This window comes from Onychostoma macrolepis, chromosome 17 (genome assembly GCF_012432095.1).
Source record: "Onychostoma macrolepis isolate SWU-2019 chromosome 17, ASM1243209v1, whole genome shotgun sequence".
NCBI lineage: Eukaryota > Metazoa > Chordata > Actinopteri > Cypriniformes > Cyprinidae > Onychostoma > Onychostoma macrolepis.
In genome coordinates, this window is record NC_081171.1 from 26,048,927 (window position 1) to 26,337,284 (window position 288,358).

A 288,358-nucleotide genomic window follows, 5' to 3' on the forward strand; every position below is an offset into this window, starting at 1 on the left:
CTGTCATGCAATGTTCATTAGTCTCTTGCTTCAGTTATCTTTATCTATTTGTTATATCTATTTTTAATTTGACAAAAATACTAATAATTCCACCTTCAAGGACAACAAAATGGTAGTGTTTGAAATGTGTAATAGTCAACAGGCAAAAATGGCACACGACACAATAGAGTCACACTGCCACCTAGTGGTTAAAATACATATGAGTTTTATGACAGATTAATTTACATTTTTCTATTTTCAACATTGCTGCTAAAAAGCAACACAATTAAGTTATTTGTAGTATACACAAGTGAAATTATATTCAAGTTATAATAAACATAAAAGGTATTAGCAATGAAAAAGATCAAATAAAAATATTTTATAACTTATATTTCTGTGAGACAGATCAATAATCCTCAAGGATTGATGCAAAAATTATATGATATAATATGAGAGTTATGGAGTCAGATTGATATCTCCAATGAGACCCAAAACAGACACTTGTGTAGACGTGTAGTCTATGGTTAAAAGTGTAGGCTGGTAAATGAAAGATTTCAGGATCTAACTCTTCAGGTTCACTGTGTTAGTTAAGCCATTTTTTTTTTTTTTTTTTTTTTAGATATAGAGTGACAATTGTTATTTATGTGCATTTTATGCAAGTAGTGTTCTATACTGTTACAAAGGTCTAATTGATTTACATTACAAATTATTCAAATTTTATCATACTTTTTGGCATATCAGCAACTCACCAAATTATTTACTCCACCATATTTATGCTCAGTCTTTCTTGTTTTGTCTTACCTTCATATTCCCCTATATCATACTATGTATATATGCACTGCCTTGCTAAAGTATTCAAACCCCTTCATTTTTTCATGTTTTGTTATATTACAGCATTATGTTAAACTGCTTTAAATTACTTTTTTTCCACATCAATCTACACTTGCATACACCATAATGGCAAAGCAAAAACAGAACTGTCAAAACTTTGTAAATTTATAAAAAATAAATAAATTATAAAAACCTGAAGTAAGTACATTGCATAAGTATTCAAACCCTTAACTTAGCTGAAGCACCTTTACAGCCTCAAGTATTTTTGGGTATGATTAACAAGCTTTGCACATCAGCATTTGGCAATAATCTGCCATTCTTCTCCTCATCTCTTCACGTCTCAAGCTCTGTCAGGTTGGATGGGGGCAGACACACTTGAAAAATTTGATTGGGTTCAAGCCCAGGCTGTGGCCGGGCCACTCAAGGACAATCACAGAGTTGTCTGTAAGCCACTCTTTCTGTGTGCTTAGGGTCATTGTCCTGTTGGAAGGTGAACCTTCTGCCCAGTCTGAGGTTCTGAATGCTCTGGACTGGGTTTTCTCTATATTTTGGTGTATTGAGCTTTTCTTCTACTCTGATGTGTCCCTCAGTCCCTGTCACTGAAAAACAGCCCCAGCATGAGGCTGCTGCCAGCACACTTTACTTTTGGGATGGTATTCTGTAGTTGATGAGCAGAGCTGGTTTCCTTCAAACATGATGCTTGGAATTGAGGTTCATCAGACCAGAGAATCTTGTTTCTCACAGTTTCTCTCTCTTTTTTTTTTTTGCAAATTCCAAGTGTGTTTTCATGCATCTTCAGACTGATCTCGCCGGGTGTGCTATATCTTTTCTAACTGATCAGACTTACAGTTTTCATAAAAATTAAGATTAAATATCATAAAAATCCCATAGACTTACATTGACGGAATGTTCAAATGAGCCAAGACTAAACAAACACCAACTGTCAAAATTCAAACTTAAACTCCCAGAATCCCTTGAGGCTCAATCAAGCTTCCTTTCTATGTACTACTTCTAACCCATTCAAACTCATCTATCTATCTATCTATCTATCTATCTATCTATCTATATATTTCTAACTTCATAGCAACAGTCTAGCAACTGTCCAAACCAACCTAGCAACCACCGCATAGCAACACCTTATCAACTACATTGGGTACCATAGCAACCATATAGCAACACCTTAGCAACCAATTAATTTCTATCACTACTGTGAACTGACCACACAGAATATGAAGAATATCAAAAAATTTAGGAGTCAGCTGTCCACGGTAGTCCTTAAGATATCATCACAACAACACACTCAGCAAACTATCGTCTAATTATCTTTATCGATAAAATCCCAAATAATATTGAGATATTATTTTTTTGTCAATATCGCACACCCTTAATACTGACACAAAATTATTTGCAACGATCGCTTTGTCACGTCCAGTGTAGACAGCCTCAAGCTGTTGGTTTCTGTATTTTTTTTTTTTGGCTAGTAGAAGTTATGAATGGCTGGTAACTTAAAAATTTAGCAGCCAAATTGGCTGGTGAGTGAAAAAGTTAATTTCAATCCCTGTTTATAAATAGTTGATTTTTTTATTTACTTTTATATTTTATTAAAGTTCTGTTTTGACCCCTATAGTAGGTGTTTTTTTTTTGTTTTTTATTACATTTCTACAAAAGCAAAACATATATTTCTGCTTATGGCACCCATTTGGCCAGCAGTGGGCCTCCGGACAATTTTTTAAATATATATATATATATATAAGGGATGCTCCGATCAGGATTTTTGCAGCCGATACCGAGTACCGATTTCTTGTCATGGTGATCGGCCGATATCGATGCCGATTCTGATGCTTCAGTAATAATGCATCACAAAAATTACAGTGAACATTTTAATATACCTTTAAAATGGGGTTTATGCATAACATTATGTATATCAGGATACTTAATGTAAGACAAAAAATAAATATAAACAAAATGGAGTTTGGTCACAGTTAGGGCGCTGCAGATAATCTGCGGAGCGGGTAATAAAAAATGCATATCTGATATGACTTAATATATAATTAGCATCAAACAAACTATAATTCTTATTCTCAAGGATTAAAGATTAAAACGGGAAAAAAATAAAAATGATTGCAAAACCATCAATTAGGTGGTGATATGCACTAAGCATAAGGCCTACATGACCTTTGAACAGAAGAAGAAGAAAGAAGCAGTATGACCTGCTTATTCTTAGTGTCCGTTTCCATAGTGATTCGTTGATTGCTCTGTTGAGAATGTCTTGAGTCTTAAAGGGATAGTTCACCCAAAAATGAAAATTAGCCAAAGATTTACTCACCCTCAGGTCATCCTAGGCGTGTCTGACATTCCTCTTTCAGATGAACACATTCGGCGTTATATTCAACACTGTCCTGTCTGTTCCAATCTGTATAATTGCAGTGAATGGTGCCCCTGTTTCTGAATCCGAAAAAAAAAGTACCCATCCATCGCAAAACTACTCCACACGGCTCCGGGGTGTTAATAAAGGACTTCTGAAGTGAAACGATGTGTTAGTTTAAGAAAAATGTTGATTCTTAAAACTTTATAAACAGTTTAGTCCAGCTTCCGGGTCTCTCGAGCAGGCGCGGTCCCGACAAGGCGGTTGAGAGTATGACGTAGGCGCAGCGAAATGCCCAATGTAAGCTCGGGGGAGAAGCACGCAAAAATCTCAGTCTCCTCTTGCCTTATATCAAAATACTCCGACATTTTTCAATTGAATCTTCGTTTAATAGTTAGTAACAGGTGTTTTGTTTTCCTTTCTCCTCTGTGCTTCCGTGTTCGTCACTCTCTCCCAGGAGCTAATGCCGAGTTCACTGAACGATTCGCTGTTGTTTTCACACTGCGTGACTATCTGGGGTAGCATTCAGTCGCTGCTGTGTTCACATTGCACGATGGATCGGCGACAGGGCTTTCACATTGCACGATTTCACAATAGGAAGAATCGCCGACAACTCTGTCTGATCCGCAAACTACGTTTCACAACAAAACACACGCGAGAAGTGATAAGGAAATAACGCCAGAACCTGCGCGTGTCAGCCCGTTGTTCTCCAGCGAGACTGGAAGTATTAAAAAAATATAGCCTGCAAATTGTCTGTGCGCTGATTTCCAGCTACAAAAAGAAAAACAGATTATGCAGGAGGGAGATGCAGGGAACTTGTGTTCTGCAAAGAGTGGTAAATAATAATTTTGCAGTAACTGTTATGCTGATGTTGCGGCTGGTCAAGCGTTTGTGCTTGTTTCTGTATGATATAATTGTACATATTAAAATACTGATATGGTCTATAACTTGACTTCCCTCTGCCCTGTATCTTTGTCTCTCATTGGCTGAAGGTCATCGTGATGTAGTTTTCAGTCAGAAATCATTGCACATATTTAGCATGCCAAATATTTCACGGGCGTCGGCGACGTGTCGGCGATTCTCTCAGATCGAGTACCACAAAACTGCTCGTCCCCACAGCCATGTAGAGCAGGAAAGTGCTTTATTTTGAGGTCAAAAACAGGATTTTCTACCATTTAAAATACAAAAGTCTATTCATAACTATCAAATATATGATATAAATGGCTTAATAAAACAAAATGGCAAATAAATATTATAAAATATGTAATGAAAACAGTGGTCCCCTGTAGTGTGTCACTGGTGTTACCGCTTAACAAAAGTCTTTTATTTTGGAATAAAAAAAAATCACACTGATGACATCACTCGACTTCCTCCTTCCTATTTTCTAAACATCTATGAAAAAAGGCCCATGTTTAGTCCACTGTTTCTTTTCAGTTATGATAAATTTTCTCATTTATCTCATGATTTCATATGAAGCTTTTAGTTGATGTCACTGGTGTGACCTATTTATTGTTAGGGAATTGTAAAAAAAACTATAATACAAATGGATTAAACTACTTAATTTAGTGAGTATACCATGATTGACAACATGTGGTTTGATACCTTGCAGCAGACATTTTGTAAAATGCATTTTTCATGAAAATTGTCACTGGTGTTACTGTCACTGGTGTTACCTTCCTTATGGATAACACCAGTGACGATCAGTATATCAGCTCTAATGTATGTCACTGGTGTTACTGTGCTGTGTTACTGTACTGTTTTTGTCTGTTACATTAAATAAATAAAACAATCTCCGTATTTCTTGCATTTTCATTATTTTTCTGTAACTCTGACTACATGTGCTGAATTTTTTTTTTTTTAGAAATAATATTTCATAAAAACTTTTAATATTGCTAAAGAAGGTAACACCAGTGACAAAAAAATTATAAATATGGTCTTGAAATAATTGCACAAAAAAGCTAAAAAATATATAATTAAGCTATCATTTATATGTATTCATAAAGTCAAAAGGTAATCTAATAATGTGGTCTAAGTTTAAATGTAAAAAAGAAATAAAAATTTTAAGACATTTTGCCATACCAAAAGTGGACGTTTCTGTTGAATGACCCATCGTTTCGCTTCAGAAGTCCTTTATTAACACCCCGGAGCCGTGTGGAGTAGTTTTGCGATGGATGGGTACTTTTTTTTCGGATTCAGAAACAGGGGCACCATTCACTGCAATTATACAGATTGGAACAGACAGGACAGTGTTGAATATAACGCCGAATGTGTTCATCTGAAAGAGGAACAACTTCGGTTCTTCCTGGGGTGTGTATCCAACACACACAGAAAATATAGGAACAGAAATTATGGCTTTATGGCCCTAAGAATGAAACTCGTTTTAAGTGATTAAAACAGAAACTGAAAGAGACTCTGCAGGGGTTGTCGAGATATATAGACATATCATACGTGAATAAATCTATCTTTTAGAGCTGCAATGATTACTTGGGCTCAGATTGTTTTCTTACTAAAAGGAACCCACAAGGATTTTGAAGTGATTGAGAAAAATGACACAGGCACACCACTACCAGCTAAGATTAAAACTGGAGATCTACTTATGAGGAAAGTACATGCCTCTGGAGTTTACCACGTTGGGGTTTACTGTGGAAAATTCGTCATTGAGTTTACAGGTAATGATTTCACTTTATTAAATAAAATGAGAAATCACATTTTATGTCTTGGGGTTATTAATGAACAAACGCACCGTAAAATAAAATAAAATAGAAATATAATATTTAATAGTTGTGTATCTAAAAACTTTGTTGTTTCTTATAGCTCCTGAAAAGCCAACATTGTTTGATCAAATCACAAGTTTTTCATCAACCAGTGAATCTGGCACAGTGAACATGAAAAGTCTGAAGAACTTCATTATAAACAAGCCATACCGTGTCCTCCGTCTAAGGGTGGCTATTCCTGTGAACTTCTCTGTGTTGACTGATAAAGCTATGGATTATGATGAGAAATACCATCCTTTGGCGAATAACTGTCTGCATTTTGCACTCAAACTCTTGGAGGTAAGCAAATGACAGAAATCAATCACATATTCATTTAGAAAAAAAAAAAAAAAATGTGGTATTGCATGAAAGGATTAAATAAACTTTATTATTCCTCTATGCAGCTTGGAACAAGATCTCTTCCAAGAAGGTAAACAATTATTATTTCATCTTTATTCATGTCTACACACAACTGTTTGTTGTTAATATATATTTATAATGTGTGTGTGTGTGTTTTTAAAGTATATTTACACTTTAGAAATGCTCAGCAACTTTCTTTCTTATCTCTTCTGCAGCCTGCCAAAGGAAAGTGGTGAGATCATTTTCTGAATTATCTACACACCCTAAAAAAAAAATTAAAAAAAAAATAAAAATAGGCCACAACGTACTGTATTAAATTGAACGAATTTTCCAAATTCATATTTTTTTTTTACAGGTGTTTACCTGTATTTTATGTTGTGTTTTAGAGTTTTATTTTTTATTTTTGCAGTGTATAAAGGCATTTTTTTATTTAATCATCTTCCGGATTTATATTTTATTTTGTTTTAGCTGAGGAAATCAACATGGATGATTTGGAAGAATGTGCTGCTTTGACACAGTGAGAAACAGCTTCACAACAACATGGAAATAAAATGAACCTTAAACCTTGAAACTACCAGAAGATGAAATCAACAGATTATTAATATGTTGTTTAAATGTCCAACGTGATCATATCACTGCCTCAAAGATTAAGAATCCTTGTAAACCTGTCTGTTTGTATGGTTATGTCAAAAAAGCAGTTAAACTCTCTCCGTGTTATTTTCTGTGAACAAATAAGCAATACTTATTTCATATTTAATTAAATTGTTTCATTTATATTTGAAGTTTAAATAAAGTTAATTTAGCACTGGGGGAACTAAACAATTTTCTTACAGAAAGAGGATATATAAGGTCATATCAAAACAGAGATTGGTATTAATGTATCAGAGAGTACATATTAATAGAGGACAAAGTGGTGAATCAACAGCACCTGATTTCTCATGCAAGGAATTATTTTTTCTTTCTTTCTTTTTTTAATGCCTAATCCAAAAAACAGTCCTTCTTGTCCTCTCATCAACAACATATCAAATGCAGGGTAAAACAAGCCAGTCTTATGCTGGGCTTAATGCAGCTGATGTTCACTATCATTCCGTGAATCTTTCCCCCTTAAAAAATCTGGTCATTTCAAGAATAATTTATGCAATTTTATATTATTATTAATTGAAAAAAAAAATCAGTTTCATATCCTTGTATTGTTCAACTGGTCAAGGCTGATATTGGAACTCAAATATGTAATATGCGCACATCTAAAAACTTGATCACATGAAACACAAAAATCAGCACACTTTCAGGCAGATGAATATCTTAGGGTTGAAACGTTGTGTTGATTTTAATAAATTGATTTTTAAGAGCAGTAGTGGCAGTGTGCCGATTTTTGTTTATTGAAACTAAGTAATGCAATACTTTTTAGAGAGAGTACAGTAATCTAATTACAAGTCAAGTCAAGTTGAGCTTTATTGTCATTCCGCTACATGCGGGGCATACAGTGGAACGAAATGTCGTGCCTCACAGGACCACGGTGCTACATAAATACAGGCATACAACAATGGAGTAAGACAATATAAACCTATACACAACTATCCTACTGATAGATTTTGACTATAAATATAAATATACTATCTATAAAAAAGTACCTATACAAACTAAAAAATACAAACTATACGAATGCTTCAGATAAATACTGTACATGTGCAAGGAGAAACATTGAGTTCAAGCAGCTGGCTGGGGAACAGTGCAGGAGGATTTGTAGTGCATGAGCATGTAAACATACATATATTACGGAGTTCTTTTTGTGGGATTTGTGTACACACAGCAGTGTGTGTGAAAAGTGACTAGTGCGCATAGAGGAGGAGAGTTTTGTACAGGCCCACTCACCTGTGTGTAGCACACTTCGAATTGCACGTTACATGTTTCAGGAGGTAGGGGGTTTGTATGGGGGTTCAGAGAGGGACGGGGTGATTTGAGTTCAGGGCTCTCACAGCCTGGGGGAAAAAGCTGTTGAGCAGTCTGGCAGAGCGGGCTCTGATGCTCCGGTACCGTCTTCCTGATGGTAGGAGCTGGAAGAGACTGTGGGAGGGATGTGTGGAGTCCTTCACGATACTATTGGCTTTGCTGGAGCATCGTGTGAGGAAAATATCCAGGATGGAGGGGAGAGGGGCACCGATGAAAACAATTTAGACCCAATTAAACCCCATTAAAGGCTTCAATTTTTCTCCTTGCTGGAATCAGTCAGAATAAGTGGTTGTCCCATAAAGCCTTGAATGTGACCTGTTAATACTGTACAACAGTAAAGACTTTTTTCAGGAGAATGCAACGGCAATGTTCAGAATGGAACACTAACCTAGTACATACTGCACAGTGTATAGGCTACTGTATAATTATTTAAAATAGTATGTGAAGTTGGAACCGAAAGCCATGGTCAAAAAGAGTTTCCATCCTGGGATCATGGTTTTTTCCCATCCCCTCCCCCTAGTAGCATTAGTTAACATCTTGAAATATAGTAGTTATTTTAGATTTTGGCATACCATTCAAATGCTGAGTCAAGAAAGAAATGATAAAAAAAAAAAAAAAAAACAGAACAAAGAGGAGAAAAGTTCCTTTCAAGTTTCAAAGCCAAACCGCCCAAATCAGTTAGATTAAACACAATTTGTTCATATAAAATAGAAATGACATTTAAAATCGACCTGTATTGTTCCTACGGTGTTTTGCTGTCATCACTCATGGTAAATCCCTTAAGAAACCACCCCGGGTACCTTAGCAACCGCATAGCAACACCTTAACAACCACCCCAAGTACCCTAGCAACCGCCTAGCAACACCCTAGCAACCACCTCAAGTACCCTAGCAAACGCATAGCAACACCCTAACAACTACCACAGGTACCCCAGCGATCTGTTCTTCTGATAGACTGTATTGCCTTTAAAACATTCAAACTTTAATCTTTAAAACTATTTTACGTATTTCAAACTACTTCAAACTTAAAACCTTCAAACTTCAAGCTTTTAAAACTTTTACAAACTTTCTGGCTAGGCTTTTTCAAGCCAACTTAAAGTTTGTATCCAAACTTTACTATCTAGTTAACATTATTAATCTACAACAATAAATCTGTTTCACTATAAATACTTTTCAGCTACTTTAACTTAAGTCATTAAGTCATTAAGTTATTATACATCTGAAATGGATGCAGTCACCACATAACTAATGTCTATTGTCAAAAATGTACAGTAGTCAAAGGGATTACTCATTTTAAATGATGAACAAAACCGGGAAAAATCCCATAGACTTACATTGACGGAATGTTTGACGGAAGAAAAATGTTGATCCATCCTAGAAACATGCTAGTAACTTGCTAATAATGCTAGAAACATGCTAACGGCATGTTAGTGGCATGCTAATCATGCTAGCAACATGCTAGTAGAATGCTAATCATGTTAGAAACATGCTAGTGACATGCTAGTAACTTGCTAATCATGCTCACAACATACTACTAGCATGCTAATCATGCTAGAAACAGGCTAACAACATGCTAGTCACCTGCTAATCATGATAGCAACATGCTAGTAACTTGCTAATCATCATCTCTGTATTGCCTTTAAAACATTCAAATTTTAAGCTTTTAAAACTACTTTAAAATCAAACTATTTCAGACTGCAAACCATTAAACTTAAAACATTTTTAAACTTCTTAAACTTTTCAAACTTTTTAAACTTTCTGGTCTGGCTTTCTCAAGCCAACTTAAAGTTTGTCTTGACAAACTTTTTTATCTAGTTACATTTATAATTACACTGTTGACCCATCCCTTATACACCTTAACCCACCCTTAAACCTGTCCCTAACCTTACCCGTATCCCACCTCAATAGCAGCAATAGTGTTTTGCAATACAATATAAGTACATTGTACATAGTAGTTAGGCCACCTAATATAAAGTGTGACCCAGAATTTTTTCTGAACTCTTCCCCATATGTGTGGTTTGATGCAATCCTGTCTCTGAGCTCTACAGGCAGTTGTTTTTTTTACCTCAGGGCTTGGTCTTTGCAAAGATATAAAAAACCTGTTATTTGCTTTGTCATTATGGTGTATGGAGTGTAGATTAATGTGGGAACAAAGTAAAGCAGTTTAACATAAGGCTGCAACATAACAAAACATGAAAAAATGAAGAGGTTTGAATACTTTCGCAGGGCACTGTATATATATAAAATAAAATCTCGAGGCACTCAAAAATAGTGGTTTATCCATTTCAGACTAGGCTTTATTTCTGAAGCCTACTGAATTGCATCGTGTAAGTTCGATCTCCAAATTTGCTCTCACAGGAAAAGATGAGCAACTTCAGCAGACTGTGAAATCATTAACAACAGATCAAAATATCATCCATGACACACAGTTGTTGGGCATAGTTTGCAGTAGATGACAACATTAATTACTTGGTGTAGGGCCTATATTATAACTTTATATAAATGACCATTTCTGGTGTTTAAAATATGGTTTTGACCTTTTTAGGCCTACCTTTTAAATGTATTTGTTTCATTTTAAATCGAACATTATTTAATCTGTATTCATAATGCCAGCTGGAGTAAGTCAATTTGGTTTAGCTTGTAGCCTATTTTTCGCTTGACACGTTCTGACTTCAGCCGAACCAAAGTCCCTTGTCGTATTTTCGTAGTTTGTAGTACACAATCATAAAACTACATTTCCCAGAATTCTTGTAGACTATCCTTTACGTTCATTGGCTGCGCAAAGACACCCCCTCGTTAATGTTCCAGGCGAACTGCATGTCAAGTTTAAGCCAGCCGCTACATGCGCAGATAATGTCCCCATTTCAACACAGACTAACGTTATTGCTTTGACGATGGCATTAAACTGCAGCACGTTTAGACGCCTTATCTTAGGAGCAAAGACCGCGGCTGAGGCCTGCACAAAGCGGGCAGTTCAACAGACATGTGGGAGATACAGAGTGTGTCGATGGTATTCTGGTGTCACTCATGAAGAGAAAAGGCTGGAGCAGGTGTGTTTTTATACTTTTTACTCTTACACTTTGACCTGCCGCTACTGCACAGGTACGAGATCATGAAGCGCTTTAAAGTCACGTGATGACTAATTATATGCTTTGGGACAAGGTTTAAAACTCTTGCATAAACAACATTTTAAGTGGCTAATGCTGTTTGAACGCTGTCTGCGTTCATGTAACGTGTTTTGTATTGGCTGTGTTGTTGATGTATGATTGTGGCCTGTTTAACTTTATGTATATTATATATGTTAAGTATTATGTTTATATAATGCAGACAAAAATAATTATAAAACGATATATATCTATTTTACACAGTTTACTTATTTGAAATAAATATTAATAAATATAAAGTTACTGTGTACTATGATTTATGAATATATTAATCATTCTGCATGTCAGTTCAGTACTGTGTATGAACTAGCCCTCAAAATTGGAAAATGCAAATTGTCATTGCATTAATGTTTTAATATATATGTATATATGTATGTATGTGTGTGTGTGTGTGTGTGTGTGTGTGTATATATATATATATATATATATATATATATATATATAATATCATAGGACATCTCTAGTATATAAGTGGTTTCATTTATGCTTCATGCTGAATGTAACTGTTTTAAAGTGTGACAAATTACAAATGTTTCTTTCTTTACAACAGTTGGGTCATAAGACTCTCACTGAAGTACCAAACCAGACAAATCAGTAATGGATGTCATGATGAGCCATTATGCATGCTTACTGTGAAATCTCTCAACATCAAAGTGCTTCCCCCAAACTGGGCAATAGCCTTCAAAACTAAGTAAATTACATCTAAATATAGTATTTGTACCATATAACTTTACATGAATCGTTGTACTTGAGAGATATAGGGTCATTCCGTGACAAATCAGCCAAATTTCAAAAACTTCCCCAGCTCAATTTTTTGATTTTGCTAATATTTGTTTTTCTTAAGAAAGACAGCCATGTATAGTAATGAAAGCCAAAATATTAAATGTCATGGATGAATATTGACTGAGTAATCCGCTATTTTGTAGAGGGGGGGTCAAAATGGCAATTTTCACCTGAGATTCAGAGCCAAATTACAGGGGGGTAAAAATGACTTCAGGAAGATGGCAGCACCATAATGTTATTTTTACACAGAGACTGGTAGGTCTGTTAGTAAAATCTGTTCACTTTAGCCATTTTTGTTGCATTATGTGCCAATGGTGACCATTCAAAAATGGAGAAATAGCACTTTTCAAGTTTTTTTTACAAAGTTTGCTGTAACTCAAGAAGTTTTCAAGATATATTGATGCCCTTTTAGATATTGGGTCTTAACAAACGTTCCTTTTGGCATCTTCATTTGTAAGGCCCTATATGGTTCGGTTCTAGAGATATTGGAATTTCAATATGGCTCCAAGAGTAAATTGTTAAAATGTACACATTTTCAGTGGTCAAAAACCAAATGTGGGTCAATTTGCAAAAATATGATACTTTTCTTTTAAAGAGGAATGTTTGAAGAACAAATAATGTTGAAACTAGAGATGTGTCTTGTTTCCTTCTGTCAAAGCAACTGCATTGAACACCTGTCTGAGTGCCATAAATATTAGTTTGCCAAAGTTTGCATGCCTATAACTTTTTTCTTTTGAAATCTTCATTTTCAAGGCACTACGTCATTCAGTTCCAGAGATATGGGGATCTCAATGAGGCTTCATTTTCAGATTGTTGAATATTACCTATATTTAGTGGCTGAAAAGCAAATGTTTGTCACTGTGTATACAGCTGATTCGGTCCCACTTTATATAAGGTGGCCTTAACTACTATGTACTTACATTTAAATTAATTATTTGGTACAATGCACTTATTGTGTACATACATGTTTTCACATTGTACTTATAGTTTTAAAAATACCTATATGTAATTACATCTGTAATTACATTTATAATTACACTGTTGACCCATCCCTTACACCTAAACCCACCCTTAAACCTACCCAGACCACCAAACCTGTCCCTAACCTTACCCGTATCCCACCTCAAAACAGCAATAGTGTTTTGCAATACAATATGAACACAATAATTACATTGTACTTATTTTTTGATGTAAGTACATAGTAGTTAAGGCCACCTAATATAAAGTGTGACCACTGATTCTTATTGTATTTAAAGCAGAATGTCTGAAGAATAAGTAATGTTGAAACTAGGAATACATCTGGTTTCCCTCTATCAAAACAATATGCACAGAACATACCTGTTGGAGTGCTAAAAATGTACAGAAATGGTCAGGTTGAGGGGCATTACCTTTCTCTCAGTAGTCTGTTCATAAGATTCTATTGAATCAGTTTCAGGGATATTTGGAAGGGATTTTGTTCATTTTAACAGCTTCTGAAGCTACCAAGAGTTCAAACACACAATATTGTAACATGTTTGAATCAAATCCTACACCTCATGGGGAAAAGTGGTTGCTTTTATCACACGTCGCATTCACATCAATAAACCAAGATTTGCCTAACCTGGATTAATTGTTAGAATTTATTTTTATTTTTTTATTGTTTTATAATGTGAGCATAGTCATAGTGCTAAAGGGCATATTTGGCAGAATCACTGATAGTACCTCAAACATATAAGGTCTCTCACATTTAAAAAATAATTAACACGGGGTAATTTTAAACCCCAGGTAAATGGGATACTGGGTAATCTTATTTTACATTTCACACTGTTCATACTTTACTTTAATCCTGGTCATTCATAATCTGATGTGTCACACTGTATATTCCTAAACCATGGGTTACTGTTATTATTTGCATTGTAGTAGTGTTGACTAGATGAACACAAAACCACATTTGGTGTGAAAATGGCTAGGATACAACAATTTGGACATGAAGCTGCACCAGTATGTAGGATTAAACTTGACACTCTCAGGTGAAAATTGCCATTTCGACCCCCCCCCAATAAAATAGTGGATTACTCAGTCAATATTCATCCATGACATTTAATATTTTGGCTTTCATTACTATACATGGCTGTCTTTCTTAAGAAAAAAATATTAGCAAGTTGATACGGAATGACCCTGTAACGTTTTTCAAGACTATAAGAGAAATTCACCCTTAATTTTGCAAAAGCTGAATGGGTTTTTTAAAATCTCAATACTGGAAATATGACTGTGAATACAAACTATTTTGTTCTGCTGATTTGTCATTTGATCATGTTCTATTTGTTGTTCTCTGTACTCTGTAGGTCGGAGAGCTTGTGGTTCCAGGTAGTCACAGGCGAGTCCTGAAGGATGTCCTGCCTTTCTCAGCGTTCCTTATGGACTCCTTTGGACGCAGGCATAATTACCTTCGCATTTCTCTCACTGAGAAATGTAACCTCCGCTGTAAGTTTCTCACATACTGTATGCTTTGTTAAGATTTTGCCTTCTAATATCAATGCTACCAGTCCAAACGAAGCCCTACTAAATAGTAATACAAGTATTAGTGATAAGTATTAAAAATATTCTACTGTATTTTAACAGTTTATCCAGAGTCTGTACATAATGGTTTTATTAATTGCAGCAATAAACCACAAGAGGTTGTATATTACAGTGATTTTAGATTTTTAGAAAAAAAGGTTAAAGTTGTGTATGCGTGGTTCTTTTGCTCTTTGTTTCTCAATAATTTAGAATTAATAATGATTTGTAATGAAAGTCTTCTATTTCTCAGGTCAGTACTGTATGCCGCAGGAAGGGGTAACGCTCACCCCTCGCGCTCAGCTCCTAACAGCAGAGGAGTTGTTGATGTTAGCCAGACTCTTTGTACGAGAGGGGGTAAACAAGATACGACTGACTGGAGGAGAGCCTCTCATTCGCCCTGACGTTCTGCCTATAATAGGTATTTTTTTCATCTTTTGTTAGTTTTGTAATTGCTTGTTACTTTGAATCATAACATAGTAGTGATATAGGCATTTCAAAAACTACATCTTATGTTGAATGTTCATACTATTAATGTATGGTGGGTATTTTAACTTGGAGAATAAGGGTAGAACCAAAGTCAGTTCAATTCAAGGGTTCAATTCTGTGTTTACACTGGCACAAAATTTTTTTTTTTGCTCCATCTGACACAGATTGGAATTTGTCGCACACGTGTAAACATAAAAACCTGCACAAGATCTGATTTTTTTTGTTTTGGCATCCGATCTGGGCCACTTCCAAATGTGGATTTTAATTGGATACATATCCGATATCTGGACATCAGACCTACGTCTAAACACACACGTCCGTTTCCCCACAGAACTCCTAATGCGAGGGTGACATGTAGGCTACTGACCATAAAGACAGCATTTTAATGTCTGATTGCTGTATGTGCCCTTGTATTTTATTGAGGTGGGAATTTTATATGTAAGAAATTGTGGCAACATTCAGGAGCTGGTTTTCAATCCCTGCCCTATGAATTTTAGGCTATAAATACAATAGCTTCACTACTAAAACCTACATTATATTTCTCAGCAATGAGGTGATAACTTCATGATAACTGAGGTGATAACTTTTTTTGTAATTATACCAACAAGCTTCACTATTAGGCTACACACTCGTGCGCTCTCTCTCTCTCTCTCTCTCTCTCTGTATCTGTTTAGTCATATTTTGTGCTGCAAAACTTCCATGACAGCTGTTGTCCGTACTGACAAATAATAATGTCCACTCGATGTGAATTACATAAATAATTTTAATAGCACGGCCATTCAAAACCTGAGGGCATACTACCATGTTCATAGTAAAGAGATCACTGATGGGCGGGAATTAATGTAAACACACATCGGATACCAGTCATGTCTAAAGTGAATGTAAACTGGCGGGCCAAAAAATTGGATATGGTCAAAAGATCGGATCTGTGCATCAAGACTTGCAGTGTAAATTCAGCCTAGGACTGATAATAATTTTGTTAGTCACTGATCATGTGCTGAATTTTTGGCACTTTATTCTACATAACTTGCATGACAAAACAATGTAACAGTCAGAAACTAATCAAACCTTTCTTTCTTTCTGAAAGCGGAACTGAGGAAGTTGGAGGGTCTAAAGACCATTGCAGTCACCACAAATGGGATGAATTTGACCCGACTGTTGCCCAGTCTAAAGAAAGCTGGAGTGGATCTACTCAACATCAGTCTAGACACTCTGGTCCCTGCAAAATTTGAGTTCATCGCTAGACGAAAAGGTACTAGGTCCTGTTGAGCTCCAAAATGGAGAAAACAAAGTTTGTATTCCTCCAGGACTGATAGATAGGTGCAGAAAGAAAGCATAAGGTGTGTCTTGGAAATTCTCAATACAAATCCATTGTACTGATGACAAAACTAATCTGACTTCTCTACCATGGCACGTAAAACTCAGACAACCTTCAGTTGTCAATAACATTATACAATACCAGTTCAATACAATACTATACTTCCCTTACCGAAGTATGGTGATGGTGTCCCGTCAAGAAGCTACTATCACCACCTCAAACCACACATGAGCACCAGGCCTTTAGCGTCTATACACTCTCACCGCCCTTCTCAGGTGTACGCTGGAACGACACAGGATCATTAAAGGGATAGTTCACCCAAAAATGAAAATTTGATGTTTATCTGCTTACCCCAAGGGCTTCCAAGATGTAGGTGATTTTGTTTCTTCAGTAAACACAAACAAAGATTTTTAACTCAAACCGTTGCAGTCTGTCAAGTCATATAACGTCAGTCAATGGTATCCACGGCTTTGAGAGAGAAAAAAAAAAACATACACAGACAAAACCAAATTAAACCCTGCGGCTCGTGACGATACATTGAGGTCTTTAGACACGAAACGATTGGTCTGTGCAAGAAACTGAACAGTATTTATATCTTTTTTTTTTTTATCTCTGATCCGCCGCCCGGTCCAACTGTCCTGAGCTCGTTCACACAACAGCGTGACATGTCTTCTTCTTTTTCTTGCTTTATGGTGGATCGCAGACTTATAAGTGCATTACCGCCACCTATCTCTCAAATGGACCATTGACACTCTATCTACAATCTCAATTAGGAGTGTCAACGTGTGAACGCGCTCAGGACAGTTGGACCGTGCGGCGGATCAGAGGTAAAAAAACATAAATTCTTGCACAGACCGATCGCTTCGTGTCTAAAGACCTCAATGTATCATCACGAGCCGCAGGGTAATTGGTAATTTGTTTTTGTCTGTGTATGTTTTTTTTTTATTTTTCTCTCAAAGCCGTGGATACCATCGACTGACAGACTGCAACGGTTTGAGTTAAAAATCTTCCTTTGTGTTCTACTGAAGAAACAAGTCACCTACATCTTGAATGCCCTTGGGGTAAGCAGATAAACATCAAATTTTCATTTTTGGGTGAACTATCTCTTTAATACCAACTCTGAGTATTACAGCCTCACCCCGAGGGAGTGTCTATAGTCTTCCAACACTATCACTGTCTCTGCTGTGATCCTCTGAGTGTAGAATCTTTAGTACTTCTATTCCTCAGCTGCGCAACATAAACCAGACATGACTCCCAAGTTGCTCTTTACAGGAATAAAAGTTTATTCATGGCCGGGAGCCCACTGTTCACAATAACCAAGAGAGACACCCTGAACAGAAAGATACATGAACATTTATACCTTGCAGTTGAATAAAAATCAGTGTCACTCAAGTCTTCTTCACTGTAATTGGTTGTACTGATCTTTGTCATATGACTGTTAGCTCTACTGTTTTAAGCACTTTAGGTAAGTATGGATTCTTTATATTTACATGTTTTTTGACCGGAGCATCCTAAGTCTGCACTTTTCTGAACATTAAACACACCCTGTTGACTCCTTGTGAATCCATTACATAAAAAATTTCCATCACAGGTGTCATGGATGAAGAAATGTAGATCGTGAATGTCTTGAAGCATAAAGGTAGCAGCAGAACACTGAGAAAGTGTATGAAGCAGTTTAGCACCATTGTTGATGCCTTGAAAGGCTGAACATAGTATTTATAAAATAATTGACAAAAGGATTATGAAAATGTAATTTGAGATTGCTCCATGTTCATGTTTCATAATCTTCTTTTACATTATTGGGTCAAAACGTGTAACTAAATTAATACGTTCTAATCAAATGTTGTCCAGTAAAACTTTTGTTAGGGATTTGAGAGGTAGATGATCTTTAAACCATTTATTCATTAACTTTAATGCCAAGCTGTATAAGCTGCTTAACTTTTTCAGTTTGTTCATGTTATATACACAAAATAGACACTTGCACAGTCACGCTCACATAACAGTTTTGGTTGCCAAAAGTGTGATGTGTCGCTAATTTCAATATGTGCTTTCATATTGATGCTTAATAATTGGTTCCTCTTGCAGGGTTTCATAAAGTGATGGAGGGCATTGAAAAGGCAATTGAAATGGGCTACAATCCAGTCAAGGTATTTTATCTGAATTGTTAATCCCTTTTGACGTGTGAAATGGTTCATGTCTCAGAAAGTGTCAAATGCTAGAGCGCTAAAACCACTTTAGGGCATTTCTTACCACCTTTCTAGCAACACCTGAAACATCATTAATATTCATAATTCGTCTTTGTGTCAGTTATTCGCTCATTGTGGTAAAGTGTTGTCTCTCTTCTCAGGTGAACTGTGTGGTCATGAGAGGTCTGAATGAAGATGAGTTGATTGACTTCGTGTCAATGACGGAGAGGAAACCATTGGATGTGAGATTCATAGAGTACATGCCTTTTGATGGTAAGATTGATATCTGAAGTCAAATAGAGAAATCTACGTTGTACAGTTGTTAGCCCATCTTACAGGTTGTAGTACTGTATAATTGGCACAGTTGTAAAGGTTGCAGTTTCTGCCCCAGTTCTTTACTCACATTGGCAGTGCAGATTATTCTCTTTCCAGGTTAGTGAGACTTGGTGTACCTCAGGATTTATATTCATAACACACGTTATCGCAGTCCACATTCTGTTGATATTTTAAGTGAAGTCATATTCCTTCACTACTAAAAAGGTTTAACAACAATGTGCAGAAACAAGTTTCAACTCCTTTTTACTGGATAACAGTGACAATGAAGAGTTTAGAGACATTCAATAGTTCAATGTTTGTGAGCCTGGAAGAGAGATTTTCTGAAGCCAGTTGCAGAAGCTGATATGGTGTCACTGTTATAGTTTTTTGCCCTGAGGGCCAATACTACAGCAATCACTCCAGTAACAACTGATTAGATACTGTGAATAATGGAGCCGTTCGTGTAGTATGCAAACATTGACTCATCTAACCTCACTTCACCTGACTCGAAGTGAAACTCTGAATGACTACAGAGAAAAAAATTAATAATTAAACACAGTGTAGAATCCATCTTAAACTATGAAAAGATGTGAACTATTTTGTTTTCATTGCACTTTTTCTTGGTAAGTTTAAGAAAGATTGAGATTAGCACTGGAAAAAAAACTTTAAGTTTGTAGTGAAACACTTCAAGATTGATTTAAGTATTAAAATCTTAACACATGGGATGCCTTTTTAAGATTTATTTTTAAATCTTCTTAATAATCTGCCATTTAATTCATGTTTCGAAAAGGAAAAAAATAATAATAACAAAAAAACATTTCTGCATTCAAGTACAGTATATAAAGCAGCTGAATGTTGTTTAAGTACCTCTGCACATTGCCTGTCTCTGTAGGTAACAGATGGAATTTCAAGATGATGGTGAGCTATCAGGAGATGCTGGACTCTATAAAGCAAAAATGGCCCAATCTGGAGCCTGTGCCTGGAGAGGAAATGAATACAGCCAAGGTCAGCGCAGCTCCAGACTGCTAAAGAAATCATTGGCCATGAATCGTTCTCAATGTTAAATTCTCATTGGCGCTAATTAAACATTTTCTGAGGGTCAAGTTGTTGCGGTTTTTATTTATTGCTCTGTAAATGTTGAACATTTCTGTAACTTGTAATGTTATTAATAGTCCAAGAGCCTTCAATAAAAACATTCCTTTCGTAACCTTGCGTCAAGGCTGTAGAATCATATCAGCGGATAAGCCCCTCATGTGTGGGTTTCTGTGTTGTCTGCTTACAGGCGTTTAGAGTACCAGGATTTCAGGGCCAGCTGGGCTTCATTACCTCCATGTCAGACAATTTCTGTGGCTCCTGTAACCGCCTGCGCATCACGGCTGATGGCAACCTTAAGGTAAATGTTGTTTGTGTGTGTGATGTTCTTTACACTGATATGTCTTGTGCTTAAGCTTTTCAGTTCAGCTGTCTGATCTGTGATGGTTTGTTTTTCTATATGTGTCTGTGTTGGCACGCCATTAGGTTTGTTTGTTTGGAAATTCAGAGGTGTCTTTGAAGGATTTTCTGCGCTCTGGAGCAACTGAAGAGGAACTACTGCACATCATAGGGGCAGCGGTCGGGAGGAAGAAGAAACAGCATGCGGGTAAAGATAAACACACTCTGATATATCACACCAACTGTTGGGCAAATGATTCCCAAATACTAAAAAAAATAAATTTAGTATCAACATTCAGGTCATGTATAATTCATCATTTATTTACTTTGTTTGAATTTAATGTAACTGTCTTTCTGTGCAGGGATGTTCAATATATCGCAGATGAAGAACAGGCCAATGATCCTCATTGGTGGGTGATGTGGCTGTACGTAATACACTTCCCATCTCCCTCACTATATCATCAATTGGGGTGTGCCATAGTGTTGAATATCTCATTATTTTCTGGGATTTTGTCTAAGGATAATCTGACAATATTTTGCAGTATTTTGTTTTTGTGCTGGTACCTTGACTGGTTTGTGCCTGTTATGGACAGCTGACTGCCAAAGCTTTTCATATTCTTCATATTCTGTGCGGTGGTTAGTTCACAGAAATTACAGAAATTTTGCCACCCTAAATGGATTTTTCCAGGGGAATTTTTACCATTGTTACCAATCAAATGAAATCAGTATCAACAAAATCCATTTTTGCACTGCCGAAATGGCAGAGAAGCTACATAATTTAAATGTAGCATGTAGCAGCATTAAGAGGTATTTAAACAGCAATTACAATTGCGTAAATATTACTGAGATTAATGTTTAAAAATATTTTCAATATTGAAAAATGAAAGCTACGCTATGAAAGCATGCGCTCTTAAGGTGTGCTCAATAATGTCAGCTTCACCATTGTCATAGTTTTTCAGTCGTTACAGTCTCTTTGGTGCATTTCTCGAATCATCCTTAATATTTGCAAAGAAGTATGTGCATTTCTCAAAACAATTCGTACAAACAGCGCCACACAATGGATTTCCTGCAAAAGCCTGCAACTTACTCAAAATCTTTCGTTCATCTCTCAAAAGTAAGTATTTATGTCAATGAACGGTAACACTTTATTTTAAGGTGTCATAATACAGAGTAATTACCTAATTAAGTACTTAGTTACATGGTAAGTACATTTTGTTTCATGTAAGTACAACGGCTACTAATAAGTTATGGAACAGCCTGTAATTACAGTTTGTAATTATGTAGATGTAATAGGCAGCTACTGTTACACATATGTAACAGACCGAGTCTGTTACACAGCTACTAGTACACTTAAGTACAATCTTGATACACTTTATTTTAAGTAGTTTATACCTGTGTAATATTCTGTAATTTTAATGTAATTAGAAAGGTATTACATGTATTTAAGTTGTGTACTGCTGTGTTAAATCAAACTAAGGTGCAGCTGGATAAGGTGTATAGTATAGATACACATGAAGTACACTTAAGTACAATCTTGATACACTTTATTTTATTTAAGTAGCTTATGTCTGTGTACTTACATTTATAATTACGTTGTATAAAGTCTGCAACACATATGTAACAATCTTTTGGTTACACAAGTTGCTGTGTAACAGACTCGGCCTGTTACATATGTGTAACAGTAGCTGCCTATTACATCTACATAATTACAAACTGTAATCACAGGCTGTTCCATAACTTAGTTACATGGTAAGTACATTTTGTTTCATGTAAGTACAACGGCTACTACTAAGTACTTAACTAGGTAATTACTCTGTATTATGGACACCTTAAAATAACGTGTTACCCAATGAACTTATCATTGCAATCAGAATGAAAAGTCCTTATGTCATTGTTCACAAACAAGATAGTCAAAATTCTTAGTCATGTTGTCAATATAACTGCACTCTGTTAGTATTACCTGATGTTAAACTATGGCAGCTGTTTGGATGGCAGTTACTGTATTGAAATTATATTTAGGTATGCCATATATCCATTTCAAAAGTATAAATTTACACATTACTGTATGTGGGATATTGATTGAAACAGACTGGATATGATTCATAGTTACACTTTAATTAGTGGTCTGACACAAAAAAATAAATAAAAATAAAAACCTTGCAATGTTAGTGTGATAAAGAGAAGAAAAAGAAATATGGGCACAAAGGTGAAAATACAAAATTAGAAAGGCAAACACAGGAAACACCCCTTAGGTATAACTTTACTTTTGCATGCAGCACTGTGTGAGGAATTTCAGAAAACTGGTTTATCATTTGTTGATCAACGTTCTCCTCATTAGTGAATGTCAAGATTCACCTGCACAATTCATAGCAAATTTACAAAAAAAAAAAAAGACTAATAGAAATGTGTAGAAAATATGCTTGACAGTTTATGACAACTAGATTAACCATTTTGCATTTAATGACTTATACAGTGAACTAATGACTAGATGTTTTGAGGGGTAAGACTATTGCACAGAGAACTATATAATACATTTTGAGCAACATGACATTAGCAAATAATTATGTAGGAAACCGCAGACAAATGTACATAATCAATTGCATGAATGTACCAAAGCAATTGCATCTTGTTTAAAAGAATGAGAAACTGCTTTTATGATGTGCACAAGTGACTAGATTATGTGGAGGTTGAACAAGTAGTTTTGAGAATTTCATTTCTGATCTGAGAAATGCACAAAAGTGACTAAGAAAAATTGCATAACAAAAACTATATTATTTTACATGATACCTATTGCACACCCCTATCAACATGCAACATGTTTCATATATGTATTGTTTATCACCCACCTGCTTAGGTTAATGTGTATACATTCACCAAATTTTCATTCATTCCCCAAAGGATTCACATTTAGAAAATATTGTATTGTTGAATGTGTGTGTCCTTGTCTACAGGTAGAGAATGCAAACGGCTGCTGTCAATACCTCTGTTTAGAGGCAGTCAGAGGCAACCTCTTCCTCTGATCCACTGCATGGATTCAGCAGCCTCTGCTACAACTCACTCATTAACAAATTACGTTCAACACTTTTGTGGTAATGCCCAACAGGACTACAAGAGCACTTTTGTTAATGATGCACTAGGTTTAACTCCTCTTTGTAAAAAGCATAATCAACCAAGTTTTCGTTCTATGAAAAGATTGAGGCTGCACGACTTTGCCTTTGATTGTTCAGAGGCACTTTGCAGTGAAGTGAATGCTGGTGCCTTAAAAAAACCCACAGGTTCAATTGTTCATACGCACATTTTGCATGGGGGGTCCCAGCCACCACAGCTACAATCCAAAACATTTCCTCCTATCCTCTTTCTGAGTGCACAACTGTCAACGTCCAAATTTAGAGATTCAGCTCTGCAGTTTGCACGACACTACAGCAGCGAAACACCTGAATGTGGGTTTGATTTGAAAACACCACAGTCCTCCAGCCTTGATGGAACTTCTGATCAGTTGACCCACACTGATGCACATGGTAAAGCCTCCATGGTCAATGTGGGGGTAAGGCAGTAACTTGTCGCACAGCCATGGCTTGTGGCAAGGTCGTCCTGGGCCCAAAAGCTTTTAATTTGGTGCGTGCCAACCAGCTTGCCAAGGGCGATGCACTAGCGGTAGCACAGCTAGCGGGCATCATGGGTGCCAAGCAGACCTCATCTCTCATTCCCCTCTGCCACCCGCTTCCTCTTGACCACGCCTCCGTTACCATAGAGCTGCTGGAGGAAGAACATGCTGTCATCGTCAAGTCAACCTGCCAAACCACGGGCCGCACAGGAGTGGAGATGGAGGCCCTGACCGCCGTTGCGGTGGCTACGCTAACCCTCTATGACATGTGCAAGTCAGTCAGCCATGACATTGTTATTACTGACATCAAGTTGCTCAGCAAGACGGGTGGACAGAAAGGTGAATTTCATCGGTCACCTGATTCCTAAAGAACGCATTAATTTCACCTGTTTGAATGTAGCTACAGTATTTAATTTTTTTCTTTTTAGAATGACACCAGTTTTCTGTAACAAATTGTGCCTTCAGATGCCTCTAGTTAATCTTGTCATTTTTACTATTCCTCTGTCCATGCCCAGCATGAAATGTGACTTACTCGAGACCTGACATATGAAGAATGCTTTATTTCAGTCTAGATTTATTTTGGTAACGATAATGCAGCTAATGATACAGCATTTCGTAAGGTTGTCACAGTTTTCACCAATTGAGCAAACGTATATTTGCTCTGAAAAGTGTTTGCATAAATGAGCAAAACCAAGCAGCAAATGTTTATCCTTTGAGTGAGCTATCCCTTTAAAATAAAACACAACCCATCTGACAGTGTGCAGGTGTTTTGTAGAGTGCTGCAGGGTTTACACATTTTGCAGGTCAACAACCAGGGACAAGCATTTTAGTATGTCCGTTTTTATTTGTAATTTTTTTGGCTAAAGGACTGCAAAGTATTCTAACTTTTTTTTTTTAAATAAAGACTGAAAGACTTGTTTGAAGCTTGTTTACAGCCTTTGTTTAGCTTTTTACTTTTGCAGATTGTATTTAGGCTTCAAAAAGTTGTTAAAGTTGTGTGAGGGATTATTGTGATGTAAGAATCAAACTTTTGTTCTTTATGGTTTGGCCTACAAAAATATGTCATCACTGCAGCACTCTATTCAAAAGGCTTGCATGGAAAATTCACAATTGGCCTAAATACTGCGTCACAATATTTTCTTATAAAACGACATTATTTCTGTTTTTGTGTAGCCTCTTTCATGTAACATGAGCATTAGAAATTCATTACAGTCATCTAACATTCTTCTTGTGTTTCATGAATGAGACCCTTATTTAATAGAATTATATTTTTCATAGTCATTTAAAGTAAAAAAAAAAAAAAACCCGTTTTTGAAATGGAATACTTTCACGATATCCTGCTACAAAAGCACAACTGTGAATTTACTCTGTAACTTGTCTGAACAAACAAGAATACAGTGAAAAGATTAATCATACATTCATTGTTATTTTTCTTTTATACATAAAACTGAAATCACTAAATCTGAACATTTGTCAGAATGCTCTTCATCATAATTTTCTTATATAATTGATGTTTACAATGTGTAATGTCTTAACTGCAATAGTTGTTTTGGATAAAATGTTTAAATGATGCATGTGTTTGGTAGCCAAAGACTTATTTTTTTTTTGTCTTGGTCAATTGCAACGGACCAAGTTGTAATTAAACTAATTTGTATAATACAAAGTCATGTTTAAAACTGTGATGTGCTAGGGGCTTCTGTATGTTGGACCAGAAGTTGCTATTTGATTGGTCAGATTTATAACTGTGGTTCTTTCTGTGATCAGAAGAGGGCAGTGTTGCACCGTGAGAAACATCTTATGCAGCTGTGAGAACTGCCATTACTAAATGGATGACTGTATGCCTAGTATATTCATAGTACAAGGACATATACGTGATTTAAGAGCCAGCTGTACAGAAGTGTAACCCAAAGTAAAAAGTTTAAGCAGATGTCAGTGAAACAAGTTTATTTTTACCCTACAAAATGTCACATGGAAAGGGGGTCAGGTGGAGGGGGTTGAGGGTCGGACCATAAACAAACAAATATATATAAATGAAAGGCTTGTCATTCTCATACAAACTATCTGACAAATATCAATCACAATATAGTTTACCATTTCTTTCATAATGCTGTGGATACATACAAAATATAGCAAAATAACTAAGGCAAATAAATAGAGCGTCAATTTACAGGGGGAAAGAAAAATCCTTATTCCACATTCCTCAATCTTCAGTTTCACCTTCTTTTTTTTTTTTTTTTTCAAATGACTATGATGGTGTACAAAATATTTTGAGAACTATACATCTATTATGTGAGGCCCTTGTCAAATCAACCTTTAAAATGGTGCACAAATACAAGCTGTCTAAATCATAGATGGAGCATTCCATGAACACATTCAAAGTGTGATGCATTTCATGTCACAGATAATAATATACCAATATATTATCAGAGAACCACTCCTATGCCCCACTCCAGCCAATAGGGAAAACATCAAGTGCATTATTGGACCAAGCAGAAGTGGGAGGCAAAACATATTTCAAAAATATCTAAAATATAAAAGTGAGTGATACATTTAGGCAGTTGGCATGGTGCTTTCAGATGCAGTCATATATATATCTTGTTGTAATGTACCAAAGATAATCAGTTTTCTTTACCATTCATACTACAGTTCATATCTATATAATTCTATATTCAATCCACAATAATCAAATAGCTGGAAAGAACAGTCTTATAAAACAATGGAACACAGATTATTGGGTAAATTTACATTTAATCTATGTAGGCCTTATTCCTTAACTAAAAAAATATACTTAGATTTTCTTTTTTTCTATTTTTCAGCCTTTGGCTCCTCAGGTTTGTGATGCAGGAAAAAGTCTGTCCTACAAAAAAGTGCATTAAGCAACTAGCTACATATTTTCCTTTCTGTTTTGGACAATCAATCACCAGATATACATAAACATAAAAAAAAAAAAAATACAAATAACACTGAATATTTTAATACTCTTGTGAAGGTTAAAAGGCAGAACACCAAGGTTGTTCTGTGGAACAATGTAACTTCTAGCGTCTGCAGTACAACTCTTCTCATGACAAGAATGACAGAGAAGTAAAGGAAATGAAAATAAATAGCCCCAATTTTAATTTGGCAAGGGGCAAGTCACATTATTTATAATCTTTCTTTTTTAGTACTTAATGTATTATTATAAAATTGTCTAACAAAGTGTATGTCTTCACTTCTGTTGGGTCATATTCATTTTGGTGCACAAAGAACAGTTAATCGTGCAAACCCACATTCCTAATTCTGCATGATCTCCAATTAAGCAGCTCAAGATTAGGGTTTTGCCGTAAGATCTAATAAGAGCCTCTATGGGGAATCCTTAGGAAGTGCAATCAAACTAATTACAAATGCTCAGATTTAATTGGGCAATAATTGTATTTTTCTAAATGCCCCAGACAAAACTCTCTGCTCTTTTCAGGTCAAACCTGTCTGTTGTACAAAAATACTAACTTGTAATAAGCAATCTCAAGCCATTAGTCACGAAAAAGTGACTTAATACAGATAGGACTACAATTACTATTTTTGGTATTAAAACAAATAAACAAACAAACATAAATATACAACTTTCAATCATTAAATCTAAATTAGTACACATGAGCTGATACACAAGCTAGGTTAGGTTTTTTGTCAATCCATAATCACCATCTCACTGGAATCTACATTCCCCCTTCAAATGTCTGCATTCATTGCCTTCATATATGTGTCTATTTCCATATCAGAGGTTCTGGTTTTCCCTGTCTCTAACACCATTTTCTCTGCCACACCATGCCAACTACAAGGTCATTGTATGTACATCTGCAACCTTTGTCCTGACTACAGCTACTTAATATACAGGTACATGTTAAAAAAAAATAAAACATGAACAAAATATTAGAAAACCAAAGTGGGTTACATAATGTTGACCTTGAGAACAAAGTCTGAAATTCAGTGGATCTCTCTACAAATCAAGATTCTGGAGACAACTTTTTTTCCAGACCTGGGTAATTAGCATTTCTTTATACACCTTTAGATAGTAAAATATGTAAGACTTTAACTTTGTTAAATATTATCAAGGCGTTTCAATATGTTAACCTGAAGAAGTGATGAAGACACATGGTAGTACCTGCTCATAGATAACTGCTTTCCTTCCTAGATAACTACTGTCCCTTCCTCCTAGAATGCTACTTCAGGGCATTAGGATAAAAGGTGCAGCTGTATGTGACAGATGAGAAAATGATAAAGTATAACAATCCAATGGGTTCATTTAATTTCTGCCATTAAATACATTTTAGACTTACGATTTTCATATTCTCTGTATGTCTTTGTGAAAGTGCTCTTCTCTCTCATCAGTATCTCTGTACAGGTAGTCCTTGGAATGCTGTTAATGTGTAGAGGCACTTGGGGGAAGGAGTCTCCCAACCTGTAAGGCTGCATCCACAGTGTCATATTTCCTGTGTGGTAATTCCAACATCCAGGACTGAACAATATTTTCTTTTTTTCCTTCATTTTCAGGTTTAGGAAGCACCTAAAGCACCTGAAGGCATCTTTTAAATTCAAAAGCACAGTTGGATCCGAAGATTAGAGGTACCAATTTCTCAATCTCCTAAAATTAGAGAATTGAAATGGGCAGCCGAGAAAGGACAATAACCTTTGCAGGTTAGAAGGATAACCGTATGCATTCTACAAGTGACTCGGATGGTATCTACCTCTTATGACTTATTGTGAGACCTCGCAGCACCAGACTGAACTGCTCTTCCAAACTGGAACTCAGGTTGTGCATTTCGCCACAAAAAAACAAGAGTAAGAGATCAGTGTGAGTGACTGTACATATCAAGAAGGAGGAACAAGCAGAAACAAGAAGAGAGAAAGATTGCAGGGCATCCTTCACATCTGTGGATAAACCAGACTATCTTACAATGAGCCTGTCCATCGTTGAGCTTGTCAGTTATTACTGGTCTGAGCAAAAAAAGAAAATAGAGGGCAGTGTATGGCATTTCAAGAGAATTCCCTGTCAGTCTGTAAATATAAAAATCCGATCTCCTTCTGACTGTATTCACTGAGGTCAATAGTTCACCTTGGTGACTGGTCTTTCACGACCCCCACAATCTGCCAGTTGGTTGACAGAGCGCTTGCGGTTGCGTTTAAGTTTAGAGTCCTTGTCGAAGACTTCACCTGAGCGAAGCGCCGAAACGAGATCATCAAACTCCCCCACCTCCTCTGACACACTGCCTCCGGTGCTTTTCTTTGCTCGTCTTTCTCGCTCCCGCTGGTCCTTCAGCTGGGATAGATAAATGAACATTTAAAATAGCCATGAAAATACAGAGTAGCAGCATCATAGTATTTTTAGTATATATAAACACATATAGTATTATTATTAGAATTCGTTTGTTGAAATGCATTAACTTCATTTATATGGCAAAGTAACAAAACTGTGTATTTTCATCTCCTGATTATTATGATTTATTAGATAATGCGTCGAGTGTACATTTACATTGTGGTTTTGACTGTCTACACTGGATGTGGGAACCAAATTATTATCAGTGACTCTGTATATGCTGGATTCAGTAGACAGATATATTTCTGACTTACTCCATGTGCTTTTTGTTTTGAACATTGGCTTTGACACATCCAGTTTAGACAGCCTGCTGGAGCCTTTAAAATGACCCCAGTATTAAGAATGAGAAGATTTTTAACAAGGTTCTGAGTTGAGGATGTTAGAAATCGAGGCACAATGTCATGAAGGGTCTGCAAATACATTTTTTTTTCAAAGATGAAGGAATGGAAACTACTGGATGTGACAGCAGGTCCATCACAAGCTGTGTCATGCTGAACAGTGGTCATTTATTGACAAGCTTTAAAGGAAACACGGTCCCCTTTTCGTGTTTAAAAAAAAAAAAAAAACCTTCAACAACAAGTGATGTAAGTAAAGTTCAAGAAAACCAGATGTTAATGAACAAAGACCACAAAGACAGAACAACCTCCAAGAAAGTGTGAAATATCAAAAGTGTAACATTATCTGTGGATCCTGTAAGCATCTGTGTGTGTTCTGTGTGCAATTCTGTTTTGGGAAAAGATGTACCATGGCCTCCATGCGAATTCTCCTCTCTTCTTCCTCTTTGCGTCGCTGCATGTTCTCAAGGTCATGTCGGGCCTCGCTGAATGACTGCAGGAAGATGTCAAATATTCCAAAAAACTCATCCGGTTGCATGCAACCTTCCTCCTCTCCAAAATGCTTCAGAGACTTAGAAAACTGGATTGAAGAGGAAAGAGAGGGGATTGATAATGAGAATGAGTGTGGATTGGGCTGAGAAACAACAAAGAAACACAAATGAGTGGAAAAGCATGATTGACAAAACAAATGCAGCACTTGGGGCAACCCATAACTTGGAAGATTTCATTGTGTACCACCCCTTGAGAGGGTAGCTTATTGCCAGTGTTACCAACCAACACGTTGTCACTCCCAACTCATCACATATTGACGCTTGGTCAGGAACCCTTGGCATCGCTTTTTGATGCTCAAGGTACTCCTTTAGCATCATTTTTCGACATGCAGTGTCCTCCATTGTTTTCAGTTGTTTTTCTTAATTTAATCGTTTGCATGCACTTGTAAAAAATATAAATAATTTTATATAAATTTATACTTTCATTGGAGCACCTAACCCCAGCCCTACCCTAAACCTACCCACTTCTGAACAATATAAAACACGTAACAGGCAAATATAAGTAGTCACAGGTATTTATTGCAAAAACTGACCATAAACAAGCAGTATAAAAGCATTACAAACAAGCGGTGTTTCATTCCAAGTCTTCTGAAGCCATATAATATCTTTATGTGAAAAAGAGAGTAAAACGCAAGGTCTTAATCGCTGAAAATGATCCCGCTCCGTTAACACGCTCACATCCCAATCAAAGATACTGACGCAATCAGTCTCGAGACACACAAGAGCCTATAGCATTTCACAATCAAGGCTGACGTAAGGCTTCTTCTTGGCGGCATTTTTTGAATTTGCACACAGACTGCACACACAGGATGAGCTTGTAATATTGTAATATTAATACATTTGAATAAACTATGACTGTAGTTGTATCTGCATGTTATATCTTGTGTTTTATTGACAAATGGTAGGTTTAGAGGCAAGGGTTGGGTTACGTGCTCATAAATGTGTAAATAGTGTAATATAAATAAAACTGTTGTGACTGTTTACATTGGAAAAATCACACCCCAACATATATGCAATAATAACAATATTATTACCCAATATATAATTTAATTATGACGATAAAATTCCCAATGCCTTTTGCATCAGCATACCGACACCGAGGGTTTCTTATTTAAGGCAGTGGAGGACCCTGCACATTGAAAAATCATGCTAAAGGGATACCCTGTGCATCAAAAAGTGATGCCAAAGGGTCCTGACTAAGCGTCAATATGTGACGAGTTGGGAGTGAGAATGTGTTGCACCAACTTAGTGACTTCGTCCCTAGATTGAGTGACTTTTCAGACCCCTTTAGAGAGGTTTTTCTTTCTTTCTTTCCTTTTTTTTACATTTTTTTTATGAATCGCCTAGTGACAAGTCTAGAAACTTCTTGGACAAACCTTTTCTAGTTTCCGAGACTTGCAGGTATGTTGTTATTTATATTTAGAAGACATGTTTTTAGCTACTTTCCACTGAAAGTATTTGGCAACCATGCTGTTCAAATGTTGGGTAATATGACTCTCAAAAAAGGTACAAAAGCTGTCCATGGGGCAGTACCCTTTCAAAAGGTACACTTTTGTACCTTATTTACAGCTAAAGCAGGGTGGTAAACTCAGCTCCTAGAGGCGGACTGTCCTGCAGAATTCAGCTCCAAACCTAATCAAACACACCTGAACCAGCTAAGTCTTTAGGAGTGCTAGAAACTTTCAGGCAGGTGTGTTGGAGTTGGTTGGAGGACAGTGTCCTTTACAGGTGCCTGACACGTCTGCCCTAAAGGTACATATTTGTTTTTATAAGGGTACAGCCACTGTGACAGCTTTTGTACTATTTTCTGAGACTCTCATAGACATATCATGGGCTGCATGCTCCATCATCCTACATCTTCGGTACATTGTTAATCCCTACCACACTTGCCACCAAAACACACACACACACACACACACACACACACACACACAGTTTCTTCTTCCTTATGTGTGCATGATGTAATAGGTCATGCCTGGTTTGACAACCATATGCCCTCTTATCTGGACCAGCTGTCTGCTTCATGGATGCCGAGACAGGAAGATGAATCCTGTTCACTGTGAAAGCCCAGAAATCACAAACCCATCACTTGGGAAGTAAGTTTGCAATGATCTTTCAGAACCGATATGGTAGTCATTAGTGCTCTTTGTTTTGTATTGGAACAAATATTCCAAAGATGTTTTGATCTCTACTTAAAAATGGACTGCTTGAACTACATAATCAAATTGTAGACAGATGCTGTGGCTGAAAGTTTGTGGTAAACTAAATGTACATACGCAAAAAGTGCATCCACTTTTACTGTGGTTTGGCATACCAAGGTGCCAAAGGTCTTTGCTCCAAAAGCCATTTGAAGGTCTGTCTGCCAAAAGGGTATATACTGAGTCTTCGTCCATAGTAGATTTGCCATGGGGAACTCATTCGTCTCAATTCTAACTGGCATCTCTATCAAGTTTTTTTTTTGTCTCAGTTCAGTGGAGCAGCTAATTATCTCATAAGAGACACTATTCCATGTGAAGTCAAAACTGTTCTTTTTTTCATTGTGAAACTGAAACAATAATTCTGCTTTCCAGCACTGAGCTTTAGCTTGTCATAGATCTACCATTTTGAAGGCATATGCAGTCCTGAGACTATGGAAAGAATCTTAAGATCTCTAGTTAAAATCTCAACCTTTAGGTGGTGAGTGCCCCAACAACTACTGCACAAGCCATCAGAGGAGAGATCTGTCTCTTAAACAACTCAGTGTTGACAATACTCTACCCTCGTTCTCAGCCATAATGTTTGTGTTAATTTTGGCCCACCTCAGATGACAGAATCACTTACAGGAGATGGAATTCTGACCCGGTCGAGGGCAGCAGGAAGAGGTAGATCTGTCTGGAAAGCACAGGGAGGCCTTTGTATCCAAATAACTCGTAGAGCTTCAAGGTCAGCCATTTCTTGTGAAGTCTCTCCGAACTTTTATGGCTTTACTAAGTAAATAATTTGGATAATGGTGGACTGGGTTAAATTGACGGTTCTGTTCTGGGGACTGGAGCTCGGATAAAGATTCTGTCAGTCTACCCAGTGACCAAAACATATCCCTACTCACACTTTCCACCACCACAGAAAAGCCCACCAACACACTCACAAACACACATGGACAAATCCCAAATGTATTCCCAATAGCTTTAAGAATGGTTCTCTTTCATGTATTTGAGAGTTGGGGACATACCATAGCGGGGGTGGAGTTGAGACCAAGCCACATTTCAAAAGAAATAAATCTCCTCAAACCCTTGAGTAAAAACCCTGAGAAATTTAGGATCGGCTGCCGGGATTCCCCGGGATGTTTAAGTCATCATGCCGAGCCAGGAAGGGTACACAAAGCCCTCTCTTTTCTCTCTGTCTTTTTTGTTCTTTCTCACTCACTCCCTATTCCTTCTTCCTTCTAAGATGTCAGGCTCCAGCCCATGCACAGGGTTGGCAGAGCTCAAAAACGATAAAGAAGGGGGGACGGGAAAGCCTGCTGGGCTCCTCCAGAAAGGGCCAATCCTTCCATGATTCTCTAAAAAAGCCCAGCTCCACTCTACAACCCTCTACTGTGACCCACTCAAAGACCCTGTTCTACCCTTAACAATAACTCTAAGGTCATACTGGAGAAAACATTTTCAGCCCTAGGCAATGAGCCAGGCCTCTTGTTTTCTCTCTCTCTGCCAAGGAACCTTTGTGTGATTTTATCTAGCCAAAATATAACCTTTCTTTTGGAATGTGGGATGAAAATGAATGTGCTTTATTAGGTTGGGTATTTAAGGATGGAGGTTAAAAAGTAAGGGAAATGATTGTGACTGAATAATTAAGTGAAGATGTTACCTTATCTTTGGCTTCAGCGAGTAGTTCCTCGAGTTCAGAGAAGCTGAAGCTAGCAACTGTGATGAAGTCACTGACCACTGGGACAAACTTGTCTCCCCAGTCACATGCTCGGCTCTGCTGGTATCGTAACTCCTGATGTAAACAATAACACTTTGATTCAATCGGAATTTATCCTTTTTTGTTGCTCCTAATTAAATCTGACTACAGAGGGGTTTTTTTTTGTTGTTTTTTTTGTTTTTTACTGATTTCTAGGAAGTTGTAGGAAATGCAGGGTTTTGAAATCACAATTAGAATGTAAATAAAATAAACATGTTAGGCAATTTTTATATTGTCTATACTCCTATACTGTTTTATATTCCTATTTTTCACTTTTTTAGGACTAGTGTGACAAAGACCAAAGTGACATGTATTAGTTGTGTACCTGTATCTTCAATGTAGTTAGTTCATTAATGAGTAAATTGATAATATTTTCTAACGAACTCCATCAAGATTACACAAAATAGAACAAGTTTACATATCAAGGAATTATTTGGATACAAAAAAATGTGTACTGTTATCATGCCAAAAATGTATTACAATGCAATGATTTTTGGAGGTTTCACTGAATGCAACTATATTTATGGCAAGTGTCCAAACATAAACACAAGTAAATTTGTGGGTAAAATATATTCACCCATTATCCACAAAAGTTGTTTGTATAAAGCGTCTTTACAAGCAGAAAAAAATCAGTAGCTGACAAACCGCTTTCAAAGAGTGTTGCAACATTGAGAAAAAAAAAAAAAAAAAAATATATATATATATACATATACAGGTGCATCTCAAAAAATGTAAAAATCTTGAAAAAAAATTTTTTTTGTAACATTTCAAAAAGTGAAACTTTCATATATTCTAGATTCATTACATGTAAAGTAAAACATTTTTGTTTTAATTTTGATGATTAGAGCTTACAGCTCATGAAAGTCAAAAATCCAGTATATCAATATTAGAATATTTACATTTGAGTTTCATTAAATGACCATCCCTACAGTATAAATTCCGGGTATCTCTTGTTCTTTGAAACTACAATAATGAGGAAGACTGCTGACTTGGCAATGGTCCAGAAGACGAACATTGACACCCTCCACAAAGAGGGAAAGTCACAGAAGGTCATTACTGAAAGGGGTGGCTGTTCACAGAGAGAAACATCGTCAGAAGCATCTTACCTGGGCTAAGGAGAAAAAGAACTGGACCATTGCTCAGTGGTCCAAAGTCCTCTTTTCAATTAAAAGTAAATTTTGCATTTCATTTGGAAATCAAGGTCTGGAGTCTGGAGAAAGAGTGGAGAGGCACAGAATCCAAGCTGTTTGAAGGCCAGTGTGAAGTAACATCCAACCAAACAATACAGACGAGCTGAAGGCCGCTATCAAAGCAACCTGGGCTTCAATAACGCTTCAGCAGTGCCACAGGCTGATGGCCTCCATGCCACGCCACATTGAAGCAGCAGTTTGTGCAAAAGGAGCCCCAAACAAGTATTGAGTACATAATTAAACCTACTTTGGAGATCTTGAACATTTCTGTTTTGTAAACCTTTTTTTGATTGCTCTTTAAGAAAATATTCAAATTTTTTGAGATACTGATTTTTTTATTTTCCTAAGCTGTAAGTCGTAACAATCAGAAAACAAAAAAACTTTTTTGAATTAAATTACAAAAAATAAAGACCTTTTCCATGATATTCAATTTTTTTGAGATGCACCTGTATATATATATATATATATATATATATATATATATATATAAAGGGTTATGTCAGTAATGTTTCAGGGTACCTCTGATGTGAACACTTTAATTTGGAAACATAAATGATGAATGACTCACCGCCTCCAGAGCTTTCAGGCCGTTCCTAATGATGAACACTTCCTTCTCCAGCTCAGCCAGACTGTGAGAGTAAAAGTAAGACAACTGAGATACAAAACGGCCTAAGACTATCAAAAACAATAGTACATACTATATTTATGCTCAACGGTATGCAGTGTGTGACTCACTTGACTTTGGCAGCTTCTGGTATCGTGGCCAAGTCCTGTTGAATATTGAGGATGTCAGGGTAATTTTTCTCAAAGATCATGATCAGGTAATGCAACATGGTGATGTTCCTGTAGAAAATGCATATAGAATTATTAATTTATTTCAAGTTTAAAGCAAAGAAATGAAAAATAGATTTACCAGTGTTATTAATCCACATTTAGTGATTGTCATACCATAATGTGAACTCAATGTCATTCATCAACAAATATTATTATGTTTTAAACAGTGAATGGATGCTTTGCATTTTTAAGAGATTTGATGCAATTTATGCTAATAATTTTACGTGAAAAAAGAACTGCAATTATTTTATTAGAATAAAAAAAAAAAACAACAACAAAAAAACATATAATGCCTTGTGTGAACATTGTAATGTGAGAACTAAAATTTACTAAAAATAAATAAAATTGACTGATTACACCAATTCTATAAATTGCATTTAACATCACAATGGTAGCAGTGGAAAGTCTAATAGATGTATTGACTGAAAACAGTGACATTAATTGATGCATTCAGTTGAACAAGCTAAAAACCTCTTCATTGACCTCTGACCTGTCTATACTTGACTTGGTGTCTATGATCTTGTTGAGGCTGGACACTTTGAAACCATACGCATTGCCCCTCTGTCCTTTGTTCATGAAGTTCCCGAAAGCCAAAACCACTTCCAGAACCTGTGTCAGGCGCTTACTTCTCATCACCTCACGTGATGCGCACAGAATAGCTAAAGATATAAGAAAAGATATCAAAGATATTACTGTAGCCTCCATGATGTCTATATACATATTTATTAACAGGCAATATGGACAACATGATTGTCTTTCACAGACTTAACTGGAATTTGTTGAATATTAAGTTTGATATAAATGATAAAATGTTTATCATTTCTGGATTAAGTATTCACAAGTTAGGTCATAAAAAGGCTCAGCAGATGTATGCAGAATTCACCAAAGCTTTTATTTTTATATACTGGCTAATTTGATTGTGCTTTTAGCTACCAATAAGAGTGTATTACCCTCAGCTCTGTTAAACACATTTTACCACACGTAATTCCATTGCACAGAATGTGCAGAAAATGTGGAAAAAGGCAGCAGATTCTGCCTGGGCCCAGTCATGAGCACATTTCTGATCAACTGAAAAATGGTAAAAATAGTTTGCCAGAGGATAACATGTTGAAACCAAATTATTCTGTAAGAGGGACCAAAAGGCAATTGTAATCATTTCATGATCAACACGATTCACTAAGTTCAGTACCCACAGTAATGAATGAGCAAACAAATAAAGACATTTCTGAAAAAAAAATTAAATAAACAATTTATTTTCTCCCAGTTCCAGTTTACACAGCTCAGTGTAAAACCCTTTGTTTTCCAGAAAGTCCAAATTACTAACCAATACTGGTACTAAACTGATGTTTAACCTCACTATGTTTTTGTGAGTGTGGTGAACTAGTCTTAACTCCAGTTTTGCCTCACAGTTCCCATCATAGAGCCACAGTACTGTAGTCGCTCCAGCGGGAACAAGAAAGAGTATGCAACTTTGATGCCTGTCCACAAATTTCCCGCCGCCAGTTTCCCACAAAAAGCGTTTTCCCGAAGGATCTTAGCCAAAGTTAGACTTCCTTTGCCTGGATGTTAAAACATTCAAAATGCCTTCCTGTTGACACGATTTAATGTGCAAGGGTGGGCCAGAGAAGTCCTTCATTTGTTTTGTCTGTGTTGATGGCACCCATTCTTTCTGCTCTATACAGCTTAATTAGACACTGCTATCAATTTAGCGTCTTACTCCTTGTGCTTGGATTTATAACTGTAGACATGACATGGCATTGTCAAATTAGGGAAACTGTGTCATATTAGCACCCTTAATTTTTACCTTTGTAATTGTTTTTCACTTTAGGTTGTGTAAATAAGTAATTATGTGTATGTACTGATAAATTTGAGGATATGCAAGGTGTTAGTGATCTTTTCATTTAAATTCAAGTCTGTTTTTCACACAAAGCTAATGTATGGCTATGTATCACATTATCGAAAAATGCAGCATGAACAATCTTCAAAACATCTCCTGTATTTCACAGAGGAAAGGAAATATTTTTTTTTAAATGACATCAGGTAGATCAAATGATGACAGTACTGTATTTTATTTTTATTTTTTGGTTGATCTGTCCCTTTAAGGTTAGCTAAGATCATCATAAATGTGCAGGGACAGGTCTTTAACCAGAATTTGGGCAGGCTTATGTTTATCTGCAGTACTATGCAAGAACATGCATGCCATGACTCTTTCTTGAAAAGCTTGAAACTCTTTGAAGAAAAAAGCAGAGTTTATGAGAACAGCTCTCCCCTCTCAACATGTGCCAGCTTTCCAAAACAGCCTCCGTGGAAACTCTGTTCTTTATTTGAACTGGAGATAAATTCAAGTATAAAAGCCACACACACTCACAAACATACCAGCCCTGACTCATGCTCTAATATCCACTTCTCCCAAATCACATTTATACAGCCGTTTCTGGGATCTATCACTTCAATATGAGCCTGTGTTAATTTGCAAAGAAACACCTCCAGTAACATTCTAAACCTACCAACCTTCAACCTTTGGTTTTATTTCTGCTAGACGCTCTGCAAACTTCTTTTTGAAGAAAAGAGACTGGAGCCTCTGTTGATAGTGGTTGATTCTGATAGAGAGAAAAAAGTCAAAATTATTCAGTTTTAGACACTGGGTTGAATCTTACGAAATGCTACATTTCCTCCCAAAATGGACATAAAGACATATTAATTATATTAATATAATTAATATGTAATTCTCATTATTTTCAAAGGCATTTTACTTCATTACGTTTAAAGATAAGGTTTAAAAATGCTGGAATATAATGATAAATTATCATAAAATTACATTATATAAATTTTATTTTTTGCATTACAGTAATGAGAACTATTTTTTTTCCACATTACAGTAAAGATATATGGGGAGGGGTCAAATAACGTAAACTTAAGAATCTCTTAATGTCATGAAAAGAAAAAAAATGTTAGCACTTTATTTTACATATAATATAATAACTATATACAGACCCTGAACCAAAACCTTCAACCTAACATTATTTATCCATATTAATTACAAGTAGTTATCTTACATTACTCAGCATTTTCTTGTGTAAGAAACGTATTTTACCAAGTATGCAGACATAGCCGTGGGTGCTTAGCCAGCACAAATACTTTTGTTTGGTTATTAGCTATTAGACATGCAAGTATGACTCTGTGCCTTGTTGCTTTGTAAAATGTAGATTTATGCAAGTATGCATGCTTGTCAAAGATGGTCTTGCGTAAAGTACGTTTCTGGCCTTGTGATAAATGGTGTTTCTTTGGAGGTAAGATAGGCTGGAGAAATTTCAATAATTCCTGCCAATCCTGGTTTGTTGCCTGTTGTTTAATTAATGCAATTCAGTATTAAATCTTCTGATCAAGAACTTTCAATAGTATTATTCTTCACTCATCCAAAGTAGCTTTTTTTTTTTCTTTTTCTGAAGTCATACATCATTGTGCTCATTTGTCAAATGCATTTAATCTAAGATTCAATTATTTTGCAGTACCTGCTCATCTCAAACAGGAAGCGGTCAGCCCGGGCCATGCGCTCAAGCTCATGTTTGTGTTCCTCCAGAAGGTCAATATCACTTTTCTCAGGAACAAACTTCAGCAGCTGTGAATGCACAATACATATACCCATAGAGAGTGTTTACTCGTAGAAAATAAAAGTTCTAATTAAAAACATTGTAGTTATATATATATCTTGACGAATCCATTAGATAGCCCTCACCTGCTCTAACATGTCTTTAGCCAGCTCCTCCCTCTCATCCATCTCCAGAATGGCTCTCTTTATCTCTTCATTGCTCATTTTTAACCTATATGGATGGACAGAAATATTTTTTTTAAATTATGTAAACTGTTAATATTTAACATGTTATTAAGACAGTAGAAACACCAGTAGTATGCCAAACCATTCTTTATGACACGAGAGGTTAGGTATGGTCTTTGGTACAATCAATGTTCTCTCCCCTTAGCTCTGATCAATAAAAATCGGGCCACAAAGAACACAATCAAACTTTTCCTGGCCTCAATAAGTTACTATGTGGCTCCTGGGCCACAGAATTGCACGAGATAGCATATGTCTCCCTTATGAGGGCACATTAATAAAATATATGTATGCACATATCACCAGATAAATAATTTATAATAAACACTATTCATATAGTCCATAAAAAAAGTGTCAATTTTGATTTCAAGGTGACTTTTGTCACGGTGCACACAGGGAGGAACGAGGAGATGAGGATAACTCAAAATAACAGTCTTTGATGAATCCAAAACAGACAGGGCAAGACAAGGTAAGGCTGGGACACACAGGAACACCGGTGAGTAATGAGTAGACCAGACGAAAACTAACTAAACAGGCAGGAACTAAATACACATGACAATCACAGATAATAACACACAACTGAACTGAATAACAGACAATCACACTCAACAAGGACAGGAAGCAAACCAAACAAGGAAACAAGAGGCGGGAACACATGACACACACGACAGGACTGACATGACTCCTCCCTCCCGGAAGGCACGTCCCACGCCGTAACAGTACCACCGGGGAGGGCGGATGGGCCATGGCCTCCTGAGCTCCCTGCACCGCCATGGCCGCCAGAGCTCCCAGCTCTGGAGGTCCCCGTCCTGTCTTCCTGTCCATGTCTTCCTTCCGGAGTGAGCACAAGAGGCCATGGCAGGATCTTCTTCGGGGCCTTGGCCTCGGTCCCCTCAGCCCGACCCCTACAGCAGGAACCCCCCCCAAAATAAAAAAACCAAGGGGAAGCTAGGGGGTATCAGGAGCACTCCGAGGCTAAACAGACAGGACATCACAGGACAGGATAGCCCTCCAGGGCTAAACACACAGGAACTAGACAGTCCACAGGACTAAACACACAGGAACAGGACAGCCCACAGGAACAGGAAGCCCTCCTGGGCTAGCTTGGAAGCTGAGGCTTCTTCTGGGCATGACAAGGAGTCAGGGGCCCTCACAGGGTCCCTCAGCAACCGCCTCCACTTTCGCGACAGGAGGGGCAGGTGGCTGGGAATGGCCTCCGTGGCCACGACTAGAGGAGCTGCCTGCTCTCGATGAGTCTCCATGGACAAGACAAGACAAGACATGACTGGGATTAAAACTGCTCCTGTGGGCACGACAAGACTTAAAAACCATGACTTCTGGGACATGGCACGGCACTCCTGGCCCTGATGTGTGGACCGGATCCACGGGAACTAGGAACGGCACTCCTGGCCGAGACTGGGGAACTGGATCCATGGCACCGTGCTCAGCGGCGGCTGGCGGGCTTGAGTGAGTAGCGGATGGCGGCAGACTTGGGGAGCCGCAACAAACGGACTCGTGGCACTCTGCGGCGATCCCACCGAACTTCCATGCCGACTTGCAGTGGGCTACGGCGGGATGATGAGCGGCGACTTCCTTGCCGCGGGCCAGACAGACAGGGAAACAAAAAATAAAACTTTCCAAAAAACGAACAAAACAAAACGAGGTGAAGGGGCGCCGCTTACTGTTTAGGTCTGGTCTTCTGTCACGGTGCACACAGCAGGGAGGAACGAGGAGACGAGGATAACTCAAAATAACAGTCTTAATGAATCCAAAATAGACAGGGCAAGATAAGGCTGGGACACACAGGAACGAGTAGACCAGACGAAAACTAACTAAACAGGCAGGAACTGAATAACAGACAATCACACTCAACAAGGACAGGAAGCAAACCAAATAAGGAAACAAGAGGCGGGAACACATGACACACACGACAGAGGACTGACAACTTTAAGAACTAGTCTGACCAACTATAATTTAGGCAAGGGGTAATCTGTCTCTCTTTTCAGATTAAGATTATTTTTATGCAACTAAAATAAATTGTGACCAGGTATTAAATAATTAGCCTACAATTTTAAAAACATTTCTTCACAAATTCACAAATTTTTACATTTTGGGCTTCATAAGCGTAGCACCAGTTTTCCAGGATAACTGATAGGTTGACTTTAACACAATGCTAACAATACTGACTCAGGACATGCACATACTTGGAAAGCAGGATGACACAGTTTTGGGCCCTCCGTCCATCAATAACAGACAGCTCTTTGACTTTGCGTGAGCTCAGATAAAGGTCATCCATTGATCCTGTTTCTTTCTGCAGAAAAAGACAAAACGGTTTAGATTCATTTTCTTTATAATTAAATAAAATACTGAACAAGTATTATGAAGTATTTTTGAATGAAAATTTTTAATTTACAGATATCAAAAATTAACTTATAATGTGGGATTGTGCTTTGGCTTGTATTTAGGCAAAGGTCGAAATTTTATTTATGAATCAACCAAATCTTAGGACAATGATTTCATTGCTGTTTTGAATAAACAATGAACAATTTTTAATTTTTTTTTTTCATCTTTCAAACCAGTTTTTCTAAACTGAATGAATAAGTGAAAATAAAACATACAATACTGTATATTCTTAACTTTCTATGTCTCTCAAAAGGCCAGTATTCAGAACAGTGTGTCAAAAATAATCATGCAGCTGAAACACCACAGATGCTTAAAAGAAGCTTGACTATTTCACTGAGAACAGTCAACTATTTATAGGTCCGGACCGTTTCCTGTGCTGTGAATGTTCGATGAGGTTACATGGGTCATGTAACTCCACATTGGTCCAAAGAAAGCACACTTCTTACACACCCTGCAGCTCTCTCTGAGCAGTAACATGAAGAATGCAGGATAGGTGAAAGGTCATAACTTTCCACAACATGTCTCATCTACATTTTAGTCATCTGTGAATTAATGTTCAGTAATTACACACATTTGTGATAATTACAGTTATTCAGCCAATTACTGTTCTATCACAGTAGTTTAGCTGATTCTTAAAAAATACACCAATTATTCACTCCAGGCATTTGAGAAGAAAGACAATTCTACTACTGCAAGATGAGGCTGGATGTGAAAACTAGATCTCTAAAATACTTAAAGGAACAGTTCCATTGTCATTTTAACCCCATGCTGCTCCAAACTTGCTCCTTTCCATACATCGAAATTATACCACGATCAGGGGCTGTCAAGACTAATAAGGTATTACTATATCCTAATATGTCATAAATTAATATAAGCAAACATACTTTTACAGTGCTTCTTTATCATTTTTGGATATTGACAGTACCAGATTCCATTCATCATAATTGTATGGAAAATAGCTATATAACATTCTGCCTAACATCTCATTTTGTTTTGTCAAAGACACAAGTCACCAAGAGAACAATATGTGGGTGAAAAATACTATGACAGAATTTCCAATTGTGGATTAACTATTCTTTTAAGATTTTAGTTCAGACTTTTCCATCATCTGTCACATTAATTCAGATTCCCTTTGGTTACAGGGGCCAAAAAAGCTGTAATAGACAGATGCATGTATAAGATGGTGAATGTAGGGTTAGAAATTGCCTGGGGCTTGGCGCAAAAATGCAACCAAATTGTACAAAAATGCCCCCCAAACTCCAGAAAAGGGGTCAAAAATCAAAAGAATAAATGAAAAGTTTTGATTGTTACATTACATCTAGATTTGTTCATTTTGCATCAGATTTTTATTTATTTTTTTTATTTTTTTTGCAGCATTGAACATTATAGCCAATCACACACACATTTCTGTTGAGTTTATAAATGCATTGGCCAATCTGAGGCTGAATTCTTCACTCTTGAATTCTTTCATCATAAACAAAAAAGTTCAGATATTACATTAGTAACAGAGATTCACTGTGCAGTGTAGACAGCTTCAGTGATTGTCACAGGAGTTTCTGCAACACTGCATAACTTGCACTAGACTGTCATTAAACACTTCAGTGATCATTCTTTATATGCTTAAATTTTCGTATATAATTTATTCCCAGTTTGAATAACCATTCTGTTTATCATGCTATAAAAAATATCCAATGTGAAGTCTTAATATTCTGCTGTGTAAAAAGCAATAAACTAATTCACAAATGGCCCGATGCTTGTTATGACTGTGTAGCCATAACATGACAGTTTCCTTAAACACAGAAACATTTTTATTTATTCTATTAATCAACATTAATAATAATAATGACTACAATATCAAGAATAATATTTGACAATAGTGAGTTTGTCATATTGCAGCCAACCCTGTAATGAGTTTTGTTTTGTTTTTTCTTCAATTTTACAGCTTATATACTTCATGGAGGCTATTTAGATTATGTAATTTTGTAAATACATGTATGTCAGCTTTGAGAAGAATTAACAGTTTGTGTAAATAAACCTAAATGGCATGCCAGATAGAGTTTTTGTTCCACAATTGCATGTATGGCTTTTTGTTGATATTAATACAATTGCATTGGTAACCGTCTATAGTATTCTGCTTGATTGAAGTAATTAGTAAAATATAAGCATTTTACATAAAAGACAAAACACAGATACAATGTAGCAAATATTGCCGCTAAATAGAAACATTCATTTCTGACCCCGTTCTGGCAGTAAAGTAGCTTTAATTGGACCAATCACTCACCTGCTTGAAGGATTGGTTAGTGAGCAGCTCCTGGCCAGGCAGTGGTACAGCAGCAGAGAAAAAAACAAGAAACATTGGAAGACATGCAGAAGTTAACAACTCAAGCAGCAGAACTACAGCAGAAGACTCAGCCAGAGCTGACTACAGCAAACATTCTCACAGGCCCCAGAATTGCTTGCAAAACACTAAAGAAACTTTAAAAATTACATTTGAAATCACTGACTTTTGTTGATATTGGGCCTGAGAGCATATCTGCAGCAATTCTGCTCTAAATGCACTAAAATACTACTTCATGCTTAAAGCACAGAAGCATCACAAGCCATTTCTTACAAGCCATTTAGCAAAGAACAGTTGCTTTAGCCACTGCCGTAAAACCAAATACTATCTCTCCCTCTTTCTCTCTCTTTCACACACACACACACACCGTATATTCTATCATTCTACACCAACCGTATATTCTATCATTCTACACCTAAACCTACCCCTCACAGAAAACTTTCTACATTTTAACATTCTTAAAAAACTCATTCTGTATGATTTATAAGTTTGTTTACCCATGGCGACCTCAATTTAGAGTCGGTGTGTATTCAGTCACCCCACCCCACACACATTTCACAAACATAAATAAGAATGTCAGTACAGCTGTTATTTCAGAAGATCATTCCAGAAGTTATTTGAATGCAAAAATGATTTGTTTGGTATCTAAGCACAGCTGAGATGTGACTCTTGTGTGCCACATTTGCATACTTGCTGCCTCTGGTAAGCTGAAAACATCTTCTCAATGTCCTTTAGGTCAAGAACTTTAAAGGCCCTTCTGTCATCAATCTCATACCAGATGGTACCAGTGATCTTGTTCTAAAAATTGGGAAATCAGGAAAGATGACTGTAATTAAAGGTTAGTCTCAGAAAAAATAAAATAAAATAAAAATAAATGATCTAATCTCAGAAAGTATAACTTTGTATTAATTATGAGGAATTTTAATACCGCAAGTACCACCAAATAAGTAAATAAATAAAATAAAAATGGACTCACCTCTCCCAGTTTGGACCAGTTAAAGGATTTTAGTGGTTGTGAAGGTTGTGGGATGCTCTTTGTGCATAGGCTGGTTGTGGAGCTAATGGAAGCAGGTCCAGGTGGAGGTGGAACCCCAGAAAAGATGGGCGGGGCCCCAGGTGGGGGTGGAGGACACCCCGGGGGAGGTGGAGGAGGTGGTGGGGGTGGGTTGGAAAAAGCAATAGGTGGAGGAGGAGGAGGGAAGTTATCCATCATCATAGGTGGTGGAGGCGGAGCCATCGGGCTCCCAGGAAGCGGAGGGGGAACGGGTAAATGAACTCCACCATTCTTAAAGTGAAAAAGTTCAAATCATTTGCGTAAAATATGTTAGACAAATTTGCTGCAATGCATAAACCATCACATATAACTCATGCTTAACCAAAACAGCTTCTCCTCAAGCATCTCTTACTAAACAACACAATAAAAACATCAACATAGAAGTTCTAACATTATTGTGCAATTGTTCTACTTTCTGATATCAAAGTAAATCAGACAACTACAGCACACTAGAAATTAACAGATGGCGAACTCACTGAAATGTCACTAATGCGGGAGGACAGGTCTAATACTTGCTCCCTGGCAGAGCGCAACTCCACTCCTTCTTTCTGCAGTTTGTCCTTCATCTTGTTGAGTGTCTTCATCATATCATCCTTCTCTTGTGTCTTGGTCTCACACTCTCTTTCTTTCCTTTCCAGCCGAGCCATCAGCTCTACATGCTCTAAAAAACACATGTGCATTATCATTACATAAGTTCACCCAGGCTCAGCTATGCAAGTCAGTGTGCACTCGTACCTTTTCTGAACTTTTCTGCTTGGTCTCGCCACTGTTTGACTTCATTCTCATTGACAAGCCTGTAGACGGAATGAAGTCTCATTAAGCTGCACTCATTTGCACAGGGTTATAAAATTAATTCTGCCCTATTTTCTACACTTACCTCAGTCATTTTCGATTTATATTACTGTTTGTTATTAGTCAACTGTTACCAAAAACAAAAGCCAACATTAAAGACACCATGAAAATTTCCTGTTTAGAATGTTAGCTTTTATGAGACCAAACAGATTGATGAATCTTTTTGTCCACAGAGGTGTATATAATTTTTGTCCAATAAAATACTCTCCAGAATGTCCCTCTTAAAGGGATAGTTCACCCAAAAATGAAAATTCTGTCATTAATTACTCACCCTCATGTCGTTTCAAACCCATGAGACCTCAGTTCATCTTCAGAACACAAATTAAGATGTTTTTGATGGAATCTGAGAGCTCTCAGACCCTCCATAGACAGCAAGGGTCCATACATGATCAAGGTTCAGAAACGTAGCAAGGAGATCGGTAAAATAATCCACGTGACATCAGGGGTTCAACCGTAATTTTACAAAGCTACGAGAATAACTTTTGTATGCAAAGAAAACCAAAATAATGACTTTATTCAACAGTTCTTCTCTTCTACGTCAGCGTAGCGCCATTTTGGAGAAAATCCACTGGACAGAAACTGCGTACGCTCTTCTGTGTTAGCCGCATACTGGATGCGCTGTTTTCGTTCAAATCAAAGTGTAAATATACTGTATGTAGAAGACTGTTCAGGCTGACACAGAAGTGCGTACGCAGTTTCCGTCCAGTGGATATTCTCCAAAATGGTGCTACGCTGACGTAGAGGAGAAGAACTGTTGAATAAAGTCGTTATTTTTGTTTTCTTTGCATACAAAAGTTATTCTCGTAGCTTTGTAAAATTACGGTTGAACCCCTGATGTCACGTGGATTATTTTACCGATCTCCTTGCTACGTTTCTGAACCTTCATCATGTAAGGACCCTTGCTGTCTATGGAGGGCCTGAGAGCTCTCAGATTCCATCAAAAACATCTTAATTTGTGTTCCGAAGATGAACGGAGGTCTTTGTAACAACATGAAACAACATGAGGGTGAGAATTTTCATTTTTGGGTGAACTATCCCTTTAATTATAAATTCTACCTTCTTTCAACTAGTAATTATGGCTCATCAGTTTATTTTCTAAAACATCAACTGATTACAAAGCATTCATTTTGAAGTTGCCTTCATTGGTCGCATCCATGGTACAAGCTGTCAAGTATGGGTTTGCTATGTGGTTTGTAGTCTGGCTGTGAAACATACAAAAGAAAACTGGTCATCAAGCTAATTCATGGGGTCTTTAAACCAAAGGGGCCACTGTTAAACCGAAGCAATGACATTCAGTTGGGGAAGATTTCCTTAATAATATATTTATAACTTTTTTTTTTTAATAAAAGGTGTTAGTTTAGTCTGGTTGTGAATCTTTTTGTAAGTGGATACTGTTTGAGGTTTAAGGGAGGATCTAGTAAAGAAATCTAAAGTGACACCTTGACATGCGTTGCTTTCCATAGCTGCAGAAAGAGGAAAATGAAATACAGATACAGTAACATTTACTGCCAGCACTGGAGAAGACAATGAAAGATATATATGACTAAGATAAGAAAACAGGAAAAGAGGATATAGATACAGTTTCCACACAAACTGTTAACATACTGTAGAGGATTTATTGCACTATATTTAAGAAGACTTTTTATTTAAAAAAAAAACAAGTTTGATTCTTTTGTAGGCAGACTGATGTTATCGAGGTAACACAATCAATTGCCAGCTACAAGCCAACACTGGCAATAAAAATTCCATTATTTTATCTGTTGGTTTGGACAGCTTGCTCCTAAACTGGTTAAAGAAACATAATTGCCCAAGATGTCTTAAATGCAACCAGTACATTACAGCTCTGTTTCACTAAGGTAATTTTTTTTTTTTGCAACTGGAAAGGATTAGACATTATGGATAAGCATGAGAAGACAAAAATGATGTTTGCTAGTTGTAGGTTTCCCTGTGCTTACACTTTCCAATGCCACCTTAAACATCTTCTGGCAGTGGCACACTGGTGGAAATAGAGCACATGGATGTCCTGCCTAGAGAACTGTTTGACACCTGTGGTGAGCACATGGCTGGAAATTCAACATTCTTATGCACATTAATGACAGAAATACCAGTGTTTAGACTATAGAGTCTTGCATCTTCCTTTAAAATTTCACAAAATTGTTTGATACCAGTTTCCCTTTTGGCCACAGCTTCATGATGCATTCACAGCATTGTGGAGCATCTTCTAGCATGTTAACAGAACCAGATCCCCGCAGTGTGCCACAATATAGCTTTGTGGTTCATTGCGCAAAAAACATTTTAAAATCCCTACAACGGGCGGTGAGATAGGGAGAGCTTTGATGTTTAAAAGAACTAAAGATAATCCAGGACTTTATCATGGCTTTTTGGCTTCAAAAATATTACTCTACTCTAATAAACTTAAAGTTAAGTTTTCATGAGCAGTATTATTATTTGGACATTTGATGGTTAAAATCATGTGCACAATGTGTTTTGAACTGAAAGCGTTTTGAGTTGGGCACTTACATTCTAATGATGTTCTTAACGTTGAAATTGTCCAGGGGTGAAACATCTGGATTTTCTCCCTTCTCATCTTGTAGAACAATTTGCTGAAGGATGCGGTCTAAAAGTTGCCATTGCTGTATACTGCCTGCACCACGTTTATCTGAAAACATTTTACAAAGTCATAAACAAGCTTTTTTTTTTGGAATATTATGTCATGGTAATGCCATGCTTTTCTGGAGATGTAACATGATACTTAAATGGTATTCTTGGAGCATGTACATATCATATGAATATGATAATTCCTTAGTCCCATGCATCTATCAAAGTAATACAGTTTTGCAATCTGATACCATCACTTCATTAGCTGTGGAATGCAGGGATAGTTATAATTAAATACAAAGGAAATGATACAAAACACAAACATATACAGTAGGCACTGTTCCAAACTTAGTAAGCTGCCTACAAAGAAACCATTTCAATTTTCAAGGCATCACAGGCATGCTCCAAGCACAAAGAGTATTCCAAACACAAATTATTCCAAATAATAAAAGGGATATTATTAATGGGTCCAATGGAAAAGCTCAGATCCTCACATGGCATTTGGAGGCAGTGCTGTAAGATAGAAAGAAGGTGGGGGTAGGCATCTGTGTTGCTCAGTTTCTTCTTGATCAGCTCAAACATCTGCCCAGCACTCTTGGTGTCCACGTGTGTCTGGACAAAAAACATCCATTATTTATTTTTTTTCCAGTTAGGACATACATGAAGCCAGGGGCCTTATAAACAAATCTAATAATACCAAGCTGTTCTGTACACAATAAGTGCTCTGTAAATTTAAGGACATGATATGAAAAAAGGCATGTGCAAATAGGTAAAAGATCTTACAATGTCAAAGTGTTTGGCCAGTTCTAACTCATCCTCATTCCGCACCATCTCAAAAAAGTCCAGATGTCTGAAATAAACAAACACAGCCTTTCTATTAGAAGCAACAGTATGATGCATATGTTGATTGTTAGGTGGAAAAGGAGCCCCCTTCATCTGGTGTTCCGTACCTGTCGAGCGTGGCATTATCATGTGCTCTCAGCTTCTCGATGACTGGCTGAATTCCTAACATCAGAAACTCATATCTAAGATGAAGGCGAAACTCTAGACTGTCCTTTGAGAGAAACAAAGGAAATCATCATGTTAATAGCGTATATATATCATATAGTTTTTATTTTTATTTTTACGGAGGTTCTGTCATCAGCTGACCTCTCCAACCCCAGCATTCAGTACAGCGTTTATGAATGACATGATGGCTGTCTTCAGATTTACTTCATCCCTGTAGTGTCCTGTGCTTCTGTCCAGCTCGTTCAAAAGAGACTGAGTAAAAAAATACATAAACATCTAATTAAATGCAATTCATCTAATTAAGATTGATTTTTTCCCCCCACCAAATATCTATTTTTTTCAATAAGAGTATTGCATTATTATCTAAGCAACATACAAGTAAATGTTTAATGCAAGCATCGTAAATAAATGCCAAATTCCGAGTATGGGTAACCATACTTGGCCACATGTCACGTCACTAAAGTTGTATTTTTGTGTGTACTTCAAGTGAAGAGAGCTATTTGTCTGATAAGCTGACATCATAAGCTGATGTATAATGTGAAAAGTCTGACTGCTGATCACTGTAAAGTAATTTTTTTTAAACTGTTCAATTGTTTTACTATTGGGGTGTTCATGGATGGTCCATCTATGATTTTCTATTTACCTAATAGGCTGATAAGGACAATAAATGGCAAATTCTTATCACAGTCCCTATTTTAAAGTCAGTGGAAACAGGTGGAAATGTGCTCTGTTCTTTCTCTGGAATGGGTTGCTAATGTCTACTTATGGTGCTTATTGTGTCAAGAGTGCTCAGAGATCTATTGGGTCACTAGGAATCAACCATGCTTAAAAGGGTAATATTTCAAACACTGGCATTTGTTGTTGCCAGGCATGTCAACTACACTTGAATAAACACAGAGTAAAGACAAATCACCCTACATATGTTGCATGAGATGAGGCCTCCACAGCTCGGCGGTTAAAATTACCATGTCTCCTGTGAGCTGTTTTAAGAAATGCAGACAAAAACCCGAAGCGCTGAAATTTTAAAAGCAATTTTACCTGGAAGCGAGTCCTCTCTGCAGCATACTTCTGGTAGTGTACCATTGCCTCTAATACTTTCTTATGCCCGTCGGGCACCAAGCAAACAGCACCCAGGATCTCCAACACAGCCACTTTGGTCTTGATGTTGTCCTGGCGGAGGCTTTGGGAGATAGTGTTGATGCTCTGGGGGTGGGCCAGTACATGGGCACGGCCCTGGGAGTTGTTCATCAAGGCTTTGATGCAGCCGATGATGGATGTATGTATGCGGCTCTCTGAGGTTTCATAGTCCATGCTCTTCAGGAAGTTCAGAAGACACGTCAAGCCATCCAACTCGATGAAGCGCGTCACAAACCTGAAGGAAGAGTCATCAAAGCTTTGTGAGGTTGTTTTTTCCAGTGCCTAGAATGTCAGGAACCATAGCTATCATTGCCACACTGTTCCCAAAAACATGAACAGCACGCTGATTCAACAAAACTCACCTTTAGAACAGGGCCTTAACTAGGAAAGCGCCTTTGAGATCTCATGGTCTTTTACACAAGGAGAATGAAATATATTGAAATGAATTATATAAATAAAATTGTGTCAGTTGAAATGATCTTAGGAAGTACTTGGTAAAAACCAGAAGGGACTATCTTTAAAACTTCTCTTGTGAAAATATTCTGATCTGAAGAAATCTTGGCAAAAGTCCCAGATGGCTTCTTTATATACTCAGCTGCACAAACATACAGCTTCATACAAACAGACATAAAACGGTATGCTGAACAAGTCAACCATAAAAACCTGTCAATGCAGAATGGGCATGTATCCTCACATTCATCATATTGAGCTAAACCAGGGACTCATTATTCAGATTAAATAAGGTCAAACATGTCATTAACCCCCTCTCAAGAAGGGCCAATCAAGTGACAACGTTAACACCTATTTCTACCAGTTTCTACATTCCTGCTCTTTATGTGACTTTTATTCCATGTTAACCAAATACAGAGACTGTACTGACAACAGAGGGAGATGGTGGTGGTTGAGGGACAGCAGTGACTTATTGTCTGAAATCATAATAGAGTCATTGTTTTCGATCAATGCTTGCCAAGCTAAAGCCACCACATGGTTTTCTTGGCACCCGCTGGCAATGAAAAACATGCATCTCCCTTCACCTAGAATAAATCAGTATGTTATTATCCCATATAGTGTGGCTCCTCATCTCCTGCGAACATGATCAAACCTCAGTTCCAAAGCAGACGTGGCTCACCTGGCATGGCTTAGTGATCTCTGGGCGACCAGTAATCATTAGAATCTTTGGGAGCAATGTACACATGAGATCATAGCTGGCCCACAGTCGTTTGGCTTCTCCTCACCTCACCACTACTGTCTGGATTAGCCCCTTATCCAATTTCCACATCAAATTTATGCTAAGAGTTCACAGACCGTTTCAGGGTTAGGCCCTATTTTGCTACTCCAGTTTTTTTTTTTTACAGGACATAAGGGCTTATAGTAAATAGATTACATTTTTACCAAAACATACCAAAAGTCTCGTGGTACATCCATAATTGTTGTATTCTTTGAAATACCGAGGAAGTCTATTTAAATAGCAGGGAATATAAATATTATATTAAATGATGGAACCATTAATCTCACATTTATCAATAGTTAATGAAACAGTGATTCTCCCAGATCTCATTCAAACACACATACATGCTTTCATCGTGGTCTCAAATTTTAAATATTAATAAAACCTTTCTTGATGATGCCATTACCTTGTTTCTTTGTTCTTTCATTTCATGATTCTAGTTTAAAATTTCACATGAACTTTTATTCATATTATTCCAATGTGGAAAATACTCCCTTCTGAACTGACACTCCTTTTCAGCCAAGAAACTCACATTCCGGAACAGGGTTTGAATAATACATCCATGGTGGCAAGCAAGGCTGCTTACATAAAAAAGTGGGTGTTAAGTCATAAGATGTGTGATCTGTTCTGGGGATTTTACTTGAATATTCTGTCTCAACACTGTCTTTGCCGCATAAAATCTACATTTGTTTACTGAGGTGCTGTTTCCCGATTCCTTACAGAGGTCAACTAGTTCCAGTCCCACATCTGATAATCCCATTATGAACCCCTGAACACAGTCTCCGTGACCCTGTGTATTCATTAGCATTTTCCTGTGCTGTGGAGGTGCAGATGTTAGTGAAGCAGGACTTACTGCTCAGGGTCTCAGCGACACTTCAGGGAGTCCAATCAAACTCCACTTAAGAGCACAATTTTAAACAACCGTAGTTGATCCAAAGTGCTTTACTATAAGAACTATTAGAATTAATATGTATTAGTAGCAATTAATATAATTATAGAATATATATGATAGTGAAAGAAATTTACATGCTTGTCAAATTGGAGCAGAGGATCAAGATAAACTGCAAGATTTTTTGCATGACTGTGTAGGTTGTTACTTAAGAAGCCAAACTGTCTTTTAATGGAGTCATTAGTGGCAACAGGACCTAGCAGAAGCATTTCAGTTTTAATTTCATTCAGTTGTAGGAAATTATTTGCCATCCACTTCATCAAGGCATGAAGAGAGGTGATCTAATGAAAAACTGTTTCCTGGTTTAATTGGAAGATAGAGTTGGAGATCATCAGCATAACAATGATAAGTAATGTTTTTTTTTTCTTCTCTGTTTTTAAAAAACAGAACCTAAGGGAAGCATGTTGAGGGAACACTAAAGAGGCCCCAGAACAGCACAAGAGACAGGAGCAGATGGTGAGGTAAATGACCCGATACAATATTAACAGCGACAGACCAACCCTTTAAATTGGAAGCAAACCATTGAAAAGCACTGTAATGCAACTACACAACCCTGGAACACATTTTCCCCCCATGGGGAACTTTAAAACGGTCTATGACCAAGGTACCGTCCCTGCTCTAATTTTAGTCATTTTTAAGGAATAATGTGATCAATAGTGTCAAATGTAGTACTTAAATCTAACACTATCAAGATGACAGATGACCCAGAATTAATGGATAACAGAATGTCATCTGTAACCTTAAGCAATGCTGACTCAGTACTATGCAAAGCACTAATGCCAGATTGAAACATAGAATGTCTATAATGTTGACAGCATCCTGGTATTAAGTGAACTGCGCAAACGCTACTTTCTCTAAATCCACTAGAGTGACACAATAGCTTCCAAGGCTATAAAAAAAGGAAAGAAAAAAACACAAGTTGTAGAAAGTTTCAGAGGGAACAACTGAATGAGATGCTACAAATCAGAAGGTGCATCTCATATGCGTTAGCCGCTTTGACACATGGTCCAGATGTGTAACCAGGGTCCAAGCCCCTTTGACAGCTGAACTTAAGTAAAAAAAAAAAAAAGATTGGAAAGATGTCATATGAAACACTACATCTGGTGGTTTAAAAGGTTAAAGCTATTTAGGGTGATTTAACTGGTCTTAAAAAGTGATTGTAAAGTCTTTAGTGAGCATTTGGGATAGTCATCACATGAGCAGTAAAATAAGCAATAAAATGAAGTCAGCTGAGCCTTGATAAAGTATCTTACTGACCCGTTCACAGTCACACTCAGCCTGACTAAATGTGAACAAAAGCATGCACGTGTGCAGTATTGCGTATCAGTTACAGTTCACCGGTCTGGAAAGAGCAGCCAGGAGTGTGTAAATTACCCTGGAAGCTGAGCATGTAGGGGGCACAGGTGGGGCAGTACATTGTCCCTTTAAACCATTGCCAACACAAACCATGCCTCACAGGATGACTTCTGAGCTGCCTAAAGCTACCTCTCTTGCACTTTACTCTATTTTCCTTCAGTTATTGATGTTCACTGGACCTAGCTACTACACTTCTCACAGCACAGAGAGAAAAACACAAACCCGTCCAAATGCTTAAAGCATTCGGGGTGCAATTTCCATTAAAGCATTCGACAAATGTGAAAAAAGAAGCTGAGTTCCACATACTTGGACCTTTTTTGAGGTCATATCATCAGTATTTTGAAACTTAATATTTGGTTATGAGAGAGCTTGAAGACGTCAGATTATTTACACAAACTGCAGAAGAGGGGGAAGAAGGTGGCTGTTTCTTTATTGAAACCCCACTGACATTTCATCCCCAGAATAATAAGGCATTTTTGTCCAAACATAGCTAAAAACAATCCTTAAGCTGTACATACTTTCCGGTGACCTAAACTGAACCACAGTGAGTTTAGTTACATAACATTTTCCATGTCATAACAAATTAAAAATGTTAATCACCCCCTTAAAGCTGCAGAAAGTACTACCTCAGTAATTCAAAAGATCAACAGACATGTTGCCTCCATATCTCTTACTGACTCGACACAAGTGCTCTTCCCGATCTGAGCCCCTCATTGTGGAGGTGAGAGGTTCAAGATCTTCGGAAGGATGTTGTGAAACCTATCTTGCTTTGGAGTGACATTTTGTGTTGGCTGACCAGTGGTGTGAAGACAGAGGCCCTGTGTCATGGCTGCACAGTTTATATTAAAAATACCAAATTAAGAAAAGCTTGCCATCTGCACACTCCCTCCAGAATGTGGACTAAAACAAACAAACAAAAACAAGGTGGAGCACATGAAACTTAAGACAATATCCAGGATAATTGGATATTTGGAGGACTTTCTTGCTGTGAGATGGCAGTGTAATATAAATACAAACACAAAATGTAATTATGCCAAGAAGCCAAACCAGTTAATGTATGCACCACTTAGTAATGTTTACATGCATGAACAGTATGAGGTTAAGTGTCTGAAAGAGTATCATGGAGAAAAGGTATGAAGACATTTTACATGACTAACTATATACATAATTTACTCCCTACATACTCAGCTCAACATGCTCACAAGTATGTAATTCCTTCATTAGCAAAGTACACGAAAAGTTGGGGAGGAAGAAGAAAAATTAGAAGGGACTGAAGTGGCCAGGACGACACTGCTGTCTTCTCAAACTCTCACAAATACACTGGCAATGCGTCAAATAACAGATTAAGTAACTTGTGTGTTCATGACACACATAAAAATGTCCTACAGTACTGAGCTGTCGGAGCCAAATATCATGGTGCCGCATTTATCTTCCTGCTTTCAGTGTTATTAACTGTAAGTGGCAGATTGCTTGCACTGAGTAATGAATGATACTTTTGTCTCAGCAGGCTAACTGTCTCAGCAAAGATAGCAAGTGTATAGAGGAACACTCCTAGATCTTTAATCAATGATAAAATGAGACACACAAGATTTGAATAGTATTACCACACATTAGCACAGACTTTGGCATGTCTTTTTTCCCCTCTGTTGACAAATTTCCTGTTTAAACAGGCAGTTGGGGCAGGATTTTTATTTTTTTTTATGTTTATGTTTTAAAAAATAGCCTTTACATCACAGCTTGAGAAGTATTAAATAAGGGCTAACAAATGTTAATAAAACAGAGGATCTTACTATTATCTTATTATCTTACACCATAGCTACAGAAGTTAAAAATTCCTCTGCACTTGTTTTGATATTAATGAAAACATTATTGAAAAACAGTGATTGTGAAGCAAATTATTACAGAAAATTATTTTTTTTAACCTGTGAACCTGATCCGCAAAGAGTTGCTTGAGTTTTCATGTGGGCAGTGTTTGCGCCATTTTCCATATTGGACAAAGCCGGTTACTGCATGACAGATGTGTATGTTACATCATCTAATTATGGCACTTGTTAGATTTATAACAGTGTAAAATGACTCGTAAAGCCATAAATTAGCTGATGGTAATAAAGCTACAACTGCATAAACAGTATAATTGAATTAAACACTTAAAAATTATTTGAAAAAAAGTTGTTCTAGATTTAAAAAGCACTCAGGGTAACTTGTATTTAATATATTTTACTACTAAATTGGATATTCAATATTTTAATTTCCTCCTGCTCATTTAAAGTAATTCCTGCACTGGCATTGATGAGGTGCAAATAATACCTTCAAGCCTCAAAGCCAAATTTGCATCCATTTGCGGATTACATCTGAGACCCAGCTAGCTGCTCTCGAAGAACTTGTCATAAAAATTAATGGGTTACTTCTATTTATAGCCAATAATTTTTTGATTGCTTTTAAATTGCAGGGCTTAGGCTACGTTTACACAACAATGATGAAGTCAAAAACGGAAAAGTTTTTCCCTTGTGTTTTTAAAAAGTTTCATGTATACACGACGTTTTCAAAACGATTTGCGTTTACACATATCCGTGAAAACTGGCAAAAACGCTGTATTATCTACATACTTAACGTACTACGCACACGCATGACTTCACCGTTTTCAAAGATTCCCGTATTGGGTGTTTAAACGGAAACAATAACAGTGGCATTTCAAAAAACTTGCACTTTGAAACCCGTTTTCAAAATGATGTGTTTTCAGTCCCCAAAACACTGTTGTCTTGTAAACGAACAGGCAAAACATATAAAAAGTTTCCGTTTTGGCTGAAAACATTGTCGTGTAAATGGCCCCTTACTTCACTCACAGCAGTTGTTGAATTTGCACTTCTGGGGTCACTCAGATGACACTGCATTTTATTTCTCTAAAGAACCAAGATCACAAAAATAAACCATCTAACATTGAGCGACAAAACTGACCACAAAAAATTACGTGCATGGTCCATACGGTTCCTCATATATGGTGGCAATGTGGAAGCAGTTATTTTATCAGTCAGTCCCGTTTAAGTTGCCTTATATGTCTAGACGACTGGTTGCAGTGTGGCTGACAGCTTAGACGTTTTTCTTTGTGACTCAGGGAAGAAGCTCTGGTTGTGTTTACCAGCAGTGATGAAAAAGACTCAAGACTAATGGTCTAAAGACAGAATGGGCTTAATGTATCTCAAAGATAAGTTCATTTCTGAAGGGAAAAAAGATACTGCTGTCTCATTCTGACTGTTTTTATGTACAAAAAGGCTCAGGACTGAAGACAGGAAGCAGTCAGCCACTGTTTCAGCTAAATGAATGATACACAGCACTTAAATGTGTTCAGAAGTAGTGATCAGCCAACATCAGACAGTCACAGACAAAGACGGATGCAGTAAAGTTCACCTCCACGCCAATCCTCACATGCCAGAGACATCCTAATCTGTAGAATAGTGTGCTTCCCACATAATCCAAGCCGGAATTAGTTGCCAATTAGTTTGCTGAGAGCAGCTCTTTCAAATCAAGGTATTCACTCTTGACTCCTTGAACTGGAGATCAGAATTATGGATCAATATACAGAATTAAGTTGTCTTACCTCATTGGTTGAGTCCGGAGGGCTGTCTTTAGATCCTCTACCACCTTGTTTCTCATCTCCATTTCCTCGTCATCAAAAGCAAATAGTGTCTGCATCTGAAATACAGGTGATCTTTGTCAAACTTTTACTCTGGTTTTAAACAAATGAAACTGATCATGGCAGGTCAGGCAATGCTTCAGAAAAGCTATAAACCATGTCCAGTCTAACGGTAAATTTTGAGATTTTGCTTCCATAATGTCTTTTTCAGGCTAGTGGGAAATAAACACCCAAAATAACAATTTAAGTACATTTTATTACACTTTATCTATATGCATCTGTAGAATTCATTTACAATACATATATTTAAAGGGTGTTTCCTCAAAATGAGTTTTTAATTTTATATATATATATATATAAATATCCACTTCAGAAATACTTATATAGGAATGGAATAGAACTGGAAGGTCTGGTCTATCTAAAAGCACTGAGCCTTAAATATCTACTTCAGTAGCACTTACATACATCAAAACATTCAGTTTTATTCCTATTTATATGTTGAAAGATTGTATAGAGAGGTTTGTACATGTATTTGCCTGGTTTATACAACATTTCATTCCTAAAAACATGATTTTTGTTCTGGCTGCTTTTTTATTATACCATGCTGTAAATGCCCCTTTTTGGGTGGAAGCAAAAACATGCTGGTTTCATGTGTCTTTAAATGCAAATACTACGGTGGCTGAGATTTGTAAAACAAATCACAATTCTGAAAACAAAACGACAAATTACAAACACAAAAGCAAATCTAAAAAATTTAATAATTCAGAAAACACAACAACATTATAACAAGTCAGAAAACACAACGACAAATTCAAAAACAAAATAAGTCAGAAATCATAACGACAAATCCAAGTATAGGTAAAGGGGGCGTTTCTCAATTATTGGGCATTTTCAAACCGTGATAGGCTTTTTTAAACATACAATCATAAAAGTACGGAAGCCCGGAGGCTATGCATTGCTATTTTCCTTTTTTCTTACTTGTTTTTCTCATCAGTACGAACTGTTTTCTTGTGTCTAGATCACAATAAAACAATTAGTTGTCAAGATCATGAGAAATATATTTTAAAAAAAAGCAGATTCCCCCCGAGTGCATAGGCATAGAAATATTTTACTCCTGGATACATTTTCATTGTGAATTTGACAGATGATAATTCTTGTAGCCCAGTCCAGCCTCAAATCAGTTACTGACTAATGTTGGTGATTGCAATTAAGGATATTTAATAATAATTGTAATATTTAAGGATAGCAATAATAATAGTAATATTTTTTTTTTCTCAAACAGCCATAAGATCAGATATCAGACCAGATGAATGTGTAATATGACACATTTGCTTTGAACTATTTTTATTGTAATATCATTTATTGTAATATCGTTTAACCTAGCATATAAACATTGCATTTTTTTTTTTTTCAGTTGAAATAATTAACTAGCTCACATCAAAATTAAAGGGGTCATATGGTGCGATTTCAAGTTTTCCTTTCTCTTTGGAGTGTTACAAGCTGTTCATGCATAGATAAGATCCCTAAAGTTGCAAAGACTAAAGTCTCAAACCCAAAGAGATATTCTTTATAAAAGTTAAGTCTTGTCCACGCCCTCCTAAAATGGCTCATTTAAACACGCCCCCAGATGTCTACGTCACTGTGTGGCAGGGCTGTGCAATTAATCGAATGCGATTCTCATGCGCATCTCGTCAGTAAAGCCGGTTCCGTGATTAGCGGTAAATCTCCATCACCTGTTTTCAAATGGAGCGGCAGTTAATACACAGAGCCGTAGTTCACTGACAAGCTAAGCGATATCGCGTTCATAATCGCAGATGAATCGCATTATCGCGTTCATAATCGCAGATGAATCGCATTCGATTATGAGCGCGATATCGCTTAGCTTGTCAGTGAACTACGGCTCTGTGTATTAACTGCCGCTCCATTTGTTTAAATGTTTAAATGAGCCATTTTACTGTGTGGGAAGATTTGCATAACACCGCCCAAATGTAAACGCAAAGAAAGAAGGCGTGATGATCAAATAAATAATTTGATCAATTTTGATTATCATCTCTCTAATGTTCACACTCACATGACCTTGCAGTTCTTCATTATCATGAAAAGTTTATTCTTTGCGTTTAAAAAAACCTTGTCAATTTAAACTTCTTAAATATGGCTTTCTGAGTTCGCACACGCAAAGCACATACACAGGGAGCCAGCTCCTTTGTGTCAACTGTTATAAACACACAAAATACACAAACACAGTCGGTTATGTCTGTGAATGTAAACAGCTGCATGTGTATCAATATACAGTATTAGATGTGTGAAACTGTGTCTCTTGAACATGGTGACAACACACTATTAACATAACTACTAACTCGACCAGGCCCCACTCCCTCTAATTATTATTATTATTATTATTTTTTTTTTTGCATATGCCTTGGGCAGGGATTATTTCAATGAGGGATATTGTGATGTGTATGTTCTTGGAAGAAAACTCAGGACTGCAATCAAAGCATTTGAGGTAGTTCAGAAAGAGTACTTACTAATATAGAAATTAACTCCCTTTGGAGTGGAGCTTTTGCTTTGTATCTTTGCAGACTGTTTGCATGCACAAACAGGACCATTTTGCACTATAGGAGGTTGAAAATGCAAAAAAAAAAAAAAAAAAAAAAGAAGCATAGAACCCCTTTAACAAACAGCTGTTATTTTTCAATACAGTCTGAACATAAAAAACAGTATCATATCTCTCTATCAAGGCATTGATTGCTAAAGCATTTAAGATGACAATAATGAAGACGATTTGCATGGATATGATGTACTAGAGCAAGGCTGGGAATCCACTGTTTAAAGAGAGATTATTCCATTAAACCAAGAAAATAACCAACAAACATATGGAAAATCAGTTGAACTATAAGCAATGTGTGTTGCCAGGGGCAGCTTACATCTGCAAGGTAGATTTATATTATATTACAGTTCTATAAGGACATTAGGATGATTTTGGCAGTCTATCACCGACAACGTGCATGAATGAGATTTTGCTAGCAAGAATCAACTAAAATAATATCACTAAAATATTTTGCCTGCTAGTCTCACATAATAGTAAAAAAAAACATTCAAAACAGCAGATTTTATAGTCTGATTAATATTGATAGCTTGTGGGCTTGCAAATGTTTTGGTCAAATTTTATTCAGTATTAATTTTTCCTCCACATTAATTTGTGTCAAAATCAGATTTGATCACAAAGGGTGCAAAAGTTTGTTGTGCATGTTAGAAACATAACCGTAATAAAGGAAGTACTTACAGCTGCCATGGAGTTGATGCGGTCAATATAGTAATCAGGCCAGCTGGTAGCAAGCTTGTTGGGGTCCTCTTGTTCCTTAGAAATGAACACAGGATAAAGTCATTTAAATTATATTTTAAGAAACACAGGATTTTCGCAAATAACTATGTGTATGACTTTTGAATAACTGAATGGTAATAAGCTAATACTAAGAGTTGAAAGGATATACGCTTACCACCATTGTCCCTGTAGGCATGACTTGTGTCCCTATAATAAGGGTAATATAAGTAAATGTGTCTGATAAATGATTGTTCAGTAGACCACTGCAACATATTTGTTTATTTGTTGTCCAATTAGTCCACCAGACCTTTTAGTTGGTAACCGCCACAACAGAATCTGTGAGCTGATACAATATTTGGATATTTAAAACAATATCTGATTGTTTGGTGGTTCAAAATTAATAAACAAAATTCAAATAATAATGTTGTTATCTATAATGCTTTCCATGTTTATTTGTTTTATTGATTGTTTTAACATAAAAGACCTGTTTAAAGTAAAATTCTATTAATAAAGTGTGGATTTATTAATCTACCACAATTTACTACAAATTAAGAATGATGACACACTCTATATATTTAATTGATTCCATATTTGAATAATTGTTTTGTTTTTCATGCTTCATATCACAGGTTCTGCTGTCATTTCCACTCAAGCTATTTCCTTCACTACATATGTTTGTAACAGCATTTCATGCCATTTCAGACTGACACCAAATTATGCTTTCCGATCAGTCAGAAAAGCAGCCAGAGACTCAACGCGCCTTCAAAATAATCCAACTGAGGTGCATAGACCAAAACAATTTCCCAAAAAGTAAAGAGCTTGAAGAAAGTCTGCACACTCTCAAACATCAAAAAAGCATATTGAGCAATTTACTGGATAAAAACGGCAAACGTTTTGGTCACGTGTTGACCATTTTCAATGACCATTTCAGCTTGGCATTGAAAATGGTCAACATGTGACCAAAACGTTTGCCATGTTTTTAAATTGCTCAATATGCTTTCATCTCGCTTGTGACTTTTTGATGTTTGAGAGTGTGCGGACTATTTACGATCAGTCAGCAAACGTTTGATAGGACAAAACATTTTAAGAACTTGTTTATGATGGGTAATAGTGATATTTGAACTGACATTGTCTAGAAAATGTCTACAAAAATAATGGAAAACTCCAAATATGTTTTCTAGTAACAAATACTGCAGTTAGGTATATATTTTTCATGTGGAATATTAGTCTATATACAAGATCAACATGACCAATGGATTAGGCAATCTGTAATAACATAACATAGACATTTGAAGAATAAATGCATCTAATTTTAATTAAGCTATTAGCAAAAGAATGTGTCTAGGATTCTAGGTTCTTGATTTATTTGCTCACAACATTGTATCAGTTAATTAATGACACTAAAAAGAATCAACTTGGCGTTGCATTCCTCCTTCAGGGGATGGCACAGTGATCTGATGGCTTGGCACACGTCTAAACTGTATCAGTATTGTAACATCTGATCAGGCTCCCATCCTTCAGAGGGAGCCCTCACCTGAATATTGAACTCTGTCCACTTCCTGTTCCTGCCACATCAGTTCCTGTCTTGTCAATTCCTGTTACCATGTATTTAAGCCATGTGTTTCCACTACCATTCTGCGAAGTATTGCCAGTTTCACTGCCTTACTAAGCGTTCTTCCATGCCATTGCTGATGTTTATTGATATGACTATTGCTTTTGTTCTCCTGACTCCCGTTTCTGGATTACTGTTTTGGATTTGTCTGCCACTGGAATGTTTTCTCAATGTTTTGACTCGAGCCTGTGACCTGACTAGGAGCTGTGATTATTGTTTGAACTTGGATCACAGATCATTGAATAAAGACCTGCATATGGAATCCACTAGGCCTACCTCTTCCTTACAAGTATTAATATTAATATTAATAACATTCCTTACATATGATGTGATTTCAAGTTTTCCTTTCTCTTTGGAGTGTTACAAGCTGATTGTGCATAGATAAGATCCCTGAAGTTGCAAAGACTAAAGTCTCAAAACCAAAGAGATAGTCTTTATTAAAGTTACGCCACCCTAAAACGGCTCATTCAAACACGCCCCCACATGTCTACGTCACGATGTGGAAAGATTTGCAAAACACCGCCCAAACGTATACGCAAAGAAAGAAGGCGTGGTTTCAGTAACCGCAGTAGTGTTGATGCAGCCATGTCAGTGAGACGCTGTGTGTTTCTACACGAAAGCAAAAGCACTTTATTTGGCCTTCTGAAAGTAGATGCATTTAGGAATCATTAAGATTACTTACAACAGAACAGCAATGCATTTTATGGATGACCGCTTCATGAACCTAGGAGAGGAGGTAATTCTGACTTTGCTATGACAATCCGGTGCTTCTGAATCAGCTACTGTAAGTATGATTTGTTATTAGTTTAAGTATTTGCTATTGACTGTTCAAATGCAGAGTTTTGTGCATCGTGTGTGTGTGTGAGAGAGAGAGGGAGAGAGACAGAGTCACATCACAGTGGAGTCAGCTGTCTTAATCGTGGCTTGTGTGCAAATACATACGAGCATCATCACTGTGTCTGTCACGTGACTCTGTTCTCCTTTCGGGCTTGAACTGATGATAAAACTAAGGACATTATTAACTGTCTTTACATTTATTTTGAAAGATGAAGCTCGCAATTATGGAAAGGGATATTACATTTCCCACGAGTGCTTGCGGTATTCGGCCAGTCACAATGCACTGGGTCAGTTGGCCAATCAGAGCAGACTGCTCTGGATTAGTCTTTGTTTTTAACAATACTCTGACTTTCTTGTGTATTACATTCTGATTGTGTTTTCAGTTTAAATATTTTAGTTTTAATCACCACAGATCATATCATTCAGTTCAGTTTCTTGTGTCACAAAACAAAAACATAACATAGGGGTCAATCTGAGCCCGTCTTATCTTGGTAATTGTTTATCAGGTAATTTAATTGCTATGGTGAACATGAACTGATTTTTCCTGCTGCCTTCCTACAGTAAGTGTGGGTTGTGTTCTGTGATGGTTGGCTGCAAAAGTAATAAAGTAATGAAAGAGCATTATTTTTGAATAAAATTGTCCTATTATTAAGCTGTTTGTTTGGATCTTGCAGAGGTTTTAATTTTTACATTTCACACGAAACATGCTTTCCTGTGCAACAGAGAGACATGATATGTCTAAGATGGCACTTATCATAAATATTGTACCTTCAGCACAGAGCATTGTGAACTACAAACCACAACACACTGTCAAGCCAGACAAAACAACAACAACCTAGGATGTATAACTTGCAATCAGATCCAATCAACTTGCACTTTCCTCTTGGTGGTAAGTGTTCAACACCACAGTAGAACAATGCTGGAACTCAGCACAACAGTTTGGCCTGGACCTCAATCCTGTGATTTGTTTTTCTGAGCTAAACGTATTGTTTCAACCAGAATACTCAGTTTAAAGGTTTCACATTCTTATCATCTGCAGTCGCAAATCATGTCACATTGCTCAGAACATTTACCCTAACCAGCTCAAGAAGGTTATTACAATGCTCTAATTTCCATGTCCGGAACAAATAAAAAGTTATACAAAGAACGGGCATGCTCAGCCTAAGGTCAACACAGTAGTGAACTGCTCCTCTTTTGAGTCAATATTTGTACTATCAAAGGAGAAACAGAGGAGGTAACAATAATAAACACGATTTTGGCCAGCAGATTCCTAGTATGGGTCAAACACCCATACCCATAACCATACATAGAGAAGAAAACCAAACACAAAAGTCTAGAATCCTTTTGTTTTATTTAGCTTTATTCAGAAATTTTTGTTTATTTATTTATTTATTTTGGGGGGGTTGTGTGCACATTTTACTATGTGAAAGTTTAAACTTATAGAAAGGTAGACTGACGCTCCTTTGAGTCTTGGCCTGACACATCATCCATCCTTACTGTGAGTGTGTAAACAGTTTAAATCACCAATATTTCTGAATCACCATCATGTAAAACAAATAAAAATTTGTAAACTGTAAATCAGCATTTTTTTGTGGACTGAATTACAGACAAAATTATATGTATGCATTTGTGTAAGGTTTTGTGCACATACAAAACTATAATATTTTGGTGTATTTTACTGCATGCAGTTATGCATTGCATCATTCATTTGTGGGAACTTTTAATACTGCAAAATTGACTTGAACAGACAGAGACTGAGGCGCTGTACCCACTGACGCGGGTATTCAAAATTATAACCATTATCTAACTTTTAATATTCATATTGTCCAGCTAAGGAAATTACATAATATCAATGAGTAATGGCAAATTAACAAAAAAGAATATCAACAAATGTGGGTGTGAGCAATAGTGGAAATGTTGAAATGCTCTGTGGGTGTATCTGGATATGATTATTTCTTATGAGTGGCTCTTCCATGAAACTACACTACACATTAATACAAGGTACATTGGGTTCTCTTTTTGAGAAGTGTGTTGTGGATTCTGGAGAGCAAATTTTGCTTTCATGTCTTCTCACGTTAAACTAAGGTGGGGTTTTGGCTGCCTTTGGAAGACCATTCTCTGAGTAAAATTCAATCTCACTATGGCCAGGGTGACCTCTGAGTTTATGTGTTTGCTGAAATGTTTCTCCATGTCTCTGATTTCTGTGGTTTTGTTTGAAGACTGTTTCATCCCTCAGATTGCACTCATACGTTTTTTATGGAGATTTGGAGCATTTTTGGCCGGACTTAAAGACTTCCTTGAAGGTCCAGCTGTCAAAATGCAAATGTGATGACACAGTAATCCAAACCGTAAAGAGACATATGTTTGTGAAGGGCATGCACTCTGCAACCTTACACACAAACGACTGGACAAACTGAGACATCAAGAAATACAATTTAAGAGTCAGGTACGTACACATGCAATGTTTGCAGACGATCTGGAGGAGCAAAGGAGTGGTGGAGCTGATGGGAACACTGGGAACGGAGCAGTGGAGTATCCTTGAGGTAAGTAACAACAGGTAAGAATTGCATAGCAAACTGTAAGACCAGACAGTAGCTATGTTTCCATCACCCTCTTTTTATGCACATTTTGAAGTATCGCATCAGAAACAAGTGATGGAAATGGCAAATTTCGAAAAGATTTTGACTTGGTTTTTGAAAGATTTGAAGATTTTGGTTTTTGACTTGTGCGAAAAAGGCTTAATGAGAATAATGGGAGATGGAAACGCTTTTAGCGAATAAATCCCGCATGAGCGTTCAAAAACGTCATGTGACTTTGCGCTATGGGATGGCATAACCTGACTAACCCGTGGACTAATTTTGTTGCCCAGCATCTGAAAAGTTGTTATGGTCATTCTGAAGTGCCCGAGCAAAGTCTGTCGTCAAAGTATTTCTGTATAATTGCCTCCCAGAATGGTCTTCCACGACTGCGTTCCCAAACAGCTGACATTCACCTCCGAAAGCAAGACCGCATTTATTGTGTTTCATCTGCTCTCTCGAAGTGCAAGTAATTTATTATATTTGAGAATTATTATAATCAGTGGCTTCTCCTACTTTTCTTAGTGATATTTAGTGCCAGTTTATCAGGAAGTGACGATTTTGTTCTCTCTAACTCATTGGATGGAAATGGTTTTTATTCGCAAATGTTTTATGCAATATTCCAATTTTGTGCACAAGTAAAATTCGCAACTTAGGATGGAAACACGGCTAATGTGACAGCGAGGAGTGTGCAAGGATATAGGGAGCTTGATTAGCGGTGACAGGTGCGAGGAATCAGACTTGTGACAACCACAACCACAGGGGATTGTTTAACTTATAAAATTTTTAAATGAAGACACTGCAAGAAGATGAAGAGATGAAACATTTGCAAATGTTTTCCTTGTGCTGTACTGGCTGTTCTATCTGTCACATACATTTACTGCTTTACTAAATATGTATCCTTCTTTAATAAGACAATCACAGAATGCTCTGTGACAAGCTAAGAAATCCATCCATTTTCCAAAAGGCTGGCAAGGATGCTAGAACCTATCCCATTGTCTTGGACTATCAAACACCATGGAAAGATGTCCAGTCACACAAATTCGCACATACCTATGGACAATTTAGTGTCTATGTGCCTATGTTGCATGTCTTAAATTGTGGGGGAAACTGGACAAAGCTGAGAAATACTGATTGTAAATATACTTAAATTTAATTATAAAAAAGTAGGTAACACTTTAGCTAGTATACAGTAATAAAGTAGTAAACAGTAATAAATCATTTTTAAACTATTACTTTGTAGTTAATTCATAGTTACTAAATTGCAGTCTTATAAATTGTAGTTAATACATTAATAGGCTATGTACAAATAGTGAATCCTAACACCTAACTCAAACCTGACTAGAAACTTTCATTTCTAACATTTCAATTGGTTTAATATTTAATTTAAAATTTAAGCAGGTTGTGTGTTAATAAAGTCTTAATTTTGTATTTGACACACTACTCTGAAACATTTCTTCAAGCGCTATGACACAATTCAAACAGTCTGCACAAGACGCACACCATACAAAAGTATGTTATGTGACTTGAGGACTGAACTATATTTGTGGGCCAAACAAGAATCTGTGCGTTAACAGCTTGCCTCTCCAGAATCCCCCCAGCTAAATCACATTAGCAAACAGAATTCTGCCTGTCCCAAAGCCAATGCAATAATTGGACTCATTTTTAGGTCTAGACAAACATCTTTCCAAAATCCAACATCTCACTGGGTTGTCCTCTCTTTCACCATGCCAAAATATACAGAGATTCTATTTCCAATGGAAAAAAAGTGTTGTATTTATACAGATCTTATACAGACCTGCTTCTCTCAAGTTAACATCCAGTCAAGGATGTTTAAAGTCAACATGGAACTAAAGTTGAGACTGATTTTATTACCATGTCACCATATGCATTTCTGAGTAAAATGGCTTATTCAACAAGAACTTAATTTTATCCAAAAATATATGGATGACTCATTAAAAAAGAAATTGCAAGGGTTTTGATTAATGCTCCATAACATTTGGGGGGTTACCAGCTCTTTTTAGTCTCAATTATGGATTATGATCTTTTAAAACAACGCTGGTTCAGTAATATAAGAACCTTGATGTGATTTCTCAAAACTCTTCACAAAAAAAAAAAAAAAAAAAAACTCAACTGATGATTAAACAGCACATTTTTCAAAACTCTAGCACTTTTTCATCTGATATGACTATAATGATTGATATGATATTGATATGACTGATATGATACAACTGCTCAAAATTATAAAAAACGATTGAATTACTCCTAAAGCATAGTTTTCAAATACATTATCTATGGATGTGATTTTTCATCATTATTCTTTATCAGACACAGTTTCCATGATACCATGTACTATTTTTCCAGACCATGATATTACTGTGATGCAGGGCCATTGTAATGAGAACCTATGATCAAATGTTGTGATCTGATTACATTATCAATACCTTACATTTCTGAATTTGTTCAATGATTCACTGTAGTAATGTAATGAAACACATATCACATATTTTGTATTACAATATTTAATGGTCAACTACACCGCAAAACTCTCGTTACTGTGTGTGGGTGATCTCAGTTAATGTTCTTGTGGTGTTTCTTTCTTAATTATTTTGAACAAATGATTCTGCAAGTTCAAGGCTTCTTTAAAAGATATTACATTTACATTTAGTCATTTAGTAAATGCTTTTATCCAAAGCAACTTACAAATGAGGATAATGGAAGCAATCAAAATCAACAAAAGAGCAATATGCAAGTGCTATGACAAGTCTCAGGTAGCCTAATAGAATATGAATGCATGATACAGTGCTTTTTTTGTATTACGTGTCAGCTTGTGTTGACCGTTTTGAGTTTTGTCTAGAGTTTTGAAAAATGAAAAAAAATCTAAGTGAAATCTGAAAACTGAAATTAGTGATTTGTAAAAAAAAAAACCAAACAAAAAAAAAAACCCATCAACATGCTTCATTTGGGTTATGAAACTTGTTTGAAAAGGATTTGTAATTTTGTTTTTAGACCACAAATTCTAAAATTATACCAAAGAAGTGCGCTTGTGAGAGAAAGATAAACTTGTTTAGCTTCCCAAAGAACCCAGTGTTAAGGGAACAGTGGATGCAGTTTGTTTCTCCAGGGAAGCAACGAAGTTGTGCAAGTGTGTTTATTTGTTCAAAGCATTGTCACCGTGCACACAGCGGGGAGGAACGAGGACCACGGAGACAAGGATAATTTTCAAAATAACAGTCTTTAATAAACTTAAACAGGGCAAGACAAGGCAAGGCTGAGACACACAGGAACACAAGGAATGTAACGAGTAGACCAGACCAAAACTAACTGAACAGACAGGAACTTAAATACAAGGGATCACACCAGAGGTGGACAGTAACGAAGTAAATTTACTTGAGTATTGTACTTTACTTGAGTATTATTTTTTCTGGAAACTTGCGACTTTAACTTCACTACATTTGAAAGACAAATATCGTACTTTTTACTCAACTACATTTATATCAAGGTCCCCAAGTAGAAAGTCGTTATATGTAGCAGTTTTTACAGTGAGTGCATTTTCAGATTCACTGAACCCTTTTTTTTCTGCGAAAATCCGGCCGGCGATCTGCCAGGACCTTCCTGTGTTGCCAAGTGTTACAGTATTCCTAAGCCTGCAGTTTTCCGCCTAGCTTTGAATGGACATTTGACTTATTTTTTTTTACGCAAATCTGGCAACCTCGGGATCTTCCCCGCTAAACTAAACGTCCGCGCTACTGCACAGCTAAAAGCGCTCTAAAAAGGCATGTGTTAACTCATTAAAGCCCTTTGGAAAATTAACCATGTTTTTACTATAGTAACCATAACTATGGTATTTGCAGTAAAATCACAGTATCCACAAACGTACTATTATCTCACTATAGTAACCATAGGCTATTTGTAGTAAAACTTCAGTAACCACAAATTTACCATAGTTTCATTATATTAACTATAGTTTGATTTTTGTAGTTAAACTATGGCAATACAAATGGTAGGCTAATATATCTGTCAAAAATCGCTGCCCTCACTTTACTATATATATATATATATATATATATATATATATTTACTACATATATGGTAAATTGCTGCTAAAAACTGGTCAGGGAAGTATATAAATCATTTTATTAAAATAATAAATTATTTTATTGTCAAAACACTGCCCATACATATACATTCATTCAAACAACACCCAACCCTAGCCACATGTTGTGAAGTTCACTGATTTCTGAGCATTTTATGAACACTGATCAGTTGATGGCAAAATTCAAAAAGACGGTTCTTTGGTGCAACCTGCACACCCATGACCATACTGAGAGAGTATGATCCAGTTTTCTGAAGAGACTAAAGGTTTGTTTTCTTTTCAATGTTTACTTTGTTTGCCTAAAATGAACCATATCATAGACTTCAGTATCTCTTTGAAAAAGAACTTTGTAACTTTTAAACAAGTATTAAAATGAGTTAAATGTATTTGTAGGAGTGTTAAATAAAAAAATAAAGATGATTATCTTCATTCAGTTGTTCCATTTCTATAGGTTTGGCAACATAAAAACTCTTAATTCCAAAGATAACACAAGATAATCAGTGTATTCAGTAGGTTGCATTAGTGGCATAAGGTATTGTGAGTATACAACAATGCGACAATAAAACAATGCATTTACTTTTTACTTTTGATACTTAAGTACTTTTAAAAACATGTACTTCCGTACTTTTACTTAAGTAAAAATCTGTCTTTACAACTTTCACTTGTAGTGGAGTAGTATTTGACCAGTGGTATCTGTACTTTCACTCAAGTAAGGAAGTTGTGTACTTTGTCCGCCTCTGGATCACACACAGCTGAACAGAATCATAATCGACTAATCAAGGACAGGAAAATAACCAAATATGCAAACAAGAGGGCGGGAAACACACTACACACGACACAGGACTGACAGGCATGTTCTACTCAAGAGTAACATGAGATTGGCAGAAACTGTGTGTTATGTGCCCTTTAATGTCTTTTTGAAATGTCACTCTACTTGTGTGGTTGCTGAGGAGCCACATGAGATTTAGGGATCCTATGTTCAGCTTGAGGCTATGGAGAGCCACCAGACAGTCTCTACTTCTCTCTCATAGGCAGAGAAAAATTATATTCCCCCATGGGTCAGGATGTTTACTTGACTTGCAGCTGATCCTGGACTTGCATCTGCTGAACCTCAAACTCAGGACATGCAGTTTCAGAATATTGACACTAAAACACATTTTGTCTCAGAGTTGAACAGGAGATTGATTCATAACTATTGATCTGAAAGATGCATATTCCATTTTCAGATTGTCTAGAAAGACACAAAGTTCCTTAGGTTTGCCCTTTTGACGGATTCTAGCACAGTCAGAAGAATTAATAATTTCACATAGAGACTTGTTTCTTGATCTACAGAGGCTTGAAAATATTTCATGGGGTTGATCAAAACTCATGCAGTACACGAGGCATTCTGATTAAGAAATGTCTCAACTTGGGGGTAAACTCTACCTTCTCATTGAAAGCAGTTGGCTTGCTGTCTGTTGCAATAAAGAATCTATAGGACACTTTAGCCATCTGCACAAATGGCATAAGTGAATATACATGACTCCTAACAAACAGAAGAACTGGAGTCCTTGGGAGTGTGAAGGAGTGATTTCTAAAGGCTGTGCAGATATTTACTTCATAGTTTTCTCTTACAGGGAGCCTCAGAAAAATTGCTTCAACTTCTCTCTCCCTTCTTGAATCATTCAGGTCTCTCTTTTGAGTGCTCTCTTAAACACACAGCCTTGCTTGTTCTGTTTACATTGCTGTGCATTTTAAGCAGGCCATGTGGTGGGCTTGTATGGCAATTCTCCATTACTGCAGACATGAATGAGCTTTTTGTTTGGTCTCACAAGTTGTTTTCCAAGACGTCTGTTGCTTGGTTCTGGTTCCTGTTTCCTGGATTTGGTTTGAGCATTTTTTTCCTCTCTTTTTAAACTTTTGCTCTAAGAGGAAATCATTTTTGAGTGCAGGAGTGCTGAGAGAACATCAACTGATGACAACTTTGTTCCAGGATCTGTTTTAGTAGCTACAAACCCTTAGCTGCAAACCAATTTACCTATAATTCCCACCTCCCAAAACCAAAAAGGCCAAGTGCTCTAGGTGCAAGCATGTGTGTATCATGGATCCAAACTTTATACAAGACTTTGTAAATATAATGGAATCACATACAACATTTCCAGACCGGAACTGAAGTGGCTGTTGTTCACTTTGCAGGTCCTTTCAAAACAATACCACTTCCATAAAAACATAACCTGGAAATGGCTAAAACCCATTTGTTTAAATCCGTATTCTACTGAGGCTTCTGAAATAAGCCAATGTCTTCTCTCTCTCTGTAATCAGGGTGAAAGGGAGTAATATCCTGAAAGTGGCTGACCACAGACATGGGATCCAAAAGGATCGTGTCCAGAGAAGGAAGGGAGGGGCTGTGTGTGTGATAAGTGTGGTTTACGTTTTGGCCAGAAGTTTCAAAGAAGTTGTAGTTTTCCAACATCAATTTCAAAGGCTTTGTCTCACAATGAAATGTTTACACTTCTGAATCTGTGAAAAAATACATCTCTTCCTTGCAAAGAATGCAAAATCATTCTATAGTCAGTAAAAAGAAAAAGTAGCCAGAAACATTTAAACTGCTAAACTTATTAAATGATTATGTTGTGAAGGACTCACCTTTTTCTTGCTGCAATAGATCTGCCATTTCTTCTCAGCAGGCAAAGCAAACATGGCTTCCCTGTTCTTGTCTGTGAGATCCAGTTCATCCTGAGGAAAGGAGAGGACATGACAGCTGAGCCACATTTAACCTCATATATCTATAAAAGCATGGTGAAAAGCAATGATACCAGCCCTGTCTGTGTGTGTGGGGAGGATGGGTTGTACCTGGTACTCCCTATATATTATGTCCCCTTGAGAGTAGTAATACAAGCCATTTTTGATGTTGATGGGACATTTTTTATGTCCCCATAAGGAAAACAGCTTATAAATCATACAAAAAGAAAAATGCAGAAAGTTTTGTGTGAGGTAGTTTCTGTCAATAAAAAATACATAGCCTATATGGTGAAAATTTTTTCCTTCTTAATGTCTGTAGAATTTTCTCAACTGATCAGAAAAATGTATCTAGTCAAGTCAAGTCAAGTCACCTTTATTTATATAGCGCTTTTAACGATACAGATTGTGTCAAAGCAGCTTTCCAATATCAGAATAGAAAAATAGTGTTAATAATGTAAAATTACAAGATTAAACACTCAATTTTCAGTTAAAGGCATTTCATTATTGAATTATTGATGTCATCGTCCAGCTCAGTTCAGTTTAAATAGTATCTGTGCAATCATGTAGACGATATCGCTGGAAAATAAGTGTCCCCAACTAAGAGAGCCAGAGGCGACAGCGGCAAGGAACCAAAACAAAAAAGTAAATATGAATTACCACACATACAGTTAATTTATGCTGAAAAGTCTATGTATTATGAATTACACTTACAGCAATATCAATTTCATTCTAATAATTGTATTTTTCACTAGAACTCCAGATTATGTTTCAGGAACTAAATTGAAAAGCATTCACAATTCAATTTTGCAAACCTGCAAGTTCTCTATAAAGCCATTAAGCCCCAACTGGGGGCTTATTTACCCATAGTTGAAGACAATTTATTCTCCCTTAAGAATTCCTTTAAGTTTTCATTTGTATTTACTGCCAGAATAGAGCTTTGAACAAGATAAGCTATTCATCAAATATATACAGTCAGGATACATGACTGACACAGAGGCCAGGTTTTGAAAAGTAACTTACTCTGACAGTGTCTGTTTGAAATGATGGATCCAATAACTTGATACTTTTTTCATTTTTTTGTGAAAAATATGAAATAAATATCAAAAAATATTTTGTGAAAAATATAAAACCAGTTACCTTTTATAGAATACAGAAAGAAAAGAGAACTACACAGAGAGTGTAAATTATAGAGTGAAATGGAAAAAAGCCATACAGTAAAACTGAGAACAAAAAGGCAGTGCTAAAGGGAGTGAGGTGCAGTAAAGGCAGAGAAAGAAAGATTTAGAGATGGTCAAAATGGAAGGAAGTCATAAGTGGCCCACAAGGGACTGAGAGGAAACTGTTTTAGCCAGTACTGACCAAGCAGAAAGCCTCATGCATAGATACACAAAAATGGAGAATGAACAACTAAGAGGAATAATTTACCTGAATATGCAAGCATACAGTAAAACCTACCATGAAAGCAAGTCTGATGTTAATGATTTTAAACCTTTTTGTCTCTTGTGTCTAATTTTTCACAACAAAACCATATCTGTATTTAATTTAGATGACATCTGACAGCTACAATAAAGGGAGAAAGACTGTGACTCTATGGACTACTTTCCTAGCAATTTTTTTTTCCTTGTGGGAGGTCAACACTCCCAGTTCACATTATGAAAGAGAGTATAATCTGTAAATATAAAAATATAATCTTTTGTTTTTCATTGAAAAATCAGTGATGAGGGGTTTGGACAGCACAACGGTAAGTGATGATGGACTTGATTTTTGGGTGCATTATTCCTTTAAGGGCTCTAAAATGTGTAATACCAACTGAAACACCCTCAGCAACATGCAGTGATACTTGCCTTTAGATTAATACTCATTTAGGCTGCTCCTAAACGGACAGGAACAATCTTACACAATGACAGCACAATCCTAAACTAATTTGTCAAGACATTTTCTCTATTGGCCCACTCCCTTCTCATCCAGATCTAATCAGGCTAAGTCACAGGGCATAAATAGCAAGGTTGACCGAGGACAGTAGCCAGGAAGCTCATTGGCCGATATCACCACATCCAGAGCACTCAGACACAGAAATGAGGAAGAAACAAATATCTGACCTTTCCACTCCAGGAAGGTTAGGGAGCTGAAAGGAGAAAACGGACTGTTCCGTTATTATGTCATGCTATTCTGTAATCTTCTAAAAATAAAACATTTTTTTGTAAACTCTCTGTCAAGCTTCAGGCACCTGCAAAGGCTGTGTATGTAAGACTTCACTAAGCAATATTGTAATATTAATATTAAAACACTGATCATATCATGTTCATTCTTTCTGGTTAAATGCCACAATTACCTTGCTGCATGATTTGTTTTATCCTAGAACTACACATTTCTACCATATGGACAGTACTTTGACACAGTCACCTCTGATTACTCGTAATTGTAATGAAGAAACATGCCTTTTCTGTAAAGCTGCTTTGAAACAATATGTATTGTGAATAGCCTGTTGGTATGACAGCTGGTTTGGAACGGCACATACACAGTCAAGCGGAATGACAGCAAAATTTTTAAAAATTCCAATACTTGTAGACTAAATATCAGCACACTTGGAATACTGCTTGGCCAATCAAAATCTTATAAAATGAATGATTGTGATGCACAGTGGTTCTAAGCATTAAATAACAAAATATCATACCAACGAAAGTTTAATAATTTTAAAGAGATTTGTGAAACATGTCCATAGAGAGCCTATCAAAATTGTTTTGAAGACAACTGATACAGTACAAGAGAGATGTGTTTACTATTTAGCTGCATATGTTGCAAATAAATATGTAAATGGCCGGTAAATGTATCTTAGAATTTTGGAAAAGAAGATAGCTGTGTTGGGAAAGCCACTTTTAAAAGCAGTTTTTTTACGGAAAGTAAGGCTTTCCACTTATTGCATTGTAATCACATTGTATCAAGTAATTAGATTGCATAGCAGGCATTACCTGGCATATTTATATTACAATCATTCTGCAACCCCACAGATTTATAAAGTTAATACATATAAACCAAATTATATACACGTCTGGGCAAACTTCACCAAAGAGTAGAAATTGGCCTCTGTATGCATATCATATTCCAAAAAACTGTTAAAACTTTTAATCCTGTCAGCTGTGACCCAGTTCTGTCAGGTTTCTTAAAGCTTCCTGTGAGAGAATATTTATTTCATTACAGCAAAAAGTGCATGTTTTGACACATTCTTCATATATGGAAAACACTTTGTTTTGTCTTTGTGGCAAAAGGACAAGTTTTGCTCCACGTTGTGCAGAAAAGCCATTTAAATGTTTAGCACAGCAGTACAATAAGTTTGTTTGCTTGCTTGCTTGTTTGTTTAAATCTATAGGGATAATCCAGAGTGAAAGAATGGTGCATGGCAGCAGTCTGCATTTTTTTTTTCAGTTACAATCACTATTTATATTTACCAAAAATAATTTGAGTCTTTTCTTTGTGTATCAAACATGAGGTTTCTGTGATTTACCTAACTGCTCCCATATGTTGGGCATTCTTTGACTCCAAATGATGAGCTTTATTTTTTCCTTTCCACATTCTGTTTTTAGCTGGAATACAGGGTGGGGAAAGACATTTTAGCCAGACAGAAAAAAAGACAGACAGAAAAGGAAAATTAATTATCTTAAACATTTACATTTAGTTATTTAGCAGACGCTTTTATCCAAAGCGAATTACAAATGAGGACAATGGAAGCAATCAACAAAACAGCAATGATATGCAAGTGCTATAACAAGTCTCAGTTAGCTTAACACAGTAAATAAATAAAAAGAAAACAGACGGAATAGAAAAAAAAATAGAGCAAGCTTATGTTAGAGGCCTTTTTTGCTTTTATTAATTGTATAATAAATAAAAAGAAAACAAATAGATAGAATACAAAAAGAGAATCTAGAGAATCTAGTGTTAGGTTTTAAAATTTAAAAGTTTCTTTTTTTTTTCTTTTTTTTTTAGAAAACAAGCAGTTAGTAAATGAATAGAGTGCAAGCATAAAATGGGCTTTTTTTAAAGAACAGAATTAGAATAGAGAGTGCTAGAGTTAGAGGGTCAAATAAAGATGGAAGAGATGTGTTTTTAGCCGATTCTTGAAGATGGCTAAGGACTGCTCGGATTGAGTTGGGCAGGTCATTCCACCAGAAGGGAACATTTAGGGCCAGTTTTACTAACGGCTTGCACCAGTGCAAACCGTCTTTTGGCGTTAAAATAGTACTGTCAGGTTTTACTAAAGATGCGCAATGAAGAATAAGCGCTGAAAAGGTGTGGACACAATTATTTGCGCCTGAACTTATTGAATATGCATTTCTAGGAGTTTCCCTTTCAGACACAAAATTTATGGGAGGAGAGAATTCAAATGAATCACGCAACACGTTTAACTAACGTTTGTGCTCGTCAAATTACTGGTATTTGCGCCATTATTTGACGACCAAAAAAAGCATGTCTTAAACTATTATGTGCTTGAAATGGCACTGCAGAGATGAGAGAGTGTGTGGTATGGTTGGAGATCGCTTCCTGTTGAGATCGCTTGTTGTTTAAATCGCTTAAGTATAATTTAATTCTCACCATATTTCTGACTTAAAACTAATTTGACATCATCAGCCTTTAATCACTTAATCTAAACCACGAGCGCTGCACGTAGCAGCGCGTTAGCATTCTGTTAGCCTATTAGCTTGTCAAGCGCATCTCCATTCACATTTTCTACCGCTTGTTTTCTCTCTCTCGCTGTTTCTTTTCTCTCTCGCTCCTTTTTTATGAGTCCATCAAACATTTGTGGTGAGTCGGAATCACTCTACAATCACGGTGAGTAATGGCTTCACCTTGCTTCGTCACCTGCACTGCTTGCCACATGTACAGTTTACCTGTCTCTGTCAGCAGCGAGGGATTCACATGTGATAAATGCAGGGAAATAGTTAGACTGACAGAGAAGATTTCAGAATTAGAGACACGCATCCAAACTTTAGTTGAGGACAGTAAGAATGTGAGGGCTGTAGAAACGGCTTTGGATGTGACTAGCTCAGGGACTCCTGTACATTGTTCGGTTCCAGTTTCAGCGCCTCTGCAGCAGGGTAACTGGGTGACTGTGAGGCGGCATAGTCGCAGGTCAAAACACCGCTCTTCCGTTCTGATCAAAACATCAAACAGGTTCTCCCCACTCAGTGAAGCACCCACTGAGAAACCTGATGAAAGTGCTCTAGTTATTGGCGATTCTATTGTCCGGAACGTGAAATAGACACCAGCAACCATAGTCCAATGTTTACCAGGAGCCAGGGAGCCAGAGCGCCTGACATCTTGGCAAATTTAAAAGTGCTGGCTAATGCAAGACGTAAATTCAGTAAGATTGTTATCCACGAGCTAATGATGTTCGACTTCGCCAGTTAGAGATCACTTAAAATAATGTTAAAGAGGTGTGTGAACTTTCAAATATGATGTCAGACACTGTAATATGCTCTGGTCCGCTCCCTGCTTACCGGGGTGAAGAGATTCATAGCAGACTGTCGTCACTCAATGGCTGGATGTCTAAGTGGTGTCCGCAGAGTAACATAGGTTTTATAGACAATTGGAAGAGTTTTTGGGGCAGACCTGACCTGTTGAAAAGAGATGGTCTTCATCCCTCCTGGGGTGGTGCTGCTCTTCTCTATTTCTATAATTTCTATAATTCAAATCCGTTAAAGGATTGTTAGGCTGCATTAATTAGGTCAACCGGAACCGGGAACACTTCCCAAAACACCCAATGTACTTGTTACATCGTTAGAAGAATGGCATCTACGCTAATATTAGTCTGTTTCTTTCTTATTCCAAGTTCACCGTAGCCACCCAGATCCAGACTGTATCCAGATCAGATGGCCACTGCAGCCACCCGGATCCAGTCCGTATCCAGATCAGATGTCAGCGTAGACCAGGACAACTAGATGAGCCCCAGAGACTGATCCCCAGTGAAGACCCTGTCTCCTAGATGGCCATCGGGACAAGAACACAGGAGCCAACTGAGTCCTTTGCACAATCTGACTCTGTTGCAGCCTAGATTTAAACTGCTGATTTTGTCTGGCCAGAGGAGAATGACACTATTTCGACACACTATTTCCCTGTCTAAATACTGTAAAGCTGATGTAAAGCCACCCAGCTTTATATCAAGCTGATGTAAAGCTGCTTTGACACAATTTGCATTGTTAAATACGCTGTACAAATAATAGTGACTTGACTTGACTTGGTAGAAGGGAGAGGATTTTTTCCCATTTTTCCCAATAATTTATTTGGAATGCAAGAAGAACATGAAAATATCGTTTGCCAAGCCATGTTATTTTAAATTTGCTTCAGGAAATAAAAGACGCCTCGGAACCCTCAACTAGGACTCTTGCAACTTCTAGAATTTTTTGTCCTCCGGTTCTTTTCAACATACTATGGCTTCTTTATTTCTTTAATCTTTATTAGCGACTGCTCTAATTTGGTATATTGCGTTGGTCGATATGTAAATGAGATGTTGCATCTGTGTTCTTTAATTTAGTAAATAACCCACAGAAATTTCCACGCCCATAGGCACTCTTTTGGAACTGTGCTCTTGCGCTAATTTGCCCTGCTTAAGTCAAACTGGCCCTTAATTTAAAAGTCCATGAAAGTGATTTTGTGCCTCTTTGGGATGGCACAATAAAGCGACGTTCACTTGCAGAACGCAAGCTTCTAGAGCAGAGGTGTCAAACTCAGTTCCTGGAGGGCCACAGCCCTGCACAGTTTAGATGCAACTCTAATTAAACACACCTGATCCAGCTAATCAAGTCATTAAGGCTTATTTGAAAACTACACGGTATGTGTGTTGGAGCAGGATTGAAACTAAACTATGCAGGGCTGCAGCCCTCCAGGAACTGAGTTTGACACCCCTGTTCTAGAGGGTACATAAGTCTGAAGTAATGAATTTAGGTAAAGGGGTACAGAGTCAGTGGTGGTTTTTGTAGGTAAACATTAATGCATTGAATTTTATGCGAGCAGTTATAGGTAGCCAGTGCAAAATGATAAACAGAGGTGTGACGTGCATTCTTTTTGGTTCATTAAAAATGAATCTTGCTGCCACATTCTGGATTAATTGTAAAGGTTTGATAGAACTGGCAGGAAGAACTGCCAAGAGAGTATTGCAATCCAGCCTGGACAGAACAAGAGCTTGAACAAGTAGTTGTGAAGCATGTTCCAAAAGAAAGGGCCTCATCTTCTTGATGTTGAATAAAGCAAATCTGTAGGACCGGGCAGTTTTAGCAATGTGGTCTGAGAAAGTCAGATGATCATCAATCACAACTCCAAGGTTTCTGGCTGATTTTGAAGGAGTTATGGTTGATGTGCCTAACTGGATGGTGAAATTGTGATGAAACGATGGGTTTGATGGAACCACAAGCAGTTCTGTCTTGGCAAGGTTGAGCTGAAGGTGATGGTCCTTCATCCAGCAAGAAATGTCAGTTAGACAAGCTGAGATGCGAGCAGTTATCGTCAGATCATCAGGATGGAATGAGAGGTAGAGTTGAGTGTCATCAGAATAGCAGTGATTTGAAAAGCCATGTTTCTGAATGACAGAACCTAGTGATGCTATGTAGACAGAGAAGAGAAGTGGTCCAAGAACTGAGCCCTGAGGCACGCCAGTAGTTAGATGTTGCGACTTGGACACCTCACCTCTCCAAGATACCTTGAAGGACCTATCTGAGAGGTAAGACTCAAACCATTGGAGTATGGTTCCTGAGATTCCCTTTGCCAATAGGGTTGACAGGAGGATCTGGTGTCAAAAGCAGCGGACAGATCCAGCAAGATAAGTATTGAAGATTTAGAATCCACTCTTGCCAGTCTTAGGGTTTCAACAACTGAGAGCAAGGCAGTCTCGGTTGAATGTCCACTTCTAAAACCAGACTGGTTCCTGTCGAGAAGGTTGTTCTGTGTGAGAAAGGCTTAGTTGAACACAGCTCGTTCAAGTGTTTTTGCAATGAAAGGAAGATGGGAAACCGGTCTGTAGTTCTCTAAAAGAGATGGGTTAAGGGTTGGTTTCTTAAAAGTGTCATCGGATGCAACATGCACTTTTACAAGTTGTTTGAACTGAAATATGTGTTGGCAGTGTGTGTACACAACCACCCTGTAATGATAAAGGTTTTTTTTTTTTTAATCTTGTTAAATCATTTCCCCTTTTTCATATCAAGCCATTCTCAGATGCCTGTCTGTGTGACAGCACACGGACCCAGGCCCATCGCACGATTGTTGATTGACACTAGCGTTTTACCTTAGACCCACCCTGAGTGAGCTGTCATCAGTCCGCCCATTGTTTCGACGCTGGAGCAGGACTTGACAAGAATGGCTCCTAAGCGATTGAGTTGTTCTGTTGTTGGATATAATAATGAACATATCAGTTATCATTTACTCCCGACATCTGAACCGTTGAAGACGCAGTGGATTACCTTAGTTTTGAAGGGAATGCACCCCCGATCTGCCTAAATGCATTTATGTTTGCGCGAATCATTCATGGTCCAGCCTCACCTACAGAAGAAGTGATTATAAGGTTCTTTTATGAATCTTTGCAAATCGCCTTTCCTAATAACGTGCTAGTTAGCAAGTTCCGCTGCTTAAGTAAACAGTATCATGAGAACGGCTCGTCACATTTAACACACAGGGAAAATGTGTTGCGGACGCCTCGCAGATACAAAAATAATGTTTTATGTTTTGATTAAAAGAGCATTAAACGTCAGCGAAACCCTAAGAATTCACAACATTTTTTTTACAATAGTGCTTTAGTAAATAGTGTTTATTTTTGACAATAAACGCCCCGAATGCATGAACATGTCTGCGCAGCTCTGAATGAACTCCTTTTGTGGATGCGTTCTTCACGCAACAACGTGCAGAAACACGGCAACTAAACTCTAAAAAATTCACAGTGTTTTATTATAATAGTGTTCTCATTATAATGTTATGTATGACAGTCCCAGTCATAGTTATATTCTGCATTATTTCTCCTGCTCGTGCTGTGTGCGCTGAAGAGATGACCACCGTAGTACTAAAATAAAGTTTTGCTGCTTTACTGCAGCACAACTCAACCAAATGCATCTTATACGAGATAAATAATATTTCATTAGATCATAGATCAAACAGACAAGTAGTAGGATGATTAGAAAGGATGAGAGTGAAGAGAAGGATGTAAACGAGTGGAAAAGTTGTCAGCTCTTAAAGGGTTCATGACATGATTTTTTAACAATTATTTTAATATGCTCCTTGAGGTTCACCTAACATGTATGTGGAAAAATGATTATATTCAATAATATAATATTTTCACATTATATTATTATATGTGTTTTAATTATGAAATTGTTTACTTCTGGTTTGCAATGCAGCTTCTGTAAAATCCAATACTGCTGGCTGCTTCATCTTTCAACAAAAGTTTATTTTAGAACTCTCTACTAAACTGTGTATTGTTTACAAAACAATCTGCAGTCAAATGCTCCAAACAAACATATAACTCTTCCATGCGATCTGGGACACCATTACAAACCGTCCACTTGTTTCTGGCAATCAGATCCTTCTGAAGTCTATACAGAGTTTAAACAAGCTGTTTAAACAGGGTGCATCACAACAAACACTATTTTACTCTTCCATTTATCCTGTTGTGAACAGATTTGTAAGGACCAACAACAGAATTCAACGGTGTAGTGGCGAAGGTATAATGCATGTAGGTCTTTTGCTTGCACTACTGTAGTGTTTATCCAATTTCATTAGGATTCAGTTTCAACTTGATTCTAACTCTTTGTTTAAACTGACTGCAGAGTCGTGGATCTCACAATCACAAACTCACCAGTCTGATCTTAATCAGAGGGTGCAAGGTTAACCATTACCTTTAAGTCAGCCACCTACTGTTTACTCATAACAAAAAGTGTTCTTTGTTTGGTCACTTCAATACAACTTGCTAAGTCAGTGTATGAAAGAAATCAAAAGGTCTCCTGTACCTACTGCTCCTTATTCATGAGCCTACAGTATGTTCTATACTGGACACAGATTTGCAGTAACAAGCTTCCACATAATCCACTAGTCATAATGATTTTAGGAGAGTTCAGCATAAATCTATAACATTTTATTTGTTGGGTAAGAATGTATCATGCCAATTACATCATTAGACATAGGCGGGGCCTATGGCATTATGATGCATAACTATTCATTGATGTCTTGCTCTGAAGGCAGACATATACATATGCATATGCATGTAACAAATCTCACAAGAATTTTCCACTTATGTGTTACATGGATTATGGATATGGATTACTTGAAAGAATAGAGTAATAAATTAAACATATTTAATGGCATAAACCTGACCACCAGAATAGCTGTCAAATACTAACCACTAATTCAGAGAAACGGGCATGCAGTTCTTCCTCCGGGGGCATGGGGGCACTGAACTCCAGCAGCTGCAGCGGTACACTGTCTTTCAGGTTGATCTCAGGGGGTTCACTGCTGCTGAAGCAGCACAGGAAGCCCAGGGTGGGCCGTGTGCGCTTCCGGGGAGGCATCCTCTCCTATCCGGAGGGGCCGACAGCCAGCGAGGCGAAGAGTCTGCTATCTAGGGGGCATGATCTGAAAGAGAGAAAAGAACCAATCAGGACTAAAACACACACACACACACAAAAGATGTCTACATAATCATTTATCACAAACTAGATGGTTTTAAATCTACTGAAAAACATTAAAGACATAGTTCACCCAAAAATAAAAATTGTCATCATTTACTCACCTTCATGTTGTTCCAAACCTGTATGAATTTCTTCCTTCTGTTGAACACAAAAGAAGATATTTTGAAGATTGTTGGATTGCAACCAAACAGTTGCTGTTAGCCATTGACTCCATAGTATTTTTTCCATACTCACTTTCCATACATGTCAATGGCTACCAGCGACAGAAGACATAAATTAATACAGGTTTGGAACAACTTGAAGGTTAGGAAATGATGACAGAATTTTCATTTTTGGGTGAACTATCCCTTTAAGACATATATCAAGAAACTGAATACATGTATCGAGCATTCAACCACAGAAATAAAAAGCCAAAAGAAACTCTTGAGCAAAGCTGAAGCCTCCTATTAACAGTTTTGAATGCTACCTTTATTTTTATTTTTTATTATTATTATAATTATATTTTTTTAAAGCCCTCAATACTCCCCGATGCGATGTTCCCTAAACTCAAGTACACCACTGATGTTGAATTTAAAGCAGATTCAAAGCAGTCTAACAGCTTTAATTGCTCAACATCAGAATGGGAACATCAATGAAAAACAGAGGCTGTTGTTCTACAGGCTGAATCCTTCAGCTGTGTGGAGTGGCCGTGAAGGAACTGGGTTTCTGAAAAGCAACCGCTCTCATCACTCTCCAGAACTTCTTCGGTCCATGTGGGCATAGAGAATGGAACCGCCTGGCACCTCTCTGGATGTGCTGGAATAACCCCCGGGACACTACAAAGACTTCTCTGTTTTCAGGCTACAATGTTCGCCAATGGCAAAAGAGAAGGAAAGTGAGGGAGGACATGAGTAATTGCCAGAAAAGGCGGCTGTACCCATCACACTCACCGGAACAGAGAAGACAAAAAATGGAAAGGAGCCCAGCATTCCTAGAGTCCCTGCTCTCAAGATTAAGTAGTGGTTTCCAAAATTGTGACAAAGAAATACAACTGTCAGCCTTGCTTATATCAAATTCTACAAGTGCAGTTACAAGTGTTTGGTACAAAAAAGTTAAAGGGGTCATGAACTGAGCAATCAAAATTCCCTTGATCTTTCGACATATAAAAGGTACTATACTATTGTACTATAAAAACATCCTGTTTGTTTCAGAACTCAAAACTTTGTCATTACTCTAAAAACAGCTTATATTGAAAGCAGTCTGCCAAAACGACTGCTTTTGAAAAGTTCTACTCTATGATAATAGTGTGGATAAGTGCCACCTCCGCAGAAGAAGATTGACATCACTGCCTGTTTAGGCCTGCCCACCGATTTGCACATAGTGCTTTCGAAAGAGGTGAACTATGCTGACTATATTGGATCTGACAATCATGTCACAACACACAAGCATGAGTAACTGTTTTTATTACGTGATCACTATTGCTTTGTCTGTTAAACAGATCGTTTGATATGTACTGAGTATTTATACGCTTTTAACCTAAATCACAGCAGTGTCCATCTGTGAAGGACGTAGACTGTCAAACATACACAAGCCAATCACACTGGGCGTTTACTTCCAAGTCTACAATCCGCCACGCCTGTTCAAATGGAGCGTTCTGATGAGGGGGGTCAAAAACAGGACAGAAAATTATGTAAAATTATTAGAAAATTATTATAAATTAATATCAAAATAGTATGACATAATACGGTTGCTGGATTTTTGTCAGTCCAAGGTGGTCCGGTAGCTATATCTAGCTTGTCCAAGATGATCTGCCAAGATAAATAAAAGGTGATCAGCAATCTAGACCAGCCTCAACTGGCTAAAAAACAAGTTTCCACTATATTAAGACAGCTTTCCTAACAAAAAGTGTTAGAGTTGAGAATGAATAATTTATTTTATTCAGATCAATTAATTTACAAAAAGAAATAAAAAATAAAACAGATTTTTGTGGGGGTGGGGGGATGTTTTACCTAAGCTTGCTATTGGAATTGAATGTGATGAGAGAGAAAGACTTAAAGAAAGACTGGTTGCCACTAAATAATACAAATAAACAATCAGATGAATAAAATCTCATCATATAGATCAGGGATGGGCAACTGGTGGACCATGCAATGTCTTTTAGTACGGCCCACTGGATCATATTAGACTCGGATGATCAATTTTAAAATATTTGAAAAGTCAAGTAAAGATTGCTTTCAGTTTATGACGTTAATACTATCTCCAACCAGGTGAGGTCGCTACAGTTTCCAGCTGCTCCCTGTATTAATTTCAGCGTAGTAGGACGTGCACTCTAATGTAAACATTCACTAACATTAGCAAATAATAAATGAAAAACTGACCATGAAAACAACATTTTTCAGTCAAGATGGTAAACAAAATATCTTTTTAACAAGTTCAAGGGATACCCATATGTTTGGATTGTTTTGAAATCTTTATTTTTGTGCTGTTGTATCCTTTGTGTTTTTGACCCGCCACCTACTGGATATTTAAGGTACTACTCATGACATGTTTAGTTTCACTTTCGATTTCTCTCAGTGAAGATCTCCTAAAACAATTTGCATGCAATGTACTTTGAGTGGTTTATTTCTTCTTTTGAGCCTTGGATATATATGGCCTTAAGTGCCATATTTGTGTTAAAAAATACTGATGTCCATAAGGAGTTATTTAATTGTTTATATAATTGATTGATACTGCATTTATTATGGGAAAACGAATTGCTTTAATAATTAATGCTACATGCAAACAGTTTAAGGGAACGTTAGGTTTTCTTTGTTCGTTATCTGTTAACCCTTTGCTTAAGTAACGCATTGGTGAGAACAGAATAATTTTTATTTAAATCGCCATCACACCACTGCTCAATGGGGACAATGGGGACGCCAGAGCTGCACTTGCCTCAAATTTCAAAGGTAAAATGCATAGTCAACAAAAGCTTTTTGCCAAATGCATGTCAGAAATGTTGAAATGCATTAAACTATGTTCTTAGGGTTTCAGCGGGTCCTTAAAATGTCTTCAGTTTAATTATTTAAATTTAAGGCCATAAAACTCTTAAATGGTACAAAAGTCTTAATTATAAGAGGTCTTAAATTTGTGGACGGAAGAACAAGAATTGCTATATAGATTAATATGACGATTAAACTTCAAAACGCTGTATTTTCACTGAAAAAACTTGAGCCCTGCACGTTTCAAAGTCAGGTGCTGCGCTGCCTTACTACGGTTACCGGTGTTGTGCCCATTTTCGACTCCCTGCCAAATTATTACCCCCTCGCTGAAATTGCTACCTGATTGCCTAATCCTAACCCCTCCCCCACACCTAACCCTAAACCTACCAATACAAGATGGGTAATAATCTGGCGGGGGTCAGAATTCGGCAATACACCGGGAACTGCTATATTCTGCCATTCCCAAAATGAAACCTGATGGCAGAGAATGAATTTGCATTTTCAATAAGCCTGTCTGCAATTTTTGCTACATATTTTTAAATGTGAACCAGTGGATCGTCAAAAAGCTAATGCATTATAAAAATCTATACAATTAAGATACTAAGACAGTGGCGGCTCGTCTGGGGAGGCACAGCTTCCCCAAAAATTTTGAGGTGAAAATGGGAGGAGGACAATTTAATGTCAATAACATTCATAATTAATCTCAGTTCATGTCTCAGAATGTGTATTTTTTGTTTGTAATTTCACAGCTGTAATACCATAACATGTTACTGAAGTTGGGAAGCGCCACTTTTCTATCGCGAATGTACCGAATCTGCTGATGTAATTACAACTGCTTAGTGATAGAGAAGGGGAGGGGGAGGGGAGAACTGAGCCAAAGCCATTAGAAGGCAAGCCTGCAACCAATAGCCGAAAAAGCATAACGGCTAAAGCTAATGCTTCCGGTCTGGCAGTACGTGGGAAAGGAGACCAGAGGCTGTTTTTTTTTTTAATGGATGTCAATGGAGGAGAGGCTTCACTGCGCTGAATAAACAGCCTTTTCACGAGTTCACACTTACATATAATCAAACTGAGTAAAGGTTATGCGTATTTGGTGTGCTGTCCAGGGAGAGGGCTCTGAGCTCGGCAAGGCTCCTGAGCCCGGGGCTCTCCCGCTGTCCGGGGAGAGGGGTCCGAGCTCGGTGTTTGGCCCGGCCACAAAGTGCTCCCCCGAGTGCTTCTCCCCGAGCGGGGGTAGAACGGGCTAAAGGTGTGGAGTCGGGGTGGTGGAGGGATGCTGAAAGTCGAGATAATGGAGGTAGGACGTACTTGGTTATTTATAGGAGATTCCTTGTGCGTTAATTGGATAAATGGTGTAATCACTAATGATTACACCATTTAAGATACTAAGACAGTGGCATCGTGTTAATTATCTGTGCGTGCTCCTCCTGAAATTTGTTTATAAAACATCACTTAGAGGAAACGGCTCATCATTTAATGAGTCGACAGCCTATCTGCTAATCTTCAACATCTTTGACACTAAACAATGCTTTTGGATTGAACTATTTTTAGAGTTTACCACGAAAAAAATGCTGTTTTATAACAGTCACTGACGTTTTGCAACAGGTGGAATTCAGCTTTCGGCACTTCTCATTAATTCCTATGGTATCCGCAAACGGCGATTGAGTGTCGCACAACTCTGACTGAAATTCAATGATGTCAAAGCTGTAATGTGATTGGTTATTAAGGCACACGTGAACCAAGGTAGCCGTTACGCTTTCTCCGATAGTAATACAGACCCTCTCTCTATAGTAAAACATTCTCTGACTGAGCTCTCGTGCCTCCGTTGGTAAAAAATAAATAAAAATTAGCCAATCACCATCGAGTGTTCACTTTCAGCGCTGAGGAGTGTTGAGAAAAGAAACCACACAGGGGGAGACTAGCCTCCCTTCTGGTATATCAACCAATCATCATAGAGACTCAAATTACTTGATATTAGTTTGAACGTCTCCCGCTGCATTGATAATGTACCAAGTACTTATGATGAGTAGTGATACTTGAGTAGTGATATTTGATCGCCAACAGATTTACCAAACTGTCATCCAAACAGTATATATACACAAATTAAAAATAAAGGGAGAACACGCCTAAGCTGGATATAGGCTACAGCAGTCGGCTTAATTAAATGGCACAACAGGCAGCTCTACGGTGGCTGAGAAGTTTGTGTAATTTGTGGTACTGTCTCTGTGATTCTATTGTATGAAACTTTATGTGCTGCCGTCTTGACCAGGTCTCACTGGAAGAAGAGATAGCAATATATCAGTGTGATTTCCTGGTTAAATAAAGGAAATAATAATAATAAAGTGCAAAACAAATCACAATTCTGAAAAATTAAATAAATAAATAACAAATGCAAATGCAAATCTAAAAAAAACAAAAGAACAATTCAGAAAACATTATAACAACTCAGAAAACACAATGACAAATTTGAAAACAAAATACCAAGTCAGAAAACACAATGACAAATCCAAGTATACAGGTGCATCTCAATAAATTAGAATGTCGTGGAAAAGTTCATTTATTTCAGGAATTCAACTCAAATTGTGAAACTCGTGTATTAAATAAATTCAGTGCACACAGACTGAAGTAGTTTAAGTCTTTGGTTCTTTTAATTGTGATGATTTTGGCTCACATTTAGCAAAAACCCACCAATTCACTATCTCAAATTAGAATACTTCACAAGACCAATAATAATAAAAAAAAAATTAGTGAATTGTTGGCCTTCTGGAAAGTATGTTCATTTACTGTACATGTACGCAATACTTGGTAGGGGCTCCTTTTGCTTTAATTACTGCCTCAATTCGGCGTGGCATAGAGCTGATCAGTTTGTGGCACTGCTGAGGTGGTATGGAAGCCCAGGTTTCTTTGACAGTGGCCTTCAGCTCATCTGCATTTTTTGGTCTCTTGTTTCTCATTTTCCTCTTTACAATACCCCATAGATTCTCTATGGTGTTCAGGTCTGGTGAGTTTGCTGGCCAGTCAAGCACACCAACACCATGGTCATTTAACCAACTTTTGGTGCTTTTGGCAGTGTGGGCAGGTGCCAAATCCTGCTGGAAAATGAAATCAGCATCTTTAAAAAGCTGGTCACCAGAAGGAAGCATGAAGTGCTCCAAAATTTCTTGGTAAACGGGTGCAGTGACTTTGGTTTTCAAAAAACACAATGGACCAATTGTGACATTGCAACAGATGACATTGCACCCCAAATCATCACAGACTGTGGAAACTTAACACTGGACTTCAAGCAACTTGGGCTATGAGCTTCTCCACCCTTCCTCCAGACTCTAGGACCTTGGTTTCCAAATGAAATACAAAACTTGCTCTCATCTGAAAAGAGGACTTTGGACCACTGGGCAACAGTCCAGTTCTTCTTCTCCTTAGCCCAGGTAAGACGCCTCTGACGTTGTCTGTGGTTCAGGAGAGGACAACTGTAGCCAAATTGCTTGACACGTCTGTGTGTGGTGGCTCTTGATGCCTTGACCCCAGCCTCAGTCCATTCCTTGTGAAGTTCACACAAATTCTTGAATCGATTTTGCTTGACAATCCTCATAAGGCTGCTGTTCTCTCGGTTGGTTGTGCATCTTTTTCTTCCACACTTTTTCCTTCCACTCAACTTTCTGTTAACATGCTTGGATACAGCACTGTGAACAGCCAGCTTCTTTGGCAATGAATGTTTGTGGCTTACCCTCCTTGTGAAGGGTGTCAATGATTGTCTTCTGGACAACTGTCAGATCAGCAGTCTTCCCCATGATTGTGTAGCCTAGTGAACCAAACTGAGAGACCATTTTGAAGGCTCAGGAAACCTTTGCAGGTGTTTTGAGTTGATTAGCTGATTGGCATGTCACCATATTCTAATTTGTTGAGATAGTGAATTGGTGGGTTTTTGTTAAATGTGAGCCAAAATCATCACAATTAAAAGAACCAAAGACTTAAACTACTTCAGTCTGTGTGCACTGAATTTATTTAATACACAAATTTCACAATTTGAGTTGAATTCCTGAAATAAATGAACTTTTCCACAACATTCTAATTTATTGAGATGCACCTGTAGGGCTCTGCGGACCAAAAAGGGGGCGTTTCTCAAACGTTCAATACTGCCTAATAAAGTAGCGTTTATGAGAGCTGTGCAGTTTTTGTGTACAGCTGTTACGAGGGAAACCGTTCCAAAAGCGCCTCCTACTGGCAGAGAATCAATTTTAATACAATACATTTAAACTGAGCTACTTTACCATCTCCGAACTTTGTACCACTAGTCTGCTGTTCTTCCTGTATACCTTGATTGACAGATGTCTCATCCAGTCAGCGAGCGGTGAGTAATCAATTCTCAAACCAATGACACTGTCTCAAACTATACCTACCTCTTCCGGTTTGTCTGATTTGTCATTGTGCTTTCTGACTTATTTTGTTTTCGGATTTGTCGTTGTGTTTTCTGACTTGTTATAATGTTTTCGGAATTGTTGTTGTGCTTTCTGAATTGTTATTTTTTAGATTTGCATTTGCGTTTGTAATTTGTTATTTTGTTTTCAGAATTGTGATTTATTTTGCACTTCTCGGCCACCGTACAGCTCTCTTTTAACACAGACTTTTAAGAAGGGATGGATGTTTGCTTCAAGTGATAGGCCAGGTAAGTGAAATTATATTATCTTGCTGTAGGCTATGTGTGTTGACTAAAATCAACCAAAAAAACATTTTAAAGTGGTTAAGCAAATATAATAATAATAATAATCATCATCATCATCATCATCATCGGCAGAGATCCACAGACCAATACAATTAGTGTGCCTCCTCTATTTTAAAACCCATGAGCCACCACTGCACTAAGATATATTTATATGTTATTTAATATAATAATTGATTGATAATAATTATTTAAATTAATATAATAATTAATACTTTTGACTCATCCCTTTTTTTTAAAATTGTTTAAAGGCTGAAATGTGAAGTGAAGGTCTTAAAAAGGTCTTTAAAATTTTTACATTTGATTTTAAAAATCCTGCAGATACCCAGTTATTTTATGGTACCATTTGAAATTACTTTTTTTTTTTTTTTTTTGAATAAGCTCTTTTTAACTGGCCTCTTATGTTGTTTTGAGAATGTTCTGTAGGCCACTAATAAAAAAATAGGACCTCTGTACAGTTTGCAAATTTACAGACAATACAATTGAGATGTTTACATTGGCTTGTTGGGGTAATGTTGCTTCAATAAAAAGGAAATTGAGTAAAACGGTGTAAAAGGTGTGTGGATGTGGATTAGTAATCTGGCCCCTTGGTATAAAGGAGAAAAAAATGCCGGCGAACAAACAAACATAACCAGCATAACCGTTTGTTAAAGCCTTAAAGCTACATTATAAATACATAAACAAATAAACATAAGCAAAGACAAATGCTACTTTAAACTTTAACACTGGGATAAATTTAGTATAACTATAATAATTTACTGATATTATGTAAAGTCTCAGATGCTTGTGAGGAAGATTAGGAAAGATATCTCTGTGGCGAGTGAAGTTGCTGTCTATGTAGAACATTCTAAATCAGTTGCATTATAAGGTTAAAGGTTAAATTAAAGATGCTGCCTCTTGTGAATGACCCCTAATGACGACAGTTGTTACATTAATGATATTGAAAACACCACTAATATAAATGCAGGTATGGATGTGTGGAAACACTGGAAAACAACCAAAAATGTAATTTGTGCATACATGGATGTATAATAATGTTCATACTGTCTCATGCATTTTTGCAACAGGGCAGGGCATACTGGGCAACCTGTGTTGACTCTAAAGAGCGCAGTGGTGTATAAAGACAGACAGAGAGAATCCGACAGAGATGGTAAAGGGGGAGGGGGAGGAGGATGGCTGTTGCCATTTCTCATTCAGCCCACGACCACACCACACTATCCTGTGTGCTGCTGGAAGTAGGTCAGTGGAGGAGAGAGGGAGGAGCATTTCCTAACACACACGGTTCACATGGTTTCTATATATTGCATTACTTTTTCCTCGCTTGTTTGATCAGCAGCATCTGTCTTAGGCAGAATTTCTGCAAAATCATAAGTTTTCCCTTTCCTTTTCTAGCTTTTCTTCTCAATGACATGCCAACAGAAACTACCATATTCCTACTGGTGGATTTGAGCCTCTGGGGAAGTTGTGCCACCCCTAGTTTCTAGGCAACCATAAACAAAATTGGTAATGTGACCACAAATATTTTAAGAGTCATCCATTTTACCCTTGAGGCCCATGAAATAATTACATTTAGAAAATACAAAATATCTCCAAACCAATAAAAGAGTAACAATTTAACTGATGTTCAACAAATAAAAAAATGAATATAATGCAGAGAAACAGAGTGCTTAATTAGAAAACTCCAGCTGGTCCAAAATGCAGCAGCTAGAGTTCTTACTAGAACTAGGAAGTATGACCATACTAGCTCAGTTCTGTCAACACTGCACTGGCTTCCTATTAAATATCGTAAAGATTTAAAATGTACTTTTATAATGTACCAAAGTGTATATAGACAAATAAAAATAAAAATAGATCCTTTTACTAATGTGTATTATACTTGGAATGTATACCTGGCAACTTAAGAACGGAGAGGCGGTTGTAACATCACAAACAACGTGAGTTTCAGCCAGAGCATACGTTAAGGCTTTTACACAGCAGAAAAACATGACAACAGCCACTATAGATTATATAAGATAATAAACAAATGATTACGATAGGATATTTGTATGTGATTTTCTTGAGGTGAATGTGTACATCTGAAATGTTAATTTGTGCAGTGATATAAAAGGCTATAAATAGCATATTTTAACAACAGTAAACAACCAAATTTCACATGTGATCGTAAAAAGGAAGTTATTACAAACACTCGATGGTGGTTTGAAGTGAGTTCTGAGTAAAAGTGTACTATTAATCTCATAAATTGTCTTATGAAGCATGATGCTAATATTAGCTCTAATGCACCTGCAGAACAGGTCCAATTCTTCTTCATAATGCATTTTGTCATAATACTTCATGTAAGGTCGCAAGAAAATGTTTTGGTGTATTTATTTAGAAATACTTTTGATAATAGTTGGGTAAATGTATACTGGGATTGAAGCGATGTGGCTTGGTAAACGTTTTATTGCCAGTATAAAGGCAGATAATGGCTGAATAAAAACAAAAGAATAATAAGGATTATGTCTCATACCTGGCAGAAGTGTGAAAAGTTCTGTCTAGTTTGTCATGCATTTCTTTATTTCAACACATTTACAGATAAATCCTAGTATTTTAAATTTGTGATTAATCATGATTAATCACAGTCCATGACTGTCATTAACGCGATTACATTTTTTAATCGATTGACAGATATACAGGTGAATCTCAATAAAAGAGAATGTTGTGGAAAAGTTAATTTATTTCAGTAATTCAACTCAAATTGTGAAACTCGTGTATTAAATAAATTCAATGCACACAGACTGAAGTAGTTTAAGTCTTTGGTTCTTTTAATTGTGATGATTTTGGCTCACATTTAACAAAAACCCACCAATTCACTATCTCAACAAATTAGAATATGGTGACATGCCAATCAGTTAATCAACTCAAAACACCTGCAAAGGTTTCCTGAGCCTTCAAAATGGTCTCTCAGTTTGGTTCACTAGCCTACACAATCATGGGGAAGACTGCTGATCTGACAGTTGTCCAGAAGACAATCATTGACACCCTTCACAAGGAGGGTAAGCCACAAACATTCATTGCCAAAGAAGCTGGCTGTTCACAGAGTGCTGTATCCAAGCATGTTAACAGAAAGTTGAGTGGAAGGAAAAAGTGTGGAAGAAAAAGATGCACAACAAACTGGCCTTATGAGGATTGTCAAGCAAAATCGATTCAAGAATTTGGGTGAACTTCACAAGGAATGGACTGAGGCTGGGGTCAAGGCATCAAGAGCCACCACACACAGACGTGTCAAGGAATTTGGCTTCAGTTGTCGTGTTCCTCTTGTTAAGCCACTCCTGAACCACAGACAACGTCAGAAGCGTCTTACCTGGGCTAAGGAGAAGAAGAACTGGACTGTTGCCCAGTGGTCCAAAGTCCTCTTTTCAGATGAGAGCAAGTTTTGTATTTCATTTGGAAACCAAGGTCCTAGAGTCTGGAGGAAGAGTGGAGAAGCTCATAGCCCAAGTTGCTTGAAGTCCAGTGTTAAGTTTCCACAGTCTGTGATGATTTGGGGTGCAATGTCATCTGCTGGTGTTGGTCCATTGTGTTTTTTGAAAACCAAAGTCACTGCACCCGTTTACCAAGAAATTTTGTAGCACCTTATGATTTCTTCTGCTGACCAGCTTTTTAAAGATGCTGATTTCATTTTCCAGCAGGATTTGGCACCTGCCCAAACTGCCAAAAGCACCAAAAGTTGGTTAAATGACCATGGTGTTGGTGTTCTTGACTGGCCAGCAAACTCACCAGACCTGAACCCCATAGAGAATCTATGGGGTATTGTAAAGAGGAAAATGACAAACAAGAGACCAAAAAATGCAGATGAGCTGAAGACCACTGTCAAAGAAACCTGGGCTTCCATACCACCTCAGCAGTGCCACAAACTGATCACCTACATGCCATGCTGAATTGAGGCAGTAATTAAAGCAAAAGGAGCCCCTATGAAGTATTAAGTACATATACAGTAAATGAACATACTTTCCAGAAGGCCAACAATTCACTTATGAAGTATTCTAATTTGTTGAGATAGTGAATTGGTGGGTTTTTGTTAAATGTGAGCCAAAATCATCACAATTAAAAGAACCAAAGACTTAAACTACTTCAGTCTGTGTGCACTGAATTTATTTAATACACGAGTTTCACAATTTGAGTTGAATTACTGAAATAAATTAACTTTTCCACGACGTTCTAATTTCTTGAGATGCACCTGTATATGTCTAAAACACTCTCTCTCTCTTACACACACACAACATTTTTTTTTATTTATTTTTTTTTTTTTATCTTGCTGCAACATTTTACAAAAATCAAGATAGAATGTATTTGGTCAAAATCCCATGTTATGAAAGACGAAGTGCTATGCAGACTATTTAAGACAATATTGGCTGATTAGACGGCAATGCTAGCCTAAAATACAAAATATTTGCCCTGTCTCCTCACCATTCCCGCATCTCAGACCTCAAATACATAAAATATTAGGTAACACTTTATTTTGGTAGTCCACTTTAGATATTCTACTAACAGTAAGTAACTTTGCAACTAAATGTCAACTAGCAGGTTAGTTCTTTATTTACCCTTGTAAGATCACAAGTACTCTTGCAAGACCCCCCACCCCCTCATAAAAACACTTTCTCATTCCATCTAAGCAAATGTCAGGTGACCTATCTACCAGTGGACCTGACACACCAGAAAAGCTAAGAAAAATTAACAACACAAAAACGTGTCAATTTCAATGGCAGGTTGGGGGATCCATGATAATGGTTTGAGATATTATTCGGGTCCGGTACTCAAAAAGGTTTGAGAACCACTGCCGAATGACATCCTCAGCCGGGAATGTGAAAATGTGTTTGGGAATGTGCTTGGGTTTGGCCTATGAATATTTATTTGTCTTTATTTAGGCGCAGTTTGGTGATGTCATGGGTGAAGAAGTGCCTTGTCACACCTTGGGGCTGTAGCATAGGGTTACTGACGCAGCAACTTGTTCCCCATTCAGGGAACCATAGTTTCATACCTAACTGAGCTGACCTTAGCCATATAGAGGGACAAAAATATCACAGAAACATGGATGAGGGACCTTTTGGCTAGGGCCAATAAGCAACCAACCACAACAATCTCTTGCAACCACATACCAACGTACCATAAACAGCATTGTGGCAATGAGTTTTACACAATGTTAAACTCTATTTCCTTCTGCTGCTGTTACAAATGCAAGCAAATGCCTTTCTGTCTTCACATACCCCTCATTTCTCCTCTAAATTGTTTGTTCTCTCTGTAAGCGTGTTTTTGCACATTTCATCTTCCCCACACAGCTTGGGCTTTCTGTAATGTAAATACACTTTTCTCCCCCACACGTTTCCCCTAGAATTCATTTCATAATGTTCTCATGATAAAACCCAGGGGGGCTTAGAGGAATCTTTGGCATCCCAAACCACCTCTGTCACAGTGGCCAAATGGAATCTTTTCATTTTCTCTCATCTCTCTCTCTCTCTGTTTTTAATATTAATATCAGAGGTTGCCCTTTCTTGAGGGGATAATGTTCAAAGCCAGCATAGCCACTCTTTCCCAGTGTCTGAAAAACAAATACAGTAGCAAAGGACAAAGTCAAAATGAAATCAATGTAAAAAAAAAAGAAGAAGAAGAAAAAGAACAGCTGTTAACGAGGTACAAAAAAGATAACTAGGCTGCATCCCAATTCAGATAGTACACATTGGAAGTATGTACTTTGCATGCTAGTTTCCTTTTAGTCTAGTCTGTGTCATAAAATTATATATTGATATGACACAGATAAATCCAATAACTGTGTGAGCTGTACTTTTCTTCAGCTGATTCATACAACACTGGTTTCCATGTATTAGGCGCTGTGTGATTGTACTGTCTATTTGTTTATCAGTATATTGATTTTGACCTCTAGAATGAGTTTTATTGACTGAATAGCTTGGGGGTTTCACATGTATCATGGATTCTTATGTGTCAGCCATTGTGGATGATGTCTTGACTCAAAGGGCCCAGTTCAATGCAGCACAGTGTTTCAGAGTGTATATTATTTAAATGTAACATACAGGTAAATAACATATAGAGTGTATGTGAAAAGAAAAAAAATAAAGATCATGAATCAACTTCAAAGAAATGTTTGAATTCATTAAATGTAGGGTAGGTGATTTCGGAGAGGCTAGCAACAGCAAGCTGCCTTTGAAAGCAAGATCCAACCCTCCTTTCAAAGCACTATCCAAAGCCACACCTCCAAAACACATAAACCTGCACAGGCAAACCAGAGGCTAACCAGCGACATGATGAGAATGCAATGCTTTGCTGAGAATGCAATGCTGTCAAGATTACCTCGAGTCTCATTCACCGGTGAGAAAACATTACAGTACAAAGCCCATAATATTATTATAATAATACCTTCCTATCTCGCTAGAATGCACTGGTGTTATATAATGTTCGTGCGAACAGGGTGCCCAGAGGTATGCAAATACATATGTTGACAGGCAGGTAAGACAGCCTATCGCAATCCTCGGACCAAAGAATATGGTTGGATGAACATTATATGGTCCTTCCACAGACGATATAAATACATAAAAATACAATTAGATCACTTAAAGGGGTGGTTGACTGTTTTTTTTTCTTCTTTTCTAGGCTTGATTGTGTTTATGTTGTGCAGTCTAACATGTGTTAATGGTTCATTTAAAAAAAAAAAACATTATTTTTCACATAATTTAACTTTATTCTTTATTCGCTCTGTGCCTTCTCCAATTAACGCTCTGATGAGTTCTTGAGTTTTAGAAATACGCAATGGGCTCAGATTGGTTAGCTGGCCCAGTGTGTTGTGATTCACTAAACTGCCTAGTGCAGTCCAGAAACGTCATGCCCCTCACCTTAGAATGCTCTTCGGTTGTATTGTAAACAATGGTGTCATCAACATTGCTTATCAGTTTGAGCCTGATTGAGACCGAGATATTATTACTGAAGAGGATTGTGTAGAATCTGTGCAAGCACGGCTCTTACAGGACATTTCAGAATTGTATGTTTCTTTGTTGTTGTCTCATACTTTTAGACATGCTGTTATTTGTAAATGCTACTGCTTATGTTAACATTTAATATATGGCTTTTATCCTTATTAAAGCTTTCATACAGCAGAATACATGATTGCATTGTAGCATTTTTGTAACAGTAAGAAGTGTCTGCCAGCAAGTATTGCTCGCTACCACGGCAACCGTGTGCATGTCCATGTTTAAGGCTTCTCGTGGCTATGTGAAAAATATCTGTCTGTCTATACACATAAAGTGTATAATTGGAACACAGTTCATTGATTGAGCTGAGACAAGCTAATGATCTGAATGAGAGAGAGAGAGATAGAGAGAGAGATGCAGACCGTGTGCAGAGCAGGGGGACACGAGGAACAGGATTAGGAACCGCTGCTTTATAACATCAATTTAGAAACTTGTGAATCCTTTAGTATCGTTAGAAGATAGAGTTCATATATGAACAGATTTTTTTGTGCACCTCTAGTTTTGAGAGCATGGCAACAACTCTTCCTCTTCTCTAAAGCAGATGTCCTCAACCTCTTTGTTGCATGTTCTAGGTTCTGTACTTCAGAGAGATGGCATCATCAGCTGGCAGCCATGGTTTGTCTCTCCTTGGTACTTGTACTTTTTTTGTTTGTTTTTCCCGATCAGCTTTACTAGAAACAAACTCCTGGACATCAGAAATAGCACACCAAATAACTTTCTGCCGACATTTGAGCATTCAGATGTTTTACTGGACATTTTAGTTGAAGGTGCTGGATTCCTATACAAGTTCTCCAGGCGACACAAGCGAGAGAAGCACGCCGGCGCGCTTGTGAAATTCCAACAGCGCAGTTTTAGGACTCCGCTGACAAGCATTCATCTGGCGAATCTCCGCTCCCTAGTAAATAAATCAGATGAACTACGACTACTCACCTGCACAAACAAGGACTTTTTAAACTCTGCTGCTCTTTGCTTCACGGAAACCTGGCTGAACGGAGCCATTCTGGACAGCGTGCTTCATCTAATGGGCTTCCAGCTGTTCAGAGTCATTGGGGAAACGAGAGGCGGTGGATTATGTTTTTATATCAATGAAGGCTGGTGTACAGACGTGACAGTTTTAAAGAAGATGTGCTGCCCAAATTTGGAAGCTCTCTTTATTAACTGTAAGTCTTCTTATTCACCGCGGGAGTTCTTCTCATTTATTCTGGTGAGTGCATACATTCCTCCTGATGTCCGAGTGAGCACGGTGCTAGAATTGTTGGCTGATCGGATAACACACACAGAACAGCGTTACCCAGACTCTTTCATTATTATTCTCAGTGATTTTAATGAAGCTAATCTCACCCACGAACTGCTTAAATATAGACAGCACATCACATGCCCCACCAGAGACAGCAATATACTGGATCACTGCTACACTGTTTTAAAGGATGCATACCACTCTGACCCCCGAGCAGCTCTGGGACTCTGTGATCACTGTTTGGTTCATCTTCTACCAGCCTACGGGCAGAAACTCAAATCTGCTAAACCTGTAGTTAGAAGTGATTTATAGGCCTGCTTCGAACTTACTGATTGGAGTGTTTTTGAGGCTGCAGCTACTGGTCTGGATGAGCTCACTGACACTGTGACATCCTACATCAGCTTCTTGTGAGGACATGTGTGTTCCCACCAGGACTTATTTAATATTTAACAACGACAAACCTTGGTTCAGTGCAAAACTCAAACAGCTTTGCCAGGCCAAAGAGGACGCCTACAGGAGTGGGGACAAAGCCTTGTACAAACAGGCCAAATACACCAATGACTGCATTGTACACCAATGACTGCACATCTAAAGACCCCTCTGTCAAGCTCCTGAAGTTTGCAGATGACACCACAATATCGGCCTCATTCAGGATGGTGATGAGTCTGCTTACAGATTGGAGATTAAAGAGCTGACTGTCTGGTGCAGTCTTAACAACCTGGAGCTCAACAGGCTCAAAACAGTGGAGATGACCATGGACTTCACTCCCCTCACACTCCATCATGGACAGCACTGTAATAACAGTGGTGTCATTCAGGATCCTGGGCACCACTATCTCTCAGGACTTGAAGTGGGACACTTACATTGACTCCATTGTTAAAAAGGCCCAGCAGAAGTTGTTCTTCCTTCGCCAGCTGAGGAAGTTCAACCTGCCACAAGAGCTGCTGAAACAGTTCTACTCCGCCATCATTGAATCCGCCCTCTGCACTTCAGTAACTGTCTGGTTCAGCTCAGCTACCAAATCTGACCTCAGAATACTACATCGGATAGTCCGGACTGCTGTGTGAATCATTGGCTACTCTCCAAGAACTGTACTTATCCAGAATGAGCAAAAGGGCTAGCAAAATCACTCTGGACCCCTCACATCCAGCACGCTCCCTCTTTGATCTGTTGCCGTCTGGTCGACGCTACAGAGCTCTGAGCACCAGAACAGCCAGGCACAGGAACAGTTTCTTCCCTCAGGCAATCCATCTTATGAACACCTGACAATAATTGTGGAACACACAACACTATTTATACACTTATTTATCTAACACACATACTTAGTTTACATTTCAAATTTGCACATAATACACCTGTACATACAAAACTGTCTATTGTAATATGCCAGTACATATTATTGTCAGTTTGTATATTGTTATTCCCTATTTACTTGTTCTGTTTTTATTCTTTTATTATCTGTGTTTTTGTTCTATCACTGTCATTTTGTTGCACTGTGGAAGCTTCTGTCACGAAAACAAATTCCTTGTATGTGTAAACATACCTGGCAATAAAGCTCATTCTGATTCTGATACACACTGAATAGGGAGATAAGAGTGGCAAAGTTAAACTACTCTGAAAAGCTAAAAAAAAAAAACAGCTCTCAAGCAATGACATTGCACTACATCAGTGTGCAATGGCCTGAAAGCAATCACCAGCTACAAGACCCCATCCCCCAGCACTGAGGCCAATTAACAACTGGCTGAAGACCTGAACGAGTTTTACTGCAGGTTTGAAAGGCAAAAGACTGGTCTAACACCCCACACCCGCTCTGACCGTCTCACAACCCTTACGGAAAGAAGATATATTTTATTATATATGAACGGTCAATATATTAAAGAATTTTCAGGATATTGGTAATGATATCGAATAATACATTGTGGTAATATATTACAATATACTGAATAATACATAAGGAATTGCCGCTTTCCATATATTGGGGAATATATGTCAACATATATGGTGCTCATATAGTTACATTTATATGGGAATATGTATTAGCAATATATGCACACAATTCAAGGTATATTATATATTTGTAAATATATAAATATTGGCTACACATATAATTTAACATATATGCAGTATAATGTCACATATACAGTGGGTACGGAAAGTATTCAGACCCCCTTAAATTTTTCACTCTTTGTTATATTGCAGCCATTTGCTAAAATCATTTAAGTTCATATTTTTTTTCCCTCATTAATGTACACACAGCACCCCATATTGACAGAAAAACACAGAATTGTTGACATTTTTGCAGATTTATTAAAAAAGAAAAACTGAAATATCACATGGTCCTAAGTATTCAGACCCTTTGCTCAGTATTTAGTAGAAGCACCCTTTTGATCTAATACAGCCATGAGTCTTTTTGGGAAAGATGCAACAAGTTTTTCACACCTGGATTTGGGGATCCTCTGCCATTCCTCCTTGCAGATCCTCTCCAGTTCTGTCAGGACTCAGGTTGGATGGTAAACGTTGGTGGACAGCCATTTTTAGGTCTCTCCAGAGATGCTCAATTGGGTTTAAGTCAGGGCTCTGGCTGGGCCATTCAAGAACAGTCACGGAGTTGTTGTGAAGCCACTCCTTCGTTATTTTAGCTGTGTGCTTAGGGTCATTGTCTTGTTGGAAGGTAAACCTTCGGCCCAGTCTGAGGTCCTGAGCACTCTGAAGAAAGTTTTCGTCCAGGATATCCCTGTACTTGGCCGCATTCATCTTTCCCTCGATTGCAACCAGTCGTCCTGTCCCTGCAGCTGAAAAACACCCCCACAGCATGATGCTGCCACCACCATGCTTCACTGTTGGGACTGTATTGGACAGGTGATGAGCAGTGCCTGGTTTTCTCCACACATACCACTTAGAATTAAGGGCAAAAAGTTCTATCTTGGTCTCATCAGACCAGAGAATCTTATTTCTCACCATCTTGGAGTCCTTCAGGTGTTTTTTTTAGCAAACTCCATGCAGGCTTTCATGTGTCTTACACTGAGGAGAGGCTTCCGTCGGGCCACTCTGCCATAAAGCCCCAACTGGTGGAGGGCTGCAGTGATGGTTGACTTTCTACAACTTTCTCCCATCTCCCGACTGCATCTCTGGAGCTCAGCCACAGTGATCTTTGGGTTCTTCTTTACCTCTCTCACCAAGGCTCTTCTCCCCCGATAGCTCAGTTTGGCCGGACGGCCAGCTCTGGGAAGGGTTCTGGTCGTCCCAAACGTCTTCCATTTAAGGATTATGGAGGCCACTGTGCTCTTAGGAACCTTAAGTGCAGCAGAATTTTTTTTGTAACCTTTCTGTCTCTGAGCTCTTCAGGCAGTTCCTTTGACCTCATTATTCTCATTTGCTCTGACATGCACTGTGAGCTGTAAGGTCTTATATAGACAGGTGTGTGGCTTTCCTAATCAAGTCCAATCAGTATAATCAAACACAGCTGGACTCAAATGAAGGCGTAGAACCATCTCAAGGATGATCAGAAGAAATGGACATAACCTGAGTTAAATATATGAGTGTCACAGCAAAGGGTCTGAATACTTGGGACCATGTGATATTTCAGTTTTTCTTTTTTAATAAATCTGCAAAAATGTCAACAATTCTGTGTTTTTCTGTCAGGGTGCTGTGTGTACATTAATGAGGGAAAAAATGATTTTAGCAAATGGCTGCAATATAACAAAGAGTGAAAAATTTAAGGGGGTCTGAATACTTTCCGTACCCACTGTATATATGAACATGTATGCAAAATATATGTATCCAAATATGAGCAAACTTATTGTGTCATGTATGTGTGAATATATATATATATATACATTAGGGGTGTCAACGTTAACGCATGCGATTAATCTAAAAATTTTAACACGTTAATATTTTTTTAACGCAAATTAATCGTTTGATAAGGTTTGACCCCGACTTCTTGGCGTCATCGCAGCGCAGAAGGTTATCTATCATTGTGTGATGAGGGTACAGCGAACCAGTGTTGCCAAGGTATCGGCACAAGTGGACTATTTAGAAAATACAGTCGCAGGAAAAAATTACAGAACCGTGGGTTGCGGTTTTTTGGGCTACTTTTATAATGTACCACGGCCACCCAAGGTGTATATAGACAAATAAAAATGAACATAGATCCTTTTACTAATGTGTATTATACTTGGAATGTATCCCTGGCAACTTAAGAACGGAGAGGCGGTTGTAACATCAAACAACGTGAGTTTCAGCCAGAGCATGTTAAGGCTTTTACACAGCAGAAATAAACATGACAACAGCCACTATAGATTATATAAGATAATAAACACACGATTACGATAGGATATTTGTATGTGATTTTCTAGTTTCATGCATTTCTTTATTTCAACACATTTACAGGTAAATCCTAGTATTTTAAATTTGTGATTAATCATGATTAATCACAGTCCATGACTGTGATTAACGCGATTGCATTTTTTAATTGATTGACAGCACTAATATACATACATATGATGTGGTGTGTACAGATGTAACAGTGTTAAAGAAGATGTGCTGTTCAGATCTAGAAGCTCTCTTCATTAACTGTAGGCCTTTCTACTCGCCGCGGGAGTTTTGCTCGTTCATTCTCGTGAGTGTTTACATTCCTCCGCAAGCGCACGTGAGCTCACCTTTACAGAAACTGGCTGATCTGATCACAGACACAGAACAACAACACCCAAACTCTGTTTTAATCATTCTTGGGGGCTTTAATCAAGCAAATCTCTCACGTGAACTGCCAAAATACAGACAGCATGTTACATGTCCCACCAGAGAAAGTAATATATTGGATCACTGTTACACCACAATAAAGAATGCATATCACTCTGTTCCACGGGCAACTTTGGGGCTCTCTGATCACTGCCTGGTTCATCTTATACCAACCTACAGGCAAAAACTTAAATCTGCTAAACTTGTGGTAAAGACTGTAAAGAGATGGACCAATGAGACAGAGCGGGTTTTACAAGCCTGTCTCGACCTTACTGATTGGAGTGTTTTTGAAGCTGCTGCCACCAATCTGGACAAGCTCACAGAGACTGTAACTTCATATATCAGTTACTGCAGGGATATATGTAAAGACTCTAGGACCTTGGTTTCCAAATGAAATATAAAACTTGTTCTCATCTGAAAAGAGGACTTTGGACCACTGGGCAACAGTCCAGTTCTTCTTTTCCTTAGCCCAGGTAAGACACCTCTGACGTTGTCTGTGGATCAGGAGTGGCTTAACAAGAGGAATACGACAACTGTAGCCAAATTCCTTGACACGTCTGTGCGTGATGGCTCTTGATGCCTTGACCCCAGCCTCAGTCCATTCCTTGTGAAGTTCACCCAAATTCTATATAAGTATTGGAACAGTTGCCTCACAGGTCTTTCTAAGTGATTAGCTGTGTCCTGTTGCATTAATTCTTCAGATATTAAAAGCAGGGAATGTGTTGTATCAGTTATATCCATTACTTCTGCATTCTGAATCTTGCATTTGATGATGACACACACAAACCAGGATGAAGATGAGGGAGCTGAATTTGAGAGAAAAGCAAGCAATTTGGATGCTAAAAGAAAAGAGGAAGTCAATTAGAGCTATAGCAAAAACAAAGGGCATGGAGAAATCAAGAGTTTGGAAACCACCAGCGACACCAGCAACCAACAACTACCTGATCGGCTGAATAAACAACAGTAGTTGATGACAGACAAATCATAAAAGCTGTGAAAATGAACCCTAAAAGACGTGTCTGTAAAATCACCAACAACTTCCAGAAAGCTGGGGTGATGCTCTGACAATCTACTGTCCTCAGGAGACTTTGACACAGAATTACAGATGCTACACAGCAAGATACAAACCTCTGACCAGCTCCAAAAATAGAAAGGCAAGATTAGAGTTTGCAAAAAAGCACAAAGGTGAGCCAGAAGAGTTTTGGAATTGTGTTTATGCACCGATGAGACAAAGATGAACCTTTATCGAAGTGATGGGAAAGCAAAAATGTGGAGAAAAAAGGGGAACTGCAATGATCCCAAGCATACAGCCTCATCTGTAAAGCATGGTGGAGGTGGTGTCATGGCATGGGCATGCATGGCTGTCTCTGGAACAGGCCCTCTGAACTTTACTGATGACTTAATGTGTGATGACAGTAGCAGAATGAATTTGGAAGGGTACAAAACCATCTTGCCTACCAATATTCAAGAAAATGCCACCAGATTCATTGGGAAGTGCTTCATATTGCATCAGGACAATGACCCAAAACACCCTGCCAGTTCAGTCAATGAATTTATAAGGGCAAAGAAATGGAAAGTCTTAGATTGCCCAAGTCAATCTCCAGATTTAAATCCGATTGAACATGAATTTCACCAGCTGGAGAGGAGAGTAAAGGCAGAAACTCCCCAAAACAAGCAACAATTGGAATTGGCTGCATTAAAGGCTGGGAAAAGTATTTCAAAGGATGAGAGCAAGAGTCTGGTGATGTCTATGGGTCACAGACTCACTGCTGTGATCTGCGCAAGGGATCTGCAACTAAATAATAGCTTTTAATCTTTTATATCTGCCTTATGTTCAACTGTCCCAATACATATGCTCACATCAATGAGTGGGATGAACTCTAAAAGTGCTGTCCTTTTTATTTGGTAAAACATGTATGTGTTGAAACGACTAATAATAAAATGTGACATTCTGTAGTTTTGTCTCATACTCATCTTTTCATCATATTTGCAAATGTCTTGACTCCACAGCCAACAGAACAATTTTTTCTTCACTGTTCCAATACTTTTGGAGGGCACTGTGTATTGCAGAATATTGAAAAATATAAGGACTAGACTCCCATATATCAAAATATATTATTTCATATATCACATTATATCTTCCAATATATTCACATATATTTTTGTTTTCGTAAGGGAGCACAGCCATCAACACCCTCCCCCTCCCTCCCCCCTACTGTTTCTCAGCCTGTACTTAAGATCTGTGAAGATGATGTATGCAAAGTCTTCAGGAAACAGAAGATAAGGAAAGCCAAATGCACAGGCAGTGTCTCTCCAGCCTGCCTCAAAGTCTGTGCTGTCCAGCTATCATACATTTTCACATTGATCTTCAACAGATCACTGGAGCTGTGTGAAGTTCCCTCCTGCTTCAAATGTTCCACCATCATCCCTGTGCCCAAGAAACCAAAAATCACAGGACTTAATGACTAAAGACTTGTTGCTTTAACATCTGTGGTCATGAAGCCATTTGAGAGACTGGTGTTGGCCTACTTGAAGGACATTACTGGACCCTTACCGAGCAAACAGGTCTGTGGATGATGCAGTCAATATGGGATTGCACTACATCCTCCAACATCTGGACCAAACAGGGACTTATGCAAGGATCTTGTTTGTGGACTTCAACTCCGCTTTCAACACAATCATCCCAGATACCCTTCTGAATAAACTGACCCACCTCTGTACCCACCTCCATCTGTCAGTGAATCACCAGCTTCCTGACAGACAGGTAGCAGCTAGTGAGGCTGGGAAAACGCTGCTATTCTCCCTCTACACAAATGACTGCACCTCTAAAGACCCCTCTGTCAAACTCCTGAAGTTTGCAGATGACACAGTCATTGGCCTCAGCCAGGATGGCGACGAGTCTGCTTACAGACAAGAGATTGAGCAGCTGGCTGTCTGGTGCAGTCACAACAACCTGGAGCTGAACACGCTCAAAATTGTGGAGATGATAGTGGATTTCAGGAGAAACCCCCCTGCTCTCCCCCTTCTCACCATCATGAACAACACTGTGGCTGCAGTGGAGCCATTCAGGTTCCTAGGCATAACCATCTCTCAGGACCTGAAGTGGGACATTCACATTGACTCTATTGTGAAAAAGGCCCAGCAGAGGTTGTACTTCCTCTGTCACCAGAAAAAGTTCAACCTGCCACAGGCACAGATGACACAGTTTTACTCAGCTGTTATTGAGTCAGTTCTGTGCTCTTCTATAACTGTCTGGTTTGGGTCAGCCAGCAAATCAGATTTAAGAAGACTGCAACAGACTGTTAGGACAGCAGAAAGGATCATTGGTGCCCACCTACCCAGCCTTCAGGACTTGTACAACTCCAGAGTGAAGAAACAGGCAGGTAACATCATCAAAGACCCCTCTCACCCTGGACACAACCTGTTTGCACTTCTCCCCTCAGGCAGACGCTACAGATCTCTGTGCACTAGAACAACTAGGCAAAAAAATATTTTTTTTTCCCCCATGCCATCTCCAGCTTAAACAGCTAACACATGAATCATTACCTGTGTTCTGTAATTCATTTCTGTAATTCATTCTCCATCTTTAATTATTGCCTCTTTCTCAAGTATTATGTAAATACAAATGCATATCTCTTTATTTATACAGCTGTATATGGAGTAAATTATGCACAACTCTGTACACATTATTATTAACACACATTATTATTATTTATTGTTAAGTCATACTATTTAAATGTTTTTTTTCTGTTCTCATGTCAGATGTGTATGTATGTACGTACCAGGAGCACCTTAAAAACCACAACAAATTCCTTGTGTGTTTGCGCACACCTGGCAAACAAAGCTAATTCTGATTCTGATTATTCCTTACTTATACAACAGGGCTGTTGAATGCTTGAATCTGATTGGCTGACGAATGTTCTAAAATGCGCAAACTGATCTACAGCTTACAACAGCAAAATTACCAAAACCCACAACAACACTGACCAAGAAAATAAATATAGTAAACAACTTCCGATCTAATGTGGATTTTGGTCACATAATAATGCAGAAATGCACTGTAGCTTTTTTAATAGGCCAAACCCTACACCTGATTAGCATTTCTCATACTGTCATCATGATATCATATATTTATTTGAAAGGATGTTTATGGTGGAACTTTGTCATCTGAAAACACGGCAGCAGGATATAATCAAGTCATCTGCCTGTGCGTCATTCATAAGTCTCAGAAGACAGGCAGTGCTAAGAGTCTTTGAAGCTCTTTCACACTCATCAAATTGCATAACTTAGTGGAAAATGAACAAAGTCATGAAAACTGCAGTATTCTTCCAAATGTGCATTGTTTTTGGATTAAATACCCTAATGCATGTTGTGTAGCGAAGCCCTGTAACCAGTGTTATCAACTGGATCAACTAGGGATTGTATTAACTGGTGACACACAGCAATTGTTTCAGCTATACACTAGTGGCGGTGTATTCGTTACATATCATATGGCAAATTAAAACCAGTATACTGATTATGGTTTATTATGGATGCATCATGTGTGTGCTTTATTTGACTACATTTGGACTGTTGAACAAAAACACCCATCTACTCCCATTCTAACGCTTGGAATAGCAAGGAAAATTTTTAAAGGGGTCATATGATGTTGCTAAAAAGAACATTTGGTGTAATGCAATGTTTACACGGTTCGAGGTTCAAAAAACACATTTTCCACATAATGTACATTATTGTTGCTCCTCTTTGCTCCGCCTTTCTGAAACGAGTCGATTGTTACAGTCTATGGTCCCGGCGCAATGAGACTAAAACAATAAAACCCGCTAAAAACGAGGCATTTGTTACATTCAGTGAGGCCATAACTACTGATTATAATAACTCATATGGCCGTGCCGTGTAAACATAACACCATGTCTGCATTTGTGATCGTAGAAATGCTAAACAAGCACTACTCTACACTGCTCAAAACTCGAGTTTGAATAGTCAGTAGAAAATTCTTTAAATATCGAAACGTACCTACAGGCTGTGAGTCAGAAGCACCAGACTGTCCTTGCGACATTGGAATTGCCCCACTTTATAGTGTTCACAGCCATTCATAGTGTTCACATTGTAGGCTACTCTCTCTCCCAGGGTCAGAAATAGTCCTCCGTAAAATGCGCTGCACACACTCTAATATTTGCGTTGATCTGTTCTGAACAGTGTTGTAAATATAACTTAACCACTGATTTCTAGTTGTGTACTAGAAAGTACTTTAGCTTTCACAACGAAACACAGCGTCTCCAGGACATGGCGGCGGGATCAACAATACTACAGCGAGAATTAACATCACACCCTCTTTATTTGCATATACGTTTGGGCGGTGTCATGCAAACCTTCCCACACCGTGACGTAGACATGTGAGGGCGTGTTTGAATGAGCTGTTTTAGGAAGGCATGGCAGAGTCTTAACTTTTATAAAGAATATCTCTTTGGGTTTGAGAATTTAGTCTTTGCAACTTTAGGGATCTTATCTATGCACGAACAGCTTGTAACACTCCAAAGAGAAAGGAAAACTTGAAATTGCATCATATGACCCCTTTAATATAACTCTGATTGGATTTGTCTGAAAGAAGAAAGTCATACACCTTAGATGCTTTAAGGGTGAGTAAAACATGGACAAATTTTTATTTTGGGTGAACTAACCCTTTAATCTGGCAATCCCTGTGAGTGTTCAGTCTGAGGAGGAAAGGCGGGAAAAACAATGCTCTCCAATAATTTCTAATTTGGAATGCAGTACCCATTTCAACTGCTAGCTGTCAATATTACACACCGCACCTTTAAAGGGAAAGTTCACCCAAAAATGAAAATTCTGTCATCATTTACTCACCCTCAAAACCTGTATGAATTTCTTTGTTCTGCCGAACAGAAAGGAAGATATTTTGAAGAAAGATTGTAATCAGGCTGTTTTGGGGCACAATTGACTTCCATAGTAGGAAAAAAAAAATCCTATGCAAGTCAATGGTGCCCCAGAACTGCTCTGTTTCCCAGATTCTTCAGAATATCTTCCTTTGTGTTCAGCAGAACAAAGAAATTCATACAGGTTTGGAACTACTTGAGGGTGAGTAAATGATGACAGAATTTTAATTTCTGGGTGAACTATCCCTTTAAGTGCCTACGTGCACTCCCTATCTCTTCTCTATTCTCTCCAAATAACTTCCCCTCTCTGCTGTCTTGTCAGATAAGAGAAAGACTACAGCCTTTAGGGAAGAATTGTTTAAAATTTTCACTGTGAAAACCTGAGCCAAACTGTAACCAACATAACTGACTCAATTTTGTACAAAACAATATTGTTCTGACAATATTGATTTCCATATTCGATTTTATTCACAAGTCCTTGATTCCATTCGGTATTGATTAATTTGGCTTTTTTTTATTGTTGCTATGTGACTGCATAAACCTATGCTCCACAGAACTATCAGCATTAACATCCATCCCTCCTGCTTGTTTGGGACTTTAATAATTTTAGAATTTTCAATGTGTTAAATCTCTTTTTTAGCCCAATTAAAAGAAAACCTGCCTAATAATCCTGCACATTTAAATATATGTAATTTTTCAGCCAACATTATTATTATTTTTTTTATAAATGATTATATACAAAATTAATAGTAGTTGTTAAGATTGATGTGGATTGGAATTGGTAAAATGTGCTTGAAAAAAATATATATGATCAGAATATTGACCTAATAATTATGCACACAGAAGACTTTACCCATGGGTGGACAGACACAACAAAAGCAAGAAGGGGAGGGGGACTGTGAACTCATTCTTTAGCAAGAGTTCTTACGATTAAAACAGAAGACTACAAATTGCAATAAGTCAGTTTGAAAGTGCAGTTTACAATGCAACTGTTTCTCTCATTTAAAATAGACATCAGAGAGCATTATAGATATCAAAGTTCAAGGACATGCTGGCTTTACATTTAAGTGGAAAATCATCTAAGCTTTGCTTTCTGAAGGGGTAAAATGGCAGACATTGTGCTCTCCATTTTTAACACAGACTTGCAGAGTATTGTTGACTGCAGTGTTTACAAAAACATGATGCATGGATGAATTAATGTCATAGGAGATTTGGTTCCTTGCTTGCTCAATTGGGGCTTTTATTTGGGGGTATTCTCATCAAAATTGGAGGAAAGGTTAAGGAATTACAGTTCTTTAATATGTACCTCCCCCTTTTTCAAGAGACCATAAGTAATTGGACAGTTGACTCAAAAGCCATTTCATGGACAGATGTGGGCTATTCCTGCCTTATTTCTATATCAATTCCGCAGGTAAAAGGTCTGGAGTTGAAAAGGTAAAAAGTTGGAGGTAAAAGTTCTAAGTGTGCCATTTGCATTTGGAAGCTGTTGCTGTGAACCCACATCACACAGTCAAATGAGCTCTCCATACAAGTGAAACAGACAATTGTTAGGCTTCAAAAACAAAACAAATCCATCAGAGAGATAGCAGGAACATTAGGAGTGGCCAAATTAACAGTTTGGTACATTCTGAGAAAAAAAGAAAAAGAACGCACTAGTTAGCTCAGCAACATAAAAATGCATGGACGTTCACGGAGGACAACTGTGGTGGATGATCAGAAAATCCTTTCCATGGTAAAGTAAAACCCTTTCACAACATCCAGCCAAGAGAAGAGCACTCTCCAGGAGGTAGGCATGTCACTGTCAAAGTCTACAATCAAGAAAAGACTTCACGAGAGCAAATACAGAGGGGTCACCACAAGGTGCAAACAAGGCCAGATTAGTCTTTGCCAAAAAACATCTAAAAAAGCCAGACCACTTCTGGAAATGTATTCTTTGGATGGCTGAAATTAAGATCAACCTGTACCAGAATGACATGAATGATGATCTTCAGATGAACAACAATCACATGACACATTGCACCATGTCATTATTGATTTAACAAAAATAAAGCCAAGATGGAAAAGCCATGTGTGACAAACTTAGAACACCCTCTGATTCAGTTGCCTGTACATCCACATTTACTCAGCAATTACTTGAAGTAATCATTTTCTGTATGACTTTATCAGTCTCTCACATCATTCTATAGGAATTTTAACCCATTCTTCTTTACAACGTTGCTCCAGTTTATTGATGTTTGTGGGTATTTGTTTATGCACAGCTCTCGCCACAGCATTTCAGTCAGGATGAGCTCTGGACTTTGACTGGGCTATTGCAACCCCTTGATTCTTTTCTTTTCAGCCATTCTGTTGTAGATTTGCTGGTGTGCTTGGGTTCGTTGTTCTGTTGCATGACCCAGTTTTGACCAAGCTTTAGCTGTCGGATTGGATGGCATCACATATGACTCTAGAATACTTTGGTATACAGAGGAGTTCACAGTCAACTCAATGACTGTAAGATGCCCAGGTCCTGTGGCTACAAAACAAGCCCAAAATCATCAGCCCTCCTCCAACATGCTTGACTTTTGGTATGAGGCGCTTGTGCTGATATGCTCTTTAGGATTTCACCAAATGCGGTGCTGTGCATTATGGCAAAACATCTTCACTTTGGTCTCGTCTGCTCAAAAGACATTGTTCTAGAAGTCTTATGGTTTGTTCAGATTCAACTTTGCAAACCTAAAACATGCTGCCATGTTTGTTTGTTTTTTTAGATAGAGGAGGCTTTCTTCTGGCAAGCCTTCCAAACATGCCATACTTATCCCATATTTTTCTAATTGAACTTTCTAAGTTGAACTTTCTAAAGTCATGAACTTTATCATTTAACATGTTAACTGAGGCCTGTAGAGCCTACGGTGAAGTTCTTGGGTTTTCTGCCATTTCTCTAAGCATTATACGGTCTGATCTTGGGGTGAATTTGCTGGGATGTCCACTCCTGGGAAGATTGGTTTCTGTTTTGAATGTCTTCCACTTGTGAATTATCTTAATCACTGTGGAATGATGGACTTAAATTTGTTTGCAAATGGCTGTATTATTCTTCCCAGATTGATGGCAGCAACAATTGCTTCTCGAAGATCATTGCTAATGTCTTTTCTCTTTGGCATTGTGTTAACACACCTGAAGGCTCCAGACCAACAAACTGCTAAAACTTCTGCTTTTATTTTGCAAAATTGAAGACCTGCCAAGGACCATATATATATATATATACAGTGAGGAAAATAAGTATTTGAACACCCTGCTATTTTGCAAGTTCTCCCACTTAGAAATCATGGAGGGGTCTGAAATTGTCATCGTAGGTGCATGTCCACTGTGAGAGACATAATCTAAAAAAAAATCCAGAAATCACAATGTATGATTTTTAACTATTTATTTGTATGATACAGCTGCAAATAAGTATTTGAACACCTGAGAAAATCAATGTTAATATTTGGTACAGTAGCCTTTGTTTGCAATTACAGAGGTCAAACGTTTCCTGTAGTTTTTCACCAGGTTTGCACACACTGCAGGAGGGATTTTGGCCCACTCCTCCACACAGATCTTCTTTAGATCAGTCAGGTTTCTGGCCTGTCGCTGAGAAACACGGAGTTTGAGCTCCCTCCAAAGATTCTCTATTGGGTTTAGGTCTGGAGACTGGCTAGGCCACGCCAGAACCTTGATATGCTTCTTACAGAGCCACTCCTTAGTTATCCTGGCTGTGTGCTTGGTCATTGTCATGTTGGAAGACCCAGCCTCGACCCATCTTCAATGCTCTAACTGAGGGAAGGAGGTTGTTCCCCAAAATCTCGCAATACATGGCCCCGGGCATCCTCTCCTTAATACAGTGCAGTCGCCCTGTCCCATGTGCAGAAAAACACCCCCAAAGCATGATGCTACCACCCCCATGCTTCACAGTAGGGATGGTGTTCTTGGGATGGTACTCATCATTCTTCTTCCTCCAAACACGTTTAGTGGAATTATGACCAAAAAGTTCTATTTTGGTCTGATCTGACCACATGACTTTCTCCCATGACTCCTCTGGATCATCCAAATGGTCATTGGCAAACTTAAGTCGGGCCTGGACATGTGCTGGTTTAAGCAGGGGAACCTTCCGTGCCATGCATGATTTCAAACCATGACGTCTTAGTGTATTACCAACAGTAACCTTGGAAACGGTGGTCCCAGCTCTTTTCAGGTCATTGACCAGCTCCTCCCGTGTAGTTCTGGGCTGATTTCTCACCTTTCTTAGGATCATTGAGACCCCACGAGGTGAGATCTTGCATGGAGCCCCAGTCCGAGGGAGATTGACAGTCATGTTTAGCTTCTTCCATTTTCTAATGATTGCTCCAACAGTGGACCTTTTTTCACCAAGCTACTTGGCAATTTCCCCGTAGCCCTTTCCAGCCTTGTGGAGGTGTACAATTTTGTCTCTAGTGTCTTTGGACAGCTCTTTGGTCTTGGCCATGTTAGTAGTTGGATTCTTACTGATTGTATGGGGTGGACAGGTGTCTTTATGCAGCTAACGACCTCAAACGACCTCATCTAATTTAGGATAATAAATGTAGTGGAGGTGGACATTTTAAAGGCAGACTAACAGGTCTTTGAGGGTCAGAATTCTAGCTGATAGACAGGTGTTCAAATACTTATTTGAAGCTGTATCATACAAATAAATAGTTAAAAAATCATACATTGTGATTTCTGGATTTTTTTTTTTAGATTATGTCTCTCACAGTGGACATGCACCTCGATGACAATTTCAGACCCTCCATGATTTCTAAGTGGGAGAACTTGCAAAATAGCAGGGTGTTCAAATACTTATTTTCCTCACTGTATATATATATATATATTTTTTTTTTTTACTATAATGTATGGTTTGTTAGGATATGACAATATTTGGCAGAAATACAACTATTTGAATATCTGGAATCTGAGGGTGCAAAAAATCAAAATATTGAGAAAGTTGTCCAAATTAAGTCCTTAGCAATGCATATCACTAATCAAAAATTAAGTTTTGATATATTTATAGTAGGAAATTTACAAAATATCTTCATGGAACATGATCTTTACTTAATATCCTAATGATTTTTGGCATAAAAGAAAAATCAATAATTTTGACCCACACAATGTATTGTTGGCAATTGCTACAAATATACCCGTGTGACTTATGACTTAATATAGCTATACTTACATTTACATTTAGTTATTTAGCAGACGCCTTTATCCAAAGTGACTTACAAATGAGGACAATGGAAGCAATCAAAATCAACAAAAAAGCAATGATACGCAAGTGCTATTACAAGTCTCAGGTAGCTTAACGCAGTACACGTAGCAAGGTTTGTTTGTTTTTTTTTAATTATAAAATAAATAAAAAGAAAACGAATAGAAAAAGAATAGAGCAAGCTAGTGTTAGAGGCCTTTTTTGCTTTTGTTAATTGTATAATAAATATAAAAAAAGATATAATACAAAAAGATTAGAAAAGCTAGTGTTAGGTTTTTTTTTTTTTTTAATAATAAAATTAGAATAGAGAGAGCTAGAATTAGAGGGTCTAATAAAGATGGAAGAGATGTGTTTTTAGCCGATTCTTGAAGATGGCTAAGGAGCTGCTCGGATTGAGTTGGGCAATAATAATTTTAACAAAATAAGAGGGCTCATGAAAATTGCATGTTATTGTTTAATACTGTCCTGAATTAGCTATTTCACATAACAGATGTTTATATATTCTCCACAAGACAAAATAATAACTGAATTTATAAAAATGACCCCGTTCAAAAGTTTACCCTTGAATCTTAATACTGTGTCGTTTCCTGGATGATCCATGATAGTTGTTCATGAATCCTTTGTTGGTTCCGAGAAGTTCAACTGCCTGCTGTTCTTCAGAAAAATCCTCCAGATCCTGCACATTCTTTGGTTTTCCAGCATTTTCTGCATATTTGAACCCTTTCCAACAGTGACTATGATTTTGAGATCCATCTTTTCACTCTGAGGGCAGTTGAGGGACTCATACACAGCTATTACAAAAGGTGGAAACATTTACTGATGCTCAAGAAAGCAACACAATGCATTAAGTGCCAGAGGGTGTAAACTTTTGAATAGGATGATTGTGTGTAATTTTTCTTATTTTGTTTAAAGTTCCTTTTTTTTTTTTATTTGGTACTGCACTTAAGGAGCTACATAAATATTAAATGTTTCCCAGAAGACAAAATAAGTACAATTTGCCCTGATTATCCAATTAAAAAAGTTTACACCCCCAGCTCTTAATGCATGTTGTCTTCTTATTATTGAAAATGTTGTGCTGTGCAGTTAATTCAAAACATACTCTTAGTTGAAAGAGACTATTATATTACAAGCATTTTTATAAGTTAACTTGTAAAGTCACAACAAATTTGAAGTAAAAAGTTACCAAGTGTAAGTGCTGATGTACATTATTCAACTTGACTAAATCATTCCCTGAAGTCTTCCAATCCTATCCAGAACACTTTTCCAGATCTATCCAGATCTTTAGCGCTCCACACTACAGGTTTCCTAAAGGTATCTGCCCGAAAATAACCAATGCATTTTTACAATCAGCCCACCAGAAACAGATGTTTACAGGATGCGGGCATGAGGTGGAATTCAGGACACTCTCAAACATGTAGTACTACTGACCTACTTTTTTCCAAGCAGACATTACCATTGCTGAGACTCCCACATATAGATGATTGACTGATATGAACTGGACACTATTTATAGCCAGAGTCACTGGTTAGTTAGATGTCCAACATTCCATTACATCATACAGAGCATTTCCCATGTGTCTCTGAGCATCCCCTAGTGTGTAGAAATCAAACTGTTTCATTCTTTGGTCCAAATCCCATTGATGGCACACTTTAAAATCTGTAAAAGCATTAAGGCGCGTTAACAACGCATAATTAAAAAAATAATAATAATCTGTGATCCCGCTTTTGGTCTGGAAATGGAAGCAAAACAGGGTCACGAAAGCTGATTGACAACTACATATACATCAAAGAGTAGTGACCACACATTTGATTGTTAAAGGAATTGCACTGCTTTCTCAGTTGTCAAATTCATACCTATTAAGCTCACCAAAATCTACATTGAGACATTTTTAGTGCACAAGATATTGGTTTCAGTACAAAATTTTTTGTTAAAATAAAATATTAATCTCTCACACATAAATATTTAATTTTATTTTAAATGACAAAAGAATTTCAATTAAGATATACATCATTAAATTAAAAAAAAGTCTGGCTGTGCTTAATGGGTACATTTTTGTACCCTTTAAGCACACCCCTGTTCCCATTAAGCTCACATCATGTTTTATGTTTTATGTCAAATTAATGTTTATTTTAAGGAAAAATTTTAAAGAATAATTGTAAAAATATATTTTTTTGTAGGTACAAAGTCAATCACAAAAAAAAAAAAAAAAAAAAAAAAAAACAGAACACTAAAATCAAGCAACAAGGCATTCAATTTGATCAGTTATATATTCATAGTGAAGTGTCATTTAAGCACATTGCAACATCTATACTAGTCCACATTCAGCTAAGTAACACATTCAAAAATCAAATAAAACAAACCAATAAAACATTTAATTCATGGGGATGAACACAGAAACCAGTCTCATTATGAAACCTCTTTTTAAATGAATATCAACTTATCTATAGTCTCTTATGGCTGGAATACACTACACGATTTTTGCTCCGATTTTCCACAGATTTACAGTCTGGAAAAGTTGATGCTAGTTGCCAAAGATCAGAGCCAGTTTGCAGATTTGAGTTGACAGAATCCATAGAAAATCGATTAAATTAAAGTGACAACCATCAGTTAATATTTAAAGTCTGTTTATGAAGTATTTACATAGACGTTCAATGTGGAAGAGCTTAAAGAGAGCACACTGAGCTTAATTGGAGCAGCAACAATTTTTAATACATTTCATGTAATATTTATTAAAATGACAGGATTTTTGCTAAACAAATAGTCTAGGTCATGTATTAAGTTCATAAATATTTTAATATGAACAACTATCATTAACAATATCTATGAAATTATACTTTTTCTTATTGATGTCACACTCAAGCTGTGTGATTTTCATAGTAGTGCACCCTTTAAGCTCACCTTAAAATAATATGAAATCTTTAAAAATTACAGCACTGTAAAATGACAGACCAGCAATAAACTGTCAATTTATAATATTATGGATGTAAAAGTACAAGCCAGTAATGCCTGTGAAGTAATATGTTAGTGCAGCAGACAATCTTATACAGCTAGTCAGCTAACTGTGTTCTGTAGCATCTGCGCTATGTTGCTAAAACTATCTTTTGAATCTAATGTAATTATTTCCCACATCCAAGTTCCAGGTTATAATATGCAAAAGTCTGAACATTAGTATCTTAATTTTACAATAAGTAGTGAAACTTACCCAAAATAAAGGCTTAAACATCTAAAAAATGCACATCTAAGGGGCTCCTCTTTTGGTGAAAGTTTTAGACAGCTTTCAAAATGGCCGACAGACAGTGTGAACAAATGGAGACCCATATCTCAGTGTGCAATGATCTGATTGACTTGAAATTATAGGAGGTATATAGTAACAAACATATCAATTGGTTAAGAAATCAAGTAGGATAATAAATAATTATTTTCTTTTTATAATCTGATCTCAAAAATGGAAGTGTGCTTAACGGGTACGTGAGCTTAATAGGTACGTTTACCATAATATCCAATTCCGCAACTCAAAACTCCAAACATCTATGCAAGGTGAAAGGTGAAAGGTGAACAGCTGCATGATGAAGGACAGAGGTCCTAAAGACCATGCGCTACTGGTGAGATGAACCTTGTTCATGTGAGGCATCTTAAATCTACCAACTGTGCAAGTTTAGGATGGCAATTCCTGTTTGTTGAACAGTGGCAGCCATGGAGAACCACTTAGCGCTGCTTTAAATTGTTTTTGTTGTTAGTGGAATTGTATTTCCTGAATAGAGTGCTCAACACTGTTCTTACCATATAAAAGACTTACGACTGACCAAACACCCTCAACAAGGGGAACAGACACACTTAGGTGTACTGAACAGATACCAGAAACTTGGAGATTATCCTAAAGTCAGAAAGCACTGGATGACAGCATGTCCCAACATTCGGACTTTGCATGTCATTAGCATGTTTTGCTTAGTTCTATGATAGATAATCATGAAATTATGGACCAGGGGTGGAGTTTTGCATTAACCTAAAATAATCTGTTACACTTTAGTTTAAGGTGTCCTTGTTACAGTATAATTATACATTTAAGTACGGAGTAATAGTAATTAACTACATGTACTTGTAACTAGATAAAGAACCTAAGAACTGATATTTATATTTATATAACATTTAAGTAAATCCTGCATTAATGAGATCGCGCTTCCTATTGGTTGTGCCGGTGGCGCTATTGCCCAATGAGTTCGAAGAGTCTACAGCAGAGCTATGGATAACTGCTGTGGATGAGTCGTTTTTGTTGTAACTCCACACTAAAAGTTAAAAATATAGTTTCATGTGAAATGTTAGACACTGGTTTAAAAGTATTGAACATCATAGACATTGATTGATTTGTGGAGTGTGTTTTCTTTTTATATATGTGTTATTTTGTTACTTTATTTTCCGTTTTGATGTACTCTTTTCCACGCACGCCATTTTGCCATGTGCTAATGAAGTGAAACGTATTCTGAATAGGTGGAACTATAACGTGACTGAACTTTCCATTTGTCTCCTACTGCTCTGTGTGCAGGCTTCAAATAAATACTAACATCATCCATGTCCAGAGTGTGAGTGCTGATGAAGGGTGGGACAAACCGGGTCAGATAAAGACAAGAAGGTCACATACTTACTGTATGGTTAGGATTAGGATTTGTTTTAGGGTTACTTGCATGCAATTACTGTATGTATCATTTATTGCTATTATAATAGTAAGTACTGTAATGTGTATTCAATATTGTGTAATATTGTAATGTAGTACTGTAATGTGTATTCAATATTGTGTAATATTGTAATGTGTGTAACAAGGGCACCGTAAATGTCGCTTCAGACGTTTGTTCTATTCGAATGTAAGTGCCCTGTGAAGTGGACATCACAGGATATTCTGCCATGATTCCAGTTCGAAGCAAACGAATGTTCTATTCAAAGTGCATTGAAGTGTGCGAGACATGAATTAAAATGTTATATATTTGCAGAGGTATATAGCCCGGTACACACCAAGCCGACGGTCGGCCGTCGGGCAGTTTTTGTTCATCGGCTGACTAAGTTTTCTCAGTGTGTTCTGCGCCGTCGGCTGAAGTTGGTCCTCGTCTGCTTTTTTTAGGCCGATTCGACATGATTCGAGGACTGGAATTGAGAACCGCTGCTTTAATTCTTATCCTTAGTTTTTCAACATGCCACCCTCCCCAGACCTAATATAGATACGTCAGTCATGGTGCTGCTGTCACAGGCAGCAGAAACAGCTGCATAATTTATTTTTTTGACTGACAGCTTACATCTGCCATTTAAACAGTCACATAATCCTGCTTCTTAATGTAAAATGTCTTTGATGCACTAAAGATGAGCATTCGATCTTATAAAAAGGTTTTTTAACATTAAATGCACTAAGATGGAAAGATGCAAGTACTTACCCACTTCAGAGACCAGCCCTTTTGGATACCTCATCCTTGCCCTATTCACAGTCAACCAGAATATTTTCTAGTTCCCTTTAAATGTAGACATCCAAATCCTCTCAGAACTACTTCTCTTCTTTTATTTGAAACTGTTGTTAAAGCTGTGCTTAAAAGAGTATATAAAAGCAAACTGATACTTCCACCCCAGAGCGACCTGAGTGCTACTGCGCCAGAGTCTGGATTTCAGCTGACTGTGCTGGAATCAAAGCTGTTTACATTGCTCCCTCCCTCTCTCACATCGCTCTCTTCTCTCTCTCTCTCTCTGTCTCTCTCTCTCTCTCATTCCCTCCCCTCTCCCCTTCTCTGGAATTCAGGCTTAGCACATGACAGCATGCATGTGTATATCTGTAAACCAGCATGAGAAGAAATGGAGTGAGAAAGCAGCATGAGAAGGAATGACACTCCTAATGTCACTAAAACCTCATTCTAGTCATATTCCCAATCTAGGCTGCAAGAAGAAAAGACGGCAAATTAGGGAACTCAATTCCTGCACGTTCTCACCATTTTTACAGACTGGCACATGTTGATGTCTAATAAGAACTATCAGCATTGAGATTTTTTGTCAAGCAGATCTAAATGGAGTGCATGACCCAAAAAATCTCAGCTGAATGTCAGATGTACACTGCTGCATCCTTATTATATAAATCAACATTGTGAGTAAATCACTCGCATATGCAAATTTCACACTAGGAAACTAAATGTCTATCGTGAGCCATTCATATTAATTTGCCATTGGGTTAGAGGCAAAGAAGTTTAGCAGATATATTTCACTGTGTATTGCGTCCTATGTCAGCTTTATGATGCATACACATTGGAACACTCTGACTGAGCGTTTGGCATAAAAAGAATGCATAAACTTGTTTAAAACGGGTGTAGAAAGAGACATTCTAAATTTAAAATATAGAGGCAATCACTGGGGTCCAGGCACCAATAGCCCACATGGATGATTAGCGTTCCAATTAAAATGTAAAAAAAAAAAAAGAAAAATAAAATGTTTTTTTTCTATCTCAGAAGAAACAGAGTATGCGGACTCACATTATATAATTAGATTTAGAAGAATTGCATGTCAACAAGCAGATGTTGATAGGTGCGCTAATGCTTGCTTGTTATTTTAGCCTCCAAAAAAGGGTTTTAATCATATATTTGCAGAATAAGAATGTTTCATGGTATATGGTAACTGTTTCAGTTTGTTGTTGCAGCAACCTCTCAGTCTGTATCAGACAAGATTTGATGTTAACTGGTTTTGGTTGTCAGACAAAACCCTCCCAACAGTTTTAAACACCAGACAAAATGGATGTCTTCTAACAGGATCTAGTCAAGAGACTGGGACCAGTTGTTCAAAAGTAATCTGATCGGATTTTGACCATCGGATTGGACTAAATTCTGAAAATGGGTTGTTCAAAAGAAAAAAAGGATTCTGAATTCGGATTAGATCACAAAACCCAATCTTGGTTTTGATCTGGATTAAATCCTCAGTTTGTTGTTCAAAAAGTTGTAATGAGATTGGGATACTTATACTTGGGATAAGTTTTTTATGTTTTTTTTTATTTTTTTCTTCTGGCCTCTGGATACAATTTTCCTGACTTGGAGATCCAATCTAACATTTTTGACATAATCGACATGTCTGCACAATTTTGAAATTTTTACCAAGAACCCTTTACAACAACAAGAACCATTTGTAACAAATACTGAAAATTTGAAATCAGACAACAATCTTTCCATAAACAAATGTATGATATGTAAACACATTTGAACTCCACAGAATCTACCAACGTGACTGCACCATCTTTCTTCAAAATGAAACAAACCCCCACTTCCTGTTTATCTTACTAAATAAGAGCTGTTAGTGTTTCCAAAGCATTGTTGTCTCAAGAGATTCGAGCTATTCAAGGGATCAGTTTTGAGCACTGCAAAAGTAACATCAGTTAATCTTACTGAAAATGCTTTGTGGCATTAACAATATTACTAAATGATACAACTATTATGATAATGTGTGTAGTTTAGAAAACTTAAAGTGCCCCTATTATGCATTTTTGAAAATGACCTTTCATGCAGTGTGTAACACAGCTCTAAGTGAATGAAAACATCCTGCAAAATTTTAAATCTGAAAGTGCACAAAAAAAAAAAAAAAAAAAAAGTATAAGTTATTGTCTTTCAAAAGAGTCATGAAAACGAGTCATTTTTAAAACAAATCTTTAGCTGTTTCAAGGTGACGTCAACATGAAACATTAGCATATTTATGCCCGCCCACTTATTGCACGTGCAGATCCAGGAAAACTTGAACCTCCCTTCCCTCAAACACCATAGCGGATTCCAGTGGAGAAGACGTGTTATACGATGAATAGTGATTGTTTGTCGTTATTACTTGGAATTCTGATAAAGAATAGAGCAATACGTTGGTGTACAAACTGCAGTGCTTTATCAATACGTTTCTGCATTGGGCTAATGCATATAAACCATGGCTGCTTGGGTGTTTACCACCGAGCTGTGGGCTAAGTAATGGTGATGGGCGTTCCGTTATTGATATGCGCTATAGTAGACCAATCACAACAGACTGGGTCATCGGACCAATCACCACAGATTAGCGTCACGCAAAGGAGGGGTTTAGAAAAATTGATCGTTGAGCGAACCGATTGGGAGTCGTAAGTAGGGCTGTCCCGGTTAAGGAATTTCCCTTGCGGTAATTTTGAGTGGCTCAATAGCGCGTATGCGGTATTACCGCATATATATATAGAGGGAAGGGATCTTCAAGATTTCCTGGGTCTGCGTGCGCAACAAGTGGGCGGGCATAAATATGCTAATGTTTCATGTTGACATCACCTTGAAACAACTAAAGATTCGTTTTAAAAATGACTCGTTTTCATGACTCGGAGTTGACCCTTTCTTTTGAAAGACAATAACTTAATACACTTTTTTTTGTGCACTTTCAGATTTAAAACTTTGCAGGATGTTTTCATTCACTTAGAGCTGTGTTACACACTGCATGAAAGGTCATTTTCAAAAATGCATAATAGGGGCACTTTAAGTTTTCTAAACTACACACATTATCATAATAGTTGTATCATTTAGTAATATTGTTAATGCCACAAAGCATTTTCAGTAAGATTAACTGATGTTATATATACAGGTGCACCTCAATAAATTAGAATGTCGTGGAAAAGTTCATTTATTTCAGTAATTTAACTCAAATTGTGAAACTCGTGTATTAAATAAATTCAATGCACGCAGACTGAAGTAGTTTAAGTCTTTGGTTCTTTTAATTGTATTGATTTTGGCTCACATTTAACAAAAACCCACCAATTCACTATCTCAACCAATTAGAATACTTCATAAGACCAATAAAAAAACATTTTTAGTGAATTGTTGGCCTTCTGGAAAGTATGCTCATTTACTGTATATGTACTCAATACTTGGTAGGGGCTCCTTTTGCTTTAATTACTGTCTCAATTCGGCGTGTCATGGAGGTGATCAGTTTGTGGCACTGCTGAAGTGGTATGGAAGCCCAGGTTGCTTTGATAGCGGCCTTCAGGTCATCTGCATTGTTGGGTCTGGTGTCTCTCATCTTCCTCTTGACAATACCCCATAGATTCTCTATGGCGTTCAGGTCAGGCAAGTTTGCTGGCCAGTCAAGCACACCAACACCATGGTCATTGAACCAGCTTTTGGTACCTTTGGCAGTGTGGGCAGGTGCCAAGTCCTGCTGGAAAATGAAATCAGCATCTCCATAAAGCTTGTCAGCAGAAGGAAGCATGAAGTGCTCTAAAATATACTGGTAGATGGCTGCATTGACTGTGGACTTCAGAAAACACAGTGGACCAACACCAGCAGATGACATGGCAGCCCAAATCATCACTGACTGTGGAAACTTCACACTGGACTTCAAGCAACATGGATTCTGTGCCTCTCCACTCTTCCTCCAGACTCTGGGACCTTGATTTCCAAATGAAATGCAAAATTTACTTTCATCTGAAAAGAGGACTTTGGAGCACTGAGCAACAGTCCAGTTCTTTTTCTCCACAGCCCAGGTAAGACGCTTCTGACGTTGTCTCTGCTTCAGAAGTGGCTTGGTAGCCCTTTTCCTGAAGATGTCTGAGTGTGGTGACTCTTGATGCACTGACTCCAGCTTCAGTCCACTCCTTGTGAAGCTCTCACAAGTGTTTGAATCAGCTTTGCTTGACAGTATTCTCAAGCTTGCAGTCATGACTGTTGCTTGTGCACCTTTTCCTACCCAAATTCATCCTTCCAGTCAACTTTGCATTTAATATGCTTTGATACAGCACTCTGTAAACAGCCACACTTTTCAGTAATGACCCTCTGTGACTTACCCTCTTTGTGGAGGGCGTCAATGTTCGTCTTCTGGACCATTACCAAGTCAGCAGTCTTCTCCATTATTGTGGATTCAAAGAACAAGAGATACCCGGAAACCAATGAAACTGAAACTAAATCGTGTTGAAACAGGAAGTGAAGTAAACAGAAGAGAATGACAAAATAACGGTCCACATAACAAAACATAAACCTGACAATAAGATCATTAGTATATTGTTAGCATATATATATATATATATATATATATATATATAACAGTTAGTTCTGATCCTCGAATCTGACTGACAAGATACTTTTTCTGTTGATATTTCACCTGCGTGTTCTAGATGGGCTGTCAGTCAGTGCAGTTTCATTGTTACGCCACAAGGTGGCGTCAAGTAACTGTCTTTCAGTGCATCTTCATTCAACTACACGTTCAAAAGCGCTGATTCATTCAGAGATTTGTAATGAAACACACTGTTGAAATAATTTTCACTTTGAGCGCCACTTTTAAAGGCTCAGCTGACCAGCAGAGCGTCGATGCTAAGACAGATTTCGCTTTCCTTGGACATGACAACCTGTATTCACAAATATACATGACTCGGCCTGAAGGACAGACGCAGGTAATCGCATGCGATCAGTCGATCTCTCTCTCATTCGCTGTCTGTTTAGGCTTGTTAAGTGCAAATTTACTGAGACTCTGTGCAAATCAGCATGGTACACATTGTTATCATTACTAATATTCAGTACACATGCACGAAGTGTAAAACAAGAAGGGCGTAGCCTTACGAAAAAGAAAACACTGAAATATCGCGGTTGCTGCATTCCTCTGCAGTTATGCTCGTCAATAGCGCGGTATTGCAATATTGCGGTTATCGCGACAGCCCTAGTCGTGAGCAAAAAAGGAAAAAATATATGCATATTTTAAGACAGGGTTCATCAAACTTTATCCTGGAGGGCCGGTGTCCTGCAGAGTTTAGCTCCAACTTGCCTCAACATACCTGCCTGGAAGTTTCAAGTATACCTAGTAAGACCTTGATTAGCTGCCTCAGGTGTGTTTGTTTAGGGTTGGAGCTAAACTCTGCAGGACACCGGCCCTCCAGGACCGAACTTGGTGACCCCTGTTTTAAGACAATGAAAGTGTTTTTTGACCTTGCATGCATGTCAACCTGTTGTTGGGGACTTCTAAACAAAAATATGAACCTTTCATAACCCATAACAGGGGCACTTTAACATAACTCCCAAGTTCATTTCATATCTCCCACACATTTTCAAAACATGCATAAAAATTTGTAACATAGGCTATATTTCCATTCAAAAATCATCTGTCCAGTGCGGAGCTGATATAAAGCTAAAATATGTCTTTACTCTGCCACCCCTGCAGCCACAATCCAGAGATCCTTTGACCTCGATATTACCCAGCTTTATATACCTCTCGCTCCTCGTAGGCTTTAAAATTCATCCGATGTCAGTTTCTATTCAGAGCTCTTAAATATTGCTCTCACTTTAGACAAGTCTAAAGTCAGCTGTCAAACTGCAGAACGGAAACTTCAGTTAATGCACTTTGCTTTAAATAGCCATTGATATGCTGGGCAACCACTACATGCTAAATGCCATGCACTAAAACTTCCAACTAGGTTAATGCTGAGGAATTCTTTAATGTAGAGAAAAAGTTCAGAAGGAAGTGTGTGTGTGTGTACATGTTTGTTTGATGATGTTGTTGTTGTGTGCGTGTGTACCTGGAAGGAAAACGTATTGCATCTCTGACCAGGCCCAAAGTTTCAGTAAGAAAAATGAGTAGCAGTTGAGAGGAGAGGGAGACAGAGAGACACAGAGAGTGAATAACTGAGAAAGAGAGAATGCAAATTCAGATGAGGGAGCTCTATGTGCTTTTTTTGGAAGTGCTGATTGAAACCAGCTGTGCCTGTTGGGATCTTCGGCTCTTGCAACGTGACTCTACAGTATGCTGGCTTTAGGATGGCCTGCTAACATTAAATTTATATCACTCACTTATTCTCATTCAATCATAATGCAGCTCAACTTTGAAAGTCCTTTAAAATGGTGCGTGTTAGCCAGTTGCTCCAACAGTATTTGTATTTCTCACCCAATTCATCCTGATGTTTCTGCTCCTCTGCACATTTCTGCTCATAGGGTTTTTTTTTTTTCTCTTTCTTTTGGCAAATTTCATCATACGCATAAACCTGGTGGTCTAGAGCAGGGTTTTTCATACAAACTGCAGAGGGTCCATCAGTTGATGAAAAGCTAATAATTAATGAACTAAAATGTAAAATTATATGAAGATGGCTGAACAATTAATCAAAGTAAAACTGAAATCATGATACATCTTAGTGTGATTATCAAATCAAATGCTGGGACTTAAATAGGTTACTGATAAGTAAGGTAGTTGTTGTAGTAGTTATATTTAGGTATTTGGTATGGTTAAGGGATCTAGAATATGATCATGCTGAATAAGGCATTAATATGTGCTTTATAAGTACTAATAAACAGCCAGTACACTAGTAATATGCATGCTTATGAGCAACTAGTTAATAGTGAACAGTACAACCTTTTTACAGTATCTTAATTTTTAAGGTAATATGTGACCCTGGACGACAAATCCAGTCTTAAGTTGCATGGGTATATTTGTAGCAATAGACAACAATACTGTCACGGTGCACACAGCAGGAAGGAACGAGGAACACGGAGACGAGGGGTAACTTCAAAATAGTCTTTAATGTAGACAAGGCAGGGCAAGACAAGGCAGGACTGACACACACAGGAACAGTAACGAGGGAGTAACGAGTTGGAGTAACGAGTTGACCTGACCAACACTAACCGAACAGACAGGACTATAAATACACAGGATAATCATAGATAATTAGACAAACACAGCTGGAGAAGAATTAACTGATAATCACACTTAACAAGGACAGGAACATGGCCAAATAAGGACACAAGAGGCAGTAACACAAGACACACACGACAGAGGACTGACATGACTCCCCCCTCCCGGAAGGGGGGGGGGGGCACTCTGGAGGCCCCTCAGGACAGACATGGACAGGAAGATAGGACGGGGACCTCCAGAGTGGAACAGACAGAACAGGCCAAGGCGGAGCTGGGAGCTCTGGAGGCCATGGCAGGTGGTCTTCGTGGCCGTGGCCTCCTCCCTCGGCCCGGATATTAAGTAAAGATCATGTTCCATGAAGATATTTTGTACATTACCGTAAATCTATTAAAACTTAATTTTTGATTAGTATAAGCGATTTTCTCAATATTTAGATTTTTTTGCACCCTCAGATTCCAGATTTTCAAATAGCTGTATCGCGGCCAAATATTGTCCTATCCTAACAAACCATACATCAATGGAAAACTAACCAACAAATTAACCCTTATGACTGATTTTGTGGTCAAGGGTCACACACGGTTCAATTTGAGAAATACGGGGATCCCAATGTGTCTTGTAAACTGTTGAATTTTACAGTTCTAGTGGTCAAAAACCAAATGTGTGTCACATTGCATACAGCTAATACTTTGTCAAGCCAACATAATGACAATGTTAATGTATTTGGTCTTGGCAGAATAGATCTGTTACACTGCTGCTGCTTGTACCTTGAGTACCTTGACTTGCTAATGCCAATACATCCACAACATGCTGCTGAGAGCATGTAAGAGAAACTGCTGCTGTACATATAACATGAATAACCCCAATAGCATACATGATCACTCCGTAGCAGATCTACTGTATTCAGGTGGAGCTGGGGAAGGTGGATGGTTTCTGAAGTGCTCTGCAACTGCTACCACAAGCATTGACATGTGATGACATTATTATCAGCTGTGACATGTGATGATGTCATTATGTCATACTGAGTTAAGAGTTTATGCCAGAACTTTGTATTTCATGACCACTTTAAATTTCAGGGGTATTTTTGTCCTTTTTGGTGGCATGTGTTGGAAACTCGGAAGCAAAGACCAGGAGACTCTTGGGTATCTTCAGCAGAGTTCTTTATTGAGAATGTGCTGCGTGGTGTTGTAGTCATCAAAAGCCTGACTAAGATACATTGTAGTTTATATATATTTAGGAGGCATTGCTTAGAAACTGAGACAATGCACCTGGGTGACAACCTTAAACAAAGCATGCAAATGAAGTATTCAGGTATAGCAACCTTCCCCTATTATCCCAGTCCTAATCCAATCAGCATAACTCCTCAAATACTGGGCCAGAGGCACCAAGAGCCATTACAAACACAAGGTGAGAGTCTCAGTATCTGGCTCATTTGACTTACAATAAGAGAACAGGAAGTGGCAGGAACCTAACTTTGTTTAACAGAATTGTTTATCTGATGTCATCATCTTTACCATAAATGCTAAATACAATGTATTTCACTTTAGTTTTTCAGGTGATTTTATGTGAGGACATAGGATCAGTAGATCTAAGACAGATTCTTTCATTTGTAAATTTAAATTTCACCACACGTAAATAGATTTTGGTAATTTTTGTCATTCAAAACTGTTTTTTTTTTTTTTTTACATTTAGTTATGACTGGATTGGAGCTTAATAATGATACCATTGTCTTGCTACAGCTGCTTTATGGCATAATTTCAGATTTGCCTCATTTTTGAAGTTTGCATCATTGATTCTGTTACTTTCCTGTTTAATACTGTGTGTGAAGCTGTGTTTGATGGTCCCTATATCATTCACTTTCAGTTTTCACTCACTATTCTTTTTTGCTGATTAAATCTCATTCAATGTTGTGTATGCAGTCATAATTGTAAAGACTGTTCCTCTGAAAACATCAAACAGTCAGGCTATTAGGGTTACTGAAGCTCCTGCTATACAGGCTTATACCAGGATTTGTCCTTTTTTGGAAGTCTGCCAAATCACCAAATATTTCATGGAACACTTGTACTAACCACTGCTGAACACAACTTGAACAAACTAGAAAATATAGACAATGAAAAGATAAAATATAATCACAACATCTGTTTCTGTTGAGGTTTTTTTCCACCGTAGCCTGCACAAATGATGTAAATCCCTATAATAATGGGTGTTCACTTATTTAATCCAATCCCTGTGTATCTAAATTCCACAATAAGGAAATGCAAATGTGAACATAATATGCTAATATCTCTAGTCTTCAGTGTAACAAAAGAACATTTGATCTTGTCCATCTGAATTTCTCATTGTACAACTTTTCTCACATCTGAGTGGGTACACATCTCATCAACTGTAAATGTGTACCATCACCGTGACCCAGTGTTTACATTAAATATGATTAAAGATAATTTAATAAACAAGCTGTTTTTTTCCACACCATGTCAGATATTCTGCCTATTTCCTCTTTCTGTGGACTTTTTGTGTATGTGTAGTTGTGTCTGTTTGAATCTTTGGCATAATAAGTTAAAGCACACAAACACCACTGAAGAGCAACAGTTGCACAAAATAAATCTAGGTCAATCATAAATACTTCCACAAGAACATACAATCACACAAATACACACACTGTTCCCATTAGAAGCCACAAGAAGTGTGGCAAGGCTAAGATGTGTTAGCCTGAAAGAGTATCCTGCCTAAAGGAAAATAGTTATTGAGCAGTTGTTTTGTGTTTCCTTTTGAAAACAATAGTGTTTCTGTAGCTACTGCTTACACAAAGCTGGAACAATCCAGCAAGTTTTGACTTAAATGCTCTTTCTATTGAAAGATGAAACAGCCAGTGCATGGTTATCCAGTAAAATATTATAAGCTCTAATTAATTTACTGGAAAACTTTGACAGAAAGTTTGCCTTATCAGAACAACAAACTGCAACGTGATTATTCTGGGACATGCTGTGAGCGCAGCAAAACAAGTGATTCAAACCTTGCTGTGTTCTACCAAAACACAGATTAAAACAGAAATTGCAGCTGCACTCCATTGCCTTGTCATTAGGGTCATTCCGTGTCAAATCAACCAAATTTCAGTAATTTCCCCGGCTCAAATTTTTGATTTTGCTCATATTTTTTTCTGAAGAAAGATAAACATGTATAGTGATGATAGCCAAAATATTAAATGTCATGTATTAATATTTACTAAGTAATCCACTATTTTGTAGAGGGGTGTCAAAATGGCAATTTTCACCTGAGATTCAGAGCCAAATTACAGGGGGTTAAAAATGACTTCAGAAAGATGACAGCATCACAATGTTATTTTTACACAGAGATTGGTAGATCTATTAGTAAAATCTGTTGACTTCAGCAATCTTTGTTGCATTATGTATCAATGGTGACCATTAAAAATGGGGAAACAGTACTTTTTAAGTTTTTTCTCCAAAGTTTGCAGGCCTGTAACTCAAAAAGTATTAAAGATATCTTGATGCCCTTTTAGATATTGGGTCTTAACAAACGTTCCTTTTGACATCTTCATTTGTAAGGCCCTATATGGTTCGGTTCTAGAGATATTGGAATTTCAATATGGCTCCAAGAGTAAATTGTTAAAATGTACATATTTTCAGTGGTCAAAAACCAAATGTGGGTCAGTTTGAAAAAATATGATACTTTTCTTTTAAAGAGGAATGTCTGATGAACAAATAATGTGGAAACTAGAGATGTATCTTGTTTAGTTCTGTCAAAACAACTGCATTGAACATACCTGTCTGAGTGCCATAAATATTCTTTTTCCAAAGTTTGCGTGCCTACAACTCAAGAAGTACTAAAGATATCGCAATATGATTTTAGATTCTAGTTCTTAATAAACTTTTCTTTTGGAATCTTCATTTTCAAGGCCCTACGTCATTCAATTCCAGAGATATGGGGATCTCAATGAGGCTTCATGTCCAGATTGTTGAATATTACCTATTTTGGTGGCTGAAAAGCAAATGTTGGTCACTTTGTATACAGCTGACACTTATTATATTTAAAGCAGAATGTCTGAAGAATAAGTAATGTTGAAACTAGGAATGCGTCTTGTTTCCCTCTATCAAAACAATATACATAGAATATACCTGTCGGAGTGCTACAAATGCACTGAAATTGTCAAGTTGAGGGACATTATCTTTCTCTCAGTAGTCTATTCATAAGATTCTATAAGATTCTATTGAATCAGTTTCAGGGATATTTGGAAGGGATTTTGTTCATTTTAACAGCTTCTGAAGCTACCAAGAGTTCAAACACACAATATTGTAACGTTTGAATCAAATCCCACACCTCATGGGGAAAAGTGGTTGCTTTTACCACACATTGCATTCACATCAATAAACCAAGATTTGCCTAACCTAGATTAATTATTAGAATTAATTTTTCTTTTGTATTGTTATATAATGTGAGCATAGTCATAGTGCTAATTTGGCAGACTCACTGATAATACCTCAAACATTTAAGGTCTGTCACACTTTAAATAATTAACACTGCGTAATACTAAACACCAGGTAAATGGGATCCTGGGTAATCTTATTTTACATTTCACACTGTTCATACTTTACCTAGAGTTAACAATTAATCCTGGTCATTCATAATCTGATGTGTCACACTGTACTGTACCTCCCTAAACCCTGGGTTACTGTTATTATTTGCATTGTCAGCAGTGCTGACTAGATAAACAAAACCACATTTGGTGTGAAAATGGGCAGGATATAGGGGTGTGCGATATATATAATCTGCGACAATATCGTAATTGTTGTTTTAATGATATGTAATTTGACATTATCGAGTATTTTACATTATCGAGTACAATAACCAAACAAAACACCTACGGAGTGCACGCTTACATTACGTGATGAAGTCTAGACTAGAGCGCGTGCGCATTTAGAGTGTGTTTTTTCACTGCATGATGAATGATCACACATTTCAAGATATGTGGGCAGAAAATGTAAATATATATATAATTTCATATAGTTAAAATCACACGAGTCGTGCCGATTTTTCTTCAAAAATAAGCATGATTACAAAGGTGATATTGATTTTATACAACAGTTCAATAAACAATAAATTAATATTAAAAGACTTACGTTTTAGACACCATATTGCCTGTTTTTGCTCCATTTCGCCAACAAAAAAATTATTCCAAACAGCTACAGCACTGTTTTGCGTCTCTGAGCAACATGACGATGTTGTTTCGTTCCTGAATGAATCAACCGTTTAAAATAAATTTTTCGGTTCAATCGCAATGACTCACTTATTAACAGTGACTTGCTGCCAGTGCCACCTACTGGCGATTTTAATTTCACATTCAAAGTATGTTTTCATTTTTAAATAATTTCAAATATCAGTATTCAATGTTTTGTGTTTAAAATATCAAAACATTTTGCATTTGTAACTGCAGGTTAAAGCACTCCATGTCCCTCTGAGCTTCATTAAACAGTGTGTAAATACATCTAAATGCCACTTCAGATGCAACTTCTGCAAAGAGTAATTTTGTTGATACTGGTTTCATTTGTTTGGTAACAGCCTAAATGTCTTATTATTCTAATTGACTGGTTAATTAAAGGTCAAATTGTCCATAAAAGGTAAAAATCATCGTTATCGAAAAAATCCCCAAAATATTGAGATATCTTTTTATTTTTCAATATCGCACACCCCTAGTAGGATGCAACAATTTTGACATGGAGCTGCTGTAGAATTACACCATACAGGGCCTTAACAATTAAAATAATATTTATGACACTCAAACAGGTATGTCCTATACAATTGTACAATTATCAGCTGTATACAAAGTGACTCTGACCAACATTTGGTTTTCAAGCGCTGAAATGTAATATTCAACAATCTGAAAATGGAGCCTCATTGAGATCCCCATATCTCTGGGACTGAACAATGTAGGGCCTTGAAAATGAATATTCCAAAAGAAAATCTAAAATCATATTGCAATATATTTAATATTTCTTGAACAAGATACATCTCTAGTTTCAACATTATTTGTTCTTCAAACATTACTCTATAAAAGAAACTAGTATCATATTTTTTCAAATTGACCCAAATTTGGTTTTTGACCATGGAAAATATGTACATTTGAACAATTTACTTTTGAAGCCATATTAAAATTTCAATATCTCTGGAACCGAACTATATAGGACCTTAAAAATGAAGATGCCAAAAGGAAAGTTTGTTAAGACCCAATATCTAAAAAGGCATCAAGATATATTTCATGCTTCTTGAGTTACAGGCATGCAAACTTTGGAGAAAAAAACTTGTGAAGGAGAAAAAAAGTTTCCCCATTTTTGAATGGTCACCATTGACACATAATGCAACGAATATTGCTAAAGTGAACAGATTTTACTAACAGGCCTACCAATCTCTGTGTAAAAATAACATTATGATGCCGCCATCTTTCTGAAGCCATTTTTACCCCCCTGTAATTTGGCTCTGAATCTCAGGTGAAAATTGCCATTTTGACCCCCCTCTACAAAAAAGCGGATTACTTAGTAAATATTCATCCATAACATTTAATATTTTGGCTTTCATCACTATACATGCATGTCTGTCTTTATACAGAAAAAATATGAGTAAAATCAAAAATTTGAGCCGGGGTCCTCTGGTTGAGTTGACACAGAATGACCCATTAGCTCTTTTTGGGTTTTTTTCCTGTTACATTTGTAAACCATGTACCAAAAATTTGTTTATGCATTACTTCTGTGCTGTACTCTGCAGTCCCATGAATGTGATGAAGTAAGAAGGGAGTGTCACAACAAAATCTGAAAACAAGTGGTTTGTGTTAGAAATTGAGGTTGGACCACTAAAAATGCACCTTAATAACTAACTCTTCATTGTGATTAACTCTATATTATGAGTAATTTTTCACATCCATGATGCACATTGTCATATTTTTGTATTGTGATGTATTGTTGCAGTGCTATTTTTGAATATTGCCATGACATCTCAAAAAAACTTCAATAGGACTATCTTTCAATGTCCTAAAGTATGTAAACTTTCATATCAAGAGACTGCTTCATCCTCTGAAACAGGGCCGCTGTCAGGATCTTATAAGAAGCAGGACTCTGAAACCAAGGGTCCTCTCAATGGTCCACTATGGTATATTCTAGCTCTGGGATTTAAGCAACGAAACTACACAAAGCCTGTCAACTTGTAAACATTGCTTTGTTTCCAAATGGACCAATAAACACCTGTGCAACCCTACTCCTGGAAAGTAAGTAAAGTCTGCCAGTCTTGCCAATTTAGCAAACTCTTGCCATACAGTATATGTTTTCAGAATGCAACAGTTGGTCCTTCTAGGCAACCAGCTTGCAAACACATCCACATTACAACACAAAGTAGATGATGCACACACAGCTGATTATTAATGCAATTTTACCAAAAAAGATAATAAATCAGATATGGACCTTTAGCAAAAATTCACTAATACAACCAAGTTTGTTTGTTGTTGGCACAGTCTGTGGCACTGAGGACCCGCCACAGAGATCCCTCTCACTCTGGAAGAGCTGTTGTCAGCCTTCAGGTAAGTTTCCTTTTGCTACAGTTTGTCAATTTTCTGTCAAGAAATGTTATTTTCATTTTCAAAATAATCAGTGGTGGACTGTAAGGAAGTACATTCGTTAGGTATTCTCGTACAAATGTGAAGTAATAGGTTTTTTTTTTTTTTCCTCACAGGACAGTAACAGTACAAAAATGTGGTCTTTTACAACATGATGCATTGTTGTGGATTAAACTACCCAACAGTTTATGAAGTAGGTAACTTTAAATTTAACAACCTTTAACATATTCTTAAGTCAAATGCAACATACACAGTATGTATCAGTAATATTAATGCCAAACCATCCTGACAAATTATTTTTTGAGAACAATACTGTATACCTTTACTTTTACTCTCAATACCTTAAGTATATTAGAGTATGCAAAATAATAATTTTACTTCAAGGATAGTTCACCCAAAAATGATAATTCTGTAATCATTTACTCACCCTCAAGTTGTTCCAGGTTTGGAATTTTCATTTTTGGGTGAACTATCCCTTTAACTAAGGATTTAAATATGACTAGTAGTTTTCCCCCAATGTAGTTCACTAAAGTACCTCAATATTTCTTTTACTAATTACTTTCTCATAGCTATGAACAATGTTTATTTTCCTTCTTTCCCTAAATCAGACCAGACCCTGTACTGCAGGATAAAGCTGAATGTGCCAGCGCTGGACAGGTTTTTAATGGTTTTGGGCTGAGCGGGGAGGGCCTGAAAACGAAAAAAAAATAAATAAATAAAAAAAAAAAATCGGTTCACTCCGAGCAGAATCATATTTTAACGTTTCTGTTCCTGTGTTCTTCTATTATTACCGTTCCGAAACTGGTTCGAATAAAAAAAATAACGGTTAATATCGTTATTTATTTATTTTTTTTTTAATTGTCTTTGCCTATAATAATAAAGTACAGTGTTTTCTTTACACAAAAAAAAAGAAAAAAAAGAAAAACAAGAGATGGTATCTTAACCATAGACATAATACCTGCTGTGCTTAGTCACAGCCAGCATCATCTTTTCTAGATTTGCCTAAATGTAGGCTACTAAACAAAAGAAAAAAAATCTATTAATGCTTTAAAGACATTAAAGTATTTTTTTAAAGATATTTAAAAACATTTGCTGCATTGTTTAAAATAAAAAAAAATAAAAAATAAAAACGCTACTTGTATAAAATTGCGTTTTGAGAAAAAAACAACATATAGTCGCGTCGCATTTTACTATTACATTCAGAAATTATGTAGGCTAAAATGGCAGTAAATCAAAATGTTTACAAACATTATAAACACAGTTATTAGTTTCTCTCCACAACAAATCCTCTAAAATTAAGGATATAGTCTATACTATAAAAAGTCAATCCAAAAACAAATTAAAGGTGAAACTGATGCCTACCCTTGGCACGAATCCAAATGTTTCCATATTCACGACGTATCTGGATGCTAAAATATTATTTATTATAGACTTTGTACTTTCATCGACGTAAAACATCATCCTTCACATCGGCTATATCAGCACAGTGAGGCGGTGGTCACGCTGAACACAACAGATTGGACAACGGGGCACTGTAACCTTTTATACATTCCTTTAACTGTATTTTAGTTTGATAATGAACTGGCTGCAATGTCACAAAAATATGTTGTGTCTTTGTGCGTGTGAGGCGCCAGCGCGATATGGCTATACCAACGCTGGTTGGTTATAAAGATGCAAGATATCATTCAAAACTGTAAAGCTTTTGCAAAACAAATAAAATCTTTGATCAGCCAACAGTATCCAACAGGGCAAGGCAAAGAGAGATAATCCAGGTACGCGAGCAGTAATCCAGGCAGGGGCAAACACAATCCGAAACAGCAAAGGCTATGGGTTAAACCAAGATACATAGCTACAGCTACGACTACGACTACGACTACGACTAGTAGCTATCAGCTAGGGTAGTGATAAGTGCTTATAATACTCAGCAATCTGAGGAAGTCCATGGCTTATGTAAGGCGTGTGATGGGAATCAGCCGTGTAATCAGTGCAATCAGCTGTGTGTGTGTGTCATCAGTGCAATGGATGATGGGAACTGTAGTCCAGGGGTGAAGTGCAACAGTAGTGTAGTGCAAGAGTCCATATGGTGAGTGGGTGACCTCTGGTGGTGAGTGAGCGGAAGTTCATAGACCGGATTCGTGAGTGTCACATATTTGATACCGGTTTTATTTTAAGTTTCCATTTATAAATTCATTTGACTAATAAACATGATTTGCTTGTGCGAATTGGTGCTTATTCCAGTAAAAAAATAAAAATAAAATAAAAAATAATAAGAAATAAAACTAGAATACAGTAACTTACTCAAAAATAAATAAATAAAATTAAATTGTTAAATATAAGTAATATTAAACAGCAGCGCACTGACAGCGCTATACTGCTTAGTATATTAATTAAGAACTTTGTCATAAACATGTAATTTATATATAGTAAAATAATTGTAAATTTAAAATGTTTAAAATTAAGTTATGCTTAAATTTCACCTCCTTGATCAATTTGCAGCAAGTCAATGAAGTGTTTTTGTATTTATCTATTGGGATTATTATTATTTTTATTACTTTATAATTTAGCTCTGCTGTTTTGTTGTTTACTTTGCTATGTAAAGCACTTTGGTCAACTCTAAGTTGTGTTTAAATGTACTATATAAATAAAAGGTCACAGAATAGTGATTAAAACATTTATTAAACAAATTAATAGGGGTTTGTTCAAGAACAAAGCTCAGTGCAAGTGGTCCATTATTTGCTTTGTGGCTCAGTCACAAACCAAATCAAGTTATAAGTTACAGCCTTAAATGTACTCTATACTTATTCCAGATCAAATTAGGAGAGAACATATTCCAATTCCCTGCATTGCATCTCTGACCCTTTTGATTTAACAGAAAAAGAGAAACTTATATGTTTGTAGAAGGTCATCTGAATGGTTTCTCCTGAAAGCCTTCTTTCTCTTGAAGGTGAAGTGGAAAGAGGAAATGCCGGGCTGAATTTTCTCCAAGAGTTGCCTGAGAAACATCCAAAGGCTTGGAGATAAAGAATGCATAATGTTTCCTGCTCTAAAGCCCACAGCTTCCAAAATATCTCCCCGTTTATATACTACAGCATATTACTCTGGTAACCTGGCAGTGAATCAAGGCCCCACACCAGAACACAATGTTTCTGGGAAGAAATAGTGACGCAAGCCCATCTTAAAGACATGTTTTTTTCAAGAAAATATGGTGACTGGTGCTTGCCCATGCAAAACTCAGCCCCACAATGTTAAGAGTAGCTGCTGGCATAAGCAAACACCACCAATTATTGAACACAGTGTGTGCATAATTACTAGTCCCCCCCACCCCGGGTGTTTTTTCCCCTTTTTTTTCAAACAGGTCAAATGAGCCAAAAAAAGAGATTTAACATACTGAAAAGTCAAAAAAGATTAATTGCAAAATTAAGGCATGACCATTGGACAAAAAATGTTTATTGGAGCAGCAGGGTCACAAAAAAATAAAAAAATAAATAAAATAAACGTTAAGAAGAAAATATTCTTTTTACATTCTAATTACAGTGAAGAATTAATAGTCATAGTACTGCATACTTCTAACTGGCAATTATAACTTTTCAGTTTGTAATCTTTTTTGGCCCATTTTACCTGTAAAAGAAAACCTACTTAATACATATGGACATCTGAATATAAAGTGTTTTTCAGTCACAGCCCTAGTTAACAATTATTTAAAAATTGGGATTTTTTTTGCTTGCATAAATCAGTAAGTGTTTGATATTTCTGTTCTAATGTCTTCATAAATCTACATTAATACTTTAAAGTGCCCCTATTATGGGTTATGAAAGGTTCATATTTTGGTTTTGGGAGTTCCCAACAACAGGTTGACATGCATGCAAGTCAAAAAACACCTCCATTGTCTTATAATATGCATTTTATTATTTGCTCAACGACTCCAAACGATTCGTTTTTCCAAACCCCTCCTTTGCATGATGCTAATCTGCAGTGATTGGTCCAATCTGGCGATTTCATTTCCATTTCATCACTTTAATCCTTTTCCATACTTCTCCAAATGCTCAGAATGAACAGTACACGTCTGTTAGTCTACATTAGAGACTCTGCACTTTCTTTAGCCATGAAAAGCCCCCCTCGACTACAGAATGTGGTTTTATAATAATTGGTATAATATATTTTATGGATAAATAAAATAAAAGGTGCAGGCAGTTACACAGACATTTAGAAGATCAGAGAATGCTTGATTGTTGGATGGTCAGCAAAGGAGGGAGACAAACTCTTGGCTATTTTGGTTAAGTTTTCATGACAAGGCAGTGATCTTGTTTAAAATAGCTACAGGGCCAGAAATTCATACTTATTCCTGATATGCGCTATACTGCCAAAAGTATTGGGACACCCCCTTCTAATGAACAGGTTTGACTAGTAATTTTCATGAGTACAAATCCTAATTTAAGCATATAATGATATTCTAGGGAATTGTGTGCTTCTAATTTTATAGCAACAGTTTGAACAGGACCCTTTTCTATTCTAACATGACAATGCTTCTGTATATAAGGCAAGGTAAAAAAGAAATGATTGATTCTGTCAGTGTGGAAGAACTTGACTGTTCTGCAGAAAGTCAAGTCCTTATCCCAGCTGAACACCTCTGGTGTGACTTTAAATGCAGACTTTGAGCCAAAAACTCATCACCAAACATTTGGTGGCTCATGAGCAGAAATGTTTATTTCGGCAAATCAGTTTGAGCACATGCAAAGAACGTGAGTATTGTTCATGATCCCAACATCCAGCCACGCAAGAAATCAGTGGTTAAGTTGTATTTACAACACTGTTCAAGAACAGTTCAAGCCAAATATTAGAGTGTGTGCAGCGCATTTTACGGAGGACTATTTCCTGAACCCGAGAGAGTAGCCTACAATGCCAGCTGTGCACAAAGGCTGTTCCTATAAAGTGGGGCAATTCCAACTTTGCAAGGACAGTCTGGCACTTATGATTCAAAGCCTGTAAGTATGTTTTCATATTTAAAGAATTTGCCACTGACTATTCAAACGCGAGTTTTGAGCTGTGTAGAGTAGCACTTGTTGTTTTTCGTTTCTCCGATCATAAATACAGACATGGTAATGTTTACGTGGCGCGATGCAATGCAACACGTAAAGAGACAGTGTAAGTCATTATAACCAGTAATTATGTCCCCGCTGGATGCAACAAATGCCTCGTTTATAATGGGTTTAATTGTTTTTGTCTCATCGTGCCGGGACAACTCTTCACAATACGGCAAGGGGCGTAACATTTCTGTCACACGCTTGAAGTATTCAGCCAATTACAACGCATTAGATAGCTGGCCAATCAGAGCACACCTCACTTCACAGAACGATGAGCTTTGTAAAAATCGACACGTTTCAGAAAGGCGGAGCATAGAGGAGCAACAATAATGTACAGTATGTGGAAAATAATGTGTTCTTTTTTTAACCTTAAACCACATAAACACCAAATACACAAAATAATGTTCTTTTTAGCAATATCATATGACCCCAACATCATATGTAGTGTATCCACAGACATTACGTATAAAGGTACGTCTTATAAAAAGGGCCATTTCCTTGTGTCAAAAATTATGAGTCCATTGAGTTTGACGAACTTCTCATTATTTTAACTGAAAATGATGTAGCTGTGTTTTTTTGTGATGGAAATACATAAAGCTGACTATCATTCTGAATACCATTTGTACTCTGTGACAAAACACAGAGCCGCAGTGTCTTAACATTAATGACTTTGTAGATTTTTATCCGTTACCATCATACATTGTTAATGAACACCAAGTCATTCCGCTGAAACACAGTGTGCTGTCGAAGTAAAGAGGTCTTGGCCACAGTGGTGAAAAATGATACTAAAAATGATCTTGTATGCTTCGTGAAAAAAAACATACAGTTTGAAAAAAATTCAAGGATTAGTTCACCCAAAAAATTAAAATTCAGTAGTTAATTACTTACCCTCATGTCATTCCAAACTCGTAAGACCTTTGTTCATCTTCGGAACACAAATTAAGATATTTTTGATGAAATTCGAGAGCTCTCTGACCCTCCATAGACAGCAACACAAATGAAATGTTCCAAGGTCCAGAAATGTAGCAAGGACATCGGTAAAATAGTCCATGTGACAACCGTACTACACAACCGTAGTTTAACCATAATTTTACGAAACTGCAAGAATACTTTTTGCGCACAAAGAAAACAAAAATAAACAACGCATGCACGTGCTGATGCAAGTGCGTGTTCAACGTAAGCAGCAGCGCGCATGCGTTATGATACTCTCTCCACAATGGCGGGGCTCCGCAGCAGATGGGATGAAGTGGAGAATTGTTGAATAAAGTCATTATTTTTGTTTTATACTACGGGGCCGTTGAATGCTTGAATCTGATTGATTGACGAACGTTTTAAGGTGTGCAATTATTTTCAGGGAAACGCACGGCGAACGTAGTTCCAGGCAGCTCTTGCCCGCATTACATGACCATATCATTTCGCCAAATGATTTCTGTTATTTCAAAAGGTCTTACAACAGCAAAATAACCAAACCCACAACAACACTGGCCAAACAAATAAATATAGTAAACAAAAGGATAAAGTATTCTTGTAGCTTCGTCACATGGACTATTTTACCGATGTCCTTGTTACTTTTCTGGACCTGGGACCCAAGTAGCAGGCCTAAAAAAAACATTCAGATTGTCTTAGTGACCATTCTTTTTGTGTGTGTTTTTGCAGGCCAGACTCCTAAAACAAGCAGCTCATCTGTTAGTGCCTTGACAGAACCTCCCGCAACCTTGCAGCATCGTTCACCTGGTAGTTCGCTATTATCCTGTTCCAGCAGCTCCCAAAGCCCTGATATAGACCTTTCTGATACCATGGGATAAGTTCCTGGAGGAGCTTATGCAGTCTTTGGAGAGAGGAAAACGACTAAGTCCTCGTATGTAAAGAGAGATGGTCCGGATTGTGGTGAATGAGATGATGCAAAAATACTCTTGCCCAAGTAAAAGGAATTCTACTGAAGTTGCCAGAATGTTGGTGGCAAAATATCCCAAATCTCTGCAAGACATAATAGAAGGAGATGTCGTTGGGCCAGGGTACCATTCTTTAGTTAAGCAGTTGCAATATAGGATTGAAAATGTGAAGCGATCTACCACACCCAAAATAAGAAAACAAAAGCATCATACTGATGACTCTGACACGGATGAAATTCCTCCAGAACAGAGAGCAGCAATCCAGGATACTGATGGGTGCATTAACTGTGATGTAAAATTCCTGCCCCTTGGAGAGACCCCTGAAAGCCAACAGGAAAAGAAGTTGACTTTCTACATACAACGTAAACAAGTCAACCAGGAAAAAATATAAAATGCCTTCTGGAGGAGTGGCCATTTTGGTTCAATGAACTTGGCATGGTAGTTCACTTCAAGGAACTTAACGGAAAGAAACTTTCACGCGGAATCTGGAATTGAAGGGGAAACGACTCTTGAACTACTTCAGTACTGTTGGTGCGAGCAAGAACAAAAAATTCCTGCAAGCTGTAACAAAGTGTGAAGTGATGAGGGAACAGCTGGGTGGTTGCTCTCAAGACGTGACAGAGATGTTGCTGCTTTTGCTCTCCTACTTTAACGAGAAGGAAGACGCAATGTTCCATTATGTGGAGGACACAAGCCTGGCAGAGGAAGTAGAAATGGACAAAGTTAATTTGACTCCCACCCTTGTTGTGGGTGGTAAGTTCATTTGTATTTTTTTTCCCATTCTTGGTCTTTCAGTTTCTCTGCCATTTCTCTCTTTTTTTTGGTAACAGCTAATAGGGGTGGGAGAAAAAAAATAAAAATAATCGATTCACCTAACTATCGCGATTCTTTTTAAAACCATTTTAAAATCGATTGGTTTACCTCAGAATCGATTTATATTTAATTATTTTACTTTTCCTAAGAGGTGGTGGGGAGAAGTTAGCACTTTTTAATTCCAACAGAGGGCGAAATGTATAGGTGTGTTCGACTTGGAGCAGCACCGCACAGATGATCAGCGTATGACATCAAAGTACTGCAAGAGGGATTCGAAAGCATGCGGAGCCATCTGTTCTCTGTAGCTCTCAAAGTGCATTGATGTTAGGGGGTGCGCCAATCCGATATTCAGTATCTGTATCGCTCCGATACTGGCATTTTCTGCCGAATCGGGTATCGGTTAGACGAGACCGATCCAAATCCGATATTCTGCATATACTATTTTGTGTTCTTGTTAAGCACCACGAAAGCCACAAAAACAGATTATTGTAAGATTCCTGTGTCAAAACAGACAGATACCGAATCGAATATCGAATCAACTCATCACAAGGTCCAAGTTAATCATCACTACCACTGACGTCAATATTCTATAGTGGTTTCCTGTCAGCGTTTTTCTTATCCACTCAGAAGAGAGGTAATAATTAACTCAATCAGGAAACAGAGACCTTTTGTATCAGAACTGAAAGAGTCTGCAACCCAGAGGAACCTCGTGACCCCAATGTATGGAGCCTATAGTCTGTCCAACAGGAAAACGATTATTAAATTAACTGACGCCCTCAGGACATCAGGATCTATACAACGAATCTCATGACTCACCCATGACTGTCTCATGATTCCTGCGTTCAGCTCTTCTTTTCAACAAAGAAACTCAAACTTGCATGAAGATTTCTCAAAAGGACAACTCATTTAAAGTATTGGAGCAATATGCTTACTAATAATTGTGTTCTATGCCATTTTATGCGTTATGTGTTTTATTGTAATCTTTGCCTTTATAACTTTTCCCCTTTTAAGCAGATAACCATTGTTTAGTATCGTATTAATTATATGTCGATTTTCAGCATCATACGAATGATGATAATACTTTTATAAGAAGTTATTAAAACTCCAGAGATGTTCCCCACATGGGAGATCACAGATTAAATTAACTTTTGTGTCCAAAGAGAAACGGTACAGGGTGGGGCTCCACCCTGCAGGGACAATTTGATTGGATCAATCACCATGGGATGGACTGAAATTAAGCCTGCTTAAAACTACATGACAAACAGTGCTCTGCGCTCTCTCTCTCAGGACCGCCAGAAACTTCCAAAGCTTAGTCTTCACAAACAGACTTCCTAAGAGTTTCCAGAGCGTCATCACATCACTCTCAAGAACCAGGCAACAGCCAACCACCGGTGGGATTCCCCGAGTGACTTCACGCAACAACGACACATCAGCAGCCAATCAGCCCCGGGGTTCCCCAACCAGAAAAGGGAAATGAAACCGGCAAAATGCAAGTAAACAAACAAATCTCCATTTTGCTGGAAACTGGTCGAATTAACCTTCAAGATAGTAAAGTTCTCTGCTTGTGATTTTCTTCAGGTTGAATTTAAATATCTAGTCGCAGATATTAGAAGTGTGAGAACTTTCTTCAAATCAAAATAACTCATTTCCTGAATCGTATGTATGTGTGTGTGTGTGTGTTTGTTTGTTTGTTTGTATGTGCGTTTTAGTTTAGTACTGTACCGTAGATAGCAAATAAACATCTGTCATTTATAAAGAATCCTTGTCTTGTGTAAAAAGCAATTGTTTTATTGTCGTTGGCTACGAGATAACAGAATTGCTAAGATACACTAAGTGCTAGACGCTGGACGGACTAGTCGATAAGGTGTAATTATAAATTTTGAATCAGATCAATTCAAATCAAAATCGAATCGTTAAGATTCCCCAAAAGCTGAAATAAGAGCTTAAAAGTCATTACATTATTAATAGCCTTTCTTGTTCGTCTTAATTATCATATGTTGCTGCCTCATTACTGTGCTATACATTTAAAAGAAATGTCTTTTAATTTTAGAGTAGGCCCTATATATTTATATATAAATATATTACTTTTTTTTCATGAATGTATTTTGCAACCATAGTACTTTGGCAGGTGGAGCTGAGGAGCACCAGAGCGGAGCAGGCAGAGCCGAGGAGCACCAGGGCGGAGCAGGCTGATCTCCATGGCAGAGCAGGCAGAGCCGAGAAGCACCTGGGCAGAGCAGGCAGAGCTGGGAAGCACCAGGGTGGAGCTAAAGACCACCAGGGCAGGGCAGGCAGTGCTGAGGAGCACCAAGGTAGAGCAGGCAGAGCTGAGAAGCACCAGGGTGGAGCGGACAGAGCTGAGAAGCGCCAGGGTGGTGCTGAAGACCACCAGGACAGAGCAGGAGGAACTGGAACAAAGAGCACAGAGAGGTTAACAATGGCCTCTGCGGCCAGAACAGGACAGGTAGGCAGTACAGAGGGTTCATTAACAGCCTCCTTGGTCATTGCAGGACAGACAGAGAATTCAGAACTGGCCTTCTTGGCCAGGACAGGACAGTCACAGAGCTCAGATACGGCCTCCTTGACCAGAACAGGGTAACCAGAGAGTTGACAGGCAGCATCCTCGGCCGTGACAGGGCAGACTGAGGTTTCGGGGACAACCTTCGTGGTCGTTAGGTGACATGCATAGAGTTCAGAAGTGGGCACCACTGTCATGTGAGGAGAAGAAGTGCATGTCGCTGACTCAGGAGGTTATGCAGCGGAAGCTGCAAACTCGGGAGGAGCAGGAGCGGATGCCGCTGACTCGGGAGGTTCTGCAGCGGAAGCTGCCACCTTGGGAGGAGCCAGAGCGGCCTCAGGATCAGACTCATAGACTGGAGTGGGCTCTAGAGCGAATTCATGGACTGGAGCAAGCTCTAGAGCAGGTTCATGGACTAGAGCGAGCTCTGGAGGAGTAGAAGAGAAGTATGTAGCCCAAGCACAGAGAATGGTGACCACCATTACAGGGAGCCTTGTGGACAGGGCAGCACCGTTTCTAGGCATAGGCAAGCTGGGCGGTTGCCTAGGGTGCCACCAGCAGGAGGGGGTGGCAATGAGCACACGTTCTGGCCACTACATTTTAGCAGGATTGTGATAAAGAGTGGCTGAAATATGATTGCTGCCTCCACTGGATCCTCCAACACCACTGAGCTAGAGTACTGTCAATCTGATGATGGCTGCATGCCATTGGATCAGAGCGCTGTCAATTGCTGCCTCTGATTGATTGCATGCAAAGTTTGCATTTGGAGCGCTCAACAACACCATTAGATCAGTGGGTTGTGTAAGTGCTTTGGCAAGGTAAGGCTTTTATTTGCCATGCAATAAAGCTAAGTTCAAAGGCCAATTTAAAATACTGGTACAGTAAAAAAGTGCACAGAAACAGTATTTTATTTAGGCAGTATTTGTGGCAGTTGAGGAATCATGTTGCGAAACTGGTCCAAAAGGTTGCATTATTAAATGGGTCATCGGATGCCCATTTTCTACAAGTTGATATAATTCTTTAGGGTCTTAATGAAAAGTCTATAACATTCTTTGGTTAAAATTTCTCAATGGTAGTGTAAAACAACACCCTTTTTACCTTGTCAAAATCAGCTCTGCAGATATCAACCTGTTTTGTTGCATGTTGCTTTAACCTTTTCAGTGGTGAGTTTAAAATATTCCAGCGGTCCCCCCAGAGTGAGTTTTTTTTAGGCAACCGTTATTTTAGAACGTTTCCCCTTAATGTTTCCATGGCGACGCGTCATGATTGTCACGTGACACACCGCGGCCACAATAACACTGTATGACAGATGGATGGCTTTTATTTCGTTTTTCCTTTTTTATTCAAAATATTCATAAACTTGCTTACCATATAATCAACTATCTGATATTCCGATTCACAAATATGTGCAAATGAGTGTGTTTTATCATTTAAAAACAGTTCTAAATGATCTTGATCGTGATCTGTAATGTGAGATGGGCGCCGCCATGTTTGTTCGCACTGCAGTTCAGAGAGTCCTGTCAGTCGGATTTACATCACGTAAATTCATAAATTTCTCGCGAAATACATGCAAGTAAGTGGCGGGTGAAATGGGAGAAGAATAGAGTGAACTTTATAGTTACTTACACTATGTGTATTTGATATTAATAAAACACGTCTGAAAATTATATTTGAATGGATTGTTATTGCTGTTTCCATAAACATCTGAGTGTATTTTACGAACTCTAAATGTATTGTTTTACTAGTACTTATGCGTATTTAAATGTCTAAAGCATAAAATAAACATTATGTGGTTAAAAACACTGCATAGGTGCGATTATATGACAAGTGCAGCGGCATCTCAGCATCAGACAAAGCGCGAAAACGCAGTTTGAATTTGGCAGTTATGTGACGTCACCGAACGTTCTAAATCCCATATGTGGGATCATACTCCCAGCGGCACAGAAATGAAAATCCCATATGTGGGACCGTACCGCTCAAAAGGTTAAATGCTAATGAGCTCTGCTCACCCCGCCCCCTCTTCTGTGGGGTGACAAGCCGTGCTCTGAGAGACTGTTTACTTTAGCCGTGTTTAGCCATGAAACTTTCTAACTAGCATGTTATTAGGAAAGGCGATTTGCAAAGATTCATAAAAAACCCTTATACTCTTCATCTGTAGATGAAGCTGGATCACGAATGTTTTGTGCGAACATAGATGCATTTAGGTAGATCAGAGGGCGCAATTCCCTTCAAAAACTAAAGTAATGTTAATCCTCTGCGTCATCAGCGACTCAGATGTCAGGAGTAAATGAAGACTACTATGTTCATTATTACATCCAACAACAGAACACCTCAATTGCTTAGGAGCCATTGTTGTCTACGTCCCTGCTCCGGCATTGAAACAATGGCAGTCGGACTGGTACAGCCCACTCAGGACAGATCTTAGGTAAGATGGCCGTGTCAATCATCTATTGTGGGAGCAGCCTTGGTCTGTGTGATGTCACACAGACAAGAAGCTGAGAATGGCTTGATTTTTTTAAAAGGGGATATTATTTTTAGGGATTAAATAAAAACCACTGGGTTGATTTTCATCATTATAGGGTAGATGTGTACACTCACTGCCAACACACATTTATGTTCAAACTTGTAAAAGTGAATTTAGCATCCAATGATCCCTTTGAAGGATCAGTGTGTCATGTAATAATCCCATATAAAACTTTAACAGCCAAGTAAAAAATATTGGTATAGTAAAATTAGCTAATTCACAAGATCAGTACATACTTTATTAAACCGCTTTGTCGAATTTAATGCATCCTTACGGAAGTGCCGAAATGCTGAATCAATTCATTCACTTCCAACAGAGCTTAATGGGAGCAGAGTCATACATGGCAGAGTGTCACACTGGGGGGAAGTTCATGCATCAGTGAGTAACAAAGGAATGAGTAACTGTAGGGCTGGGCGATATGGCCTAAAAAAAAAATCCCAGATTTTTTCACAAAAAATTTGATTTACGATTTAAATACCCTCCCCCCCCCTACTTAAAATCAATCTGCTGATGGCAAAGAATTTGTTCAAAACAAGTTTTAACTTTATTTTCTTTTGATCTTCCCTTCTGGGATTTGATCTGGATTTCCACTTTGGGGTTAAAGTGCAATCAAAAACAACAAGCCAAAGAGACAAGATGGCAGGCCCTGCCATTGTAAACAGTGAAAATGTAACATAACATAACATAACATAAAATGTAACATAACATAACATAACATAAAATGTAACATAACATAACATAAAATGTAACATAACATAACATAAAATGTAACATAACATAACATAACATAAAATGTAACATAAAACATAAAATTATGTGACCCTTTTTGATAAGTTTTCTTTAAACACAAGTTTAACATATTGCTATTCAGTAAATAGGAGGTAGTTCTGATAAACGATGGACGATGACATCGTGGGGGTTAGGGGGTGTGCCCGAAGCGTGAATCCTTATTCAGAAAGGCACGGAAAACGACTAACGATTGCTAACGGTTGCCTGTTACTATGGAATGATTTTCCGGACTATTTTCAAAAGCAATTGCAAATTGTATTTTCAATTGCGTTTTCCACATGTGAGCGCATAAATTGTGACATAATCCAAATGCAATTGCAAATCTTGCATTACCGTTTGCATTTTCACTTTCGCGAGCGCACAGTGACTGCCACATTTCAAATGAAAAGGCAAAGTCCATTTGCAATTGTATTTCCCGTGTCTTACGAGTTATGAGCCTGTCATATTTAAATAGCAATATTAATGACCACATTTGGTTTTTCACTTTCTCTGCGTCGCACATGTAACCTGCCAAAACTCAAATGAAATCGCAATTCCTTTTGCATTTAAAATTTCCGATATCTACACAGAAAGCTGTCAATCAATGTGAGGGGGCGGGACTATACTAGGGGGCGTGTTTGTATTGGGAAGTGACGTCACTCACAGACGACCGTGCTGAATGCTTTGATTAATGGAGGTAATCGGTAAAGGCTCTGCTAAAGGCAGCTGTCAGTGTCAATCAGTTCGTGCCTGTGTAAACGAACAGACAACCTTCTTGGCACAATACATAATTCTGTCTTTTTTACCCCAAATGCAGTGATTATCCCCTGCTAACAGCGGGAGCAACAACGGTACGCACAATAGGATTTTCACTATTAACGAAACGCTTTCACCTGTCTCAACATCTCTCACTGCTTCTCTCACTCCGACTGACACAAATGAGCAGTGTTGGGCACGTTACTTTAAAAAAATAATTAGTTATAGTTACTAGTTACTTCTCACAAATAGTAACTGAGTTAGTAACTGAATTACATCATTATAAAAGTAACTAATTACCAGGGAAAGTAACTATTGCATTACTTTTTAAAAAATGTTCAAATGTCAAATTTGGGTGCCCCAATATTAAATATGTTAAATTAATGAAATGGACACTAAAAGAATAAATTATTATTATAAAACATTGTACATTAATCTACACTATGTATCTACTGACACTTAGTATCAGTCAGTCAAGCATTATAATATAATATTATGATAATTTAATATTATATGATTATAGTACTTTAGTAATTAGAATAACAACGTATGAATGCATATTTGTCATCAATATTAAACGCACTAAGGATTAATGAGCTACTGGGTTCATGAATATTAATCACGTTGTCTGCGTTCGCTCAAACTGATTTGCTGAAATCAAAACAGGGACGATAATAGGTGCGCACCAGCCAATGAGATTGTCGTTTGCGCATTAGTTCCGCCCACTACAAGAGAACCCGACAGTTCTTAAAAGCTGAAGAATTCCAAAGGAACTCCATTATTTTGACAGGAAAATACAACAAAGAATATCGTTTACATGTAGCGTGTCAATTCTGCATGTTATGAAAGACTCTCGTGCTCTGTATCTTTCTTTGCGTGTGTGTATGTGAGAGAAAGCGACGGCGAGGCGTGCGCTTCACACTAGAGTTTATGGTACGTCGAATACAGCTACACTGCACATCCATTCAGATGAACTGAAAAATTTAATTCTAATAATATAATATAGTAACGCCACATTTTATTGTCAGTAACGGTAACGGCGTTGTAACGGGGGAAACAGTAATTCATTTGATTACTCGTTACTGAAAAAAAATATAAATTCTAACAAAAGGTTTCTCAGCTGTTTTTTGTAGTATTAGGTGTCCTTAATAACATACTAAAAGTTTACCAAAGTTTGACCACTAGAAAGGTGTAATTTTCAAGATGGTGTCCAAGATGGGCATGAAGCCCTTAAAATATCCTAACTCCTTCATTATTTGACCTAGCCAAGTAATCTTAGTGTCTAACCCCATGTTTTCTGGGTCTATGAATCCACTGGACTTGTCTTGGAATACATGATTTTGTGAGATTACTGTAAGGTTTTATCATTGTTTAGAGTGAACCAGAGATGTAAACAATTTAGCCTATGTCATGTAACTCCTACTCAGTACGTGTTTTGGGACACATATCCTTTTTTTTGCTAAAACACAGACTTGACATTCAATGTAAAAGTTATTGCACCCAAAAGTAACTTAAATTAGAGTTGTATAACTTTGATCATAAACAACTCTGAATTAGCCTGAACAGAGGCCTGTGTGTGAACCATGCCCGGCCTCAGAGGGGGGGCCGTACCCATATTTCTAACACATGAAAAAGACCAACAATGTGCGTGTGTTAAGAGAGGATGACACTGTTGAATTAGCTTGAGGAAAAAGTACACTCCAAATGCAATTTTGACCATGAGTCATGTTGTTGTAAACCAAGAAACTTGCCCCATTTGCTGTAAAAACTTGGTTGAGGTTCATCAGAAGGGAGCTGATGGAATCAACAATGCAAGTATACAAAGAGGCGACGACGTACACATTTCTTCTGGTGAAAAAGTACACTCAAAAAGAAGTACATAAATAAAAAAGACATTAAAAGCTGCGTGACGCACTGGACAACATGGGGCGAATGCATTTACATTACAGTAAAGCGCAGACCAGTATTGATCTTAGTATATCCAGCAGTCATAACTTTTATTTTAGACAGTACAGTTTTTTTTTAATAATGAGTATAAATTGATTTCATTTTAGACACAAAACAGTCTGTTTTTCATTTTTGAATGAAACGAATGAACGGAAGATACCCTGATTTGCAGTCTCACTATATGACGATATGAACACACGAATATCATCTCCAGCTGAATCAGGGTATCTTCCGTTCATTAGTTTTTTAATTTAATATTAAAAACAGAAAAATAAGAAAATGGTTCCTTTTTTCGTTTTGCAATTTATTGGTCAACCAAACATTAAACCTTGCTGTCATTAGTTCTTCCCGTTAAACACGTTTATTGCAACTTTCATTACTTTCTCATCAAACAACCAGACTAACAAATGGCTAACGGCTAACATTACCCCTAAAATATAACAATGTAACCGTTTTCTTATTTTTCTGTTTTTAATATTAAATTAAAAATCGAATGAACTGAAGATACCCTGATTCAGCTGCTCTGAGAGTCACTTCATTAGCATTTTGCCATTTTATTTGAGAAAACTATCATCATATCACATTCACAGCAGCTGCAAGTTCTTCACAGCAGCCCGTCAAAATAAAAGTTTGGTTTAATGTGAAGAAACTGTGACAGAAATATATTACTATTGTGCAGTCTTAAGACTCAATGCAACAACAATACTACTAATAATAAATATTAATACATTTTATTTTTAAAGTGATAATCACATTTGTTTTCTTTTTCATTTTAACAGTAAACCTCTGTTATGCAGCACTTCGTTTTCCCAAAAAATAAAAGGTTTTAATTTTCATTTGATTAGGATAAATTAAATTAATGTTTTATGCCTTCATTTGATTACCAGGAAAATTAAGAAAAACATGTTATAGGGCCCTATACAAAAAAAAAAAAAGGTCTGTGGTTCTTAATTTCTTTTTATTAATTCACCATTTGTAAACTGATGTCTACTGTTCCTTTTTTTTTTTTTTGAAATATCAATAGCATTTGTATTAAAACTGTTTACTGAATGTAATCAAAAAAATCGAGAATCGAATCAAGAATTGAATTGAAAGCTTGCGAATCGGAATCGAATTTGGACATCTGAATCGATACCCAGCCCTTTGTAACATTACATTTACCTAGGGAAAACCAATAAAAAATACTAAACTTGGTAATAAAAACAGCTTTTATTGAAACCAACTCAATTTCTAATTAGCTACTGGTTTATATTATAACAGACGAATACATCAGCACATAACCTAGGGGGCACATTGGGGAATGAAATACAACCATGCCATGCCGAGGCGTGTGCCTGTCCACCTGGTGGGAGAGCACCAAGGACTTGACAGATATATGCCAAACCTTTCCTCAGAAAGGGGCCAGGCCACTGACACCACGAGCCACACACATAACCTGGCAGAAATGGGGAAACCTGATTAGATTAAGGGGAACACACCGCCCAAGTTAAGACCACAGCTATCCTCAGATAGCTATGCTATGTGAGCAATACTAGCCTGGATACACAAGACCACTGAAGAGGCTAAACTAGAAAGCCTCTAGAGGAGCTCAAGAGATCGCTACTTAAATCTCAGGTAATGAGAGTAGCTGCTGAGCTAGAACATAGCTATCCTCAGATAGCTATGTCCTAAAGGTCTTATGAAGGCTTGTAAACCAGAATAACAATACACTGCTAGCCTAGATAGCCTTCCTGTAGAGCTGGCCAGCCCACAGAGAGTGGGCCATCTACTACAGCCCTAACAGGGGAGATAGCACTGTCTAGGCAAGGGCTCAAGGAGACAGCTACTTAAAGACCATAAGACCCTGAGAAGGGGAACAGTCACCGAACTAGCATATAGATATCCTCGGATACCTATGTACCTAGGAAGGGCTACCAGAAGGGGGACCGACTGAAACTACCCAGACCACAAAGAGTGGGCTGTCTACTTACAACCCAAAGAGGAGAGACAGCTTTGCAGTAGAACACAGCTAGCCTCAAATAGTTGTATTCAAGTAAGCCCGTCCTGTAATAACAATGGCTGAAATATAATCATCGTCAGATGGCTATACTAAGGAGGTCCCCAATCCGTGTCAGTCCCACAGTAGGCTAGCGAAGCATCGTGTTATTGACCAGGAGCTCACAAGAGGGAGATCCAGACCATCAGTAAATGATTTGCTAAAGAGCGAACATATAAACATCATTAGTCCGAGATCAAAGCCTGATGTAAGCTGTGGCCATAACACTAGAGGGCTGGACACAGCCATCCTCGAATAGCAGTTCACTCAGACAAGGCTAAAGATAGCCAGACCACGGAAGTGGGCCATCTACTTAAAACCCCGAAGGGGAGACAGCATAGTCCATGCAGGGGGGGTCACCGAGACCATCATTTAAAAAAACACTAAAAAGGGGAGCAGTCTCCGAGCTGAAACACAGCTATCCTCGAATAGCAGATTCCTAGAGAAAGACTTCAGCGCTTACTCGAGAGAACTTGTGCCAACGGGAACCCAACCTATAGAAGCCAGGCTAGAACATAGCTGCCCTCAGACCACCAGTATTCCAGAGCAAAGTAAGCTTGAGCTGGAGCATAAGCATCTGCAGACAGCTACACTCTGAGCAGGGACTAGGGATGACTCGATACCATAATTTTGGCTTCGGTACAATACCAGAATGTAATACCTCGGCATTGATACTAAATCAATACCATAGGTGCCAAATATCCAGCCACAAAAGATGAGTGAATTGCAAACAATTTTATTAAAATAATAATAAAAACAGATTCATATCTTATACCTTTGTATCAAACTGTAACAAAAACCTACAGGGAACATAGATTACATTTTGATGTTGGAGAAAAAATATATATAACTGTAATAAAATGAAAATATATTAAATTCTTCTTATCTTTTCAGTTCAAACACATAGTGAAAACAAAATGTCTCAAAATGTAACAAAAACCTACCAGGAAGATAGGTTACATTTTGACTGAGTTTGAAGGAAAAAAAAATTAAAAATACAACTGAAGTAACGCAATTAATGCAACAAATGTTGCTTTATTGTAAAGTGTTATTCTAACAGTCAAAGTAATATTCAAAATCACGTTATTATTTCTCTCTCTCTCAGATTGTTTTCAGATTTCAGCCTCAGATAGCCAAAGAAAAAGCATTAAATATAAATCTCACTCGCTGTCTCGGCTGCTTCATATTAGCGGTCGGCAGCTATTATTGATAGTAAAACTAATATAGCAAAACTCTTGCTTAATTCAAATTCAATTAATATCCGATTGTATGAAATGCAAGTGCATATATTATGTGACCAAAACTTCACTGGTTCTAGCGTGTCACACACGCACATTTGCGCTTACTGTATCACTTCTGTATGTGCGTTGATCAGTTGTAAATAAAAGTTCAAATTAAATCTTAATTTATGAATGATGCACTCACCTGTCGATCTCTTAATTCTCTGAAAAGATCAGGATGAGCAAGCGACAAATGCTTAAAAAGTTTGATGTGTTTATAGCAACGCTTGCATACAGGTGCAGTAAGGTCAGTTCATTCACTTTTATCATCTGTTTTGAATGCAAAGTAATGCCATATTTCACTTCTACTGTTCTCTTTATTTTATTAATTTCGGGTGCGTTGATAGAGTTTCATGTGTTTGATCGATCGCGTTGTTCTGTTGTCACATTTACCGGTTGCGCAGCAATTTGGGAAGCAATGCCACCTACAGGTGCACTTCGCAACAGCAGCGTATGAAATACCGAATTGAGCAAAATTATGATATCGTACTGTTTGAAACATAATATATAACGGTATTTTTCCAGTGCCGGTATACCGTGCATCCCTAGAAGGGACTGCTCACTTAAGCACTGAAGAGGGGGAGCAGCGTACTCAGCCCAAACCCACTAAGCGGGATTCAGAGGGACCGCCCTGGGGAGGCAGCCCTCTCCTAAACCCATCCATCTTAACACAGGAGGAGAAATTCCCCATAACCCCTCTAGGTGCTGAAACACCCTGGGAGAGAAAGTTTGCAAGCCTCTCTCCTCAGAGTATTTAAATATTTTCATGCCCAGCGAGGCTCTCCACACAATAACATGCATATTAGAGAGGCATGGCCGAGCTGAACATAGCTCCGCCCACGATCTTGCAGGATCAGGGCTGAAACGACTCCGTGCTCATACTTCATCATCATAACAACCCAACAGAATCTGTGGCATCTGACAACCTGTTTAGAGAGAGTGTGCGGATCCCGCAGATCAAAGCGATGACCAACGGCGGAACCGGGCCGTGAGACACAAACTCTTTGTTCCGCATCCCTCTTGAATAGGAACAAACATGAGTGGAGCCTAGACACCGTGACTCATCATGATGAGCGCGTAATTCTGAACGCACGTGAACGTTCACCTGCCTTGGTCTCACACACACTTCAAACAGACGGCTCCTGAAGACAACAAAAGTAACTTGGTGACATATTCGTTAGGTGCCCTTTTATACTTCTGGGCACCCCGCATATGACGTCATGGGCCATGTGGACCAATAGGATTAGCGTTGTTTCACACGTACTTCAGACACGCCAGGTCATGCTGGCGGCATTCCCCAATGTGCCCCCTAGGGTGCGCAGCATAGCGTTCTCTAGAAGGGGAACTAATATAGGATGCATTGGGATATTAACATTTATTAATATGCTGAATGCGCTGCATATTACCATTGTTTAGTTTCATGCTCAAATGCAATATTTACCATGATACTGAGTTATTTGAGACGGTCATATTGCTTTTAGATGCTTCTTTTTTCTTTTTTTTTTAAATACTGATGTTATAATAATGCTGCAGTGCTTTTTTTCGTCATATTTGTTCAACAGTAGGCATATTTCAATTAAAATTGTTTCGTACTTCTTATGGCTTTGAAAACATGCAGGCGATTCCAGGAATCACTTGATAATGTAGATAAAAATATAGCACAAATCTGCCATAAACATTAATGCCATAATCATTATAATGAGAACTTTATGGAATGCGAAATCATGGCAGGAGCTCTCTCTCTCTGTCTCTCTCACTCACTATAGCTCCTAACTTAAAGTTCACTGGCATTTCTTAAACATAGCATTATAATGACAACTTTATAGAATGTGAAATCTATAGTAAATTGTGTCTGCTTTCCTTGCCCGTGTTTCAGCGCACTGTTATGAAAGCGCATCACGGAGATCTCTCTCTCTCAGAGCTTGGGTTGTGCCGATAGACGATTGTAACATGTATCGACGATAGTCAGAGATATTGCCTGTGGATGTTGCCTTTGACGATAGCAAGACGATTATTCTTCTTATTATTATCATCATCAGGCTAGTAATACTATCTAATTAATATTAGGGCTTATTTGTTGCATTATATTTCTTTTTCCGTGTTTTTACGGTGTTGCGCATTACTATAACCAATCACACGATTATGCTGAGTTTATGAATGCAATGGCCAATCAGAGGCGTTCAGATGAGCCAGCGGATTTCCGTTGTTCAGCGCGCGCTGACTGAATTGACCTATCGGTAGGCCCTTTCACACAGGACGCGGGCTGCGCTGCGCTATGAAACCCATTCATTTCAATGGCAGGTGTGTTTACATGTTTTGCTCCTGACCGAAAGGTGGAACAACAATCCAATGACTAGAAGTATAGAACTCCGCTAAAAATTTTGAAAACTCCGCCTACTTCGCTCTGGCGAGCATAGCGCAAATCGCCTTGTATCGGAAGGGCTGCGCTGCGCTTGCCGCGTCCTGTGTGAAAGGGCCTTAAGCCCGTCCCCTCGAACACAGACTAGCAAATGGCAGTCGAGTATCAGTTGCACGGGGAGCTTAAAGGCCAAATTAACCAAAAATGTATTAATTTTGTTACTTCAAATAATAATATACAAAGAAGTATTAAGATAATATATAAATATATATATATATATATATATATATATATATATATATATATAATTTTTTTTTTTTTTGTGGCTATAAAACAAACCTTACCCAACAACAGCCTTTAAAATGACTTAAAGTCATCTGTAGTGTGTTATTGGTTTTAACAAGCCAATAGAAGATGGCCAATTACCAGTAGAGACCCACAGGGTCTATTACAGTTTCCGTTAAAACCAATACAAGTCCCATTATAACCAGTAAAACCATTACAAATTTTGTGATGGAGTCTGTTGTTTTTTTTTGTTTTGTTTTGTTTTCAACATTACATGTTATAAATGCCTGTAAAGGGCGCCAAAAGCCTGGTAATTGCTGCTGTTACACTTATAAGACGATCATATCCTTGTTTAAAAGGCTAGTGACCAAACATTTAATTCAAATATCCACTTAATCTTTAATTTTTTGGCCACTTTTTTGCTATAGATGACAGAGCCTCTATAATTTCTTCAACAAAAAAACATGTGGACATCACAACCCTTACAAAAATTAAACAAGGTTTTATCGTAGTAAAACTGCTTAATTTCCTTTTTGCATGATTTCTGAATGCTTGAGGCCATAAAATCAATCAGACAACTGTATTAATAAAATAATAGCCATAGGTAACTGTCTAGAGCTACAATTATAATTTGTAAATAATACCATTTAATTCCAAATTTTTATTTATTTACTTTTATATTTTATTAAAGTTATATTTTGACCCCTATAGTAGGTGTTTTTTTTTTTTTGTTTGTTTGTTTGTTTTTTACTTCCATAATATTTGAGGGAGGGGGCACAACAATACAATCCTGCTTAGGGCACCCATTTGGTCAGCAGCAGCCCTGGTGTTAGGTCAAAACCACATAAATGAAGGTTTACATTTCAGTGCCTCTCCATATTAAACTGGTTAAATGTACATTCATTTAATCGTACCCTGCGATACATGAGCAGTGTTGATCCGCGATCGTGATGACCGACCGAGACTTCTCCCGCTTGCATTGTGATCTTTAAACCCTCTTTCGAGTTACCCACCATATTTATTTTTAAATATTTTATAAATCCCTCCATGGAATATTTCATTCCCATTTGGTGGCCTTCTGTGACTAAAATTGTGCAAAAACATCGTGGGACAAGGTTTTCACACTGTAGCCATCATTGTAAGAAGTGAGCAACTCCATTTGTTTGTCCGAGGGAGCAACAGTAACTAAGGGGGGCGGTGCTTACCGATAGGTCAATTCTGACTCGCGAGTTCTTTCATAGATCATAAACAACAAAGTGCAGATGTATGTGCGATGTAAGTATAAGAGATTTATTCATCATACAGTGTAGATTCACTGATTATAATGGGAGTGTTTTTGAAGTGCATAAACTCATGCTATGCAGAGCTTGTGATGATGTTCTTTGGTAATGTAATGCTCTTTGCTTGTTTTCTGTAGCTGCTTTTTGAATAACTGAGGAAATGTAGGCATTATAATTAGTAACTTAAGATGTTTCTATTAATTTGTTATCATGTTAAATACAAATTCAGTCATATTAAAAACATTAGGCTGCTTTAAGCCTTACGCTGGAGTTGGTTCACTTTCCGGCAATTAAACAAATAATTAAATAAATTAGCATGATAATATCGTGTATCGGCGATCTCACAGGCTGACGATAGGACAATATGAAAATTGAGCATATCGCCCAACACTACTCAGCGCGTAACTTTTTGTGCAGATAGAAGTTGTAATGTTACGTCTATGTTATGTATCTGAGTTATCTGATTAATATCACAGGATGTGTCAGAACGGGCTTCAGTTTATTGGCATAAAGTCACTCAGCTTCACTTCAAGCATTTTTTTTAATAACATTGCTACATCATAATCATAATCTAACAGAGTACTAATCATGTGTTCATGTTTTCATAGATATGTTTTCATGTCATATTTTTAGTTTTAACATTAATTTTCATAACAGTCTTCAGATATGTTCATTATCTCCATTACAATGCCTCGCCCCCGCACACACCCTGCCCCCCAAGTACTCGATTACTCTTTTTGAAACCTATCAAAATCAAAAAAAGAAATTGCCAAAAATGCTCATCCCTAGTAACAAATGTGTTTGATCAGTACATTTTACTGTGGATTCTTTGGTTAACCACTCACAATTCGATTTTATAGAAATATATGGACCTGGCAGTAAAGCTGCAACATTTATGTGAACATGTTAGAATTCTATTGCCTATTCTGTGATCAGTGATATTTGGTAAGGACTCAGTCTGACAGTCTTTGTCACAAAATGCCACAAATCGCTGTTTATGCTTCAAGCAGTGACATGATCACCATCTATTTGTTCCTATTTGTTCTTTGTGAGATTCCACATATCTGTAATGCAGCACTGAAAAGCCTGTCAAACATCTCTTTGGAATATATGTTTTTTTTTTGTTGTTGTTTTTTTTCCCAGAGCTCTTAGCAAGAAGGGTATTACAAATCATTGACTAATCTGAAGGGGGCTATATTAATGGCACCAAAAGCACTGAATTTTGGAACACCCTGCCACCCAAAGGAGCTTCTGGCTGAAGCTGGATTTATGGGAATGTCTGGAAGAGGAGTGGTTTCTCTCATGGACAGAGCAGGAATTTTCCCACAATCCAACAAATAAACAGAGCAGTGCAGGGCAGTGCAGAGACCCTTCTCTGCAAAGGGGGAGGGTTGTCATTACGATAAAAAGCAATGTACAGCTCTACAAAAGAAATAAGCAGGACAACAAAACAAAGCTGATCCCTGAAAAAAATTAATTACTGTGGTGGTGCAAGTACATGTAAAGGGTGCACCCTTTCAAAGAACTTTTAATTCTAAGAACATTTAGAAATTGGAATGGAAATGTAAATAAATAAACAAACAAACAAATAAACAAACCTTTGTTAACAAAGAAGTGCGAAGTAACAAAGTAAAACAAAGGTAACATATTTAACAAAATCAGTTTAGACTTTCAGAAAGAAAGTCTAAAACTCTACTTAAAACAACAATCAGTTTTCCACATGAACAACTGTTTACATTTTTTTTTTCGATTGCTAAAAAGAATTGTTCTATACTGAAATCAATCACTTCACCACAACTTCTCTGTAAATCTGGGTTCGTCAACCATAACTCCTTCCAGGACAGCCAGGAACCTTGGAGTTGTGATCGATGATCAGTTAACCTTCACAGACCATATTGCTACAACTGCCCGGTCCTGCAGATTTGCCTTATACAACATCAGGAAGATTAGACCCTTCCTGTCAGAACAAACCACACAACTCCTTGTCCAAGCTCTTGTTCTCTCCAGACTAGACTATTGTAATGCGCTCTTGGCAGGCCTTCACACAAGTACTATCAAGCCTCTGCAACTGATCCAGAATGCAGCAGCCAGAGTGGTCTTTAATGAACCGAAGAAAGCTCACGTTACCCCTCTCTTCATCAGGTTACACTGTCTACCAATAGCCGCTCGCATCAAATTCAAGGCACTGATGTTTGCCTACAAGACAACAACTAATGCTGCACCAATATATCTAAACTCACTAGTTCAAACTTATGCACCCTCCAGAAGCTTGCGTTCTGCAAGTGAACGACGCCTTGTGGTGCCTTCACAAAGAGGTACCAAATCTCTCTCACTGACCTTTTCCTGGACTGTACCCAGCTGGTGGAATGACCTCCCGATCTCATTTCAAACAGCTGAGTCTTTATCCATTTTCAAAAGTCATCTAAAGACACATCTTTTCCGCCAGCACCTGACCAACTAATACTAACACCTACCTATTCTTAAAAATAAATAAATAAATACTAGCTACGTGTACTGTGCTGGCCTAACTGAGACTTGTCATGGCACTTGTATACTGCTGCACTCTCAATGGTCTGATTGCTTCTATTCTTCTCATTTGTACGTCATTTTGGATAAAAGTGTCTGCTAAATGTAAATGTACTGAAGCCACATTTTCAAAACTGTTCACGCATTCAGCGAAACAGCAGTCTATGCTAAACGAACTGTGAATCATTTTTCAGTGCTTTCAGACAAAATCCATTCAATTACCACATTTCTCAAAATCCACAAACACTTTTGTCATTCATACTCCACAACCTGCAAAACACTATATATTTTCAGCACATTTTTCAAATGCTAAAACACTGCTTTCAAAACCGATAAAAGCACATTCAAATCAGAACAATGGCAAACATTTCTGCAGGAATTATATTGAAATATAGGCCCCACCCACACTGAGACGCGTTTAGCTGTATACGCATAAATTTTGTATCGTATAGGCGTTTCGTCTTGACGGATCCGGCAGTTAGGGAGAGTGAAACCACAACATTTTTTGAAACCGGGTCCCAGAGTGGATAAATCTGAAAATGACACCCTTGCATTTTCATGTGTACAGCGAATCCGTATATTTTCTGAAACGATGATGTCATCAGCCCACGTCTCGCCCCTAGTCAGACACCGCAGAGAGGGACAACTAGAAGCCTTACAGTACATCCATCCATCTATTCCATACATTTTCCCTAGCGCTTGTCCTATATGGGGTCATGGGGAGACTGGAGCCTTTCCTGGGTCATAGGCAGGAAAACCCCTGGACAGATGGCCAGTCCATCACAGGGATGACAAGCACACACATTCATATTCACACTCACTTACAGTCTCCAGTTCACCTGTCCTATACGTCTTTGGATTATGGGAGAAACTAATGTCAACACGGAGAGAACATACAAACTCCACACAGAAAGGCCCCCTGGACAAGCTGGAACTCCAATACTGCACATACCTCACTACACTAGAAATGCTGTTGATGGTTTTTTTTGTTGTTGTTGTTGTTGTTTCGGGAATGTTTTTATTTATTTTTAAATTTTAATTTTTCAGAAGTAAATTTTGTTATTGTTGATGGGTTTGTTTTTTGGTATGTAAAGAAATAGGGGGAAAATGCTGCTTTTCTCATTCATTCTTTGTTCTGTAATACATTCAGTAAAATGAAATGTTATTCTTATCCTATAATGAAATACTTGTGACAAATCATTCAAACTTCAAAGATAAAAGTTAAAAGTTTATGTAATGCACCCCGTTGTTACTGTTTTTTAGATCAGTGTGTTATGAATGAAATTTATGTTTTCTGAATGAGAATTGTTGCCAGTGTTATGGTGAAACAAGCTTATTTTAAGGCCCATTCACGCTAGGAATGCCACAATTCTCAATATAATATTGAACCATTTGGTATGATATCTGGGTCATTCTGTCAACTTCCCCGGCTCAAATTTTAGATTTTGCTCATATTTTTTTCTGAAGAAAAATAAACATGTATAGTAATAAAAGCCAAAATATTAAATGTCATGGATGAATATTTACTGAGTAATCCACTATTTTGTAGAGGGCAAAATGGCAATTTTCACCTGATATTCAGAGCCAAATTATAGGGGGGTTCAAATGACTTCAGAAAGATGGCAGCAAAATTATATTATTTTTACACAGAGATTGGTAGGTCTGTTAGTAAATATGTTGACTTTAGTTATCTTTGTTGCATTATGTGCCAATGGTGACCATTCAAAAATGGGGAAAGAGCACTTTTCAAGTTTTTTCTCCGATGTTTGCAGGCCTGTAACTCAAAAAGTGTTAAAGATATCTTAATGCCCTTTTAGATATTGGGTCTTAATAAACTTTCCTTTTGGCATTTTCATTTTCAAGGTCCCATATGGTTCAATTCAGGAGATATTGGTTGATCAATTAGGCTCCAGGAATAAATCATTAAACTAAAGATTTTCAGTGGTCAAAAACCAAATGTGGGTAACTTTTCAAAAATATGATAATTTACTTTTAAAGAGGAAAGTCTAAAGAACAAATAATATTAAAACTAGAAATGTATCTTGTTTCCTTCTCTCAAAACAACTGCATTGAATGTACCTGTCTGAGTGCAATAAATATTTTTTTCCAAAGTTTGCGTACCTAAAACTCAAGAAGTATTAAATATATCACAATATGATTCTTAATAAAGTTTATATAGATATATATACACAGTGGGGCAAAAAAGTATTAAGTCAGCCACCAATTGTGCAAGTTCTCCCACTTAAAAAGATGAGAGAGACCTGTAATTTTCATCATAGGTATACCTCAACTATGAGAGACAAAATGAGGGAAAAGAAATCCAGAAAATCACATTGTAGGATTTTTAAAGAATGAATTGGTAAATTCCTTGGTAAAATAAGTATTTGGTCACCTACAAACAAGCAAGATTTCTGGCTGATTATGTGCTTTATTCAAAGTAAAACATGTCTAATGTGAGTTTGAATATCATATTGTGTGGCCTTATAACCATACTGAATACAACAACAGATAGTTTACCTCAGATCTTGAAAATAAATTAAAGCAAAGACGCATGTTTAAACAATGCAAACCAACAAGCGTATTTCATAACAAAAATGGTATCAGTCACTCAGTATGTATATTTAATAATGTTAAAAAGGTTTAATATTTATGAATTAGATTATAAACTTATCCATTTCGTTGCGAGTGCAGTGAGCTTCCAGAGAGAGCCCGTCCACACACGCTTCTGATTGGCTGTGATATTTGATTGATTCTGTCACATCACATTCTATCTTATTCAGAGGTCACTGTAGCCACCAGATTCAGTCTGTATCCAGATAAGATGGTTACTGCAGTCACCCGGATCCAGACTGTATCCAGCCCAGATGGTGGATCAGGACCTAGAGATTACCTCTACAGTAGCATGACTCAGGCCGATACGATACACATTTCGATGCATAGCCAACGATACGATACATTAAAGATACACATGAAGCAGCTACCGATGCGATACGATTCACCCCTATTACGATGCATTGCGATACGATTTCGATTCGATTCAACACAATTTGATTCGATGCAATACGATGCATGGAGAAAATGTGATCACTTTTAATGCCTCAAGACCTGTTTCATAAAACAAGTTTACCAAATAAGCCAGGCTTATTTCAGTTAGTCTGACTCATTGTCAAATGATTTGGTTCCATAAAGTAAATTTAACATAGGCCTAGATCAAGCTTAGTCACTGTGGCAACTTATGCTGGGAAACTAACCTGGTCTAAAGCAAGTAAACTGTTAGACTAAGCTGAGTTCCTCTAACACTGACAAATAGGAACACAATTTTTTTTTTTTTTTTACAGTTTCTAGCCATGCAGCCTTTCTCTCTGGTTTTAAGACGGCTTTACCTTTTATAGTTTGCAGAACAGATAGCAGAACATTAGAACATTGCAATCTAAAATTGCTCTTTAAAGCATTAAAATAACTAAATTAAAAGTTAAAATCACTGAATTAAAAATTAAAATAAATAAAAAAGAAAATGACTATATTTTAATATTTTAACTGCTATAAGAAACACACATTAACTAATTTGATCTTAGTAATAAGTATTTTACTAGCTTACATTTGATTTACCTATTACAATTGTCACGAATCCTGTCCATGCACTTCCGTTCACTCACCACCAGAGGTCACCCGCTCACCACATGGACTCTTGCACTACACTACTGTTGCATTTCACCAGACTACAATTCCCATCATCCATTGCACTGATCACAGCTGTCATCAATCACACATTGCACTGATTACACAGCTGATCCCATCAGACACGCTTTATAAGCCTTGGACTTCCTCTCTGTCATCGCCGAGTATTGTTTAGCATTTATCACAGTCTTTGTTGATAGCTACCTTACAGAGCCTTTCCTAGTTTCTCAGTCTTAGTCTTGCCTAGCCTGTTTACCCATGATTTGGATTATTGCTTTTGTGTTTTGGACTACCCCTTCATCTTGCCTTTCGGACCCTGTTTACCCCTGTTTGGATCATTGCTCGTGTACTCGGATTACCCCTATTGTCAAGCCCTTTGGACACTGTTTGCCGATCGCCGACCCACGCATGCTCTAGGAATACTCTTGTGTCTTGTCCTCTATTGATCTGTTTACTGTTGTGTGACCCTGTCTATGTTTGACTACGTGTCTAATAAAGCTCGCACATGGATCCGTATGCCTCATGTCTCGTCGGCTCCGTAACAATAGTCCCTTTACAGTTACTGCCATCATAAAAATACACTTATATGTAGGTTTAAAATTCTACAAAAGACACATTTAATGTCCAACAACAAATATTTTAGAAAATGTATATTTTACTCAGAATTATTGCACTCCTATTCGATTGCACTCCGTCTGTTTAGTGCACATGCGCGCAGCAGTGCTCATTCACTCGTGTAAGCCACTCCTTAGTCTGAGATCAAAATGTTGCATGATGATATGTTTGCATGATTTTCTAACATTTACAGATGAAAAATATACCTGTGACATGTCAGTTATGCACTGAGGAAAACAACGTCTCAAATGCATTAAACAGCACAGATATATTTGCTGTTTGCCATGGTGGATTGATTTGATCTGTGATCGACATTAAGGGCTTCTTAAGAATAAGCGTGCACAAATTAGTGAGATTGTGTGAACTTAATTTGTCGTTTATGGAACCGCTTTAGACCCAATTGATTTGTTAGGTTATTTCAAGTAAGGTTTCATGCAGCAGTAGTGAGAGAACACGCTTGAGAAACAGTTTAGAGAGAAAAAAAAAAAAAATCAATCTACATATAAAATATTGGTCACTTTCTAAATAATAAAGGTATAGTGCATCCACTAGTACTGTAATTATATATAAATATATATTTTTTTTAATATATTTTTAAATTATATATAAAAATATATTAAAAACTAGATGAGCCACAGAGACAGATCCCCAGTGAAGACCTTGTCTCCTAGACGGCCATCAACAACAAGACCACAGGAATCTGATGAGTCCTCTGCACGATCTGACTTTGCTGCAGCATGGAACAACCTGCTGGTTCGTCTGGCAAGTGGAAAACTGGCCCTCCGACTGAGCCTGGTTTCTCCTAAGATTTGTTTACTCCATTCTGTCACCAATGGAGTTTTGGTTCCTTGCCGCTGCACAGTAAAAAACGCAGTGTCAATTTAACACTTAAAGTGTCAATTTTAACACTACTAATGTCAAGGTGCACACAGCAGGGAGGAACAAGGAACACGGAGATGAGGATAAACTTCAAAATAATAGTCTTTAAATGACGACATCAGGGCAAGACAAGGCAAGGTTGACACACCGGGGAATAACGAGTAGACCAGACAAAATCTAACTAAACAGGCAGGAACTAAATACACATGACAATCACAGATAATTTGACACACCTGAACTGAATAAACTAATAATCACACAGAACAAGGACAGGAACATGACCAAATAAGGAAATAAGAGGCGGGAACACATGACACACACGACAGAGGACTGACAACTAAAGATCATATATGGTCCCAATCTATCTAGTGTTAAAAGTACACCGTTCGTAGTGTTGAATAGTGTTAATATAGCACCTTACAGTGTAGAAAAATTACACTCCGAGTGTAAAGTGTTACACTTGCAATTGTTGTTCAAATTTTACAATATGGGGTATTTAACACCCCTGGTGTTGTTTTAATCCTTTAAGTGTTATTAATAAAGTATTGCTTTCAGTGCAAAAATAAAATTGCTATTGTATGGTGTTAAGGCACATAAAATCACGAGTCTTCAGACAGATAAATTCCAACGTTTATTTAACAACTGGGCAAAGTGGCAAATTTAAAGCATATAAGTGTTGCACAAAAACATAAAATAGTTAATAAAACACATAAAATCATCAAATTTACCTAGATATTAACAAATATGACAGGTAAATTTGAACAAGATTGCAGCAAGATACTTGTCGACAGTTAAGTAGCATCCATGAATGATGTTCCTCGTTGTCCCATCAGCGAGCAGGTATGGCTGTGTGGTCTCTTCAAGGTATTCTTCTTATTAGTGCCTGCAGATCAAAGACAAAAATAACACTCAAGGTCAGCTCTCCAATTGATTTTATTTATATTAAACTTTAATATACAACACATCTGGCAATATTTTGAGGCAGACAATAGGTAGTGACAGAAAAGTCCAAATGTACCATTTTGAAGATGTTTTTCAGATTGATAGGAGGACATTTTTCCATGTCCCTTGCAGCCTTGTGGTGATGGTGGAATCAAATGAAGTAGGAGACAAATTGATGCAATATCACTGTCCCATTCTAAATAACAGATATGACAACTTCAGCAAAAAATGCATGAATACAGAATATAGATAATCCATGAATATAGATAATCTTATTCTGAAATATAGTCTAACCTTAAACATCGGTTTCATCCTCCTTCACAGCTAATTCCGAGGTCAATCGGGTCATTGAGGGTCTTGGGAGAAGCCAGGAACTTGGCTTCTAGAAAAAAAAATACAATTCATGACAACAATATCTCTCTCAGGAACCATTCTGCTAAATTGATTGTGTAGTCGTCACATAGTGGCTCTGTTCACACCTGACATTAGCATGCATCTTGGGTGATATGGCCACATTCTTTTATTACAGGGTTAGTTCTGCGCTTAGTTCCATGTCATCCGGACTAAAGACCACAAGGACAACCCAAGTTGTTATCAGCGCCATCAATGCTGAAAGGTATATCCAAGTTCTAGAACAACATATGCTCCCATCCAGACGTCGTCTCTTTCAGGGAAGACCTTGCATTTTCCAACATGACAATGCCAGACCACATACGGCATCAATTACAACATCATGGCTGCGTAGAAGAATGATCCGGGTACTGAAATGGCCAGCCTGCAGTCCAGATCTTTCACTCATAGAAAACATTTGGCGCATCATAAAGAGGAAGCTGCGACAAAGAAGACCTAAGACAGTTGAGCAACTAGAAGCCTGTATTAGACAAGAATGGGACAACATTCCTATTCCTAAACTTGAGCAACTTGTCTCCTCAGTCCCCAGACGTTTGCAGACTGTTATAAAAAGAAGAGGGGATGCCACACAGTGGTAAACATGGCTTTGTCCCAACTTTTTTGAGATGTGTTGATGCCATGAAATTTAAAATCAAAAAGAAAATACAGATAGATTCAGACATATCTTTCTCCATTAAAACTTAACTTAAATATTTAGGACATTATTTAACCCAAAATAGCATGCCATATGAATTGATAAAGACTGGTTTCAAGCTAAAGTACCTGCATGCTCTGCCACTGGGCACTGAAAGAAATTGAAAGACTGACAGATTAACAGTTTAACGTAACTTACCTTTAACTCACTTTCACGACGCTTGCATAAACGTAATTGTCATAAGAAAAACTTGATGGTAACGCATTTGTGTCTTAACGCAGATATGACAACATGACAGACATGATATTCAGTGCTGAGAACAAGCATCGTACAGGGCTGCCCCTTACCAGAGTGCATAAAAGCCCCTGCATGCGCTACCTTTCCTCAGTGAGCATATTCACTTCTCGTGCAGCAAGCGGGGCAAACTTGGTGGATCTCTCCACTTGATGTTTCAGAGAACCGGGATTACGAACAGAAACCTATTGTTCTCTTTCATCATCTTGTGTTCGAGATCCACCTATGGGAGATATGGACAACTTCCCGGTTGCCCAGTACACTCACAGCGAGGCCCTGTAAGCCAGAGGACGGTCACTTGAAAAGGCGGTGCTTGACACGTCACCAAGTATCAGACCCCCCCAAAAAAAGGTGGTAACACAATACCCACCACAAGGAGCGACATGTGGTAACATGCATACACAACCTGACACACACCTCATGCTGAAGGTGTATACTGTATATATATATATATATACACCGTATTGACCTGAATATAAGACAATGTTTTTTTCTTGGAAATACATCTGGAAAAACGCGGTCATCTTATATTCAGGGTCTAGACTTTGACAGGACAATAATACACCCACAACAATAGGTGGCGCCAAAAACGAGTGTGCCGTGAAATATGTAATGAAATGTGTTGTAAAGATCGCGAGTGAAAACAAAAGAAAAAGAAAAGCTCACAACGGCACGAGTCGTGACTGTCATGTTAGCCTGATGGGAACAAACTTCCTCTGTAAGTGATTTTAAAGCATAAGACAGTACCCAGATTTGAAGACTACAATAAGATTTCACTTCTATTGATAATAAAATTTTGGTAGGCTACTATGAGATGGATAGCCTAAATGTTATATAATTCAGATGGGCTACCTGTTATTTTTATGGTATATCAAAAAGTGTATATTTTTCAATGTCATTGTTGGTACATTTTACCAGTATTTACCATACTTTCAAAACAAAAATTAAAATAGGAAAAATATGCAATATGAAAATAATTTAAGAAAAAATGTGTTTTACAGAGAGAGAAAAAAAAACAAGATTTGGTTTTCAAAAAGCCTTTTTCCAAAAGGTACATCTGGAAAAAGGGGGGTCGTCTTATAATCAGGGTCTCATATATTCGGGTCAATACGGTATAAAATTTTTGTCAGGGTAGGGTACAGATGACCTGCTTAATGACATGAATAAGCCGAGCTGGACAACCCAGGCTTAAAAGGTGTAGAGAATCTAGGAGCACAAGGCTACGAAGAACCCACACCTAAAACAGAATGAGCTACCGGGTCTGGGTAACACCAAGCCGGTAGTATATAACAAATGTATGTGGTGAGGCCCAACTTGCAGCGGCACAAATGTCTTGCAAGGAAACCCCTTTAAATAGGGCCCAGGAGGCCGCAATGGCCCTAGCTGTATGAGCTCTGAGGCCCCCTGGAGGCCGCACTCCCTTAGATTCTTATGCCAAGGAGATGACTTCCACGAGCCAATGAGAGAGGCGTTGCTTAGAGATGGGAAATGAAGAGCTGGTCACTTCTTCTGAAAGTGCTGGTCCTGTCAACGTACAACCACAGGGCACGAATAGGACACAAAGAATTCAGACTCTGATCCTCCGCAGAGGAAAAAGGAGGAGGGTGAAAAGCGGAAAGCTCAAGCACCTCCCAAGTGAAAGCTGGGAACCATTTAGGCATAAAGGCAGGATTAGGCCTGAGAAAGGCCTTTTCTCCACTGAGAGAGAATTTAGTGCACGAGGGATGAACAGAGAGTGCATGCAAATCACTGACATGTTTGGCGGAAGCCAAGGCCAGGAGTAGAGCTGTCTTGAAAGACAGAAGCTTAAGAGAGATTTCTCCCAGGGGCTCAAAAGGCCGTTGAGACAAGGCCTCCAGCACCATGGAGAGGTCCCATTCTGGAACCACCCTTTTAGTGACTAGAAGAGAACGGCGGGCACCTTTCATAAATCTACGAATAAGGGGATGTTGCCGCTAAGTAAACCTAAATAGTGGAGAAGGATTTCCCACCATCGATAAGGTCTTGAAAAAACCCAAAATGCCAGCAACTGAGCACTGATATGATATCAGCTGACGCCCCTCACACCACTCCTCAAACACACCACTTATAGTCGTAAAGGGAGTGTGTCGAAGAGGCTCTAGCATTCTGAAGAGTAGCAACAACACGTGGAGGGAGACCCAATGTGCTTAAGTTAGCCCTCTCACGGGCCATGCCCAGAGGGCCACCCTGTCCGGGTGAGGATGCTAGATTTCCCTGTTCACTTGGGACAGGAGGTCTGTGTGTAATGGGAGGGGCCACAGCTGGGTATACAGAAGAGGGATTATCTCTGCCAGCCAGGGAGATTTGGGCCATTTGGGTGCTATGCTCTGATCTTTCACCCTGGCCAGAGTAGGAGTTATTAGACAGAGCGGAGGAAATGAGTAGAGCAGCACCTTGGGCCATTGATGGGCCAGTGCGTCCACGCCGAGGGTGACATCCTCGTCCCGTAGCAAGAAGTACATAGGACAGTGGGCGTTTACGCGTGAGGCGAAGAGATTGACGCCTGCCTGACCGAACCTCTTCCACAGCAGACCCACTATCTGAGGGTGGAGGCGCCATTCTCCATAGAGTGGGTTTCCCCTCGACAAAAGGTCTGCACCCCTGTTCAGAATGCCCGGGACATGGGTCACCCGTAATGACAGAAAGTGCTGCCTGCTCCATACTAACAGCTTGTGAGCTAGAGCATGAAGCTTTGAGCAATGCATCCCACCTTGGCGGTTGCTATAAGCCACGGCTGTGGTGTTGTCGCAATGCACAAGCACGTGATGTCCCTGAAGGTGGGGCATGAAATGATTTAGAGCCTTCCAAACAGTGAGGAGCTCCAAATAATTTATGTGGGCTGAGTGAAGTGCGCACTGTTCTGCCCTCCTGCGTGGCTCCCCAGCCTGTTAGGGACGCGTCTGACGTAATCACTTTCCGCAACTTGATGGCCCCAAGGGGGGTCCTCTGAGTGCAGAACCCTGCATTCCTCCAATGATGCAGTGCTGCTGTGCACGAGCGCATCACTGTGACAGAGCGGCAGAGATCACATAACGGGCTGAGATCAAGAGATAAAACCCACTTCATGAACGCCCTCATTCTCAGAAGGCCCAAAGGCAGGACATGGACAGCCGACGCCATAAGACCCTGCAATTCATGAAAGAGATAATGCGCTCTTGTGACAAGCGTGCGCGCATCGTAATGGAATTCAGCTCCAGACCCAGAAATATCATATTCTGGTAAAATTGCTCTTGCTCACATTCAATCTGAAGAAGAACGCTGTGACATGAGCGAGCACACGGGCAGTGTTTTGCATCACTTTCTCTCTTGAATCGGCTATAATCAGCCAATCGTCTATATATTTCAGGATCCTGAGCCCCACTATTCTTCTTGAGACACGTGTTAACATTCTGAAATTGTACTTCCTCAAATGTTTGTTCAACACTGAGATTCAGGATCGGACGGAGAGAACCGTCTTTCTTTGGAACATCAGTCTGCGTTTCGGGACAGACGGAGTGGGGCTTGGGGGTTTTTTGGCCGCGGTCGCGGCGAAAGACATTCTCCCCCAAGGTTTAGCAGGTGAGAGCTCACCCCGCTGCACCGGTGGCTTATTACTGTGTGGTTTATGAGCCCTGCCTGCATTATGAGGATGACGTCCCGTAGCAGGGGGGTTAGGAGGCCCCACAGAGGGTGTCTGTTGTGGCGCAGGCTTTCTAGGAAGACAAAGTTTGAAAGCCTCGTCCTCCTTTTTCTTGTCGTCACAGTGCTTCTGCATTAGCGCAACAGCAGGACCAAAGAGAGCCTGGCCAGGCTCAACCGGCGCTTCAGCAATGCACCGCTTTTCGCTATCAGGGAGACCTGAAAGATTGAGCCACACACGCTCTCTCCGACCACCGAGAGAGACATAGAGCGCCCGCACGCTTGCACAGCCTGACGAGCATTACGGAGAACATGGTCGCTCACCGTGACTATCTCCTTCCAGAGATCGGGTGATGGCGCCCCCTTCTCTAGTTGTTGTCCCATGTCGACCAGGAGTTCAGCCTGATAAGTGGACAGCAGGGAGACACGGGATGGCCTCCTCGTTGTCCGAGCCGTCGAGAAGTCCCGCATCGTCTTCATCCCCGGAGCCAGGCGGCCCGTAAATGAAATGAGGATCAAAAGACAAAATATCCTCAAAAGGGGACGGATCGCACTGATCGGCCCAGCTCAGAGAGGCCGCACCCGCGGGAGGTGTCGATACCGCCTTTTTCCCCATCCGAGTCAGAGAATCCTAGGTCGATGCACTGCATCGCTGCCACCTTAAGCATCCGACGCAAGAGCTTCTTGGGGAGCGCCAAGCAGTGGCTACAACTCACAGGGAAATCAATGGCTTCTTGAGCGTGCTTAAAACCCGTGCAAACCATGCAAAAAGGATGGGGATCCCTAGCGGCGATGAGGGTGCCACACGCGGCCGGGCAGCCCCGCGACTGGTTGTCCACGGAGGTAGCTGGATTCGATTTCGAAAGAGCCATGAGATCAGACAGTGGAGTGAGAAAAAAGCGAGGTAAGAGGCGGGTAGTCTAGCAATAAATACAAGCGTGGGCAGCTTGCAGAATATAACAGCAAACCTGGCAAAGTGACAGACACGTCTGGTGGAAGCTGATGCAAGATGTGTCCTCCTATAGACAGTAGTGAACGTCAAAAACCAACAAGCTGTGAAAATTCCAGAGGTCGCGAGAAGCGAATGTCAACTGAGGGGTTTTTATGCGCTCTGGTAAGGGGCGGCCCCTTACCTGCCATTGGGCACACGCTCCTGTCTGTCAAGCCAGACTTGGTGCAATTGGATGCTTCTGCAGAGGTCAGGCATGGATGCCCTTCCCATAGGTGGATCTCGAACATAAGATGATGAAAGAGAACGTCAATTAAATGACTGGCAATGTTCCACGTTACACCAGCTCTGTCCTCATTTGCAGCACGCTCAACACGGTGTTATGCATCACAAAAACGAAACTGTTAGAGCGTTAATGTTCAACAGTCCCACTATTACCGTTTCAAAGCATGGAAACAGCGCAATGCCACACTCAATGCTTTCTAAAACAAATATAATTTTACCATTTCATGAATTCTCTCATCTGAGTAGAAAACCGCCAAAATATGTCTGCTTCAGACTTCAGTGCCAGACTCGTAGTAAAATCAGGCCTCGGCAGGAATGGAGGCGAGAGGATCTGTCAACAAACCAAAATGAAAGAAGCTTAAAATGTATCTTTATATAACATAAATTGTAAGCGCATTCCAAAAAATTATTTTACACGTAAAATCACCTTTTTTCAGGAAATTGAAGCGGCATGAGAAACTTTCACTCTTCTGTAGGCCAACGTTACACCTCTAGAACTTAACACCGTAAACCTGACAAAAACACAGTTAGTAATTTCTAAATGTGTTCACCACCAATTATATCTTGAGTAAAATGATCAACAAAAAATGTTTTTCCCGTGTAATTTTATTAAGAGAAAAGCAATCCAACTTACCGTATTGGTCGCATGAAGATAAAATGGCGTTGTCGCTTTGCGAAGCAACAGTCATTGTCAGTCAGCAATCAGACAATTCGGCGGGTTTTTTATTCCGCTCTTTCAGTGTTAAAGACTAACTGGGGCCCAGGTCAGGAAGCAGACAGACTGGCTAAACCGACCGTCTGCTAGCCACCTCACGTCACAGAAGTCAGTTAACTCTCAGCACATAGAAACTTTTTCACGTAGATATCTGTACATTGCTGTTATCTATGTTTGCATCAGTATCTTTGACTAAACACTCTGCGGCTCCATTGGTCTATGACCGCCAAATGCTTTTGGACATTAAAAATCATATGGAAGATCAGCTAAATGTTGAGCTTAGCGATTACATTTAGCCGAATGCTAAATGATTAAATGTAAAATATATAAGAACTATTTTAACTGCAGGATTCTGCGCGCTGAAGTTTTTTCCAGCTTTGAACTGCAGTTGTTTCAAATAATGACACACTCTGGTCCTGTAGTATACTGTGCACTAATTTATCGGCCTCCCAAACTGAATAAGGACTTTATTCAACAATTCGCTGTCTTTGTGAGTGGACTTTTACCCATGCATGACAGATTATTAATTTTGGGTGATTTTAACATTCATGTTGACTGCCCATCTGATACTTTGGTGAAAGATTTCTTAAATCTTGTGGATTCTTTTAATCTACTGCAACATGTTCAGGGGCCTACACATGACCGTGGACATACCTTAGATCTTGTATTATCTTATGGTTTGTCAATTTGTAATATTGTACTACAGGATGTGGCCTTTTCAGATCATAAAGCTGTCACTTTTGAGATGTCTTTCAGTCATGAGACAAGTAGGTCTGCTGTTTCTACTCGTTTTGTTCGGAAATTAGACTCTACAGCTGTTGAACACTTTGAAAGTCTGTTTATTCGAGCTCCTCTTACGACCACCTTGGAGAATCCCCCTTCCCATATGGATGTGGAGATGTTATTAAATGAGTTTAACTCTTCTTGCTCTTCTATTTTAAATTTTGTTGCTCCTTTAACAGTTAAATCTAAGTCAAAAACAGTTAAGTCGAAAACTGAGCCCTGGCTTGATGAGGCCACTCGGGCTCTCAGACAAGCTTGTAGAAAAGCTGAGCGCAAGTGGAAGAGGGATAAACTCCAGGTGTCTTATATTTTTCGAGAATCTCTTTCCACTTATCAAAGTTTTGTTAAAGAAGCTAAAAAGAATTACCTTTCAGAGTTAATTGCCAATAACTATCATAATCCTAGAGTTCTTTTCAGCACTATAAATTCTGTGATCAATCCAAGTGAGAGAGTTGATGAGTCTTTGTCATGTGAAGATTTCTTACATTTTTTTGTAAATAAGATTATGACAATCAGATCTGAGATTGTTAATTGTAATTTGGAACCTTCCGTTCCTACTCCATGCTCTGCTACTTTTACCCATTTTGAGCCGGTATCTTTGGTGACACTGACTGAGATTGTAGGGCGGATGAAACCCACCAACTGTTCTCTGGATATTATTCCATCATGGCTGTTTAAAAATGTTTTTGATATTATTGGCCCGAGCACTTTGTCTATTATTAATGGTAGCCTCCAAGCTGGTTTGATGCCGTTGTCACTGAAACATGCTGTGGTGCAACCACTTCTTAAAAAGCTAAATTTGGATTGTTCTGTTCTGTCCAATTTTAGACCGATCTCAAAACTCCTGTTTTTATCTAAGGTTTTAGAGAAAATTGTTCTTAGTCAATTACAGAGTTTTTTGGATCAAAATGCTGTGTTAGAGTCTCTCCAGTCTAGCTTTAAAGCTTACCACAGTACTGAGTCTGCGTTGTTAAAAGTACTTAATGATATTTTATTATTGAGTGATTCTGGCCATTCAGTGGTCCTTATGCTATTATATCTTACTGCAGCCTTCGATACGATTGATCACGGGATCCTTGCTTCACGTCTTGAGGAAGCGGCAGGTATTCAGGGTACCGCTCTCAAGTGGTTTAGATCATTCCTATCAAATAGAAGTTTCTCTGTCAATTCAGGTCAGGCATTTTCTTCTTCTGCCCCATTGATGTGTGGTGTCCCGCAAGGATCCATTCTTGCCCCTATTTTATTTTCCCTATACATTTTACCTTTAGGGGCAATTTTTCGAAAGTATGGGATTTCCTATCATTTTATGCAGATGATACGCTAATTTATTTGCCTTTGAGGAAAAATCACGTAAAGCCTGGATGTCAGCAAACTTCTTGAATTTTAATGAGAGCAAGACAGAACTCATTTGGTTTGGAGGTCCTAATTCACCTGAAGTGTCAAATTTAGGTGAGTTGACCCCTTTCTGTAAACCTGTGGTCAAAAATTTAGGGGTATTATTTGATAATACCCTCAAATTTGATAAACAGATAAACTCAGTCGTCAAATCTGTTTTTTTTTTTCATTTACGACTGGTGGCGAAGGTTAAACCATTTCTTTCCTTTAAAGACTGTGAGAAAGTGATCCATGCCTTTGTGTTTTCGAGGCTTGATTACTGCAATTCGTTGTATGTAGGTGTTTGTCAAACGACTCTAAACCGGTTGCAACTACTACTGAATGCTGCCGCCAGGCTTTTGACAGGGACTCGTAAATGGGATCATATTTCCCCTATTCTGTCCTCTCTGGGCTGGTTGCCAGTCCAGTATAGGATTGACTTTAAGCTCCTAGTTTTTGTTTATAAGTCTTTGAATGGGTTAGCTCCCTCCTACCTGTCCGAGCTTCTACTGGTACACAAACCTGTTAGGTTCTTGAGGTCTTCTGACCACCGCGAAGGGGGGATCGGGCTTTTGGGGTGGAGGCTCCAAAACGATGGAACAGTCTTCCCTCCAACATTAGAGTTGCTCCTACTCTAAATATTTTTAAAAAACGTTTGAAGGCTCATTTTTTATATGTAGCTTTTGAGACTGCAGCGTGTTGAGGCATTGGTTTTTGGTACTGTCCCTTGATGTTTCATTTGGTGTTTTGTTATTGTTGTCTTCTATTTTGTGGAATTATTTTTATTATTGTACAGCACTTTGGTTAACACTCTGTTGTTTTAATAGTGCTTTATATATGAATAAATGAAATGAAATGATAAAGCTTGGCTTATTGAATATTAGATCCCTTTCTTCAAAAGCACTTTTTATAAATGATATGTTCACTGACCATAAACTAGATGTGCTTTGTTTGACAGAAACCTGGCTAAAACCAGATGATTACATTACTTTAAACGAGTCTACACCCCAAGATTGCTGTTACAAACATGAACCGCGTCCAAAAGGTAAAGGGGGAGGTGTTGCTACAATTTATAGCAATATTTTAAGTATCTCTCAGAGGTCGGGTTTCAAGTATAATTCATTCGAAGTAATGGTGCTACATATAACATTATCCAAAGAAACAATTATTAATGATAAATCCCCTGTGATGTTTGTACTGGCTACTGTATACAGGCCACCAGGGCACCATACAGACTTTATTAAATAATTTTCAGATTTTCTATCGGAGTTAGTGCTGACTGCAGATAAAGTCCTAATTGTTGGTGATTTTAATATCCATGTTGATAATGAAAAAGATTCGCTGGGATCAGCATTTATAGACATTCTAAACTCTATTGGTGTTAAACAACACGTGTCAGGACCTACTCATTGTCGAAATCATACTCTAGATTTAATACTGTCACATGGAATTGATGTCAGTGGAATTGAAATTTTGCAGCAGAGCGATGATATCTCAGATCATTATCTAGTCTCCTGTATATTCCATATAGCTAAAGCTGTAAAGCCAACTCCTTGTTACAAATATGGTAGAACCATTACCTCTACCACAAAAGACTACTTAGACTACTATAGATCGATACTATCAGAGATAAAATTGTATCCTTGCAGCCGTCAGCTACAGTATCGCATCAGATAGCGCACTATAGATCCCCAGAGGAACAATTCCATTCATTCTCATCTAAACCAACAACATGTATGTTAGACCCTATCCCATCTAAACTACTAAAAGAGCTGCTTCCAGAAGTCATAGATCCTCTTTTGGCAAATGCAGAAATGTTAATTCATGCGTTTATGACCTCAAGCTTAGACTATTGTAATGCTTTATTGGGTGGTTGTTCTGCACGCTTGATCAACAAACTACAGTTGGTCCAAAATGCAGCAGCTAGAGTCCTTACTAGAACCAGGAAATATGACCATATTAGCCTGGTTCTGTCAACACTGCACTGGCTCCCTATCAAACATCGGATAGATTTTAAAATCTTGTTAATTACTTATAAAGCCCTGAATGTCTTGGCTCCTCAGTACTTGAGCGAGCTTTTATCACACTATAGTTCTCCATGTCCACTGCGTTCTCAAAACTCTGTTTGATAATACCTAGAATATCAAAATCGACTACGGGCGGCAGATCCTTTTCCTATATAGCACCCAAACTCTGGAACAATCTACCTAACACTGTTCGGGAGGCAGACACACTCTGTCAGTTTAAATCTAGATTAAAGACCCATCTCTTTAGCTTGGCTTACACATAACACACTAATACGCTTCTATTATTCAAATCCGTTAAAGGATTGTTAGGCTGCATTAATTAGATCAACCGGAACCGGGAACACTCCCCATAACACACGATGTACTCGTAAGTAGAATTGCATCTACGCTAATATTTGTCTGTTTCTTTCCTATTCTTTTTCTCAGTCCGTATCCGATCAGATGGTGGATCAGCACCAAGAGATGATGTCTACAGCCCTGATCGTCAGCGGAGACCAGGACACCCAGATGAGTCCCAGAGACATATCCCCAGCAAAGACCTCGATTAAAATACAATAAAACTAAAAATATAACAAAAAATTTAAATATAAACTTTTGAACTGCTGGGTTTCGTCTGGCCAGAGGAGAACTGGCCCCCCGACTGAGCCTGGTTTCTCCCAAGGTTTTTTTCTCCATTCTGTCACAGAGGGAGTTTTGGTTTCTTGCCGCTCTCGCCTCTGGCTTGCTCAGTTGGGGACACTTAATTTTCTAGCGATTATCGCCAATTTGATTGCATAGATACTATTTAAACTAAACTGAGCTAGACAATGACATCTCTGAATTCAATAATGAAATGCCTTTAACTGAAAATTGAGTGTTTAATCCTATCATTATACATTACTGACACTCTATCCTCCAATTTGATACTGTTAAGTGCTTTGACACAATCTGTATTGTTAAAAGCGCTATACAAATAAAGGTGACTTGACTTGACTTGACTTAAAGTGAAATTACACCATATAACAACACTGAACATGAGTACTGTTTAACACTGTAGATTGTTTCAACTCTTTGTGAATTAATAACTTTTAACACTGCAAATATTACACTGCTGATTTTACTGTGTGTCGCCTCTGGCTTGCTTATGCCGAGTTCACACTGCACGATTTTCAAAGTCATCGGATCACCATTGTTTTCACACTGCACGACTATCTGGGGTAGCATTCAGCCGCTGCTGTGTTCACATTGCACACTGGATTGGCGACAGGAGGTTACACACTGCATAACTTTACAACAGGAAGAATCGCCGACAACTCTGTCTGCTCCACAAACTACAGCCAAACACACGCGAGAAGTGATAAGGTAATAACGCAAGATCACGCTGATATTATGGTCTATAAGTCCTCCCCGAACACACAATAATTAACAAAGATGACTTGTTAGCAAACATACTTCTGCTGGGAAATGTTTATATACACAAATCTAGCCTATTTGAAAGTGAAACCAACGTGATGTGCATTTTATAATGAATTTATTTGATGAAAAAGAAAAAATGCAATGCAAGTCTTTTGTCCTTTATAGAATAATATTATTTACAGGAAAAACCCTAGCCCCTTCTTCATCTTCATGTAGCCTACCTGCTCTGTATATTCTAATGCAAAAATGTCGGCACATTGTTTGTAAATGGTTAACGTGCTTTGTTTAAAAAAAAAAAAAAACTCCTCCCCGAACTTCCCGCTGCCCTGTATCTTGCTCTCTCGTTGGCTGTAGGTCATCACCAATTTATTTTTCAGTCAGAACTCATTCACACAGCAGAATTGTGAATCGCCGACAGCTCCAGATACCCAGCTAACAATTTTTGGTTCCCAGAACGTTCTGGGAACGTTAGTTTTTGGTTCACAGAACGTTCCCTTTTGGGTAGCCAGGAAAGTTTTCGTAATGTAAATAGAACGTTCCCTTAAAAATAACAAACTGGGAACGTTAGGGGAACGTTCTGTGTTTGTTGGGTATTTAGCATGCCAAATATTTCACGGGCGTTGGCGACACATTGGCGATTCCCTCAGATCGCTTCTTTGATAATTCATACTGCGCGATTGTCACTCGCGTGAACGAGCACCGATTTGCCTCCGATTTCGGGCATTCGTCTGCGATTTATCAAAACCTGTCGGCGAATGAAAAATCGGGCTAAAATCGTGCAGTGTGAACTTGGCATTAGTTGGGGACACTTAATTTCCAGTGATACTGTCGACTTGATTACCCAGATACTATTTAAACTGAACTGAGCTGGATGATGACATCACTGAAGTCAATGATGAACTGCCTTCAACTGAAAATTGAGTGTTTACTATTGTTCTTTTGCATTATTGACACACTATTTTCCTATTTAAGACTGTAAAGTTGCTTTGACACAATCTATTGCAATCTTTATTTATATAAATAAAGGTGACTTGACTTAACTTGACTTGCAAACTTTGGAAAAATAATTTTTATGGCACTCAGACAGATATGTTCAATGCAGTTGTTTTGACACAAGGAAAAGAGATACAGCTCTAGTTTCAACATTATTTGTACTTTAGACATTCCTCTTTAAAAGAAAAGAAATATCATACTTTTGCAAAGTGACCCACATTTGGTTTTTGACCACTGAAAATGTGTACAATTTAATTATTTATTTCTGGAGCCATATTAAAATTCCAATATCTCTGGAACTAAATCATACAGGGCCTGAAAAAAAGTAAGGTTTGTTAAGACCCAATATCTAAAAGGGCATTAAGATATCTTTAATACTTTTTGAGTTACAGGCATGCAAACTTTGCAGAAAAAAACTTGAAAAGTGCTCTTGCCCCATTTTTGAATGGTCACCATTGGCACATAATGCAACAAAGATAACTAAAGTCCTTTATTCCAACTAAAGATTTACTAACAGACCTACCAATCTCTGTTTAAAAGTAATGTTATGATGCTGCCATCTTTCTGAAGTCATTTTAACCCCCTGTAATTTGGCTCTGAATCTCAGGTGAAAATTGCCATTTTGACCCCCCTCTACAAAATAGTGCATTACTCAGTAAATATTCACCCACAACATTTAATATTTTGCCTTTCATCACTATACATGTTTATCTTTCTTCAGGAAAAATATTAGCTGACTTGGCCTGTGAATTGCAAAATGGATCCATTTTCCTAAAATGAGGAAAAGCCTCCCTACTTATAATGTGCATTTGAAAAAGCAACATGCCAAACATCTTTCCTTGTAATAACTTCCAATGAGAAGCATCTCTAAACTTGTTGTCTAACAAAAGAGAACATGTTTTTACTCCACAATATAAATTGAATGTTTGAAATAAGTTCCTTTTGTGATCTGATGTGGCTTCTTATAACAGAATAAGGCAGAAAATTTCTTCTATACTGTAACAAAGGCTATGGTCGATTAGCAATGGATTATAAATATATTTATTATGAAAATACCTGAGATGGCTTGAAGAACACAAACTACATATTGTCGCAGCTGAGTGTTTATTGTCTTCATGTTTCATTATTCAAACATATCCATCTTTTTCTTAATCTGTTACAGCAATAACTGGATGCCTTTACCCATATTAAGGATTTAGCCATGTTTTTCTCCGGTGTACGGGAGGGTTTTGTTTGTTAATTTGTTTTAAAAATCAAAAAAAAAAAAAAAACATTCTGATGTGCCAAGCCATCAGAACTGAACCGCAAAGCATGGTTAAAAAAATCAAGGTAGGCCTATGTATTGAACTGTGGGATAACTCTATTGATGTATGCTAAATTTATGTTGTTTGGCACTTTAAATGCTTGAGCTCTTTAAAACAGGATGGATTGTGTTTGACTGTCAATGTTTTTATCGTTCATCAGCTGGATCATGCACCTTCACTTTAAATCAATGTGGTGTTAAAAAACCACATTCACTCCCTTTGCTCATTGCAGTTATAACATACCAAGAACGACTACACTGTACCACTAACATACGATGTGCACAGGCCATCGTAAAGCAACCAGGCGACCAGGGGTGAGGAGACAAAGGCATCCAGTGTGTTTCTAGCACAGAGGCTTGGATCCTATTAATAAACACTTCCAGATTTTCCAGCAGTCATCTCTTTTCGGCTAACACATGTCAGCTAGGCACAAGGGATTGTAACTACAAGCTGTGATTGGTAGAGAGAGCAGTGTAGAGATACTGTATATTGTGCCAAGTTGCTAATTATTGACAGACCTCAGAGGAACAATGCCAACAACATCCACAGAGCCACTATACACTTAACAAAACTGGTGAGCTGCCCAGCAGAATGACCAGGGGAATGAATGAATGAAAAAGACAAGGCAATTGTCTTGTAAAGTATTGCATTCATGCGTGTTGCCGAAGAAGATAGATATGTTTGAATGATGAAACATGAAGACAATAAACACTCAGCTGCGACAATATATAGTTTCTATGTTCTTCTCAGGTATTTTCATATGTATATTTATAATTCATTGCTAATCAATCATAGCCTTTGTTACAGTATATAATATATTTTCTATAGTTTTGTTATAAGAAGCCACATCAGATCACAAAAGGAACTTATTTCAAACATTCCATTTATGTTGTGGAGTAAAAACATGTCCCCTTTTGTTAGACAAAAGGTTTAGAAATGCTTCTCACTGGAAGTCATTACAAGGGAAGATGTTTGGCGTGTTGCTTTTTCAAATGCGCGTTATAAGTGGAGAGGCTTTTCCTCATCTCAGCGTGTAGACTCATAAGCACACACAAACGGATCTATTTTGCAATTCACAAATGCATATTGAACCACGGATACCATACCAAACGGTTCAATATTATATTGAGAATTGTGGCATTCCGAGTGGGAATGGGCCTTATTCAATATAATGGCAAACACAGGCAAGCACATTTCGTCTGTTTTTAAGAAAATGTACAAATCTGGTGTTTTTTTAAGTAATTTAGCAGTTCCTTATGTCTAGTTCCATATAAGTTATAACCCATTGAAGAAAGATTCCCCATTTTCTTGGCAAAGGGTAGGAGTGGACAATATGACCAAGATATTACTATTCCATGGTATGACAATTTTTTTTTCACGAAAAAAAAATCTCTCTCTATACAGCTAGTTATTTATTTTTTTGTCATTTTATTTTTGTTATTAAAAATAAGAACAAAGAAGCAAATAACAAAACTATGAAAAGTATGACGAGCCAAAATTACAAATCAAATAAACTTATTTAGCCTAGTTTCAGCAGGTTTATTTAACGTAGTAAGAAATACTACAGAAATTGAATAATGAAGTGTAAAACTAAAACTCAGTCCTTGCTGTATGAATCAAATATGAACTTATTAAAAGATTAAAAAGGGATTCAGTCAAGAGCATTGAGTAATTTTCTATTTGTCTTTTGTTGTTTATTAACATTAATGACACGGATAGCAGCAGATTTATTAGGCTTCTGTCACTTTAAAAAGGACAGTTCACCCAAAAATTAAAATTAGCTGTGAATTTACTCAACATCAGGCCATCCGAGATGTTGGTGACTTTTTCTTTTTGTTTACATTTACTTAAGACTCTATTTAAAATCAAGCACGTACAACTTTTATTTATTTTATTTTTTTCATTCATGCATGTTTCTTCATCACTCTTACATGTCAGTAACTTCAAGTAGTGCTGTGCTACGTGGATTTATTTACATTCAGCAAAATAAACAATAAAGCAAAATCTCTAACACTTTATCCATCCACCATCACGATAGATATAATCAAACTGCCCGGCCCGACATAAGTACATGTCTTTTTCTATTTGTATTGGTGGGTTGGTGCTAATGTTTGTCAGCATCTGGAAACAAACACCTCAGATGCAGGTCCCCAGAAGCTGCACTCACTCTAAGAAAGCAGCTGGCAACACATCCACCTTCTCACCTTACTTGCATCCCAGCCAGAAGCACTGCCAACCACAACATCCAGATGTGAGTGAATAGCCTGAGTGGGTCGGTACACATCTGTGCTGCACATACCTATGGGCATGATACGCCCACTCTGGACTTTTTTCACTAGATCACAATCTCACTTGGTCAAAAGACTACAGTCATTGATGGACAACTGGCACAAAGAAAAATCTCAAGGCTCTCGTTGTACATAAACACAACATGGGATGACTAATGTATGCACAGAAACACAAAGAACATATTTCAAATAATTTTGGTATTGCGATATTGGATGGTAATATAATAGTATTTTGACATTTTCCATTGTACAGAAAGATTACTATATTAACTTATAATACTACAGATGTGGCAGTAAATTGCAATAACTGCACTAATGACATTAAATCTGTAGGCTCAAGTGGCCTAGTCTTATTAAAGTCCCTGTTCTGTTTAAACAGATTTGCATCAATAATGGAATCACAGTAATGGAATAGTATAACGTGCATGTAATTCACATCACTTAAGTTAAGACACAAGTACATTTACCACTTCAGCAGCAGCTGGTATAGCCTACCAAGAACACAAACAATCAAAGCAACTGCCAGATGCTTTTATTATCAATACCTGGCATATTCCAAGACATAAGTCATACAGCAACTTACTATGCGAACAAAAGACTTTGCATAAACATAAAAGGTGCAATTTAGAATTCTTTAATTTTTTTAATAAAAAAAAAAAAAACAGCACATCCGCCTTTTGTTGCCATATGTTGCCAATATATGAACATAATGATGGAAACAAACAAAAGGATATGATATGAGTATTGTAGTTTATTTGGTAACAGAAAATTAAAATAGCATAACTTTTCCCTATGTGGAAAGAGAGAAACAGCGCCTTCTACTCGCCACGAAATAAAATACAGACAAGAGACAACTATACAACATCGGCAAAACAACACCCTTACTGAAATTGCATAATGAATGCAATAAAACAGTGAATAATCAGTGTTTACATTCACATTTGGATAAACAATTGTCATAGAGAAGAGAAAGAACAACGTTCTTATCCACAAAAGTAATTATTCATTGACTGCCATGACGGCTACATGAACGCCGTTGTGTCATCTTAAATTTCATATTATTCCCAAACGCTGCAGGGATTTGCAACTGACAAGCGAACCACAACAGAACGCCTTTATCTGCGACCACATATAACTCTATAGATTTATATGTGGTCGTAGATAAAGGCGGTAAGCTGCATTTAAAAAAAAAAAAAAAGGCTGATGTGTATCGTGGATTTTATGTAAGGTTTACCTATGTCTAAAGAAGTGAAATTTGGACAGGTCCAAATAACCTGCTTAGATTAAGTAACGAAATATGCAATGTCAGCAATGTCCCTGTAATGTCAGCAGCGCTGTCATAATCATTAAAAAGCTTGCAAATCACCAGTGCACATTTAGGCATTTTTACTTACCGTTCATCTTCATCTTCGTGAAAAACGCGTTGTCCAAATTGTAATCCGTTTGCGCTGACACCGTCAATTTAGCGCTCTGACTCCAAAAGTACCAGTAACTGAACTGCTCGGAGCTTCTCATGTCTCATCAATGCAAGCCAAACACACGCCTACTAAATGTCTCTCTTAAAGACACAGCTCTACCACCGAACATGTCCATCAAACCAAATGACATACTGTTGTGCGCGAGTATCCAAATGAATAGTTAATATCATTTATTTTTGCTCCACTGATATAGGTTATTATAGAACAGTGTTTTGCTCTTGCCTGTAAAAAATAAAAATAAAAATAAATAAATAAATTGTAGAAGTTTGAAGTGTCAGATGTTATGTATTTGTTGTGAGATATGCATGTTAAGAGGCCTATTTGAAGAAAGGGAACCCAGATAGCACACGTAGGTCTTCATATTTGTTAAAGATCTCTTGATCTGGAAAGCAGCGGCTGTGTACAAACGTCTGACAGATGTCTTTCAGATGTCCGTTTTTCATAGATTCTAACATCTTACAGACATCTAATGTAGGCTACGTCTATTTGACATCTGATAGGAAACGTACTATAGACATATTGCAGATGAGCAAACACTTTAAAAAACATGTCTTGCAGATGTAAATGCAGACGTCAAATAGACGTTTCTGTGATGTACATGTGCTATCAGGGAACAGATCAATTGTAAGTATCCACCTTCTTCCTAAAGGCCTCGTGTTGTTTTGCACAATTTATGAGAGTAAACAGAGAAACAGCAAAATGTTTGCTCTATGAATGCAATAATAAGCATTTTTGACTGGTTGCAACAAGATGACATTGTCCTACTCATCCTTCAACCATCAAACACTAAAATGAAACTTAAATTGTAAAAGCAAAAACATACTTTCAACATTCCATGAATAACCCCAAAATCTTGATTATTTCCATAGCAGTAAAATACTTTAAATATAACTGTAGTATCCTGTCATTAATAAACATAATACAAATGGAGAAATAGATAGATGGCAACATCAATCTATGGTAACATGTAATGACAAAAAAAAAAAAACCCTTGTTCTATATTAGTATTAAAATTTACATATACATAAATAAAAATCTAAACATTAACATATATATAATTATAAAAAATGAACACAGATAATCACATGTGACGCAGCATTCCCACATCTCATGTTTGCGGCTGACAGCTATGCCCGTGAAAAGACATCAGCAATCCTGTGCCAAGAAAAGAAAAAGAAAAAAAGATGAAGCCCGTGCATCACTTTGAGGTAGCCTACATTCATAATCCTGTGAAACTTTTTTGGCTGTTGACATGTTTTAATGTCAGTAATAATTTAACCACCAACAACGCATATAGTATTCTCTCTGAATTTCCATGTTCCCGCTTACGAAAACTATAGGCATGGTTTTACTAATAAAACAAAAAATCATGGTTCTTGCACCCATGGATGGTAACCACATATTAACCATAGTTTTGTTACTTCAAATAATAGTTTACAAAGAAGTATTAAGATAATATTTTTAGTGGTTATAAAAACAGACCTAAGCCAACAGCAGCCTTTAAAATGATTTAAAATGCATTATATAAAAACAATGAGGCAATAATTATTGGTTAGCCTAATTAATAATTATATGGTTTCATTGAAAAACACTGTTAAAATACATAATGTAATACAAAATAAACAATTTAAATATTTACATTACATATTGTTACAAATGCCTGTAAACGGAGCCAAAGGCCTGGTAATACATTACAGAACGATCAAGTCCTTTAATACTGAACAAACATTTAGGCTAATACAAATATCCACTTAATCTTTAATTTTTGGCCACCTTTTTGCGATAGAAATGCTACAGCCTCTATCTTCAAACCATGTGGACATCACAACCCTTACAAAAATTTGCCATGGTTTTGTCATAGTAAAACTGCTCAATTTTCTTTTGTGTCATTTCTGAATGCTTGAGGCTATAAAATCAATCAGACAATTGTATTAATAAAATAATAGCCATAGGTAACTCTCTAGAGCTAAAATTGTAATTTGTAAATAATACAATTTATTTACAATGTATTTATTTATCAATTTTTATATGTTATTAAAGTTCTATTTTGACCCCTATAGTGTCTTTTTGTTGTTGTTTTTTTGTTTTTTGTTAAATCCATAATATTTGGGGGAGGGGGCACAACAATACAATTCTGTTTAGGGCACCCATTTGGCCAGCAGCAGCCCTGTACACCCTACAGGTATTTAGGAAATACTGGAATTCATTAATGTTACGGGGCTGACGAGACGAGAGGCGTGCGGATCCATTTGCAGACTTTTATTAGGCAGAGACGTGGTCATAACAGGCAGGGTCAAACAGTGGCAAACAGGTATAACAGGGGCGAGACAAAGAGTAAACAGAGACAAGCGTGGGTCGATGATCAGCGAACAGTATCCAAAGGGGCGAGACAGGAGAGGTAGTCCAAAACGTCAGCGATAGTCCAGGCAGGGGAAAACACGATAAAACAACAAAGGCAAGGCAAGGAAAACTAACGGGGCTCTGTAGGGCAGCGACAATGCATACAATACTCAGCAACGAGGGAGAGAATGTCCAGGGTTGAAATAGTGTGTGTGATTAGTGATGCTGTGTGATCAGGTGTGCGTGTGATTGGTGCAATGAGTGATTGGTGACAGCTGTGATCAGTGTTGGATGATGGGAATTGGAGGCCATGTGATGTGTGGTGTAAAAGTCCATGTGGTGAGCGGGTGACCTCTAGTGGTGAATGAACGGGAGTGCAGACCAGATTCGTGACAGAGCCCCCCCCAAAGAGCGGCTTCCAGACGCTCCACACAGTCTATAATTACGAGGGAGGTGGAGCGGAGGCGGAACAGGGGGAGGGATGGAGGGCCAGGTCCTTGTGGCAGCGGAGTGATCTGGGACCGAGGTAGAGCTGGCAGAGCAGGAAACCAGGGCAGAGAGGACGGGACTTGAGCCCACCAGGGCGGAGAGGACGGGACTTGAGCCCACCAGGGCGGACCAGACGGGACTTGAGCCCACCAGGGCGGACCAGACGGGACTTGAGCCCACCAGGGCGAACCAGACGGGACTTGAGCCCACCAGGGCGGACCAGACGGCAGACCACCACGGCGGCACAGATCGAACAGGTGGAGCAGAAGACCACCACGGTGGAGCAGATAGCGCGGGAGCCCACCACGACGGATCAGGAACCCACAGCAGAGCCTGGGACCTAGGGAGAATGGAGACATAAGGAGGAGACAGAACATGCACAGACACAAGGACTGAGGTAGGGAACACAGAAAGTTCATGGTTAGTTTCCATAGCAGGGACAGGACAGAACGAGAGTTCATTGACGGCCTTCATAGCCGTGACAGGACAGAACGAGAGTTCATTGACGGCCTCCCTTGCCGTGACAGGACAGAACGAGAGTTCATTAACAGCCTCCATAGCCGTGACAGGACAGAACGAGAGTTCATTGACGGCCTCCCTAGCCGTGACAGGACAGCACGAGAGTTCATTGACTGATACCGCTGACACCTCTGGAGGTTCTGCGGCGGTTGCCGCCACCTCTGGAGGTTCTACAGTGTTAAACACAGGACACAGGGAGAGTTCAGTAATGGTCTCTTCGACCGTAACACAACAGAATGAGAGTTCATTGCTGGGCGCCACCACCATACTAGGAGCTGAAGTGAGCACCGCCGCTTCGGGAGGTTCTGCAGCATGTACCGCCACCTCTGGAGAAACTGCAGCGGGCACCATCACTTCAGGGAACACGGCAGGGAGCGCCACTACCTCAGGAGGTTCTGCAGCGTCAGCCGCCACCTCTAGAGACATCATAGTGCACGCCGCCACCTCTGGGAGTTCTGTGGTGGTGTATGCAGCCCAAACACACCAAAATGCGATCCCCATCAGGGGAAGCGTTTCAGACAGGGGAATCAGTTCAGGAACAGGAGGGTTAGAGTGAGTGAGTTTGGGGATACCAGCTGCGCGTGCAGACACCAGCGGTACATCCCTCAGACTAGACATCAGACTGGGATAATGAAGGACTGACCTTGATGATCTGGGTAGGTCAGCGGAGACGTGACCCGACTCTGGAAGGTCAGCGGAGACGTGACCCGACTCTGGAAGGTCAGCGGAGACGTGTTGCTGTGACTCTGGACGAGCAGCGGAGACGTGTTGCTGTGACTCTGGACGAGCAGCTGTGACGCGACTTGACTTTAGGAGATCAGCTGAGACGTGAAGTGACGCTGGACGAGCAGCTGTGTCGTGCTGCTGTGACTCTGGACGAGCAGCTGTGACGCGACTTGACTTTAGGAGATCAGCTGTGTCGTGTTGCTGTGACTCTGGACGGACAGCTGTGACGTGCTGCTGTGACTCTGGACGGACAGCTGTGACGTGCTGCTGTGTGATCAGGTGTGCGTGTGATTGGTGCAATGAGTGATTGGTGACAGCTGTGATCAGTGTTGGATGATGGGAATTGGAGTCCATGTGATGTGTGGTGTAACAGTCCATGTGGTGAGCGGGTGACCTCTAGTGGTGAATGAATGGGAGTGCAGACCAGATTCGTGACAATTAACATATACACGTTTAACTATCAAATCTGAGGTTTATGATGCCTTTGTAAATCTTGCGGTGAGGTTTCAGGAAGGTCCATTTTACACTCAAATTACTCTGAATTTACTCATATATTTTGTAAAGTTTCATAAATGAGGCCCATTTGATATTTGTTTACTGGTACTTTATGGACCTTGCCTGTAAACAAATATCAAACGGGGCTGCTCAGTCACCATGGGTGTATACTTATATGCTTTTCAAACATGCAGACCCTCTAGACTATACTTGTATAATGAAGAACAGACAGGCAGGTTGATGGCTGAAGCATAGGACAGGACTGACAGGCACAATAAATACATAACATTGCTTACACACACATGTACACACCACTGTACATAAGCACCCAATGCAGCACCTAAACAAACAAACCTTTGCTAATGTATATAATGGTTCTGGAAACAAAATTTTGTAAATTTATCAACATCATTGTGTAACAAAGTATTACACTGATTAGCTACTCTTCTTTGCACTACTGTTTTTCTCCTTTCTTTTAATCTATCTGTCTTTTTCCTTAGAATCCTTCCTAATCCTGAGATAGAGAAAGACTTGCCATTGGCTGTGGGGCTGCTAATCAAAGCTCTCTATTTATACTTTGCATTTAGGGTAGTTAACAGCATGCTCTGTGCTCCAGAGGCAGACCCACTCTCCAAAGCCACCTACTGCTCTCCAGTGCCAGGGGCTGTACTAGCTGTCCCAGTCTGGCCCAGGCAGCTAAATCTGAACTTGCTGAGGTTAGAATAGCAAATGGAATGCTGGGTGAAATAGTCGAGTGGCCTCCAAAATCCCACAGAAGTAGGAATAAGCCAGGGTGTATCAAGTTTTTATACCTTTCATCTTTAATACTTTCATCACAGGGCTGACAGCATGTAATCACTACAGACTGATTAAAAGCAAATTTTATGAAAAGAAAAATGAGTAACTACGACATAAGTCATATAAATTCATGTGTGAAAACTTATCCCAGTTTGTAATTAAATTTTTTCAGGCATGTTACGACGTTTTAATGTCTAGGGTAAGGGAGCCGTAACAAGAAAATTATTCCCTTCCCCTTTCTTTTTTAATAGTGAAAAGTGATAGTTGCATATTCCCTCATTGTCATTGTGTGGCAATAAATGATCAAAACAAACAAATACTCTCAAAAGAGAATTTATTTTGATGTCCAGGAGTAGTCAAATATTGAAGTTGAATACTGAAGTTAAATATAAATATACAAAAAATAAAGATCTCCAAGTAGTGCCAAAGAAAAGAAATAAAAATAGAAAACCTTACAAAAGATGGCACATACTCACTAAACTAGTGTGTATAATATAATGCAATTAAAACCTACATGTGTTCAATGTATGTCACGTGACATCATAATCTATCGCTTTCTCTGTTATCCACAAAGATCACATAGTCGAAAGACTCACAACACAGCTGTAATGAGAAAAGGCATAACAGATGAAATGCAGATCGACGTCAGTTAGAATCGATCTATTTGAACACATGATAGTCAGAATGCACAACACAACTTAACTTAAACATAAGATGAAAAGCCTTCACCGAACACAATTCGTCATCGCGCAGGTGAATCACGCTCGACACCTCGAGACACTCCGGCCACAGTTTGCATGCCAGGCTCTGGTTCTCTGTCTCCCTCCACGAGGTATTGTTTGTTGCTGCCGCAACTACGTTGACCAAGCCTTTATACGTCATCAACCTCCTCGTTCCCATCAGCAATTGATGACGTTGTCCACATACTACATAAAGTTTACATTCAAAATAAACTATTACAATAAAAAAAAATTAATGACCGTGATATGTAACAAGGCACTTTGGTACATTTCTCAGATAAGAACAGACATTCTCTACTTATTCAACCTCCACATTATCTAGTCAGTTGTGCACATCATAAAATTAATTCCTCATTCTTTTGAACAAATTTGCAATGCTTTGGTACATTGATGTAATTGATTATGTACAATTGTCTGCTGTTTCCTGCGTTAACAGTTTCTTATATCATGTTGATTAAAAGATATTACACTGGTTCCCTTTCAGTCAGTCATGTTCGACTTGGGAGCCCCAATCACCTCTGAGCATTACAAGAAAAGGCCAATGACAACTGGCGAGTGGAATTTGCATGCCAACCCACTCCCCGTACTTATGGGAATATAAGATGGCAGTGTGCATCCACTCATTCAGATTTTTGCTTCGGAGCCTATCGCTTCACGAACACATCTCTCTCTATGAAAGAAAGAGAAAATTCTACAACAATAAGAAGAAGAGCTGCAGGAGTTTCTCAGCTGTGTTTCTCCTCACACTGTGCATTCAGTGGAGAGATCGCCCTGCAAAGCACAGATAAGTGCTGTAGTCCTCCCCTGTGCACTCCAGCTAGAAGAACAAATTCCTACAGTTTGCACAGTCGTGAGTGTCCTTCAAGATGTCTTTCTGACCATGTGCTTCTGGGTGCGGTAGTTTCCTCACCTCCTAGGATGGGCACGATCGCTGTCTTACATTTCTGGGCCGTAAGACGACGTTCGTGGATGGTTCATGCCTGCATTGCGAGCCCATGTCCATGGCTACACTGAGGTCGCGGCACTCATTCATTTTGAGACTTCCCTCGGGCTCTACCCAGTCTGTTTCCACAGATCGTAAAGCTCTTCCCTCCTCACTACCCTCAATGGTGGGGTGGCCAGGGGGTACGTTGACGTTCCCCAGGTGGAGCATGCGGTTGTGGTGCACTTGTCCGGTCAACTATCCATGCCTTCCGTCCAAGGCCTGTAAAGCCTGTTGTAAGCCCTGGGTGCCAAAGCTTACAGCACTGCGGGCCAGGCCGCCTCTGTCTCTTCGGCAACACAGTCCAGAAGTCATAAAACACATCTTGCCTCAGCCTCTACCTCAATAGAGCCTGTCCCTCTGGCCGAGATGAATTTGGGATTCTTACAGTCCCTATTTCATCATACCCAAGAAGAGCGGTGGGTTACGACCTATCCTGGATCTGCAGGTCTTGAACCGGCCCGTTCACAGGCTTTTGTTCAAGATGTTAACGTAGAAACACATTCTCTTATGTGTTCAACACTTGTCCCCACTTTGGGAGAAGGGCATCTAAGTTTCGATGACTGGCTTATATTAGCTCATTCGCGAGATCTGTTGAGCAAGCACAGGAATTTGGTACTTCGCAGTGGTGGAGGTAACGAATTACAACTACTCACGTTACTGTAATTGAGTAGTTTTTTCGGGTACTTGTACTTTTTTGAGTATATTTTTAAAGCTGTACTTTTACTTGTACTTAAGTACAAATTAAGCAAAATAATCTACTTCATTACTTTTAAAATCATAGCTCGTTACTGAGTACGCCCACAATTTGAATTGATATTCAAACCTTTCACGAAACTTCAGTAGCCAATAAAGATATCCGATCGTAAACGGACCAATAAAAGCCCTGATATCTGAACCGAGTCCCGGGAAAAGCCGCCGCTGCAGCAGGCGAAGAGCAGCTGATTGAACAGTGAGGGAGCACAGCGTGATTTATGGACTCAAAGTTTGGAGAAACAAACTACATGGTAGCGTTATCATAAATATCTATATTTTGATATCGATATTTAACTATCTGACACGGTTCCATTAATCATTCTCCACAGTATCTGCCGTATATACACCGATACACATCCTCTCCGACAGCGAGTTTGACACGCATCAGCCTCCTGTCAGTTACAGAGTCTGAATATCCGCGCGGGATTGCAGGTAGGGCCTATTCCGCACAGTTTTAATAATAAAAAGCGCTTTATTGTAACATGAGAACAGTCATGTAGTCACAGAAAACTGGATGCAAGCTTTCAAATAGGCCTAATTTATACAAATGAACTGCTTGTCCTCTCACTCCGATATTGTGCGCAGACTGTGTGCTATCGCGATCTCTCAGTGCTTTTAAAGTAGAAATTATTTCTCTTTGCTCCTGGATTAAATTTTGTCGAAAGTTATCAACCATTCAGAATAGATCTACGCCTGACCGATGGAAATGCTACTGGAGATTTTATTGTCTGTACGTGAAATGCACCAGAAAGTCTTCCAACAATCAAAGATTGTTTAATTTTTTAATTTCTTTACAATGTAAGTTTATGCTAGAAATGTTTTGGAATGGGACATTTGTCTGATTTGTACATATAAATATCCTAGTCTGCCTAACTGCGTCACTACATTGTACAGACATTATAGGTCAAAGCCATCTGATGTTCCATTTATCTAGCCTAAATAAATAGGCCTAAAATATATGGCTCTTAAATCACTGCTTATAAAAAATTAATGTTGTCATATTTCGAATACCTCAACTGAATTGAGGTCATTTGTTTTATAATTGTATTACTGACTGTACTTGTCATTTTTTTTTGTAAATTCAATTCAGTTTGAAATCAAATTTGAAATCAAGCGTCCTTGTGCTGTAAGCTTTTGCAACAAAGTTACGCTATTTTAAAGACACAAATACACAGAATGAGCAAATGTTTAAGATTAAAATTTTTGTAATGGTAATTGATCAATATTTATATGCATGTACATGAAGGCCTATATTAAAAGCTGTTCATCATATAAAGCGAATGTGTCTTTTTAGAAGACTTGGATTAAACCAGTTTCAAAGCTTGAAATAATGATTGCCTTGAAAAAATGAATGGACAATGTTTATTTTTAAATATTAAAATATCTATATGGCAGTATACAGTATGTTGTAGTTTTGCCAATGGTATTGAAAATGATTAGTTGTCATGAAATCAAAATTACCCTACTTACTTTTTAATGCACATTACTAGTCTTGTGGTGAACAATTAAACCGTGCAATACACTGGGAAAACAATTGTCTGCAGTCGTAATCTTTAATCAAAAACTGAAAAATTTGCTTCCGCTCTGGAATGGCGTTCTCGCTCTGATGACGTCAGTTTGATGGCTTGGGGAGAATCCTCTTGTTAAGTCATGACGCAAGGACTGCTTTTTCCGGGCCTCTACTTATTTCACTTGAGAATACTATCTCAACAACCATTTATAAGCACTATTTAATTAATATTACATATTTAAGCTAAGCATTTAAAATTTGCTGTGCACACTACAGTCTCCGTGCTCACAGTGTCCCAGACACTAATATTTTAGTTGAATCTCTGTCTGGCCATCTGGGATTTCAGTATGGAAATAAAGGTTAGGGTTATAATTTTTCAGTATTACATGACATCGTGGGTGTATATTAGCACAGTTTGTTGTTTTCTTGGTGCGTCTGGCAGAGCGTTAGGACCCAGAATTGGTGAAGCGTGATGTCAGACGTAACAAACAGGTATTCTTAACCACTCCTATCCAACCGTGAATCTGCTATGAGCAAGAGGTGGAGTATTCAATATCCAATATTTAATTTCAGTCAATAAGATAAAAGTGGATTTTGTTCAAAGTAGCTATTATCCAAATAGATCTTTGATATGAATGAATTTTATTTTATTTTTTTCATGAAATATCACCAGCTAAAAAGTAACTAGTAACTAGTACTCAGAGTAGTTTTTGAGACGAGTACTTTGTACTGTTACTTAAGTACTGTTTTGGCACCAGTACTTTTACTTGTAATTGAGTATTATTTCAGCAATGTAACAGTACTTGTACTTGAGTACAAATTTTCAGTACTCTTTCCACCACTGGTACTTCGGCATCTCAGCCATCTGGGACTTCGGGGTCAACTGGGAAATGGGCAAACTCTCCCTATGCAGAACATCTCTTTTCTCGGTATGGAGCTGGATTCGGTCAACATGACAGCACGTCTCACAAACAAGAGTGCTCAGTCAGTGCTAAACTGCCTGAATTCCTTCAGGAGCAGAACAGCGGTCCTCTAAAACAATTTCAGAGGCTCCTGTGGCAGCTGCAGTCACGGTGATGCCGTGGGCTGTTACATATGAGACCGCTTCAGATGCAGAGCTTAAGGCTGGTGGGGTGCTGGACGTCGCTTGGAGTAACGGTACTGCTGTGGCCTTCGAGAAGAGAGTTTGACTCCTGCGGGAGTGGCTTCAGCGGCCTCATATGTACTGACTGCACGGCCAGATCCCGAGATGGGCATGGCGCAGTGGCTTTCTCCGGGTTGGGGTTACCCCGGTTTGTCACCGCTTCTTCAGCCCTTGGTCAGACCCTGCATTTCTACAGGTAGGAGTGCCCTCAGAAGAGGTGTCGAGGTATGTTGTCACGAGAGATGCCTCCAGAACAGGCTGGGGTGCTGTATGCAATCAGCACACAGCATCAGACTCCTGGGCTGGACCTCGACTGCAGTGGCATATCAATTGCCTTGAGTTGCTGGGAGTACTGCTTGCTCTTCACCAGTTTTGTTCGTTGCTACAGGGCAAGCATATATTCGTTCATATGGACAACACAGATGGTAGTGTTGTCAACCATTAAGGGGGAGTTCACTCTTGTCACGTGTTGCAACTCACCCACTATCTCCTTCTCTGGAGTCAATGTGGCTCAAATAGCTGTGTGCCGTTCATGTTCCCGGAGAGCTCAATGGTGCAGACAATGTGCTCTCATGTCAGCTCACTCTCCCCGGAAAATGGAGACTCCACCCCCAGGTGGTTCAGCTGATTTGGAGTTGATTCGGGGAAGCCCAGGTAGACCTGTTCATTTCCAGGGAGTCCTCGCGTTGCTGGCTGTGTTATTCCCTGACTGAGGCTCCCCTTAGCCCGTATGCACTGGCACACAGCTGGCCCCAGGGTCTACTCAAGTACGCCTTCCTCCCAGTGAGCGACCTTGCACAGGGAGAATCAGAATCAGATTTAGCTTTATTTGCAAAGTGTGCGCAGACACACAAGTTTTGTGGAATTTGTTGTGTTTTTTAAGGTGCTTTTGGTGCTTTACATGCATACAGACATACATACATATCTGACATGAGAACAGAAACAGTAATACTTAACAATAAATAATAACAATGTGTATGAATCTGGAACAGAAGATTTATGTACAGATTTGTGCATTATTTAGCTGTATAAATAAACCGTATAAACTGTATAAATAAACAGGACTGCGGAGAGCCCCCTTTGAGCCGCTTGACTCAAGTTCCGCTAGAGCTGAAGTTCTTGTCTCTCAAGACTTCTGATCGCGCTCACCTCAATCAAGAGGGTTGGGGACCTGCAGGCATTCTCGATCAAGGAATCGTGCCTGGAGTTTGGTCCTGTTGATTATCACGTTACCTTGAACCCCGGCCCAGTTATGTGCCCAAGGTTCTCACCACTCCCTTTCGGGACCAGGTGGTGAGCTTGCAAGCACTGCCCTTGGAGGAGGCAGACCCAGCCTTGCATTTCTGTGTTCTGTCTGTGCTTTGCGCATTTATGTAGAACACACCCGGAGCCTGAGACGCTCTGAGCAACATTTTGTCTGCTTTGGAGGACAGCAGAAGGGGATGGCTGTCTCCAAACAGAGATTGGCACATTGGTTGGTGGACGCCATCACCTTACCCAGCTAACATAAGACCAGCGGGCCAATGGCGGCCCACTGGTGGCAGAGTCGGCGGCCCTCCGGTGGACGCCACCTGCGGTTCACCGGCGTTTTGCTCATTGTTATTCCAGCGGACCACCAGCGGCAGCTGCCGGTTTTCCGACAGCGGTCCGTTGATGAGCCGCTGGTTTATAATTACTGTTTGCTGGCGGTCCACGGTCGTTCTGTGGTTCATAATCAGTTCGATTACACTAACCAAAATGTCCTTGCACACAATAGCCCCTTTCACATAGTAATACCAGTAAATTGCCGTAAAATTACCAGAACGACTTTACCGGTAAATTCAAAACTGCGCTGTTCACACAGGCAACAGCATTCCATCTTTTTCCGGTAAAGCACCATTCACACATCGGTTTTAAATTACCGGTAAATTCTGTGACATCATAAAATGGAAATTACCTCTAAACGGCTGCGCCTCACGGTGTTGTGTTTGTAAACATGGAGGGGTAAACGCGATCAGTGTTTTTGTTGATGTTTTCATTTTTGTGCCAAATGTTCACGTTCATGCTGCTTCTTTTGGCCCAGAGACATCGCACGACTTCAAACACAGCGCGGAGTAAATGCGTCATCTGCATCAGAATGTTATGATTGGCCCAAAGCTGTTGAATTTTGAATTTCAACGGCTCTGGATTGGCCCGGAGTAGACATCTTACGTCACCTCGTTCTGAACTCGTACGTGCTCATACCGGTAATTTTCCTTCTGCTTTCACACACAGCAGAATTCCGGCAATTTACTGGTAATGTTACAACTTCTCATACCGGTAAATTGCCAGAATTTACTGGTATTTTTTAAAAGGTCCTGTTCACACATAATCTCTTTACGGCAATTTACCGGTAATTTTCCTCAAAAGTCTGTATGTGTGAAAGGGCTTAATAATGGATCAAAAACAATGTACAATGGCAATTGCAAATTTATTTTCAATGAACAGATTGAACACACAAGTACATACAGTATATTTATCAGAAGCATTCAATTCACATATGTCCGTACAAAAGTCAACCACAAAATTAACCATGGTTTAACTATGATTGTTGTAGTAAATTCACAGTAACTACCATAACCATGGTCTTACTACAACATAGTAGTAAACCTAGAGTAACTACAAACTTCACCATGGTTTCAAAAACTATGGTTACCACAGTTTTACTCAAGCATTACTAAAATATTACTTTCATGAGTAAAGATTATGCGTATTTGGCGTGCTGTCCAGGGAGAGGGCTCCGAGCTCGGTAATTACTCCCCGAGCCCAGGGTACTCCTCTTGTCCGGGGAGAAGGGTCCGAGCTCTGCATTTAGCCCGGACCCAGAGCATTTCCCCCCAAAGATGCAATAAGCGCGGGACAGCAGCCAGAGAGGTGCGTTGATAACCCCCCAAAATTTGCAGAGCTTAAGGTTGGTGGGGTGCTGGACGTCGCTTGGAGTAACGGTACTGCTGTGGCCTTCGAGAAGAGAGTTTGGCTCCTGCGGGAGTGGACACTGCTGCGGTGTCTGAAAAGAAAAAGTGGCTTCTGCAGAAGCTGCGGCAGCACCTGAAAAGATGAAATGCTTCTGCAGGGAACTGCTGCGGCATCTGAAATGTAGAGATGAGAGGGAAATACAGATAGGGCTGTGGCAGTGGGAAAATACAGATAGAGCTCCTGTGGGAGCAGACACTGCTGCGGCAGTGGGGACATACAGATAGAGCTCCTGCGGGAGCAGACACTGCTGCGGCAGTGGGGACATACAGATAGAGCTCCTGCGGGAGCAGACACTGCTGCGGCAGTGGGGACATACAGATAGAGCTCCTGCGGGAGCGGTCACTGCTGCGGCGGTGGATAAATATAGAAAAAAGGCTCCTACGGGAGCAGGGTGCTGCTGGGATAGATGGAGTGTGGATGGGCCGTTGGGTGGATTGGGTGATGTTAAGAGGGGTTGGCTATGGGGGGTCTGAAGTTTGGGTTACTGGGGATATAGTCGTTAAAGGGGTTGGCCGATTAGGGTTCGGTGGGCTACCTTGATATGGGAGCGGTCCGATCGAATGTAGCTCTTGAAAGCTTCTGACGACCAGCGACCGAGAGCTTGTATCTGCTGCCTTTTTGGGCCGCTGTGGTTGCTGCGCCTATTCGAAACGAATGGCTGGAAAAGTTTTCGGCTGAGGTACCAGAAAGGAGCAAAACTGACTTAAGGTGTTTTTGGAACCAGAAACGAGTGACGGGGCGGTTGGAGTCGTCTGTAAAAAGGGGGTCGGATGGGAGTTTAGACTGTGATTTCCTGAGCTGGAGGAAGGCTAGGAGGGCTTGGTACGGTAGTATGGGCGATTAGAGGTTGAAAATGTAAATGAAGTGACCTTTCTTTGACTGGTCTGTCTTACTTTGTTTTATGAAGTAAGAGATGGTTTCATCATCCAGCACCACTAGATCAGAAATGGTGGGGTGAATGATTGGGTTAAAGCTAGATGTAATGGCGAGCTCAGAGCATCTGAGAAAACCAAAGAAAACCAGGATAAACATGGCGTCGAGCATGCGGGCGGTGTGGATGGAATGGTAAACTCTGCGGAGGGTGGAGATACATTCAGTTAAAATCTTTAAGGTTATAGGTTGCCTGTTGTCTGGGCGAGTGGGATGGGCTTTTTGGATACCTTTGATGAGTAGGGAGGTCTGTGGATTGGCTATTTGGGGAGAAGGGGAACCGTATATGAGTTTGTGGAAAAATTGGATTCCACTTAGATAACCTTTAATGGAGCTGATTTGGGGGTTTTTGCTAATGTTAAGGTGAGAGATGAAAGAGGTTATGGAGAGCAGGGAAAAGTCAGGAAACAGCAGGTTGTAAGCGGAGTGAAATGTTTTAAAGCATTTCCAGGCTGTTAGATAAGACTGAAGGGTCCTGGGGGAGACTGCTTGAAGAATCGAATTGAGGGAAGCTTCAAGGAGAGGTCTCAGAGGATGACTTACGGGAATATCAGCTCTGAATAAGGAGGTACTGGGGTTGGGAGCGGATCCGCCTGTGGAGCCAATGTTCTGAATTTCTGGAAAGCGAGAGAAAGAGTCAGCTATTTGGTTTTTGGACCCAGGAATATGTTTTACAGTTATAATGAATTGGTCGCAAGCTGCAATCCAAATCAGGCGTCTTAACAAAGGCATTAGCGCGGGTGAGTGGGAACGGCTTTTGTTAATGCAGTGCACGGTAGCTTCGTTGTCGCAGTGGATAATGATGCTGGTGGCGGACCACTCTTTACCCCACAGAAGGGCTGCTACGACTAAAGGATATAGCTCGAATAATGCTGAGGATATTAGCGGCTGAGGTAGATCTGACAGCTGGGGGGGCCAGGTAGATGTGAACCAGCGGCCTTGATAAGAACCTCTGAAACCGACGGAGGAGGCGGCGTCAGTAAACAATTGGATGTCGACTGGGGAAGAAATCAGGTTATTGTAAAAGAAGGATAAGCTGTTCCACTGTTTGAGAAAGGATATCCATAAGCTGAGCCCATTGCAGCATGAATCTGTTAGAGCTACTCGATCCTCAAGTGCATGGGCGGATGACGCGAGAGAGAGGAGATGGGAGATGAATGGGCGGCCTAGCGGAATGATGCGCATCGCAAAATTTAAGTGGCCGAGTATGGATAGCAGTTCTCGTTTGGAACAGCTTGGGTTTGCTAGGAGAGTGGATGCTACTAGAATTGTCCTGTAAATTTTTTCTTTGGGTAGGAAGGCCTGAAATTTTTGTGAATCCAAGTTGATACCTAAAAATTCAATGGAGGTGCTACGGCCCGCGGTTTTGTCTTGGGCGAGAGGAATCCCGAGCTCTGCAAAAACCTTTTGAGTTGTCAAAAGTTGGGGGGGGAGATTATTAGAAAATCGTCTAAGAGATGGACCAGATAAGGTACATCGTAATTGTTGGAGAGGATCCAACAGATAGCCTCTGACAACATGTCGAAAATTTTAGGAATGCTTCTGCAGCCGAAGGTGAGGCAAGAATAAATGCCAGAAGTCTGGATGAATGGGCATTACTTTAAAGGCAGAAGTGATGTTGACTTTGGCCAGCCATGCGCCGCAGCCCGCAATTTTGATCAGGGTAATGGCTTGGTCAATGTCGTGGTAGTGGAGAGAAAATTCTTCAAGTGCAATGAGGCTGTTAATGCTCGGGAACAGGGAATTATGTGGTGATGAAAGATCGATTATGAGGCGTTTTTTACCTGAAAATTTCCTGGTAGCCACGCCGATGGGGCTAACTCAGAAAACGTTAAAGGGAGGAACGGAAAAGGGGCCGATCATGAAGTTTGCATCTATTTCTTTTTTTATTAGGGTATCGACTGTTTCGGGTTCGGCGAGAGCGGACTGGAGATTGGGGCAGATGAGGCTTTGGGTGGGGAGATTTCCGATGCCGGGGTGGAAACCGTGTGCGAGACCTGTTATTACGTAATCTATGAAATGGGGGTCAGGATGATGAAACAGTTCTGCAGACAAATGAGAAATATTTACAGGAGTCGATAAATATTTTTTATAATTTTTATTTGCAGCTTTTTGCACTGGACATATCAAGCGGGCATGAGCACCGCCACAAAAGTTACAAACATGCATAAACCGGCAGCGTTGTCTTGAGCATCTGCCAGAATTGAAACTGTTGCAGACCTGGCTGTCGGAGGAAGATGGCCGGTAGCGAAATGAGGCGGGGGTGGGGGTTTGGGTGAGACGTTTGAAATGTGTGGCACGTAGCTGGTGGATTTGGGCTGGGATGGTTCTGGGCAGGGGGGAATGGATGGATTGATGAAGGGGCATATGATGGTGGAGTGAGAAATTGATCGGCAAACCGCACATGCAATGTTACGGCAGCCTAAAAATACTCTGTTATGGAGTTCAGTGTCCAGGGTCCCCAGTAAGGACACTGATTCCATTGGGCCACTCGGATGGCGCATTTAGCGGCAAATAATTTGTGGTACGTGTAAAAGTGGGAACCTCCGTATGATAATGCGAGCTCGGTGATTATCGCAAGATAGTCGCAGAGCTCGCGTCTCCTGTGGGGGAACGCAGTGCAGATGACTTCTGTGTAACACTTGAAAGCGATCGTGAATTCTGTGAATGACAAGATACGTGACGGGTTGTTGGCTGTGTTTTTTAAAGTGATGGAAAATACGCCGCAGTCGATTTGGCGATCTGCAGACGGAGGTGAAATTGGTGACAAAAGGGAAAAGAGGTCTATATCCATACCTGACAAGATCTGTGATCTGATGGAGTTGGCTACGGGGACTAGTTCCAGCGCGAGCGCATTTGGAGGGATGGGTAGGAGTGTGGCGGAAGAAAGTGAGAATGAACCTCGAGCAGAGGGAGGGGGAAAGGTAGCCACTGGAGCCGCTAGCTGAGGCATGCTTGGGAAAGCTCGGTGAGCGGAGGAAAGGGAGGGGAAGAGAGGGGGAATGGCGGCGCCGGGGCTTGCTCTGTTAGCGGCGGCATACTCGCGCTTGGGAAAGCACAGTGAGCGGAGGAAAGGGAGGGGAAGAGAGGGGGAATGGCGGGCACCGGGGTTTGCGCTGTTAGCGGCGGCATACTCGCGCTTGGGAAAGCTCGGTGAGCGGAGGAAAGGTAGGGGAAGAGAGGGGGAATGGCGGGTGCCGGGGCTTGCACCGGTGGGGCTGCTGGCCATGGGTAGGGGAGGGGATTGGGAGTGGGGTGGGGCCGAGACTGTAGGTGTCTCTTCGCCGCTAGCGGAGGTGTGCTCACGCTGACATTGCGGCTTGTGGAGGCATAGGCCGGCTCTTCGTCGGGATGCGTTGCAAGCTGACGCTCGGCACTCGAGGAGGAGGGTGGGGTCTGGTGGCTGCGGCATCCGGGTCGCGGCCCAGGCTTGCCGAAGGCCTTCTGCTGCGGCCTAGTGGCCGGAAGCCCGTGCCTGAGGGAGTGGTGATTTGTACGGGCCGCGAGTAAGGACCACTGCAGCCCTGGCTTGCTTTATTCACCGCTTTAGACGGAGAAGAGTTTGGAGGCTCCCCGGATTGGAGGGAAGCGTAGAGGGCGAGGAGGTCCGGCTTGGTTGAGCGACTTGGGATGATGACACCAGAGCTGGTGAGCACCTGGCGTAGTCCTGCCATGGTCCAATTTTCCGCGGCTGGAAAAAAGAATAAATCCATCCATTGGACAACAGGGAGCATTGGTGCTGACTGGATTTGTAATAGAACATGTACATTTCATTTTATAGGGCTAAGTTACCTTAAATAGCATTAAATAATATCAAAATATAACGGTCCTGCCTGTTGTTGATAAATACCAATGGTGACGTTTAACACATTGATTGATCAGTTGTCCCAGTGTTTACTGAGCCACGGTCTTTCTCTGTGCAGGAACTTGTGTGCACGATCTAGTGATTCACTACCTAGAACTGACTGAGACGCTTTGAACGGCCTCGTGAAACGATTCAGCTGTTCATTTTCGTTTGGAACGACAAACTTCTCTTACGAAGCGCCATTCACAAGACAAGAATTCATTATAGTAACACAGCTTTTGACATTGTGTTTTATGGATTAAACAAGGTGAGAGCATGTTCCCTTAACTTAACTTAACTTAGACATAACGTATCATACAACGCTTATTCAATGTTTTTATTTATGTTGTACGCTTGTGTATAAATATATACATTTTAAATAAAACATTTACACCTTTATAATATACGTGTCACGAATCCGGTCTATGAAGTTCCGTTCACTCACCACCAGAGGTCACTCGCTCACCACATTGACTCTCACAGCACACATCACACTGGACTCAATTTCCCATCATCACATTGCACACACAAGCTGATTTCACTGATCACACACCCTACTTAAGCCATGGACTTTCTCTCCCTCACTGCTGAGTATTGTATGCATTTATCACTGTTCTAGTTGTTAGCTACTCTACAGAGCCCTGTTAGTTTCCTAGTCTTGCCTTGTCTTGCCTGTTTCGGATTGTGTTTTCCCCTGCCTGGACTATTGCTTATGTTTTGGATTACCTCTCTTGTCTAGCCCCTTTGGAGACTGTTCGCCGATCGTCGACCCACGCTTGTCCTAGGATTACTCTTTGTCTTGTCCCTGCCATACCTGTTTGCCATTGTTTCGACCCTGCCTGTATTTATGACCATGCCTTTACATAAAAGCTTGCACATGGATCCGCATGTCTCACGTCTTGCCAGCCCTGTTACAGAACGTTTTTATAAATGCAGTATAACGTTAAGTACAAAGATTTATTCAGTGCCACTCGACTTACTTGATGCCTAAACTTGACATACACTGTCTTATATCCACTTTTCTTCAGATATACAACTCATAAAACACTTTCTAAATGTCCACTCAAAAAAATTGGATATGTTGCATGATTTTCTCGTTAAATTTAATCTAAAAAATAACATTTATTTACTGCAACTCACCTGACTCGTGAACTTGACAAGATGACGGCGCTGTTTCTCCTGCAAAGTCACTCAGGCTCGTGCCAAATGATCTCAGTGTTGGCTGGATTTGTTTTTATTAGTTTAGTCAACATTTAGCATTCTGAATGTTGACTGGATTTGAAAATAACCATTCATTTAATATTTTTTAAAATATACTTGTGCAGACTTAATATGTCTTCTCAACTAAGCACAAGCAATAAAAAGTGTTCAACATAAATATTTGGTAACACTTTATTTTGATAGTCCACTTTAGACATTCTACTAACAGTAAGAAACTTTGCAACTACACGTCAACTAGCAGTCATTAACAGTGTTAGTAGACTCTCTGCTTAATAACTTCTAACACTTTATTTTGATGGGTCCACAACAGGGCCGGACTGGTAATCGGGCATGCCGGGCATTTTCCCGGTGGGCCGACGCACTGAAGGGGCCGACAGTATGTTTTTTTTGTTTTGTTTTGTCTTTATCAAGAACAGGCTTGTTCTGCAGTGAGTGATGTGGCGTAAAGAGCCAGGCAGGAGGAGGAGAGGAGAGCAGTTGAATCGGTAAAGTGCTTGATAGGGACTCGCAACAGAGGCAGGCATCTATCCTGTGTGCACGCGCCATTAGTGCAGAATACGCAAACACTTTTTAATAAAACGTAAATTCGTCCACCGCGATTTTTTGGCCAAGTCATGTCAAGTGTGTTCATAGAGTGTAGAACTTTCCACTAGGTGTAACTGTTGTTATATATATAACAAGTGATGGATGTTTTATTATGTGCTGGGGTATAATTGTGTACATTTACCGCCTTATTCCAAAAGCAGGCATATTTATGTTATATTTCATATGTTATAATCTTACTAGGTTACAGGTTTGTTTTATTATTATTCCTGGTCCCCACACTGTATATCTGTATATGCTTAATTAGACGCAGTGTACTGGCGCGTCGCCTTTAAGTTTCATTTTCATTCAATTGATAGTCAGGACTGGTACGCCTTGCCGGTGAGTGACTATAAACTGGCATTGGTAGTAATTCAGATTGAAAAGATTGATATCATACGATTGTGTAACTTCATTAGTTAATTCTGGTGATATTTTGTGTTTATGTTTTCATTGCAGGTTTACAACCTAACCCAACTAACCTAACTAACTAACCTACCAGCTAGCTAACAGGCTAGCGCAGCGGTAGCATTAGGTTATCTAGTTTGTGGATGATTATTGTGTATGTGCGCACAATAAAAGCTTACAAAGCGACTCGAGTTGTATCCGCCGTGCTTGTCCTGAAACCCTTCCAGTGGGGAGTTTATTGAGCTATAGCAGATAGCTTAGTAGAGAACTGGACATAGAGGTTTCCATGGGCCAATGCGAATAAATCTAGATTTAGATTAGAAAAGACACGATATTGTCAGACATTACATTTTTTTGTTATCCAAAACAACTCGATGCAATGATACATATCTACACTACCAGTCAAAAGTTATTGAACAGTAAGATTTTAATTTTTTTTTTTTTAAAGAATTCTCTTCTGCTCACCAAGCCTGCATTTATTTTATCCAAAATACAGCAAAAGCAGTAATACTGTGAAATATTTTACCATTTAAAATAACTGCTTTCTATTTTAATATATTTTAAAACGTAATTTATTCCTGTGATCAAAGATGAATTCATTCTAATATGCTGATGTGCTGCTCAAGAAATATTTATTATTATTAATGGATTCTTTGATGAATAGAACGATCCAAAGATCAGCATTTATCTGAAATAAAAAAGCTTTTGTAACATTATGCAATACACCATTCAAAAGATTGGAGTCAGTATAATTTTTGTTTTGTTTTTTGGGAAAGAAATTATGGAAATTAATACTTTTATTTAGCAAGGATGCTTTAAATTGATCAAATATGATGATAAAGACATTTATAAATGTTACAAAATATTTATATTTCAGATAAATACTGTTCTTCTGAACTTTCTATTCATCAAAGAAACCTGAAAAAAAAATTATACTCAGCTGTTTTCAACATAATAATAATAATAATAATAATAATAATAAATGTATTTTGAGCAGCAAATCAGAATATTTGAATGATTTCTGAATGATCATGTGACTGGAGTAATGATGCTGAAAATAAATATTTGATCACAGGAATAAATTACATTTTAAAATATATTCAAATTGAAACAGTTATTTTAAATAGTAAAAATATTTCACAATATTACTGTTTTTGCTGTATTTTGGATCAAAGAAATGCAGACTTGGTTTGCAGAAGAGACTTCTGCCAGGGCCGATTTTTTGTCCCAGTCCAGCCTGGTCCACAACATACAACATACTGACTATGAGAAACTTTACAAGTATATGTCAACTTATTCTACTAACCCTAAACCTACCCTACTGAGAGTTAGTAGACATGTAGTTTCAAATGAATGAGAATTAGTTGACACATAGTTACAAAGTTACTTATAGTTAGTAGAATGTCTAAAGTGGACTATCAAAATAAAGTGTAACCAAATATTTTTGTCCTTTCAACATTTTGATAATTGGATTTTTTACAGTGTACATATTATCACAAGTTGACCCAGTTTCCTTAGTTCTCCTCATTAGTTAATTAGCTCCTCACCTGTTTCTGTTTCCCCTTGATTACGTTTTGTATTTAAAGCCTGTGTTCATCCTTGTTTCTTTGCCTGCTATTGTTTGATCAATGTGTTTTGCTACCCCTCGCTCCTGGATTATCTCTGTTTCTTGTTTGTCTTTTTATTAAAAGACTCTGTTTTTGTTTACACTCCTTCATTGGGTTATTTAGTAAAACAACGTAACAGATTAGCATTTTTTTTGAAGGGGCGTTTTTCTTTCTGTTTATGTTGTTTTACTCTCCCGGAATGGCCGAGCCAGCCGTCCAACTCCTGTGCCTGGAGCAGATGGACCGTTCGCTGGAGGACCATACAAGGGACTTTCTAGATCTGACGTGCCTTACCCACTTCCCTGACCGCTTGCTATGCGTCTTCTACATCACCAGCTTGAGCGAGCGGTGTAAGGCACACCTGCCAGCGAACAGTCCCAAAGAGAATTTCTCCGCTTGTGTGGAGTGGGTGCTGGAGAATAATGGACTGTTTTTCTCCGTCAGCCCCTCAGAGGAGGATATCTCCAGCCCCACTCCCGAACCACAGACCAGCCAGCCGTCACCCCGCTATACGGAGATACTGCCTGAGCCCACTGCAGACGGAGAGCCTGAGCCCGCTGCGACTGAGCCTCAACCATCCTCTGACCAAGTGCGTGAGCCAGCAACATCATCCGTCTTCGAGGGAGTCTTGGTGTATGAGGGCTTGGAGGGAAGCCCCGCCCACACTCCTACGACTGAGGGTGAGCTACATCTGGTTTCTGGGAGTTATGAAGAGTAACTTATGGAAATCTTCCAGATGGACCTGATAGACTGGTTTGGAGAAGTACTACCCTATGCCCCTGAATCTCCTGCGTCTCCGCTGGTTCCGTCCAGCCCTGAATCTCCTGTGTCTCCGCTGGTTCCATCCAGCTCAAGTCCTCCTGTGGTCCCTCCCAGCCTCCCTCTCCCGCCTCCTCTCAAACCAGCTAGTTCCTCGCCTCCATCTCCGCTGATGCCTGTCAGTCCCTCAGCTCCCCCTCAGTCAGCGCCTGCTATGCGCTCTGTTCCGCCGCCTCGGGACTTCCAGTCTCCAGCTCAGCCCAGACATGCGGATCCCCTGTCTCCACTTCCAGCCTCCGAGCCTTGGCCTACACTTCGGTCCTCCGACCCATCGGCTCCGCCTCGGCTCCTAGCTCCCTCGTCTCCACTGTTGCCCGTCATCCCACTGGCTCCACCGGGCTCCCTCGTCCCTCTGGCTCCGCCTTGGTCAGTCGTCGACCATCCGACGCCTCGGGACTCCACTCCTCTGGCTTTGCCTCGTCACTCCATCCCTCCAGCTCTGTCAGGCTCCTCCTTCCCTCCAGCTCCACCTTCATCCTCAGTCGGAAATGTTACATGTTGACCTAGTTTCCTTAGTTCCCTGATTAGTTAATTAACTTCACACCTGTTTCTGTTTCCCCTTGATTACGTTTAGTATTTAAAGCCTGTGTTCATCTTTGTTTCTTTGTCTACCCCTCGCTCCTGGATTATTTCTGTTTCTTGTGTGACTTCTCATTAAAAGACTCCGTTTTGTGGATACTCCATGGTGCGCTTTATTAGTAAAAGACAACGTAACAGTTTTCTGTTGTTCCCTGATTAGTTCATTAGTCTCCGCCTGTGTTAATCTTCTCATTAGTTCCAATTTATTTGGTTCTTGTTTATAAGTCCTGAGTTCTCCCTGAGTCTTGGTCTGTTCACCATCATATTTAGTTGTGTCAATGTGCTGTGCTACCCTGCTCCAAGATTCCTGATAGGCTATTTGCTTTGTGGGTTACAATTAAAGACTGTGAATTGGATGCCTTCGGCCTCGTGCGCTTCTCCTTAGAGCACAGTAATGTGACAGATGAATGGACCTGCAAACAAGATGAATTGGATTGAGGACCAGCTGTGCTGCCTGCGACAGGGTGGTAGCCCTCTGGAAAGGTATGTGAAGAAATTCGAGCTTTCCCATCAGGTAAACTGACTTGACGCCTCACTACAGTATGTGCCTGTTTTCAGATGAGACTGGATGAGAACACCATTCGTTGTAGTTCTCCCATTTGTGATTTCTCTTTGGTTGAGTTCATCAATATCATCCTGTATTTAAACTGCTTTAATTTTGAAGTAGAACAAGTTGGAGAAGATAAGAGCCATTCTCATACAGCCCCTTCTGGGAACCACTGGGCAGGCACATGCAGGAGGGGGGGCTTTGGGGGTTGAGCCCCTGCCCTTTTTAAAAATTATTAAAAAGTGCCCCTCTCGGACAAATAGCAATGATATTGTGGTCAATAAAACAAAATGCATTTGAATTCTAATTAACATGACAACTTGTACAAAACAGTAACTAATTGATCAAAAGTCGGAAAATTCCTGTTTATTTTTACATCTGTCAATCTGAGGCGTTGCTATGGGTTTTTCTTGCGTTTTGCTCGATTGACTGGAAAAGGAAAAAAATAAACCAAACAATATTTTAAACATTTTTCATCAATAATCAAAGCTAGTGTGTCGATTTATATATTTTAGAATATTACATAATTCATCGGTGCCCATTTGTCATGTATAATACACCAACCAATCATGATCTGGCACAAGAAGTTCAAATTTCATTGGACAATATGTGAAGTGGAGCAGTTATTTTTCATTCTTATTCATAAATCGGTTGAAAATGACACGGGACAGACGAGCTTATTTGTGGAACAATCTGGATCTGCGGTTTGTCTCATTTAATAAATCAAATTACATCGCTGGGAAAATGTATGTTAAACGACTACAAAAGCACTGCACAAAACCATTTTATTTATTGGAACCTGTGATAGTTTTTTGGGGTTCATTGATTAAATAAAAGATTAAAAAGAACAGCATTTATTCAAAATAGAGATTTTATAACAATCAATCTTTACTATCACTGTTTCTATCAATTTAACAAATCCTTGCTGAATAAAAACTCATTTCTTAAAAAAAAAAAAAAACCTTGACCTCAAGTGTAGTGTAGGCTATTGCTACAAAAGTTATATTTTAAATAAATGCTGTTCTTAACCTTTTTATTCAAAGAATCCTGAAAAAAGTATCACGGTTTTCAACATTGCTAATAAATCAGCGTACATGCGTTGCTATAGTGGCCGAGCCGGACAAGGCCATGAAGGCTCCTCCGTGGCCACCTGAACAACCTAATCTGCCCTGGAGGCCTTCCTTGACCTTCCTTGAAATGCAAATTGGTTGTTTGTCTGATTCTAAGTAGTATTCTTCTGATATTTGATTTACTCTAGTTAACTCTTTACTTTATATTTATTTGTTCATTCAGGTGCTCGTGTCGCTAGCAAGGATACAACGTAATCTACTAGAGTCAATAATTACAGAGTAAAACAGAATAAGATCAAATGTAACACTTTATTATCAGTCAGGTAACTGGGTAAATGCCAATTACATAACCAATTCAGAGATATCATATCACTACAAAACATAGAATTCTCAAAGATAAATCTACGAGTAAAAGATGCATCCTTGACTTTATAGAAATAATAGTGTGAAGTATAGAGACACGCCACACTACAGGCTTCTGGCTACAGAATCGCCCCGATCTTCTTGCAGTTTTCACTTAAATACCTTAAGACCTAGACAATCATCCCCCGCAATGGAGACCGAAGCTAACAATTGAAATTTGCATTGATCAAGTAGAGTTAACACCTTTTGGGACAGAAAGTAATTAGCATGAAGGACACTGGGAAATGGCACACCCTCTATGGTGAGTCAAATATCTCAAAACTCGTGGGATCTGTTTCACCTTTTAGTTTACTTCTTGTAAGAATGAGACCATTGTACCAGACACCCTGAGACTATTCAAATGATACCAAACATGACTGTAAATATCACCTGCATTCATGTAGAACATTATATTCTACTATTGACCATTCTGAGTGAGCTTTTGGATTTTTTTTTTTTTTTTGGAACCTGTGATACTTTTTTGGGGTTCATTGATAAATAAAAAAGATTAAAAAGAACAGCATTTATTCAAAATAGAGATGCTTTCTAACAATAGGTTGTTTGCACATGACGTCATTGCTGTGGCACGAAATGCAGCTGGAGGGCAGGAAGTGATTTTTCTCCATAGGAATCAGTAGCAGAAACTCAAGATGCCTGTGTTTTGCATTGTTTATGGATGCTCAAACCGAGAAAACACAAGGAGATTTTATCGTGTACGAAAATGTGTTGTTCATAAGGGAGGAAAAGTCAAGAAATTGACTGAAAAACGCTGGAAAAAGTGGCTTGTAAACCTGCGTCTGTGGTTAGGAGGAGCGAGTCGGATAATGCTTGTGTGTGCAAATGGTTAATATAAAATATAATATATTAAGGTATTAATACAGATAGATGGGTATAGATAATCCAGGGCTGACAACTCTCAGGCATTCAGAGTGAGACAGTCAGAATTTACTCAATGCTAAACACCACACGTAGACACGATGTAAAAAAAAATATACAGTGTGTGTATATATATATATATATTTGCAGTTCAGAGACCTTCATTGATTATAACAGAACATTGTGAGATTGCAAGAACTTGAAGTGAGTGACAGCTTTTTAGTGATTATATAGAAGCGCTATTTACTCACTTTCTAGGCTATAAACAATTCAGAATTTGAATAAAAGTTTTGCTTTACGTGCTGCTAGGACCAGCGTACTCAAACCCTGTATGCCGCAAAGTGTCAGGAGTGACTGAAAAAGAGAACGGATGAGACGGAAGAAAGAAACTTGAATGCCATTGAGGCGGTGGATGTAGGCTAAGCAACTTATCCTGATTGCAAACAAGCTATTTCCAAAGTGAATCCCATATTGATATGAGGGATGTGGGATATATGTCACTCCTGAAACTTTGCTGTATGTACAGGGTATGTGGCTGTTGGTCCTGTTTGCAGCACGTAAAACAACTTTTATTTAAATTCTGAATTGATTATAGCCTGCAAAGAGAGCAAATAGTGCTTCCATGTAATCATTAAAAAACTATAACACTTCAGTTTATCGCAATCTCACGGTTCCTTTATAATCAATGAAGCTCTATGAACTACGAATATCTTATTTACATCGTGTCTACATGTGGCGTTTAACATAACATTGAGTGAATTCTGACTGTGTCACCTTGTATCTATTTATATATGTCTTTATTAATATCTTAATATATTTTTATATCTTATATAACCATTTGCACACACGAGCATTATTCCGACTCACTCCTCCCGACCGCAGTCGCAGGTTTACAAGCCAGTTTTCCTGCGTTTTTCAGTCAATTTCTTGACTTCCCTCACTCTTATGAACAACACATTTTCGTATGCGATAAAAGCTCCTTGTGTTTTCTCGGTTTGACCGATTTGAGCATCCATAAACAACACAAAACACAGGCATATTGAGTTTCTGCAACTGATTCCTATGGAGAAAAATCTCTTTCTGTCCTCCGCTGCATTTCACGCGTCATCAAAATCACGTTATTGCAAACAACCTATATCAATCTTTACTATCACTGTTTCTATCAATTTAACAAATCCTTGCTGAATAAAAACTAATTTTAATTTTTAGAAGACTAAACTTCTTCCTTTTCTTCTCTTCTTCTTCGGGTTCTTGATCACAGAGTTAGCAAAGATATGGTCTTGTCAATGAGGGAGAAAATTCTGATGAAATGGTGCTCTGACCCAACTCTACCACTTCTGGCAGGTTAAAGTGCCATTGGTTTGTGCAGCTACACAGATGGGAACAAATTGGGCTTCAGTAACAGAGTAAACAGGAGTTTCCCAAAAGCATCAGTGACCGTTCGATAGGGAATGCATGTTTATAAGATCTGTGTATTAAGTGACAGCAGAGTAATATACAGTAAAGGGTCTCTGCTAATATGGCAGTGTCCGTCAACAGTCGTGGGTGGCTTGTTCAGAGACACTGCTTTTGATGTATAAGAAATAAAAAAGGAGCGGGTAGATTTTTTTACTTTATAGGGTGGTTGTGTATACACAATGCCAACACGCATTTATGTTCAAACAACATGTAAAAGTAAATTTTGCACAATAGGTGCCCTTTAACATATAGTCAAGATGGTCATTATTCATGCATAAATTCATTTGACTCGTGTTGTATTTAAGGTTAGGTCTTAATTAGTGCGTCTTAACTCATTCTTACAGTAGTTCATATGAACTTCATATTAACATATTCGGGATTGGTACATGATAATTCATGTACTGTTATTGTAAAGTGTTCCCCCAAAAATGTTTGGTGATAGTGCTGTGCTCACGAGAGGATTCTGCACCAAATATCTAAATATACAAAAGACAGCCAGAGAGTTATTTCTACAGGTGTTTTTCATTACATTACACTGGTTGAACAACATTGAGACTAGGACTTCACGGGAGGCCCTGATATCATGTACATAACACAGCAACATTCTGAAATCCTTTGAAAAGAAAAACAAACAAAAAAAAACATTTCTATAAAAGGTAATGGTATGCAACTAAAATCTTTGGCAAAGTGAACAGTGCACATGTCACAGATTACTTTGGCTGTGTTTCCATAAGCAGACATCAAAATGTTATCAAGAATCCCCCAAGTTGTTATGGTTATGTTTTGGTTTTCAGCAGCTTTATAAAACTTTTTTCAATAAAAATGAATTTATCTATCTATCTATCTATGAATAAAATGAATATATAGATAGATAGATTTATCTATCTATCTATTTAATATAGATAGATAGACAGATAAAATCTGGACCTAAAGTGTGTACTGTGGTTGATTTTACTTATCAAATTGTACATAGCCATTTACTTACTAATACACACCACACAGCAAAGCAGTTTGCACATGGGCTAAAAAAAACAAGTTTGTTGTGTCCCAATCAGTTAGAAAGGGGCGGAGCCAGGGCCAGCGCGTGCATATAGAGTGGTGGAACTATGATGTCACTTTGTAGGCGAAAACCCGGAAGCGAGTTAGCGTTTTAGCACTTCCGTTTCCATCATCCCAGAGTCAATGGGTTTTTTGAATGGGATTTTGGTTAAATCCCTTAAATAAGGTCCGTGCTTCACACAGGCTCAAGATACTTTCACGTTTTATTCTACGACATAAAACACACCAGTTACACCCCACTCGTGATTTTTTTTTTTAAACTGTTATGTTTCTTAAAGACGGTTGCTAACAAGTTGCTAAATGGGACTACAGGCACTGTCGGAGACAATCAACGCCATCACGCCGAACAGTTTATCAATTTACAATATTTTTCAGGTTGTAGTATAATTTGTAATTCAATTAATTGTAGAATAACCAATGAATAGTTTCCTGCATTTTATATTGTTGTTCAACAATGTTTTTTTGCTTTGCCCTTGAAATGAAAAACTGCCTTTGAAATGAAAGGCGAACTGGGCGGCAAAACCGACAGAGATTTTATTTTATCTTTTGGGCATTCGTTTGGAATTATTGCAGTCATATCAACAAGTTATCACCACATTGGTTTTTCTAACACCGTGTCTGTTGTCGTGTTGTGTCGTGCCGCATCAGTAGACACTGGACGCGACATCCTCCACCCCAACATGTAAATGAAGCGTTCTGGTGCACTGTGACAACAAAATAAAGGGAAAAGACAACATCTGCTTCAATTAAAAAAGCACATTTATACCACAAACGTTTTGGACAGTGCAACTCTGTTGTAATCAGTGTTCATATACTCTCTTTGTGAGCAGTGGAGTAATTTATTTTTGCAAATTTTAATGTTTACATTAGAGTGCGCATACTATCAACAAACTCCATCTTTTCACTTAAGAGGAAACAGAAGCTGCATCTGAAGTGGCATTAGATGTATTTACACAGACTGTTTGATGAAGCTGAGGTGCCATGAATGCATTTACACAACAAAATTTCAAATGCATAAATAATTTTATGATTATTTTATCATTTTAAGATTTGACGTTTTAAATATTTTTGAAAGTTAAAAATGTTGGGAAAAATGCAATACTTTTAAATATGAAACCAAACCACCAGTAGATGACAGTAAATGACTTTTTAATGAGCGAGTCATTAGTCATTCATTCAACCAATTCTTTCAAATGGCTGATTCATTCAGAATCGAATCTATCTTTAGCATCTATCTTTATGAATGGTTTACTGAATCATTGACTCATTCAAAAAAGTGGATTCATTCAGCTTCGAAACACCACTGTGTGTTGCTGGGAGACACAACAGTTCTGCTGTGGCTTTGATTGAAACTTCGTCAGCGAACTTGAGCAAAAAACAATCAATATTGTATTACAAATTGCGAACTTTGTGTCTGCTTCACTCACAATGAAGAACTTCCACGCCGACAGCATGTTTACATGCGGATGTAAGTGTAAGTGTCATGTCAAAATGGATCGGCTTGGAGGGTCAGCTCGTGAGATGAAGTGTATTCAATTTGAAGCAGCACCGTGCAGATCGATCATTGTATGACATCGAAGTACCGTGAGAGCAATTCGAAAGCATGTGGAGCCATCTGCTCTCTGTAGCTCTCACGGTGCTTTGATGTCATACGACGATCGGTCTGCGCAGTGCTGCTTTGGTCGATCACACTTATAGTCTCACTCCAGTCTGAGCTTGAAATTTCTCTCTCTCCCTGTATGAAAAATCATACATTAAAATGTTGTACAGGTTAAATTTATTACTTTATTATCATTTTCTGACACATTTTTTATACTTTTCAGGTTTTTGTAAAATGTTGAACATCAACATTTACATTTTATTAAACCAACAGAGTCATACCATCAACAACTTTGCTCATTCCTCCATAAGAAATTAATTTATTTTCAGAACACAAATGAAGATTATTTTATTTAAATGAGTGATTTCTGTTACTTTCCCAAAACTCCAATGCTTCAAAACATTCCTAAAGAGATTGCAAAATAAATCCATATTGATCGAGGGGTTTAATCCAAGTCTTCTGAAGAGACATGTTCACATTAACAGATTTAGATTCAGCTTTTATTCACATGTACACATTGATCAGCGAATATATAAAGAAGTTCAAAAATACTTGCTTGATGCATGGGAATAAATTCATTGGTTCTCACGCATCAAGCAAGCAGGCTTGACCTTCCGTTTATTAAAAATGAATGCTGTAATCATTATCTGCTGATCAGTGTTTATTATGAGCACAAAAGCATAAATTATACAGTATCTGTTCATATAAAGTGACTGTCTCTTCAAAAGACTGGAATTTGTGATCGTCCCTGCTAAAATGTATACAGTACATAGGGTGACCATACGGGCCATTTTTACGGGATGCGTCGTTACCAGGATTTCTATATTGCCTAAAATATCCAGGTTTTGGCCGTTTGCACTGTGCACGTCGATCGTTGTGTGACATTCATGAGAGAGCACATCAGACGGCTCCTTATGCTTTCGAATCGCTCTCGCGCCTACCTTGGTGTCTTTTTTGATCGGTTGTGCAGTGACGCTTCAAGTCGAACGAACGAACAAACGTGGGCATATTTCCATCGCTTTGATCGTTCTCTGTAGATCTCACCTTCTTACGCGCAGTGCCACAATTGTGCAAATATTTACAATACTGTTATTGGTCAAACTACTTTGGATGTTTTAGGCAATATTAAAATCCTGCCCGGATAGCAAAATTCCAGCAAACAATGGCGGTCCACCAGCGTTTTTTGGGCGGCTCAAATTCAGCGGCTTAATATGGTCGGACCACCGTCGGCACACCATCGGCGAGCCGACCAATCTAAAAACGCTGTCGGCCAGTCGGCGTTTTTTGGGTGGCATGCCACCAGCGGTTTGCGGCGGCTGGGCCTCTGTCGGTGCACCAGTGGCAAGCGGTTCTGTCCCGTGTTTCTACTGAGCTCTTACATGACATCTTTGTTTTATAAATTATATATATTATATTTATGTTTTACATTAAATTTTTTACAGTTAAAAGGAATCTGAAGCACTGAATAAAAATAGTGAGAGTTATAATTATTAACAAAAGTTTAGTATAAAAACTGCAAGCACATTTTTAAACGAAATAAATAGTTTGAATGATCGTAAAAACAACAATACAAAATCTAATAAAAAAAGATTAAATAAAAATAAAAGTGCTAATTTGTCCCACTATCATGTGCGGGTTGCAGTTTACACCTATGTATGAATGGGTCATATAACTACAAAACGATTAAAATTCAAAATTGAATAATTTTTTGTTGTTGTTTATGTTTATTTAAATGCTGCATGACTGTGACCTGATTTGATGGACGCGAGGGAGTTACCATGGAAACGGGGCTGCAACTCTCCAACTGACAGATGCAACACTGCGTCTCTCGCTGCTGTGTTCACCATCTTCAGGTGAGTTTAGTCCCTAAAATCACACAAATATTACATACAACTGTTCCTGACACTTTTCTTTCTTGTTGTCACAAATTCAGCCTCTGTGGCTCCCTCCAATCACCACCAGAGGGAACTATCACCAGAGTATTAACCGGTTCATTAAGACTTCATTTCCCACGTACCCCGTGCCAGAGACTGATCACCTGCACAGGTGTTCCTCATTGCTTGGTCTATTTAAACTGTGCCGCCCTTGCTCTCCTTGTGAAGTCTTGTTTTGCTATGCAGTCATTTTTGAGCGTTTTCCCTGTGTTTGCTTACCTGTTGATGACCTGGATTGTTTACCCGTTTCCGAAGGATTGCTGCCTGCCTCTTCTGACTCTGCCTGCCTTGCTGAGTAGCTCTATTGTCTGTTTGCCGCCTGCCTTGACCCTCAGCCCGAACTCTGTTTCTGATTCTGCCCTGCCTCTGCTATATCTGACACCAGTTACTGATTTATGCCTGTCTGACTTCTCTTGTGTTTCAATAAAACTGCACATGGATCCTGACGCCACTGCCTCCTCATTACACTTGTAATTGATACGCTTCTGTTGAATATTTACTTCATAAAGACAGTTTAGTGTCTTCGAAAAAGTCCGTTAGCATCTCAACTGTTTTCAGACGATGTATGCTAACTCTGTATATTGAGCTCTGATTTATCAAAGTTTTGACTTTTCATCACACATTTATGTGTAGTTGGGAGATTTTAATAGCTTTGTAAAGGTTTTGTCAATAGGTTATTGGAATTAGACGAATTTATTTAGCCTAAAATATGTGCTGTAACTTTACTGTTAATCGGTGACGTCACTTAAAGGAGCATGTATCAACTGAATCTAGTTAAAATGTGATTTCATATTTAATGGCATACAATTATTGATAAAAATTGTTCTGTGGTTTCAGGAGTAACACTTCTACAACAGAAGAGAAGCTCCAAGATATCTAAATTTCTGAAGGAAGCTGCTGACAGAGATGTGGCAAACATGGGTAACGTTAAGCTGCATGAGAGAGCTCATTAAATCACTTCATATATGCAAATATGTAGTGAGAAAATGCATCTCACCATGCATCTTTTACAATTCTTTATTAAAGTTATTTAAGAAGGTTTTGACATCCAAACATGAGTGAGTGATGTTAAAATGTATGTTTATTTCTGTGATCAAAGATGAATTTTCAGCATCATTACTCTTCAGTTTTACATGATGATTATTCAGAAATCATTCTAATATGCTGATTTGCTGCTCAGGAAATATTCCTGATTCGTATTTTGTTGTGTTTTGTGTGTATTATTCAGGATTCCTTAATGAACAAAGTTTAAAATGAACAGTGTTTTTTTGAAACAAAAATATTTACTCTCACTTCTCATCAATTTAATGCATCCTTGCTGAATAAAAATGAATTTATTAAAAAAACCTCGCTGACTGTAAACTTTAGAACAGTATTGTACAATACCATTTAAAGGTCTGGAGTCTATTTAACAATGAATCCTGAGAAAGAAAAAAAAAAGTTTACGCTAAAATGTTTATCAGCACATCTTTTTTATATATTGTTAATAATCAGAAATGTTTCTTGAGCAGCAAATCAGATTTATTTTTGAAGGATCATGTGACACTGAAGACTGGAGTAATGATGTTAAATTCAGCTTTGATCACAGCAATACATTACAATTTTAACATATTCAAATAATAATAAAAAAAAAAAAAAGTTATCTTGAATTGTAATATCATTTCACAATGTTATTGTTTTAACTGTTTGAGTTGTGAGTATAAGAGAATTCTTTCAAAGATGTAAAAATCCTACTGACCCCAGACTTTTCAACAGTTGTGTAAATTAGTTATGATGTTCCTCCCACTTCAATAATACTGCGGCATATGTACACTGTAAAAAATCCAATTAATTACAGTCGGTGTACAAATAAGATGGTTGGTCGCTATTTGTCCCACCCGTCCTCTATTTACGGCTGGGTAAATAGTGACAGTGACGAGCGCTGCGTTTTACAGTTATCAACTCAGTTATCCAAAAAAATTAAGTAAAATAAATAAACTCAAAAAATTCAAAAAGAGGGCAAATGAACTTGTAATTATTATGGCAATGCATCAAAATTCAATGTCATCAGTTTGCCAAAAAGAACACAGAACGTTTACACAAAAATTCGTTCTGCTCATGTTTCATGAATGAGGCCCAATACTGTACTGTAATTATAATAAACAAACAAATATATATTATAAAAATACACAGAGAAACAATAAATGCATTAAACTATACATTACAATTATAGCAAATGAATAAATCATAAAAATGAAAAACTTCAAATAATGAATAAAATAAATATAACCAATAAATTTTATTATAAATTAAAATGCTCCATCGGGACAAGACCACGGGAATCAGATAAGTCCTTTACACAATCTGACATGGCTGCGGTTGGAATTGAACTGCAGGTTTCGTCTGGCCAGAGGAGAACTGCCCCCCCGACTGAGCCTGGTTTCTCCCAAGGTTATTTTCTCCATTCTGTCACAGAGGGAGTTTTGGTTCCTTGCCGCTGTCGCCTCTGGCTTGCTCAGTTGGGGACACTTAATTTCTAGCGCTTATACTATTTAAACTAAACTGAGCTAGACAATGACATCTCTGAATTCAATAATGAAATGCCTTTAACTGAAAATTGAGTGTTTAATCTTATCATTATACATTACTGACACTCTATCCTCCAATTTTGATACTGTTAAGTGCTTTGACACAATCTGTATTGTTAAAAGCGCTATATAAATAAAGATGACTTGACTTGAGTACTGAATTCAAACGAAGTTTAAAATGGTGCTAAAAAAGGCATTCAACAAAAGATTTTGATCCCCTTAATTTTACAGTGTATATGCACATGAATTGATATTGAACCGAGATCGAAATCCCTACTTAAAAGTTGGCAACCCTGCTTATACACCCAAGCAGTGTTGGGCAGTAGTTACTAGTAATTTAGTTACTGTAATAATATTACTTTTTGCAGTAACTAGTAATGTAACTAATTATTAATAAGATTTCAGTAATAATATTACAGTTACTTTCCATAAAACAGCTTAGTTACTTTTGATGCCTTAACCCCCCTCTGATCAAATAATTCCTAGATTTATTTTCATAATTTTCACGACTCGCACATGCATGTGATGTCCCCCGTGCAGCAGGCAAGCTTGGAATATGGAAAAGCTTACATTCAGCAGATAGAAATATTGCATTATATTGATTTTGTCAGGAAAAAAGATCTGTTGTGTAAGTTGTGGCTTCACTTTACTCTGGCATTGCATCCCTCTGATCAGCATGTGGTACATTATATTAATATAATTAAAAATATTTTTGGAAAATTAAACTGTTTCTTACAAACTCATGTGATTTGATAAAATACATAACGAAATTTAATCGCATATGGGTAATGACAATTACTACACATCCTACACATGACAATTAATGAGATGAATACAACACTTCTACTTGAATGCCACTATCAATCACTATTGAGTGTTTGTAATAACTTCTGACTGCGATCGAATGTGTATTTTGGTCAAATGATGAGGCAGAAATATGTTATTTGTAACATTCTAGAAGGATTTTATCTGGAAGATACACCGATACAACTTCTGTGGGGCGTGAAGAAAAAGTAATGTAACTAGTAGTGTAACTAATTACTGTTGCCAGAAAGTAATAAGTAAAGTAACAATATTACTTTTGAAAGGAGTAACTAGTAATGAGTAATATATTACATTCTTTGAGTAACTAACCCAACACGTGCACCCAAGTAATTAAAAATCTGGTGTATGTGTAAAAGTGACATAAGGTATGCAGAGAACACTCAGTTTACACACAATCATCAGTACATGTTAATGCCAGTTAAACTTTTTATGACTTTGTAACATTAATCTTTTTAAAATCAGCCTTCACCATTTTTGACTGGGTCTTTCTTGATTCTGAAGCATTATTTTTGTCCATCACTCTTGTTCATCACTTATTATTTTTCATGTTTTTGGTGTACACTTCAATTGTTCTTCACATGTCTTTTCCAAATAATAAATTCAGACGAGCAGTTTGCAGTTCTCTTTATTGAACATTACACTCCAGTTTGTCCGTTTTGTGGCATGATTTAAATTCACACTGTGCTACATACATGCAATGTGGGAGACATTTTACCTTATGAATGCATCCAGATATTATTATAATAACCCTTGAAATAATTCAGTAGCTTCCCTCCTTGACAACAAAAGCAGACTACTGTTAGCAGTTAGCACTAAGCATTAGGCAGGGGAGGGGCTCTAGCCTAAATACAATTATAACTATCTGAAATATATTTTATGGATAGTCAAACCAAACTTTTAAATGCTAAACCGGCTTGCCATATTAGGACGCGTTGGCTGGCCTGAAACGGCTGTGACGTGTGGCTTTGCGGTTTTGCAGAGCTTGTTTAACGTCACTTGTCGCTTAGCAACCTCTGTACACAAAGAAGTAAAAAAGAAGGGTGAACTAAACGTGTGAGGGTGCTTTGACGATAAAAAAGCATCACATGTATCATATAGAACAATGGTAAAGCAAACGATTCAAATCTTTGCCCGTGTGAAACCGACGAAGAAACCCACCGCAGTGAGTTTTCTGCGTTTATGTACTTTATTTACTTCGAATACACAGTAACGTTATACATTTTACATTTCCTTGTCTAAAGAGTTATTAAATGCACGTGTTTTCTGTTAGGGGTTGCAATGTTTAAAGTCTAATATTTTATAAAAAGAATCTGGTTTAAATAATATGGATACTATGGTACTTAAGAACATAACTTTATAGCCTATAACTTATATAGCTACAAACACAAACCTTAAAGATCTCTGATTATTAGTATTGTTTGTATTTGTTTACATTATTTTAGCATGCCTGTCATTTTTTTTAGGCTAATATGATTATACTTTTGTCATAGGCTTGCATAAAAAAAAAAAGGAAAAAAAAAGATTAATCATAAAAGAAGGTGATAACGTTATACCTTTCACATTTCTGCAAAAGCAAGATTATGTGTGCTCATGCTTAACACATCCTCTTGCAGGAGTACTTTGTGCACTGTGAGGAGGAGGGCGGTAGTTTGGAGTTTGTGGTTCCCAGAGACTTGGCAGATGGTGTTATCAACAATAAGAGGGAAAACTACAAATTCAGGTGATGTGGAGGAAATTTAAGGAGAGAAATGTGTTAGGTGCAAACAGGGATAAAATGTACACCATGTCCACAGTTAAAGATACAGATACATGGCATCATGGATTCTATCACATACCAACAGATAAACCTGACTGCATCTGATATCTTATAATGGGCTGTGGTTGGATCTTCTATCAGGACAGTGATCCAAACAAACACCAAAATCAACACAAAAATGTGTCACTGAGCACAAAATTAAGCTTCTGTCATGGCTGTCCCAGTTCCCGGACCTGGGGCCTCATGTATAAAACTCTCCGTAGATTTCATACTAAAAGTGTACGTACGCACAAAAGTTTTCAGATTTATAAAAGCATGCGTACGCCAGAACATGCGCAAAAATCCCTTTATAAATCACAGTCAGGGGAAGATTGTGCGTACGTGCATCTCCACCCAGTCTCCTCCCAGAAATCACCATATATGGAGCTTACAACGCCTAGTTTTATGATGCATAACCTCATCTGCATATCATTTCCATGCATATTCCCATCCACGTGACACCATGTTTAACACCGTCAAAGGTACAAGACGTTAAGGAAATATGAGATACGGACTAAACGCCATTTGTTAAATACATTAATATTTATTGCCAAAATCATCCAGAATGTTTTAGAATATATCAAAATATCCATAAAAACAAAACTGTTTAGTTCTCAGATAAATACCTATTTTAGAATATACTTGACCTCATTCTTTCCACTGAAATAGTATTTTAATTGTTTTAAACAACTCAAATCAAATCAAATTTATGTAGTTTTGCTGAAAAGGTGAACATCTTTTAGCTATTTAGTCTTAATTAAGCATACAGGTATATGACCAAAGTTTTATTACACACAAATTTGTTTTTGCTTTAAACAACCTATTTCCACTAAAGTATTTATTCACTACAGGTTTCAGAGGGTTTTTGACCAAACAGCCAATCAAGAGGAAATCTTTCAGGCCATTGCAAAGCCTGTTGCTGATAAGTGAGTTGAAATGTTCTCTTCTCTGAAAAGTTCTGCTTGAAAGGCATGCTTGTGCAAACATACAATTCAGAAATACATGTTTAAATAAACTGAGAAAACAATAGATAAGTGTACTATTCAAAAATATACTATTCAATACTAATACGAAGAATAGTTCTTAGTATTAGTATTATTAGTATATAGTATTAGTTTTTTTGCCCTCGAGTCCGAGTCAGAGTCATTTGATTTTGAGTATCTACCGATACCGAGGCCCGATCCGATACTTCTATAATACATAAAAAAAATAATAAAGAAGACCGAAGAAACAGATCCAGGATGTTCCTTATTTTTTATTTAATTCACCTTATTTTAACATTCAACAACTCTGTTAACAAACAGAGCACTTCTGTGGGCTAGCTTGAACAATCGAGTAATAAATAACATAAATTCTTCACTTTTGGACTTTACTGCAACAGTAAATATAAAAAAAGTCTAATATAAAAACAAATAGCACCTCAACTTAAAATACCTGGCAGGCATGTAAACAAATAAAAAAATCATCTCTACCTTGTCAGGTTTGAGCCTGTTTCTGTTCTCATCAAGGACATTTGCAACGGCACTAAAAAGTCTCTCACTGTCCACAGAGCTGCAGGGGGCACTGAGATACTGGGTTGCAACAGCAGCCATAGAGGGAAACTGATTAGCATGTTCTTTCCAGTACTGAAGTGGGTCGCTTTTCTTAGGGGTGTTTTTTCTGAGAGGTAGGTCTGCACTTGAGTTTCTGCTGATGTGGTACTCACGGACCGTCCCTGTGACTGCCTCTCTTGTAAGATTTCCTCAAAGGCGATGTCCAGGCTGCTACATGCTTCATGATGTGGTGCCTTGCTCACTGGCTCTGCTGCAGCCTCATTTTCCTCTGGCACTGCACTGACAGCCCTCCTCCCCTCGGTCTTTGTCACCTCCTGGATAAGGTGTTCCTTTGCAAGCAACAGGTTGGCTGACTTTGTGAAAAAGCTAGAAACAGATAAAAGTAACACACAATTCAAAACAATAAGACAAGAGACACCACATAGCACGGCTCTTCAGTTAGGCAACTGCCTACACATGTACTCAATTAATAAACAATTAAAAAATATAACCGTAGAACTAAATTACCCAATACTAAATTAAAAAGGAAGTAAAAAATAAATTGGCTTAATACTGGTGTCTGGTGATGACTTGACTTTATATAAACATGATGTACAAAAGGTGCATTTTAATTTTACTATACCTGCCCATCTTTGTATCTGGGATCTAGAAGAGTGGCGATGTAGAAGAGTGGCTCGGTTTCAACATCAGCAAAGCACTTCTCCACTGCCTCCAGCGGAGTCCTCTTCATTGTTTTTATTCCCTGGTCATCATCATCCTCCCGAGACAGAACACGTCTGAGGACTAATGAGTGAATGAATGACTTAATGAATGCATGGGATTATAGTTTGTTTCAAACAACATCAATAAATGTTACAGTATAAAGTAATAAATAAAAATACAAATGACCTGTTATGGCAGGGATCACATCAGCTGCAGTTGCAGTCTCCCTGCTCACATCCCTGGTCAGCTCTTCAAAGGGGGATAGCACATCAGCAGTCTTATTCATCAGCTCCCACTGGTGAGCTGTCAGTGCTGCTGGTAGAGTGCGCTCAGCTGCAAAGACACTAAGAGCATGTTTTTGTTGCAGTAGGCTCTGCAGCATGTAGAGGCTGCTGTTCCATCGTGTCTGCACATAAGAGAACATGATTCACTTTATTTTTGTGCAAATTAGGTGCAGAGCATGTAATGTATTAGTGGCTTACTAAATCAAGTGTATGGGAAATAATAATAAAATAGAAATACATTAAAGAATGTTACGAGAGGAATCTCACCTGTACATCTTGCTGTAGGTGCTTGATATCCATATTTAGGTCCATCTGTATGTCTTCTAGTCGAGAGTAGGCCAACGGGGAGTGTTTAAAATGGCCTACAATCTTCCTTGTGTTGGCCAGGGTCTCTTGTCACGATGCGCTGAGACAGCAGGCCCTCATGCACACAGAGTTGACAGGAATGGGCGACACAGCCCACACTCAGCACCCCCATATCCCTCATAGCTTTCTTCATATTTGCCGCGTTGTCACGCAAAATTACGTGGACCCATGGCTTGTCAATTCCCTAGTTGTTTAGCATCTTTTCCATCGATTGCTGGATGCGCTCTGCGGTGTGCGATCCGCAAAATTCTTGGACATGTAGGGTCGCACGGCGTAAAACAAAACTTGAGTCAATCCATTGTGCGGTAAGGCTTAGTAGAGACATGGGAGCTACGGACGAACTTCAGATGTCTGTGGTGGACGAAACATGGGGTACATCTGATAACAGGACAAGTAGTTTGTCAGAAATCTTCTTATAAAGGGCTGGCAGAGCTTTCTCGGTGAAATAGTGGCGAGACGGCATTTCAAATCGAGGTTCTACGTGCTCCATAAGCATAAGATATCCAGGGTTCTCTACAAAGGCAGGTCACTCATTGCGATCATTTGTGCTATCTTGGCTGTGATGTCCTGCGCCTTCGTGCTGTCATGGGGCATTTTTTCTCTCCACTTCAAACTCTCCTGCAGCGTGAGCTGACTCGTCTTCGGCTGGGTTGCCTGGGTAAACCCGCTGTATTGTGTCGGATGTTTGTTTTTGAGGTGCCATATCAGGTTTGTTGTGTTAAATGTAGCCTTTTCCTTTCCACCTCTTGCAATTCCAAGTTTACATATCTCACACTTTGCTATGTCAGTGTTGTTGTCATCAACTTTATAATACCTCCAGACCGCAGACATACTCGCGCTTTCCGCTTCAAGCTGCTTCCGTGTTCTACTTTGCCGGCATTTAACCAATAGCGTCTCTGCAACAAAGTGATGTCATGCCGCACGCGTTGCTGTTTCTGTGTGGAGTCAAGAGGTCTAACTCTGTGACACCGCATAACTATAGATGTGTTAAAAAATAATGAGAATATATATACATACTGTATATATCCGAGTCCTGATCGGGAGGTAAGGTCAGATTCCGATCGAGTCTGAAACCACGTGATCGGGCCCGATTTCCGATCACGTGATCGGATCTGGACATCCCTAGTATTAGTATATGGTATTATTAATTATTTAAGTATTAAATATATAAGTATTAAGGAAAAGTATTCTGGTTGACAAAGTCATGAAACATGCCAATAGTTAATGCTGTGGTTCAGTACAATAACTAGTGCTTCTCAACCATGTTCCTGGAGCTTCCCAACACTGCACATTTTGCCTGTCTCCTTTGTCTAACACACCTCTAGGACACCTGCCTCTATCTCTACATTCAGTAAAAAAAAAAAAAAAAACTCATTAAAATGCTGTGCTCCTAATGCTATGAATCAAGTCAAGTCATGTCAAGTCAGTATTTATATAGCGCTTTACAATACAGATTGTGTCAAAGCAGCTTTACAGTATTTACATTTGCATTTAGTCATTTCGCAGACACTTTTATCCAAAGCGACTTACAAATGAGGACAATGGAAGCAATCAAAATCAACAAAAGAGCAAAGAACAAAATAAAAAAAGTGTGTAGATAATGCAAAAGGACAGTAGTAAACACTCAATTTTCAGTTAAAGTTGGTTCATCATTGATTCGGTGATGTCATCGCCCAAGCTTACTTCATTTTAAATACTACCTGTGCAATCAAGTCGACGATATTGCTGGAAATTGAGTGTCCCCAACTAAGCAAGCCAGAGGCGACAGTGGCAAGGGACTAAAACTCCATCTGTGACAGAAATTGAGGAAAAACCTTGGGAGAAACCAGGCTTAGTCGGAGGCTTTAATTCCAGGCTGCAAGTCAGATTGTGCAGAGGTCTTGTGCCGATGGCCGTCCAGGTAATGAGGTCTTCTCAGGGGATCTGTCTACTTATCTTGTTGTCATAGTCTCTGCTGTCATTCAGGGCCGTAGAAGTCACTCTAGGTGCTGATCCAACATCTGGACTGGATACAGACTGGATCCGGGTGACTGCAGTGACCATCTGATCTGGATACAGACTGGATCTGGGTGGCTACGGTGATCTCGGAATAAGAAAGAAACAGACTAATATTAGCGTAGATGCCATTCTTCTTACGATGTAAAAAGTACATTGGATGTTATGAGAAGTGTTCCCGGTTCCGGTTGTCCTAATTAATGCAGCCTAACAATCCTTTAATGGATTTAAATAATAGAAATGTGTTATGTGTAAGCCAGGTTAAAGAGATGGGTCTTTAATCTAGATTTAAACTGACAGAGTGTGTCTGCCTCCCGAACAATGCAAGGTAGATTGTTCCAGAGATTGGGCGTTAAATAGGAAAAGGATCTGCTGCCCGCATTTGATTTTGATATATTGTTTGAAAGTGTTTTGATTATTGTTTGGTCATATTTTACATTAAGGGTGTATTCACACCTTTCTTGTTTGGTTCGATTGAATCAAACTCAAGTTCGTTTCCCCCCTTGGTGCGGATCTTTTGGGCAGGTGTGAATACAGCAATCACACTCGGGTGCGCACCAAACAATCGTACTGAGTATGAGACGCCGTACTGGACAAAAGAGAAGCGAACGCAGAGAGAGACCAAATGCGCGCGAGAGAGACAGAGTGTGACCGAGAGTGCGAAGGAGAGAGCAACAGTGCGCGAGAGAGACTGTGAAGGAAAATATAGTAGCACACAACCGTCACACCAATAAAATAATACAGATATTAAAGTAGAAGTACAAAAAAAATTAAACATTCTCGAGACTTTTATATTATCTCTCAATTATATTAGATATATTAGATATATTATCTCTCAATTCTGGTCGTGGCTGGCTTGGCCGCAGTAACGATATCTTACTACAGTATAACATAAGTCACATTATAAAGTATGAGGGTATCACAAGTTATGTATACACCTGCACCTGCGTTCTTCCTCGGGATGCATATTTAGATTTGGTGCTGCGCCGGAAGACATTGTTATTAACGAAGAGTTTTCAAAATGACAGACTTTTCAGTTTATAAGAACTAACCCTGGTTACTGTAAATGCTGTTCATCGCATTGCAAATCTGTCAGCTGTAACACCAAAATGGTGAAGGGCATTAAGTGGTTCAAGTTACATCGAAATATTACGGTGAGTATTGTGCTATCGTCTTCTAGCATCTAGCTTATAAGGCCAGATAACGCTGCATGACTATTGTGCCGATTTGATTAGTACCTAAGAGTTTAGCTTTAAAAATTGTATTAGCTGTAACCTGAAGCTTGAATTGATTGTTTACATTTAATATAGCAGTTTTTCATGGATCCCTAACACAAACATTGTGAAGCCGTTCAGTGTAAAAGCAAACAAGATCAGAAATGGTTAAGAGGGATGGGGGCATACTTTGAAATATTACTGAACACGTTTTACAGTGTCTTGTATGTTTGTAATATTATACAGACTATTAATTCTTAATAATTTAATTTAAAATATATTTAAATTTTACAATACAAAAATTTTAAATGCAACTGAACGTAATTCAAAATGTATCTGCAATAAATTCAATATTAGTGCAAATTAAAAAAAATTTCCATCTAGATGTGAAAATACTAAATATTATTACGTTATGAACAGTTGAGTGCGCAAACCTTTAAAGTACTCCCTTGTCAGTCTATGTGAGAGACGCGTTCAGAATCAGCACATGGTCACTGTCTCGGAGCTTTGTTTTGTTTTGGGGTAGTCGTGGCCTAATGGTTAGGGAGTCGGGCTTGTAACCTGAAGATTGCTGGTTCGATTCCCGCACCTGCAGGAATTGAAGGTGGGGATTGTGAATGAACAGCACTCTCTCCACCTTCGATACCATGACTAAGGTGCTCCCCGGGCGCTGGAGTAAGGCTGCCCACTGCTCCGGGTGTGTGTTCACTGTGTGTGTGTGTGTGTGTGTGTGTGTGTGTTCACTACTCACTGCTGTGTGTGTGCACTTGGATGGGTTAAATGCAGAGCACCATTTCGAGTATGGGTCACCATACTTGACAATACGTCACGACTTAACTTAACTTGTTTTCAAGAGCGCATCTCATGGCATTCGCTGTTCTTCTGCTGGCGGTTATCAAACAGCGCTGCATTACTTTGGGGGTGAATTGTCTGTATTCATGCACCGAACCGAGACGCACGTACCGTGACGGTTCGGTACGAATACATGTACCGTGCCACCCCTAATATATATATATATATATATATATATATATATATATATATATATATATATATATATATATATATATATACAGGTGCATCTCAATAAATAAGAATGTCGTGGAAAAGTTCATTTATTTCAATAATTTAATTCAAATTGTGAAACCTGTGTATTAAATACATTCAATGCACACAGACTGAAGTAGTTTAAGTCTTTGGTTCTTTTAATTGTGATGATTTTGGCTCACATTTAACAAAAACCCACCAATTCACTATCTCAACGAATTAGAATACTTCATAAGACTAATAAAAAAAAACATTTTTAGTGAATTGTTGGCCTTCTGTAAAGTATTTTCATTTACTGTATATGTACTCAATACTTGGTAGGGGCTCCTTTTGCTTTAATTACTGCCTCAATTCGGCGTGGCATGGAGGTGATCAGTTTGTGGCACTGCTGAGGTGGTATGGAAGCCCAGGTTTCTTTGACAGTGGCCTTCAGCTCTGGTGTCTCTCATCTTCCTCTTGACAAAACCCCATAGATTCTCTATGGGGTTCAGGTCAGGCGAGTTTGCTGGCCAGTCAAGCACACCAACACCATGGTCATTGAACCGGCTTTTGGTACCTTTGGCAGTGTGGGCATGTGCCAAGTCCTGCTGGAAAATGAAATCAGCATCTCCATAAAGCTTGTCAGCAGAAGGAAGCATGAAGTGCTCTAACATTTCCTGGTAGATGGCTGCGTTGACTGTGGACTTCTGAAAACACAGTGGACCAACACCAACAGATGACATGGCAGCCCAAATCGTCACAGACTGTGGAAACTTCACACTGGACTTCAAGCAACATGGATTCTGTGCCTCTCCACTCTTCCTCCAGACTCTGGGACCTTGATTTCCAAATGAAATGCAAAATTTACTTTCATCTGAAAAGAGGACTTTGGACCACTGAGCAACAGTCCAGTTCTTTTTCTCCACAGCCCAGGTAAGACACTTCTGATGTTGTCTCTGCTTCAGAAGTGGCTTGGTAGCCCTTTTGTATATATATATATATATATATATATATATACACATATATATACAGTGGGGCAAAAAAGTATTTAGTCAGCCACCAATTGTGCAAGTTCTCCCACTTAAAAAGATGAGAGAGGCCTGTAATGTTCATCATAGGTATACCTCAACTATGAGAGACAAAATGAGAAAAAAAATCCAGAAAATCACATTGTAGGATTTTTAAAGAATTAATTGGTAAATTCCTCTGTAAAATAAGTATTTGGTCACCTACCAACAAGCAAGATTTCTGGCTCTCATAGACCTGTAACTTCTTCTTTAAGAGGCTCCTCTGTCCTCCACATGTTACCTGTATTAATGGCATCTGTTTGAACTCGTTATCAGTATAAAAGACACCTGTCCACAACCTCAAACAGTCCAACTCCAAACTCCACCATGGCCAAGACCAAAAAGCTGTCAAAGGACACCACAAACAAAATTGTAGACCTGCACCAGGCTGGGAAGACTGAATCTGCAATAGGTAAGCAGCTTGGTGTGAAGAAATCAACTGTGGGAGCAATTATTAGAAAATGGAAGACATACAAGACCACTGATAATCTCCCTCGATCTGGGGCTCCACGCAAGATCTCACCCCGTGGGGTCAAAATGATCACAAGAACTGTGAGCAAAAATCCCAGAACCACACGGGGGACCTAGTGAATGACCTGCAGAGAGCTGGGACCAAAGTAACAAAGGCCTCAAATCCTGCAGTGCCAGACGTGTCCCCCTGCTTAAGCCAGTACATGTCCGGGCCCGTCTGAAGTTTGCTAGAGAGCATTTGGATGATCCAGAAGAGGATTGGAAGAATGTCATATGGTCAGATGAAACCAAAATAGAACTTTTTGGTAAAAACTCAACTTGTCGTGTTTGGAGGAGAAAGAATGCTGAGTTGCATCCAAAGAACACCATACCTACTGTGAAGCATGGGGGTGGAAACATCATGCTTTGGGGCTGTTTTTCTGCAAAGGGACCAGGACGACTGATCTGTGTAAACGAAAGAATGAATGGGGCCATGTATCGTGAGATTTTGAGTGAAAACCTCCTTCCATCAGCAAGGGCATTGAAGATGAAATGTGGCTGGGTCTTTCAGCATGACAATGATCCCAAACACACTGCCCGGGCAATGAAGGAGTGGCTTCGTAAGAAGCATTTCAAGGTCCTGGAGTGGCCTAGCCAGTCTCCAGATCTCAACCCCATCGAAAATCTTTGGAGGGAGTTGAAAGTCCGTGTTGCCCAGCGACAGCCCCAAAACATTACTGCTCTAGAGGAGATCTGCATGGAGGAATGGGCCAAAATACCAGCAACAGTGTGTGAAAACCTTGTGAAGACTTACAGAAAACGTTTGACCTCTGTCATTGCCAACAAAGGGTATATAACAAAGTATTGAGATGAAATTTTGTTATTGACCAAATACTCATTTTCCACCATAATTTGCAAATAAATTCTTTAAAAATCCTACAATGTGATTTTCTGGATTTTTTTTTTCTTATTTTGTCTCTCATAGTTGAGGTATACCTATGATGAAAATTACAGGCCTCTCTCATCTTTTTAAGTGGGAGAACTTGCACAATTGGTGGCTGACTAAATACATTTTTGCCCCACTGTGTAAATATATATATATATATATATATAAATATATTTATACACACAGTTTCTCACAGAAGTGAGTATACCCCTCACATTTTTGTAAATATTTTATTATATCTTTTCATGTGACAACACTGAAGAAATGACACTTTGCTACAATGTAAAGTAGTAAGTGTACAGCTTGTATAACAGTGTAAATTTGCTGTCCCCTCAAAACAACTCAACACACAGCCATTAATGTCTAAACCGCTGGCCACAAAAGTGAGTACACCCCTAAGTGAAAATGTCCAAATTGGGCCCAATTAGCCATTTTCTCTCCCCAGTGTCATGTGACTCGTTGGTGTTACAAGGTCTCAGGTGTGAATGGGGAGCAGGTGTGTTAAATTTGGTGTTATCGCTCTCACTCTCTCATACTGGTCACTGGAAGTTCAATATGGCACCTCATGGCAAAGAACTCTCTGAGGATCTGAAAAAAAATAATTGTTGATCTACATAAAGATGGCGTAGGCTATGAGAAGATTGCCAAGACCCTGAAACTGAGTTGCAGCACGGTGGCCAAGACCATACAGCGGTTTAACAGGACAGGTTCCACTCAGAACAGGCCTCACCATGGTCGACCAAAGAAGTTGAGTGCACGTCCTCAGCGTCATATCCAGAGGTTGTGTTTGGGAAATAGACGTATGAGTGCTGCCAGCATTGCAGCAGAGGTTGAAGGGGTGGGGGGGTCAGCCTGTCAGTGCTCAGACCATACTCCGCACACTGCATCAAATTGGTCTGCATGGCTGTCGTCTCAGAAGGAAGACTCTTCTAAAGATGATGCGCAAGAAAGCCAGCAAACAGTTTGCTGAAGACAAGCAGACTAAGGACATGGATTACTGGTCTCTGATGAGACCAAGATAAACTTGGTTCAGATGGTGTCAAGCGTGTGTGGCGGTAACCAGGTGAGGAGTACAAAATGTGTCTTGCCTACAGTCAAGCATGGTGGTGGGAGTGTCATGGTCTGGGGCTGCATGAGTGCTGCCGGCACTGGGGAGCTACAGTTCATTGAAGGAACCATGAATGCCAACATGTACTGTGACATACTGAAGCAGAGCATGATCCCCTCCCTTCGGAGACTGGGTCGCAGGACAGTATTCCAACATGATAACGACCCCAAACACACCTCCAAGACGACCACTGCCTTGCTAAAGAAGCTGAGGTAAAGGTGATGGACTGGCCAAGCATGAGCAACTGTGGGGCATCCTCAAATGGAAGGTGGAGGAGCGCAAGGTCTCTAACATCCACCAGCTCCGTGATGTCATCAGGGAGGAGTGGAAGAGGACTCCCGTGGCAACCTGTGAAGCTCTGGTAAACTCCATGCCCAAGAGGGTTAAGGCAGTGCTGGAAAATAATGGTGGCCACACAAAATATTGACACTTTGGACCCAATTTGGACATTTTCACTTATATATATGTCATTCCTTAAAGTATTTGATAATTCTCTTAAACTTACTGTTGTTCTAGGTTTGTGGCAGCTCTGCTCCATTTTAGTGCAGCTCTGTACAGGAGGAACTGCCCTGATGCCCAGTTCTGAATAGTGTGCTTTCTGGTGCAGTGCTGCAACAGTATGGATGCCCACTGCTGTCCAAGCAGCACAAGAACGACGGGCTGGAAATCCTTTAAAACAACCTGAAGATAATTACATTGGGTTACATATTGAATTTATTGCAGATACATTTTGAATTACGTTCAGTTGCATTTAAAATTTTTGTATTGTAAAATTAAAATATATTTTAAATTAAATTATTAAGAATTAATAGTCTGTATAATATTACAAACATACAAGACACTGTAAAACATGTTCAGTAATATTTCAAAGTATGTCGCCCATCTTAACCATTTCTGATTTTGTTTGCTTTTACACTGAACGGCTTCACAATGTTTGGGTTAGGGATCCATGAAAAACTGCTATATTAAATGTAAACAATCAATTCAAGCTTCAGGTTACAGATAATACAATTTTTAAAGCTAAACTCTTAGGTACTAATCAAATCGGCACAATAGTCATGCAGCGTTATCCGGCCTTATAAGCTAGATGCTAGAAGACGATAACACAATACTCACCGTAATATTTCCGATGTAACTTAAACCACTTAATGCCCTTCTCCGTTTTGGTGTTACAGTAACCAGGGGTTAGTTCTTGTAAACTGAAAAGTCTATGTCATTTTGAAAACTCTTCGTTAATAACAATGGCTTCCGGCACAGCACTGAATGTAAATATGCATCCCGAGGAAGAACGCAGGTGCAGGTGTATACATAACTTGTGATCAATGTTACCTCTAATTTATTTTCTTGCTGAGCAAAACTTTTCTCTATTGGGCGGACATTTCGGCCACCTGAGCAAAAACATTCTTTATACCAGACCTGTACAGCGTGCGCACAAAAAGTGTGTAACTTTTAACTTCAATGTGCTATTTATATTTGATTTGACCCTTGATGTAACTAAATGATGCACATTTTAGGTTATCTGAGAAAACATTTTTAAAGTACAATGTACTGCCGTTCAAAAGTTTGGGATCAGTAAATTTTTAAAGAAGTGTCTTAGGCTCATCAAGGCTGTATCTATTTGATAAAAAATACTGAATATTATTTCACAAAACAATTTTGTGAAATATTATTGCAATTTTAAAATAAAAGTTTTCTATTTTAATATACTTTAAAGGGGTCATATAATGCTACATGCACTTTTACAAGTTGTTTGAACTGAAATGTGTGTTGGCAGTGTGTGTACACAACCACCCCTATAATGATAAAAATCCACCCAGTGTTTTTTTTGTAATCTCGTTAAATCTTTACCCGTTTCTCAAATCAAGTCGTCTGTCCGTGTGACGTCACACAGATGGAGGCCCCTCCCACGATTGTTGATTGACAGTAGAGTTTTAGCACAGACTGCACTGGTGTCTTACCTCAGACCCGCCCTGAGTGAGCTGTCATCAGTTGTTTCACCGCCGGAGCAGACGTAGACAAGAATGACTCCTAAGCGATTGGAGTAGCCCCAGAGTGCACCCTGGACGATGGGGTGGGGGCGACCCATGTCGCTCCGCCCACCTTCAATTTCATTGGTTTATAATACAGCAGAGCTTATTGGTGTAGACGTTTGCGCATGAGCGTTCTTTTATATGCGTTTTTATGAATGATCTACGCTGTTTGGCTGTACTACAGACATATTAGACATATTAAGTGCTAACAACAGTGATTTTAGTTAGAATCAATTAGCAAATGTGTTTTTTTAAAAACCTATGAGGAATTAGTTAGATTAAGCTTCTATCAAAGGCTTGGTGGCGGTATCTCCGAGTACTTAGGGCAGAACAGAGCTGTGTAATATGAGCGGCTCACGTATAGTCCTACCTATGCTATAAATAGCCTCACCTATGAGAAATTATGTTTGTGTGTGATGAACGTAAATAGTGGTCCTCAATCTCAACAGGTGGGTTACATGTTAAATGAAGTCAGATATTATTGCACTTTTCACTGTACACGAAGCAGACATACTGTTTTAGCTGAGCGATGTTGATAAAAATTATCCATTGTTTGAGATTTAGCTGTTTTATATATATTTATAGGTAGCCTATATTCTTTATTTTAAGATTGGTGGATAAAAATTTGATGATAATTCACTGTAGTTCAGTAAGATATAGGACAAACCCACAAATGGTTTTATTTTAAAGAACAACTGCGGTGACAAATAAGACAATAATACCAAATAGTCCATCAGCGTGAACTGAGGTATTATGTGTGGATATTGGGAATAAAAACCTTGCTGAAACAATATATTTATTTATTTATTTTTTTTGCCTATTTTAAATGTTTTTGTTTACTAAAACAGCTGTTATTAAATCTGACCTACAGCAAATATTATTATTAATGTTCTTTAGTGCGTATTAAAGAAATAAATGTTAATTTTCTCTTAAAAAATTAACATTTTTATTTATACTTTTATATAGGCTATATGCACAAGTTAAATTACTGGTTTTATGGCTCAATCCTTTAAGAACCAGGAATCACTGTACTATATTAGGCCTACTGATTTTAGATTTTTAGTAGTTATTATGGTCTTTAATGAAATAAAAAAATATTAATCACAGAGAAGGTCTCTTTTATTCATTAAAAGTGCTCACGTACCTATTGCACAGATTTACAGCTCTGAGTGATTTAATATTTGATAGTTATGCAGGTCTATATGGGTACAATGATCGAGTATTAATAACTGAATCTAAATTCATCCCGTACACGGATTAGAACACGCACACACAATGAGGATGTGGATACATCAGTAATTGGATTTTTAATATCTTTTTTGTTATCAACATTTTTTTATTTTTCATACATAACATCCAAAAAAAACCAAAAAAACAGACACATACTCGATATCTCAAAGTCCAGTCAAAGGGGGATTTTTAATATCTGATGTCACAGACACTTATTTACTATAAGATAGGAACCTTTAAAACTGTAAGAGAATCAATATAGGCTCAAATATTTTATTAAAATATAAACAAGGAAACAATGAGCTTGCCATGAAAACGTTTTATTAGCACTTTATAACCTACAAGTCTGTGACGCATTGAGCAACGTAGGCTATAACTCATCTCTTTAAACAACAACAAAAAACGGTTGTGCTTTAAAGCGCAAAATCAGCGGCTTATGTTCGTGTTTGTCCATCTCCTGAAGAACCCAGAGGTGCCGTTGTCAAGAATTTATTTGTAAACAATGACTTCATCTGACTAAAACTACCATGGTTACTAAACAGATAATAATTAAGATAGGCCTATGATTCTAGAGTTAGCATATAATATTTCTGTAATATAGCCAAATTAAATACAAAATCGTACACAAAGGAATGCGCATGCTCGGGTCTACACCAATAAGATTTGCCGTGTTATAAAGCAATGGAGTTGGGGGTGGGCGTCCTAATCGTCCAAATTGCACTCTGGAGTATTTGAGCGATTGAGGTGTTTTGTCAACATGATCTCACAGAATTCCGTGTAATGTTCATGGATTTAATTAACCTCCGAATCTGTGGTGGTACCACGGAATCGCCGAAAATTCCGTGATGGGCTCACAGAAAAAAATCCGTGATGGGCTCACAGAAGTGATACCAATGTAAGTCAGTGACAGGCATCAGCCGTGCTCCACGCACGGATCCACTGGTTCAACACTTTCAATATGCCGACGCGATAATTTATCGTCATCATTATTGTTCAGAACTGGGTAGGTTTAGGGTAGGGGTGGGGTCAGGTACTCCAGTGAAAGTATAACTGCATCGGAGTCACTCTTTTTACGTGGTCCGATGCAGCGCTGGTGTTGAACCAGTGAATCCGTGCATGGACCACGGCTGATGCCTTCTGTGAGCCCAGCACGGAATTTTCGGCGATTCCGTGATGCCACCACAGATTCGGGGTTAATTAAGTCCGTGAACATTACACGGAATTCTGTGAGATCAGGTTGGTTTTGTTGTTGGATGTAATAATGAACATAGCAGTAGTCATATACTCCTGTAATCTGAGCTGCTGAAGAGGATTAGGTTTTGTTCCGAAGGGAATGCGCCCTCGATCTACCTAAATGCGTCTATGTTCGCGCGAATCATTCGCAATCCAGCTTCACCTCCAGAAAAAGTGAGTACAATAATGTGCTAGTTAGCAAATTTCACGATGAATGCGGCTAAAGTAAACAGTCCCTCAGAGAGCGGCTCGGAAGAGAGGGGCGGAGTCAGCAGAGTATCTACTGACAAGAGCTGTTTTTGACAGGGTGAAAAATGTTTTTTTTTACACTACCAATGAGAAATTTTAACCAAACTATGTTACAGACTTTTCATTAAGACTCTAAAGAATAATGGGCAATATATGACCCCTTTAAAATATAATTTATATAATTTAATATAATAAAATATAATGTATTTCTGTGAAGCAAAGCTGAATTTTCAGTGTCACATGATCCTTCATAAATCATTCTAATATGCTAATTTATAATTAATGTTGGAAAAAGTTGTGCTGCTTAATATTTTTTGGGACCGGTGATATTTTTCAGGATTCTTTGAGAAATAAAAAGTTAAAAAGAACAGTGTTTATTCAAAATATAAATGTTGTGTTACAATATACACTACCATTCAAAAGTTTGGGGTCAGTAATTTTATTATCTTTCTTATTTATTTATTTTTTTATTAATACTTTTATTCAGCAAGTGTCACGGTGCACACAGCAGGGAGGAACGAGGAACACGGAGACGAGGATAAACTTCAAAATAATAGTCTTTAATGACGACATCAGGGCAGGGCAAGACAATGCAAGGTTGACACAGACAGGAACACTGGGGAGTAACGAGTAGACCAGACGAAAACTAACTAAACAGGCAGGAACTAAATACACATGACAATCACAGATAATGACTAAAACATGGCTGGACAAGACTTAACTAATAATCACACTTAACAAGGACATATTTATATTTTTAATTAATGCTGTTCTTTTTAACTATTTATTAGCCTAATCAAAGAATCAAAATTCCAAAAAATATTAAGCAGCACAACAGTTTCAACACTGATAATGAATCAGAATATTAGAATGATTTCTGAAGGATCACGTGACACTGAAGAGTGGAGTAATGATGATGAAAATTCAGCTTTGCTTTACAGGAATACACTATATTTTAAAATATATTAAAATGGAAAACCAATATTAGATATTGCAATAGCCTAAGAGTTCACAATATTACTGGTTTTATTTTTCTGTATTTTGATCAAATAAATACAGCCTTGATGAGCATAAGTGACTCCATTAAAAAACGAGGTCAATTATTTATTAGGTTTATAATATAGGCCTAACATAATATAATATAATATAATATCATATCATATCAAAACAACTGAAGCATTTAAACTGATAGAAGAAAATAGAAAACAAACTAAAGCATTTAAAAAAATTAAAAAGTGAACGTGAATTCATATATAACTATCTAAACATCCCTATGAAGTACAGTTTGCACAATACACCTGTGTGTGACTGTAAATATCTCTGAGTTTTGTTACCGTTCTGTGCCCATCATCTGCTATTTCCAGCACTTAATCAAGCCACTCTTCTTTAATACATGAGAACGTTTTATTTCGAACACATTATTCTCTTTCTATGAAACCTGTAAACTGCATTCACCGGTTCTAACTCTATAGCGGTTTACCCGAGCATTGCAATTCTTTAGTTGTTACTAGAATACAATCAAATGGCTTTCCCAACTCATTTTTGTGTGTGCGCGGCACATTATTTCTCTGCGTGGCCATGGAGGAAGAAGTGCGCGGCCCCATGCGTGCACAGCTTAGAGGGAAGATTGCTTGTGATACCCTCACACTTTATAATGTGATTTATGTTATACTGTAGTAAGATAACGTTACTGTGGTCAAGCCAGCCGCGGCCAGAATTGAGAGATAATATAAAAGACGTCTCGAAAATTTTTTTTTTTTTTGTACTTCTACTTTAATATCCGTATTATTTATTGGTGTCTTTGACAGTTGTGTGTTACTATATTTTCCTTTAAAGATTCATTTCAGTCTCTCTCGCGCACTGTCGCTCTCTCCCTCGCGCTCTCGGTCACACTCTGTCTCTCTCACGCGCATTTTCGGTCTCTCTCGCGCACTGAATGGATGACCTTAAGCACATGTCGAGGGGTGAGAACCAGAAGGGCGTAAGTGACATTTTTGGTGAAATGGAGATATACAGGTGCTGGTCATATAATTAGAATATCATCAAAAAGTTGATTTATTTCACTAATTCCATTCAAAAAGTGAAACTTGTATATTATATTCATTCATTACACACAGACTGATATATTTCAAATGTTTATTTCTTTTAATTTTGATGATTAGAGCTTACAGCTCATGAAAGTCAAAAATCAGTATCTCAAAATATTAGAATATTTACATTTGAGTTTGAATAAATGACCATCCCTACAGTATAAATTCTGGGTATCTCTTGTTCTTTGAAACCACAATAATAGGGAAGACTGCTGACTTGGCAATGATCCAGAAGACGAACATTGACACCCTCCACAAAGAGGGTAAGTCACAAAAGGTCATTACTGAAAGGTGTGGCTGTTTACAGAGTGTTGTATCAAAGCATATTAAATGCAAAGTTGACTGGAAGGAAGAATTTGGGTAGGAAAAGGTGCACAAGCAACAGGGATGACCACAAGCTTGAGAATACAGTCAAGCAAAGCCGATTCAAACACTTGGGAGAGCTTCACAAGGAGAGAACTGAAGCTGGAGTCAGTGCATCAAGAGTCACCACGCTCAGACGTCTTCAGGAAAAGGGCTACCAAGCCACTTCTGAACCAGAGACAATGTCAGAAGCATCTTACCTGGGCTGTGGAGAAAAAGAACTGGATTGTTGCTCAGTGGTCCAAAGTCCTCTTTTCAGATGAAAGTAAATTTTACATTTCATTTGGAAATCAAGGTCCCAGAGTCTGAAGGAAGAGTGGAGAGGCACATAATCCATGTTGCTTGAAGTCCAGTGTGAAGTTTCCACAGTCAGTGATAATTTGGGCTGCCATGTCATCTGCTGGTGTTGGTCCACTGTGTTTTCTGATGTCCACAGTCAACGCAGCCATCTACCAGGAAATTTTACAGCACTTCATGCTTCCTTCTGTTGACAAGCTTTATGGAGATGCTGATTTCATTTTCCAGCAGGACTTGGCACCTGCCCACACTGCCAAAGGTACCAAAAGCTGGTTCAATGACCATGGTGTTGGTGTGCTTGATTGGTCAGCAAACTCGCCTGACCTGAACCCCATAGAGAATCTATGGGGTATTGTCAAGAGGAAGATGAGAGACACCAGACCCAACAATGCAGATGAGCTGAAGGCCACTATCAGAGTAACCTGGGCTCTCATAACACCCGAGCAGTGCCACAGACTGATCGACTCCATGCCACCCCGCATTGCTGCAGTAATTCAGGCAAAAGGAGCCCCAACTAAGTATTGAGTGCTGTACATGCTCATACTTTTCATTTTCATACTTTTCAGTTGGCCAAGATTTCTAAAAATCCTTTCTTTGTATTGGTCTTAAGTAATATTCTAATATTTTGAGATACTGATTTTTGACTTTCATGAGCTGTAAACTCTAATCATCAAAATTAAAAGAAATAAACATTTTAAATATATCAGTCTGTGTGTAATGAATGAATATAATATACAAGTTTCACTTTTTGAATGGAATTAGTGAAATAAATGAACTTTTTGATGATATTCTAATTATATGACCAGCACCTGTATATATATCAAATGAAAACTCTTAATGAGCTCTTTCTACTAGCAAACGTACAAATTTTTATTATAAACAATTGAAATCAGTACACAAAGTCAGATCAAACTATGGTACATTTTTTGTTTTTGCTCTCTGTAAAGTTTATGCCTTTCTGGTTCTCACCCCTCGATGTGTGGTTTTGTTTACAGTTTCTGGTTCACTTGCAAAAAAAGGGCAGTGTGAAAGCAAACCGCACCAAACAAAAAAAAAATTGTCTGGACCAAAGCAAGTGAACTAGTGGACTTTCCTTGTGTGAATACACCCTAAGACTGTAATGAGGGTGAGGCTGAAGCCGTGTTAGAATCCATTTGCAGAAGTTTAATAGTAAAACAGTTCAACAATCCAAATCGTGAAGCAGAAATCTGAGTCAAGGTCACAGGCAAAGTAGTCAAAATCACAGTGAACAGTCCAACCAGCAAACAAGCAAAAGGATAATCCAAAAGGCAAAAATCCAGAGAAACAGGTGATAAATCAAACACTTAGCAATCAAACAAAACAATGGAAATGCACGGTAAGGTAGTAGAACTGGCAATACTTCACAAGGCCTGTTTGGCCTGGCCATGCGTAAATGGCTGCCAAACAGGAAATGATCGTAGAAGCAGGGGGAGCGGTACCAGTCAATACTTGGGCGAGGGCTCCCTCTGCTAGCATGGCATTACAGAATCCCCCCCACTAGGAGCGCCTCCTGGCGCTCGACGGGGACGTCCCCGTGGTCGGGGTGCTGGACGATCGGGTCTGGCTTGATGAAAATTTCGATGAGTGATGGATCCAGCATGTTGGGGGCGGCTACCCATGATCTCTCCTCAGGTCCATAGCCCTCCCAGTCCATCAGATATTGGAGCTGACCCCCTCGGTGCCTTGAGTCCAGCAACTCATTCACCTTGTATTCTGGTGATCCATCTATGTCCAGCGGTGGCGGTGGCTCTTGGTTCTCAGCATTGGAGTCAGCATCTGGGTGGACCGGTTTGAGGAGCGAGACATGGAAGGATGGAGAGATACGGTAATTAGTTGGAAGCTCAAGCTGGTATGTGACCTCATTAATCTGTTTGATTATTTTAAATGGGCCAAGCTTAGCTCAGCTAGGGCTGAGCTTCCTGCTCGGTAGCCGCAGTTTGAGGTCCCTCAAGAAAGCCAGACCCGTTGTCCCGGTTGGTAGGGAGGGTGTGGGTGACGTCGTCTGTTGGCCTGGAATTCTTGGGTTCTGACGGCTCTCTGTAGATGGACATGGGGCACTGTCCCACACCCTCTCACTACGTCTGATCCAGTCATCAACTGCAGGTACTGATGAGGATTCACCGGACCACGGGAACAGGGGGGTTGGTATCCCAAGACTCATTGGAAAAGGGTCATGCCAGTGGAGGAGTGTGTTAGGGAGTTTTGAGCTTACTCAGCCCATGGAAGGAATTATGCCGACCAGTTCTGTTCACGACTACAGTAAGTTCTGAGATACCTGCCATCTCCTGGTTCAATCTTTTCACTTGGCCAGTTGACTGTGGATGGTATCCTGATGTGAGGCTTATGTTGATGTCTAGTTGCTTACAGAAGGCTTTCCAGACCTGAGAGGTAAATTGGGGTCCTCTATCAGAAACAATATCCTCAGGTAAACCATAGACTCTGAAGACATGGTGGAATAGGGCTTGAGCCATTTCCATGGCTGTGGGGAGACTTTTGAGAGGGATCAAACGACAGGCTTTAGAGAAACGATCAGTGATTACTATGGTGGTGAAACCATTGGAGAAGGGCAGGTCTGTGACAAATGAGGCCAAGGACGCTGAGGAATTGGTAACGGTTGGAGGCCAGAAGGTAGTTCCTTGGGGGTCTTGGATTGAGTGCAGGTTTAACAGGACTTGACATAGGTTACCACATCTTTGGTCATTGAAGGCCACCAGAAGGAGATCTGTAATAGATGGAGAGTGTGTGAAATTCTGGGATGTCCTGAGCTTAGAGAGGTGTGAACCCATTGCATGACTCGGAGACACAAACCCTGAGGCACAAAGGGTTTATTTGGGGGACAGTTTGCGTTAGTGGTGGTTCTTGCTGATGAGCCCGTTGGATCTCTTCCATAATGTCCCAGGTTACTGGAGCAATGATAACAGATGGTGGAAGAATAGATTCAGGTGTGACATTGTCTGTGGGAGGATCGTGACGTCTGGATAGAGCATCAACCTTACTGTTCTTGCTACCAGGTCTGTAGGTAACTGGAAACTGGAAATGGGTGAAGAATAAAGACCAACGGGCTTGACGTGGATTCAGGCGTTTGGCACTCTTGATGTATTCCAGGTTTTTATGGTCGGTGATGACTTGGAATGGATGGACTGCTCCCTGAAGCCAATGTCTCCACTCTTATATTGCTGCCTTCATGGATAACAGTTGTTTATTGCCTACATCATAGTTGCGCTCAGCAGAACTCAATTTTCTTGAGAAGAATGCACAGGGGTAGAGTTTACCAGGTTGACCATGATTGTTGTGAAAGAACGGCTCCAATTCCACAATTACATTTACATGACATTTACATTTAGTCATTTTACTTGAAGAGGCAATCAGACAGAGGAAGTGCTCGCAACACCAAGTCTCAGGCATTGTTCAAATAAGTACAAACTAGCAAGGGAAGGAATAAATAAATAAAGAGAAAGAAAGTTTTTTTTTTAAAGTTTAGGATGAAGTCAAGTAGTGTCGAAAGAGATGAGTTTTTTAGATGTTGCTTGAAGATTGACAGGGATCCAGCATTCCGGATAGGGGTGGGAAGATCATTCCAATAGCCAGGAATGGTGAACGAGAATGTTCTGGAGAGTGATTTTGAGCCTCTCTGTGATGGTACCACGAGGCGTCGCTCACTAGCGGATCTCAGACTTCTGGAGGGGATGTAGATTCGTAATAGTGAGTGGAAGTAGGCGGGTGCTGAGTCTGTGGTTGTTCTATATGCAAGCATCAATGACTTGAACTTGATGCGAGCTGCAACCGGTAGCCAGATAAAGAGAGGTGTAACATGGGCTCTTTTGGGCTCGTTGAAAACCAGTTGTGCTGCTGGATTCTGAATCATTTGTAGAGGTTTGATTGTGTTTGATTGAAGTGCAGCCAGAAGAGCATTGCAGTAGTCCAGCCTAGAAAAGACAAGGGCCTGGACAAGAAGTTGTGCAGCATGCTTTGTCAGAAAGGGCCTGATCTTTCTGATGTTGTGTAGTGCAAACCTGCAAGATAGAGCAGTCTTTGCAATGTGCTCTTTGAAGGTCAGCTGGTCACTAAAGATTACACCAAGATTTCTGATCGAAGTTGATGGGGTAATTGTAGAAGTACCTAGCTGGATGGTGAAATCATGCTGTAGAGTCGGAGTGGCAGGGAAGACAAGAAGTAAGTAAGTTAGTTTATTTATAAAGCACATTTAAATTCAGCATTACACTGTTAGGGGAATAACAGTCAAAAACCCAAAAGGGACCAGGTGTTGGTTGAAATAAAGGCAAGGAGTCAAGAGATGCGTTTCATCCGAAGAAAGTTTACTGAAGAAATAGTTCGCGGTTTCAGGCAGGAGTCAGCTTCAATACTCGCGATGGAGTTCGTAGGCCGCTCTGCGTACAATTCAAAATCACCAGCAATTATACCCTGACAGAGGATGCTAATTGCGTCAATGCGTAAGTCAGCAAAATTCTGATTGGTTCCAAAACCTAGATAAACTTAGACAGTTTCCACATATGGACGTAAACGTTTCAAGCCTATCTCCAAATGATTATTGCAGACGTCAGCAATGAAGAAGAAGAAGCCACCTCAGCTCGGATCAGGATGGCGGCAGGAGACAGTCTTCTCATATAACACAGAGAATAGATGCAGACACACACACACATACACACAAAGCCCTTATCTGCATCTCAAGGTTTTCTAGCTTCTAGCGAGCATCTTATCAGTATGGTTGGTTACACACATACTATATACATCAATCTTGGAGAATAAAAATACAGGATAGAACAGGATTTTTAATATCTGTTATTCAACATCTAAATGTCACAGTTCTCTTCGTCACTCGTAGCTCATGTAGATGGCAGGTTATCCTGACCCCCTTAGCATGGCCTTGTGACCCTGAGGAAAGAATACACTCAGCATGTGTTCACACCTTTCACTCTGACCACTTCTAAAAAGGATATATGCATACTTCAATCTATACGAATATAGATGGCTCTACTTCTTAAGTTAATTATCAAACAATCTGGGAGGCTAAATACTGATCAATAACTTGACTAATAAGCACACAGAAAATATTAATAAGCAAAGGAATATATTTATATAATAATTAATAAGAGAAGGATATGGTTGATCGGCTTCCACTCCATCCTCTCCTTCAACACTGACCAAAGTGCTGAACAGAACCAATACAACAAATTCGAAAAAAATTAAATAGAATAAAATTAAAATAACAACAATAATAAAATAACAATATCAACAACAACAACAACAACCGTACACACTGGATTTATGGCATGGAAAGGCGAGAGAGTAAAAATGTGTCTTAAGTCTGGACTTGAAAATAGAAAGAGAAGAAGCACTCCTAATGTCAGGTGGCAACTGATTCCACAAACATGGAGTGGCAACTGCAAAGGCTCTGTCTCCTTTAAATTTAAGGCGTGACCGAGGAACATGTAATAGAGCTTTATTTGCCAACCTAAGGGACTTGGGCGTTGAATGCAAATTAATAAGATCCGAAATATAAGATGGGGCATGTCCATTAATAGCTTTAAAAACAATAAGTAAAATCTTAAACTGAATTCTAAAAAAGACAGGAAGCCAATGAAGGGATGCTAATACTGGCAAAATATGATCATGTTTTTTGGTGCCGGTTAACAGTCTAGTGGCCACGTTCTGAACCATCTACAGCCGTGATGTGATAAAAGCATGAATGACTATTTCCAGATCTTGAAAGGAAAGTGATGATTTAAGTCTGGAGATGATTCTCAGCTGATAATAACTGTTCTTAACAACTGAGCTAATTTGATTTTCAAGACAAAGCTCAGAGTCAAAGATAACACCTAGTTCCTCCTCGGGAACTCGAGCTGCGTCACAACGCTTTGGGAACGCCCCTGCGTGACCGGCTCTGAATCTGCTGTGTAATCTGTCCAATGGAAGGGCGCGACATCATAGGTGGGTGACGTCAGAGACCAGGAAGCATAAAAGCACGTGCGGCAAAGCCGGCGTCAGCCTTCTGTCATTCAGAACCGCGCTCTCTGTGTGTCTGTTCTATTCTGTTGTCTGCCAAAGCACTTTCACAGAAATACATAAACTGCACCCGATAAGACACTACACTGATTTGCATACATATATCATGTCTATGAGTGGCATTAAGGGCGAGGGCAAGTCACGCTTGTTCAAGCCGTGTGTGTCTCCCTGCAATCGCTTCATCACGGCTGGAGACACACACGAGCGTTGCATGGCTTGCCTGGGAGCGGAGCATGCGACGGCTGCGTTGAGTGAGGGGGCTGATTGCCCTCACTGTGAGCGCTTGCCACTGCGTACGCTCCGCTCCCGAAAATCCTTGCTTGTGGATTTTCACGAGTGAGCCCCGTGGTTCGGGTCCCGCTGCTGCCGAGTCAGAGCGCCGTCTGCACTCGTGAGGTTCACAGCTCGATCTGGACATGGAAATGGAGACGGGCGAGCCCCTATCTCTGTCCACCGCCTCCAGATCGAGCGTCTGCTCCGGGAAAGCTCGCAGAGAAAAAAAAGGCGGCTTCCTCCCGCGGAGCCGGCTCGACACTCGACCAGTCTTCCTCCGAGGAGGGGACAGATGGAGAGCGTCGATGAGCCGCCCCAATCCCTACAGTATGAGGAGCTTCTGGAGGTGTTGACTCGCGCTGTTGATAAACTTAAGATCAATTGGCCAGCCGAGCAAGAGCAGACTCGACGAACGTTTCTTGTGCGCTTAGCTGCCACCTCCGCATCGGAGTCTGCCGTTTTTTCCCGATCTGCATACTGAGGTGTGTAGATCGTGGGGAAGACCGTACTCGGCCCACCTCTTCATTCCCGCGTCTGACTATTATGGGAATGTCGCGGGTTTGAATGAGCGCGGCTTTAGGGCGATGCCAAAGGTAGAACAGATGCTCGCGAGCTATCTGTCTCCTGACGTGGCATCGTCCTTGAAGGCTCCGGCAGCGGGTCAAGCTGGTGTGTGTCTGCATACAATGTCTGTGTTACAGGCGTACCAAGCTGATCTGCCGAAAGAGCTCGATGAGCGCGAGCAGGTGAGCTCCGATGATATCGCGGAGCTCAGGAGGACCGCTGATTTGTCTCTCCGCGCCACTAAGGAGACCGCCCGTGCCATTGGGCGCTCAATGGCTGCGATGGTGGCAGCGGAGAGACATCTGTGGCTGACCCTGTCAGATATGAAAGACAAGGACAGGGTCTGCCTACTGGACACCCGCTCTCGTCTTCTGGCATGTTCGGCGACGCTGTCAACTCGGTCGTCGACAGGTTTCAGGAAGCGAGGAAGCAAGCGGCGGCGTTCCAGCGGTTCTTCCCTCACCGCTCTCGGGCTCAGGGGGCTGCTGGGTGGGAGCAGCCCTCGACGAGTACTGGCTCCTCATACAGGGATGCTGAAAAAGAGAGCGCTGCTTCTCGTGCCCCCCCACGGCGGGGCCAGAAACATCGCTACTCGTCTGGGGCTTCGAAGTCGAAGCCGGATCTGAGGTCCGTACTTACGGCTAGGAGGTCCCAGAAGAAAAAGTCCTGACACGGGGGTGCAGGACTTCGGAGGGCAGGCCCCTCTGGGGAAGAGAGGAATTACATGGTGCCCATCTCTCTCCAGTGCCTCGAGAGGCTGGTTCCCTTAGTAGATTATTTAGCAGCATGGAAACTACTGCCAAATGTATCTCAATGGGTCCTGCAGACTGTAGAAAAGGGGTATCGAATTCAGTTCGCTTTTCCACCGCCGCGCTTCAGCAGCGTGACTCCCATGCTGGTGGGCCCCGAGCAGGCTCTGGTTATGCAACAAGAAGTGCAAACCCTATTAAGGAAGGAGGCCATCGAGGTGGTCCCTCCTCACGAGAGGGAATCCGGGTTTTAAAGCCGTTATTTCATAGTTCCCAAGAAGGATGGGGGGTTGCGTCCGATCATAGATCTGCGACAACTGAACCACTCAGCCAGTCAGCTGAAGTTCAAGATGCTCATGCTGAGGCAAGTCGTGTCACAAATCAACTCTGAGGACTGGTTTGTCACGATAGATCTAAAAGATGCATACTTCCACGTATCCATCCTTCCATGTCACAGGAGGTTCCTAAGGTTCGCTTTTGGGGGCAAAGCATACCGATATCGGGTTCTTCCCTTCGGTCTAGCACTCTCACCCCGCACGTTTACAAAAGTAGTGGATGCAGCACTAGCTCCGTTGCGGCTTCAGGGCATCCGCATACTAAATTATATCGACGACTGGCTGATTCTAGCTCAGTCGGAGATGGAAGTGGCGAGACATCGAGATGTTGTCCTTGCTCGCATGAAACAGTTGGGGTTGAGACTAAACGCCAAGAAAAGTGTGCTTTCTCTGGTACAGAGGACCACTTACTTAGGCGTGGTGTGGGATTCAACTACGATGCAGGCACGAATGTCTCCTGCTCAGACCGATTCGATCCTCGCGTCAGTCAAGAGAGTGAGATAAGGCCACTCACTGTCAAGCAGTTTCAGAGATTGCTGGGTCTGATGGCAGCTGCGTCCAACATGATACATTTGACCTGCTATACATGAGACCCCTACAGTGGTGGCTCAAGACCAAGGGATTTTCCCCGAGGGGAAACCCACTTCGCACGATCAGGGTCTCTCGACGGTGTGTGCGAGCCCTAGACATGTGGAGGAAACCTTGGTTCTTAAATCAGGGCCCGGTGCTGGGAGCTCCGTGTCGCCAGTTGTCATTAGCGACGGATGCGGAGTTGGGGAGCAGTCATGAGTGAAATAAAAATATTTAGCTCTAGCTATTTTTGTTGCCTTCTGAAAGTTCACCATGGATTGTTTAAAAATTTCAAAAGAGACAGTAAGATGATCTTTTTTCCAACGCCGCTCTACCTTCCGACAAATTTGTGTAACCGAACAAGTGGAGTCATCCAGCCATGGTTGTGATTTAAATTTTGGACATTTATATTTCAGAGGAGCTATAAAATCCAGGATATCAGAGCAGGAAGAAATAAAAAGAGAAATCAGGACTTAAAGAACGTTCAGCAGCAACTGAAATTGCTTGTAGACACTTCATTACTATGAAACTTATATGAAAACTGATTTACAGTGAGAGAATTGATACAACGAGAATAAAAACCTGTAGTTTTTATATTAGCCAAAAAGCTAGATAAGTTGACATTAAATACAATTGGCTGATGATCTGAAAAGCAAGCATCTTCAATGATTATGTTATCTATGGAAAACCCATAAGACACGATAAGGTCCAGAGTATGGCCAAGTACATGTGTAGCATTTTCAATATGCTGAGTAAAGCCAAAAGAATCCAACACATGGATAAACTCAGCAACGATGGGCTTACCAGGACAACAGAAACAAATTTGTTATGAGAAACAAATTCACAAAACTCCTTTATAAAATATTTATCTGGCTTTGGGGGTCTGTAAATCAATACACATAGTAACGGAGTAGTAGCAGATTCTATCAAAACACATTGAGATTCAAAAGTAGCAAAGTTCCCAGCAGAGACAGTCCAAGATTTAAACCAGTTCCTGAAAACCATAGCCACTCCACCTCCTTTTCCAACACATCTTGGAGTGCTCCAAACTGCATCAAGAAGCTCAGTCTTTGCCAAGTTGAGCTGAAGGTGATGTTCTTTCATCCATGCCGAGATGTCCGCCAGGCAGCCTGAGATCCGTGGAGCTACCGTTGGATCATCTGGTTGAAAAGAGAGATATAGCTGTGTGTCATCAGCGTAGCAATGGTAGGAGAAGCCATATGCCTGTATGATGGGACCCAGTGATGTAGTGTATGTGGAGAAGAGGAGGCGTCCAAGAACCGATCCCTGAGGAACCCCAGTGACCAGTTGATGTGCTTTGGATACCTCTCCTCCCCAGGCCACCCTGAAAGACCTACCAGTGAGATAGGATTCAAACCAGCGAAGTGGAATCCCAGTGATGCCCAGTGATGAGAGGGTGGACAGGAGGATCTGATGATTGGCAGTGTCAAAAGCGGCAGATAGATCCAGCAGAATGAGGACTGATGATTTGGAATCGGCTTTTGCAATTCGCAGGGCTTCAGTGACCGAGAGTAGCGCAGTCTCAGTTGAATGGCCACTCCTGAAACCTGACTGTTTAGCATCCAGTTTGTTATTCTGTGAAAGAAACAATGATACCCTGTTGAATACAACTCGTTTGAGTGTTTTCGCTATGGATGGAAGGAGAGAGACAGGTCTGTAGTTTTCTATCAGAGAAGTGTTTAATGTAGGTTTTTTGAGCAGTGGGGTTACCCGAGCCTGCTTGAACACAGTGGGGAAAATGCCTGTGAGGAGGGATGTGTTGATGATGTGTGTGAGTGCCGGTAAGAGAGTAGGAGAGATTGCTTGGAGAAGGTGTGAGGGGATTGGGTCTAGAGGTCATGTTGTAGGATGGAGAAGTTTGGATACTTCCGCCTCAGTGAGGGGACAGAAGGAGAAGATGGGTGTATTAGCAGTGGATGTGGTTGGTTGGAGGTCCTGTGTGTGTGGAGCTGAGAACTGACTACTGATTTTTCTAGTTTTGTCTGTGAAAAAAGTGGCAAAGTCATCAGCTGTTATAGAAGTGGTGAAAGGGGACAGAGGAGAAAATTAAATGTTCTGAAGAGATTACGCGTGTCTGGAGCGCTGTTGATTTTGTTGTGGAAATGTGAGGATTTGGCAGTGTGGACTTCAGCAGAGAAAGATGAGAGCAAAGATTGATACCTACTCAGGTCCGATGTATCGTTTTATTTGCCCCATTTTCTCTCTGCCGCTCTGAGTTTGGTCCGATGCTCACGAAGAACAGCGGATAACCAGGGGTTAGAAGGGGCAGCCCGTGCGGACCTGGAGGAGATAGGACAAATGTCGTCTACACAAGAGGTTAAAGTAGAGCATACCATGTCAGTAGCTGTATTCACATCTCCTGCCTCCTCTCTTAAAATCAGCCAGTTCCTCAGGCCTGTCTCTGCTGATGCCTGTCAGTCCCTCCGTCAGTGCCATCTGGGTGCTCTGATCCTCCTTGTGGTTTTGTTTGTCTTGCCCACAGTATACCTGTCTGCCATTGTTTGAACTTTGCCTGTTTTATGACCACATTTTGAAATAAAGCTCTACAGATGGATCCACCCGCCTATCGAACTCTTCACTCCGTAACAGTTTCCACCTGTATTTATTAAAGGTGCTGTATGTAGGATTTTGACTCTACTAAAGCATAAAAATGCCATAATATGTTTGCAGATATTTAAGAAACATGCTAAGTTAACATACTTGTTTATCTGAAAAACAATGCTACAGTCAGTTATTCTCCTTTGAAAATTTGCATTCTGGTCCGGAATGTCTGTGTTTGTTATGGTTTGTGAAACCCGCCCACTGCCAGTTTACCCAATTGCATTTCAGCACCGCGGGTTGCCAGTTGGCGGAAAACACAGCGTATTTAATTGTCTTCATCATCATGTGCGCTCGTTCCTGTTGATGTCATTAATCTGGCAACCTGCGTGTGCGTTAAGCCTGAGGAGGAGGGGGAGGGTGAAAATAACCATCTCCAATATTTTGAATTTGGACTGCAATACCTATTTAAACCACTCGGTGTCAATCCTACATACAGCACCTTTAATTATCTCATGTGTTCATTTAAAGTGGAAATGAAGCAGTCAGTCAAGTTTACATTATTTAGGAAAATAACTTCCATTTTAATAAAAAAATATATAATAAACATGATTAATGTAACCATTTTAAAGGAAAAGGGTTGTTTTATTATAGCTTTTGGAGCAAGCGCGTCGACATTTTGCAGTACCACAGCGTGTGGCGTCACGGGGTTCGTTCGCTCCGATGGCCAATGTAGTAATATAAGCATTTCTTTACATTTTGAACACAAGCTTGTTTTGAAATGGAGCAAGATGACCTTGAAAGCACTGTTGAGTCCATAATAAGTGCCATTGTCTATGCATTTGAGTCGATACGGCCATGGGAACGAGCAGTATTAGGGGTTGGAGAGGTCATGAACCTGCTGGTTTGATGTAAAGTGCGAATCGGAAACAATACTCGTTTACGTGGATACTCCACAAGACTGTGATTCCGACGTGCTTTTGTTTGCATTTGCTGATGAGGGTGCGAAAGAAAGCTCAATTTGGTACTCACGTGCTGTCCGAGCTGAGCTGTGGCTTTTTGTGTGTGTGCGGCGCCACCGGCGTGAATAGAAATGATCTATCTATCACAACACACGAGTATCTATATCAGAAAAGGTCTATCATAGCGTGTAAGTACCGCATTGAAATCTGTTTCGTGCTGTCTCATGCTTGAATGGTTTAAAACACTTTAATATTTAAACTGACAAGGCTTAAAACACGTGAGAATGATAAACTTTATTGAGGAAGCAGCACTGGCCTGATCGTTCAGATAGGTGATTAGTTAAACACTACGTCCTGTTAACAGCAGGAAAGCTAATTGTATTTGCAGGTGAACATAATATATGATACATACAACTGGTGAACCAGTCAATGTAATGCATATGTCTGAATGGTCTGAATAACAATAAAATACAACATGAATGATACTGTATGAAGCATTGTTTGTTTACATCAAGTTGCGCCTTGCATTATGAAAACAATGTTTGGGATACCACGATCAAAACTTAGCATATAGACAGTTTGATGCTGAATATTCATCCAAATGATGGTGAAAACCAAATCATTTTTGTGTTAAAATAACATTTGTGTGTTCAAAATGTAAAGAAATGCTTATATTACTATACTGGCCATCAGAACGAACCAACCCCTTGACGTCACACACTGTGGTACTGCAAGATGGCGGTGCCCTTGCTCTAAAAGCTATAACAAAACAACCTTTTCTTTTTTAAATGGTTACATTAATCATGTTTGTTATATATTTTTTCATCGAAGTGGAAATCACTTCACTAAATAATGTAAACTTAACTGACTGCTTCACTTCCACTTTAAGCCCTGTGTTCCCCTGAGTTCCTCTGTCCTTGTATTGATTGTTAGATTTTGGTTGTGCTGCGGATTCCAGCTTTTCTCCTGTGGATACATTAAAAAGACCTTTTGTTTCCTGCTTCTTCGTCATGTGCTCCTTACAGCACCAACACACGTGACAATAACTAGGTAGGCCCCCTAATATTCGACTAACATTTATTTGATGAGAAGAGGCTTACACAATCAAAATTTTATGATCACTATTCAAGTGTTTGTGCAGAGTATGGAAACAACCAAATAAATAGATTATAATCCACAAATAAATGTAAAGAGATTTATTTAAAAAAAATAAATAAATAAATATATATATATATATATATATATATATAGACAAATAAATAAGAGATCCAGAAATAAATCTAATGTCCACAAGCCGGGACTTGAACATGGGTCGCCCAAAGCGCAACAGCGCTACGTTGCCGTTGTCACAAACTTGGCCTCTGTGGCCCTCCCCGAACACCATCACCAGAGTATTCTGATCTGCATCTCCCACAATGCTCTGTACCTGAGACTGATTGCTGCACAGGTGTTTCCCATCTCTGTGCCCTATATAAGCTGCAACCCAACGCTCACTCTTTGCAAAGTCTTGTTTGGCCCCGGCTAACACTTCTGAGCGTTTCTCCTGTTATTAGTGATCTCCTGTTTATGCCCTTGGACTGTTTACCTGACTCTGTGGTTCTCTACCACCTGCCCTTGTGATCTGATCTCTGGACTGTTCGTTACTTCTCCTGTGAGCCACTAGCCTCGACTTTAGCCTGGTAATCGTTTACGAGTTTGGATCTGTCTCTTACATCCCTTTTGTTGTTGTCTGATCTTCGCCTGTTTGACTTTGCCTTTTAATAAAAGCTGCAAATGGATCCCCATGCTTCAGACCCGTCATTACATAAGACTTTGCCACCTCAGGATCCAGCGGCTGTTTCCCAGCTCACCACCGAGGTTTCCGCCCAAGCCTCTATGCTAGCTGCACATCATCAGCAACTACAGCGTCTCACTTCACTCACGGAGGAGCTAAGCAAAACACTCCAGGCTTTGTGCAACGTTGTACCACCAGCTGCTCCGGTTCCACCAACACCACCACCGGTCGCTCAAAGCTCCAGTCAACCCATGACCAGCCCACGCCTGTCATTTCCCGAGAAATACGACGGCGCCCCCAACAAGTGTAAGGGTTTTCTCCTCCAATGCACCTTGTTCATGGACCAACAACCCCTGCTCTACCCCACCGATGACAGTCGCATCTCTTTTGTATGTTCATTGCTGACTGGGAGAGCGCTAGACTGGGCTACGGCGGTGTGGGATGGCGGTAACATGGCTTTCCCCTCCTTCAGAATCTTTATGCGACAACTTCGAGAGGTGTTTGAACATTCTGTTGATGGAAGGGAGGTTGGGGAACAACTTCTAGCCCTACGCCAGGGAAGCAGCACGGCGGCTGATTACGCACTCACCTTTCGAACTCTCGCAGCACAAACAGGCTGGGACAACGATCCACTCAAGCTGTTGTTCCGCAAGGGCCTCACGACTGAAGTCCAATCTGAATTGGCTTGCCGCGATGAGGGGAGAACACTGGAAAAATTTATCGAGCTCACCATTCGTATTGACAACCTGATGCGCTCAAGAGGCTCCTCACGTCGCTTCACTACACTGTCCTCTGCTGTCACGTTGAGAACCACTCTAGAGCCCGAGCCTATGCAGGTGGGCATGACACAACTCACTTCCGAGGAGAGAGAGCGTCGGCGCCGTGATAATCTGTGCCTATACTGCGGTCTGCCAGGCAATATGAGAATCTCCTGTCCTACAGGACCAACCTCCAGGGGGTCATCCATGGTGAGTTCTAATCCATCTACCTTGTCTACACTCGAAGTTCCGGTAACCATAATGTTTGATACTCTGGCATTAATCGACTCAGGGGGCTGCAGGTAACTTCATAGATGTTAACTTCGCTAAGACCCACTCTCTTCCTGTCATTACATGTGATTCCGGTGTGGCAGTGGCAGCGCTAGGCACGGGGCACGTTAAATTCATCACCAAGGACATCACACTGAGAACAGGCTCTCTTCACACGGAGAGCATTTGCCTTTTTGCCATTAAATCACCCCAGAAACCCATAATCCTCGGCTTGCCTTGGCTGCAGAAACACAATCCCTGTATCTCATGGTCCACAAGACAGATCGTTCAGTGGTCTGAGACATGTCACAAGCACTGTCTTTCGCCTCAGATTCACTCACCTGAGTCATCTAAACCCCTTCTCAAAGAAAGTTCAGCCATTCAGGGGTTACCAGCCGAATACCATGATTTATTTGAATCCTTCAGTAGATCCAGAGCCTCACAACTTCCTCTTCATCGCTTCAGTGATTGCGCTATTGATCTCCTCCCAGGGGCAGTACCCTCCAGAGGCAGAATTTTCCCTTTAACGCAACAGGAGTCGGAGGCCATGAAGGCTTACATAGAAGAGGAGCTATCAAAGGGCTTCATCAGACCATCCACATCACCAGCGTCAGCAGGCTTCTTCTTTGTCAAGAAAAAGGATGGAGGATTACGCCCCTGCATTGATTACCGTCATCTCAATGAAATCAGTCAAATTCCGCTATCCTCTGCCGCTAGTTCCAGCCGCCCTTGAAATGCTTCGTTCTGCCAGGTACTCTACCAAGCTTGATCTTCGCAATGCATACAATCTTATCCGTATCAGAGAGGGGGATGAGTGGAAAACCGGCTTTTCTACCACCACTGGGCACTACGAATATCTTGTTATGCCGTTCGGGATTGTCAACAGTCCATCAGTCTTTCAGTCATTTATCAATGATGTGTTCCGGGACATGTTAGGCCAGTGGGTGATTGTCTACATTGACGATATATTAATCTACTCGGACACGTTTGAATCTCATGTGCAACAGGTTAGGGCAGTACTTAAATGCCTCATCGACCATCAGTTGTATGCCAAAATGGAGAAATGGGAGTTTCATCAGACATTAACATCATTTCTGGGATACATCATCAGTGCGGATGGGGTGGCGATGGATGAGAAGGTCAACTCCGTGTTAAACTGGCCCACACCTAAAACCACTAAAGATCTGAAATGTTTCCTGGGGTTTGCCAACTTCTATAGACGCTTCATACGCAACTTCAGCACCATAACTGCACCGTTAACGCCGTTGCTTAGGGGAGGCTATCTCGCCTGGTCCACAGCAGCATCGGAGGCTTTTCAGCGACTCAAGGAGCGTTTCACCTCCGCACTGACACTTCATCACCCTGATCCTGAACTCGAATTCACGGTTGAAGTGGATGCCTCTAACACAGGCATTGGAGCCATCTTGTCTCAACGTCAGGCTAACCCCGCTAAGCTCTATCCTTGTGCCTATTACTCCAGAAAACTCAATGCTGCCGAAAGGAACTATGACGTTGGGGATCGAGAACTTCTAGCCATGAAAGCGGCCTTTGAGGAGTGGAGACATTGGCTACAGGGCGCCAAAAGACCTTTCATTGTACTCCTGGATCACAGAAACTTGGAATACATCAGGTCAGCCAAACGTCTCAACCCCTGTCAAGCAAGATGGTCACTGTTCTTTTCCCGATTCAACTTTCATGTCACTTACCGCCCTGGCTCAAAGAATGGGAAAGCTGATGCCCTCTCAAGGCAATTTGACTCCACAACATCCTCGAATGCTCCCAACATACCCACATCTCTTATCCTCGCTCCGGTACAATGGGACATCATGACCGAGATTACCGATGCACAAGCCAACAATCCCACGCCACCTGACTGCCCACCGAACTTAACTTATGTTCCTGCAAATCTTCGACAACGTATCCTACAGATGATTCACGAATCTCCCAGTTCTGGTCATCCCGGCATCACGGCCACAGTTCATATCGTTACCAACCGGTTCTGGTGGCCATCATTACAAAAGGACGTTACCACTTTCATCCAGCACTGTGCTATCTGCAATATTACCAAATCTTCTCATCAATGCCCAGCTGGTTTACTTCAACCTTTACCCATACCTCAACACCCCTGGTCTCACATCGCCATCGACTTTGTAACTGATCTTCCTCGAAATCATACCACCATACTTACAGTCATCGACCGCTTCTCTAAAGCATGCCGCCTCATTCCTCTCACCAAGCTCCCCACAGCCTTCGAAACAGCAGAGGCTTTGATGGAACAGGTATTCAGTTTTTACGGACTACCCGAGGACATAGTCTCAGACCGTGGACCACAGTTCACCTCCAGAGTCTGGTCTGCTTTCTGTCAGCAGCTTAACATAAACGTCAGCCTAACCTCCGGCTATCACCCAGAATCCAATGGCCAAGTGGAACGGCTTAATCAGGAATTAACTCGATTTCTAAGATCTCAGGGGAGCCCTCTGATCTGCCCTCTGTCAATGATTGGCTACACCGCAGCGAGGAGACCTGGAATACTGCATATGTTCATCTCCAACATGCTGTACGCCGGGTCAGAGAACAGGCTAATCGCCATCGGAGACCAGGGCCCGTATTCATGAAAAATCTTAGCGCTAAGAGTTGCTCCTAGTAGCAAAATTCTAAGAAAATTCTTAGAAATGTGGGTGTTTCCCCTTAAAATTAACGAAAAGATCCTAGTAAGGAAAAAAGTAATTCAGAAAGCATCTTAACCCTTAAAAGAGGCCTTAAGATCCAACACTGTTAGGAGTACAGACGAGGACTTTTAAGAGGTGTAAGAGTTTCTTTAGCAGTGGAGAAGATGGATGAAACCTGAAGAGAGAGAAGAAATGTGTTGCACACAATGCATGACAGTGAGTTAATAAGACGCTACACATTAGATCGTGCAGGGATCATGTTTGTGACTGATCTTATTAGAGACACACTAACATCTCAGACACCGCGCAGAAATGCCATAGCAACAGAAATGGAAGTAATCACTACATTGACATTTAGCAACTGAAAAAATGCAACTATGCAGCAGTGATGATCTGGGTCTGTCACAACCTTCTATAAGCAAAGTGATCACACAAACAATTACAGCACTTTCAGAACCTTATTGTGTCGCTGTTCATTTCCTGTAAAATATGTTAAGTATGTCAGCATGGTGAATAAAAAATAAGAATATATATATAATGAGTGTGTGTGTGTGTGTGTGTGTGTGTGTGTGAGAGAGAGTACGGTAAAACAGGAAAAAATACGCCTGTAATTTCAAAGTGAAGGCTTTTAGTAGACCCTACTCTTAAAAGCGCTCTTTTATTTCCTTCTTGGACAGCCAACCAATCACAGTCTTCAAAAGACTGTGTCATAGCTAGCAACGGGGCCAGCCCCGCCTCCTCACTAAGATAAAAGTTTTTGTCGTTTCCTCGCTCAGAGTTGCTCTCAGATTGGTCCTGAATCACTATTAAGCTAAGACTCTTAGTTAGAAATTTTTAAGCTAAATTAGGAGCTCTCTGAGAGGATTCTTAGAATCTTTAAGAATATGGGCCCAGGTCCTCCCTACGCTCCGGGTCAGTGGGTGTGGTTGTCCACCAGAGATCTTCGTCTTCGTCTCCCGTGCAAGAAGCTCAGTCCCAGGTACGTGGGTCCTTTTAAAATAATTCGTCAAATTACCCAGTTTCTTATCGTTTAGCACTTCCTGCCAATTACCGCATCTCACCCACTTTCCATATCTCTTTGCTCAAGCCCGCCAGTGGTCCGAGAGGGGAGGGGGACCAGGAGGAGGCCACTGAGGAGAGCACCCCTCCCATCGTGGTGGATGGCGAGGAGGCGTACCGAGTCAGGGAGATCTTGTATTACCTCATAGACTGGGAGGGGTAAGGTCCTAAGGAGAGGTCCTGGGTCAACGCCCAGGACATCCTGGACCCCACGCTCACGGATGATTTCCATCACGCTCATCCCAACAGACCCGCTCCTCGACCCCGTGGAAGGCCTCGGCGTAGATCCGCCCCTTGCTTCAGGAGCCGCTCGCAGGGAGGGGGCTCTGTCACAAACTCTGCCTCTGTGGCCCTCCCCGAACACCACCGGAGGGCACCGTCACCAGAGTATTAGTTCTGAACTGCATCTCCCACAGTGCCCTGTACCTGAGACTGATTGCTTCACAGGTGTTTCCCATCTCTGTGCCCTATATAAGCTGCAACTCAACACTCACTCTTTGCGAAGCCTTGTTTGGCCCTGGCTAACACTTATGAGCGTTTCTCCTGTTTACGACCTTGGAATGTTTACCTGACTCTCTGGTAAACATTCCAAGATTCTCTGCCATCTGCCCTTGTGATCTGATCTCTGGACTGTTCGTTACTTCTGTCTGCCGCCAGCCTCGACTTTAGCCGGGTAATCGTTTACGAGTTTGGATCTGTCTCTAACACCCCTGTCGTTGTTGTCTGATCTTCGCCTGTTTGACTTTGCCTTTTAATAAAAGCTGCAAATGGATCCCCATGCTTCAGACCCGTCATTACAGACGTGCTACCCATGAGGATTTCAAAAAATATTCTTAGCTAGGAAATAATGTTAGCCACTCCACACTGCATTATTTGAAGTCAGTATTCTTGTGGTTTGTACCATTAGCAATATTTGTCTGTAATTTTCTTTTAAACTTTTTTCATAAACAAGTTCAATTCTTTATGAAAAACTAAAGAATTTAAGAAAAAAAAAAGAAATATTAAAATACAATATTTTAATTGCAAAATTATAATTGATTTTAAAAATCCTATAAAACTCAAGCATTTTATTACACAGTTGCATCTATTAAGTAATTATCTGTCGATTAATATGACTTCATATAACAATACTAAATCATAGTGACACACATGGCACAAATGTCAGTTGGATATTGTTAACCTTGCACCATTTAATAGTGTGCTGGCAGGTTATAATGGGACCATCTTTGCCTATGGCCAGACTGGAAGTGGAAAGACCTTTACAATAACTGGAGGCGCAGAGCACTACAATGACCGAGGGATCATTCCCAGAACTCTTTCTTACCTTTATCAGCATTTCAGCAAGGTCAGTAGACATTTTCATAATATTTCTCCTGAGGAGATGTATTTAGCTAAAGGGAAAAAAAAAAAATGTCGATGAGGAAGTAGTCTTGGCTAGAATCAATATTTAGCTGTTGAACTTGGACTGTTTTGATCTTCCCTGGTAAACCTTATTCAATTAGATGTATATCTTTTTGCAGAACAGCAGCATGATCTATACAACCCACATATCATACCTGGAAATCTACAATGAGACTGGCTATGATCTACTGAATCCCCAACATGAGACATCTCTTATGGAAGACTTACAGTAAGTCTCTGTTTTGACCCTCACTAATTTTCCTGCTCATAATCTGTGAGCTTCCATGTTTAGTATATTTGATGCGCACTATTCTAATGATCACTCATTCATTTATCGTTTATGTTTATCTGCTGTCAGACTCTCTGAGATGTCACTGTCATAATGTGTTGCTATGGGTTGCTTCCACCAGGAGGGAACATTTAATGTAAGAGTCCTTGTAAGTGATTTTGTGCCTCTTTGGGATGGCACAATAAGGCACCGTTCACTTGCAGAACGCAAGCTTCTAGAGGGCATATAAGTCTGAAGTAATTAATTTAGGTAAAAGGGTGCAAAGTGGTTTTGTAGGCAAACATTAATGCCTTGAATTTTATGCGAGCAGCTATTGGTAGCCAGTGCAAACTGATAAACAGGTGTGACGTTCGTTCTTTTTGGCTCATTAAAATTAAAGATGCAGTAGGAGATCTCAGAAAATGTTAACTTTAGCCTGATAGCACTGAAAGCGAACGTCCCACCCTCCCTGCAATCGCTGTCCAAAGCCACGCCCCCTGAACGCACATACGCTCAGAGCAGAATACCAGAAACAACATTAAATTACTACAATAGGCTACATCAACGATTCCCAATTACAGTCCTCACGCCCTCCCCGCTCTGCATATGTATCTTTTCTGCATCTTTTCATATGTATATCTTATCATGTCCGACAGTTGTTCTGTTCAACCGTAATAAGTGCCCAGCGAAGTGGACATCACCAGATATTCCGCCATGATTCCAGTTCAAAGCGTATGTTCCATACAAAGGGCATTAAAGTGTGCGAGACGTGAATTTAAATTGTATTTATTTACAGAGGTATATTATGTCACACTTCACACTTCTCTAGTAAGTTTCATCTGTGTGTGAAGATGCTGCGCAGCGCAAATCCGTGAGTGAATGTTCCGAAGTGAAATAATCTTCAACGGATTTCCCTGCTCAGGGAGTAGAGAGCAATGAACACTGTGTAGGGAGCATGTCAATCGGAATACAGTTCATGCACGGAGCTCTCTTCTAACGAGCTGGTTATCTGAACCGGGTGTGTTAACTAAGCGAGACATACAAAATATGCAGAGCGAGGCGCGAGGACTGGAATTGGGAACCGCTGGGCAACATCATGTGTCATTCACCGGTGAGAAAACTTTACAGCACAGTTGGTAAAAGTACTACAATACCAGGAAGGAAGATTGGGTTGTTGATGTTTGCCTGCCATTCTCACTCTGTCTGCACAGCGTGCGTGAACGCGCTGATGACGTATCCTGTCTGCGCAAACAGGGTGCGCAGAGATGTGCAAATACATATGTTGACAAGCACTTAGGAAAGACAATTAAAACGCTCAGATCGAGCGTTTTGATTAGACGAACATTTCTTGGTCCTACACCTTCCACAGAATATATAAATACAGATAAATACATTTAGACCACTTAACTTAATGATTGCTATCAGGATGTGAAGAGACTTTCAACCAGAATAACAAAAAAAGTTTCTGATGATAATCACCTATGGCACCTTTAATCTTGCTGCCGCATTCTGGATTAATTGTAAAGGTTTGATAGAACTGGCTGGAAGACCTGCCAAGAGAGCATTGCAACAGTCCAGCCTAGACAGAACAAGAGCTTGAACAAGGAGTTGTGAAGCATGTTCCCGAAAGAACGGTCCTGATCTTTTTGATGTTGAATAAAGCAAATCTGCATAACTGGGTAGTTTTCGCAATGTGGTCAGAGAAAATCAGCTGATCATCAATCATAACTCCAAGGTTTCTGACTGTATGGTTGATGTGCCTGACTGGATGGTGAAATTGTGATGAAACGAAGGGTTTGATGGAACCACAAGCAGTTCTGTCTTGGCAAGGTTGATTTGAAGGTGATGGTCCTTCATCCAGCAAGAAATGTTTGTTAGATAAGCTGAGATGCGAGCAGCTATTGTTAGATCATCAGGATGGAATGAGTGGTAGAGTTGAGTGTCATCAGCATATCAGTGATATGGAAAGCCATGTTTTTAAATGACAGAACCTAGTGATGCCATGTAGGCAGTAAGGGTGGAACGGTACGTGTATCGAACCGTACGGTTCACGGGGCAGATTCCAAATAGAAGTGATCATCCTTATCCCTGTGGAGTGGGGACTTTGGAGTGCGCAGGGCACGTGCATGCCATTATTTAGTCGTTTGGAATGCACTTGGCAAAGGGAAAGACGTAATTTCCTCATTATCTTCAGCTGGGATGTTCCCGTGACAACGCCGCACGATGCGTGTCAGCAGATTGGCCAACAAACACCAGCATAAACAAAATATACATTTTATATTTTAAAAAGTTGTATACACATTAGTTTTTTTAGAACCAAAACTCCATCGGTGACAGAATGGAGAAAACAAAAACTTGGGAGAAACCAGGCTCAGTCAGGGGGCCAGTTCTCCTCTGACCAGACGAACCAGTGCAGGGCTCGTAAAATTTCAAAATCCCTGGTAGCCCTTCGGGCAGGTACTCTTCAGATTTTGGTAGCCTGAAAATTAATTTAACTAGCCCAAATTAAAAAAAAATTAAATTAAAATTATATTTTTTTAAATATAGAAAATCAGATAGCAGTTTAAATGTCAAATCAAAAATATTTTCAATACACAAATATGAAGGAAGGAATCTTATTTCACTATTTACAGGGTATCTGCAGAATTTTTAAAAATAAATTTAAGGCAATTTATGGCCCATTTTAAGAGCTGCACGAGTAAAATGAACACAGAATGAGCGGGGTTGGACAATGTCTATGGTAACATACAGTATTGAGCCATAAAATTACATGATTTACAGTTCAGATACAGGTTTTCACAAAAACAAAAATCTTATACAACAGCATTTCAGGCTATAGACCATTTTTATGAAAAGGGATAAATCAAGCAATTATGTTAATTTAAAATGTATAAATATTACTGTCTTAATTGTTTACATTTTTAGAAGGCATATTAACTTCTTTCTCATTTACAACTCTGTGTTTGCTGCGTAAAAAGTTGATAATTTGCATTGATCTGACCATAAACAGCAAGAAAGGCTTATTGGAAATGCAAATTCATTCACTGCCACGAGGTGGCGCTTTAGGAGCGCTGAAATATTGCGGTTTCCCTGGAAACGCTGTACACAAAGCAGCTCCGCGCTCAGAAACGCTGCTTTATCAGGAATTATAGTTTAGATTAAATTAAAATGCCAACGACACATTTCTGAGGACAGTCGGTTCCCTTCAGATACATTCACATAAAGACATCCACGCCGCGTTTTGACTTGAAACGTGCAGCGCTCATATTTATTCAATGACATCATTGCCTTTTGAACAATATATTTATTACTTTTTTCAGTTTGCATATTACAGCAGATTACACAATAAGTAACAAACCTGTAACCACAGCAAACATTTTACACCCTATTCTCCTCCCAGCACCCCATCCCCGAACAAAAGAGGGGAAAAATAAAAAAATAAATAAAAATAAACTAATAATAATAATAAATAAATAAATAAAATAATTTAAATAAAAATAAAAACAATTAAAATTTTTATTTTTTTAATTACAATTTTAAAGATATCTAAATCGAGTAAAGAGTGTTTCCCAAGTTTGTAAAGTAGATCATGATATTACCCTACTCCCTCAAATCTTGTTGTAGCAGGCTATCAACATTAACATTATGCCTTAAGAAATTAGTAAAAGGTCTCCAGACATCTTCAAACATGTTTTGTTTCTTTTTGACAATATATGTGATCTTTTCCATTGACATGTTTGACGCCATTTCTTTGATCCACTTTCCAACTCTTGGCTCATTGATATTTTTCCAATTAAGAGCAATTATTCGTTTGGCTTGTAAAATACACATTTCAATGAATCTGACCTCTTTGCTTTGTAAGATAGGACTGATACGATATATACCCAGAATAAAAAGCTTCGGATCCAGTGGTAATTTCTTTGATAGAATTTGGTCAATCATATCAATTATATCTTGCCAAAAAGGTTTCACTTTCTCACATTCCCATATACAGTGGTACAGTGTACCTCTTGCCTCATTACACTTTATACAGGTATCAGGAATATTATCATTAAACTTGTGCAACATAACAGGAGTTATATATGTTCGCATCAGCCATTTATATTGTATGAGTTTCAAACTACTGTTGACGGTCTGTATCTGAGCCTTCTTGCATGCCTCATTCCAATCCTCTAGAGATATTTCATAATTTATATCTTCTTTCCATAATCTTAGTTTAGATTCTGAAGATTCGTTGGACCCAGATACAAACAATTCATACAAAGAGGAAATTAAACCTTTATCATAACAGTGGCCTGTGATTGCGGCCTCTAATGGGGAGATGACAGGAATATCTAATGAATTATTTTGAGATGAGGATATAAAGCTTCTAATTTGAAGATATTTGAAAAAATGGGTCTTCAGAATGCCATATTTGGTTGATATTTCTGCAAAGGACATATATACTTCATCCTCATTGTACATGTCTTGCACTTTCCTTAACCCTTTTTCAACCCATATCCGAAATCCTGCATCACATTTCCCTGGTTTAAAATTAGCATTCCCCCAAATAGGACTGAAACGTGACCAGGAGGGGTTTATGTTCAAATATTTACAAGAATCAAACCAAATATTAATCATGTTCAATACAATAGGGTTGTCTGTGCTTTTTCTTAAGTATTTGCGATCTGCCGAATACAGGTATAAGTGCAATGGTAATCTTGGTTTAATAGAACATGCTTCCAACTCCATCCAAGCAGGAAGGTTTTCAGATGAAAAATAAAACATTATTGTACGCAATTGGGTTGCCCAATAATACCACTGGATGTTTGGACATTTAAGTCCTCCTCGATTAAATGGCAGGTATAATAAGCGTGAGCGTGGCCTGGGACGTTTATTTTGCCAAATAAAGTTAGTAAACAATTTCTTAATTCTAGCAAACAAAGGCGAGGGAGGGGTAGGGGAATATTTTGAAACAAATAGAGAAATTTTGGGAGTATATTCATTTTTAGGATATTTATTCTACCAATAATTGAGATGGGTAAAGATGTCCAGCGTTCTACTGATGAGGTAGTAGTTTCCAAAATTGGGTCATCATTTATTTGAGCAATCTTATTCACCTCATGAACATTACCCAAATATGTAAAATTATCTGTTGAATTGAAGATAGAAGCATAATCTTGGTTATTTTTCCTCTGTGATTCATTAAGTAACATTATAGATGATTTGGAGTGATTAACTTTATATCCAGATATTTTTCCAAAAGTTTCAATGAGATCCAGGAGTGCAGGGACAGATCTACTCAGATTTTTCAAAAACAAAATAATGTCGTCTGCAAATAATGCTATTTTATGTTCCAGATAACTCTCTCGGATTCCATAAATATCATTATGCGCCCTCACCACTATGGCGAATGGTTCTATTGCAAGGATAAATAAAGGTGAAAGAGGACTCCCTTGTGGGCAACTCCTAGAGATACTAAAAGATTTAGAGACCACATTATTGGTCAAAACTTCTGCGGTGAGCCCAGTACAAAGTAATCTAACCCATTTACAAAATGTATCACCAAAGCCAAAGCGTGTGAGCACCTCAAATAGGTAGTGCCATTCGACATGGTCGAAGGCCTTCTCTGCATCAAGAAAGAGTAAAGCCGTGTCTTTCGCTCCTCTCTGACTATGCAAAATATTGAGCACTCGTCTGACATTATGAAAGCCCTGTCTTCCTTGAATAAATCCATTTTGGTCCTCTCCCACCACCCGAGGGAGTAAACACTCCAATCTTCTTGCAAGAACTTTGCTAAGTATTTTTGTATCTGAATTTAAAAGGCTAATTGGGCGCATATTTTCACATTTAGTATTCGGTTTTCCCGGTTTTGGAAGTAAAGTTATTAGAGCATTCCTCATGGATGTAGGGAGAAGACCATTCCTGAAAGACTCCTGGAACATCTCCAAAAGGGGTAAAATTAATTTGGATTGAAATTTTTTATAAATATCTATAGGTATGCCATCTGGCCCAGGCGCTTTTCCAGCTTGCATAGAGTTAATTGCTTCTGCAATTTCTATCTCTGTTAATTCTCCATCTAATGCTTTACTTTCATTTTCTGAAATTTTGGGAATATTAAGGTTATTTAGAAATTGTGTCTGCTTATCGAGTCTGGGAGTACCCTCAGAGGTATACAGTTTCTCATAAAATACCTTAAAGGCCTCATTAATTTCTGTGGGATCTTCTATGGTTCTACCGCTTGGATCTTCAATGTAATTAATAGATCTTTCTGTTTGTTGTTGTTTAATTCGCCATGCTAAAAGTTTCCCGGGTTTTTCCCCCTGGTCATAGTAGGATTGTTTAAGTTTCAATAAATGAATTGCTGCTTTGTTAGCTGACAGTTCATTGTATTGTGATCTAAGTAGGAGTAATTGTGCATTTGCATCTATAGATTTAGATTTATTATTGTAAAGATCTGTTTCAAGTTTTTTTATTTTCTCATCTAATGTCTTCATTTCAGTTATTGTTCTCTTTTTCTTTGAGCTGATAAAACTAATTATTTGACCTCTGATAAAGGCTTTAAATGCCTCCCATCTTATGCTAACTGATGTTTGAGAAGTGTTACATGCAAAATACATGTCAATTTGCTTATCTAAATATTCTATAAACGTGGGGTCTGTAAGCCATCCTGGTTGAAGGCGCCATTTCAGTGAATTACACACTAGTTTAGTTTCTGTATAAATAAGTGATACAGCTGCATGATCCGATATTACTATACTACTATAGTAACAGTCATCAATTTTTGAAACAAGTTGTGCTGAGACCAAAAAATAGTCTATACGTGAGTACGTTTTATAAGTGCTGGAGTAACACGAGTATTCTACTGCATTAGGTTTACTATGTCTCCATATATCCCACAAATTTAATTATTTAATAAAACTGTTTATTGTCTTCCTCGATCTAGTATGAGTATTATCTAAACCTGATTATCTATCTCGTGCTGGAGCTAATGTACAATTAAAATCACCAGCTATTATATATTGCCCAGGGAGATTTGAGACAGTCAGAAACAGATTGTTATAGAATTTAGGGTCATCTTCATTAGGACCATATACATTTATCAGCTTTATATTTTCAAGTAATAGCATACCCTGAACTATGATATATCTACCTGCAGGGTCCTTAATTATATTTTTAATTTGTAGTGGGACAGATTTATGAATTAATATCATAACCCCTCTAGCATGAGTGGTATACGGAGCAGACAACACCTGACCCTGCCATCTTCTTTTTATTTTAGAAATATCCCCACTCAATAAATGAGTTTCTTGCAAAAAAAATTATTTTTGATTGCAAGAATTTTATCCTGTTCATCACTTGCTTAACCTTTGTAATTTTATTTAAACCCCTACAGTTCCATGAGGTAAATTTCACCTTCAAACTACTAGACATTAGTTATATAATGTATCTTTAAGATTTATTTTAATACAATAAGATATTTTGATGGAAATACACCCATATATAGCAAGAAGAAAAGGGAAAAAAAGAAAAAGAAAGAAGGAAAGAAAAAAAGAAACGCACACCTTATACCAACCGCTTATGGGTCCACACACAAAGAGCCTTCTGTCTCTTGCTTTTAATTATTTCCTTCTCTTTAGCTCTCTCTGCTATTACCAAGTACAACCTTACCAATAGTTAAAGATTAGAACTATGCAACATTTGTAAACATAACCGTTAAAAGGTTAATTACATTGGAACATTCAGGCACCAATAACCAATAATAACCAGCAGGCCTACCTTAGGCCTGAGCTGAAGGGTGGATGGTATCAAAGAAGTATCAAATAATACTGTTGGCCATGCCTTATGGGTTGAACGTCCCTTATAAATGTGATTCATGGCCATGTTTTCCCCTTCCACCCTATGTCCGTTTTTAATTATTGTAACCATGAAAATAAACACATATTTGGCCATGAGAACTTAAAAGAAAACAATATGTAGTAATATTTAACGTTAAATAATAAGCTAAAATAATTGTCACATTCTCTATTGGTTAATTCATTTTATATCATTTTCACGTAATGTCGTTACGTTTTCCTGGTTGAGTAGTTAGTCTTTTCCATCTGTAAGTTCACCTTGATACTTCAGAGAGACTGGACAAATTTGTCTGCTTCAGCCGGAGTTTGGAAGGTGTAGGATCTTTCCCCGTGTGTCAGCAGGAGCCGTGCCGGAAAGATTATTCTGTGCTTAAGGATCCCCTTGTCTCGCAGCCTTCTACGCACCTCATCGTAGTCGCGTTGCATCTTGTGTATACCAGCGGAGAGGTCTGGATGAAAACGGACCTGTTCGTTGTTGTACAGAACATTCCCCTTGGTTCTGGCTGCCCTTAGTACGTGCTCCTTGTCTTTAAAGTTCAAGAACTTCATAATCAATGTCCTTGGGCGTGTCTTGCGTGAGTCGTCTGCCGGAATGCCGATTCTGTGAGCCCGCTCAATTACAAAGTTCTCTCGCGATTCCATTCCTAAATCCACTTCTCCAGAAATGCAACCATGTCATGGCCCTCTGCTTTCTCCGGTAGACCGGACAGTCTGACGTTGTTCCGTCGGCATCTGCATTCCAAATCTTCGACTTTATTTGAAAGAGTTTTGACGGTATTTTCCAACGTGCTCACTTTGGACATTAGCCCATTAACGTTGTCTTCAGCATCAGAAATACGTTGTTCTGCTTGTGCTATACGCCCTGTGCATTCCTGTATCTCCTTTCTTACCTCCGTAATTGTTATTTGCACACCATCGATTTTCTTATAAAGTCCACTTTTCAAGGACATTATGGCTTTCATAATATCCTGGTTATTTTTTTCACCCGAAGTTACTTCTTCGTCATCTCCTTCGTCAGGGCCATCTTCCGCAACCGCCATGGCGTCGCTGATTTCCTCACCCTCGGAATATTCATCTTCGTTTCTTGCCTTTTTCTTGTCTTTTTTGCCACCCTTACGTGACATTTTAATTCCCTGTTATCTTATGTTCTTGTTGTTTGACTTTAAATACTATTCTGGTTGGTATTGTAGGATTAATTACAAACTAGCAGCAGAGCCAAAAAGTTGCGACCTCTTAGCACCTCGCCATAACCGGAAGTCATCATTGCCTTTTGAAGTTTAATCCTGCCGTATTGCGTCTTGTCTTTCCGTCCCCAACTGTAAGACCTCTATAAATTATAATTAAAGACATTTCTTATACCATTTAACGTATTTAAAACTTTTTATGGCCTTAAGTTTGATACAACTCACTTTAAGAGTTTATAAGGAGCCGCGGGAGATCTGTATTTAAGGTAGCCCGTCGGGCAGGCGGTGATTCATTTTGGTAGCCCGACTGGAAAACACAATAGCCCTGGGACGTTGGACTAGCGATTTTGCGAGCCCTGCAGTGGTTCAATTCCAACTGCAGCAAAGTCAGATAGGATGTGTTAATGATGTGAGTGAGTGCAGGTACAACTGCAGGAGAAATAGCTTGAAGGAGATGAGATGGAATAGGATCAAGCGGACAAGTAGTAGGATGACTGGAAAGGATGAGTTTAGAGACTTCTGCCACAGAGAGTGGAGAGAAGGATATGAACGAGTGTATGTTTGCTGGTAAGATGTGTTTGACAGTTTGTGGTGTGGAGAATTGTGCAGTGAGGTTTGTAATTTTATTAATGAAGAATGTGGCAAAGTTGTCAGGTGTTAGAGTTGAAGAAGGAGGGGGAGGAGGAGGAGGACAAAGGATCATGCGAGAGTTAGGCGAATTGTTAATTTTATCATGATGGTATGTCCTTTTAGCAGTGGAGACATTAGCAGAGAAGTCAGAAAGGAGTGATCGATATAAATAAAAAAAAAAATACAAAATACATCCTATAGGTTAAGTTAACTGTCTTGTCTTTCAAAATGTGCGTCCCTGTCATTGGATTGCAATTGGATGAGGGGCGTTCGCATATCTAGTCTCCGTATGGTAGCCGCAGTGGACGGATAGGCTACCAAAATGCGAACTAGCGATCTGAAACAATGGCCTCAGCACCCGAAGGGTTAGGGATTGGGTGACCAGACGCCCTGTTTTTCCCGGGAGTCACAATTCGTTGTCGATTAACTTAAAAGTTAGTGAAGGCGGAATCGCGCTGATAGAAGTGCTCTCTCTCACGCAAGCTTCACTTCTTCAGTTTTCATACAGCGTGCGCTCAGTTCTCAGTGCTAAAATACACACATCAGTCCAAATGTCTATTGTGTAGAGTATCTCATGTAAATACAATCGGTTATGGCTTAAGTGAACGTAAACAGGTGGGTGAAAACTGAATGTGTGTCAGTATTACATGCATACCTTCCATCTTAAATGGACAGCATTCCTAATTAAATACCTATCTGTGTCATTAATGTTAACTAACAAAAGATGTTAAATAAATGTATACTTGTTAAGTAAACATACTGTATCTGAAAAATTTGAATTTTTGAAAAATTAAATTTTGTATCTCTACCAAAAAAATGAATTCAGTCCTTGATTCAAATTTCTCATAAGCTTAATTGATTTGGTCTAAAGAGAGAAGAATTAATTGCTATTTTGTTTGAAGACTACATATAAAATAGCTACCAAAATAAACATTGGTAACTGCAGTTTGACTAAAAGTAATGACTAAAAGTTGACAAAAATGCAATGACTTTTCGTCGACTAAAACTAGACTAAAGCTATGAAAGACTCAAATGACTAAAATGTGACTAAGACTTTTAAGCATTTTCGTCTCAAGATAAAGACTAATTCAAAAATGCCTGCCAAAATTAACACTGTTACAGACCAGAGTCCAGTGCAGGCTCCAGCCCACAAGCTCAGTCTAGTGCCCGCTCTCACCTCAGAGCTCTGCCAGGATCCTGCTCTAGTCCATGGATTTGCTCCAGAGTTTGCTCCTAGTCCAAAGTCTGCTCTAGAATGTGCTCACTTCACTGAGCTCAACCAGGAGCTCATCTCTCCTTCGTCTCCGCTGGCCCCGTCCAGCTCTCCTGACGTACCTTGAGTCCCTGAAAGGTCAGCCTAATCCTCCTTCGTCAGGTCCAGTGCCTGCTCCTCCAGAGCATCCTCCCGTGTTGTCTGCTTCTCTACCAGTGCTCGACCTAGAGCTCACCCTGGTCACCAATGCAGGAATAGAGGACGCAGCGTTGGGAGTCTTCACCCTGGCACTATTGTATGTTTGGGCAGCACATATGTCTGTGATTCCCAAGATCCCCAAGATCATTTTGGGAGAGAGCTCCTCCCTCGTCAAGGCCACTGAGGTCATCTGTACTCCCTGTGATCCTGGCTCCTTCAATACGACCGTGGTGGTCGTCTGTACTCCATGTGCTCCTGTTTCCTGCAGTATGGTCACGGAGGCCTTCTACTGGTTCAGGCTCCGAGAGCTACCTCCGCCACCTGAACGGCCGATGCTTCCATGGCTCCCTGAATCGCCGGCGCTGCCCTGGAGGTCTCCTAACTTACAAGCACCGCCCTGTTCACCTGTCTGTTTCCTGCCACAACTCCAGGATGCCTGCTTTCTGCTGTTATCTCTCTGTTTATTCATCCACATCTTTGTTTATATTTCTCTCTGTGCCATTCAAAACAAAAGATGTTATTGATATAAAATCATAATTTCCAGCTGGCTAACTGAGCCGTTTTCTAATTGACCCTTTGAAAATACCGCCCCCTTAAGTTACTGTTGCTATGTCCGACAATCCATGGCACTCTCACACCACACATCATGTTCTCACGCAGTGGAAAAGAGGACACTGACAATGTGCCGACAGACAAGACAGAGCAGGTTACTTCTTGTATGAAACAAAGTCTCATCTTTCAAATATTGTCTTTTTTTTAAGAAATTCAATAAATATAAGAAACAGTAAATATAATTTTATGTCTCTTTACTATGTCATCACAGATCACTATACACGGTAAAACCTGACAAGTTATGGTAACTCAAACCGTTTGAGGAAACCGATTGCCATTTAAGTTTTAAAACTAATAAATATGAGTACTATAACTCATTTACATTGAGTTAAATTAACTTATTTTTTTAGTGTTGGCTTAGTCAATTATTAGAGTAAACTGAACTTGAACATTTTAAGTTTATTCCACTCAGTTAGAATGTTACCTGAATTCAAAATGACTAAGTCTTTACAGCTTAAAATTAACCACTTGGCAACTTAAATGGTTTGAGGAAACCGATTGCCTTAAATGGTTTAAGTTCATCAAACTCAAAGCAATAAAGTTACATAAGAAGCAAAAACACTGGTACAAAGAAATCATGACCGAACAGGAGTGCTTCCTCAAGTATTTATTGAAAAACAACAAATGTTTTCAAGCATGAAACAAAATCAGTGGGCTGTATATTCAAAAATATAACATTTAAGCTATCTTATCAGACTTCTCACCAAATAAGTAACGACCACACAAACAAGGAAATGTTTAACAAAATCCATTTTAAATGTTAAATATAATTAATAATAATAATAAATAACTGCTAAATAATATGAAACATAGTGGACAACTTTTCTGTAAAAAAAATTAAAAACACTTTCCTCAAGATTAACAGCACTAATATACAAACTTTAAGTAGTGTGTATACTGTAACTACGGGAATACTTTAGTTCCAAAAAAAAAAAAAAAGCACCAGTACACTGACCTAAGACTTGGCAGTCATCATCTTCAAATACAATCAAAACATCCATTGGGTTTAAAGACAATGTTCCCTCTTCCTCCTTAACAACAAAGATGGTGACAGCTGCCTTCTGTACCTGATCAGGCTCCCTTTTTCTAAAATGCAGTAAAAAAAAAAAAAAAAAAAAAAAGTGTTAGTGTATGTCACCAAATATCATCATATTTAAACAAAGCGGACATCATATTTAAATTTTCATAAATGACAATAAAGGTGTGAAAGATCGGGGAAGTGTTTATTCAATAAAGTATGTGCCCATTTAAAACCCTGTAGTACTTTTTTCACATCATAACTTCCAGAGTTGTTTATCAGCAGGATTTTCAGGGCTGAATAAAAGCTGAATGTTTTGGAGCTTGAATTGAATTTGTTAATTTACATTATTTAATGTGACAACCTAAGGTTCTTTATTACAAAATAGAAAGAAAAACGGTGCTTATAGTGATAGTTCACCCAAACATAAAAATTCTGTCATTAATTACTCACCCCTATGTCGTTCCAAACCCGCAAGACCTTCGTTCATCTTCAGAACACAAATTAAGATATGTTTGATGAAATCTGAGAACTCTCTGACCCTCCATAGACAGCAATGCAACTGAAATGTTCCCAGGTCCAGAAATGCAGTAAGGACATTGTTAAAACAGTCCATGTGACACCAGTAGTTCAACCGCAATTTTTATGAAGCTATGAGAATACTTTTTGTGCGCGAAGAAAACAAAAATAATGACTTTATTCAACAGTTCTTCTCCTTCGCTTCACCCTAGTGCGCCAATATAGAGAGTATCACAATGCATACATTTCTCTGCACGTAAACAAGCCTCAGCGCATGCATGTTCTACGTCAGCAACAGCACTCGCATGCGCTGATTACATGCAGAGGTACTCTTGATAATGTTGGAAGGTGTGATTTGGAGAAGAAGAATTGTTGAATAAAGTCATTATTTTTGTTTTCTTTGCGCACAAAAAGTATTCTCATAGCTTCGTAAAATTGAGGTTGAACCAGTGATGGATTATTTTACCAATGTCCTTACTATGTTTCTGGGTCTGGGAACATTTCAGTTGTGTTGCTGTCTATGGAGGGTCAGAGAGCTCTCGGATTTCATCAAAAATATCTTAATTTGTGTTGAAAATGAACGAAGGTCTTACGGGTTTAGAACAACATGAGGCTGAGTAATTAATGACAGAATTCAAATTTTTGGGGGGAACTAATCCTTTAAAGGGACAGGTTCACCTCAAAATGAAAATTACCACCATTTACCCACTATCGTGTCATGCCAAACACATATGAATCTTGTTCATCTATGGAACAAAAATTAAGATATTTTTAAAACTCTCTCACCATTTTGTCAATCCATTGAAAGTCTAGGCAATCAATATTAAGCTTAAAGACAAGTTTATCCATATGCATAAAGTGGTTTCATTCAAGTCTTCTAAAGAAGACAAACATTAACTGCAAAGCTTGACCTAAGGGTTTTTTAGAGTCAAAGCCTAAACTAAAAACTTTTTGAAGCTTGAATATAAAGACTGCCTAGACTTCCAATGGATAGACAAAAACAAAAGAATATCAAAAATATATACTTTTGTTTGAAGATGAATAAAATTAATTCAAAATTGGTTTGGAACAACATGAGGGTGAGTAAACCATGACAGAATTAAATTTTTTTTGTGCACTATCCTATCTCAGCTAAAAGGTTAAAATGTTGCCAAGTAAATATAAAGTTGTCCTGTGTCCTACCTTGTGTGTCTTGGAAAAAAAAAGTCTTCTTTTCAGATAGTAGTAGATCTGCCAGGATCCTAGCTTGAATGACTGATGTCATTATTGTTCCTGAAGACAAAACACAAAGCTACAGAAATTTAACTCACAATTAAGTAACATTTATGGACCGCTTATTTTTATGAATCATAATAAGACAACTTTCAACCACTACAAACTTTGCAATGGCAATTACCTGACATCTTTATGAAAAACCAAAGCAACTTTAGGATAAGTGCAAGTAGAAATATAAAAGATAATTTTTCCATCTATATTAGTGAAGTATATTATTATATAACTATAATCAGAACTTAAGACTTCTTCTGAACCAACACAAATGCAAAAAGACTTTGACAGAATGATCGACAAACTGAAATTTAAGATGTTATTCACTCTGCCAATTCAGTCTGAATCAAAATGGTGGCACACACTACATTATATCAAACATGACTGGTTTTTAGATGTCAATGTCATTCTTGTGGGATGTTAGTTGAGGTTTGTGATTTTTCATCTGTGCTGTGTATTCTTGATTTGATCAATATTTAGGTTTAAATTTCAATCTAATATTCACAAAAAAGTACAGTTTGCTTCAGAAGACTTAACATTTGTGCTGCTGGTCATTTCTGGTCATCATCATTACAACTGCATTAATGGCAATTCATCAAAAAATAAAAACTGAAAAACGATGTATTTAAATAACTGTTTATAATGTGACAAATTACATCTTGTACAACACTAAAGCCCATCAATTTGTTTAATGTGAATTCTACTTCATTTTAGGCTCATATTAGTTTTGCTGCCTTCCTGTTGCCAATGACATCACACCGCCCCTCATTGCCTTTGCTCTGAAAAGATTGATTTCAAAAGCACGACACAAATTTGTTAGTATGAATTTTAAATAAGACAACGAGGAGCAAATAACAGTGTAAAATGTTAACTAAGGTTAAAAAAACAGCCATTATAAACGGTCCTCAGCCCCTTTGTTCACCGGGGCTTCGGCGGATTTAGTAAACTTGATCAGCATCACATGGATATTCTAGATGAAACTGACAAAGCAGATCATAAATAACGATTAACAAAAAGTTTAAACGTGTTGTAATACAGGGAATGTGTGTTTGCTTTACCTTGCTTCAGATCTGTGGCACGAGTGACGGTTAGAGATGAGGAAGATGGTCTGTCGGCCATCTCTCTAGTTTAAAAATATAATTTGCGGGTTTCTGTCCGGCTGTGAGAAACCACAAAAAATAAAAAATTCTCTTAATTTACCACCACTTACAAACTGTTGTGTATAACACTGCATATTTAACACTTGCCGTTGATAACTTTGATGTAATGGCGCGTTAGCTCCTTGCTTCTTTGCTAGCTAGCATTACACGCATTATGATAACTGAGCTGGTTAATCTTCAGATAAAGTTGACAAAACACAAATGGTTCAAAAGTACTTTAAACAGGAATAAAGAAGTTCGAATGCTTACCTGTTATTTTCCGTGACCACTTCGCGCGGGTTTTTGAAAAACACCCGGATAATATTTTGTCTCGAGTAAAATTAATTACTTTAAAAGGGTTCATCTATGCTTAATATGAAATAGATTTATGTATTTATTATATTATGGCTTAGTTATTTAATTAGTTATGAAAGGTATTCTATTGTTTAGTTTAGTAGATATAAAGCATAATAACCTATAGTCCTATGTTGTACAAACGTGACTTCTCGAAAAACAATGTTAGATATAATGAATTAAGTTCATATTTCTTTTAAATATTTTGTGGTCTGCCATTTTAGATGTAATAATCATAGACTGTATGGTAATAATAGATTCAAATAATTTATAGTAACTTATTTAGATTGAGTTCTGCTTAACCTAATTAGCTTTTGAGTTCACATCACAAATATATTGAGTTGAATTAACTTTTTAAAATTTTGGAGTTAAATGAACTCATTTCATTTAGCGAATTTCACTGTTAGGTTTTACAATGTAGCGCCTCAAATCAAACGGCACGTTAAGCAATCATACTTTTATATTTAACTAGTTAAAGCACAAAATTAACATGCATGAACATTACACTTTATTTTATTTCTACTGCGGAATATGCACACCATTTTTCAAGTTCAAGTCCACCTACATTGATCCACTTATCCTGTCTGATTTGTTTGTTGGACAAAATGGCGGATTTGGCAATATGATAGGTCATATCACCTGTCAATCAAGCTCCCTAAGAAGGGTCAATTGAGCTTTAATCGTAGAACTGAAAATAACATAATTTTAAATATTTATTTCAGCTGGATTTATTGCATCCATCTCTAATTCTTTTTTTTTTTCTTTTCTTTTTTTAACTCAATGGTTAACGAACCATGAACCCTTTAATCCCATGAGTGCTTGCATATTTTTTTTTCCAATAGGATTGTTTTCTTTGTTGTTTTTCTTGTTTATCAGTTAGCCTGATATCAGCTCTTGTCACATTAGGGGCCGGTTGCACCAGCTAGACGAATAAAAGCTGGGTGTAAGCCCTACGCTGGGCTTTGCAATGTCCAGCTTAACAATAATTATTTACACCTGTTGCACCAACTAAAACTACGATCAGGTGCAACTACTCCTGGCATAGACTAAGTATGTTCACCCTGACACATTCTTGCAGTGATAGCCGAGACGACGTTCACGCTGCAATGCCTACAACTACTAATATAGAACTGAATTGCTCAAGACATCATAACAAGTGAAGCCATCGCGCCATGATTTCATTGAGTAAACATTTTCTAACAAGTCCATGTCTTTATATCTGAAGTCTCCCTGCACATTCCCATGACATATTTCTTCAAACAAACATTAAAAATGAAGGCGGCAGGTTAAGTAAAATATAATGAATGTAGCCTAATACAATGCTTCTCTCTAGAGTTATTTTTTCTAGCTGACAATTGAGTTTATGTACAATTAATGTCTTTCCTATGGTAAATATGACTTTACGTGACATTGTGTGTTTTACTGACGTCTTTCTGTGGCTGAAAAACTACATTTATAGTTTGTATTTTGTGATAAAACTGACAATTTGAAAACTGTTACTTTATTTCTGATTAAAAGTAACAAAGCACACAACTTACTGCGATTATTGGATGGCAGGCCAGGCACGCTACAAATAATGAATGGTATTAAAGACGTTAAATATTTCCAAGCATTTATACTGTCCTTCCAAGCATGTTGAATGGTACAGTTTCTTTTAATAATTCCAGATCATATGTAATATTTTACTGCATATTACATGCTGTACAGAAGTATAGTTTTTGGTTTGTTTTGTTTTTTTTAGGTCAATTACTGTTGGCAGTGTGGTATAGCCTACACCGAGCTTCGCGATTGATATCGCTTATCCTGCCCGAAAAGACCATAAAACTTTACAGTTCACATCTGCAGTAATAATTAAGTAACAGACATGAATCCTAAAATCTAATAATGTCCAAGCAAATCATGACTTTTCACTTTACACCTACCTCTGACTAGGCATAAGATTTAGTCTCAGACATAACACTACGCCAAGATGGTGCAATGGTATAAATTATACACACGACTTAGTGCATTTTACGTCCAGCCTAGTCTTACAACCGTGCGTACGTCCAGCTGGTGCAACCGGCCCCAGATGTCTTAGTTTTTGTTGTAACTGAGACACTTAAATAATAATTTTAGATATACCCTAGTTTACTGTAATATTAAACTCAACTATCTGATTCTATTCTGACTTCACGCTGTAAAGAATATTCAGAATTCAATGCAAGTATTTAAGCTCTATCCACAGCATGTCACAGATGTTGTTTATAGAGCTTAAAACCATTATACTACCAAAAGGTAAGGACAGTATGCTCTGATGCCCTGTATTTTGTTTGCTAACATTCATAACATTTTGTCATTGACTTAGGAAGGTGACAATCATGGAAGATCCAGACCAGAACATTCACCTCAAGAGCCTGTCATTGCAACAATCGGCAAATGAAGAGGAAGCTTTGGATTTGCTCTTTTTAGGAGACACTAATCGTATGATCGCAGAGGTAAGTACATCAGTCTGTATGTAAAGGATGATTCAGCTCTCTATTGGCGTACTACTCTGACCTTGTTTAAATAGTCAGTGTTTAGGATTGACAAATATTTTTGTAAGACATTTTTTAAGAAAATCACTAACCTTTTTATGTTTTTAATCTCCTAAAGGGTGTACAAAATTTCTTTACATTTAGTACTTTTTACGGTTACACTTTATTTTGATAGTCCACTTTAGACATTCTACTAGCTATAAGTAACTTTGTAACTACAGTGGGGCAAAAAAGTATTTAGTCAGCCACCAATTGTGCAAGTTCTCCCACTTAAAAAGATGAGAGAGGCCTGTAATTTTCATCATAGGTATACCTCAACTATGAGAGACTAAATGAGAAAAAAAAAATCCAGAAAATCACATTGTAGAATTTTTAAAGAATTAATTGATAAATTCCTCTGTAAAATAAGTATTTGGTCACCAACAAACAAGCAAGATTTCTGGCTCTCACAGACCTGTAACTTCTTCAAGAAGCTCCTCTGTCCTCCACTCGTTACCTGTATTAATGGCATCTGTTTGAACTTGTTATCAGTATAAAAGACACCTTTCCACAACCTCAAACAGTCCAACTCCAAACTCCACCATGGCCAAGACCAAAGAGCTGTCAAAGGACACCAGAAACAAAATTGTAGACCTGCACCAGGCTGGGAAGACTGAATCTGCAATAGGTAAGCAGCTTGGTGTGAAGAAATCAACTGTGGGAGCAATTATTAGAAAATGGAAGACATACAAGACCACTGATAATCTCCCTCGATCTGGGGCTCCACGCAAGATCTCACCCCGTGGGGTCAAAATGATCACAAGAGAGCAATTTGGATGATCCAGAAGAGGATTGGGAGAATGTCATATGGTCAGATGAAACCAAAATAGAACTTTTTGGTAAAAACTCAACTTTAGTTAGTAGTGTTTGGAGGAGAAAGAATTCTGAGTTGCATCCAAAGAACACCATACCTACTGTGAAGCATGGGGTGGAAACATCATGCTTTGGGGCTGTTTTTGGGGACCAGGACGACTGATCCATGTAAACGAAAGAATGAATGGGGCCATGTATCGTGAGATTTTGAGTGAAAACCTCCTTCCATCAGCAAGGGCATTGAAGATGAAACGTGGCTGGGTCTTTCAGCATGACAGTGATCTCAAACACACTGCCCGGGGCAATGAAGGAGTGGCTTCGTAAGAAGCATTTCAAGGTCCTGGAGTGGCCTAGCCAGTCTCCAGATCTCAACCCCATCGAAAATCTTTGGAGGGAGTTGAAAGTCCGTGTTGCCCAGCAACAGCCCCAAAACATTACTGCTCTAGAGGAGATCTGCATGGAGGAATGGGCCAAAATACCAGCAACAGTGTGTGAAAACCTTGTGAAGACTTACAGAAAACGTTTGACCTCTGTCATTGCCAACAAAGGGTATATAACAAAGTATTGAGATGAAATTTTGTTATTGACCAAATACTCATTTTCCACCATAATTTGCAAATAAATTCTTTAAAAATCCTACAATGTGATTTTCTGGATTTTTTTTTCTCATTTTGTCTCTCATAGTTGAGATATACCTATGATGAAAATTATAGGCCTCTCTCATCTTTTTAAGTGGGAGAACTTGCACAACTGGTGGCTGACTAAATACTTTTTTGCCCCACTGTACGTGTCAGCTACATGTCAGCTAATTCTCATTGATTTGCAACTACATATCTACTAACTCTCAGTAGGGTAGGTTTAGGGTTAGTAGAATAAGTTGACATATACTTGCAAAGTTTCTCATACTCAGTATGTTGTATGTTGTGGACCCATCAAAATAAAGTGTTAGAAGATATTAAGCAGACAGTCTACTAATACTCTACTGACTGCTAGTTGACATGTAGTTTCAAAGTTACTTACTGTTAGTAGAATGTCTAAAGTGGACTATCGAAATAAAGTGTTACCCATTTTACTTATTAGATGACTTTAAACCTATAACAGCAATTTGTATCCATCCATTCTTAAAGTTGCTTGTCCTATATAGGGTAATAACAGCAATTACGGAACAAAAATTAAAAGTACATTCGCACAAAACATGAATTGAGATCTAATTGTAACCCCCTTAAATTGCACGTTTAATTAGTTTAATCATATGATAAATTCATTTTTCACTTCCTTTAATTTGTATATCTCTAAGAAACTCGTGTTTTTGGGGAATACTATGATTTACCACTAGAGGGCAGTTAACGCTGTGGTATGCATGTTGAGTCAATTGTGTCTAGTTCAGACTAAGAAGCCTACTAAGAACGCACAAGAGTATTAACAATCTCACAAGGTTCAATTTCATCCTGTCGCTGAGAGATAAAAACCAGTCTTTTGGTTACGACTTTTTCTTTTGTGAGAACTGTTTTTTTTTTTAACGCTGATTCTGCTTGTGTGATTGTTCGAATGGCGAGCCAGAGCCCTGATCTGCAATTCAAATCATCGTGATTCTGCATGGATCCGCTGAAGTTTACAGATAAGCTGAGATCTCCTACACACATACACACTACCCGGCTAGTAAATAACATAAAAAGGCCTTTACACACATTGACATTCGAGGATTTCACATACATACAAAGGAGCTGAAGGACTAGACACTTTTAAATTTTTTTTTATTCCTGGACTTCATAAACATTGGACTCAATCCCAAACCATCTTTTCACTTCGTACCACCTTTTCACTTTCGTGTATTCCTTCAAACTGTGGAATCTGTTCAAAATGTTGTTTTCATGTGTTTGTCGAACCTAGGCCCATTGTAAAATGTATCAAGTGTAATACACAGCATACTTATTCTGTTGCCCCATGTTACATAATTTAACAACAAGAAGACAACAAAATGCCTATTTATTTCTGCACTTTAATCCTTTGGGGTCTGAGGGGGTTTTGGGGCCCTGGAGAAGTTTTGACAAAAAAAAAAAAACAACTATGATTTTGTAGTCATATAGCCTAGTATGTATGATTTTATAGTAGTCTATGATATGATTCTGTTGCCACAGACTCAAGCATGCTTTGTACAATAAAAGGATGTACTTTGTACTATAAAAAAAGGATATTTTATATCTGCGAAACTAATTATTATTGTTTAGCACGCTATTAAAATCTAGTATTAATAATAAACATGGTCTAAACATTCTTAGACGCGTAGAATTCATCATGTTGTAGTTTGGGAACAACCCAACTAGTAAATCTGTTCAAGTTTATGTCATAAAACGTTAACTAATGCAAAAAAGAAACATTACTTACTCATCAGATTGATGAGTCTGTAGCTTTTTCTGCGTCAAGAGTGACTATGATGGTTTTGGCTTTATGAATTGATGAATAATACATTAAGTTAAAAAGTCTGTGTGTGGTGTTAGATGCAAGTCTACCTTTAATAAAACCAGTTTGGTCTGGATGGATTATAGATGGTGTGACTTTTTCTAATCTATGGGCTAGTGCTTTGGCGATGATTTTAATGAATACATTGATTAGGGAAATTGGACGATAGCTTGACGGTAGTGTTGGGTCTTTATTGGGTTTGAGAAGGAGTGAAATTGTGGCTGTGTTCATATTATCTGGGAGTTTTGATTCATTTATCATTTGGATAAAGAGTGGTGATAAGATGGACCAAAAGTGTTTGTAGAAGGGTATCCATCAGGACCTGGTGCTTTATTGTTCGGCATAAGTTTAAGGGCATTAAAAAATTCATGTTCTGTTAACAGGGATTCAAGAGTATTTATTTGATGTTTACTAAGTTGAGGTAGGTTGATATTGTTGAGAAATGAATTGATGTCTTTTTGAGTCCGGTCTTTTTCAGAAGAATATTATTTACTGTAAAACTTTTTGAAAATTTGTATTTCTTCTGGTGAATTGGTGGACTTCCCTGCTGTGTCTGTAATAACTGCTATTGTTGTTTTTTCCTTATTTTGTTTGATTTGATTTGCCAAATATTTACCAGATTTGTTATTGTGTTGGAAGTTTTCTTGTCTTAGCCTTTGAATTAGGAATTGGGTATGTTTATTGATTAATTCGTTTAACTGAAATTTATATTTTCTTAATGTATCCCGTGTATTTTCTGTTGGGTTATTTATATTGGAGTCTTCTTTGATTTTTTTGTTCCAGTTCTGCTTGTTGTTCCTTCTTTTGTAAACAGAGAATGAAATTATTTTTCCTCTTAGTACTGCTTTCCCTGCTTTCCACAGAAGAGATGGAGATGATTCTGGGGAGTCATTCATCTCTAGAAAGCATGCCCACTCTCTTTTAAAATAACTGTCAAAGTCATGGTCTTTCAGAATAGAAATCGCCATCTAGTAAAGGGTTTATGTGGACTATTTATGTTCCATTTTAATGTTACTGGGGCATGATCACTAATAACTATTGGATGGATCTTTGATTCAGGAATATTTGATATGATAGAATTACTGGTGAGAAAGAAGTCAATGCAGGAATATGATCGGTGGACTGGTGAGAAAAATGAATATTCTTTAACGTTAGCATGCTGTATACGCCAACTATCACCAAGACCAAAATCACTCATGAACTGTTTTATGGTTTCTGCAGATTTCCAGATACGTTTATTGCCTAAACTGTTAGATCTATCTATTGTTGAGTCTAGAACTGTGTTGAAATCACCTGCTATTATGACTGGACAGTTAGAAAAATTTGAAATGGAAGAAAAAAAGGTCTGGAAAAAAGATGGGTCATCTTTGTTTGGGCCATATAAATTGCCAGGTGTAACAAGACCTAGGTGCAAAAAGAAGAGCACATCTTATAGATCAGAGAGAGAGAGAGTTTAGATCAGATTATCTTAATGACAGTTATCGGGAGTGAAGTGTTCAGAAAAGCCAGGGGATAATGTCCTTATCGTGATATAGTTGTCCATCTATGTATAATTTGTCCACTGTGATGATTGCTCTTTTTCCTTCATTTATTTTCTGGTTTCGGATTGGGAAAAGTTGCTTTCGACGTTCGAGAATGTCCTTTGGGTATTGCTCGTTGAGTCCGTAGTTTGTGCCTTTAAAGCAGCTTTAGTTGTTTGCTTTCTGAAGGGGTCCAGGAGGCTGAACCCTCCTTGCCCCTTCACAGTCCCTACTTGGGATCTGCCTACTGTTCTGAGGGCCCTTCCTTTGAGCCACTACAGTCTGTCGACCTCCGACCCCAGTCGCTAAAGACTGCTCTGCTACTGACGCTAGCATCGGTCAAGCGAATGGGAGATTTGCAGGCACTCTGCAAATTTGAGCTCCACCTGCCTTCAATTTGGGCCTAATGACACCAAGGTCATCCTAAAGCCAAGGCACGGTTATGTACCAAAGGTGCTCTCCACTCCAATCAGAGCACAGGTCATTTCGCTCTCTGCACTTCCTCCCTCAGACGAGGACGAGGAGCTGAATTTACTCTGCCCCGTTAGGGCACTGAGAATCTACCTGGAGGGTTCCGCCCCCTTTAGGCAGATGGAACAGCTCTTAATTTGCTTCAGGGACCGCACCAAAGGGCATCCGGTCACGAAGCAGAGACTTTCAAGGTGGATAGTTGATGCTATTATACTAGCTTACTCTTCCTTGGGCCTGCATTGCCCCATTGGAGTACGAGTACGGGCGTTGCCTCGTTGTGGGCGTGGTCTAGCAGAGTGTCCATCGCATAAATATATGCGGCGGCCGGCTGGGCCTCGCCGTCCACATTTGCTAGGTTTTATAACCTGGAAGTCCCTGCCTTACAGGCACGGGTCCTTTCTGCTTGAATGGATGTGAACCTTAACAGGTGGGACCAGCACCACGCCCGACGCGACAGTATTGCTTACTTGTGCGCTCTCGAGGCTGTATAGGTCCCCCTTGGGACGATTACCTGGGCCGGGCACGATCTCAATGAGTTCGACCCGCTGCTTCGAGGGCTTTTACTACTTGTCCTCTGGGCCCTTTGGTGCCCATGGCAAGTTAGTTATTCAGTTGTTCCCCTACCATAGCACGGTGTGGTTGTACTGGTTCCCCATATGCATCTAGTAAGATGCAGTACGAGTGAAGTATCAAAAGGGAACATACTCTGTTACTATGGCGACCTTGGTTCCCTGAGATACCGGAACTATATTTTGGATATTAATGTCAATTGCAGAGTTGATGTTATATGCCTCCTTCAGTGAATCGCTGGCCGACTCAGTGATCAGTCGTAAAAACAGTGATTCTGTCTAAATCCCCTGTAAAACATAAATAATTCCCTTTGAGCTAAATGTACTTGTTTCCCTTACATGTGTGAGACTAGACAGAGTGTTTGTGTGTGAGAGAGTATTAGTAGCATCTTTGGTGAGCGAGCTGACTGAATGCATGTGTGGATGATTCAAAGTCTGGGGAGAGTGAACAGGTCTTGGAAGGAGACTTGGAGGATGGCAGTCAATCAGAGTGTAGGGCACTGATCTAAAGCATGCAAGGATCTTTTTGGAGAGCCTCGGAGCTTGACAGCAGGATGATAATGTGTAACATATTTTACTAGCTCTTAGTGTAAGAGACTCAGGTCTTCAGCTCACATACATATATTTTACTCATCTCATTAATAAGTGTATCCTAATGAGTTATTCCATGGCCCTGTCCCAAATGGAACACTTCATGTGCACTTGCGGTCTTAT

At 38.9% G+C, this 288,358-nt stretch overlaps 3 protein-coding genes across 13 annotated transcripts in view; 2 read left to right on the forward strand and 1 right to left on the reverse strand.

Moving 5' to 3' along the window:
* The first annotated feature begins 11,017 nt into the window (after window positions 1-11,017).
* On the forward strand, window positions 11,018-24,956 carry mocs1 (molybdenum cofactor synthesis 1). Its single transcript, XM_058748724.1, is given in 12 exon segments — window positions 11,018-11,287; window positions 14,509-14,647; window positions 14,973-15,140; window positions 16,296-16,460; window positions 18,612-18,673; window positions 18,874-18,985; window positions 19,920-20,032; window positions 20,310-20,420; window positions 20,546-20,666; window positions 20,821-20,868; window positions 23,410-24,000; window positions 24,003-24,956. Coding segments are annotated over 12 exon segments (2,214 nt in total). The 5' UTR covers window positions 11,018-11,131; the 3' UTR covers window positions 24,431-24,956.
* Window positions 24,957-25,991: 1,035 nt separating this feature from the next.
* Window positions 25,992-187,269, reverse strand: daam2 (dishevelled associated activator of morphogenesis 2). Of its 7 annotated transcripts, none has more exons than XM_058748714.1 (28): window positions 187,133-187,250; window positions 84,568-84,604; window positions 84,179-84,410; window positions 73,713-73,802; window positions 61,928-62,002; window positions 58,609-58,703; window positions 51,382-51,715; window positions 50,485-50,595; window positions 50,286-50,389; window positions 50,119-50,185; window positions 49,830-49,947; window positions 49,258-49,396; window positions 48,177-48,200; window positions 46,621-46,679; window positions 46,362-46,546; window positions 45,808-46,116; window positions 45,522-45,629; window positions 44,775-44,804; window positions 42,295-42,401; window positions 39,995-40,079; window positions 39,771-39,877; window positions 38,770-38,858; window positions 36,749-36,917; window positions 36,160-36,267; window positions 35,993-36,053; window positions 34,139-34,270; window positions 30,154-30,324; window positions 25,992-29,352 (listed from the first exon to the last, which is right to left on the reverse strand). In XM_058748714.1, the coding sequence occupies exons 3-28, from the start codon at window positions 84,344-84,346 to the stop codon at window positions 29,137-29,139; spliced, it is 3,261 nt and encodes a 1,086-aa protein (XP_058604697.1). In that variant the 5' UTR covers window positions 84,347-84,410; window positions 84,568-84,604; window positions 187,133-187,250; the 3' UTR covers window positions 25,992-29,136. The 7 variants fall into 7 exon arrangements, with proteins under 7 accessions (XP_058604697.1, XP_058604694.1, XP_058604698.1 ...); XM_058748711.1 differs by lacking the exon at window positions 187,133-187,250 and adding an exon at window positions 121,666-121,945; XM_058748715.1 differs by lacking the exon at window positions 84,568-84,604 and having other exon boundaries at window positions 187,133-187,269.
* A 36,794-nt stretch (window positions 187,270-224,063) lies between these two features.
* The window catches only part of kif6 (kinesin family member 6), a 281,901-nt gene continuing 217,606 nt past the window's right edge, over window positions 224,064-288,358 (forward strand). For 4 of the 5 annotated variants that reach the window (XR_009266661.1, XM_058748719.1, XM_058748721.1 and 1 more), the window contains exons 1-7: window positions 224,064-224,199; window positions 224,651-224,757; window positions 225,684-225,758; window positions 256,026-256,142; window positions 262,820-262,967; window positions 263,143-263,252; window positions 281,604-281,733. Coding sequence is in view for 4 of the 5 variants with exons in the window: in XM_058748719.1 (XP_058604702.1) it covers window positions 224,140-224,199; window positions 224,651-224,757; window positions 225,684-225,758; window positions 256,026-256,142; window positions 262,820-262,967; window positions 263,143-263,252; window positions 281,604-281,733 (747 nt within the window). In the remaining variant the exon portion in view is untranslated. The remainder of the gene's footprint in view (window positions 224,200-224,650; window positions 224,758-225,683; window positions 225,759-256,025; window positions 256,143-262,819; window positions 262,968-263,142; window positions 263,253-281,603; window positions 281,734-288,358) is intronic. The other variant, XM_058748720.1, reaches the window with a different exon arrangement.

Coding starts and splice junctions, on each gene's coding strand:
- daam2 (XM_058748715.1), bottom strand. CDS start 84,346: ATGCCTCCCCGGAAGCGCACACGGCCCACCCTGGGCTTCCTGTGCTGC. Junction 62,003..73,712: donor TCTATTGCAGCAAGAAAAAG/GTGAGTCCTTCA, acceptor TTCATTTCTAAG/GAACAAGAGGACCCCAACAA. Junction 49,948..50,118: donor TGGCCAAACACTTTGACATT/GTAAGATCTTTT, acceptor TTTTTTGTCCAG/ACACACGTGGACACCAAGAG.